Source organism: Sorex fumeus, unplaced genomic scaffold (assembly GCF_029834395.1).
Source record: "Sorex fumeus unplaced genomic scaffold, SorFum_2.1 ptg000044l, whole genome shotgun sequence".
In the NCBI taxonomy this organism is placed as follows: Eukaryota; Metazoa; Chordata; class Mammalia; order Eulipotyphla; family Soricidae; genus Sorex; species Sorex fumeus.
Window position 1 is genome coordinate 20,186,612 of NW_026606101.1, and position 281,743 is coordinate 20,468,354.

General features: G+C 48.6%; 12 protein-coding genes and 1 pseudogene across 17 annotated transcripts in view; 5 read left to right on the forward strand and 8 right to left on the reverse strand.

Annotated features, from left to right (window-relative positions):
- The first annotated feature begins 7,080 nt into the window (after positions 1-7,080).
- PTPRA (protein tyrosine phosphatase receptor type A) lies at positions 7,081-147,130 on the forward strand. Of its 4 annotated transcripts, XM_056121200.1 has the most exons (23): positions 7,170-7,294; positions 43,577-43,646; positions 80,091-80,169; positions 80,693-81,031; positions 89,969-89,995; positions 104,442-104,526; positions 106,638-106,711; positions 106,917-107,053; positions 123,429-123,519; positions 124,291-124,367; positions 129,260-129,296; positions 132,655-132,752; positions 134,182-134,301; positions 134,803-134,969; positions 135,447-135,582; positions 136,254-136,403; positions 138,336-138,429; positions 138,742-138,818; positions 139,220-139,354; positions 142,308-142,433; positions 142,512-142,663; positions 145,328-145,463; positions 146,636-147,129. In XM_056121200.1, exons 2-23 carry the CDS (start codon positions 43,620-43,622, stop codon positions 146,708-146,710), a joined length of 2,439 nt encoding a protein of 812 aa, XP_055977175.1. In that variant the 5' UTR covers positions 7,170-7,294; positions 43,577-43,619; the 3' UTR covers positions 146,711-147,129. The 4 variants fall into 4 exon arrangements, with proteins under 4 accessions (XP_055977178.1, XP_055977175.1, XP_055977176.1 ...); XM_056121203.1 differs by lacking the exon at positions 43,577-43,646 and having other exon boundaries at positions 7,081-7,294; positions 146,636-147,130; XM_056121201.1 differs by lacking the exon at positions 89,969-89,995.
- A 6,499-nt stretch (positions 147,131-153,629) lies between these two features.
- Positions 153,630-155,184, forward strand: LOC130030070 (progonadoliberin-2). Of its 2 annotated transcripts, none has more exons than XM_056121207.1 (3): positions 153,630-153,790; positions 153,908-154,044; positions 155,124-155,184. In XM_056121207.1, the coding sequence occupies exons 1-3, from the start codon at positions 153,634-153,636 to the stop codon at positions 155,166-155,168; spliced, it is 339 nt and encodes a 112-aa protein (XP_055977182.1). In that variant the 5' UTR covers positions 153,630-153,633; the 3' UTR covers positions 155,169-155,184. The 2 variants fall into 2 exon arrangements, with proteins under 2 accessions (XP_055977182.1, XP_055977183.1); XM_056121208.1 differs by having other exon boundaries at positions 153,911-154,044.
- A 262-nt stretch (positions 155,185-155,446) lies between these two features.
- On the forward strand, positions 155,447-156,994 carry MRPS26 (mitochondrial ribosomal protein S26). The gene is made up of 4 exons (XM_056121204.1): positions 155,447-155,685; positions 155,767-155,913; positions 156,030-156,153; positions 156,755-156,994. The coding sequence occupies exons 1-4, from the start codon at positions 155,474-155,476 to the stop codon at positions 156,887-156,889; spliced, it is 618 nt and encodes a 205-aa protein (XP_055977179.1). The 5' UTR covers positions 155,447-155,473; the 3' UTR covers positions 156,890-156,994.
- Positions 156,995-167,177: 10,183 nt separating this feature from the next.
- LOC130030068 (oxytocin-neurophysin 1-like) lies at positions 167,178-167,866 on the forward strand. The gene is made up of 3 exons (XM_056121205.1): positions 167,178-167,297; positions 167,450-167,651; positions 167,755-167,866. The coding sequence occupies exons 1-3, from the start codon at positions 167,178-167,180 to the stop codon at positions 167,808-167,810; spliced, it is 378 nt and encodes a 125-aa protein (XP_055977180.1). The 3' UTR covers positions 167,811-167,866.
- A 4,251-nt stretch (positions 167,867-172,117) lies between these two features.
- Positions 172,118-173,673, reverse strand: LOC130030502 (vasopressin-neurophysin 2). The gene is made up of 3 exons (XM_056121815.1): positions 173,548-173,673; positions 172,483-172,684; positions 172,118-172,347 (listed from the first exon to the last, which is right to left on the reverse strand). Exons 1-3 carry the CDS (start codon positions 173,665-173,667, stop codon positions 172,178-172,180), a joined length of 492 nt encoding a protein of 163 aa, XP_055977790.1. The 5' UTR covers positions 173,668-173,673; the 3' UTR covers positions 172,118-172,177.
- Positions 173,674-178,139: 4,466 nt separating this feature from the next.
- LOC130030526 (oxytocin-neurophysin 1) lies at positions 178,140-178,841 on the forward strand. The gene is made up of 3 exons (XM_056121845.1): positions 178,140-178,273; positions 178,425-178,626; positions 178,730-178,841. Exons 1-3 carry the CDS (start codon positions 178,154-178,156, stop codon positions 178,783-178,785), a joined length of 378 nt encoding a protein of 125 aa, XP_055977820.1. The 5' UTR covers positions 178,140-178,153; the 3' UTR covers positions 178,786-178,841.
- A 4,670-nt stretch (positions 178,842-183,511) lies between these two features.
- LOC130030508 (vasopressin-neurophysin 2) lies at positions 183,512-185,012 on the reverse strand. The gene is made up of 3 exons (XM_056121822.1): positions 184,887-185,012; positions 183,825-184,026; positions 183,512-183,689 (listed from the first exon to the last, which is right to left on the reverse strand). Exons 1-3 carry the CDS (start codon positions 185,004-185,006, stop codon positions 183,520-183,522), a joined length of 492 nt encoding a protein of 163 aa, XP_055977797.1. The 5' UTR covers positions 185,007-185,012; the 3' UTR covers positions 183,512-183,519.
- A 4,052-nt stretch (positions 185,013-189,064) lies between these two features.
- On the reverse strand, positions 189,065-190,680 carry LOC130030331 (neurophysin 2-like). Its single transcript, XM_056121580.1, has 4 exons — positions 190,555-190,680; positions 189,484-189,685; positions 189,320-189,354; positions 189,065-189,187 (listed from the first exon to the last, which is right to left on the reverse strand). Exons 1-4 carry the CDS (start codon positions 190,672-190,674, stop codon positions 189,065-189,067), a joined length of 480 nt encoding a protein of 159 aa, XP_055977555.1. The 5' UTR covers positions 190,675-190,680.
- A 23,740-nt stretch (positions 190,681-214,420) lies between these two features.
- Positions 214,421-243,232, reverse strand: UBOX5 (U-box domain containing 5). Of its 2 annotated transcripts, none has more exons than XM_056121770.1 (6): positions 243,200-243,232; positions 218,518-218,612; positions 216,318-217,494; positions 215,398-215,514; positions 214,778-214,955; positions 214,421-214,747 (listed from the first exon to the last, which is right to left on the reverse strand). In XM_056121770.1, the coding sequence occupies exons 2-6, from the start codon at positions 218,569-218,571 to the stop codon at positions 214,618-214,620; spliced, it is 1,656 nt and encodes a 551-aa protein (XP_055977745.1). In that variant the 5' UTR covers positions 218,572-218,612; positions 243,200-243,232; the 3' UTR covers positions 214,421-214,617. The 2 variants fall into 2 exon arrangements, with proteins under 2 accessions (XP_055977745.1, XP_055977746.1); XM_056121771.1 differs by lacking the exon at positions 243,200-243,232 and adding an exon at positions 220,354-220,413 and having other exon boundaries at positions 214,705-214,747; positions 214,778-215,026.
- LOC130030471 (tRNA N(3)-methylcytidine methyltransferase METTL6-like) lies at positions 220,390-221,547 on the reverse strand (annotated as a pseudogene).
- Positions 230,226-243,232, reverse strand: FASTKD5 (FAST kinase domains 5). The gene is made up of 2 exons (XM_056121769.1): positions 243,200-243,232; positions 230,226-232,867 (listed from the first exon to the last, which is right to left on the reverse strand). The coding sequence occupies exon 2, from the start codon at positions 232,827-232,829 to the stop codon at positions 230,415-230,417; it is 2,415 nt and encodes an 804-aa protein (XP_055977744.1). The 5' UTR covers positions 232,830-232,867; positions 243,200-243,232; the 3' UTR covers positions 230,226-230,414.
- A 6,274-nt stretch (positions 243,233-249,506) lies between these two features.
- Positions 249,507-255,294, reverse strand: LZTS3 (leucine zipper tumor suppressor family member 3). The gene is made up of 5 exons (XM_056121197.1): positions 255,204-255,294; positions 254,524-254,692; positions 253,140-253,617; positions 251,405-252,283; positions 249,507-250,341 (listed from the first exon to the last, which is right to left on the reverse strand). The coding sequence occupies exons 3-5, from the start codon at positions 253,587-253,589 to the stop codon at positions 249,640-249,642; spliced, it is 2,031 nt and encodes a 676-aa protein (XP_055977172.1). The 5' UTR covers positions 253,590-253,617; positions 254,524-254,692; positions 255,204-255,294; the 3' UTR covers positions 249,507-249,639.
- Positions 255,295-273,830: 18,536 nt separating this feature from the next.
- The window catches only part of DDRGK1 (DDRGK domain containing 1), an 8,627-nt gene continuing 714 nt past the window's right edge, over positions 273,831-281,743 (reverse strand). The window contains exons 2-9 of the mRNA XM_056121677.1: positions 281,115-281,321; positions 280,067-280,179; positions 279,792-279,893; positions 276,613-276,735; positions 276,432-276,470; positions 274,781-274,837; positions 274,430-274,478; positions 273,831-274,122 (exon numbers count right to left, since the gene is read on the reverse strand). Of these exons, the coding sequence (XP_055977652.1) occupies positions 273,956-274,122; positions 274,430-274,478; positions 274,781-274,837; positions 276,432-276,470; positions 276,613-276,735; positions 279,792-279,893; positions 280,067-280,179; positions 281,115-281,321 (857 nt within the window). The 3' untranslated portion in view covers positions 273,831-273,955. The remainder of the gene's footprint in view (positions 274,123-274,429; positions 274,479-274,780; positions 274,838-276,431; positions 276,471-276,612; positions 276,736-279,791; positions 279,894-280,066; positions 280,180-281,114; positions 281,322-281,743) is intronic.

Sequence of the window (281,743 nt, forward strand, 5' to 3'; positions counted from 1 at the left end):
GGAAGGACAGTGTGAAGCATTTGCCTTGCACGCAGCAGATCTGGGTTCCATCCCTGGCATCCCATATGGTTCCCTGAGCAGTGCCAGATGTGATACCTGAGTGCGGAGCCAGGCATTACTCATAACAACAAAAAAAAACCCCAAAAATCCAGAATAATAAAATGTTTTCTTAGTGGCTGGAGCTATAGTGCAGGGCTTAAGGCACCTGGCTTGCATGGAGCTGTCCCTGGTTTAGTCCTTGCAGCACTGCTAGGGAGTAGCCCCCAGGCCTCTTAAAATAATAAAAACAGTTTCTCTGGCCAGGGCGATAGATGTGGTGAAGCACAGGCCTAGTGTGTTTGACTGGCAGCACACCCTTCTTTGTGGGCGGGGTTCCATCTTGACACGGGAAGCAAAAATGGAGCTCCTCTGCGTTCGCTCTAGAACCCCCAACTCTTTGCCTACCTGATCTCACTGTGTTTGAGGCCCTGCGTTTGATCCCCGACACAGTGTGACTCCTGAGCATTGCCAGTAGGGGGTCTTAGCTTCACAGTAACACCTAAAGCCCCTATAAAATTTGTTTTCTCAAGAGTAACTCAAGTAGGGCAGTTGCCCCACATGTGACAGATCCAGGTTTGATTCCTGGCACCACATATGATTCCCCAAGCAGTGGCAGGAGTAATCTCTGAGCTCAGAGGCAGGAGGAAGCGTCGAGTGTCACCAGGTGTGACCAAAAATAAAAGTTTGAGGACCAGAGAGAGTACAGTAGGTAAGGGCTTGCCTTTCATGCAACTAACCTGGGTTCTATCCCTGACATCCCACTTGGTTCCCTCAGCCCTGCCAAGAGTAAACGTTGAGCCAGGTATGGCCCCCAAATCGAATATATATATATATATATATATATGTATACATATATATATATAGTTTTTTCAAGCTTCTCCACTTATCAGTGAAAAGTAGAGTACTGAGGGCATATCTTGAACATACACAATTAAAAATATCCCCTAGGTAACATACGACACATTCACTCACATTACATGCGAACATTAAGCACTGCATGTATATGAGGTTTTATTATTTTACTTTGGTTTGGGGGCCAAACCCAGCAGTGCTCAGGGCTTACTCCTGACTGTGCACTCAGGGATCACTCCAGGTGGGCTTGGGGGACTATGTTGGGTGCAGGGGATTGAACCAGGGTTGGTGTGTGCAAGGCAATAGCAGACCTGTGGACCTGTTGCTCTGGCTTCCATATGAGGTTTTAGAAGTGAGAAATAACAGTGACTCTATTTATAAGCAGTGTTACAAGTTATTAAGAGGTATTTATGAGTGTTAGGAAGCACTAGAATTGTTCATGAGAGTTGTTTGAAAGTTGAAGACAGCTTTGTGTACGGTTTGGTTAAACACTGATTTCCCCTTCAACATCTCATCACTAAAACTTCAGAACACAAAGGACTGGAGATACAGCTTCACAGGCTAATCACATGCTTTTGCATTCAGGAGACCCGGGGTTGATCCTCAGCACCGCATGGTTTCCTAGTAACCTCTGAGTACCGCCAAGTGGAGCCCCCCAAACAAAAGCAAAATAAATAACTGAGTTTTCAGTCAGAACGATAGTACTTGTCTTGCAAGTATTACTGAGCTATCTATAGCCCTAGCCAGAGAAATAGGTTTTACTTATTATTTTTGGGAGGTCTGGGGTTAAACCCTTGCATACAGCTAACCAAGATTCAATCCTGGCACTGAATGTGCCCCCCCCCCCCCCCACATCTCTGAACACAGCTGGGTGTGGCCCCTAAAGCTCCCCTGACAAAAAATAAAAACATCTTTTGTCTTTGGGCCACTCCTGGTGGTGCTCATGGCTTACTCCTGGCTCTGAACTCAGGGGTCCATATAAGGTTTATCACTCTTGGAGGTGCTCAGGGGACCATAGGGGGAGCCAGAGATCCAATCTGGGTTGGCCCTGTGCAAGGCAAACACCCTACCCACTCTCCTATTGGTCCTGCCCCAAAATAAAAACTTTTTAATACCTACCCAGAGTCTGTGACATTTTATAGTAAAGTGTCTGCTGGGTGCTGGCAAGAGGTACAGCATGTACAGCAGTTGCCTTACACATGGTGAACCTGGGTTCTATTCCCAGCACCTCATACAATCCTCTGAACCCTGCCAGGAGTGATCCCTGAGTGCGGAGCCAGGAGTAAGTTGATGTGACACCCCCCCCCCCCCCAACCAAATAATAATATGTCTGCCGTTAATACCAAAGTGTTTCCCAAAATGTATTCACTTGAGCCTCTGGACAAGTGGTGTGCACTGCACTCTTGAGGGTCTCAGAGCTCTTCCCGCTCACCAGCTCAGCCCACCTACGACATACACCCTGCTTTTGTGTGGTGTTGGGTTTGGTTTTTGGTTGTTTGTTTTGGGGCTACATCCAGTGGTGCTGAGGACTTACTCCTGGTTCTACATTCAGGGATCGCTTTGCCCTGCTCAGGGGACTATGTGAGGTGCCAGGGATCGAATACCGATCAGCCAAGTGCATGGCAAACGCCCTACCTGTTGTACTACCACTTGTCCCCAATTACTTCTGTTTCTTAGCCCAAAGGAGGGGAAAGTATTCAAAGCACTTTCAGAAGTTAACATAAATATATTGGTTTCTTTGGGGATGAAATCCTAATGAAATGTGAAGATTTGAATTGTGGAAATATAAAAATAAAGCAATATTTAGTGCCAAATAACTTTGCTATCTGATAAACATGGTGCTAGACTGGAGCTGATAGGGCACTTGTCTTGCAAGTGACTGACCTGGGATTGGTCTCCTGAGTCTTCCAGGACTGATCCCTGAGCACAGAATTAGGATAAGCCTTATATTCATTGCATTTTAAAGTTGCAGTCATTTGTGTAGCTCCCTAAAAATACATCAAAATGCATTTTATTTTGCTCTTTTGGTAAAGTGCTCAGGTATGACTCCTGGCAGTGCTCAGGGAACCATATGGCCATGGATGGGTCCCAGGTCAGCCATGTGTAAGGCAAATGCCTTACCCACTGTATTATTGCTCTAACCCAAAAATGCATTTTATTAACTAAAAGTTTTAAATTTTTTTTTCTTTTATACAAAATCCGTGGGCTGGAGTGATAGCACAGCAATAGGGCATTTACCTTGCGCGCAGCCAGCCCGGCCGAGCTGGGTTCAATTCCTCCGCCCCTCTTGGAGAGCCTGGCAAACTACTGAGAGTATTCAATATGCCAAACACAGTAACAAGAAGTCTCACAATGGAGACGTTATTGGGCCCGCTCGAGCAAATCAATACAAAATCCATCCATATTTGCTGATTTTTGACATGCATAATAGATAATATTTTATAAACTAGAATTCTTATTTTCAATTTCTTGGTTTGCTCAATAGGTATTAGCGTACAGTCCCTTTTACCTTAAATGATTTTTCCCAGCAGGCTTGGATCTGCCATCTTTTGTAAAGCCAAGGCCTGCCAAGGTTGGGCTAGAATTAAGTCCAGGAACAAGATTGTGGGACTGGGGACAGAGGATTTGAAACCATCTCTTCGTCAGTTCAGGTTATCCAGGGTGGCCCAGGGAGAAGATTGGGGGCATAGCATCTACAGTCACCTTCTCAGTTTGTTTTGGTTTGGGGGCCACCCCCTGTGGGGCTCAGGGCTTATCCTGGCTCTCTGCTCAAGAATCACTTGAGCCAGGGTCTGATGTGTGCAAGCCAAGCATCGTACTCACTATACTATCTCTCCAGTCCCACTCTCAGTGTAAAGGCACTGCGGTCTCTTGGGTATAGAACTCTGGCAAGTGCCCTGGGGAGTAGAGCAGTGGCCTGAAAAGACCTGTGACCCTCAGTCAGTTACTTCAACAGTCTATCTCACTGCCTGGCTTTATTTTCATTACAGCATTTGGGAAATTTTCTTGTACGCGTTGTTTATTGTCTGTCTCCTGGTCCAGAACGTAAGTTCCTGAGAGCAGAGACCTTTTCCGTCTTACTCCCTGCCGTGCCCAGCATTTGGTCTGTACTCAATAAGCATTTGTTGAGTGAATGACTCATTGTTCCATTTGCTGCATGGGGAAAGGAGGCTGGAGAGGGGAAGTGATTTGTCTAAAGAAATAGGAGCCCTTTTCGCATGAACTCTGCAATTCTTAGGCACTTGTGAGGTGGCTGACAAATGCCTAACTACAGGCATCTGTGCCCATGGGCCGAAGCTGTGGACAGATACACGCTTTGCATGAAGTAGAATGGGAGGTTGGGCAGGTTTTCCCCAGTGGGAGCTGAAAATGGGCTGTTGCTCTAGACATTGTCGCTGGGGTTGCGACACTGCTCTCTCCTTCCCAGGGTGGAATGTCTAATGACCTACCTCTTCTTGGTTTGAAGATCTGGATCTACACGCCGGCACACAGTTCCCTGGCCACAGCACAGCTGTTTCAGGAAAGAGCAGGAACTGCATTTGGGTTACTGGCCAAGTTGTATGGGAGGTTCCAGGAAGAGTAGCTGAGAATCCAGTCACCCAGCCAATGGCAGGATTCGAAACCTAGGACTCTGTCTACCACACCCAGCAGAGGCGTTTTCTCCTCCTTTTCACTGTGTGTGTGTGTGTGTGTGTGTGTGTGTGTGTGTAGAGGGTGTCTGTCAGGATGAGCACTTTTTTGTTGTTTGTTTTAGGGCCGCACCCGGTGATGCTCAGGGGTTACTCCTGGTTATGCATTCAGTAATCACTCCTGGCGGTGCTAAAGGGACCATATGGGATGCTGAGATTGAACCCAGGTCAGCAGTGTGCAAGGCAAGTGCCTTATCCATTGTACTATCGCTCTGACCCCAGAATAAGCACTTTCGGGGTTTTGCTTGTTTGTTTGTTTTTGGGTCATACCCAACAATGCTCAGGGGTTACTCCCTGCTCTGCATGTAGGAATTATTCCTGGTGGTGCTCGGGGGACCATATGGGATGCCAGGGATCGAACCCAGGTCAGCTGCATGCAAGACAAGCACCCGACCATCTGTACTATCTGTCTGGCTCCAGAATGAGCACTTTTTAATAGCTATTTATTTTTATGTATGCTAGAATATATAAATGCATCAATTATATATATATGTGTGTCCCTTTGTTGTAATATAAGACTAAAATAAATAGAATAGCAAAATATATTAAGACATGTACATAAGCAAAGCAAAATTCGTGGGTTTTGGTGCCAGCATGTGTCTACCCTAGGTACCCCAATACTCTAAAAATAAGAATGATAGTAATCATTAGAGGTTCTTTTTTTTGGGGGGGGCAGGGGCTTTGGGCCACACCCAGTGGTGCTCAGGGGCTACTCCTGACTCTGTGCTCAGGGATTACCCCTGGCAGGGCTTAGGGGTCCCTGATTTCCAATCTGGGAATGGAAACCAGATTGACTGTGTGCAAAGCAAATGCCCTATCTGCTGTACTATCTCTTGGCTCATGAGTTTTAACTCCTGTTCTTACATCTCTCCATCCCCTTTCAGGGTTTCTAAAAATTTTTTGAGTTTAGGTTTTTCCTGCTTCCTACTTATTTTGGGGTCACACCCAGCTGTGCTCAGGGGTTGCTCAGGGAGAAGCTAAGAGCACCACGCGGTGCTGGAAATCAAACCCCAAGCCTGTGATCCAGTCCTTTGAGTCATCTCCCCAGCCCCCACATTTTTTTTTTTTTGGTGATGAGACCAAAGACTCAGCTTTTTTTAAATTGCAATTTGGGTCCCTGACTTCCAAGAGAAAGTGGAAAGAGGGGGTCAACTCAGTCTGCACAATGAGCTGAAGGTGAGTGCACTTTTTACCTTCAATCCCGCTTGTGAATAGAGTGAATTTGGAGTTCCTGGGAACTCTGAACAGTGGGTGTGTGGAAGTCCTATCTGGCTGCCCCCGGGGGGCTTAGAGAGGAGACTGGGCAAGTGGCCTCTGGGCTGGAGAACTTATCGGGCCAAGACACCTTGCATTAGGCCGTTTCAGGACACTTCCGGGCCTGCAGAGTGGGGGAGAGAGATACAACTCCCACTCAGGGAGGGGCTTTCCTGCTGGGAAGGGGCTGGACTCGGGAAGGTCCAGCACACCCCTTCTTCCTCTTCCCAGACTATGCTCTCGTGTCATAGGAACTGGAGTAGACAGATGTCCAAGCAGTTCTAAGTTAGCACCCCACTACTGGGAATGTCCGGGACTGGAAGTGGTAGGGACATCAACTCAGTGGAGGTGGTGGCAACTGCTGTGGGCTCCTTCTGGGCTGACACGTCCCCACTTCTGCTAGGAAGTGCCACCAGCCACAGACCATTACCCACGGGTGCACAGAACACATCCCACTCCCCCCTGACCTTCAGACTTCGCGCTTCCCTGGAAGAGATCCACTGTTCAGGGCACCCCCATCAGAGCGCCACGTGTCCAGGATTCTATCCAGTTTTACCAGGCCATCTGGTAAATGTGGGGGAGATTTCCCTGGGGCTCGGGTGGGGACGGTGTGGGCTGACTTGACGAAAGATGGCACCCGCGGTGCCAGGCCCGTGCTAGCGGGCTTGGCAGGTTTCTCTCTCTCCACTGAGTTTCTTCGTGCTTTTAAATACCTGGCAGCAGTGAGCAAAAAACCAAAATCTTGTTTGTCGTTATTCTCTGATGGTTCCACCCACGGATGGAACTCAGGGCCGTATGCCTGCGTCACATGGGCTCTACCCTGGAGCTAGACCCCCAGCATTTGGAGAGAGGGCTGGCGCAGAGGGACTTTGGAAAGCTAGTTTTTGAGTTCAAGGCCCTTCTGGTCGCTAGACCGGACCCTAGGGGCTAAGCTACTCTTCGATCTCAGTTTCTGCATCTGTAACTTGGGAAGGAAGCCAAGGTCCAGGAGCCTGTTGGAAGTCTCAGGTGCACGCGTGGCCGCGGAGAGAAGCCGAGGGCGCGGGCGCGGCGGGAGTGGGGGGGCGGGCGGGGGAAAGCTCCGGGAAGCCGGGGACCCGCGCAGGGGGCGGGGCTCGCGCGGGACGGGCCCCGCCCCCTCCGCGGCGGGGCCAACCGGCGCCCGTCTCTGAACAGCCAATGAGGAGGGGCCTTACAGCCCAGGCCCGGTCGGGAGCGAGGCTGCGGCGAGTGCGGCGCTGACAGAAACGCGCGCGCCTTCGGGCTCGGACCCCGGACCGCCGCCGCCGCCGCCGCCGCCGCCGCCGGGCGCGCGCCCCCGTCGCCCCCCCGTCCGCGCCTTCCGCCCGCCATGGAGGCGAGGCCGCCGCCGCCGCCGCGGGGCTCGGAGCCGCGGGCCGGGCGGCGGCCCTGAGGGCGTGTGGCGGGCCGAGCCGCGTCCCCGCCCAGCGCCGGGCTCGGTGAGTGCAGGCGGCCGCCGGGGGGCTCGGGCCGGGGGTGGGGGGGGCTGCGGGGGGCGCGCTGCCGCCGCTGCCGCCGAGTTCTCGCCCCGGAGGGCCCCCCCCGCGCCCCCGGCCCGGGCCGCCGCCGCCTCCCTGCGGGGCCGGGCCGGATCGGGCCGGGCCGGGCAATTCGGGGAGCCGGTTTCCAGTCGCGGAGCCCACGGAGGGGCGCTCCCCTGGGCCCGTTCTGGATGCGTGCCGTCAAGACGATTTTTTGTGGGGGGAGGGGGAGGGGGAGGGGAGGGGGCGCCGGGAAGTCGTTTCTGATCTTATTTCCCGAAGCTTTAAAAAAAAAAATCATCAAGGGAGAACCGAGTCCCGGGTTTGCCGGGGGGGGGGTGGTTTGATGTACGTATGTGTGTATGTTTGTATGTATTTGTTTGGGGGGGGGACCGATGGGAGGCCGAGGATCGAACCTGGGTCTCCGCGTGCGAGGCCAGCGCCGTCCCCGCTGTGCTGTGGGCTCTCGGGGGTGGGGTGGGGTGGGGTGGGGGGGTGTTTTCCGAGCGCAGGGATGCTGTTTATTGGGCAGGCCAGAGGAGAGGCATGCTGGAACCCAGCGCTCGGGTGTGTATGGGGAGGGGGTGGCGGGGGTCCTGGGGGAGCCGTGGAGCCGCACCCCTGGGGGTGGGGGACGCACTTCTCTGGCCCCCTGCGCGCCGGGAAGCAGCCCGGCGCTTAGTAGAGGGTGGGTGAGGAAAGGAGCGGCCGTGGGAGATGGGTGAGCATCCTCCTGCCTGGCCACTCCTTTCAAAAACACGGAGCTGATGCTGTCATCTGTTGACTTAAACGTGCCCTCGCTCCCCTTCTCCCCCGGGGAGGAAGGAAGCCCGCCGTGCCGTGCCTCTCTTGCCCGCTCCGACTTTCAGCGTCCTTCGCCCGCCTGAACTCCCACTCCTCGGCGCCCTCCTCGGCCCTTTCCCCTCCGTCAGTCCCCGCGTGTGCAGCCCTTTCGCTCGTTTTCGTGGATTTGCTTGCAGGGATGCGCCTTCCTCTTCGCCCTTCCCTGCCCAGTTCTCTCTCTCTCTCTCTCTCTCTCTCTCTCTCTCTCTCTCTCTCTCTCTCTCTCTCTCAAGCCTGTCGGGTTTGAGAAGGTTCTTGACAGCAAGAGCTGCGAGGTCCTGCTCATCTCTCCGTATCCCGTGCTGTCTTGGCTCTTCCTGTTGGTGGCCTCCGAACTCCCCAAATCTTGGCCCTGTTTACTTCCAGGTACCTTTCTTCTGGATCTTTTCTGAGTTTCGTGGAGGCCTGCTTGGAGTGCAGGAGAAAGATTGTGAGTGTCTCTGATTCGGGGTTTCACTGTTGCCCCTCCCATCCAACGGCCTTAAACTGTGGGCAGGCAGAAACCGAAAAGTTGGTCCCGCTAGCCTCCAGTCGGCTCCACTGACTCCCATTAGCCCAGAGCCCCACGGTCTTTTTGCATCTTTGCCTCCAAAATTGGCCTGGCAGACATGTGCAGGCCTAGACATGCTGGCATATGTGTGATTGTATTATTGTGCGCCTTTTAGCCTCTTATTTGCTATCCAGGTGAAGTTTAGAACCAGAAAAGACAATCGTCTGAGTTCAGTACATTCACGTGCTTTCCATTTGCCAGATGAATTGCTTGGATTACAAGATAAAAAGTGAGAAAGTCACATTCTTTATGTTAATTTTTTTTTTTTTTTTTACTTTTTTAACACATGCAGAGGTGCTCAGGGCTTACTCCTGGTTCTTTGCTTAGGGATCACTTCGGGCTGTGATCAGGGGCCCATATGTGGTGCTGGACATTGAACCAGAATCACTCATATGCAAGGCAAGCACCTTAACCCCTGTGCTATCTTCCCGGCCCCACATTTTTTACTTTTGAGGAGCTCGCAGTCTAATGAAAGCCAGGAGATGCAGATTCTTCACATCACAGGTGTCATGAGAATAATGATAGCTATTTTGTTTGCTTTGCAACAGACTTTGTGATAAAGTTTCCCATGAATTATTTTGTTTAATATTTTCAATGGTTACAGAAGGGCTTATTCTTTCCTGGGGGGGGGGGGAAGCAAGCAATACAGTGGACAGATGAGGGTATTGTAAAGATTAAAATCTTGGCAGCCTTTGTGTGTGTGGGGGGGCATACCTGGTGATGCTCAGGGTCTACTTTTGGTTCAGTTCTTGGGGGTTGTTCCCTGAGGTACTTGGTGCCCTATATGTGAAGCCAGAAATTGTACCTGGGTCTCCTTGCATGCACATCATGCACTCAGCCCCTGGCTATCACTGCCATCCTTCCTCTTTTTGCAGTTTGTTTCAGAGCATCTCCCTAGCCATAGTCAAACTCTTGGGCCGAAATGCTTTATCTCCTAGTATGGTCACTGGGTTTCACAAACTCAGCTGGGGAGTCCTCCGTTCCCCCCCCAAAAAAAACCCAAGTTGACTTTAAGTGCATAATTCTTAGTTATGATTAGATATTGTAGCACTGCACATATTTCAAATCTGAATGAACTTCGGTTTTTTCCCAGAATATAAATTAAACTTAATATTTTAAATTTATTAGCTTTTATTTATAATAGTATTGGCTGTATTGTCAATAAAATATAGCCACATAAATTGTTGGTGTTATAAACTAATCCGACCTGTCTGGATAGTAGTTTAGCATTGAAGCTGTGCCCTGACTCAGTGAGTCCACTTTAGGGGAAAGAATCCAAGAAAATAATCACAAAGAAGTATTTGAATAAGGATACACAGAAATATCATTTATAATAGTATAAAAGTAGTCAGACTGAGGAGATAGTTCAAAGGGTGGGAGTGCATACTTCGTATATGGGAGTTTCAGGTTCAATCCCTGGTACCATGTTGTCCCTTGAATAGTATGGGAAGTGGCCCCTGAGCTATGCTGGGTGTCGCCTACATCCCCCTTCTCGAAGAAGAAAACAAATTACAAATTGCATAAGTGCTGATTTATTACTACACAAAAGATTATCCTGTGATTTTTAAATAATAAAGACAAATAGGCACAAAATAGTTTGTACTCTTTTTTAAAAAAGTCATATTATTGGGGCTGGAAAGGTAATGCAACAGATGAGGTCTTTACCTTGCATATGATCATTCAAGGTTCAATCTGTGGCACCCTGAGTGTGTGCTAGTGACAAACTCCAGTTCTTCATTTTACTGATTACAGCTATAAAGTCTTTACCTTGGGGTTAATGGAGATAAAGTGTCCTTGAGTTCACTCCCTAGCATTTACTCTCAAGTGTGGTCTCCAGCACCAACAACTCGGGGTGGCCCCTATAAAAAGTCTGGAACAGGGATATAGCTCAGAGAGACAGTGCAAGCCTTGGTTGCATGACCCCAGAGTTGTTCCTTGCACTTTTTGAATCTCTGGTGGCCTCCAGAGGTGCCACCTATTTGGCCTGAACACCACTGGTCCCAAATAATACCACATTGTCCAGCCCAAGCACCAAATCTTCAGACCAGGTATGCTTGGGCCTGAATGCTTCGGCCTGGAGTACTACCAGCTAGGCCAAAAACACTGTTTTGGGAGCCGAGGGAGATAAAGGACTTTGCATATACTATGCCTAAGTTGAATTGCCAGCAATACATGGTATGCCCAAGCACTGTTGGGGTGGCCACAGTGGACTCGGGCACCACCGGGCCCCGGGCAGCACTGAACCATCAGGTCTGCCCTGCCCAGTGGAGCATCATCATGTATGTGTAAGGCCCTGAGTCCAGTCCCAGTGTTGCATGGCTTCTGGAACACAGCCAAGTGTATCCCTGATGAGCTCTGTTGAGCATGGCTCCTGTTAACTTTATAAGTGTTTTTTTTTTTTTTTTGGTTAATTTTTGGTGGTGAGAGGCTTGGGGCCACACCCAGTGGTGCTGCTCAGGGATCACTCCTGGCTCTGTGCTCAGGGAGCCATATGAAGTGCTGGGGATGGAACCTGGTTGGCAGCATGCAAGGCCAGTGCCCTACATGCTGTTTTATTGCTTCAGCCCAGCTTTTTTAATTTTAAAAAGCAAGATTTATATCTATATACACTCACAAGTGGATGTGAATTTAGAGCACAGTTTCCCAAAGTTGGTAATACCAATTTTGGGGGAGGGGGCACTGGAATAATTGAGGGGGGTGGGTTGAGCCTGTTTATTTCCTTAAAGAAGGTGGATTGTAGATTTCCAGAGGAGCATGGAGTGATGCCTCCCCTATACCCCACCTCCGGAAAGAGAGCAATAGGCCAAATAATTTTTTTTCTTTTTCTAGTTTTGGAGCCACACCCAGCAGAGCTCAGGGGCTACTCCCAGCTCTGTGCTCTAAGAGTGATCCTGGCAGTATTCAGGAATACTGAATACTGTGGTTTAGGAATGGAACTCGGACCTCCTGCCAGTAAAACATGCACTCTAGCCTGTTGAACTCTCTCTCTGGTCCCTGGGATCCACTGATTTTAGAGTTGAATAAATAACAGTTCTTTGTGTAAAAGATTTTCTTCTATAAAGCCTACATTAAAACAAATTTCAGTGTTGGTTATTTATGGGTAAGCTGTTCAATTTCATTAAGTGATACATTATTGCTATTTTTGTTGTACTTGCACTCATTTTTTAAAAAAAGTCAGCCTTGGCATTTAGAAACATTTATTAGTTACTGCAGTAGAAATGACAAGATTCTATATTTGACCAACTTCCTCCTTATAACTCAAATTTCACCTGCATCTCATTTTTTCCACATGAAAGTAGAGAAAAATAATGCCACAATGTTTACAAATTGACTGCAGGCCCTTCCAATGAAAGGTGCTGGGCAAATACAAATACCAGAGCTGTTTAAAAAACAGCCTCCACCCACAGTGACTATCTTACACAAGTCTCTTTATCCTTCTGGGCCTCAGTGTCTCCCTCTGTAAATCAGAAGAAATAGACTGGGATTAAATAGGAGTTAGTGGTAAAGTGAGGAGAAGGTAGGCTTGTGATAGCTAAAAAAGTATCCCAGGTGATGTGCATATTCTGATGAACATCCAAGTTATATTCCCATTTTCAGGGGAGAGGATGAGTTAGTACATAGCCTCCTTGAAGCTGTGGTTATTTGTTTACATATCTAAAAGTTAAATGGGCATATTCTTTGATCTAGTTCACTTCTACTCATATTGCTCAGATAATTTTATACATAAATACAACAAAGTATCTACCAGAATATATTCATTGAAACTCTGTAATTGAAAAAACCTGTAAACAACTTAAATGTTTGACCAGAGGATGTGCTACAAATTAGAGTTCAGTAATACAATAAGTAAAAGATGTCTGTTTAAAAAAATGAATGGCTCTTTATGTACTTATATGGAATGACTTCCTAAATGCATTAAGTTAAAAAAAAAAGTAAGGTGTGGCTGGTATGTATGGATAGGTAGACACATTACAAAGGAACAGTGTCTGTAAGGCTGCAGAAATTAAAAACTTCATTCAGCTCTGGGGAGGAGATCAGCCTAGGACAGAGACTTATTTTTCTCTATGAACCCTTTTGTACAACTGGAATTTTCTTAATTGTGTTTACTGTCTTCCTGAAACTGAGGAGGATCCTGTTGGCCTGGGAGACTGTGATTCTCCTCTGTAGGCCCTAGCCACTAACTTCTAAACTGTATGAATATCCACATCTGAAATCTCCCTCATAGTCCCAAAAGAAATTTTCAAAGTCCAGTGAGCCTACATTCCTAACTACCTTAAAATTTCCCAGTGTGACCAGGAAGATAGTATAGAGGTTAAGGTGCATGACTTTCACACTGCTGACCTGGATTCTATCCCTGAGCACTGCTGGTTATGACCCAAAACCCTTAAAAAAAAAAAATCCTGCTAGTGGTTCTCCAAAGCCCATTTCCTCCCTCCTCCCCCCCTTCCCTCCCCTTACACCTCTGTGCTTAGGAGTGCCAAAGACTGCAAAAACCCAAACTCTTAACACTCCACATAGCGTCTTCAAGCTAACCCTGATCTCATCTCCTGTCCTCCCTTTTCCCAAGGACAGTGTGTTCCTTCTAGCTTCAGGTCATCTTGTACTACTTCTATATCTGTTCACTGCGCACAAGCTCAGACTCCCAGGAAACCTTTCTGGGAGACACCAGAGCTACATCCCATTGGTGCTTGCTGGCCATTGCAGATGCCAAAGACCAAATTCACCTCCTTTGAGCTGTCTTTCTAGCCACTTTCATGCTTGCCCCAACTTGTTTTTGAAGAAAGACATGACTGATGGTGCAGAAATATTGTTAAAATTTAAGATTACATCATATTGGTATGACATACAAGACTAGAGGCTGTTCAGTTTAAGATACTAGACAGGCCAGAATCTGGGGATAGACACCAGAGTAACATGGATACAAAGTCTCCTTTTGACATCAATCTACAGTTGCTGTAGACAAATACTAATCATTTTATGTTTGTTTTATTTTGGGGGGGCCACATTTGGCGGTGCTCAGGGACCAATCCTAGCAAGGCTCAGAGGACCATATGGGGTGCAGGGGATTGAACTTAGACTGGCCATGTGCAAGGCAAGCTTCTTACCTGTTGTACTATCTCTCAGGCCCTAAATAATATGTTAATGTGGTGTGAATTGAGGGGAATAATAGGATAGATGGATCTGAGAGGAATAATAATTGTGAGTGCTTAAAGAAGTTCAAGAGTTAAAGAACATTTTACAAAGCTCCTGAACTGGGAAGGGATTTGGTGTTGCAGTGAATCTCTAACTTGAATATTCTTGAATAAACCATTCTGAATCAAGCCAACTCTTGATTCAGTATGTCTAGGGAGTCTGACTTGAGAATCTGTATTACTAACCAGTTCCCTTGAGGCAGATGCTACACATGGGTAGATCACATCCTAGTTAAGAGTTTGCTGAACACCAGAGACAGTAACTGACCATGGCGAATAGAATACTGCATTTTAGATTCACCTGGGGCATTTTCTAAAATTAAGAATATCCTACATGCAAATATTCCACCCTTAGATGTATCTGAGAATGAGGATTTGTATATATGTATAAACTTCCTTGGTGATTGTAATGTGCAGTTGGAGTTGAGAACCGTTGGGCTAGAAGCAGGCAAAATTGAGGGTTCTGTGTGCCTTACCAAGATTTTGTGCTTTCTTGTTTGTTTTGAGCCACACCCAGCTATGCTCAAGTGTCACTCCTGACTCTACACTCAGGAATCAATCCTGACAGTGCTCAGAGGACTCTGGGATGCTGGGGATTGATTGATTCTGTGTGCGAAGCAAGAATCCTACCTGCTGTACTGTTTCTCTGACCCAAGATTTTGTACTTTATCCTGAAGGTGATTTAAGACAGAAGGGGTGTGTGTGTGTGTGTGTGTGTGTGTGTGTGTGTGTGAGAGAGAGAGAGAGAGAGAGAGAATGTGAAGCAAGAGTTTTAATTGAAATTTATTTAGATGTGAAGGGAAAGAAAGTGAGAAATCCATGTTGAGAGAGAACACAGGCTTCTCCAGAGTGAAATAAGCAAAGAACCGTAGAGAAAAGCAAGATTCAAGTTCAAGGAAGAACAGGGGCTTGAAGAGTAAGCCAGCCATTGAAGAAAATTAGTGAATTGATTTGATTTGCAGTTGTAAAAAAGTTAATTGTGGATGCAGTTTAGGTCATTAGTTTTCAAAGTGAAGTAAATGTTACCTTATAAATTCACTGAAATTTAAAAACTTTGTACTTCTTAAAAATATATATTTAGAAACAAATGGTAAATTTAGGGATTATTATTGGCATCCTCTTGGGTTTGTAGGTCAAACAGCATTAGTGTGTTAATGACAGAACCATAGGTGTCCTGAAAGAAGAGAAAGGAGTTCTGCTGTGAGCACGCTGAGCCATGTTGATCCATTTGCTTTCAGTTTATGGCAGAATTTGGATAGCAGTTTGTATTATACAGTTTTCATTAAATTTAACTTGCTAAAATGAGTAAGACTTAAAATGATTCCTGCAAATAAGCTAGCCATTGAAGAAAATTACAATTTTGTTTCGTGGGCCACACCCAGTGGTGCTCAGGGGCTTATTCCTCACTCTGCACTCAGGGATCACTCCTAGTGGGGCTCTGGGGCCCATACGTGATGCCAGGGATGGAACCCTGTTTGGCAGCAATTTACCCACTGTTCTATCTCTCTGGCCCTCTGTTGGTGGGCTTTTAAATCAGGCTAAATAAGTCAGCTGTTACTACTTTGGGAAATATCACTGAAGAATATTTGAAACACAGACTTACATATTCTATCATTAATAGGAATCTTGTTTAAGAAGGTGTAAAGCATTGTGATATTAGATGTGAGGCCGTCACTGATACATTTTAAAACTAAGCACCTGGAACATTAAAAAAAAAAAACGGGACCAGAGCAATAGATAGTACAGCAGGTAGGGCATTACACGCGGCTGACCTGGGTTTGATCCCTGGCATCCCATATGGTCCCCCGAGCACTGTCAGGAGTAGTTCCTGAGTGCAGAACCAGGAGTAACCCCTGAGTATTGCTGGGTGTGATCCAAAAAGCAAGCACTGTAGCGCTGTCCACTGTCCTCCTGTTGTTCATTGATTTACTCAAACGGACACTAGTAATATCTTCATTGTAAGACTTGTTGTTACTGTTTTTGGCATATTGAATACGCCACGGGGAACTTGCCAGGCTCTGCCGTGTAGGCGAGATACTCTCGGTAGCTTGTCAGGCTTTCCAAGAGGGACGGAGGAATCGAACCCGGGTCGGCTGCATGCAAGGCAAATGCCTTCCCCAAACACCGCCAGGAGTAATTCCTGAGTGCATGAGCCAGGAGTAACCCCTGTGCATCGCTGGGTGTGACACAAAAAGCAAAAAAAACAAAACAAAACAAAACTCTTATATGTACCCCCCACCCCCATGATGTTTGATGGGCTGTAAATAGATGCTATACAAAATTTTATTTGTGTGTGTACTTTTTTCCCCACCGCTTTTTGGGTCACACCCAGCGATGCACAGGGGTTACTCCTGGCTCATGCACTCAGGAATTACTCCTGGCGGTGCTCAGGGGACTATATAGGATGCTGGAAATTGAACCCAGGCTGTCTGGGTGCAAGGCAAACACCCTACCTGCTGTGCTTCGTTCCAACCCCAATATACAAAATTTTAATGATTGAAGTATATGTTGAAATTTCTTGTTCTTAGGAAAGACAAAAAGGCTCATATTATTGGCAAGTTCCTCATGTCTCCTCACCTTCCCAAAAGGCTTTCTTTTGTTGCTGTTTGGAGTTATACCCAGTGTTGCTTGGAGATTGAGCCTGGCACTCTCACACAGGGAGATGTGCTTTAGACTCTTGAGTTATCTCCTTGGCCCATGAAGAGGTTCTCTTTTTAAAACATTGATATCCAGAATAGCAAGCTGAGTGAGATGAGTGAGGAGAGGGACATATGTAGAATGACTGTATTCATTTGTGGGATTAAAAAAAAAAGTATGAAACTAATATCCAAGGCTAGGGAAAATGGGCCAGGAGGACTGGTCAGTGGTTGGAAATTACCACAAGGGTATGGGGGAGTAGAGGGTAGTTAAGATAGAGGAGGGTCCATTATGACATTAGTTGGAAAGGATCACTCTGGACAAGAACTGAGTGTTGAAAGTAGGTAAAGGGATATACACAAAGAGGTAACCTTTCAGTATCTGTATTGCAAACCATAATGCATAGTATGAAAGAGGAGAGAGAAAGAAGACAGGTGCCTGCCCTAGAGGCAGGCAGGGATGGGGGATAGTTTGGGGTGGTGGGAAGGAAACTGGAAACATTGGTGCTGGGAAATTACACTGGTAGAGAATGGGTGTTGGAACATTGTATAACTGAAACCCTATCATAAACAGCTTTGTAATGCTCTCACTATGATTCAGTGAAATAAAAAAATTTATATTTAAAAAACATTGATGTCATACATGGAAAGTATGTCAAGAAACCAAAACGCAGTCCTCTGTCAGCAAATACTTGGAAGATGCACAGAAAACGTTGCTGAATTCATAAGGGTACCAGTTTTCAGTTACATTCTCACCAACATTTGTTAATTACTCTTGACCCTTTTTTGGCTGAATGTTATGAGAGAAGGGTCTCCAGAGCAGTGTTTAGGAGACCCCAGGGCCACTGTAAACCTACCTGGCTTTGTGGGCCTGAAGTTTCAGTGCTCTGGTCTGGCAGTGCATTGCCTCAAGGGTCAAGTGGTGCTGGGGAATAGCTATTTGGTATCTTTTGATCTTATTATAGTGAGTTCATAAAGTGATATCTTATTATGGTTGACTTACATTTCCCTAACGACTCATCTCATTGTCATTTTTTTGCACTTGTAATAACTAATAATTTTATGTGTTAAAAACTTGAAACCAGAGCGAGAGACACAGTTATGGCCTTTGTCTTACATGCAGCCAACCTCAGGTTCAGTTCTCAGCCCTACATGTTCCCTCAGATACTGCCACAGTAGCCTTTAAGCACAGAGGAAAGAGTGCTCCCTGAGTACTGCTAAGTATGGCTCAAAAACCCAAAACAAAAACAACATGAAAACATAATTTTTCATGAAAACAAACAAAAATCTCCAAATACAATTCTAAAACCATTTCTAGTTGATTCAGTGAAATAAGGGACCCAGACAACGATTATCACTGACTGTTAATGACTATTAAAACTCTTCAGAGGAGGGCCAGATCAATAGTACAGGGATAGAATATTTGCCTTGCATGCAGTACACCGGGTTTGAACCCCAGCATCCCAGATTCTAACCTGAGCAGCCCAGAGCACTGGAGCACTGCCAGGAGTAAACCCTGAGCACTACTGGGTGTGGTCCCAAAACAAAGACCTCTTTCAGGAGGACTTTAATTTAGAATCAGGGCCCTCTATCTCCTGATCAGTCATACCATCTCAAAAATGGGTACAGCTAGATTTCATATTACTCCATTTGGTACAATAGGAAAATTTATAACACTGTTCATTAGTCTTTTTTCCCTCCTTTGGTTTTGGGGCAGTGCTCAGGGGCTACCCCCAGTGTGATACATAAGAGCAGGGTGGTCACTTCAGGCAATAATTGGGTAACTATGTGCTGCAGGGGATCATACCCAGGCCTCCTGCATGCAAGCATGTACACTATCTTCTGGGATCTCATTAAATATTCTTGCCCCCCCCCCAAAATCAAATCTGATTCTGATTGAAGATTTGTATTTAATAACCAGTTTACAGAATGTGATTAGTTATTTCAGTTCGTGAATCTCCTGTTTTTTCTTTTTTGTATTGAGGATTTAATGTAGTGCCTCTCAATATGTAACAGCCCCTCCCTCCCCCCCAAAAAACCTCCAAAACACCTCATTGTGAAATTCTGTCAGATGAACTTAGTTGCTACATATAAATGATAAGAAAAATGTGGAGAGTGGCAGGAGCAATATTACAGTGGATAGGGCATTTGCTTTGCATGCAGCTGACCCTGATTCAGTTCTGGAATTCCATATGTATGGTTTCCCGAACCTGACAGGAGTGATAGTAAATGCAGAGCCAGGAGTAAGCCCTGACACTGCAGGGTATGGTCCGAAAAAAAAAAAAAAACCACAAACCAAAAACTTCTCAAAAAAACACCACCCCCCAAAAAACCCAATAAAATAAAAAGTGAAGTGCTGTTAACAGATAGAAAATTTAAGGCATTAACTTTTATGTATAAACTTTATTCAGATTTCAAATCCCATTTCATAAAAACTGTAAAAAGTTTTTTATGAGACCTATTAGGAGAAATTTGAATACCACCTGTATGTTAGATAAGTTTTATTTATTTTATATGTATTTTTTCATAATACAGAGGTTAAGGCACTTGCCTTATATGCAGGTATCTGAGTTTGATCCCTGAAACCACATACGGTTCCTTGAGCATAGATAGGAGTGATCCCTGAGTATAGAGTACAGTTGGGTATACAGTTGGGTGTGTATATCCCTCAACAGGAAGTACTGATGAGCTGGAGAGAGAATACCAGAGGTTAAGGCACTTCTCCTGACCCTGGTTCCAATTCCTGACAGTTACAGACAGCTAATAGTCCCTGAGCACCTGCAGATGTAGCCTCGGGTGTTCCTCCCCCACTGAAACGAAGAGGTACTGAATATGTACAGAACTACATGCTGTCTGGAATTTGCCTTAAAATAGTTGTTTGAAGAGTTACAAACAAGATTTAATATATATATTGATTTTTTTGGTTTTTTTTTTTTTTTTGGCTTTTGAGTCATATCCGGCAGTGCTCAGGGGTTACTCCTGGCTCTCTGCTCAGGAATAATCACTCCTGGTGGGCCCAGGGGACAGATGGGATGCCAGGGATTGAAGCTGTGTTGGCTGTGTGCAAGGCAAGTACCTTATCTGCTGTACTATCTCTCTGGTCCCTATGAATAATTATGAAATCTGGGTAATAGTTAAAATAAGGGTTTGTCATATGATTCTGTTTTTTTTTTTAATTTATCTTTTTTGTGGATCTTTCTGGGCTGGAGCGATAGCACAGTGGGTAGGGCGTTTGCCTTGCATGCGGCCAACATGGCCGACCTGAGTTCGCTTCCTCAGCCCCTCTCGGAGAGCCCAGCAAGCTACCAAGAGTATCTCACCCTCACAGCAAAGCCTGGCAAGCTACCTGAGGTATTTGATATGACAAACACAGTAATAAGTCTCACAGTGTTACTGGGCCCGCTCCGGCAAATCGATAAACAACGGGAGGACAGTGACAGCGACAATGGTTCTATGTTATGTGGTTCAACTAATTGAGGAAAGCTGCTTTAGAGCAAGTAGTGGTTAATAGAATTCTTTTTTATCTGTTATCTCTGGGTCTGGAGCCATAGCACAGCAGGTAGGGCATTTGCCTTGCACGCGACTCACCCGGGTTTGATTCCTCCACCCTTCTCGGAGAGCCCGGCAATCTTCCAAGAGTATCTCGCCTGCACAGCAGAGCCTGGCAAGCTCCCCGTGGCTTATTTGATATGCCAAAAACAGTACCAACAAGTCTCACAAAGGAGACGTTACTGGTGCACGCTCGAGCAAATCGGTGAACAATGGGAGGACAGTGCTGCAGGTAGTGCTGTTATCTCTGAATTTTCTTTTATAGGGATCATACCCATGGTGTTCATTGTGTCTGCAGTACCACGGATGGAAGTCAGGTCCCTGTTCTACCACTTGGGCGTTCTCCCTGCTCCTTATATCTGGAATTTTTTGGTTTTTGGGGCCACACTCAGTGGTTCTCAGACTTACTCCTCGCTTTGCTCACAGGGATCACTCCTGGCAGGCTCAGAGGGCTATATGGCATGCTTAGGGTGAAACTATGCTTCAGTCCCTATCTCTGAAATTTTTAATGTCTGAGGGGGCTTTGTGCCTAGAAAGGACTATGCTTCATCTTAACTTGGATTTAAATAATATTTTGTTTACTTAAGTAGCAAATAAAGCCCACTTTCAGATTTGTAATTGTAGTTTCATGTATTGTAAATTTTGTTTAGAAATAACAGTTTTCACTCATCTTTCAGTTTTACGTTAAACCTAATAGGTTAAATTTGTGCTCACTAGAGTTTCTGGCACAGCCCAACTTGGAATGTGTTATTTCTTTTCTTTACACTACTCTCTCTCTTATTTCCTAAATAAAACTATTTACTAAAATATTTTTGTTCATACCCCTTCATCTGAATTAAATTACCTTTGATGTTTGAAATACATTTATTAGGCTAGAGTTACTATCTTAACCCACAAAATAATTTCAGTAGTATTAAAAAGTTAATTTCTTGGGGTAGAGTGATGGTACAGCGGGGAGGGTGTTGACCTTGCATGCAACGGTCCAGGGTTCGCTTCTCCAGCATCCCATATGGTCCCTGAGCCTTCTTGGATATAATTCCTGAATGCAGAGCCAGGAGTAACTCCTGAGCATTGCCGGGTGTGACCCAAAAAACAAAAATTTCTTATTTATTTGGGCGGAGGGTGTGAGCCACACCTGGTATACAGAGGGACAACTCCTTGTGCTGTGCTCAGGAGTGACCCCTGGCACTGCTCAGGGGGTCATGTGTGATGTGGAGATTCTAACCAAGGCTGTGCCTGCTATAGTCATATGCAAGGCAAATACCATCTTTCTAGCCCTAAAAGTTAATTTCCGTGTATAAATAATTTTGTATATGGGCTACAGCTTCCTGTGCTCAGGGCTCACTCCTGGCTCTACTGGTTTTTCTGTATCTCTCTTTGGCCACTCATTTCCCTTGAGGCTCCTTCTTTGAGCACTCTTTGGTTCACCAAAGATTCCATCCTTAGCCATCTTAGGTTTCATCCTAAACATTCTTCCTGGAAGCACATGCCTGTGATTATGGTTTCAGCTTCCTTCTATTTGTTATTGAGGAGAAAATTTGCTAATACAGACCTGGATGATAGCCCACAATTTATTGGTCATCTCCGGTGAGCTGTTTGCCAGGCTCAGAACTAATCTTCTCTTCTCTTTGTGTGGGTTTTTGTTGTTATTTTTGATGCTCTCTATCTTAATGAGTAAACCGTACTAGAAACTTGGGGGATGATGTTCATCTGGCTGGTTATGTGTTTTTGTCTGAAGGTTCCCTGCAATTCACCATTTCTTCTGTTCTCCGGTTCAGGTTTTTATCTTGTGCAGATGATTATTGCAGATTCCCTAGATGTCTGCTCAGTATTACTTCCTAGTTCTGAGTTATTTATTATATTCCTGCCAAAAGTGATCTTTTTGACTTCCTTATTTAATTATTGCACTCCACAGCTTAAAATCCTCTGGATAAAATCCAAATTTCTTATCAGAGCAAATTTCCTTGATCACACCCTTCTTACCCATTTTAGCCCTCTCTTTTCCCTTTGACTGTGCCATGCTCTTTCAGGCCTTCTGTTAGGATTGTCCATTTCCTTCTGTACCTAGCATTATCACTTCTTAGGTTAGAAATTAATTCCTCCAGTCTGTATTTCTCTACTCTGGTCTTGGTGTAGAGTCTGTGCTTATTTCTGTCATTCACTTTCATATAGTTGATAATTCATATACATTGTCTGATAGTCCATACACAATGGCATTGAAGACAAATGGTCTCAGAAGGGTCCTGGTGTCCTGGAGTGTAGTAACAATGTAGTTTTGCTGTGGAAAAATCATTATTACTTACACTTTGAATTTGGTTGCAGCAGATGAGTTCACTTAGCTGTTCAGTGATTCTAACCAGATTTGATACTCAAAGCTGTCACTGTCACTGTCACTGTCCTCCTGTTGTTCATCAGTTTGCTCGGGCGGGCCCAGGAACGTCTCCATTGTAGACTTGTTACTGTGTTTGGCATATCGAATATGTCACGGGTAGCTTGCCAGGCTTTGCTGTGCGGGCAAGATATTCTGTAGCTTGCCGAGCTCTCCGAGAGGGGTGGAGGAATCGAACACGGCTCGGCCGGGCCAGCTGCGCACAAGGCAAACATCCTGCCGCTGTGCTATTGCTCTGGCCCACTCAAAGCTGATTTTTAAAAATTTTTACATTTAAAAATTTTTTAAATTTATTATTTTATTAAAGCCCTGTGATTTACAAAGTCATTTATAGTTGAGTTTTAGACATGCTGTACTGCACTGCTGATACCACTATCATCATCAACTTCCTCTAGCTGAGATACAAGGCTCTGTGATTTCTTACCACTACCACTGCCCTGTGATGACTGTATTGTGGGCTAGGTGGACAGAACAAAGAATAAGGTTAATAGAATGAAGTCCTTGGTGGCAGCCAGAGCCATCTCTGAGTCTGTGGATTCACCACAGCAGGTCTGAGTATGTGAAATGTGAGGTGTGACCAAGTAGCATTGAGTGGAGTTGTGGGCACAGAGTGTGGATATGGCATCAGAGGTCTGGCAGGGAGATTTCCGGAACTCAGATGGAAGGAAGGGAATCTGGCTCATAGTTCTTCCAAATGTAAAGTGATAAGATACTTGATAGTCTAAGATCCTTCGCTCCCTAAAATTACCTAATTCTAAAGTACTGTAATTTCTAAAATATAGGACCAGTGGAGAAAGTTCTTGTGATGTAGTTCACTTGAAGAGATTTAAGTAATTTATATATATGCATTTGTGGCTGAGTGTAGAGACTGTTTTGTAGCTCTAGAAAGATACTGAAAAATAACGATAAAAGGTAATAATTACCTCTTGGTGCAGTGGGGAACTGAATAACTGGTAAGAAGGATACTGCCCATTTGCTGTATATTCTTTTGTATTTTCTTTTATGTATGTGTCTTTGGGCCATATCTGGTGGTGCTCAGTACTTACTATTGACTGCTCAGGGATCACTCATGGTAATGCTCAGAAGATCATATGTGGTGCAGGGATCCAGCTAGAGACAGCTATGTGCAAGTGCCTTAATCCTGTACTATCTCTCTGGTCTTTCCCTCCCTCCCTCCCTCCCTCCCTCTCCTACCCACTGTACTGTTCTGGCCCCTGGCCTTTCGTTTATATTGTTGATATTTTTTTTGTTGTTTTTAAATTCACCTAGTGCTTCTCCTGGTTCAGGGATGAGGGGTCACTCCTAGCAGTGCTTAGGAGCAATGGGGCAGTACATATACAGTGGTAGGAATGAAGCCAGGATTGACCAAATGCAAGGCAAGCATTTTAATCCTGTTCTGTCTTATCTGTCCCTGGTTTTTATATGATATCAATTACCTGCCTAATAAGGTAAGGTTTAAAGGACTGGCAATATAGTACAACCTTGTGTTGCCTTGAACACAAGGTTTGATCAGGGCTTGATCCCTCAAACCAGAGTTTGATCTCTCAACTCCAGCCCTGCTGCAAGTGATCCCTGAACACAGCTGGGAGTAAGCCCTGAGCACCGTGAGGTATTGCCCCATAAAGTAAAAGATAAAGGTAAAGGTAAAGGCCCTCCCGTTGATCGTCGATTTGCTCGAGTGGGCCCAGTAACGTCTCCATTGGAGACTTTGTTGTTACTGTGTTTGGCATATCGAATACTCTCAGTAGCTTGCCAGGCTCTCCGAGAGGGGCGGAGAAATCAAACTCGGGTCGGCCATGTTGGCCGCTTGTAAGGTGAACGCCCTACCTCTGTGCTATTGCTCCAGCCCATAAAGTAAATTAATTAAAATTGTATATATTTTTTAAAAAAGATAAGATTTTAATAGGTAGCTATAATCATAAAGCCAGGGTAAAGTTAGGTTTCAGAGTAAGAAAGAGATGGGACCTGGGGGTGTTAGTAGTATAGAGGTGGTAGTGATTGATTTTTATTTGTTTGGTTTTGGGCCTCACCCAGCAGTGCTCAGGGTTTACTCCCTGCTCTACACTTAGGGATTACCCCTGGTGGACTCGAGGGACCATATGGGGTACTGGGATTGAATCAGGGTTGGCTGCGTGCAAGGCCAGTGCCCTCCCTGTTGTACTATAACTTTGGCCCCCAAAGGTGGTAGTTATTTAAAGGCTCAAATTATATATTAGGTATCTAGTAGGATGTTCTTGTTTGAAACTTTTTAGTAATGTGACATATAAGCATATAAACTGTCTACCTTATGTTATGTATTGGTAATGTTAGTGCCCATGTTTGTATATACATTTGGGATCATGAATTATTAGTCGCTATTAGTTTGTGGGACCAGTGGAACACCGTATAGTGCAGAGCATACTGGGAAATGTCTTTGCAGTTGTTTGAATGGGAAATTGTGGAAGAATTAGTGCTATATGGTGTTGACCATTAGACATGCCAAGCTAGAAAACAACAAAAACTGTTAAGGTTGTCAGTATCACACTCATGAGTGGTGATTTCATTTTAGCTTTGAGTATCACGATTAGGACGATCACGATCAGGACCATCCTGTTGTTCGTCAATTGCCTTTAGCAGGCCCCAGTAACATCTCCTTCATCCTAGCCCTGAAATTTTTTTTAAAAGTGCCATATCAAAGCTCATTCAGGGTTAGGAGAATGAGACCCATCATTGTTACTGGTATTTGGCATATTGATTATGCCACGGGGAGTTTGCCAGGCTCTGCCGTGTGGGCAGGATGCATTCAGTAGCCTGCCAGTTTGTCCAAAGTAAGAACGAGATAATAAGATGTTGCACAGCCGCAAATGTGCCACGCACTTCCGGGAGCTGGGTTTTATAGTCTCTGGGTCTTAGCTGTTGATGGGATTACATGGCACCAGGGGGCCAGTTGGTGGGTGTGACCCCTGCCTACTGGAATATGGAGGATCTGGGTGGAGGATGTTCAGCCCTGATCTGAGCAGGCTTGGAGATCTCAGCCCCGGGACCCGCATGGCTTTGTTCCTCTACTGGTACCTTCATGCCTGTGGAGAGTGGTCTCAGCATGGTGGTGGCTGGTTCTGGAGGTCTTCGGCTGCTGGAGCCCTGGTTGGTGCAGGGAGGGAAACTCAATCCGCTCCCCTCCAAGGGGCCCTGGCGAGGACAGCCAGGCGCGGGGGCAGGAGACTCTGCTTTGAGTATATTGTTATCTATTGATGTTTTGAATTTAATTCCTTTCATTTTTCTATGTTTTTAATTTTTTTATTTTTTTCCTCATTTTTTATAATTTTATTTATTGAATCACTATGAGAGCAGTTACAAAGCTTTTGGGTCTAAGTCTCAGTCATACAATGAAACACCCATACCTTCACCAGTGCCCATTCTCCACCCCCAACAACCCCAGTATACCCCCATCCCACACCCTCCCCCTACCTGTGGGGCAGATGATTTCTACTCTACTTTGATCACATTCAATATTTTGACACCAGACCCACCATTATTATTTGAGATTTTACCCCAACACTCAGATCTGCTGAAAAGGCAACAGTAGACAATTTGTTTTCTGTTGCTGGTTATGAATAACATAGGATGTCGCATGGCTGCAGTAGTGGCCGCGTGATTTTGAAATTCCGAAATTTTAACACTTAAATCTGGAGGGATTTCTGTCGAAACCTGCTGGATTTCGAGATTTGCTCTTGAGTCTCTGGGATCATGGCCGTTAAGAAGCTTGATTAGGAGCCAGAAAGGCCGTTCATGGATGATGAGTTGGGGTCTCATTGGGGTGGGGAGGACAGGACCAGCTCCACCCCCATCCCGTGAGGCCCAAAATGTCTCATCACTACTGGCCCAAACCTGACTGTCCAATGGCCTCTGGAGGATGACGGCCACCGAGCCAGGGGGAAGCAGGCGGAGGGACACCACCTTTTCCCCTCTGGGGTTGCCTGGCGACAGTAACCTACTGCATGGTCAGGACGCATTTCTGCCAAAAGCCGCTGGGTTTTGAGATTTGTTTCTGAGTCTCTGGGATCATGGGCATTAAGCAGCTTGATCAGGAACCAGAGGGGCTGTTCGTGGCCAATGACTTGGGGTCTTGTTGGGGTGGGGAGGACAGGATCGGCTCCACCCCTATCCCGTGAGGCCCCTTAGTGTCTCGTCACTGGGGATCCAAACCTGACTGTTCAGTGGCCTTTGGAGGATGGCGACAACTGGGCTGCTAGGCGGAACAGGCCAAGGCATGAAACCTATTCCCACCTGGGTTGGCCCAGCACCGGTAACCTACTGCAGGGACTGGATGCATTTCTGCCAAAAGCCGTTGGGTTTCAAGATTTGTTTCTGAGTCTCTGGGATCATGGCCATTAAGCAGTTCAGTCAGGAACCAGAGAGGCCATGCTTCCTATTATATAGCTGAACCAGAGGTGGTTTGTGGGTGTGTCTCCCACATACCTAACTTTTGGCCTTTTACTTTCTTGGTAAATGTTGCCCCGAGGTTTTGGGGTCTGGCCAAAGGCACAGCAGCAATTTTGGGGTATCTGGAAGTCTGAAGGTGCCATCAGGCTGCTGATGCACTCGCCTCACAGGTACAGACCGACCTGCTGGCGGCACCATACCCCCATTTCTATGTTTTTTATATGTTTCTATGTTTTTTAGGTTTGTTTTTGTTCTGTAGTTTCATTGGTTTCTGAGCACAGAGCCAGGAGTAAGCCCTAAGCATTGCTGAACGTGACCCAAAACCTAACTAAATAACAAAATCTGGGAACACATGACTGGTAGACTACATTCTTCTCATCTTCTGCAGTTATTAAATTTTATATTTCCAGGGGTTGGCAAATTTTATACTTGTTTATGTACTGATACCTATTGTGTAATCTTGTAGCCCAGTTAAAAATTTTATAAAATATGAATAGAAAGTTTTTGTGTGTGTGTGTTTTGGGCTTACCCTTGATTCTGTACTCAGGATTCACTCCTGGCGGACTTGGGGGTTCATGTGGTGTGCTGTGAATGGAACCTGGGTCAGCTGAGTGCAGGTACTCGCCCTACCTGCTATAATATTGCTCCAGCCCTAGAGTTATTTTTAAGGAAATTAAGTTGAATATCATGAAGGCATTGGATAAATGCAAATCGCCTCTTCTCCCAAGGTACTATCTTATTAGTTCTGGGCTTGAATACTTATTTGTGTTTTGGTTTTGAGTACACCCAGCAGTACTCAGGGCTTACTTGTGGCTCTATGCTTAGGAATCTCTCCTGGTGATCCTTAGGGGGCCATATGTGGTGCTGGGGACAGGTCTGGGATTGGTTGTATGCAAGACAAGTGCCTAAACTCCTGTCCTATATCTCTAGCCGCAGATGGTGAATTTTTGAAATGTCACCATTCCTTCTGTATTTGTCATTTGGCATCTTATTGTAAGGAAAAGCTTGGTACAAATTTTTTTTTTTAAAGTTTAGGGCCTGAAGAGTTAATGCAGCAAGTAAGATGGTTGCAAGCAGTTAACCCAGGTTCAATCCCCAACACCCAATGCCGCAGCCTTGCCAGGGGTTATTTCTGAGACAGGAGTAAGTCCTGAGCACTGCTGGATGTAGCCCCAAAACAAAATAAAAGAAAAAACCTCTTAACAAATTAATATGGACCCCTGGGATTCTATGTTATTAGTGTTTTCATTTGCATTGTTGCTCAGATTGTCGTAGATTTAGTCTGTGGGAACACTGTGAAACTGACTCCTATCCGTTTTTATCATGTGCCTGTCACTAGGATTACTGGCCTTTAATTTTTTTTCATTATATATTTATTTATTTATTTATTGCTTTTTGGGTCACACCTGGTGATGCACAGGGGTTATTCCTGGCTCTGCACTCAGGAGTTACTCCTGGCGGTGCTCAGGGGACCATATGGGATGCTGGGAATCGAACCCAGGTTGACTGCGTGCAAGGCAGAGGCCCTACCCGCTGTGCTATCTCTCCAGCCCCCTGACCTTTAATTTTTTTCCAGTTCTTTTGTTTTGAGTCAGACCTAATTGTGCTCAGAACTTACTCCTGGCTCTGTGCTCAAGGATCACTCCTGAAAGTGCTGAGGGGACAGTATGTGATGCCAGGGATTAAATAGGATTGACTGGCTGGAAGGCTAGCACCTTACTGCCTGTATTCTCTCTGCCCTGGCTTTTCTTGTTTGGTTTATCTTCTTTCATTATCCATTTTCATAATCAACTATTTCATCAAGAACTTTGGGTTTTTGTATTAAAGAATATATTTAGAAAATAAGATCTGGATGCCAGGTTTGTTCTTTGTTACTGGGATATCATTGCTCTTTGGTGCTATTAGAGGTCAGAAGTAGAGGATATTGTTTAAAAAATTTACCTAGGATTGAGTTTTGCTCCATGGCTTGGAGGTCAGCCACACACTCTAGGGGAAAAGGGAGCTTAGATAGAGAAAGGAGCACCAAATAAAGGGTGTTGGGAGGATCCTCCCAGGATGGGAGAAGCATGCTGAAAGTAGATTATAGACCAAACATGATTGCCACTCAATGCCTCTTTTGCAAACCACAACACCCAAAAGGAGAGAGAGAACAAAAGGGAATACCCTGCCACAGAGGCAGGGTGGGATGGGGGGTGGGGTGGGGGATGGGAGGGATACTGGGACCCGTGGTGGTCGAAAATGGGCACTGGTGGAGGGATGGGTGTTTGATCATTGTACAATTGAAACCCAAGCACAAAAATTTGTAAATCTACAACTGTACCTCATGGTGTTTCACTAACAAAAATTTTAAAAAAAACAAATGTAAATGATGGAGAATGGGCACTGGTGGAGGGATGAGTACTGGATCATTGTATAACTGAAACCCAAGCACAAAAATTTGTAAGTCTACAACTGTACCTCATGGTGTTTCACTAATGAAAATTAAAAAAAAATTACCTGGGATTTATTTATAGGTATAATTGAGTTAGGAAGAAATAGCCAATGCCATTGAAGAAAATTTATTTTTTATTTATTTTATTTTATTTTTTAAATTTTTTTTTATTAGTGAAACACCATGAGGTACAGTTGTAGATTTACAATTTTTTGTGCTTGGGTTTGATTATACAATGATCAGATACCCATCCCTCCACCAGTGCCCATTTTCCACCACCATGGGTAATATCCCCCCCACCCCCATCCCCCCATCCCCCCCTGCCTCTGTGGCAGGGCAATCCCCTGTGTTCTCTCTCTCCTTTTGGGTGTTGTGGTCTGCGAAAGAGGCATTGAGTGGCAAACATGTGAAAATTTATTTTTTAAATTAAAAAAAAATTTTTAATCGAATCACCATGAGCTGTGCTTACAAAGCTTTCATGTTTGAGTTTCAGTCATACAATGATAGAACACCCATCCCTCCACCAGTGTATATTTTCTACCACCAATGTCCCCAGTATCCTTCTCCCCACCCCCATTCCACCTCACCCCCTGCCTCTATGGCAGGCAATTTCCTTTTTTCTTTCTTTCTACTTTGGGGTATCATGGTTTGCAATACAGATACGGAGTAACCATTATGCTTGGTCTGAAGGAAGTTTATTACTTAAGTTCCCCAAAGGCAGGAACACACCTAGTTGTGCAGGACCAGGGAAAGTTCCAGGTTTAGTCAGAAGACAGAAGGAACTAAGGGAAAGTGTGGATGAGTGACTTTATTTCTCTTTTTGGGACATGTGGGTCGTGGTGGAGTGTGTGTTTGGGCCATATGGGTTGGTGATCAGAGCATATTGCCTCTGCACTCAAGAGTGATCACTCCTGGGGCTGGAGTGATAACACAGCGGGTAGGGTGTTTGCCTTGCACACGGCCAACCCGATTTTGATTCCCAGCATCCCATCTGGTCCCCTGAGCACTGCCAGGAGTAATTCCTGAGTGCAGGACCAGGAGTAACCTCTGAGCATTGCCGGGTGTGACCCAAAAAGCAGGAAAAATAAAAGAGTCATCACTCCTGGTGGTGCTTGGGGGTCTGACAGTATTCAGGGCTTACTCCTGGCTCTGTGCTCAAGAATCACTCCTGCTAGGGTTCAAGGGACCATGTGGCATGCCAGGGATCAAACTGTGGTCAGCTGTGTGCAGAGCAAGAACTGTTGCTCCAACCAAGGCATTACTGTAAAATACTGTAACCTCTATATTACCTCTCCAACCAGAGCCTTTTTTTCTCCAGTGACAGGAAGTTGATAGGTAGGAATGTCTCCTGTTGGGCAGGAAGTAAAACCCAGATGTCAGTGGTTGGAGGAATTTTTATACAATTCACATGTGTTGTATAAATGTACACACACGTCTGTAGATACTGAAAACTACAATTTAATTTTAATTTAGTTCTAACACTGCAGAAGTTTGTTCTAGTATTTACTCTTTCTATGATCTTGGAGGATCAGGCCGTCTCCTTTTTAACCCATCCTCCAGGTAACAATCTCCTGATCTCAGGGGCTATTTTTTTTTTTTACCCAGCTTCACTAAAAGTACTGTTGAGCTGTCCTCTCTGATTATATGAACCATCTTTGTATACTTACAGCCTTTGCCCAGTTCCAATATGCATAAATTTTTATTACCATGGTTTAAACGTAGTAAGTATGTAGTAGTTTTAAATTTTTTTAAAGGAAAACAAAAAAATTCTAAATTAAAAGTTAAGGAAGGAGAGCTAGTTCAGGTGTCAAGGCACTTGCCTTGCACATGTCCCACCCTGGTTTTTAATCATACCACATACGGCCCCAGAGCATTGCCCTGAGTGATCCCTGAGCACAGAGCCAGAAGAAAGCCCTTGACCACCTCTGAGTGTAACCCTGAAACTCCCCGAAAAAGAAGAAAAAATAAAGTAAAAATCCCCTAAAATTTCTCTGCCTTTTACTGAACTTCACATAATTCTGCGTTTCCTTCTGCCATTCCTATCAGAATAGTGGGTGGGTAGCCTAGAGGATATGTACAATAATGTATTTTTAGTTCTTTTGAACAGAGGAGTTGTTCTAGCCATTGCTATTGATGACAGGAAGTATATTAATAGCTCCAGGGAAGAAGGGGTGGGATGGTTCCTGGTTTAAAGGGAAGAAGGGTGGGATGGTTCCTGGTTTGAAAAGTTTGATAGGCTGTACTCTTGTGTATTTCATTAAGGTTTATTTGTACTCCATGGGAAGTTCTTCCTTTTATAGATGTAGTCTAGTAGTCTAGATGCATGGACTTGTAACATGTTACAAAGTAGAGATCTTTTTATAAGTATATTCAATTTATTTCTTAGTTTTAAAGTCTTTTATTTAGAAGTTTGTAACACTTAAAAGATTCTTCTAGATGTACAAAATCTGTGTAGAGATTTAGATGGTAGCATGTAGTTTTATACTAACTTCTGAAGATATTAAATATTGTTTCCTTTATTCATGGAATTCTTTTTGGGGGGTGGAGTATACCGTTGGGTGCTTGTGCTCATGTAAGGCAAGTACCTTATCTTTTGCACTTTATCTCCTCTGGCCCAGTTTTTGTTATTGTTGTTTTTATTATTGTTTTCAAGTATAACCTTGATTGTGGTATTTTTCACTTTTGGATTTTTTGTGTGATTTTTTTTAAAGAAGATTGAAATAAAAATATCTTTATGAATCAAGATAATCTCTGTAAACCAATTTGAGGTTTTCTGCAAAACACCACATAACTTTCTCACAATTTTGACTTGGATAGGACTTTGACCCATGATGATTATCAAGTGTGGTGGGCGCGATAAATACAAGTTAAATAATTCTGAAAATTTTCTCTCTTTTGCCCTATTCTTTTTCCTAATTGAGGGAAGCAAAGAATTGGTTTCCAAGGATACCCAGTGTTGGTCTCAGATTGATGCAGTCATGGAAACTAGCACTAAACTCATTCTTGGCAGCTGCAAGTCCTGGTCTGATCCTTTCTTTTAAAAGCATGAGATTCTTTAATAATACATTTTTGGAAAGTTCTTGCCAAATGATTCCAGGTCATCCCAGAGGGGGGTTGGAAATGCTGTTGAATAGATGTAAGAATTCAGTGAAGTATTAATAGGTTGCAAAAGAGATTTAACTAAAGATTTTTTTGTTGTTGTTTTTGGATCACACTTAGTGGTGCCTCGGGGGTTACTCCTGGCTCTGTACTCAGGAATAACTCCTGGTGGGCTCCAGGGATTATATGGGATGCCAGGGATCAAATCCATATTTGCCGAGTAAAAGGCATGTACTTTATCCACTGTACTATTTTTCTGGCTAACTTAAGATTTTTATGTCTAATGTAAACAGGACTTATAAAATACAAAATTATTCTTTAGTCCATGTTTTAAACTTTAAAAAAATTTCTAACTATAATTTGAGATTGTAATTTTGTTTTTAATTATTTAAATTCTATAGATGACATGCTTATGAAAATATAAAATACCATGATCTTTAAACTGTTGGATTTGAAAGTGTATTGCTTTGGTTCAATTCCTATTCTTCTACTTATTTAATATGCAAACTTGCATAAGTTATTTAACTTCCTCATGATGGATCATTATTTCATGCATCCAATTCATGGAGGAATCACATTCTAACATACCTTACAGGGAATACTAAACAGATTTTGTTCATTCCATTTATACACAAAGAATAGGATTACTGATTAGTTTTAGTAAAATAAAATAAAGTTTGTCTTTAAAGGAAGAAGAGTATTTTGACAAAACTTTTTTTTTTAGGTTAACAAGTGGTGAGAATTAGTAATCTTCTATCCCAAATGAATAAAGCATATGTTTTCTTTTCTCTAAAAAGATATGTTGAAACCAACAAAGCATTTATTTGTTTCTTTATTTGGTTTTTGGGTCACACCCAGCTGTGCTCAGGGCTTAACTGCTAACTCTGCCCTCAAGGGTCACTCCTGGAGGTGCTCAGTGGACCATATGAGACGCCAGGGATTGAACCCAGATCGCCTGCGTGCAAGGCAATTGCCTAACCTGCTGTATCATCCCTCTTTCCTTTAAAGACTTAGTATTGAATTTACAAACTTAGTCATGTATTTGTCAATTTGGGAAATGATGATTGCTGCATACTAAGTAATTAGGTGCTAGAATCTCAAAGGCATTAAAACACATCCTCTTCCCTGAATAGCTTCCTGTTTGCAGGATTATGAATCAAGAAGGGTGAAGAAGTGAAGATGACTTTTTTTTTTTTTACAAAACTTAACTTTTTATATGTGTTAAGTGCTTTGTTAAGTTTGTTAAAATTTAATGATACAGAGATGGGCAAGAACACAGTTAAATTAATAAGTATAAGTATGCTATAACCTGATACTAAAAGCAGGCAAAAATATGACAAGAAGATCAATATCTTTTTTTTTTCTTTTTGGGTCACACCCAGAGATTAGTTCTGGCTCTGCACTCAGGAATTACTCCTGGTGGTGCTTGGGGGACCATATGGGATGCCGGGGATTGAGCCCAGGTCGGCCGCATGCAAGGCAAATGCCCTACCTGCTGTACTATCGCTCTGGCAAGATCAGTATCTTCTTGATATTGTTGTGTGTGGTATAGCCCCCCTCCCCACAAAAAGGAGAAAAACCCACTGTGCAAAGCATTATATAGATCCAGTACTGTTCCTCCCAAAATTCAGTTGCTTTCTTTTTTTTTATTGATGTGTGGTGGTTTGGGCAACACCTGGTGGTCACAGGGTTTACTCTGGCTCTGTGCTCAGGCATCACTTCTGGCAGGCTCAGAGGACTGCTTGGGGTGCTGGAGATTGAACCTTTTGCAAGACAAATACCCTACCTGCTGTACTATCAGGCTCTCCAATTCTGGTTTTTAAGGATAGCACTGCACTGCAGCACTGTCCTTCTATTGTTCATCGATTTGCTCGAGCGGGCACCAGTAATGTCTCCATTGTGGTACTGTTTTTGGCATATCGAATACGTCACGGGTAGCTTGCCAGACTTTGCTGTGCGGGCGGGATACTCTCGGTAGCTTGCTGGGCTCTCCAAGAGGGGCGGAGGAATCGAACATGGGTTGGCCTCCTGCGAGGCAAATGCCCTACCCACTGTGCTATCGCTCCAGCCCAGTTTTTAAGGATATAGAACAAATGCTACTAAAGTTCATTTGAAACCATAACCCTTTTCCCCCACCTTGTTAGCCAAATAAATCTTTGTTCTGGGTGAGGGGCACACCTGGTAGTGTGTGCATTAAGGATTCACTCCTGGTGGTGCTGGGGGAACCCTACTGAATGCCTGGGCAGAAACTCAAGTCAGCCCTTTGCAAGGCAAGCAACCTACCCTCAGTACTCTGGCTCCAGTCCCCAGAAATAATTGTTTTTTTAAGAAAATTAATGTTGAACGTCTTGCAGGGAACAGATAAATGCAAGTTCTACTTCCCTCAGATTATTGTCTTATTAGTTACGGGTGTGAACACTTTGGTTTGTTCCAGGCCCACACCCAGTGGTTCACAGGACTTAGTTGTGATTGTGCACAGGAAACAATTGTGGCTGGGTATGGTATTGGGGTTGACCACATGAAAGACAAGGGCCTTAACCCTGAACCATCTCTAGCCCTCAAAGCTTTTAAAAGATAAGAAGGAAAACCGAAAGAAAAACTGTGATTATCTCATAGTTATCTAAGTTCTGTTTTTTTCTTTTTGGGTCACACCCAGCGATGCTCAGGGGTTACTCCTGGCTCTGCACTCAGGAATTACCCCTGACTGTGCTTGGAGGACCATATGGGATGCTGGGAATCGAACCTGGGTCAACCGTGTGCAAGGCAAACGCCCTAACCACTGTGCTGTCGCTCCAGCCCCAATCTAAATTCTCTTTTGGGGTTTGCTTTGGGTTTGGGGACCACGCCTATTGGAGCTAAGGAAGTATTTTTGAATCTGTGCTCAGGAGGTGGTGCTGGGGGACCATGTGCTGTGATCAAACTAGGGGATCAGACTAGGTTGGTCATATACAAGGCAATCACCTTACTTGCTATACTACCTTTCTGCCTAATAGTCTAAGCTCTTATCTACTTTTTTGTTTTGGGGATATACCCAGTGGTACTCTGGACTTATTCCTGGCTCTGCACTTGGAGAGTGCAGAGGGCTTGGAGGAACATATGGGGTACTGGAGATTGAACCTGGTCCAGCCTGGTCCAAGGCAGGTGCCCTACCTGCTGTACTTACTGCTCCAGGACCCTTTTAAGTATACTATTGAAATCACAGATGTATGACACCAAGCTTTTATTAGTAGATGCATACTCAGAAGGGAGTCCTGGACTTTCCAACAAAATATTTAAATAAAAGTCAAATGTTTTAGTTACATACATATTTTTTGATTATTTACTGTACATTTTTATGTAACCATCTAGTTCCAGATCCTCATAGTATGGGAGGTAAGGAATTTTTCCCAGTCTTTGAAGGAAAGAGAGGAGATTCAATTTGATTTTAAGAAAACAAAAGGGTGTAGATAAAGGACCAAACATGATGGCCTGTCAGTATCTGTATTGCAAGCCATAATGCCTAAAAGTACAGAGAGAATAAGAAGGAAATTGTCTGCCATAGAGGCAGGGGTGATGTGGGGTGGGGTGGGGGTGGCGGGAGGTATACTGGGGACATTGGTGGTGGAAAATATGCACTGGTGGAGGGATGGGTGTTCCATCATTATATGACTGAGACTCAGTCATGAAAGCTTTGTAACTATCTCATGATGATTCATTAAAAATTTTTTAAAAAAGAAATTAAAAGAAAACAAAAGAGCTTATTAAACTTTTTTCTGTTAAGTGGCAGAGATTAAATATTCTAAACATCGTTGATCACAAAGTGAATTTAAGACTATTGTGTTTTTTATATATATATACACGTTTGTGTGTGTATTATATATATACATAGATACATATGTATAAATTTATTTTGCCACACCCAAAAGGTGGTGCTCAGGGATTACTTTTTTTGTTAATATAGTCACTGTGAAATTACAAAATTATTCATGTTTGGGTTTCAGTCACCATGAAATTACAAAGTTACTGCTGATAGTGTTTCAGGCATGTAATATTTCAGTATTTCACTCTAGATGTTGCCATAAGAGATTACTCTTGGTGGACTCTGGGGCCCTAAGGGATGCGAGGAATCAGACCTGGGTTGGCTGTGTGCAAGGCAAACACCCTACCTGCTATAGTATTGCTCCAGCCCCAATTGTATGTATTTTTTATTTTATTTATTTATTTATTTATTTATTGCTTTTTGGGTCACACCTGGCGATGCACAGGGGTTACTCCTGGCTCTCCACTCAGGAGTTACTCCTGGCGGTGCTCAGGGGACCACATGGGATGCTGGGAATCGAACCTGGGTCGGCCGTGTGCAAGGCAAACGCCCTACCTGCTGTGCTATCTCTCCAGCCCCTGTATGTATTTTTTAAAACATCCCCTTTCCTAAAGTGCTCAGGCAGCTATGGCCACTTCTGGCTACATACCTGTGGGCCTGACGGGGCTCAGTGCTTTGGGGCTGGTGCTGTGGTGTGGTGCTGCTTGGGCCAAGTGCTGCTGGATTGGGTCCAGTGCTGCTAGGAACTACCATGACCACACTGGTGGTGCTCTGGGGGTCCATTTGGTTCAGGAATAGCTCTTAGGAGCTCTGCATGCAAGGGTTGCATGCTCCTGCTCTCTCTAGCCTTTTGTGCTATCTCTAAGCTTTCATGTGGGCTCCTTATTTTGGGTGGTGGGGATGATGGTACTTAGGGACTACTCCTGCCTCTGCTTAGGAATCACTCATTGCTGTACTAGGGACCCTGTGTGGTACTGGGCACAAAAACTGGGGCCAGTCATATGTAAGCAAACACAGCAAACACCCTAATTCCCTGATAGACCCTAAGTAGCTACTTTTATAATGAGAAGAAACATTTCCACAATTTTTTTTTTTTTAGGTCACACTTGGCAATGCACAGGGGTTACTCCTGGCTCTTCACCCAGGAATTACTCCTGGCGATGCTTGGGGGACCATAAGGATGCTGGGAATCTAACCCCGGTCGGCCACGTGCAAGGCAAACACCCTACCTGCTGTGCTTTCGCTCCATCCCCTCCCACAAATTTCTTATGGATGAAATTAAAGTATGATAGTTGTAATTATTAGATTTTAATTATATAAAACAAAAATAAAATTTAATAATTACTATAAAAATGGGCTAGAGCAATAGCACAGCGGGTAGGGCGTTTGTCTTGCACAAAGCCAACATGGCTTGACCCAAGTTCAATTCCTCCTCCCCTCTCAGAGAGCCTGGCAAGCTACCGAGAATATCTCACCCACAAGGCAAAGCCTGGCAAGCTACCCGTGAAGTATTCGATATGCCAAACACAGTAACAAGTCTCACAATGTTACTGGGCCCGATTGAGCAAATCGATGAACAACAGGAGAACAGTGACAGTGACTACAAAAATTATAATTTGCTAATTATGATCATGGGGGGAAACACCTGACAGTGCTAGGGGACCTGTTAGTGCCTATGCTCTAACCCAGGGCTTCTGCATGCAAAACCTGCATTCCATCCCTGTTAGCCATCTCTCTAACCTTTAGTATAATAAATACAGATATGGTAATGAGAAAAATGGAGTTCTTTTTGGGTGAATAATTTTGCTTTATATTTATAGTGTTTTCTATCAAAATGGGATGCAACTGTCCATCTAGTATTGTTGATTTTTTTTGGGGGGTTCACACCCGGCAATGCACAGGGGTTACTCCTGGCTCATGCACTCAGGAATCACTCCTGTCCTGGCGGTGCTCTGGAGACCATATGGGATGCTGGGAATCAAACCCCAGTCGGCCGCATGCAAGGCAAATGCCCTACCTGCTGTGCTATTGCTCCAGCCCCCTATTGTTGATCTTTTTGTAATGAAATACTATGTATTTTCTCTTTGAAAATGTCTTCGTGTTGATATGTGACCAAATACCATTATAAGTTCACAGCCCATCACGATCATGATCATCCTGTTGTTCGTCGATTGCCTCAAGCAGGCACCAGAAACGTCTCCTTCATCCTAGCCCTGAGATTCTAGGCTTGGAGATCTCAGCCCCGGGACCCGCATGCCTTTGTTCCTCTGCCGGTACCTTCATGCGTGTGGAGAGTGGTCTCAGCATGGTTGTGGCTAGTTCCAGAGGTCTTTGGCTGCTGGGGCTATGCTTGGGGCGGGTAGGGAAGCTCAACCTGCCCCCCTCCCAAGGGGCCCTGGTGAGGACAGCTAGGTGCAGGGGCAGGAGACTCTGTGCTGCTCTCTTCCGGGAGCTGGGTTTTATATTGCATCCTCCACCCAGATCCTCACAGCCCATAATTCTATTTATTTATTTATTTACTTGGTTTTTTGGGGTATACCTGTAATGCTTAGGAGTTACTTCTTGATCAGTGCTCTGTCATGGTGATGCTTGGGGGACCATATGGGATGCCAGGGATTGAACCCAGGTTGACTGTGTCCAAGACAAGCACCCTGCCTGCTGTATTGTAGCTCTGGCGATGCACGGGGATTACTCCTGGCTCTGCACTCAGAAATTACCCCTGTTTGTGCTCAGGGGACCATATGGGATGCTGGGAATTGAATCCGGGTCAGCCATGTGCAAGGCAGACGCCCTACCCGCTGTGCTATTGCTCCAGCCCCACCAGCTCCAATTTTTAATCGAGCATATTAATTGCCTGGAAAACATTTGTAGATTCAATTTTTCTTTTAATAACTTTTAGCATATCATTACATTGTAGATTAATTAAGGTTAGATGGAAGTTTCAAAATTGTACAGTTAAATTGATTTTTTTGTTTGTTTGTATTTTTGGCTACACCCAGCAATGCTCAGGGGTTACTCCTGGCTCTGCACTCAGAAATCACTCCTGATGGAGCTTGAGGGATCATCTGGGATGCTGGGGATCTAACCTGGATCTGTCACATGCAAGGCAAACACCTTTCCCACTGCATTGTCAGTCCAGCCCCAGTGTCTCACTTTTTATTTTAGCTTTTTGACTGCATGGAAGTGTATATAAAGCATCTTTTTTGTTTATTTTGAGTATTGGGCCACACTAGCAGTTCTTGGGGACTGCTTCCAGCTCTATACTCAGGGCTCACTCCCTGCGGTTCTGGGGGACCATTAGGTGCCAGAAATTAAACCTGGATTCCTGTTGTTAAAGCACGCACTGGAGTGTTGAGCTATCTTTCTGGCTTAGTGAAGCATCTTTTGTCTGAAGCAAGGAGTGTTGGTGCCCAACCACCTTGCTCAGGGGCTACTCCTGACTCTATTTTCAGGGGTCACTCTTGGTGATTCTGGGGGACAGTATGCTGTGCCCAGGGTCAAGTGTATGCAAGACAAGTGTCTTGCCCCGTACTCTGCCTCTTCCCCCTGCAAAGCGTTGTTTTGGGGTTTTTGTTAGTTTTTTCGGGGTCACACTTGGTGGTGCACAGGCTCTGGGCTCAGGGATTCTTCCTGACAGGGCTGGGGACCGTATGGGATGGGATGCCAGGGATTGAACCTGGGTTGCTTGTATGCAAAGCAGTTGTCCTACACCCTGTCATTCTGGCCCCACCCACACAGGGTCTTGACATTGGTCATTTATCAGACATTTTTGTCTGATTGGCATACCTACAGTGTAAGTTTCATATTTACTTCTGATCTGCCAAGTAACTTTAGGTTAAATTTGTTAAATAACATGAAATCTGTGACTAAATTTCAAAGCCATTCATTGTTGAATTGTTTCAAAGTCTGCTGATAGCTGCTGTGTTTTTCCTTGTACATGATAAACTGATTTTTTGTTTTGTTTTGTTTTGTTTTGGGGCCACACCCAGCAGTGCTTAAGGCTTATTCGTGGCTCTGTGATCAGGGGGCACTCCTGGTTGGCCCAAGGAACCATAAAGGGTACCAGATAGTGAACCCAGGTCCATAAAGTGCAAGGCAAGCTCCCTACTTGCTGTACTATTTATGTGGCCCCAAGATTTTCCTTTTGTTACTAACTGGAGAACCTTAATAAATGTTCTAGATTACTATATTGTAAGATTTTAAAAAGAGTATTGGGGCGAGAGCAGTAGCATAGCGGGTAGGGCGTTTGCCTTGCACGTGGCTGACCTGGGTTCGATCCCCGGCATCCCATATGGCCCCCCAAGCACCGCCAGGAGTAATTCCTGAGTGCAGAGCCAGGAATAATCCCTGAGCATTGCTGGGTGTGACCCAAAAAGCAAAAAAAAAAAAAAAAAAAAGTAAGAGTATCTTCTTATCTTTTTTTTTTTCTTTTTGGGTCACAGGGGTTACTCCTGGCTCTGCACTCAGGAATTACTCCTTGTGGTGCTCGGGGGACCATATAGGATTCTGGGAATCGAACCCAAGTCGACTGCGTGCAAGGCAAATGCCCTACCCGCTGTGCTATCACTCCAGCCCCAAGACTATCTTCTTTAAAGATTGAATTTATTAAACAGGAACATTGGGTGTCAGTCAAACTATACAGTTGCTTTTATATATTAATTTATTTCTATTTTTAAGTAGTAGTTCCTCTTTAAGAGAATTCAGGAATCTGATTTTCCTGTCTACCTTTTGATGATATGAAAAGGCAGAAACTTGGTGAATAGCAAGACTGTTGGTTGCTGTTGTAAATCAGAGCCACTTTATAGTGGCTCTATTAACTGTAGAAATTAGAACCATGACATCTCTCTAAATTGCCATAATGTTTTATTTCTAATCTTGAAGGTGATTCTGCTGAGTCACAGATTTTATTCTTCCATTTGATCTTTTTTGGGGGAGGGGTCACACCCGGTGATGCTCAGGAGTTACTTCTGGCATTGCACTCAGGAATTACTCCTGGCGGTGCTCGGGAAACCATATGGGCTGCTGGGAATCGAACCTGGGTTGGCCGCGTGCAAGGCAAACGCCCTACCCGCTGTACTATCACTCCAGCCCCTCTTCCACTTGCTCTTATTCCTTAAGTCAAATGATAACTAAAAAGCCTCATTAACTGTATACTGAGCCATACTTAGGGTATTATTACATGAAAACTATTGCATATTTCAGCAGACTTTCAAATTTTACATTCAGCTGCTACTGTAGGAAATCCATTTCTTCATGTGGCTATTGATGTGTTCCCGTGTTTATTGGTTAGTATAGTTTCTGTTCAACCAGAAGGTGACAGCATCGATTTTAGAACCATTCGTAACTGGGTTTGTTTGACGCTTGACAGTTTCTTGACTCCTTAGAAGGTATTTTATTGCTGTCAGTTTCTTTATCTATAAGATCAGCAAAACATTTATTTCCTGTCTTGTTTTAAAGATAATGTAAAATACAAATGATATATATTTTTCAGTTTGGCATAGTGCCTGACACTTAATGTTAAGCCCTTAACAGTGGATATTGTAATCCTTGTTGAAAGTGCTTCCCCCTCCCCCATTTTTTTCTTTTGCAGTCCTAGTGCCTCTCAGATGGCAAGGAGAGTGCTCTACTACTGATTCACACGTGCTGCCGAGCCACTTCTTTTTGCTTATGTTTTGTTTGGGGGTTATTGCAGCTATACTCAGGGCATTCCTGACTCTGTACTCATGGATCACTCCTAGTGGTTCTTAGGGGATGTTGTGTGGTGTCGGGATAGAAACCTGGGTGGCCACGTGTAAGGCAAGCATCAAAAGCTGCTGCTCTTTTTGTCTGTCTGGTTATTTCTAGTTGGTAATAACTCTTGGCATCTTCTAAGATTTGACAAAGTCAGTTGTGTCAAAGATCCAAGCAGCAGTGTTTCTTGGTTTCAAAAAGCTGAGATTAATTTGTTAGGAAAGCACAATAATAAAGATAATCATATCATGATCATTATTATTTGCAGTGCCAGAGATTAAACCCAAGCCGTCACATGTGCAGAGTATACACTCGACTGCTATGCCCCAAATCCTGAGATCTTTGCATCAGAATGAAAAATGTGCTGTGGAGATGGCAGACTGGGAAGGGGGCCAGTGGTAGTGGGTGCGAGGGAACCAGGGAACCCGGATGGAGAGAAGACTGTGATGGCGGGATTAATGCTGGAACAGAGTATGTCTGAAACACAAATATGAATAACTTTTTAAATCCCGGTGCTTAAAAATTTCTTTTAAATAAATAAGTTAAATAGGGGTTGGAGAAATAGTATAACAGGTAAGGCACTTGCCTAGTTTATAGTCAGCCTGGGTTCAATCCCCAGCACCACATTTTATACCCCAAACAACCCTTAAGTGTGGCACCTCCTCCCCCTCCCAAAAAGAAGAGTAAATTAAAAGCTTGATGTCTTAGAGAATAAAGATAACAAATTGCTAGGGTTTATTATTAACTTTTATTGTGGTGGAATTCTGTGTGTATTGAATTTGACAAATGACTTAGAGAGCTTTTGAAACATTTTAAATTGCCTACAGTGTTCTAGGGACTCTGTTAGTCTTCAAGCCTACTTAAAAAAAAATTTTTTTTTTCTTTTGGAGGGGGCCAGACCTGACAGTGTTCAGGGCTTACTCCTGTCCCTGCATTCAGGGATCACTTCTGATAGACATGGGGACCATCTAAGGTCCCCAGGATAAAACCTGGGTTGTCTGTGTCCAAGGCAAACACCTTAACTGCTGTACCATTTCTTCAAATCCTAACGTTTTGTTAGTCAGTTCTTACAGAACCTCAGGAATCTTAATGTCAAGACCATAAGCAATTACAATAGTTTGAGACGAGCAGTTTTATATTATTGATTTTGGTGGTTAAGGGAGGTGAAGGTATTAGGACAGTTGGGACTTCTGGCTTGGGAGAAGGGTAGATTAGAATTGACAGATTGTTCATAGTTTGTTTGAATTGGCAAACTATAACCAGCTGACATTTTTGCACAACCCAGTCTAAATCATATGTATATGCATCAACTTACAGACAAAATTATATCTGCAGGGCCAAATATTTACTGCACTGCTGGGGTGGCCTGGGTAAACTACCAGCCAATCAGGCCTAGACTCGCCAGGAGGGGGCCCCAGATCTCCGGAGCACCACTTGTTGCAGGGGGACTTCTCCCACAGTTTTCTTGTCTGACTCCTGAAATGTGAAGCACATCGCTCTATGATATATCTAGTAAAATTGTTTTCTTTTCCCCCAAGATCGATCATAGGGTTTAAATAGGACTGTTGTTATTTCTAAAGAGTTTTTTCTTTGGTTGCAGGTGCCACAATAAAAAAGGTATTTATGGAAGTCCAAAAGTGGTGATGGATGATACAGTTCAAATAACAGAGGTAAGAGACATAAAACCAGAGCTATAAGGAGACTTTGTCACTCCAGCTAGTGTCCTCATAAAATAGAGCTAAAATTGAGTTCTCTCCCACTCCATTTTATTTATGAGCTATAAGAAGAGCAGTTTCTGTTTGATTTTTGCTGTAATTGTGGTGGGTGCCCAGAAGGAAAGGAAGGACCTTGACCCTGCTAGGCTGGTTCTTTAGCCCTTATGCACATCTCCAACCTTAGTTTTGTTTTTTTTTTTCTTTTGCCACACCTGGCGGTGCTCAGGGCTTACTCCTGGCTATGTGCTTGGGGATTACTCTCTGGAGTGTTTGGGGGACCATGGGGATTGAACCTAGGCCCCCACAGTGCAAAGTAGGGGACTAGAGAGATGATACAGTGGGTAGGGCACTAGCATTGCCTTGCACATGGCTAACCTAACTTCGATCCCCGGCATCACATATGGTCTCCTGAGCACCGTCATAAGTAATTCCTAAGTGCAGAGCCAGAAGGAACCTTTGAAGATGAGACTTCCTTCCCGCCCCCGGCTAAAGAAAGCCCAATGAGAACCGTTCATTCATTCTGTTTAGCTGTTCATACCCTTTCATTTATATATTTAGTCAGTGTTGAAAAGTTGAACACACTGTGTGTGTGTGTGTGTGTGTGTGTGTGTGTGTAGAGTTGCCTTCTTTTTTTTTTTTATCTTTAAAGATTGTTTTTAAGGTGAAGAAAGCTTTTATTTAGAAAGGATAAAATAATTGCAGGCCAAGAAGATAGTAGTTTTTTGTTGTACTTGTTGTTTTTGTTTCTGATTTTAGTTTTTAGCCATATCCAGCAATGCTGAGGGATTACTTATGGCTCTGCACTCAGGAATCACTTTGAGTAGTGCTAGGGTGGGGGTGGGAGGTGGGGGGGGTGGGGGTGGGAATCATATGGGTGATTTTCTTTTAAAAATTCCTGGGGCCAAAAGTGATGGTACAGTGGGTGGTAGGGCATTTGCCTTGCCAGTACCCCACATGGTCCCCCGATCCTTCCATGTCTGTGATTCCTGAGTGCAGAACCAGGAATAAGTCTTGAGCACTGCTAGGTGTGGCCCCAAAACAAATCAACAAATTCTTTTTCCTTTCCCCCATTTTTGCTGTTGTTGTGGTGCCCAGTGGTCTCACATAGAAACAGCCGGTTGTGATGCTTGCGCAGTAGGTTGAGATGTCCTCTGGCAGTTGTAGACATTTTGGTGATGGTGCTTGCACATATTCTGGTTGCATTGCTCATTGGGGTTATGCACAGCCAGGTGATTGTGTGGTTTACACAAATTTTTATATGTGGTGCTCACCAAAGACTGCACAGTTTACTTGTGGAGTTTGCGTATGCCTAGCCGTAGTGCCCCAGAGCTCATACACTGTTTATGGGAGACTATGGTTTCAAAGAGAATACCCAACGGATCTGTACATTGGTCACACCAGGGATTGAACTCATGATCTCTTGCTTGCCTTTACTGCTGAGCTATCTCCGTGACCCTCTGAGGCACTTTTTCTTCTTGCTTGTTTATCTTGGTCTGGTGATCCTTCCCTAAAAGTAAAGTAAAGTAAAGGCCCTCCCGTTGATCGTCGATTTGCTCGAGCGGGTCCAGTAACGTCTCCATTGGAGACTTTGTTGTTACTGTGTCTGGCATATCGAATACTCTCAGTAGCTCGATCCTTCCCTAGTCTTTATTAATGGGAGGTGGATGTGGGAGGGGCTTGGGCCACATCTGGCATTCAGTGCTCTAAGGGTTATTTTTGGCTTGTGCACAGGGGCCATATGTGTTACAGGGGATTGAACTGGTATTTACATTGCAAGGCAAGCCACCTGAACCCCTATACTCTCTCTTTGGCCCTGTTCTTTTATATTTCTTTCTTTTTCTTCTTTTCAAATCCTTTGGTTTTGATGTCACACCCAGTAATGCTTAAGGCTTATTCCTGGCTCTGTGCTCAGCTGGGGGACCAGATGGAATGCTGGGGCTTGAAACTTAGGGTGGGGGGTGGGGGGTGGGTGTGGCGTGCAAGGGAAGCATCCTGCCCTGCTGACCCACTATAGCCCTTTTAGACTTTTGTCATTTTATTGCTTTGGTTTTATTTAGCCAAAGTAATATTCATATACATTTTCCCTTACTTTCTTAATATACTACTTTTAAACACTGTTCAGTCAAGCATATGAATTGAATAGGATTATATGTACAGACAGATGTTTTAAAATTATGAAATATTAGCAGAACCCCCCCAAAATCCAGCTGTGGACTTCTGTTCAGTGACGACAATTTTAAGACATTTATACCATCCTCAGACAAAAGCAGGAGAGATTTAGAACCTGGAAATGCTGTCAGTAAAGCAGGCACTGAGAGAAGAAAATGTACTTAAAAGTTTGTGTGTTTCAGGGGATTGCCCTGCCACAGAGGCGGGGGGGATGGGGGGATGGGGGTGGGGGGGACATTATCCATGGTGGTGGAAAATGGGCACTGGTGGAGGGATGGGTATCTGATCATTGTATAATTGAAACCCAAGCACAAAAAATTGTAAATCTACAACTGTACCTCATGGTGTTTCACTAATAAAAAAAAAAAAAAAAAAAAGTTTGTGTGTTCCCCAAACCTCGTCAAAGCCAGGATACCTGGAGTTTGCTAATTTCTGGCATAAGAAATGTCAGAATAAATTCTCAGTTTATTACCATATCCCTTGGTGACTTAGCAAAAGAGGGATAGAATGAACTGTTAATACCAAGTCGTTATTGGTATTAACATGGAAAATTACTAGTATTAAAGTAGAAAATATGTTACCATTCCCCTACCCCTTTTTTTGGTCATATCCAAGCAGTGCTCAGAATTTATTCCTGGCTCTGTGCTCCGGTCACTCTCGGTGGGCTCAGGTGTGTCAGGGAAACAGTGGGCTGGCAGTATGCAAGGCAAGTGCTCCGCCTGCTGTACTATATCTCTGGCCCCAATATGCTACCATTGTTATCTCTACAGGTGCAAAATTTGAAATTCAAGGAACAAATAGAATACTTACTTTCGAATGTAGTCTTAGGAATTTGTAGCCTCTTTTTTTTTTGCATTTTGGGTCACACCCAGTGATGCTCAGGGGTTACTCCTGGATATGCGTTCAGGAATTACTCCTGACGAAGCTTGGGGGACCATATGGGATGCCGGGGATCGAACCCGGCGTGCAAGGCGAACGCCGTACCCACTGTACTATCACTCTGGCCCCAGAATTTGTAGCCTCTTGATCCTCTTTACATGAATAAAGGTGAGGGATTGATCTAAACCATGAAAATCAATACTTAAAAAAATACGTTCTTTGTGCTGGGAGACATAGTACAGTGGGTTCGGCACTTACCTTGCTTGCAATTGACCTGGATTTAATTCCTGACATTGTATATAGTCTACAAACTTCACCAAGAGTGATTCCTATTTGCAGAGCTAAGTCTGGAGTAAGGAATAAGCCAGAAGTAAGTCTGGAGTAAGGAATAAGCCCTGAGCACAGTCAGATGTACCCCTAAGCCTCCCAGAGTATAATTTGAATACAGCTGGCCATTTTGGACATAATAAAGCATTGAATATAAGTGAGCACAAATATAAAGAAATAGGGGCATATTAAGGGTTACTGTTTACAAACCTATGGTGAAGGTTTTACTTTATTGTATATAAAATTTATATGTGTATTACACTTGCTGTTTTTGTTGTTGTTGTTGTTGTTGTTTTGCTTTTTGGGGGTCACACCTGGTGATGCACAGGGGTTCCTCCTGGCTTTGCTCTCAGGAATTACTCCTGGCGGTGCTCAGGGGACCATATGGGATGCTGAGAATCGAACTCGGAGCAGATGCGTGCAAGGCAAACGCCCTACCCACTGTACTGTTGCTCTAGCCCCTGTACTTGCTATTTTTTTCGTGCTCAAAATAGTCCTCTGAATTAGTAGGAGAGGTTGCTCTGGATAAGTCAAGTGGTAGGGTACTTGTCTTGCATATGTGATATACATTTGATATACTAGGCCAGGGAGGGAGTACAGGATTCAATTCCTGCCAGGTATAGCTGTGCAGGCTCTAGGGATCACAGGCCCTGAACAGTGCTGCATCCTCAGGCCCTTACACTGAACTGCCACCTCAGTTGGCTGAGAATGCCAGGAGTGGCTCCCCTGAGTACCCCGTAGGAGGCCCTTCTCCCCTAAATACTTTAATACTGAGAGATGGCTTTTCTAAGCTGTGGTAGTGATGAGTTAAGACTGAAATGTACATTTGTCTATTACAATATAATTTTTCATTCTGGCCTTTACTACTAAGAAGATAATTGATTTTCAAGTTTCTAGGAAATTTCATATTCTAGAAAATTTTCAGTTTTCTAGGAAAAATACATCTCTGAACCAAGCTATGTTCTTCACCTATTTTGGTCATTTGCTGAGTGTAAAAGCAGTTTGAGATTCAGAGTAAAAGAGTTTGATTCAGACTTGCTTTGATATCAGTATAGTGCTGACAGAAAAGTGAGAGTCTAGAAGTTACCTTCATTTTGGGGAAGAAGTAAAAAATTGATGTTGCTATTTGTCAGTGGAGCTATGTGGGTATTTAGAAATAAACATTTGATAGCTTCAAGAATTTTGATAGTTTATGATTTAATTTCATTTTTCTGCAAGAGAGTTTTGGGGGATGCGGGTACAGCTGGCAGCCTCAGAGCTTACTCCTGGGACTGCACTCAGGAATTACTCCTGGCAGTGCTTGACAACCATATGGATACCAGGAATCAAACCCAGGTCTGCTGCGTGCAAGGCAAAAGCACTACACGCCATAGTATCTTTGACCTCTAGTTCACGATTTTTAAAGGAATTTGTTCATTTTTGTCTAAAACATTACTTTTGTATGCAGTTGCCATAACTTTGTGTCATTTTAATGCCTATGGTATTCGTTGTTTTAACCCACTCCCCCTTTTCAACTTTGGGTCACATTCTTTGGTGCTCATAACTTATTCCTGGCTCTGTGCTCCTCGTGAGGCACAGTACCATATGGGATGCCGGGGATTGAACTCTAGTTAGCGTGTGCAGGGCAAGTGCCCTACCTGCTATAGTATCACTCTAACCCCTTGTTTTTGTTTTTGTTTTGGGCTACACACTCTGGTGCCCAGGGCTTACTCCTGGCTCTGTACTCAGGGACCACTCCTGGCATTCCTTGGGGAACCATATGAGATGCTGGGGATGGAACCCAGTTCTGGCTCTGCACTCAGGGATCACTCCTGGGGGGGCATCATGGGATCATGCAGTGTCCTAGGGATCAAATCTGGGTTGGCAGTGTGCAAGGCAAGCTCTCTGCCCACTGTACTATTACTCTGGCTCCCTTTTAACTCTTATTTATCCTTCTCAACCCAGGAGCCAGTGACTCAGGAAGGCCTTGTCTGGGCTCCCGACTTGGTCAAATGTTCTTATAGGCTCTTAGAGTTGTATTCTTCTGTTACTTGCCATATTTGTGTGTGTGTGTGTGTGTGTGTGTGTGTGTGTGTGTGTGTGACTCTTTGTGTTGTTTTTTGGGGGGTGCCCACATCCGTGATTGCTCAGATCTTCTGGCTCTGTGCTCAGGGATCACTCCTGGCAGTGCTTGGGGCACCATATGGGCTACTGGGAATTGAACTCGGGTTTGGTATGTGCAAGGAGATTGCCCTACCTGCCCTACCTACTTGCTATGAGTTACTTTGTTTCATATTAGTGTTTTGTTCCTATGCTTTTCCCTTCAGTGAAGTCACAAATTCAGTTAGGTTTTACTCTCTATTTCCTTTCTAATACCAGAGACAGGACCTGGCACACAGCAAGTGTGTCATCATCTTTCTTCTTTTTCTAATTAATAACACATTTTCTTAAATGTTAGGTGTTTTATACAGTCTTTCTGGCATTTGCCAGGTTAATCCTGTGGCTTTTTTGTTGTTTCTGAGTTTTGGTCGACATCTTGAGATGCTCAGGCCTTAGTCTGGGTTCTGTGCTCAGGGGTCGTTCCTGGTGAAGCTCAGATTATCCTGTGGCTTTTTATATTTTGAATTAATTTTGTGAGAATTATTATCTATATGTTTTCTAATAATTATGGCTAAATTTCTGAAGTACATTTTACTTGGTTATATTTTAGTTTTATATTGTAGCATATGTTATAGCATATGCTTGCCTCCCCTCTAAGTCATTTCTTAGTGTTTCTGGTATTGGATTTTGTTTGCTGGGCTTGGTCTAATTTTTTTTATGTTTTTACTGCTACATGATTCATTGTTTTAGGGGTGAGGGATGCCTGCCTTACCTTGTGTGGTATTCAAGGCACACTTCCAGCTCATTGCTTGGTTGTTACTCACAGTGGTTCTTCGAGGCCCATGTGGTTCAGGGGAACAAACCCACAGTTCCAGCACGTGAAACACATGCTCCAGACCTTTGAAATATCTCCTTGGCCCCTTCTTCTAGAATCTTTTGCTGGGGAGAGCTAGAGTCTTTCTGGGTTGGCAACTATTTTACTTTTTGAAGATAGTTGTTCTGTTGTCTTGTGCCTTCTTTCTGTGTTTGTCAGAAAAATAAAACCAATAAGATATGTGCACCGTGTACATATCTAGAAAGATGTTTATTTTGAGGAACTGACACATAATTGCAGAAACTTGGGAAGTCTAAACTTCGGGAAGACTAGAGACACAACACACAAGTATTTGGGGAGTTTGAGATTTACCTCGGGTTTGAGGGAGGTCCTGTACTTTTCAAGCCTTCATTGGGTTTGATACAACCTGCCTATGTTATATTTTATTCAGAGTCTATCAGTAAGGACAGGGAGTTGGCTTTGAGGGTTGGAGTCAACGGTTTGCATATGAAAACCCTGGATTTAATCTCTGGTTCATTTGACCACCACTGGAGTAACCTCTGAGCTCCAGAGGATATGTCTCCTTACCCCACCCTTCACCTCAAACTGTACTAAGTCTACCAGTTGAAATGTAAATCTCATCCCAGAACACTTTCATACTATCAGAACAATATTTGATGAAGTATATGGATGCTGTAGTCAGTCAAACTGAGAGAAAATCTTAAATCTATTCCTTGTCAACTTTGTCCCCATACGCATTTCCTTAATCTTAATGCTTACTTTTCTTCAATTGCAAAGCCATGCTTAATTTGATACAGCTATTCTGCATGCAACCAAAAACTATTTCTTTTTCCCAGAGGAGTATGTAAAGCCTCCAGATAATGTTTATTTTCTTCTTGATATCCTATAACTTAGATACTAAGATGTAACGTTAATAATGCCTAAGTATTATGATTCTCTGTAGTCTGTTTTTCCTTAAGAAAATATTTGTGGGAGGGAGGGGAATAAAGAAAATATTTCTGTATTTGCTCTATTACTGCAAAACAAAGGTCCTCTAGACTTGGTAGTTTAAAGAGCAACCATTTATGATTTACAGATTATGACTCTCTGAATGAGCAATCTGCTGATTAGCTGTGGGGTGTTTCACTAGTGTTGACTAAAGTCATTCATGCAGCTATAGTCAGCTATTGGTTTATTTGGGCTTGAGCTTGTCTCAAACAGTTCTGCCAGTTTGTGTTGAGTTTCTGCTGACCTCTCTTTTTTTTTTTGTTTGTTTGGGTTTTGTTTTTTTGGCAAAAGAACCCAGTGATGCTCATAGTTTATTCCTTTGGCCTTCAGGAAGTAGTCCTTAGCAGGACTTGGGGGACCATATGTGTTGTGGGGGATTGAACCTGGATTAGCTCTGTGTCAGGTAGGTGCTACCTGCTGTCGTTCTGGTTTCCAGCACCTCTCTTCTTGTATAGAAAGATCATCTTGAGGTATGGCAGCAGTGATTCTCAGAGCAGAATGAAAGCCATAAGGTCTCTTAGGGTGTCAACTTTGAAAGGATTTTGTTGACTCAAGCAAGTCTCAAGTTCCGGGGTGGAGGCATTTATCTTTTGATATGCATACCAAAGTCTTACCATAAAATGTATGGGTATGGGAGTTTTTGTAGCTCTCTTTGCAAAACAATCTACCATGATTTTTTTCTTCTTTTAAAATTTGTTAAAATTTATTTTTATCAAAAATTTTTTTCTTGGTGTTTTGTTTTTTGTTTTGTTTTAGGTCCACACCTGGCTGAACTCAAGAATTATTCCTGCTTCTGTGCTCAGGGATCACTCCTGAGACAGCTTAGACCCTATGTAGTGCCAAAGATCAAATCCTGGTTGGTGGGGACCGGAGCAATAGTACAGGGAATAGGGTTCTTGCTTTGCATGGGGTTTGATCCCCAGCATCCCACACAGTCCCTTGAGTACCACTAAGAGTGATTTTTGAGCACAGAGTAAGGAGTAAACGCTGAACATCTCCGAGTTTGGTCCAAAAACAAAACATGAAAAAAATAAAAACACTAGGTTCCATCGTGTCTTGTACACAGCAAATGCCTGACCTCCTGTACATATATCTCCAGATGTATCTTTCATCTTTCTGACCTCTTAAGGTTCTTTGGGGTCATGGACCTCTCCAGCAATGCTTATAGGTGCAGTGGTGTCCAGTAGCCAACAGGGCCAATCCTTGGCAGTGCTTGGGAAACTGTGACAGCTACACTGAAAGTGTTTGAATGCCATGAAATACCAGGAATCAATCTTGTTATCTTTGTCTCCACATGCTAGGTACATGGTCCATTTTTACCTATTACCCTTTTACCCTATTTCTTTATTTTTCTTTTGAATCATTTAATTACGAAGTTACAAGGTTATTCATGATTGAGTTCTAGGCATACAATGTTCCAGTAACAAACAATCCCTCCACCAGTGTCCACTTCCCTCCACAGTGTCCCACCCCATCCCAGCTCCCCTCCAGACTACCTGTATGGGAAAAACTTTTCCCTTCACTCTCCCCTCCCCCCTTTCCTTTTCTGCACTGTGGTTTACAGTACTGCTGCTCATAGGGTATCTTGAATATCACACACCGTCCTCCTCCAGGGTGACTACTTCCCTGCATCATGCTGCAGTGCTCTCTTCCCGGACCTGTATCCCCCGCACCCCCATACACACACCCAGCGGCAAGCTTTCTATGGAAGACCATTTCTCATATTCTTTGTTTCTGTTGCCTTTACTCCAGCCTTTTTAGCTATCTCCCCAAACCCTTAAAAATTAATTTTAGGGCTGGAGAGATAGTATAGTGGGTAGGACACTTGCCTTTCATGACTCAGTATGATCCCTGGTACCATCAGGTCTGGTCCTTGAGCATAAAGCCAGGAGTAAGCTCTGAGAACTGCTGGGTGTGCCCCAGAAACAAACAGGAATGTTTGTGCCAGAGAGAAAGTACAGGGTACAGGGTTAAGGCTCTTGCTTGCACATGGCTGATCCCAGTTTTATCCTGGAATCACATATGATCCTCTTGAGTTCTGTCCTATGATCCCCCTCAGTTCTTTCAGGAGCGATCCTTGAGCATAGAGTCAGGAATAAACCTTAAGCACAGTCAGATCTGGCCCCAGACCTCTGACCCCAAAATTTAATTTTAGGGCCGGAGAGAGAGTATAGGTGTTGTGGCATTTGCCTTGCATGTGGCTTTCCTATTTGATCCTTGACACCACATATTGTCCCCCTAATGCCACTGGCAGCAACCCCCCAGCTTAGCACCGCCCTGAGCATCTCTATGGCCCCAAACCTTCCCATTCCTTCTCCTCTCTGACCCCTACCCCTAGTTACGTTTAATCCTTTGCTTTGGGTCAGGATATAACTGAGCAGTAGAGCGAATGCTTCACACATTTGCCTGGGTTCACTTTCTGGCACCCCACCAAAAATACTGTTGATACTTTGAAGTATTAATGTGCTAATAAATACGTATAGATTTTCTTGGCGGGGGGTTGGTGCTGCTTGGAAGACCATATGGAGTGCCAGGGATTGAACCTAGATCAGACATGTGCAAGGCAAGCTTTCTACCCACTGTACTATCTTTCCAGACCTTATACAGATTTTAATTATCCACTTAAATAGTTTGTAGAAATAATTGAAATATAATACAACATTTTTGGGGGTGTGGGGACAGGACAAGGTGGGTGGTTGGGTCATATCTGATGATGCTCAGGGATTATTCCTGGCTCTGCACTCAGGAATTAACCTGGCAGTGCTTGGGGGCTGGAGATTGAATCCATGTCGGCTGCATGAAAGACAAATGTCCCACCTACTGTACCATTGCTCTGGCCCCTTTGATGACATATTTTTGTAGAGACTATTTATAAATGTTTCTAGCCTTGCCTAAAGGTTTTGAATTTTTATCCCATTTCAGGAATTGAGATGTTTTCCAACAGTATTACTTTGCCTATAAGAGTAGCTGACTTAAATGCACTCTTGCCAATACTATTAATGTCTATTATAGTTGGGCACCTTGTTAGGTGCAGAGTGGTTTCTCTGAGCAGAGTAGATGTGGTCTTTTGTTATTTTGAGACCATGCCCAACAATATTATGCCCCGGCTCAGTGTTTTAGGGGCTGTAAGGTGCCAGGGATCCAACCTGGAGCCACCAGCATGAAAGGTATGTGCATCCTGAGCTCTCTCCCCAGCCCCTAGATGTGGTCTTTGACCTACTTGGAGCACAGAATCTTTTTTTTTCTTTTCCTTTTTTTTTTTTTTTTTTGGTTCTTGGGCCACACCCAGCAATGGTCAGGGATTGCTCCTGGTCTGTACTCAGGAATCACTTCCATACGGAATGCTGGGGATCAAACCCAGGTTGGCTGTGCACACGGCAAATGCCCTAACCCGCTGTACCATCACTCTAGCTTCTGGAGCACAGAATTTTGATTACAACTGACAGGTGGTAAATACATATGCAGTTCTGTGAAAGTAGTGAGTAGGCTTCAGTGGTTAGAGACTAATTGAAGTAGGGGGAGGATGAGAGCGAATCATACGTAATTAACCAGATCAGTTTTTAAGCTGAGACCTGGCTGATGTGAGTGAACTAGTAGCTGAAGCTTCTGAGCAAAAGTAGTTTATTGACTAAATGCCAATAAAAGTGGGGAGTGGAGGATGGTGAAAAATAGATTTAGAACTATGTTATATATTAATATGTTTTGGGAAACTTCCCTTGGCCCTGCCATTTTTATCTCATTTTCCTTCAGAAAGATTAGTGAATTGGGAATCAGTAAATCTAGGTTCTAGATAGAACTCTCTGATGCTTATTTGTTAATTATTTATTCAAAGCAAAAGGTTATGGGCCAAAAAGGTTAATGGTAGAGCATTTGCCCTGCACTTGGCTGACCTGGGTTTGATCCCAGCATCCCATACGGTTCCCCCAGTACTGCCAGAAGTAATTCCTGAATGCAGTGTTAGGTAGGAGTAAGCCCTGAGGATAGTGGTGTGGCCAAAAAAGTCAAAACAAACAAGCAAAAAGGTTATGAGAGTGCGAAGGGAAAGGAAGAGAATGAAAAGGACAAGCCAGGAAGAGATATAGGAAGTAATGAATCCACAGGGAGATAAACCATGTCAAGTTTCTTCTTTGTTTCCAGTTTGTCCTTATAATCAGCATTCTGTGAGTACCTTTGATTTGGCACAGGGAGAGCAGATTGAGTCATTTTTAAAAATAGGAAATTAATCATGGAAAAGATGACTGAAATAAGAATTTTCTCTTACTCTTCTACATAAAGGAGAGTAAATGAGTTTAATTGAGGAAGAGCTGTATTTACCTCCTGTATGCTGTATTTTATTGACTAATCTTATCGACTAATCTTAACTGTTTTATTTAGTTAATATGAGAAAACTCGATGAGTGAACATCTGAGATGTGAGCTGCTCAAGGGCAGGAGCGTTTCTTTCTTTGCCTCACCACCTGATACGAGAGGAACTTGGTTGGTTCACTGAGCAGCTGAGTGGTTCCCTAAAACTTGGAGGGAATTTAATCAGTCCTTAACTTCCAAGACAGTTCATGATAATTTGCTTTATGTGGGTTCTGGGAGTGGAAAGAAGCTATTTCTTCTCATAATGCAATAAGCCCAAATTTCTGATCTCATTGGAGGATTATAGAATTTAAATTTCCTTAAAGCCCAGCAGTCAAAGAACATATGATTATACTAAGGTAAACAGGAACATATCTCAGAACCTTAGGAACTCTGCTATTTTTTTTTAACTATAACTCTAGGTCTTGAACCAATATTTAAAGGGTAAGTTTTAAAATTGATGTTTTTTCCTGTGTTTAAATTTTCTAGCCATTACATAAGGTCTTCTTTTTCTAGAAAGAGACTAATCTGGAATAAGAATTAATTCTCATCAGTAAAAGCAAAGCTCTAAGTAGGTCATCTGATTTTGCTTTTGTGCTCTACATTCATCCTAATTATAAAAGAGCCTTTCATGCGTTTTCTAGGCTTTCACCACTGCCAGATCCTCTACAGGCATTGTGAAAGAATTAAGCTGCCCTCCCCCCACTGCTTGTCTCATGGACTCTTTCGTAGATTATACCCGGCTTTATGTTTTCAGTTTAGCAGGAACTCTGAATTCTGATTACTTGTTACAATAGGATAGTAGGTGGAATTATAAAAACATTTTTAATGAAAGAAAATTTGTGAAAATTGTTATATCTCACAGTGACTGAAGTCATTGAACAAATATTTACTGCTTAGTTGAGCCTTCTGCATTTTTGCTTATTGAGCTTAGTGGGCTTCTCTGCTGTTTTTCCATCTATTTTGTTGTGCTTCTACTAGGCTGTCAGTATTGTGGAATATGGAGGTGCTGTGCAGCCACAGATATGACTGCATGCTCCAGAAGCTATAGAATTGGAACATTTCTTGGCCTGCTCCTCTCCTGAGGAGAACCCAGAGTTGTCATTCCAAAGACCTTCAGAATACCTGTGACTTTCATCAGCTTAGCATTTCTTCTGAGTTTAGTTTTGAAGTTGGGTCTCTTACATGATGGAAACTGTGGAATGTGGTATGGCTGCTAGGACTTCTGGCAGTGTAGGGGTGGGGCTGGGGGGCTGGGGACAGGCTACCCACCCTAAGAAGGCCTCAGAGATTTCAGCCCAGAGACTGGTGTACACCAGGGAGTTTTGTGAGACTTCGGAGATTAGTTGTGAAGCAGTGGATCTAAAGTCATTTATGTGACAGAGTCTGTTGGGTGTGGGTGCAGCTGTCAGGACTTGAGCAGGACAGGGACCCAGCCCATTCCCCTCCCAAGGAGGCCCCAGGATTTTCAGCCCAAAGACTGGTATACCTGTTACTTCTCTTGGCTTGACATTTCTTCCAAGATTGGTTGTGATGCTCTAGCAAAGTGTCCAGGCTTTCTCGGAGTTGGGATGGATAACCTCCTCCCACCCACTCACCTCCGCATACTTCCAGAAGCCCCAGCAGCTCCACCCACATCCCACTGCTGGTGCTATGTAAGCCCACCCACCGGCCCTGCTCCAGAGACTCATAAATAAATTGTGAAAGAGATAACTACCCACAAAAATTTCTCAGGTAACCAGTCCTGGCTGAGACCTTGAGGGTGATCTTGGGAGGCAGGGCAGGCCAAAAGCCCACCAAAACCCTGGCAGCCACACTCACATCCCAACTGCTTCCACCTGGCCTTTGGCTAAACTGTCTAATTAAATAATCTGGATTTTCTGGAGCATGTGGCTGCATTTGTGGATGCGCAACATCTCCCAACTCCGACATCCCAGTAGGAGCACACCGGATTGAACAGGAATGCAATGTAGACGCTCACCAATCTTGACTGAGTACTCCTCAGTTCCACATGGGGGACAGGACCAACAACACCGTAGTACTTTCCCCCCCAGAAGGCAGACTTGCACACAGACCAGTCTAGCTACTAATCAGGCCCTCCTGCTAGGTAGCTCAAGTACTTTGGGACACTGCTAATGTGACCCTTCATCCCCCAAGATTGAACAACTTGGCTCACAGTTAACTGCAGCCTGGCACATCTCGAGTTCTCTGACTGCAGCTGCCCAGAATCTTTACAGCTGGTAAAAGGGCATCTGTGGCTGCCAGAAATCACTGGAGCCATAGTCACCAGCTTATGCAAACAGGAGCACCAGTCTGTTGCTTGGACCAGCTAGTACTAGGAACTCTTCCTCCCACTCGGGCTTCCATAAAGCACCAGGAATAAAGAAAGAAAAGAATTCATCCACATTGATGGGTAGGTTCTATTTTAGAACTGCTGAAACGGTCCAAGGAAGATTTCAGAGAAACATTCCTCTTGATGCTTAATGAAAAGAATCAGTGAATGCTAAAAAGCTTTATGGGGCCAGAAAGATAGTACAACAGGTAGTGCATGTACCTGCATGCAGCTGACCTGGGTTCTATCCCTGTCATTCCATATGGTTCTCCGAGCACTACCAGGAGTGATTCCTGAGCACAGAGATAGAAGTAACCCCTGAGCATTGCCAGTGTGGCCCAAAAAAAAAAAGTCTTATGGAAAAAAATAAATCAAAGAACTTGTTCATGCAGAAATGAATAAGCTGAGAAGTCCAGTATCAGAACTTGGCAACAGAATGGAAGAAGCTGAAACTTAAGGTCAGTGACCTCAAGAACAAGGTACACAACATCTTCAGTAAAGTAGAGGAAAATGGAAAGAGAATTTAAGAGATGTAGAGAATTAAAAGAGATGGTTGAGACGTCATTTAAAGAAACAAACTTCACATCATAAAATCAAGAAAAGTAGGAGAGGTAAAAAACAAGAAAGGGTAAGAATTGCTTGTGGACAACGTAATGGTACTGAGTACTTTTCCATGATTAGAGGGAGCCATGCACATTGATCCAGGGGACCCAAAGCATTTGAAACAAAATAAAACCAAATAGAACCATACCAATAGATGCAGATGAAGCTTTTGACAGTACTCAGCACTAATTCATCATATAAACTCAATGAAATTGGGATAAAAAGAACTTACTTTAAGATAGGGAATGTATACAGATACCACTTCACATGCATTCCGATGGCTATTTGTGTGTGTGTGTGTGTGTGTGTGTGTGTGTGTGTATGCATAAAGCAAGGAAAAAAGTAGAGACCTTACATGTGCAAGACTCTGGGTTTGCACTCTCCAGTGCCGTTTATACACACACACACACACACACACACACACATACACATTGGTTTTTCGACCACACTTGGCAATGCCCAGGGAACCGTATGGGATTCTGAGGGTTGAAGCCGAGTCGTTTTTGTCTATCTGCTTTGTAAGGAATGTCTGTTCAGAACTGTTACCTTTTCTTTCCTCTTGGTCTTGACGCTGTGCTCAGGAGTGACTTTTCGCAATGCTTGGTGGACCATATATGGTACAAGGGGATTGTACTGAGGCCAACTGCATGCAAGGTAAATGCCTTGTGTCCTATATTTTCTCTTCAACCCTGTTTACATTTTTATTCATTTATTTTTTAAATGAGGTTGCTTTTTTTTAATAGTTCTTTATATATTCTTGCTTGTATATGGTTCCATATCATGTAAGTGATATACATCTTCTCCCATCAGTGGGTTTCCTTTTTGTTTGATAACACAGATGTTTACTTTTGATGTAGGCCAATTGATTTTTATTTTGTTACTGTGCTTTTTCTGTAATTTTTTTTTTTTTGCTTTTTTGGGGTCACCCCTGGCGATGCACAAGGGTTACTCCTGGCTCTGCACTCAGGAGTTACTCCTGGCGGTGCTCAGGGGACCATATGGGATGCTGGGAATCGAACCCGGGTTGGCTGCGTGCAAGACAAACGCCCTACCCGCTGTCCTATCTCTCCAGCCCCTGTAATATTTTTAAATGATTTTTTTATGTAGGAGTACTGCTATTTATTCAGCCACTGATTAACTGACTGAATTGGGCATGAACTCCACATATTTTTAAATGTTTAAATATTTTATTCCATGATAGTTTTAGGGACTAGAGCGATAGCACAGCAGTTAGGATGGTTGCCTTGCACGTGGCCGACCCAGCCGACCCGGGTTCAATTCCTCCGCCCCTCTCGGAGAGCCTGGCAAGCTACCAAGAGTTTCTCGCCTGCATGGCAAAGCCTGGCAAGCTACCCGCAACGTTTTCCATATGTCAAACACAGTAACAACAAGTCTCACAATGGAGACGTTACTGGACCTGCTCCAGCAAATCGATGAACAACGGGAGGACAGGATAGGACAGGATAGTTTTAGATTTACTTTGGTAGACTGATTTGTTTATTTTGGTTTTAGGACCACACCCAGTGATGCTCCTGGTTTCTCCTGGCAGTGTTAGGGTAGGAGGTGTGTAGATGACCATATGGGATATCAGGGATCTAACTCAGGTCAGCCTTGTGCTGGCAAATACCCTACCTGGTATACTATCGCTCCAGCCCACATGACTGATTTTAAAATATCATTGCCAGTGCTGGAAAGGTAGTACAACAGATAAGGCTCTTGCCTTCTATGCAGACCCAGGTTCAATTCCCAAGCACTGCTAGGAGTGATCCTGAGCACAGAGCCAGAAATAGACCCTCAGAATAGCCAGGTACATGCCTTCCCCAAGTAAAATACCATTTCCAAATCTATTGTTGATCACTTTTAAATTTTCTTTTAACAGTTTTGTACTGTTAACTTTTATATTTAGGTCTTTGACTCTTTTAAGTTAATTTTTTGGTAAATGATATGAGGTAGAAGTTCAACTAACTCTTTTGCATATAGATATCTAGTTTCCCCAGCATTTGTTGAAAAGGCTACACTCTTCATTTTATTTACTTTTATACCCTTGTCAAGAATTATTTGGGCATATTTGTGTGGGCTTGTTTCTGGTTCTCTATATTATTCCATAAATCTGTGTGTTTATCCCTTTCTTAATTTCATATTGTCTAAAGTGTGGTTGTTATATATTGAGCTTTGACATTAGGCAGAATTATTCTTACCATTTTATTCTTTTTTCAAAATTGTCCCTGGTTTAATAATATGTACATAATTTGTAGAATTCTTTGGTCTTGTATGCTTAGTAGTTCATTTCAAAGTATACTTTAAGCAGAACAGGTAGTTTTCTTTCTTGTAATTAGTCTGCAATGTAAATTCATACCAAATTATGTTGCTTATTTATTGAAATCTAGTTCATCTCCCTCCAGGCCCTAAACGGAATCTGGCTGTATATGCAACTTAAAGACAATCGAATTGACCTCTCTCTCTCACAAGCTTTCGTTATCCTGTTTCATTCTCTGCATAATTTCCTCTATGGAACTGAATTGATCCCCAGGCCACTGACTCCTACTCATTTCAGAGGTCCTCTTCCCATTATTTTGAAAAGCTCTATCACATTTATTAAGAGAAGACCTGTGATGAAAATTGACTTCTTGTGTTCTGGTATTCTAGGACTTCCTCAGCTGCTCACCAGCAGTTTTCAGGCTGTGTTTTCTTCACTGGCACACATCTACTCCGTGTGCTGTTTCTACTCTTCCCTCCCTCCGTGGCGTGTATCAGTTTTCTACTCATCAACACCCACCTAGTCTTGCCTCCTGTGCTTGTCAGATGTCTCCTGCCTGGCGCACTCAACTGCCGCTTTTATCACTCTTCCAGCTGTCTTCTTTCTTTTCCTTGGCTTATTGCCTCACTTCCGTGGCAGCTGCTCTACCATTGCTTTTCTGCCATTCTGCCCCTTATCACACTCCCCTCCCCTGCCCCATGTAGAAACATGTACTGTAATATTGCACATTTCTAACATTCAGATTATAATGTCATCACCTTCCCCATAGTATGTTCCTAAGTAGTCAACCTCTGGCCTTTATAACATTGTCCTTCATCAAAGACAAGACACCTTGACCTTCCTCATTGTTTGGTTTTCACTTCTACTCCTGTACTTTCTCTTACTAGCCTTCTCCAGCTATCCCTGCCTTCTCTGAGGCCATCCTGGTTTATTGGTTAGATTGATTTCAGAAGGCTTCAGTCAGCAGTCCTTCCTCCAAACTCAGATCCCAAGATAAGTCTTCTACCCTACTGCCAGTCATTGTTTTTAAAATCCAGATCATTCTGCTCCACCTCCCTGTGCTTAAAGTATTTGGTAGTTCTTCATTGTGTTTGTGGAAAGTAAAAACTTTATTGTCGCCTTCGTCCCCTTCATGGTCGTGTCTTTAGTTTCCTTTTTCTCTAGGCTCATGCCCTATATTTCCTCCAAGTAGCCTCACAGACCCAGTTGTTCATGACTACTCTTTTCACATTCATTTAACAGATAATTTTTAGATACTGCTTGATTGTCTTGCCATTATCACCATCATTGTGGAGCCAGATAGGTTTTTTCAAGCTTCCCTGTGTCCTCTGACTTAAAGATAGTTTCTGACCCTTCTCTTGGCTAACTGCTCTGTCCCTCAAGTTTAACTCAAGCACTGCCTCCCCTAAAAATTTCTTCTCTGATCTGCAGTTTTACCATTTCACCTCAGTGATTAATTAGCTAACATATATGGCATGATAATTCAAGATTTGAATAATTTGAGGGGTGGGGGTTAGGGCTACACTTGGCTGTACTCAGAATTTACTCCTGACTCTGCCCTCAGGGATCACTCCTGGTGGTGAGTGGGGTACCATATGGGATACCAGGTTCAAACGCAGGTCGGCCATGTGTAAGGCAAATGCCCTTCCTGCTTTACTATTGCCCTGGCCCTCAGGATTTGAGTAAGTTATTGGTGTCTCACAATTGTTTTGTGAAATTCTTGGTGATAATGCCCATATCTGATCCATCTGTGTATTCCTAATATCTGGTAAAGATGTAGAAAGGAGCATTACCTTTGCGGGGTTTTTTTGTTGTTGTTGTTTTTGATTTTTGGTTGTGGGGACCACACCCAGTGGTGCTCAGAGTTTATTCCTGACTCTTCACTCAGGAATCACTCCTGGCATACCATATGGGATGCTAGAGATTGAACTCAGGTCAGCCACATGCAAGGCAAACCTACCTGTTGTCTAACCCAGTTTTTTAAAAATATGTTTATTGTTTCCAAGAGCTGGGTCCCAACTCCTGGAACCCCGCGGCCACATTCTCAGCCATGCGACATCTTAATATCTCATTCCTACTTTGGACAAACTGGTAGGCTACCGAATGTAACCTGCCCACACGGCAGAGTCTGGCAAACTCCCCGTGGTGTACCCAATATGCCAAATACCAGTAACAATGATGGGTCTCATTCTCCTAACCCTGAAAGAGCCTCGAATATGGCACTTTTTTAAAAATCTCAGGGCTAGGACGAAGGAGACGTTACTGGGGCCTGCTCGAGGCAACCGACGAATAACAGGATGGTCGTGATCGTGATCGTTTATTGTTTATTTATTACAAAGTTACTCATGATTAGGTTTCATACATGCAATTTTATAACACTGATCCCTTCATCAGTGTCCACTTCCCTCCACCAATGCTCCCCCCACCCCATCTCTTACCTCACTCCCATCAATCTGCTTCTAAGAGAGGTTCATATTCGTATATATTGCACTATAGTTTACAGTACTGTTGCTAAGAAGGTTTTATACATAATACTTTACCACCTTTCAGAAAGCGCCACCTTCTCCCAGTTTAATGCTTCCTCCACCATAGACATTGCCTCCTCCCTGTCCTATGCCACACCCCCGTCAAGAATGACATGCTTCCTACAGTTCTCATGTTCTTTGTTTCCAGTGGCTTTGGGTATTTGTTATTCCACCATTATGTTTCTTTATATCTGGCATATGAGAGATCATTCTGTGCCAGTCTCTCTTCCTCTGACTTCACTCAGCATGATACTCTCTGCATCGTTCCATGGAGCAACAAATTGATTTTTTGCAAATTGTGTCTTTTCTTATGGCCTAGTAATACTCCACTGTGTAAATGTCACAGTTTCTTTACCCAATCATCTATTCTTGGACACTTGGGTTTCCAGATTTTAGCTATTGTAGATAGTGCTCTAAAGAACAGGGATGTAAATGTCTTTTCTCCATTTTGCTTTTGAGTCCTTAAAGGCTGGACTTGTCAACATTCCCACCAGCAGTGAATGTGAGACCCTTTCTCCCTGCATCCATGCCAGCACTGGTTGCTCTTGTTCTTTTTGATGTGGGCCAGTCTCTGTGGTGTGAGGTGATATCTCATTGTTGTTTTGATTTGCACCTTCCTGATGATTAGTGTTGCAGAGCACTTTTTCATGTGCCTTTTGGCCATTTCTGTTTCTTTTTTGAGGACGTTTCTGTTCATCTCTTCTCCCCATTTCCCCCCATCCCTTTTATTTAGACACTATGGTTGACAAAGTTTTTGGTGATGCATTGGTCACAAGCATTCAGTTTTCTAACATCAGTCCCACCACAATTTGACCTTCTCTCTACCATTGTCCCCATTTTCTCAACTACCCCTCAAGCCTGCCCCCTTAGCAGGCACAAAATGACTTTTTTTCCCTTTTTTGGGGGGGGTCACACCCAGTGATGCACAGGGGTTACTCCTGACTTTGCACTCAGAAATTACTCCTGGCGGTGCTCGGGGGACCATATGGGATGCTGGGAATCGAACCCGGGCCGGCTGTGTGCAAGGCAAATGCCTTACCCTCTGTACTATCGCTCTAGCCCCAAAATAACTTATTTCAATATTGCTGGTTGTAACAGAATGGCTATGCAGTTATCAAAGGGCTGGAGCAATAGCGCAGCGGGTAGGGCGTTTGCCTTGCACACGGCCGACCCAGGTTTGATTCCCACCATCCCATATGGTCCCCTGAGCACCACCAAGAGTAATTCCTGAGTGCAGTCCCAGGAGTAACCCCTGTGCATCACCGGCCCATACCACACCAAAAGGAGTTATTTCCAAGGGTGTGGTGAGTAATTCTGTTTCTAAAAAGGAGGTAGTTCCAAATAAAGGGTGTTGGGAGGATCCTCTCAGGATGGGAGAAGCGTGCTGAAAGTAGACTATAGACCAAACATGATTGCCACTCAATGCCTCTCTTGCAAACCACAGGACCCAAAAGGAGAGAGAGAACAAAAGGGAATGCCCTGCCACAGAGGCAGGATGGGATGAGGGGACAGGGGTGGGGGTGGTAGAACTTAGCCCTGTACTAAGTTCCTCCTTAACCGGGGAATTTCTTCTCCTTTCCAATAAACCTTCCTCATCCCTCCCTGTCCCCCCAAAGCGGGTGGGTGGAAGGGGATAGAAGGCCAAATAAGTTGGGAACTTCTGAACTTAATCTTTCATTAAAAAGAATTATTTTAAAATAAAAATAATGGGCCGAAGAGATAGTACAGTGGGTATTAAGTTTGTCTTGCATGTGGCCAGCACCAGTTAGAACCCCAGCACCACACAGAGTCCCAAAGCACCACCAGGAGCGATCTGTGAGCACAGAGCTAGGAGTAAGCCCTGAGCACTGCCAGGTATGGTTTCAAAACAAAGCACTCAAACAAATAAAAATAATTTTTGAAACTCTATTTTTACAACTACAACCCTTGATTGTCTGTTTGGTGCTAGTAATACATTTTATGTATTACTCCTCACAACTACTGTGATGCACAGTGTGGCAGGTAGGGTGTTTGCCTTGCATGCGGCTGACCCGGGTTCTATTCCTCAGCCCCTCTTGGACAGCCCGGCAAGCTACTGAGAGTATTCCGCCCACATGGCAAAGCCTGGCAAGCTCCCGTGACGTATTCGTATGCCAAAAACAGTAACAAAGAAGTCTCACAATGGAGACATTACTGTTGCCTGCTCGAGCAAATCGATGAACAACGGGAGGACAGTGCTAGAGTGCAGTGCTAGGTGAAGTACAAGAAAGTTCCCCTCAGTTGCACTTGGGGCTACCCCAATATCACCTGCTTTGGGAAGCACTTGATCAGCTGAGTAAATGAATCCTTCTCCTAAAAGAGCCTTTTCCACAAATCAAAACAGCTCTAAGAGATGGCGCTGGGGTAGAGATTAACTTCTTTGCCTACATTTCTGTTTCCTATCACTCCAGATATTTTCACTAAGGCTTAAGGGTTCATTTTGTGTGTGTGTAGGGGAGGCACACCTGGTAGGCTTGGAGGGCTACCTATGGTAAGGGTGCTTAGAGGACCCTCCAGACTGGGGATTGACCCCCAGACTCCCACTTGCAAAGCTCCTACTTCATCTCAGCTAAACAGGTGGTGAGTTTTCTGAAAATCGAGATTAGTACTTGAATGATCATATACACTGAATACCTGGACATTATTGGTTGGTAAACATTAAAGTCACTTCCCTTTGTTCATAAATCTGTAAAATGAAATCAGTTTTAGTTGGCATTAGGAAGATTTAAGCTTTTGAATGATCATATGGTAACAAGAGGAGGTAAGTCCTGAACTTAAATTCTCTCTTTTGGGTTTTTTGGTTTGTTTTTGTTTTTGTTTTGTTTTTTATTATACCCAGCTGTGCCCAGGGCTTACCCCTGACTACACTCTGAAGTCCTGGAGGGTCTCAGGGGACTATATATGCCAGGGATTGAACCCGTGTTGGCCACGTGCAAGGCAAGCACCTTACCTGCTGTACTCACTCTCCAACCCCTGAGTTCAAACTCTTAATTTCTTTATCTGTTAAATGGGAATAAGAATGCAGACTACTGAGATAATAGGTGCCTAACACTCATGTATAAGATATTGAATAGTTAGTTTTAAATAGATGGAAGAAGTCTAAGTAGAAGCTATCACAGCCAGTGTCTAATCTCTAAGGAATGTGCAGATTGGCAAATTTAGTAATATTGATTCTTTGTAATTTTTTTTTGTTAGCAAGTGTATGTAATGAGAGGCCAGACTGAGAAAAAAATGCATTCCTGAGCATCGTCATCATTCCCATTCCTAGATCATTGCAGGTCATAGCATTCAGAGTTGTGTTTTTTATTACTTACAACTAGCTGTATCGGGATTGGGCTTTCGTTACATAAATAAAATAAAAATAGGTGTATTCTCATATCTACTCAAAGTAAGCAGGGCTGTTGTGGTAGTTCAGTGGTGTCGTAGAATATTTAGTCTTTTTTTTTTTTTTTGGACACTTGTGGATGTGCTTAGGATTTACTCCTGGCTCTGCACTAAGAAATTACTCTAGGTGGTGCTTGGGGGAATCATATAGGATGCCAGGATCGAACTTGTGCATCTTGTGCAAGGGAAAGACCTACTCTACTCCAGCTCCATAGGATTCTTTCTTAGCAGATGCTGTCTGTGAGTGATTTATCTTTGGTATAGGATATATATTTCAGATAAACGATGCCTGAAATATGCATACACATTGTATATGTATAATCTGCACTTAATCAACTTTGTATAATCAAATAACAGATTTAACATTTACATATTCATCTTTCACATACAATTCACAAAAGACTCTACTCACCAAAAGTATACAATCTTGTGTGAACACCTGTATCATACTCTATAGATTGGGGTGAGAGGAGGCTACAGGTGCTTTGTGCATTGGGCTTGAGATGGGAAGACAAGTAGTGAATTCAGCCCAAGGGCACTGCCTCACCTATGTGTTCCTGGGGAGTGTTGTGGATCCACTATGCTGAATTTGAATTTTAGAAACATTTAAGAAATGTTCTTAAACACTCAGATATCAGAGAAACGCTTATTTTTCAGAACTTCCTTTGCCTCTTCGGTCTTTTGTTTTGGGGATTTCTTCAGGGAAGCACAGTCAGTGGTGCTTGGGGCCACTCTAGGAGGTGCCGCGATCAAATCTGGGAAACCTGAATGTAAAACTTGGATTCATAAATTAGGATTTATCTTGTTTTCCCACTCTTAATACTAAACTGACTGAGCATCCTCATATGTATGCAATGGGAGCAGCCTTTTTTTTAAGTAACAAATGTTTTTGTAATGAAATAAGGACTGCATATTGACCCTTTGGGTGTGGTGGGGTAGAAGAAAGAACACTGTGTGTGCCATTGTGTTCCATAAATTAGGGAACTAGCCAGACTTCATGACTCATCTCCCAAAGCCTCCCTGCTCAGTTATAGGTTCCCAGTTAACCTTATCACTCACAAGTACTTTTTGAAAAGTGAACTATGTATGAAGTTGAATTTCTTCTTTTAATTTTTCAAGAATCTATAGTGTGTTGGAGCCGGTGCGATAGTACAGTGGGGAGGATGCTTGCCTTACATACACAGCTGACCCAGGTTCAATCCCTGGCATCCTATATGGCCCTCCGAGCATCAGCAGATGTGACTCAAAAAGGCAGTAAATAAAGGTTTATAGTGTCTTAGGTCATTGCTGCCTTGTCAAAAATAGTAGGGGGGCGGGGACAGAGATGTGTCTCATTGATAGTGTCTATGTGAGGCCCAGGGTGTGTGTGTGTGTGTGTGTGTGTGTGTGTATACACGCATGCGTGCACGAATGCGCACGTCTGTGTAGAGAAAATAAGTGAGAAAATCATAATACAGTTTATTTTCATGTGAAATCAGACTATTTTAAAAAATAGAGCCTGTATAGTATAGCTGTGCATGCAGTCAACCCAGGTTTGAGCCCTAACACCCCATACTGGTGTTAGGTCATACTGGTTCTGAGCTCAGAACCAAAAAAAAACAAAGATAAAAAATTGCGGTATATCCATATGATGAAACCTGCAGCTATTGAAAAGTAGCTGGATTTACTTATAAGAAAATATGTAAGATTAAATACAAAGGCAAGCAACAGTTATATATAAAAGGTTCCTATTGCTCGTTTTTTTTTTTTTTTAATGTAGGAGTACTGCTATTTATTTAGCCACTGATTAGCTGATTGAATTGGGCGTGAACTCCACTGTTTTGTGTTTTTGTTTACTTGTTTATGTTTGTACTGCATTCTACTGTGCTCTGTGCTGGGTGGGTCTGGGGATAGATTCTTGGTCTTCACAAATCACAAATCACAAATCATCCTGTTATTCGTCGATTGCCTCGAGCAGGCCCCAGTAACGTCTCTTTCATCCTAGCCCTGAGATTATATTCAAGGCTCTTTAGGAGAATGAGACCCATCATTGTTACTGGTATTTGGCATATAGGGTACGCTACGGGGAGTTTGCCAGACTCTGCCGTGTGGGCAGAGTCTGCCAGTTGTCAAAGTAGGAATGAGATGTCATAATAAGATGTCTTTGGCTGCCGGGGACCTGGTCAGGGCGGGGAGGAAAGCTCAACCCGCTCCCCTCCAAGGGCCCCGGCGAGGAATAGCCAGGACTATTGGTCTTGTGCAAGACAAACACCTTACCTGCTGTACTGTGAATGTGACTTATATTTTGCTTTATATCCCTGTGTTCTATTTGTATTTCATGTGATGAGCACATTTTCCTCTAAAGAAGTTTTAAAGGAAACTTTTACAATTACATTACAATTGCATTGTAATTGCAATGGAGGGGAGGAATACCGAATTTTTTTCCTAGATAATAAAAATCTATTTTTAATAACATTAAAAGATTTCATTCAGTTCAGTTATAACTGAATAGATAGGTCTGACAATCTAATATAAAGCATGGTAATTGTATGGTAACTGTATTAGTTGTTGGAATTTGATGAGAGCAGAACTTTTAAAGTTCTGAGCGACAGTGCAGTAGGTAGGGTGTTTGCCTTGCACGTGGCTGACCCAGGTTTGACACCACCCCCCCCCCAGCATCCCATATGGTCCCCCGAGCACTGCCTGAGTGCAGAGCCAGGAGTAACCACTGAGCATCACTGGTTTCCCAAAAAAAAGATCTTATTCCCATAATGATGAGTGATAAATATTTTCATTAGCTAGCTACAGGGGAAGTCCTTTTATGGTATGTACCAAATGAATACATGATGTATATGTAATACATGTGGACTGGAGCGATAGCACAGCAGGTAGGGCTTTTGCCTTGCACGTAGCTGACCCGGATTTGATTCCATCACCCCTCTCGGAGAGCCTGGCAAGCTACTGAGAGTATCTCGGCTGCATGGCAAAGCCTGGCAAGTTACCTGTAATGTATTCAATATGCCAAAAACAGTAGCAACAAGTTTCACAACGTGTTGTGAGATATTACTGGTGCCCACTTGAGCAAATCGATGAGCAATGGGAGAACAGTGCTACAGTGCTATGTAATACGTACTTTTAGTGTCTTAAATTTTGTTTATTTTTCATATTGATAACCTGGATTTTTAAAATTTTTGTTATTATAAACATGCTTTATTTCTTCTGGGTAAATATATAGGAATGAAATAACTAGATCACAAAATAGGTGTGTGTGTGTTTATATGTGGTTCACATATACTACATGTATGTGTGTGTATGTATTACATATACATAAACTTATAGTGTGGGGTTTGTTTTGTTTTTTTTTGGTTGTTCACTTGTACCTGGCAGTACTTGGGGCTTATTCCTAAACTCTGGGCTCTTTGCTCAGGGATTACTCCAGGTAGTGCATAGAGTAACTATCATGTGCAGCATTGGGGTTTGAATTGAATTCTGTCTCATGCAAGACACAATTGAAAATTGATAATGGGGGCATGACACTACTAGGAGGCTAGCTGGTAAGACGGGAGGACACAGTGAGAAACCACGGTCAGAAGCAGGCCATGATCGAAAATGGGTTGAGGAAACACTACTGTAAACTATAGCTAGCAAGGCTCAGTGCAGCTGACATTTAATAGGACATATTTTTCTTGAGTCAGCCATTCATCTCTATCATACCGTTGGTGTAGAATCAACTCTTTTTTAAGTCTTCAGATCAGAGAGTTGTAGGTATGAAATGAATGTGGGAGAGTGTATGATTGTTAATCAAATGTGAGCAAGAGAGGTTAAGAGATTTGATAATAAAGATAGGAATAGAAGACAAAGAGACAGGGATTTAATAATAAAGTAGGGGTTAGAAGAAGAAATACCTCCCAAATTTAGATTCATTGCACAGGATTTCTGAAATAATTTCTTGGCTAATTTTATATACACAGACACATTAGTCTTCCATTATTTAAGTGATCTGACTTCCTAAGAAATCATTTTAATACTTTTTTTGCCTCCTGCCAGAAATATATTAATTTGCCTTAAAACCAAAATGAACAGGTATTCTGTTTCTTCTCACCTACTTAATATGTTCTTTAGTGATATTTGTAAATACCAGTCTGTAAATCAGTGTACATCTACTTAAAAGTGCTAATAAAAACTGGTGTTTTTTATTTTTAGGGGGAGTGGTGTGGGGGTTGGGGCTACACTGGCAAAACCCAGGAGTTATTCCTGGCTCTGCACGCAGAAATTACTTGAGGTGATGTTCAGGTGACCATATGGGATGCTAGAAATTGAACATGGGTCAGTTGCATGCAAGGCAAGCTCTATACCTGATATGCTATCTTCAACCTCTAATAAACACTTTCAAAGCTATTGAGTCTACTTTCTCTCACCCCTCTCCAGGTCCCAACTTACATAGAATTGGAACAATTGACTTAAGAATCAGGGGCCGGAAAGATAAGATAGTATAGTGGGTAATTCATTTGCCTTGTACACGACTGACCTGAGGCTTCCAGAAGTACAGAGAGATGAGGGGAGGTAGCCCATCATGACCCCAAGAAAGCCTGGATATTTCAGTCACAAAACCCACATATCCGAATTTTCAGCATATTTTATTTCAGTAACATTCGTCCTGAGATGGTGGAGTCTGGCCAGAGCACGGTGACAATTATGGATTGTGGAAGTAAGCAGCTGCCAGGGGCTCTGCTTGGGTGGGCACCAGACTGACCCACTGCCCTCTGATTTACTCCCATGGGTTCAGCCTGCATGGGTCCAGGATGAACAGAATCAACAGTTCTTGAGCGACTACTGTGTTCTCTTCAGAAAGGTTGTACTGAGCTAGGTGTACTTAATGACAGTTCAGCAACACAAACCTTTTTTTCTCTTCAGCTTTTGGGAAGTCAGAATTATCACTCCGTCTTTATCATGTTCAAATGGATTCCTTGAAAAGAAGCTCATCATATAGGAGTGTTCTGTTTGGTTTGTTTTTGTTTATTTGCTGAGTTTTCTGTTTTAATTTGGTCAAACAAATGTTGAGTACATACCTTCATATCATCAACTACTTTGCTTTTTAAAAAACTGTACATCTTGGAGCTGAAGAGATAGTCCAGCAGGTAGGACACTTCCCTTGCATGTGGTTGACCAGTACCACACATATGTTCCCCTGAATGCAGAACCAGGAGTAAGCCTGGAGCACTGCCAGGTGTGGCCCAAACACCCCCGCCCCCCAAAAAAAGGCTAAACGTCACATTTTATATAGTATTATGTGTAACCTGTAGCTATAGGGGGATTGCTCTGTCAGCCTTGTAGAAAACTCTCCTTGCATACATTAATAATCCCCAAGTATGGTTTTGGTTCCATTTCAATTTTGTAAATGCTTTTTTCACATCCAGTTCATCTAAGGTGGGATTGGCTATAGTGTGAAGGACAGAGTATTAAATACCAAATTTCCCACTTGCTCCCTGGATAGTTGCCAGGGATATACACACTAGTTTTAATATACCGGTTCTGTAAAGTCCATTCTGTGTGATTTTCTTCAAACCACATGAATGCAGATTTAGATGGTTACACTAGACACATGCTTTTGCTTCACAACTAAGGCAAATTCTATGAGAAAAGTACTACAGGTTGTAAATAGTCTGTCAGAAGCATGTGTGCTTCTGGTTGGCTATGCTTCTGGTGCAGGAATTATAGGCTTATTTGTGAACAAAGCATTTGGGTACTCAAAGGCAGCTGTTTCTTTGGAGAAGTTTCCACATATCCTACTTCTGTGTTTTCTTCACCATCAGATCTTTAGCATGCAGATCTTAAAGACAAGCTCCACAGGGTTTATAACCCATACTCCAAAATAGATTCAGTAATGTCTGCCATCAAACTCTTCTCCAAGACAACATACCTCAGAGAATAAGAAACATTCCTAGTACCCAGCGAACATTCCTTCACTCTAGTACCGAGGCCTGCTAAGCACCTTTGTGAGTATATGCCATCTCTGGCCTCCATTCTAGGCTAGCCTCTGCCTGCACTCCACCCTGCCCTATTATCAGTTTTCAGAGATTTTTTTTTTCAGTGCTCAAGATCAAACGCAGGTCCTCACGTATGTAAAGCATATGCTTTACCACTGAATCACACCCCTGACCCCTAAAAGATATTTTTAAGTTCAAAATAAAAGTTCCTTTGTATATTGAATCAAAATGGTCCTCAGAGAAGCTCACTATGTTTTTAAGTTGTTTTTCTTTTTTCATCTTGTTCCCTCTCCCATTGATAACCATTTAGGTCATTTTGATATTTTTTCTGTTGGGAATAATGCTTAGGGTGTGGGTCAGAGAGATATCTCAGTGGATTGAGAGCATGCTCTGTACTCAGGAGGCCTGGCTTTGATCCCCAACACCAAGGTGGTCTCCAAGCACTGCTAGTATCTCTCTCACACACCTCACACACACACATACACACACATACACATTCATATCTGTAAAGTTCTCATGTTGAAATTGTTAGTTTTGCTTTTGTAATTCTGATAAATATGTATAGGTTGTATAAGAGTAACATAATTCACTCACACCTTTATCAATGCATTCTTGCTAGCTTTTTCAATTTACCTATTTGATAGATAAGAAATGACACCATAGTATAGTTTGTTTAGATTTCGGGGCCACACCCAGTGGTGCACATAGTGTACTCCTGATTCTGTGCTCAGCTGTCATTTCTGGCTGTATTTGTGGGGTCATATGTGTTTCCGGGGATCAAACAAGATTGTCTGCAAGCAAGGCAAGCACCTGACTCTATACTGTCTCTCTAGCCCCCACAGTATAGTTTTAGTTTTTTTTTCTTCCCCCCCATAACAAGCATGACTGAGCATATTAACAGAATGTTTGGTTTTTCTGTGAATTTTGTCTCATATCTCTTGCCTATTTTTTTATTGTTGGTTTCTTTTTTATTCTGTAGGAATCCTGTATTCATTTACTACAGTGATTATATATAATCACTCCTTTGTGAACAAGTTGTGAATTTTTAAAATAGCTTATTCTTTTTAAACATGGAAGTAACTGTTTTAGTGGAATAGTGAGGGGGAAAAAAAAGCCAGATTACCATGGAGACATCTCTTCCTAGAAATTTGGCTGTGAAGAGATTTGATAGAGTCAAAGGCGTTTCCTTCTTTTGAGAAATTATTATGTTTAAATTCTGTTATGAAAGGAGGGTAGTTAAAGCAAGGAAGTATTGGTAGAGGATTTACAAGGGCAAGGTCCCTACGAGATTGTGGAATTGCAGAGGAGAAAGAACTTTGTAGATATGACTGAAAGTCACAGATATCTCGGTCCAAAGACTCTTATTTTCCCTGATATGAAGACGAGGCCAACAGCCAAGAGAGTGGGAGGAGATGGTTTGAGAGAAGAGGATGTTCTTTAAAATCACCACTGTGGAGAATTGGAGAGAGATGAAGAGGAAAATACATAAAGATTGCAGGAAGTGTTTGGAGTTTCATTGAAAATTTATGATATTATCCTTTCTGGTTGTTTTTCTTAAACAGCATTTCTCAGTCTTTAGTTATAGCACTAACAGTTGGTTGATTCAGGATTGAGGATTTTGTTTGTTGTTCCTCTGCCTGGGTGCAACAGAAGAGCAGTGTGATAAAGGAATTTAGGGAGCAGTTGAACTGACACCAAAATTCATTAGTTGGGTAAAGAAGGAAGTAAGGACAAGGGAAATAATACTGAAAAGAAATTCGAGAGGGACTCAAGGGAACACAGAGAGAACTGCAGAGACTAGGAGCGTTTGGTTGGAGGGTAGAGTTCATACTGAAGTTCAGTAGAGCTTTTCCTTGTGATAACCAAAGGGTAGCCATTGTCTTGGGTGCCAAGTAATGTAGAGGTGGAAGATCTTTGGGTTTGAGGAAGTAAAGAAACGTTGAGATTGGCTGTGATCTATCTGTGTGGATGTTAAGAGGACTTCCAGGAGAATATCAGGATGGAAGGAAAGCTGTGGGACATGTTGCAGTATCTTTGTAGCAAGGGAGTGCCGGGAAGTCACAAGACAATCAAGCCTTCAGCAACTGGGAATGATAGAACAAGAGAAAAAAATTTGCATAAGGCATACTTGAAGAGTGAGAAACCCGACCCTACTGCCTGACATGCAGCTCTGGGGTGAATGACTTGGACTGAAGGGACATAAGGATGGGTGTGGCTGTAGTTGAGTCAGATGGCCAGTAAGTCCAGGGAATTGATCTGAGGGTTTTTATATCCTCTGGGAAGAACTCGTCCTTCATTTAGGTCTTCCTAGTTACAGTGTATATAGTTACGTATACCTTGATGACATTGACCATCTTAAATGCTGACATGTCCCTTACTCCCTAGTGAACAAATCCTGTTCAGCTTGGCATTCACTCCAAGTTTCTTTTCTCACATTCTTTACTTGAGAAAATGGCTTTAACCCTGCAGTTTCCTTTTAGTTTTGCTTCTTATTTTCATGCTCTGTAATAAAATCTATTTCCTTCTAAGCGTGTATTTATTATTTATAAAGTCACTGTCACTGTCCTCCCATTGTTCCTCGATTTGCTCAAGTGGGCCCAGTAACCTCTCCATCGTGAGACTTATTGTTACTGTGTTTGGCATATTAACTACGTCACGGGTAGCTTGCCAGGTTTTGCCGGGCGGGCAAGATACTCTCGGTAGCTTGCTGGGCTCTCCGAGAGGGACGGAGGAATCGAACTTGGGTTGGCCATTTGGCTGCGTGCAAGGCAAACGCCCTACCCGCTGTGCTATCGCTCCAGCCGTATTTATAAAGTATGATACCTTTTAAAATTTAGAAGATAAAATAAAAATTATTAAAGTCATAGTTTTAGACCAAAATATCTATATAGATTTTTCCTCTTATCTTACTTTCATGTATATACATTCATATTCACAATATAAGATTAAAATATAAATCTATTCAGTTTTAAAATCAATTTTTAAGCCTAAAAATCAAGGACTTGGGGGCCGGAGCGATAGCATAGCGGGTGGGGCATTTGCCTTGCACGTGGCCAACCTGGGTTCAATCCCCGGCATCTCATGTGGTCCCCCAAGTACCATTGGGAGTAATTCCTGAGTGCAGAGCCAGAAATAACCCCTGAGCATCGCTGGGTGTGACCCAAAAAGCAAAAAAAAAAAAAAAAATCAAGGACTTGGGGGCATGCCTTGCACAAGGTCGACTTGGGTTTAATTCTCAGCAGCCCATATGGCCCTCCCAGCCCTCCAGAAGTAAGCCCTGAGCACAACTGGGTGTCCTCCCCAGCCAACCCCCCTCCCAAAAAAAAAGAGGATTTATTTCATTTTAGTGGTTGAATTTTGTGCATTCAACTTGGAGAGATAGTGCAGCAGGTAGGGTACTTGCCTGGCCGACCTGGATTAGATCCCTGACATCCTATATGATTCCTTGAGCACTGTTAGGAATGATTCCTGAGTGCAGAGCCATGAGTAACTCCTGAGCATCTGTGTATTACCAGGTGTGGCCAAAAATCCAAAAATAACATGGGGGGGGTTGTTGTTGTCTGTCTTTTTGGGTCACACCCAAAGATGCTCAGGGGTTATTCCTTGCTTGCACTCAGAAATCACTCCTGGTGGTGCTGTATGGGATGGAACTGGATGGGATGCCTGGGATAGAACCCAGATTGGCCATGTATAAGGTGAATGCTACAACGGGTAGATGAATGCTGTACCCTTTGTACTACCACTCCAGCCCCAAGTGGTTGGTTAACTTTTGAATAGCAACAACATGCTCTCTTAAATAGCAATATATTTCCATTTTTCCCAGTTTTCCTTATTGCTGGGTATTTGCATTTTTATTTTTCCACTTAACGTATTTGTATTATTTTAGTTTTAATTTTATATTATTTGCATATAGTTCAGAATAGAATCGTAGAATTCGAGAAAGCAATATGGATTCCCTTAAAATTTCTGTGTAACTAATGGTGCGCTTGCCTTGCATGCGGCTGACCTGGGTTCAGTCCCCAGCACTCCATCTCGTCTCGCGAGCCCACCAGGAATGATCCCTGAGCACAGAACCAGAAACACTACTGGTTGTAGCTCCAAAACCAAAAGAAAAAAAATTGTTTAATCTTTCTGGAAAAGAGGATATTGCTTGTTAGTTGACATTTCCATCAGTATTTTAGTCCTTTTTTTATGAATCTAGATCACATTCATTTCATATGATTGATCTCTGATTTGGTAATTTTCATTTCATTACATTTCTTTCATCAGTGGAGAGATCAGTATTTTTCATGTATTTTCTTAGTTTTTTTTTCTTTTCTGTAAATTGATTGTTTAGGTTCTTCAGACTTTTCAATTAGAGTAACAATTTTTCCATTTAGATAAAATTCTATTTTTTAATTATAAACATTTTTGTGGTTTATTTTCTTTCAAAAATATTTTTAGAGTACTTCACAGAAAAATTGAGGAGAGAGTACAGTTTACAAATACTTACTGTCCCCACCTCCAGTTCCCACCACTGTAGGCATCTTATACAACAGTGGATCATTTACTACAGCTGATGAGCCTACACTGACATATTGTTTCCCAGGCTGGCAGTATGCAAGGCAAGTTCCTTAACCGTCCCAGACTGTTTCTCCAACCCCCATAGTGGGCTCTTTTAAAGTTGATTATTTTCAGTCTTTTACACCCCCCCACCTTCCCCCTAGGTCTAGCTCTCACTCTCACTTGAGGGGCATACCCAGCAGTGCTCAGGGCTTATCTGGACTCTGCTCATTCCTGGCAGGATCACTCAGGGATCACTCTTGGTGGGCTCAGGAAACTACAGGAGTGTTGGGGATCCAACCTGGGTCACTCTGACCCTCAGTCTTTTGCATCTCTTTGTAAACTTAGAACTACTTTGTCGTCACACACAAAATGACTTTCTAGAATTTTTAATTCTGTTTGCTTTTATTGAGATATAATTCACATGTGGTATACTCATTTCAGGTGTATAGTCAGTGATTTTTGTATGTAATGCAAAGGCCCTCCCGTTGATCATCGATTTGCTCGAGCGGGCCCAGTAACGTCTCCATTGGAGACTTTGTTGTTACTGTGTCTGGCATATCGAATACGTCACGGGGAGCTTGCCAGGCTCTGCCGTGCGGGCGAGATACTCTCGGGAGCTTGCCGGAGAGGGGCGGAGGAATCGAACTCGGGTCGGCCATGTTGGCTGCGTGCAAGGCAAATGCCCTACCGCTGTGCTATCGCTCCAGCCCCATGTAATGTAATGCAAAATGCTCACAAATTAACTAATATTATATTGGGTTTCTTTCACACCTAATAGATTTTTATCATCAGACAATATTGCATTTTTGCTTGCATAATTGAGGTAGGGGCACTATATCCAGCAGTGCATCAGTGTTGGGGATCAGATCCCTGCCTTGTCCATTGTACAGTGCAAGATACGCTCTGCCACTTGAGCCGTTTCCCTGGCCCCCACTTTTGTGAATTCTTCACATTGCCTTTATGATTTGATTGCCTTTATATTGCCTTCTTCCTTACTTACATATTCTTATGCTCCTTTAAATTTTTATTTTTATTGGGATATTCTCAGATTGGCCCAAGGCCTATCCCCGCCTGTACTTGGCCCTGAAGTGTGGTACCATGGGTTTATTTATTTATTTATTTATTTATTTATTATTTTTTGGGTCACGCCCGGCGATGCCCAGGGGTTACTCCTGGCTCATGTACTCAGGAATTACTCCCGGTGGTGCTTGGGTGACCATATGGGATGCTGGGAATCGAACCCAGGTCAACTGCATGCAAGGAAAATGCTACGCCAGCTGTGCTGTCGCTCCAGCCCCCGGTGCCATCGGTTTAAATCAGGGCCTCAAGCCTGTAGTTCATACCTTCAACCCCTTTGAGCTATTTCCTTTTAAAATGTCTTGCGGGCGCATATGCTGCCTGAGCACATGTATTGCCCGCATCTCCCCTCTTGAGATGTGTACTTTCATGTTTTCATGTATAGTGTTGGAATGTGTGTAGGGGCTCTCTCCGCCCTTGGAGAAGCCCGGCCTCTCTTTTGAATAGGTTACTCTACTCTCTCTCTCTCTCTCTCTCTCTCTCACTTTCTCTCCCTCCTTCCCTTCAAATCCTCCAAATAAAAATGTGTAATTTAAAAATAATAATAATAATAATAATAATAAAGTGTCTTGCATAGGGATAAGAAATTTAGTAAAGGGTTTAAGATTTTTTTTTTTCATGTGGCCTACCTCATATGGTCCCCTGAGCACTGCCAGGAGTAGCCCTTGGAAACACCACTGAATGTGCATTCACTTCACCCCGTCGTGTCTTTTTTAGTAATTAATTGTTCATCTAGAATTTACTTTGATATCTGGAGTGAAATAATGTCATAATCCCCTCCTTCAGTATATTTTTCCTCAGATGATTCCCTGTTGATTCAACAAAAATAGATATTTAATATAAAATAATCAGTCTTTCCAAACCCTTGTGGAGAAAATTATGTGCATTCCCAGTGTTAAATTATGACAGGTAGAAAGAGTATAAAAGTGACCAGTTGGATTATGATCAGGTAGGAAGAGTGTTTAAGTGACCAGGTCTTGTATAGCTGGGAAGAGCACCTCCTGGGCTGATTTCTCTACTAAACATAGTTGCTGATACCAGAGGCAAACTTCAGGGATATGCATGAATAATCTGCATCTTCTCAGCTTGCCTCTGAATTTCTTTTGTTAGCTTTTGGGAGACATCTCTTGCTTCCTAGGTTGTTTCCTTCCTAGGCTGTCAAGATAGGGGGCTTATAAGTATATTGCTCACCACGCATGTGATTTAGTGATAAAGCTCTTGCTTGGCCTACATGAGGCTCTGGGTTCTATCTCTACTGTAAAAAGTAAAAACAAAGCCAAATCTGATTGTACAGAAGAGCCACTATTGCTGGTGAGAATGTGTCATGGCCCTCTAATACAGTTTGAGGTAGAAAAAAAGGTTGAGACCAGTTATATAGTGTCTGCTTTGAAGGATAGTATATTTGAAAGAAAGTCTGCCAACTGTCTTCATACTTGTCATCTGGGAGCCTAGAATGTAGCTCAGCTGTAGAATGCTTGCCTTGTGTGTGTGGTGAACTGGGTTCTGTCCCTGGCACCACAGAACAAAACAAAAACAAACATATTCCTCATTCTGAAGATTCTGAAGCTGTACTTAGCAATAATCTGAGGATCTTTTTAGAAAGAACTATTTAGCTCTTCTTAGAGATGCAGTCAGGCCTGATAGTTTCTAATGATCTTTGGGTCCTTCTAAAATGCAGCCAAGGTTGAAAATCACTGCTCTAAAATGTGTGTTCTTATAAATTTCATTACCGCATATATGTTCAATTTGGTAGTTGAATTCTTAAATCTAGTGTTAGACACCCAAAACATCATTGGTCCCACATACACATAGCAGTAGCTGGGAAACTTCTCCCCAAAATATTCTTTTAGTGGGGCAGAATAGTAGTATAGTGAGTAGGGCATTTATCTTATACTCTTCAATCCCTGGCACCCTGTATGGTCCCCCAAGCTCTGTAGGAATGATCCCTGAGCACAGAGCCAGAAATGAACCCTGAGCATAGCCAGGTGTGGCCCCCAAACAAACAGATTCCTGGGTGAGTAGCTTTGCCATATCGACGGGCTTTCACCTGACATTGATTCTCTTGTTTTCCAGATCAGCATGGATTCCTGGTTCATTCTTATTCTGCTTGGCAGTGGTCTAATACATGTCAGTGCCAACAATGCTACCACAGGTAAATTGTCATTTGAGAAGGGTTGCTGTTTGAAACAATTTTGCTTTCACATTTATGATTGATTTTTTTTAAGACCTAGGTAACATTAAGGAAATAAAAATAATAAAGTTTTAATTAAGCAATGGATGAGGTGACTCAGTGGTAAAACACAAAAGCATCTTTGAAAATCTTTGAGTCATATTGAATGCTTAGTATTGTTCTATTTATCACAGAGTATTGTAAGTAAATCAAAGAATCTTTTTTATGTGTTCCTAAAAAAGTAAAAAAAAAACCTACGTTGTTATTTAAGACTCATATATTAATTTTGAGGAATTAAGTTCAAAATTCGGTTTCTTTCACCCTTAAGACAGTAGTCTATTGGATCTGGTAACAAGGATCCAGAGTTAGATAGAAGTGTGTTTTGTTTGATCTCCAATGTTTGACAAAGCTTATTCAGACTTATTAAGGCTTAGTGTTTTATGCCTCAGAACTTTTGAGCTATTAGTGCCTCTTGTGATGTTTCCTTATTCTTTTGTGTTTGTAGTTTCACCTTCAGTAAACATTACAGGATCAATTAAAGCATCAACAATAGAATCCGCTAAAGAGACCAAAACTTCAAATCCTGCTCCTTCAGCAACTTCTCTTTCTGTGGCACCAACATCCAGCCCAAATGTAACTCTGGAGCCAACCTATGTAACCAGTGTCAATTCTTCAGACTCTGACAATGGGACCACAAGGACATCAAACCCCTATTCTGTAGTAACTACAGTTTCACCGAATGGAACATGGCTTCCAGATGCCCCATTCACCGATGCCAGTACAGAACTTTGGGAGGGGAATTCCAGCACTGCAGCAACCACTCCAGAAACTTTCTCTCCTTCAGGTACTAGAGATGGTTTTATTTATCCCACCTTTTGTTCTTTGAGTTTTATTCACCCTTTTATTATATTTGTATTTTCTAACCATAAATTTCTTGAAATTACTGCCCACACAAAGTAATGAAGCTTAGATATAGGGGAATTCTTAGAGTATCTGGTTAAAATAGAGTAAAAAAGAATGACTCTGGAGAATATCTTGCTTTGAATGGGATTCTTATTAGATTATGGAGCCTTAAATGTATAAGAGAAAATGCAAGAGAAAGAAGAGAGTCATTGATAATATATGATTGAAAGTGAAAAAATACAGAAACTGGGTAATAGGATTAAGCATTGAAGAAGAAGTGATCCCTGGAGAATATGGGAAGAATTGATTTCCATGACCCTTGTTAGTTCAACCGTGGGTGCATTTGATGGCCAAGAACTGTCCCCCCGCTGGCCGACACTGATAGCCAAACAAAGAAAAGGTGCCACAGGCTGCTTGGTAATCAGTGATTGTTAATTTTTTTTTTCAGTGTAGTTATGTAGAAGGGTGGTGGTACACATAGGTGTGGTTGAACATTATCATAACAGTAAACAGGAGATTAACTCAAGGACAGAATCTCATTTGAGGGTTCAGCACTCTAGATTACTAGGAGATTCACTCAAGGGCTGAATTCCATCTAAGGACATATTGCTTTCTCCTTTCCTTAGCTAGTAATCCATTTAAGCAATCATATTAAATTTACTTTATAATATCTCTAGCCATTTTTTATGGACACAACAAGAGATGTATTAAGCTTAAAGGTGGCTCTTACTGGGAACGTCTCACTATATATCTCAGACTACAGTCCTCAGGCCAGGTTAGTCTTTACTAGCCCCAGCCTGGTCCTTATTCAGCTATTTCTTTTTGGGTCATGACAGAGTTTAATCCATGACCGTGCTCTTAACTTATTATACTTTTATGGCATTTAGCTTATACCTTTTCCATGCCAGGGTAGCTTACTGCTTGCCCTGGGTTCGTCCAAGTCCCTTGAGGGTATTAGGAAGTAAGGGCAACTGAGGCTTAAGTCAAGTAAATTTGATGAATGCCCAGGAGTAAATAGTATTCAGAGTCAGTTAACTCCTATGTTACAAAAGCATAGCATCAACTGTCTTCCTGTGTCTATACAAAAAGAACATTGCTAAACCATGCAAAGGACATAATAAAGGAAAAAGAAAAGCAGTATAGGATTAGGTGTGCCTGATGGAATTGGGTATGTCTTAGGAGCACTGTGATGGATGCAACCCAATAAACCTAATCTCCCTGGGGGGGAAATAATGGCAAACCACTGTTATCCAACAGTCCCTAACAGTGAGGTAAGAAGTGTGAAGTCTGTCACCAGGGGTGGAATCAGTTAACTTATAGAGTCAGTTTGTCAGGATCTCAGCACAGGTCATTTTTCTCCTGGAATCAGTCCTGGTTACAGTAGAAATAACACCAGTTTAAAACTCCTTGCTTGGGTATGAATCCAGGTGAGAAGAGTGTGTTTCTGATCTCTTAAAGATTCTGGTTCCACAAGCACAAAAATTTGTAAGTCCACAACTGTACCTCATGGTGTTTCACTAATAAAAATTAAAAAAAAAAAAAGATTCTGGTTCCTGGCTTATAAAAGGACTGGTGGTAGATGGGAAATTCCTAAAATGGCTTCTGTGAAGAGGAAAGGAAATAATTATTCACTGACAGCTACTTTGTCACTACTTTTAAGCAAAAACTGTTGTTCTCACTTCTGAGGTTCATCTCCATATTGGATGGTAAGCCCCCTTCCTAGTAAAGTTACACTTGTCTCATTGGGAGAGGGGAGACATCAGAAAGTATTTGGTAGCTGGAGAGAGTACAGAGTCTCTTTCTTTGCCCTTGTTTGATCCCAGATGTTGCATATAATCCCCTGAGTACTACAGGGGATCCAGACCTCTCTCCTCTCCCCACCCTTCAATCTAGTTTGTGCTTAGTTGAATGTCATCTGCTTACTTACATAGATAACATCTTTTGTGGGGGTTGGTACTTTGGGCCATACCTGATGGTGCTCAGGGATCTCTACTGGCAGGACTTGGGAGAACATATAGGGTGCTGGCGATAAACCTGAGTCAGCCGGTTGCAAGGCAAATACCCTATCTACTTGTACTGTTGCTCTAGCCCATGACATATTTTAGCTAGGCCTTAGAACCCAGACCCCATAGAGCTAATGACATATTTTAGCTAGGCCTTAAACCCAGACACCACACCTACCTGTTTCAATTCCATATTTTTTACAGTAAAGGCAATACAACATGTGTATGACTTGCTGAGCAGGATTACCTGAGTTTGAATCTCAGCTCTGGCATACTCTAGCTGTGTGATGATAGGCAAGTGTAATCTCTCTGCGCCCTGTTGTCTTCATCTGTAAAGAATTAATAATATGGGGGTAGAGCGATAGTACAGCAGGTAAGGCGTTTACTTTGCACATGGCCACCCCAGGTTCCATCCCTGGCATCCCATATGGTCCCCTGAGCTCACCAGGAGTGATTCCTGAGTGCAGAGCCAGGAGTAACCTCTGAGCACCGCTGGGTGTACCCCCCTTCAAAAAAAAAGAATGAATAATATTGCTTAACTCTTAGAGAAACTATTAGGATTAAACAAGGTAATGTGTTCAAAACATTTACAGTGGTGCCTATGCATTTAACCACTATTTTCTAAGTGTTAGGCATCGTACCAAGAGTTTTATAGAATAATCCTAGTAAATAAGTTCTAGTTCATGCTTTTCAGGTAAAACAGAATGGGTCTGGGATAAGGGAGGTAGCTTAAAGGGCTAGTGCACATTCTTTGTAAGCAGGAGGCCTGGGTTCAATCTCTGGCACTACAGGATCTGAGCGCTGACAGGTGTAGCCACAAAACAAAAAGAATGAGTTTAGTTTTTTGGGTTGTTATTTTCTTAAATTTTTTTCTTATTAAAATTTGGATTTGGGGCCACATCTGGGATGCTCAGGAGCTGCTCCTGACTCTATGCTCAGGGGGTGACTCCTGGCAGAGTTTGATTATCATAATGTGGTGCTAGGGATTGAACCCAGTCAGCCTCATCCAAGTCAGTGCCCTGCCCCTATGCTATCTCTTACAGCCCCTTGTTTGTTTTCTTTCATGTAAGGGGGGGGGGAGAGTTGTTCCATTCATGTTCTTTGCAATCATTTAGTGAAACTTTTCTTTCAGTTAAATGTAATCGCACTGGAACATGATATGGGTGAACATCATATATTCATGACATCATATAATGAATGACCATTATATGACTGAAATCCAGTAACAAACAACTTTGTAAATGTGTATATCACTGTGATTCAATTTAAAAAATAAACGGTGAAAAAAATAGAAGAGCAAAAAGGAAAAGAAAAATAATTCCCCTGGATTTTGAAGATTTCTGTTGGTTCCCAAATGTCTAGATTACCTGAATTAGTTGGATTTTATAATCCATTTTGTATCTCTAAGTTTTGATGTGATCATATCTTTCAATCAGAATACTCAAGTCATTTCTTGTTGTGTTTCAAAGTTCTGATAGTATTTTCTAATGGATCTTCCTGTGACTATGTTTATAAATTCAGTTAACAGTTACTGAATACTTTATTATGTATGAGACATGAGATAAGCACTGTATACTGTTTACTTCACCCTGTAGAGAATGTATTATTATTCCCATTAAGAATGAAGGAAGCAAATACTCAAAGGCTTCAAATTGCTTTAATTTAAAAGTTTTACAGCAAGTCACTGGCAGAATTGGTATTTTAAGTCCCAGATCCACATTTTCAAGTTGAATGTGATGCTGTTCTCCTTGTGGTAGGGTAGGGTATAGCCTGTCTATATCCAGAATTCTCAGAGGAAGCTTCCTAACTTCAAGTTATTAAAAGTTCACTGAATCTTACACAAAATAAGCAAATACTAACCTTCTATCGCCAACTCTGTGCAGGTTCTGGCAACAAAATTTAAAAATTGGTTCTTGTCTAAATAAATAAATGTGTCAGATACTACTAAATTATACAAATTTTATGCTGTAAATTATAACCATGGCTTAGGTAGGAAAGACTAAATAAGTGAGAAAAAGATAGTAACTCAGGCCAGACTGACTTCACAACCTGTGTTCTTAACATCTGCTATGCTTTTATTTAAGAATTCATTGAAATGGGGCCAGAGCACATGCCTGGCATGCATTGGCTCTCAGATGCCCAGCACCACAGGAACCCCCAAATAGTGCCCATCCCATCCCCCATCCCCACGTGCTATCGAGTATGACCCTTGTGGTGCTATGAGATCACCATGGATAATTGTCTACTTTTAAAAATAGTTGCTTAGTAGACTGTAGAGACTAAATGTTTTACCTGAGATCTCAGGGCTATCAAGTAGCAGGTTAAACCTGATTTTCTCTTCTGTGGTTTTTATATAATCTGTCATAGGTCCAAATTTTGACTTGACTAAAAAAGCCAGTTATTATACAGTTAATTTATTTTATGTCTCAAGAAACAGACTACATTTTACTGGTAACCTTTTTTTTTTTTTTTTAGTTGAAGTAGTATTTCTAATTGAAGCAGTGTGTTTCGAAGATTGTATGTGTTAGGGGTGCAGTTTTACATCTCTTCAAGTGTATGTTACCACTCCATGCCTGGCATCAGAGTACCACTATCTCTTCACCCCGTTCAACCTTTCAACCACACATCCCACTTGCCATGATAGCTTTAGTTATGAAATCTTTAGTGACAAATTTTATTCAGTATAGCAAAGTACAAGAAAACCTTTGCTATTTTACTGCCCTCCTTTCCAGAATTGTTTAATCAACTTTTGGTTAAACCAGGTTCTTGGGGACTTTGTGGGGTTTTTGTTGTTGTATTTGGGCCACACCAGCTATGTTGAGAACTTTCTCCTGCGTCTCTATTCAGAGATCACTCCTAGCAGTGCTCAAGGGACATTATATGATCTTGAACATTGAACCAGGGCTGGCTGCATGTAAGGCAAGCACTTTAACCCGTCTCTCTGACCCTCGATACAGTTTTTTTTTTTAATTTATTTCATTTGTTTATTTTGGGTTTGGGGCCACAGTGGTACTCAGGACACTTACTCTCGGCTCTGTGCTCAAGGATCACTTCTGGTGGGGCTGGGGGACCATATGGGGTGCTGGGAATCAGAACCAGGTCAGTCACATGCAAGACAAATGTCCTACCCACTGTAAGATCACTCGGCCCCAATAGTTTTTCAAAATGTCAGACCTGTTACATAATGTTTTCTCTGCCCCTCTATGCACCCCCACCCCCAGCCAAAAAAAAAAAAGAACCAGGAGATCTCTCCTGAGCCCTTTATTATCTTACTCAAATCTAAGTAAGATAGGTAGAGCTGCTGCACAGGCCTGTCAGCCTAGAATTTCCCTTTTTACTATCTAGAGATCCCCTTTATTATTCCTGATTTCTGTATGATCTTCTTTCTTGGATTGCCCATCTTTTGATAGAATATATTCTCCAGGAGCTAAAGAGATGCAGATGATGTAAATTATATGTGTGCACCATACCTATCTAAAACTATCTTTTGGTCTGTGGTTAGAATTAAGGAAATACTATCACTTTCACACACACATGTACACACTCCACCTGGCTCTGATGCTTGCTCAGTTTCATTGTGGTGCTTGCCAGTGGTCACCATGCTACTCACACATCTGCGTGCCCAGAGGTCACCCTCCTAACCTTGGTGCTCACACAGGGGTCTCATCCTTTAGTTGCGGTGCTTGCACCAGGGAAGAAAAAAGAACCCCTGTTACCACTCTGGGCACATGAAGTGGCTCCAGAGATTGATCTCAGTGCCTTATGCTTGCAAGGCAGGCACTATGAGCCACTGTGTTATCTGTCCCCTGGGACCCCAGAATTACAAAAGCATTGTCCTCATTTACTCGTGATTACCATTTGGAGGCATTTACTGTTGTTCTAATTCTTAATTTTTGTGTGTGCTTTTGAGGATTATCTCTTTAGCATTGGGGTTCTCAAAACTCAGAAATGTGTCTTAAAGTTTGTGAACTCTCCTCTCCCCCCCACCCCAGTTGAGCACTTGATAGCTCTTTGGAACTGTGATCCTTCAGTTCTTGAAAATTTTTTATTTTTTGTGAGTCTTGTATTTCTTTGAAAATTTCTTCCCTGTTTCACTTTTTTCTCCTTCTATAATTCCTATTATTTTCACCGGGGAGGTGGAGGGAGGAAGGGGAGCTTACCTGGCAGTGCTTAGAACTTATCCTTGGTTTTGCACTCAGATCACTTCTGGCTGGAGCTTGGGGGACCATATGGGGTGCCAAAGATCAAACCCAGGTTAGCCCCATGCAAGTCAAATGCTTAAACTGCTGTACTATCAGATTCTCCAGTTTCTAGTTCTTAAATCTGTTGGGTTTTGGTTTGCATCTCTTTTCATTCTTTAGGGTTATTTTTTAAATAAGTTTTATGGGGGCTGGGGGGTGGAGGTAAGGGGAGAGCCGTACCCAGCAGTGCTCAGGGATCACTCCCGGTGGGGCTCAGGGATGCTGTGATGCCAGGGATTGAGCCCAGGTCAGCCACGTGCAAGGCAAGTACACACCTGCTCTATCTCCAGAACACTCTGCTCAGAGACCACTCCTGGTAATGTTTCCGGAGTCAGTGCAGTGCTGGGGGATCCACAAGACAAACTCCCTAATCCTTGTTTTATCTCTCCAGCTCACTCAGTGTAGCTTTAATTTCATTTTACTGACTGAAATTGAGAAACTTTTTATGTTTTGAAGTACTGTTTAAAGTTATATTTTGGTATCTGATAACGATAAATCATTCCTTATAATACCATTTTTCAGAATGTTTACTAGTAATTCATGATTTATTTCCTTGTGAACATTAAAATCAACTTATCTAATAGGAAAAAGTTTTATTCTGTGTTTTAAACTAAGGCTTACAATACAGTTTACAATAGTATTGCTGTTGCCTTGCATGCTCACAGTTCAGCTGCACCCCACCCGCCAAGAGAGAGTGTCAGTATCCCTCCACTACTGTTCAACTATTCCTTCTCTACTTGGCAGTGTCTTTTTTCTGTTCTCTTGGCAAAATCTTGAGGTATATTTTCATGGGGAATTGTCTTATCCCTTCCTTTGGTTCCTTTATGCTCCACTTACGAATGAGAGAACTCAATATTTGCCTATCTTCTCTCAGGAAAAATTTTTACAGATCATGTTAGATGTCAGATGTCATTTTGCGTCATTCTGTTTTTTACTTCTTGTCCGATAGCACAGCGGTAGGGCATTTGCCTTGCAAGCCGCTGACCCAGGCGACCAGGGTTCGATTCCTCTGCCCCTCTCAGAGAGCCCGGCAAGCTACCGGGAGTATCTCGCCCGCACAGTAAAGCCTGGCAAGCTATCCATGACATATTCAATATGCCAAACACAGTAACAACAAGTCTCTCAATGGAGATGTTACTGGGCCTGCTCGAGCAAATCGATGAATAATGGGAGGACAGTGCTACAGTAGTGTTGTAAATTTTCACCATTGGTGTTGCATGTTTTCAGCTTCATTTACATCTTCATACTTACTTTAATCTGAGGGAAAATCATTAATTTTCTACAGTTAGGAGTTTCTTAGCTTTTACTTCGTTTTCCTTTTTCTTGTTGAGGTTGACTAATCATATCTCTATTTAACTTACTGCCTGTCCTTCCAAATAACTACTACTCTGTAGTTACTCTGGCAGGGTTTCTTTCAGTTTTCATTTCAATTTCTCTTTCATTAATATTCTTTCTTTCCTTCCTTCTTTCCTTCCTTCCTTCCTTCCTTCCTTCCTTCCTTCCTTCCTTCCTTCCTTTTTTGGGTTACACTCAGCGATGCTCAGGGGTTACTCCTGGCTTTGCACTCAGGAGTTACTCCTGGCGGTGCTCAGGGGACCATATGGGATGCCGGGGATAGAACCCTAGTGGCTGCTTACAAGGTAATTGCCCTACCCACTGTACTATCACTTCGGCCCTTCATTATATTCTTTCTGCTCTTCTAACACTTCAGAGATATATTTCATGCATTTTCTATTTTCCTTTCCTCTTTTGGTCCTACCATTCTGACATTACCCTCGAGTACTTCGAAAAGAAATGCAACTTCATGTTGGATTTCAGTTCCAATTCTTGGAAGGAAGAAATAGGAAATGGGGACAAATTTCTTTTCTAAGTGCTGTGATCCAGAAGCTCCTTCTTCATTTCTGATCACAACCTATTAACAAGATTTCCTTGTATAACTACATCTGGCACAAAGTCTCAGAAATTCAGGTTCCACAAAGTCTCAGAAATTCAGGTTCCACTTGACAGTTTTTGTGCTCAACTGAAAAAAACTAGGTTCAGTATCAAAGACTGGAAGAGGAAGAGATTGATATTGGGGAGAAAGTCGGTTCATTCTACCATAAAGTGAGCTTGTTATGTTTCAGGTATTTTAAAATTTTAAAGTGTTTTCATTATTTTGCTGATTTCTACTTTTATTGTATCATGATAAAAGAATATTATGAAAAATTTATATGGACTTGTGGTATTTCACATGCCTTAAGATTTTCTCTGAGTCTGATACATTAAATTATTAAATTTTATAACCTTATTATTATTTAGGTCTCTATATAACTTAATTGTTCCCTATTACATTTTTTTGCCTCAAAAACATAGACATTTAATATCGTTGTGATTATTTTTCTCTTTGCATCCTTGTACTTTTTATGAGTCTTGCTGCTATGTTGTTTTGTATCAGGGAGAATGGCAAACCACTCAAGTTTGCTGTATACCTGGGTAACCCTGTTTCCCATTTATTAGAGGGTGCCTCATTCTAGTTACATGTATACAAAAGAAAATATTTGTATTCCTGGAATTTGTTTCATCTTTCCTTAGATTTAACAGTAATGTTTTTCTTTACTCTGAATGAATGTTTCTATTTTTTCGCTTACTACACAGGTAATTCTGACTCGAAGGACAGAAGAGGTGAGCCATTCACCTTGTCTGTTTTCCCTTGTCCAATAAATATTATTGATCCATGTCTCCTTTGCTCATGGTCTATTGTGGCATTGTGCATCTGTGACTTGTGTGTTAACTTCCCTTAAGTTATTTACAAACTATCCTAATAAAGGAGTAACAAAAGTATTCGGTATGTTTTAAAATGCAGGCTTTGGGTTCTAATAATTATGATGTGTTTTTACAAGTAATAAATTAATATTACCCTTAAGTGATAAAAAAAAAACCCTTGATATAAAAGTGGCACAGGGAGCAAGGAGGTAACTCCGTGGGAGAATAGTTGCCTTGCATTGGTGAGACCCTGGGTTTGATTCCTAGCCAAAAACAATAAAATCTAGAAGTGGTGGGGCCAGAGACATAGTACTGCAGGCAAGGTGCTTGCCTTGCATGCCACTGGCTAGGGTTTGATCCCTGAGACCCGATATGGCTCCCTGAGCCCTGCCAGGAGTGATCCCTGCTTAACCAGGAGTAAGCCCTGAGCACCTCCAGATAGGGCCTCAAAACAAAAAAAAACCTAAGTTTCACATTTTGCTAAGGAAAATTAAAGATCATGAGAGGAAAAGTGATCGTTCAGCATTCTAATAATCAGAAATGTTTGTTGCATTTGAATTTGAAAAATGTTAGTCTGTTTAACTGGTTTTTTCCATCATCTTTCATTTTATCAAATTTTTTTGAGATTTTTTTTCTCTGATTTTTATTAACCATGATGGTCTCTTTTTTTTGCATAATTAGATTATGAAGTATTTGAAAGCTTGAAGTCCTGCTAAATAATAGGAAGCATTTGAATTATGAAACTGAGTGCTGTGATCTTTCATAAATTGTCCACATGTATTTGGTGATGAGCAATAAAGGGTTAGCATACCACATTCAGATTTTCCTTGGTTGTCTAACTTTTTTAAGCTCAGGAACCAAATTCAGCTATTGTCATGTCCTGTCCAAATTCAGTTACTAGTTTCTCACTATCAAGTGTAGAGTTCAATGGGTCTGGAGAGATAGTACAGCAAATAAGGCATTTGCCTTGTATGAAGCAAATTTAGGTTCAGTCACCAGCATCCTATATGATCCTCTGAGCACTGCTGGATATATCTCTCTCCCCCCAGAAAGAAAGCTTAATAGATATATATTGTAGTAGAGAGATGTGTTTACTAAATAATATTAGCTACAGATAAATTAAGGATTAACGCTTTATCAATGGCATTTGTACAAAATACAATTATACAGCACTAGCTAGTGTTTTTTTGTTTTGTTTTGAGACCACGCCCAGAGGTGCTTAGGCCTCACTCCTGGCACTGCTCAGGAAACCATATGTAATGCTAGGGATTAAACTGGGATCAGCCACCCACCCGGCAAGCACCTTAATCCCAGTTCTGTCTCTCCAGTCCATAATGACTAACGTTTTGATAGTCAAAACATGAGAGAATAACAGAGGAAGGAGGCAGGCAACTTTGCATCCTTCTTTTGAAGTCAAGAAATTATTTCCTCAGGGGTTGCCTCGGTTGGGCTCAGCCATGCCAATGCTAGACATCAAACCTGGGTCTCTATATATAAAGCATGCTTTCGGCCTGTTGATCTCTCGCTCTTCTCTCTCTCTCTCTCTCTCTCCCTCCCCATCCCCTCCTCTCTCCTCTCTCCTCCAGTATTTGTCCTTTGTAATTAGCTTTGTCTTTAAAGCATTTATACGAACTCTTAGTTTGTGTAATAAGAAGTAATGCATTCAGTATTCTGTAGTTTCATCTACCAGATGTCTCAGGAAGTCATTGATCATGAATATACTCCCCAATTGTTAGGCTTTATTAGTTCTTCAATTCAGTTTTATTAGTTTTCTTCTAGGGAAAACAGACTCAGATTCACAGGCAACAAGCCTTGGGTTTTTTTTCCTTGCAGAATCTGAGGAGCAGTAAAGGCAGTAGTATTAAGTGGAGGGAGAAAATGAGATGCACTGTGGTCAGAGCAAAGGCAGCAGAGATCTCAGCCACTTGCACTGGGAGTTCTGCAGCTGAAGTGGGGAGTGGAGCCTTTCCCTTGGACCAGGCTGTTCTTCAGACCTAGGGGAGTTCCTAGGGAAGAACGTGGCTGAATGCCATGTGAGTTGCTCACTTTCCCCAGAAGCTGGAGGAAAGGAATCTTTGGTCCTGAAGCGAACTCTATAACATTCACTAATATTGCTATGGAATTTGAACAAGATGTTGATGCATTGATGCCATTCATATTTTCATTAAATGGATAATTTTCCATCTAAGATAATGCAGTTAAATATAGATTTTGACATGTGTTAAAACTAAAGAGGAAATGACATAGAAGGTATTTAAAGAAGCAGTTGTAGGTAAGCTTTTAAAAGCATAGGTTCTGAAACTAGACCACCAGAGTTCTGTGCCCTGGATCTTATATTTACTTAGCACTGTAGCACTGTTCTTCCATTGTTCATCGATTTGCTCGAGCGAGCCCAGTAACGTCTCCATCATCAAACTTGTTGTTCCTGTGTCTGGCATATCGAATATGTCATGGATAGCTTGCCAGGCTTTACCGTGCGGGCAAGATACTCTAGGTAGCTTGTCGGGCTCTCCAAGAGGGTCGGAGGAATTGAACTTGGGTAGGCCAGGTTGGCCGCATGCAAGGCAAACGCCCTTACTTCCTATGTATACAAAGCAAGGGTCCTTTCTGCTGTTCTACCTCTCTGGGCCCCAGAGTTACTGCTTTAAAAATAAAATCCTCACCATCTCACTTCCTTGCTTTCTTCACCAGGAGAGACAGTGACTCCTGAGCATCCATACCTATTCTGACTATTTCCGGCCACTCCCCATCTCATGTCTGTTCACTGAGCACAGCTCCTCCAACATGAAAAATCACTGTCTTCATGACTCCTTGCTTTTACACTAAATATGTGCTATTTCCCTTACTTCATTTAGCCATTTGCAATCTGGTAATAGTAACTTTAATAGTAACTGTGAGTGTGCTCTGCTTGGGACTTGCTCCTGACTCTGCACTCAGGAGTCATTCCTGACGAGGCTCAGGGGATCATACGGGGTGTCAGGGGTTGAAATAGTTGTGTGTCCTTGCCACTCTACTATGACTCCAGCCCCTGGGGTAAGTAGTAGCCTCCTTTTTTTTTTTTTTCTTTTGGTGGAGGGAATAGTTATTGAAGAGTTATATCTTTCTAGAACCAGAGAAGATAAACACTTGTTGTTGTTGTTTTGTTTTTTTTATCAAATCTGGGTCAGCAAGTACTCTACTCATTATACAATTGCTCTGACTCCAAGATAAACATTCTTATTGAACCCCTCAGCCTGCTTGAATTTTTTCAGTTCCCCTATTCCCCTATCTTTGTATACTTTGAGAAAATTGGAGTCTAGAATGGAATTGATATTCTTGTTCAAATGGGTTGTTTTGGATTATAATAATAAGTGATATTGTTGTGAATTCTGTTTATGATGACATTTTCTTACTGCCTATAATAGTATATTCTTTCACTATTTTTGTGTTGAAAGTGTGTGGCTGAAGGAAAAAAATACAAATGTTTGGGCCAGAGCAATAGCACAACGGGTAGGGCATTTGTCTTGCATGCAGCCAATCTGGGTTCGATCTCCAGCATCCCACATGGTCCCCTGCGCTCCGCCAGGAGTAATTCCTGAGAGCAGAGCCAAGAGTAAGTCTTGAACATTGCCAAAAAGAAAAAAGAAAAGAGAGACAAAGGAAGAAAAGGAAGGGAGGGAGGGAAAGAGAGAAAGCAGTGTGTGTGTGAAAGATTTTCAATGTGTGCAGGAGACCTAGGTTCAATCTCCACACTGCATTGTTCCCTAAGCACTGCCTTGAGCAACTGCTGGATGTGACCCAAAAGCCCTCCTGCCTTTATATACCACACAAAGTGCTGAAAGACCTCCTTGTACTTGGGGAGTGGAAAGGAGGCATAGAAATGAACCTTGAGCAGTTTAAATTATCTAAGGAAAATGAGAACTCAGTAATTAGTGTAAAAGCAAGGAGTCATGAAAACAGTGAGTTTTCATGTTGGAGGAGCTGTACTCAGTGATCAGACGTGAGATGGGGAGTGGCCGGAGATAGTCAGAATAGGTATGGATGCTCAGGAGTCACTGTCTCTCCTGGTGAGGAAAGCAAGGAAGTGAGATGGTAGGATTTTATTTTTAAAGCAGTAATTCTGGGGCCCGGAGAGATAGTATAGCAGATAGGACCCTTGCTTTGCATACAGCTGACTTGGGTTTGGTCCCCGACATCCCGTCTGATCCCTCAAGCCTGCCAGGAGTGATCCCTGAATGCAGAGCCAGGAGTAAGCCCTGAGCATGCCAGGTGTAACCCAAAAACCAAAAATGAACATTAAAAACACCTTAAGGAGGAGAGGTGAGTAATAGACATTAAGTTTTCTGAATTATAACGTGCTCAGAACAACAGTTTGCTCAGTCCATTGGGTCATTAGAAACAACATGCTAACTTTCGCTGTTCTTAGGGCCAGTGAGAAGTGCTTAAATCCGTATTGAACTCTGCCTTTGAGAAGGGATAAGTACTTTTAGAAGAAAGTATGAATGCAGTACTGATAACTGGACCTCTCTAATGTAGGCTAGAGGTATATGACTTCTACTTCACCATTATATTTGTACTTGACCAAATTGTTTTTATATCTTTATATCTGAGTACACAGGAGCCAGTTGAATATTATTATTCTTTGCTTGCAAAGGACAGTGTAGCAAGCAAACATTTTTCCAGAATACCATTTAGTAATTTTCGTTAGTAATTTTCAAGTGTTGTCTCTGAAACTGAGTTGAAGCGATAGAATTTTGATAAGATGAAGGATAGGGGTGGGGGAGTATAGACTAGATCAGTGTCGCTGACTTACTGTGCCAGGCTCCATCATACACTGTCACATTTCCAAAGCAGGACAGTGAGACATAATGAGACAGGTCTGTCTAGTTTGGGAGGAGCCCTAGGAAGATGACTTGAACTTGAGCTTCTTATCTCCAAGTCTGAGATTTGGCACAGAGAGCTATAAATTCTCTGCAATTTTTTGTTTTGTTTTGGGCCACACCCGGCAATGCGCAGGGCTTACTCCTGACTCTGAACTTTGGAATCACTCCCGGAGGGCCCCGGGGCCCATATGGGATCAAATCCGGGTTGACCACCTGCAAGGCAAGTGCCCTACCTACCATAGTATCTCTCAATTTTCTTACTATATCTGATTTTCATCCCCTTACCGAAACAAGGGTACATTTTCACTATCTTTATTCTTCGGCTGTAATCTAAATTAGTGGATGTAATTCAGCAATTCATGGGGCTGGAGTGATGGTATAGCAAGTAGGGTGTTTGCCTCGCATGCTGCCAACCCGGGTTCCGTCCCTGATGTTTCATATGGTCCCCTGAGCATCACCAGGAATAATTCTTGAGTGCGGAGCCAAAAGTAAGCCCTGAGCATTGCTGGGTATGGCCCAAAAACAAAAAAAGGTAATTGAGTGCTCAAGAGGTCAAACCTGACTTTCATAATAGAGGACTATCCTGGATTGAAGTCTTGAGAAGGTTAAAGTTGTTCTTTAATTTTGAAGAGTATTTAGAATAGTGTAACTTTGTGTTCTTGCTTTAGGTTTACCACTTAAACCTAATTACACTACCAAATTACCACTGTGTAATTCTGGCACTTAATCTCTGCTTGTTTCCTCATTCATAAAATAGGGTTATCAAATGTAGACCTCAAATACATTTGGGTATTAAGATAAATGAATGCTCTAATAGGCATAAGGTGCTTTTCTCTGTGCTTGCTGCCTATGTGCTCAAATGTCAACTGTAATAACTAATAATAAAAGTTAATGTCTAAGTTATCTGGTTCACTATTTTGTTTGAAGCTGTCCGCTCTGCTAGCAATTATATAAACAGTGCATTACTCACTCTGCCTTTGCAGTGCAAAAGCAGTCACAGTCAGTATGGAAATGAATAAATGGGCCTGTGTACCAATAAAATTTTACTTCCAAAAACAGGCTACACTTGGACTGTAGTTTCCCAGTTGTAGACCATGGTACCTTCCTGAGCTAAGAAGCTGGGTTGAGAAATGGCTCCGAGCTCTTTGCCTGCACTGCTGTGTGACCAAAAACGAGAAAAAAGACACTGGATTGAGGTTCTCTGCTAGCATGTAAGCTTCTAGATGCCAAGAGCAAATCTTTTACCATCACATTGGGTCTTTTACAAATCTTGCTTTTTTTTTTTTAACTGAGTTATAATTAACATACAGTGTTAGTTTTAAGGCACAGTACATAATAGTTTGATTATGACAATGATTTGATGGTTGCTTTTAATGAGAAATGTTCATTACAGTGTGTAATGTCCATCACTGTGTTTTTTTCTTGACAATGAAAAAAATTTTTAAATCTTCTCAGCAATTTTCAACTGTCTAGCAAAGCATTGTTAACTGTAGCTGCCATGTATTACATTCCCATGACTTATAACTAGAAGCTTACATCTCTTTTCTTTTGTTTTTGTTTTACAGTGCCTGGGAAAAATCTTTGTATCTGTTCCCCACTGTCATCTGTTTCACACACTCACCCCCCAGTATTCCTTATCCTCCCTTCCTGCTTTTCCTTCTTTTCCTTTCCTTTCTTTTGTTCTCAGACAAAACCCAGAGCCTCAAACACCTGAAACAGAAGTTCTGCCATCGAGCCCATCCCCAGTTCCTACTGCTGCTCTTTTAAATCTTCATTAACTCTGAGAGGCAAAACCTAATGATATATTTGTATTTTGTAAAGCATTCTAAAAGATTGTCACACTGCGGAGTAAGATAGTAGGGATTTGAACTCACATATTTATCTGGTCCCCAAACCCTGACACAGCTTTCTTTTAACCCCATAATAAAGTATTTGGTTAGATAAATAACTCTTTAAGTTCAAAATCCTTTCTAAACATTTGTTAGTGTGCCATCAACTTAGAGTAGTGTTGTTTCAAATGAGCAATCATATGTATCTGATTTTTGTTTCTCTTTAGGAAATCCTCTTTCTTCTGCTGGAACTGTTTAATTGGTTAATTTTAATCTAAGGTTTCAAAAGTTTTGAGCCTAGAGACATAGTACAGAGGGTAGGTGCTGATAGGGAGTTCATTCGCCTTGCATATAGCCAACCTGGGTTCAATCCCCAGCACCTCATGTGGTCCCCTGACCCCATCAGGGATTTTTATTAATGCAGTTCCTCTGCAAAAATTACTAAATTTTATATATTTGGGGGAAGTTATTTTTTTTGGTTTAGGGGCAACCCAGCAATGCTCAGGGGTTACTCCTGGCTCTACACTCAGGAATTATTCCTGGTGTTGCTTTTGGGACCATATGTGATGCTGGGGATTGAACCTGGATCAACCACATACAAGGCAAATGCCTTACCCGCTATACTCTACTGGCCCAAATTGCAATATATATGTATATTTTTTAAAGATTTATTCCATTTTGGCAAGTACTTTTTTCCCATTGCTAACCTTGGTATTTGTGAAAGTCCCCTTCAAAACTCTGGTTGAGCTGGAGCATTCTGGGAACTGGAATATGCTCATTGAGGTGTCCCTTCAGGAGGACAAAGAAGGGCATATAGTAAACCAACGATCCAGTCATAGGTTAGGAAGTTGGGACTCTTACCCTATAGACAAACCTACCATTTTTTCCTCTTTTCCCCTTCATCTCTGTGACTTCCTGGAATTGCGTCAGGCACCACTTTTTTTTTCTGCTTTGTCTTTGGGGCCCACCCAGGAAATCCTTTGTGAGTCTAGTATGCCTAGCATTCAGGAACAACATGTAGACGATCTGAATTTCACCTCAAAACAGACATTTATGAGGTGATTAGTGGTGTTTAAATAGTAGCTATGTGTTAGATGATATTAAGGAATTAGTGCTGCTTTTATTAATTGAATAACAGCATTGTGATTATGTTCTTAATTCTTAGCTCTCTGTGATCCATACTGAGTTGAAATGATTTATTTTAAGATTTTTTTTAAATAATCTAATGGGAGGGAGGTCCAGAGGAATATCTAATTTAGAACACCTGCCTTGCAAGTGTAATGTCACAAATTCAGTCCCTGGTGCTGCCCAGGAATCAGATGCAGTCGTGACAGCTCTACTCTCTGATCACCAGCACTGCAAGCAACTGCAGGCAGTCAGGGATATAGGAGCACTAAAACTGAAAAAGTCGGGGGCTAGAGCGTTGCACTTGCCTTGCACACTGCTAACCGAGTTGATCTCCACCACCCCCACATGGTCCTCTGAACCCCTCCAGAAGTGATTCCTGACCACGACCAGGTGTGGCCCAAAAAGCAAAACAAAAATGATAAAAAAAAAAAAAAATCCAGTGAGGAAGGTGTAGATTAGTGATTCTTTTTGTTTGTTGGAGGTTTTACAGGGTTGTGCTTGGGGGTACTTCCAGTTTGGTGTGCAGGAGTTGCTCACCTCTCCCCCAGTAACTGGGTTACCAAGAAGTACCAGACAGCAAATAAAGGATGCCAATAGTTCCTTGGTTCAGTATTTTTTTTTTTAGCTGTGCTCAGGGATCACTCTTGGTAGGCTTGGGGGACCATATGGGATGCTGGGGACAAAACCTGGGTCAGCAATATGCAAGGCAAATGCCTTACAATGCTGTATTGTCGCTTCAGCTCTCTAGACCCAGTAGTTCTTAACTCAAACTATTTCCTACCTTCTTTTCCTGAGGTATTTGTCAGTATACAGTGGGTAGGCCACTTGCCTTTTACACAACCCACCCAGGTTTGATCCCTTGCATGCCCTATGGTCCCCAGAGTGCTGCCAGGAGTAATTCCTGAGTGCAAAGCCAGGAGTAGCCTCTGAGCCTCATAACGTGTGGCCCCAAAACAAAAAAGAGGTTTTTTCTAGTTGGAAATTTGCTAGTAAGATTTAGTAGGACAAGTGCCTAGTGCACATGCATAGTGCACACAATAGCCACTCATAACATCTAGTCTAAAATGATACCTGTGCAAGATTGAAGAGCCCTGGTATAAATTTAAAAACAATAACAAAAACAGTGGCATGTAGTGATAATTCTGAAATGAAATGAAAAGTATATAGAGTTTGAATGCTGTGGCCTCTTCTGTACAAGTAAGAAAGTTTAGGGCTGGAGCGATAGTACAGTGTGTAGGGTGTTTGCCTTGCACTCGCCAACCCAGGTTCAATCCCTGGCATCCCATATGGTCCCCCAAGCACTGCCAGGAGTTACTCCTGAGTGCAGAGCCAGGAATAACCCTTGAACATCGCTGGGTGTGACCCAAAAAGCTTTTACATAACAGAGTTTAACAATATATGCAATTAATTTTTTTTTAATTTGGGGACACCCTGCTCAGGGTTTGCTCCTTCCTCTGTGCTCAGGAGTAACTTGTGGCAGTGCTTTGGGGACCATATGTGGTAGGTATTGAGCATGGGATTGATCAGGTGCCAGGCAAGGGGCCAGCTCCAGTTCAAATCCCAGTAGCACCACCTTGAGGGATCCCTGAGCACAAAGCCTACTTTTTGCTACCTTCCAGATAAGCTATTAATTCGTTAGTAATGTTTCCATTTCTGGGGCCAGAGAGATAGTAAAGTGAGTAGGGCTTTTGCCTTGCATGAACCTGACCCAGGTTTGATCCCCAAGATCCCATGTAGTTCCCTAATCAATAATGGGTGTGGCTCAAAAACCAACCCCCTCCCCTCCAAAGAGATTATCTTGTCATTTCAATGTACTGTTATTGACACTTAACACATATTTAATGATAAATCTTTAATTCTGTTATTCAGTATAATACAGTATTTAGTGCTAGTTTTAGGTATATATGAGAAAGCAGATACATAATTCTTGCCACTGTAGCCTTTATAAGGATGGGACAATCTTTAATCAGTAACAGTCAGATAAATATACAGTTACAAAGTATGAGAGGCATTATTAAGGAAAACAACAGTGCTTTGTGACAATAATTTTTTAAAAATAGCCAGTGTTGGGGCTGGAGCCATAGCACAGCAAGTAGGGCGTTTGTCTTTAATGCACCCCACCCAGGTTCGATTCCCAGCATCCCATATGGTCCCCTGAGCACTGCCAGGAGTAATTCCTGTGCATTGCTGGGTGTAACCCCCTCCCCAAAATAGCCAGCATTGACTGAGTATATAATAAATGTTAGTTAACTGTACCAAGAGTTTTATATGGATATTCCCATTTAAGCTTTAGAATAACTAAGTCTACAGATAGGAAAACTCAGACTGAGGATCCTAATTTAGTATTGAGTCAGAAAAGACCCCTTTAGGGAAAGTAACACTTAAAACTGGGAGCTGATGACTAGCAGTTAGTCAGGCAAAGAATGGAAGATGGGGCTGGACCGATAGTACAGCCAGTAGGGCACTTGCCTTCCATGTATGTGACTGACTTGGGTCTGGTTCCTGGCATCCCATATGGTCTTCGAACACTGCCAGGAGTGATTCCCGAGTGTAGAGACTGGAGTAAGCCCAGAGCATTGCTGGGTGTAACCTCAAAACAAAGCAAACAAAAAAAGGATGATTATGTAAAACAAAAGGAATATATTTAAAGGCCGAAGGAGGGAATGAACTCAGTGTGAAAGAATGTCACTAACTAAAGGTTCATGAGCTAGTAAAGAGTGGAAGATGATAGGGTAAGAGGAGACCAAATGAGGGAGATTGTTGGCCAGGATAAGATTCTTGGATTTTATTCCAGAGTCTTGGGAAACCTTCTAGAGGTTTTATAGTAAGAGGCGATAGGATCTGATTTGCTTTCTTATATATTATTCTTCTTTGTGGAGAATGAGTTGTCAGAAGACAGACTTACTGGGGTCCATTTGTGAGTGGACAAAGATTTGGACTATATTGGCAGTCCAACAAAGTGAAACAAAATGGAAAATCAGCAGCAAATCTGAGGTGTTGGGTGTATTCCCAAAACACATTATTTGTGCAGCTGGAGGATTGGACATAGAGAATAAGCAGGAGAAAGAAAAGAAATTTCTACATCTCGTACCTTAACAGAGAAGGTAGATGCTAGTTATTGAAAGGTAAAGAAAAGATTTTACACACAGTTTTTTCACTACCAGTGAAAAAAGGTTTGTGATAGTGGTGGGGTAGCCTCTAAGCAGTGCTCAGGAAATCCGGGGCCCTTCTCAGTGATTCTCAGCCCACCAGACCTGTGGTTCAGTGTGAGGACATGAAAAATGGTGCTGTATGGTCCTGCTCAGATCCTGCAATGTCAGGAATTCCCAGGCCAACCTAGGGAGTGCTCAGGTACCTCCAGGTCATCACCCAGTGGTGTTCATCACCCATGTGATCTCAGGGATTGAACCAGGGTCAGCCACGTGCAAGGAATGCATTTTAAGCCTTCTATCTCTCTGGCTCCTGCCTGTGACATTTCAATTTTAATTTTTTTTTTTGGCTTTTTGGTTCATACCTGGGGATGCTCAGGGGTTACTCCTGGCTCTGCACTCAGAAATTACTCCTGGTGGTGCTTGGGGGACTGTATAGGATGCCAGGGATTGAACCCAGATCAGCCGCGTGCCCTACCCGCTGAACTATCGCTCCTGCCTGGCCTGTGAAATTTAAAGTGGAAATTGTGTGTAAGTAGTTGGAAAGTGAGATCAGAAAAGAGGCACTGCTACTCAATAAAAATGTGAGAATTGCTAGCATATCATTTGTACATCAGCCATTTGTCTGATCTGGCCAACTAGATACAGAGATGAGTGTCATGACCAAGTCCTGAGGGATTCAGATGTCAGTGATGTATTGGAAAAGGAACAAATAGTAAGAGACAATCAGATAAAGTTGCCAAGAGATAGTATGAAAATTAGAAGAGCACTTAGTCAGCCAGTTTTGTTGCTCATTTTAATATGAGATGCTTCTTATGTTTGAAAATTGCCATCAGCAAAGACATAAGGAGTAATAACTCCTAAAAAATTTATTTTTAATTCTCTATTCCTTGGGGCTGGAGAGATAGTAAAACTGGTAGGTGTCTTGCATATGGCCAACCTAGGTTCAATCCCTGGCTCCCCATATGGTTCCCCAGCCTGGCCAGGAGTTAGTCCTGAGCACAGAGCCAGGATGAGTCTCTGAGCACCACTGGATGTGTTCCTTCCCCCCAGAAGAAATCTACAGCCTCTACCCCATATCTGCCTCTAGCTGTTGATCTCCTTTTGTTTATGTTTCTTTATGAAAGAACTTCTTACCACAAAGAAGAAATTAGTATCTTGCTGACTCCTCATGACTGCTGCTTATGAGTCAGTTAAACTGATTTTTGAAAAGAGTGTATATCTGGTGTTCCTGCTCAAAACCTTCCAATCACACAGTATTAAACTGCATGAAAACATTTCCCTTTAGATTTGTCATTCACTGGTGTCCTTGATGGGGCTGGAGCGATAGCACAGCGGGTAGGGTGTTCGTCTTCCAAGCGGCCAACATGGCCGACCCGAGTTCGATTCCTCCGCCCCTCTCGGAGAGCCCGGCAAGCTACCGAGAGTATTCGATATGCCAAACACAGTAACAACAAAGTCTCCAATGGAGACATTACTGGGCCCGCTCGAGCAAATCGACCATCAACGGGAGGGCCTTTACCTTTACTTACCTTGGTGTCCTTGATGGGCAGTTTAAATAGATCTCTGAGTATAGGAGTCTAGCAAAATTGATTTAAGAATACCAGGAGGTTTGGGTTAGAGAAAACAACTGTTTTATAAGACAATTGTTCTGATGTGTTAGCTGTAAAGAGAGTCATTGGGCTATTGGAGGAGGGAAAATAAAATCTGGAAGACATCTTTGAGGTGACAGTATTGGCTATAGCGCAGAGCATACATGCAGGATTGGTCTTTGCATGTAGGAACATACCACCCCTTTTAGCAGGATACAAATGGAGATCATCACCACAAGCTCAGACTGGTGGTGTTTGTGCTAGAGTCAAGGAGCTGGTAGAGTGGAGAAAGAGGACTCAGTACCTTGTGAACTGCCATGAAAAAGACTTGAGTACTGATTGGAAATGGAGCTAGAACCTGTGGAATGGAGGGAAAGGTGCTATATGTCCAAGCCAGGTATTGACTTAGTTGGGGTTATGATAAAAGTAGCTGTGGGGTGGGGTTTGGAGTGATAGCACAGCAGGTTGGGCATTTGCCTTGCACATGGCCGATCTGGGTTCGATTCCCAGCATCCCATATGGTCCCCCGAGCACTGCCAGGAGTAATTCCTGAGTGTATGAGCTAGGAGTAACTCCTGTGCATCGCACTGTAGCACTGCCCTCCCATTGTTCATCAATTTGCTGTAGCGAGCCCAGTAACGTCTCCATTTTGAGACTTCTTGTTACTGTGTTTGGCATATTGAATACGTCATGGGTACCTTGCCAGGCTTTGCCGTGTAGGCGAGATACTCTCGGTAGCTTTCTGGGCTCTCCAAGAGGGGCAGAGGAATCGAACCCGGCTCGGCCAAGCTGGCTGCACACAAGGGAAATGCCCTACCGCTGTGCTGTCGCTGGGTGTGACCCAAAAACAAAAAAATTAAAAAGTAGCTGTGGGAAAAGAATATCCTAGGGCCAAGGAGTAAATTAAAGGGCTAGAGGTTATAATTTGCATATGGTGCCTTGGATTTGATCCCTGGCATCTTGGGGAGTAGCCCCTAAACATCCCACCAGGAGTAGCGCCCAAGCACCAGAGAGAGAGAGAGAGAGAGAAATCACTCAGCATTTTTTGGAAGACCCTAGTAATGTCTCCTTGTATAACTTAGGAATGATAAGGCTGGAGAGGTAGTACATTGAGTTAGGTACTTGCCTTGTATGCAACCAACCCAGGTTTGATTCCCAGTTTCTCATGTGATTTTTCGAGCACCGCCAGGAGTCATGCCTGATTGCAATGCCAGGAGTAACCCCTGAGAATTGCCGGGTGAAACCCAGAACCAATGGATAAATAAGGAAGAGTGTTCTCTGACAGGAAACCATTGGGGTATATATTTATGGCACTTGTCCTTGTCTCTTCCTCTCCCCTTTTCTTCTAGATGAAATCTAGAGAGAATAGATTGTTTCCATGCACACAGCTTGCCATTAGGATTGGATATATTCATGGTTTAAAATACTTAGATGAAAAAATAATAATAAAATAAAATACTTAGATTTTTTTTTTATGTGTCAAGCATAGCTCTAGGCTCTTTAGCAGTGAGTAAAGCAAAGCTTCTGCCTACAGTGAGTGCTCATGCTTCGGAGGGAAACATGTATATGTCAGAGACAGGGTAAGTCTGTCTTTCTAGGTCCTTGCACTGCTTCCCTCCATTAACCATGGGATGGGTAGCAGTGGGAGATTTTGTTTGTACCTCTGTGTCACTGTCATTTGTCCATGTCCTGCCATGAAAGAAGTATTAATTGAACCCTTTTGCTTCAGGAAGTTTCCCTGAGCTGCCAGTTCTAGCCCTCTGTTGCACATGATAATTCTGACATGTTTCTTCTCTTGATTTCAGATGAGACGCCAATTATTGCAGTGATGGTGGCCCTGTCCTCTCTGTTAGTGATTGTGTTCATTATCATAGTGCTATACATGTTAAGGTAAGCAAGGAAATGCTTAATCTGTAGTATCTTAGACTGTTTCAGTAGTGCTTCAGTTTCTCAGTAGTCTTAAGAACAATGAACAGGAAAGGCAAGTGTAGTCACTTTTAGTCTATTTATACTAAAATTCTGTTAGAAGTAGGAAGATGGAAGCTCTGGATGGAGCACTAGTACAGGGTTTAAGACACTTGCCTTGCATGCAGCTAACCCCAGTTCAATTTCCAGCACTACATGTGGTTCCCAAAGCCCTGCTAGGAGCGATCCCTGAGCTACAGAGCTAGGAATAAGGCAGAACCTTAACACAACATGTTGTGGTCCAGTAACAAAACAACAAAGTTCTGTATTTTCTTCCCCAAGATCCTGCCCCACCCTTTATTTGCTATCTATCTGAGCTCCTATTATTCAATTTCTGTTCAACTGAAGTTCAAGATGATGGTTGGGAGATTGAGATGAGAAGCCACAGTCAGTGTGATTACAGATGGGTATTTCAAGATCTTCAAATCTGACAGTATTGAAGTATCCTCTAAGAATGCCCCGGTAGATTGGCAAAAGCGACAGTACTGTGGGTAGCATGCTTGCCTTGCCCACAACCTACCAGGGTTCAATCCCTGGTACCACATATGGCCCCCAAGCACTGCCAGGAGTAAGCACAGAGCAATGCCAGTGTAACCCCCCCCCCCCAAAAAAAAGAACCCTCAACGAAACAAGAAATAGAGCAAACCACCAAGCCTCCAAATAACCCCAAGTAGGTTCTGTGGGATGAAACTCCTGCAACCTTCCCGGATTGGGGACAGTCAAGTTCCCTCCCTTCCTGCTGGGCCCAGCAGCAGCCACCACACCTAGCCTCCTCCACCATATAAACAGCCCAGCTTCCTCGCTCCTGCAGCACAGGCCTACATGCAAGCCATGTGACAACCCCTCTATGTTTCACAGTACTGACAGCCCAGTAGAAGCACAGCAAATTTGATGGGGAAATTGCACAGAAGACCACCAAGCTCAATGAGCAAAAACTAATACAGAAGGCTCAACTAGCACCAAACAGCTCAGTAAATCCTCAGACAGTGACTCTACTAACACTATTGTGAGATATAACAATTCCCACAAATTCACTTTTATTAATCTATTTTCTGGTCATTCCATTTGCTATTTTGTTGTAACAAGCAATATGAAGTAAATCTTGCTTAGGTCTGCTACGGGGGAGATTTGAGAGGGGTGAAAAACTGGGGCAGTGATGGAGGGAAGTGTGCACTGGTGGTGAGCTGGTGTTGGAACATTGAATGCCTGAAACACCTATATTATGAACAACTTGGTAATCACAGTGTTTTAATTTAACAAAAGAAAAGAAAACAGAAATAGCTCCAATGGAGATTACATGCTCAACCAGGCCTACTTGAAACTTCCCCAACCCCCCTTGGTGGCCCCCAGCCTGGGCTGCTAAACTGAACCATGTAAGTCATGAGCATTACAGGGTACTCTAAGATTGTTCCTGCTCAAAATCAGGAGCAAAGACAAGGAAAATGAACCCAAGGGAGAGGAGAAGGTGCATTGATTGGGTTTAACTCTGGCCTTCTATATATATGGATCCACCTGTTTTGTGCTCTCTTTTCTCCTGGAGAAATTTTTAAAAAAAGGGGGGGGGGATCTTTATACTTCTATGGTTTGGCAGGTGTCTCTGCCGTTCCACTAGGAGAGTTCTTGCCAGACCTATGCTTACTCAGTCTTAAGTTCTGGGCTTCTCCCCCAGGCTACCAGGTTGCACTAGGAAATAGCAGGATTTTTGTTTGATGTGCTTTTCCTGTCTCTTCCCACTGTATTCCATTCATTCTTCCCTTCTCACCTGGTGTTGCTGTAATTTCCAGTGAGTCCTGAAACGAGGACTGCATGGTGGCTCCTGGGCTGGGTTTTTTGTGTACTGAGGGTGAGTAGGAACATTCTAAGGCACTCAGCCACCACGAAATGGAGCTGCTTCAGCAGGGCCTGTCTCTTAACAAGCCTGATTACTTGATAAAGATGATCTTAAAAAGCTGAGTTAATAGGTAGAACTATAAAGTCAGTGACTGACTTCCTCTGCCGCTATGCTTAGTTTATCACTGTGAACCTTTTCTCATTAGGTTTAAGAAATACAAGCAAGCTGGGAGTCATTCTAATTCTTTCCGCTTATCCAACGGTCGCACTGAGGATGTGGGTAAGCCACCCTTTAAGGCATGGGGAACCTTCATGGAAAAGAATATTGGGGGATTTCTCATCCATTTAAAAGGAAAAACAAATGGAGAGAGCACCTCTAGCTCTTGGGAGTCCTGTTCCATTAGGTGGAATTTCACATTTAATTTCTTGAGAAAGGGCTGGGCCCCTGAAGGTACCTAACACACCTTCGCTCTTGTACACTGCAGAACCCCAGAGTGTACCACTTCTGGCCAGGTCCCCCAGCACTAACAGGAAGTACCCACCCCTGCCTGTGGACAAGTTGGAAGAGGAAATCAACCGGCGAATGGCAGATGATAATAAGCTCTTCAGAGAGGAATTCAACGTGAGTTCTGTCAAGATTGGTATACCAACAGGGGGATGGCAAACCAAGGTCAGACTTTTTGAGTCATGCGGTAGTAAACAAGTTTCTAATAGATAAAAAGGTGAGAAATGTTTACCAAGGTAATCTGAGTCCTCTCCTGTGTGATCATTGACAGGAAGTGAAAAATGATTTGCCTCACCTTCCTCACCTGCTTATCTATCCATCCACTCATGCATCCATCCATTCATCCTCTCATCTGTTATTTCTTTTGTTTGATTAAAGTTCTTATCAAATCTCTAATGTCTACCAGGTAGCACTCTAGATACTGTGAATTTGATGAGGATAAAAAATGGATCCAATTCCTACTCAGGAATTCACTGTTCAGTAAGGAAAACCATCAAACAACAAAGTAACTTTTAAGTTCAAACAGCAGTTACAATTCACAGAGAATTGTTATGCACTGGTTGCAGGTGGCCTTTTAGAGTCCAGGGCAGGATCAAGAGGAGTAAATAGATCATTGTGGAAAATGCGAACCATAGTGATTGCAGAGAACTGGTCTCATCCTGGGTGTTTAAGCCTGCGGTTACATAATGCCCTCTGTAAAGTAGAACGTGATTGTTATTCTATCAATTGGTGATCTCAGCCAGCCAGTTCTGATTCCAGATCAGAAAATGATCTTTCAGTTGAGACCTAATTATAGGCAAGTGCACCAGGAAAAAGCGGATGGGGAGCAATCCAGGCACTGGAAATAGCAGAAGCAGACTTATCAGTAATGAGGATAGGATAGGTGAGGAACATGCAAACTCAAAAAGTTAAAACAGGTTTGTGTGTGTTTGAAGGGCAAAGTGCCCCACTGGAGTAGTTAGAGGTGGAACTAGATGACTGGGCCAGGCCGTAGATCTCATTTTTTCATGAGAGAATTAGAAAACCACGGACCAGTCAGTTTGTATTTTGGAACAAAATGGCTCTGGCTCATCTCTTAAGAATCACATCTGGGGAGACCAGAATAGATTCTGGGAATATAGGCAGTAAATTTTTTTTTCTTGTGTGTTTCCTTTTATTGGTGAGGAAAACCGAAAAAAACTTTTGGAGACTTCCCATGTCATATATTCCATCTCAAGTCAGTTATAGAAATGATATATAGATTGTTTCTTGTTGCAACTGAAGGATTACAAATGGCTTTACCAATCCAGATTATTTTTGAGTCATGTGGATAAGCATACAAGCCCACAGAATAGGAACCCTAATCGCAGGAAGGAAAAGAGGAAGCCATTTACATCTGTTTGTCCACTGAATAGCTCAAGGAAATAGAGAGTAATGAAGTAAAACTTGCATTTTGACAAGAATCACGTTTTGTGATATGGAGAATAGAGGGAACGACTAAAGCAGTATATTCAGATTTATGGTTTATGGAATCCCCTAACAGTTGGCGATGTGCATTTGTAGTTATTTTTGATATCTAATATCTTGGGGGCTTACTGTAGCCTGTCCTCCCATTGTTCATTGATTTGCTCTAGTGGGCCCAGTAATGTCTTCATTTTGAGACTTGTTGTTACTGTGTTTGGCATATCGAATACGTCATGGGTAGCTTGCCAGGCTTTGCTGTGCAGGCGAGATACTCTCGGTAGTTTGCCGGGCTCTCCGAGAGGGCGGAGGAATGGAACCGGGCTCGGCCAGGCTGGCTGTGCGCAAGGCAAACGCCCTACCGCTGTGCTATTGCTCCAGCCCCAGAATGTGAGAGCGATCTGGCTGCGACATCTGTCACCCCATTGATCGCCAGGTTTGATTCGGCTGATCTGGCTGGCTAGGCGGGTGTCCCCTTCCTCCCTCACCGCTCCATGTGCGTCCCTCCCGAAGCCCCACACTCGGTCGAAGAGGACGGCCTTCCCCGAATAGAGACGGACCGGTCTTTGGTCGAGGGTATACGAGTAGCTGCGCTCCCTTGCTAGAACCTCCAAACAGGGGCTTACAATCTCCATTAAAGCTCTGTGCTAAACCAGGAAACTTTATCATGCTGACTGGATCAAGATCTTGTCCCCAAATGTAAAGTTTCTCCTCATGTTTCTCCTGCTCAGCCTTAATACAGACATTTAGAAACTCATAGACTCCTACCACAACCAATTTTTCTGTGACTTCTGTCAACTAAGGAGGCTTTTCTGGTCACAAATAAATTGCCCCTGGATTTCCAGCATGTTATATGTGCTGTTCCCAAAATGGCTCAATTAATACCACACCTTCTGAATGGAGGTTTCAAAGAGCAGCAAGCAACTTAACCTTCATCTCAGAGGGGAAATCGTGACTTGCCGTAGGACTATGACTTTCAGCAAACTTGAGGTAGCAAACCTTTTTATTTATTTTACTAAATTTAATGCATGCGTATAAAATTTACAACTCCCTACTCTTCAAGTCCTATCAGTTTGACATCATCAGTCTAGTCAGATGATGTCATTTGAAATAAAAATCCCAGTGAGTCAGGTCACAGCAAATAGGTGTCAGGGTCTATATCACTGGGGTGAGAAAGGAAAACTTTCATTCAGTCTTTGTAAAGGGGAAGAAACTTTTTATTTATCTCATTAAAAACTTTTGTTTTTGTTTGCTTTGGGGCCACACCTTGTGGTGCTCTAGGCTGTGCACTTGGGGATGGAACCCAGGTTGGCAACATGCAAGGAAAGTGCCTTGCCCACTGTACTAACTCTCCGGCCTTCATTAAAAGCTGATTTGTAGATACTGAGCATTATCATAACTGTAGGAAATAGAATATACAACTTTGCTAAACAACAGTTAATTGATAACTCTGAACATACCATCAGATAATTTAATAACCACAGGTATTTAAATTATCTCAGGATTATTGTATAACTTTTGAGTTTCTGTAGCACTTAGCATCTCCTTTACTCAGATAGGGACTTAGGCAATTGCTCTAAACCACTTTTATTTGTTCCTGCTGTTTGTCTATTAAAATGTTTAGAGCTGGTATGAGTATTCAGTTGTTTGCTGTAGAGATCTGTTTCAAAACATACATTGGGAAAGACATAATTCCTAATGTGAAGCTAATTCAGACTAAAATCCCTACCGTTGTTTGGTCTGCAAAGACTCCATTCTAACTAGCTCAAATTAGTGGCATCTGGGATTCCTGGAAATTAGCTCAAGACCAGAACCCCAGTAGAACCCAAAAGATATATTTTCAGGTTCACCAAGATAAATGGCTGTCAATTTTTTTTTTTAGGGATGATAAGGAAGGTTTCTTCTTCTTTTTTTTTTTTTTTTTTTTTTTTTTTTTGTCTTTTTTGTCACACCCAGCGATGCCCAGGGTTTACTTCTGGCTCTGCACTCAGGAATTACTCCTGGAGGTGCTCTGGTGAACCATATGGGATGCTGGGGATCAAACCTGGGTCGGCTGTATGCAAGGCAAATGCCCTTCCTAATGTCCTATCTTCCGGCCCCGGAAGAAGTTTTCATGTATGTAAGTGTTCCTATGCCATAGCAGGGTTCTTCATTCTCATCACCCACCATTGAAAGATTCTGGGTTTGTGAACTCACCCAGACCTGGATGAGAAGTGACCATTTCTCTACCATACAGTCTAATTAGGGCAGACCTGGGCTGGTTCAGCTTAGCTCGCCTCACTGCCTACCACTTTCATTTCTGGGATCAATGAATTATTCATAATCTGAATTATGTGAACCTGATAACTGTCATTTCTGATGTTCCTTCCATCATATTAAAATAAGTAACCTTGTTTGGGGGTCCAGAGAAATAGTACAGGGGTTAAAGGCATCTGCCTTGCTTGCAGCTGTCTCCAGTTTAATTCCCAGCACCTCCTGGGGTCCACTGAACCTACAGCCAGAAGTAGATCCTTAACACCGCTGGTTGTGGTCTGATCCACCCTGCTCCATCCCCGAAAAAAATCATCCCATTTTGAAGTCCATACTTTCCTCTCCAGTATAATCAAAGCACATGTTGGTTCCATCAGGAATATGATGAAGGTGTTGGTTGGAAGGTCGAGTTGGAAGGATCCCGTGTAACATTGCTCTCCTCTAATGTGCTAAAGTTTTTCTATTTTTCTGTTGTAGCCTATTGCCTTATTCCAGGTTTCTTGGGCTAGCCTTGTTCACCATACCATAACCAGCATTTTGTCCTTAACTAAAAAATATGCTCTGCCTTCTTTGGTGTAATATCCCCCAAATCTGTATCAACAACTTATTTCTGTAATTTTTAATGATCCAAATCAGTAAATTCCTGTGTTTTGTTTTAGGTATTAGCTCTGTCCTTTTCTCCCTTGTTTACATATGTCACTTTGAAGATCAGGTTATGCTTGTTTTCTTTTTGGGGGCGGGGCGGGGACACACCTGACTCTGCAGCCATGAATCACTCCTGGTGGTTCTTAGGGAACCATATGAGATGCCAAGGATCAGACCCGGATCGACTGCATGCAAGGCAAAAGCCCTACCCACTGTACTATTACTCCAGCCCAGTCTGGTTATGCTTGTGTATCCTGATCATCCAGGAGTGATAAGAGATTGGTGTGGGCCAGATAAGCTCAGTGGGCTGAAGGCATGTTTTGCGTGCAGTAGCCCTTGGTTAGATCCCAGCACATTTAGTTCCCCAGGCAACTCCTAGTGTGACTCAGAAAAGCAAAAATCAAAGGAAAAACGAAAGATAATTGTCAACAGTTCTAATGTGAAAGTTAGATATGTTTAAGAACATAGTAGAAAATTTTAGAAGTTAATTTTCTCAAATTCCTTTCCATATCATTTCAGTTGTCTAACTTAAAGCCATTTTTCAATGAGTAATTTAAATTTAGGGAAGATGTGAATTATATTGATATTAAAATCTAGCAAATCAATACCAAACCAAGGGATAGCATAAAATCCAGGAAAGCAGGCCAGAGAGATAGTAGTACAGCAGATAGGGCACTTACCTTGCACAAAATTGATCTGAGTTTAATCCCCAGCACCACATATGGTCCCCTAAGCACCACCAGATGTGACCCAAAACCGAAAAATCAAATCCAGCAAATAAAAAAAAGCAATTGATATTAAAGTTAACGGAATTCTCAAATATTCATATTTGGTTCCGCAGGATGCAAAGCATGGTCATAGGAGTGCCTTTTGTTGTTGTTGTTGTTTGTTTGGGGGCCTCCTGAGCACTGTTCAGAGAGTCTGAGAGAGACCCTTCCCAGCGGTTCTCAGACGGGTAGTTCAGTATGAAAGGCCAAGGGGCTGGAGTACAGCATGTAGGGCACATGGCTGACCCAGGTTTGATTCCTGGCTTCCCATATGGTCTCCTGTGAACTGCCAGCAGTGATTCCTGAGTGCAGAGCCAGGAGTAAGCCCTGAGCACCTCTGGGTGAGGCCCCCAAACCATAAAAAAAGGTATATGTAGGAAAAGCCAAGGATACAGTGCTTTTCAGGCATGATTTTTTTCTGGACCCTGAGGGGTAGAGGGACTTGAGTCTTATGCTATCTATGGAAATGAGTATTTGATATTGGAGGTGGACTTTTTCTTACTTTGTTATCTAGTATTAAGGAATCCTCTTTGGTTTCAACATTTCTCATCTTTTATTTAGTAGTCCCTCCCCCTCCTTTATTACCTGTTTCAACATATCCCAGGTAACTACAGGCAGTATCTGAAGTATCTGTTACACAGTTTTGAGCTACGTTTCTCATCCTGGGAATTAACAGTTCTTTTCCTGGGTTCAATTCCTCCACCCCTCTCGGAGAGCCCGGCAAGCTACCGAGAGTATTGAGCCTGCGCCCGGCAAAGCCTGGTAAGCTACCCGTGACGTATTCAATATGCCAAACACAGTAACAACCAGTCTCACAATGGAGACTTTACTGGGCCCACTCGAGCAAATCGAAGGACAACGGGAGGACAGTGCTACAGTGCTTTCCCCTTCATCTGAACCCAAAAATTAAGTTCATATCACCTGCGTTTTTCTAAATGGACTTTGAACTGCAGCCCATTCTCTGTGGTACTACTAGCTGTTAAGCTGGTTGAGCTCTTTCATATGAAAACAAAAGAAGTTGACAAGTTAAGCACAAAATCAGGTGGTGTAGTTGGGAAAACACTGGGAGGCTGGCAGAACCAGAAACTGTATTAGACTACACAGCCTTGGGTAGAGGAAGCCGCACCCAGGGCTTCCTAGAGAAACCTGTGTCTTCATGGATTTCAAAATCCTGGGAAATAGAATCCATTTGTCATAGTTTGGGTCAGATATTGATTATGCTTGAATCAGTCAGCACTGGGAAAGGAAAAGAGTAATAATAACAACACAGAACAAAATACTCCCAATTTGTGCATTCTATCACAGAATACTCTTTCAGTTGTGGAAACCAAACAGAACATAAGTTCAGACACCAGAATAGTTAACAAGATAGTAAATACATTAACATATTAAATATGTCTGACAAATGATGCTGAAGGAAAATGGGCAATTGGAAAAAACAGAATTTTTCACATAGAATTTTTCATACTATAAAAGAGCTTCAGGGCCAGAGAGAGAGCACGGTGGGGAGGGCACTTGCCTTGCACATGGCAGGCCCAGGCTCTATCCAGGCATCCCATCTGGTTCCCCAGGCACCATCAAGAGTAATTTCTGAGTACAGAGGCAGGAGTAACCTCTGGTCACAGATGTCATCACAGTGTGGCCCCAAAAAAAGTAATCGCAGCTGTGGGGGGGGGACAAAAAAAGTTTCTACTAATTTATGAACTGTCACTGTCACTGTCCTCCCGTTGTTCATCGATTTGCCCAAGCGAGCCCAATAACATTGTGAGACTTGTTACTGTGTTTGGCATATTGAATATGCCACGGGTAGCTTGCCAGGCTTTGCCATGCGGGCAAGATACTCTCAGTAGCTTGCCAGGCTCTCCGAGAGGGGCGGAGGAATCGAACTCGGGTCGGCTATGTTGGCTGCGTGCAAGGCAAACGCCCTACCCGCTGTGCAATTGCTCCAGCCCAATTTGTGAACTAAAAGGAAAAATGCAGTAGAAAATTTTGTAATTCTCAGGGGAAAAAATGGTTTAACAAAAAATTCCGATTTGTTGTTGTGGTGGTGATGACTAGTGATATATAGATTTAAAACTCACCACTGTTTTGGGGCCTATCAGATTTGAAAACCTTTCTTTTTTTTTTAAGTAAATAGATTTTATTTGGAGGTCTTTTAAAGGTGTGGAGGGGAAGAGAGAGTGTGGGGGCGGGGGAGGGAGAGAGAGTAATGCGCTCAAGAGAGAATGCGGGCTTCTCCAAGGATGGAGAGAGCCCCTACACATACCCCAACATTAGACATGAAAGCACAAAAGTACACATTTCAAGATGCGGGCGACACATGTGCTCAGACACCACATATGCTCGGCCACGTGGGTGCAAGCAGCACATGGGCTTGGGCAGCATATGTGCCTTAAAAAACTTTTTAAGATATCAAGTTGGTAAAGGTATAGAGTCATAGATTACATTCTATGTAATCTAGAGTCTAGATTACATTCTATGTAATCTAGAGTCTTGATTACATTCTATATAATCTAGAGTCTAGATTACATTCAGGGAGGTTGACTTGTACAGTGCAGAAGGAAGATATGGCAGATTTTAAATGCTCGCTCTCTCTGATCTAACTTTCAAGACTGGACAGAGAACTCGTCTGCACTAAGATGTATTTGTGCAAGGATGTTCATGATCATATTATACTAGCAGAAAAGGGAAATAAAAGGCAGTGTCTTTTTACATAGCAAAATGTCTAAATGATTTCTTGCATCCATTATTAATTTCTCTATTGTCATTCAAATAAATGTGTTCAAATAGATCTTCAAGCCATATTGTTAGAGGAGAAAACAAAGGACAATACATGGCATGATTCCCTCAAAAAATAAACTGGGGCTTGGGGGCACAGGGAGTGGGGTTTGCTCAAGTGTAAAGCACATGCCATGAAATACTTTCTTTTCAGCACCACAGGAGCATTACTGGGGTGGCCCAATAAATAAAGCAGTATCTGTGTTTGAGAGTTAGTGCCTGTTTTAAAAGAGTATTTTAGAGGAGTACTGTGAGCACAGCCTACAGAGGAGGGTGCAGAGGTAGAAGAAACATGATAGAATTTCTGCCTTATACCAAATTATTTGATTTCCTTTAGCAAGCTTTTTCTTAGGACATTTTTAAAGGCAAATTTAATATGGTAATAAAAGCTAATGAACCTTAGCTTTGGCATAGTATCTGTTATGCTTTAATGGACACACACAATGTAGAATAAAGAGTTGATGTTCCCAGTTTGAACTGTGCCAGGAGCCTTGTGGTTAGGTCTTTGTGAAAATGAATGTCACTAAATGGGAATTTGTTCTGGACAAACACTGGACCATTGGGGTGAACAGCTGAAGAAATAGGCAATAGGACATAACAGCTGTTTACAGATATTTGATAGGCTGCAAGGAGTCTAGCATTTTTGTGACTCTTCACAGTAGTTGAAAGTTTTAAGTTAGCTAAGTTTTCATCTTCAGAGTTGTAAGTTGAAACTTTTTTATTCACCAGCATTTACTATAGAAGGAAGTATTGAATTTGTTTAGAAGAATCACCTTTAAATGACAGTTTGGGTTCCTAAGACATGTTCAAGGCTTAAGGTTTGCTTTTTTTTTTTTCTTTTTTTTGGGGGGGGGTCACACCTAGCGATGCTCAGGGGTTACACCTGGCTCATGCACTCAGGAATCACTCCTGGCGGTGCTTGGGAGACCATATGGGATGCTAGGAATCGAACCCAGGTCGGCCGCGTACAAGGCAAATGCCCTACCCACTGTGCTATTGCAAGGCTTAAGTATTTTTAACTGGCACCTGAGAAGAAGAGGCTCAGATGCCAGAGAGAGATAATGGTGGAGCCAATAAGATGGAAAATCTGCATTTGCAAGATGCGATGTCTAAACTTTCCTTTGCATAAGACTCCACATCTGGGGCTGGAGCAATAGCACAGCGGGTAGGGTGTTTGCCTTGCACGCAGCTGACCCTGGTTCAATCCCCAGCATCCCATATGGTCCCCCGAGCACCACCAGGAGTAATTACTGAGTGCATGAGCCAGGAGTAACCCCTGTGCAACTCCAGCTGTGACCCAAAAAGTGAGAAAAAAAAAAAAGTCTCCACATCTTTAGTAGAGACAGTTTAGATTTTCAGGTGAATAATGCACATGTATGTAATCTGATAACAGGACAATGTGGCCTCTGAGTTGTGGAGAGACAAAACAGTCTGACATTGATAATTTGTTGTTGTTGTTTTGTTTTGGGGCCACCCTAAGGCTCGGGAGTTACTCTTGGCTCTGCTCAGGAATCGCTCTTGCAGTGCCCAGGGAACCGTATGGATGCCAGCGAATTCAACCCGGGTAGACCTGGTGCATGGCAACCACCCCACCTGCTGTACTATCTTTCTGGCCTCTACGTTGATAATTTATCTCAGAGTCCAAGTCCTATAGGAATTATTAAGAACTGTATCAAGAGCGTTGGTATCCAGTAGTTCAGGGGATTGGAGGTTCAGACTTCAGAAAGTTGTAACTGCTAATTTGGATTTTACACTAGTTATTATAAGTGAAATACAAGAAAAGTTGTTTATCTGGGTATTGGGTCCTTCTAGAAAGAAATGTTCCAAGTTGAGATGAACTGACTGCCTTAGAAGGTAGTAGATGATTTTCCATTTGAGTGTCCCAGCACTGGTGACTGTTAGGAGGGAGTATTTTTGCAAAGGGATTCAAACACAACAGTGAATGAGGAGCTGTATATCTTAGACAGCAGAGTAAAGCATGGAAAGAAAATAATTGAAAGGATTGTAAAGGAAGAAATAAAATAATGCATTTTTGTAGAGGATTATATTATCTCAGAAATTCAGAGACCCATCACCAAATTATTAGAATTAATAAGTTATTTTAGTAAAGTTAGAGATAAAAATAGAATGAAATCAATGCTTTTCTATGCATAAGCCACAGTCAAAAATTGAACAAGTAAAGGATGCCATTTACAATAGCATCCAAAATGTATATATAGTGTAAATACCTAGGATTAAATTTACAAAAGATTTAGAAAATGTTTGAAGAAATTATAAAAATGTTTGAAGACTAGAGGGAAAAAAACACCTAAATTAAATTAGTGAAAAGATAAGATCAGTATCTTAGAAGACTCACTATTGTAAAGATGTCATTTCTCCCCAAACTGATATGTAGATTCAATGCAATTCCAATAAAAATCCCAACAGGTTTTTTTGTGGAACTTGACAAGCTGATTCTAAAATTTATATGGAGGAGAAAAGATTCAAGAATAGCCAAGACATTCCCGAAGAAGAAGAACAAGGTGAGGAGACCTACCTTACCAGATATAAAGAGTTATTACAAAATTTAGTCAATAAAACACTTATATGTTGACACTGGGATAGATGGATTGACCTGTGAAATAGGAAGTCTAAAAGCAGAATCGTGTGAAAACTTTTATGACAGAAATAGTGTTTTGGTGGGGGAAAAGGAAGGTCTTTACAATAAATACTTCCAGGACAATTGTAACTCTAAGGCAATGAATGATATTGAGTTCTTCTCTCATACCAAATACAAAAATCAATTCCAATCTAATTAATTGAAATTTAAAGGGCTAAATGTTAAAACATAGGGACAGTAATGTAGGAGAATATACTTGTGATCTCTCAGTGGAAAAGAATTATCTGGCTACTTTTTGTTTGTTTTGGTTTTGAGGCCACATCATTGATGTTCAGGGGTTACTCCTGGCTCTGCATTTAGGAATTACTCCTGGCAGTGCTCAAGGGACCATATGGGATACCAGAATTCCTGAATTGGCCACAAGCAAAGCAAAAACCTTACTCACCATACTATTGCTCCAGCCCCCAGTTTGACTACTTTAAAATGTAGAACTTTTTTTCATAAACAGATAAAGAAAATGAAAGAACATTTCAGGAACTTGGTAAAATATTTTTATAAGAAAACTGATAAGGAAGAGTATGGATATCCAAAATATATAAAGAACTGCAACAGACTGAGGCTGGAGAGCTAGTACAGTGGATATGGAGCTTGCCCTGCAAACAGCCTACACGAATTCGATTCCAAGCATCCCATATGGTTCCCTGGGCCCCGCCAGGAATACAAACCAATGAGAAAATAAACATGCAGTCCAGTAGGAAATAACATGATTAGGTACTTCAGAGGGGAAGGAACCCTGTTTATCAATAAATTATAAAAAATGATAGACCTCATGAATAGTTGCAGTCATATAAATTAAAGCAATTACATTTGATTAATTGAAACCTGCATTTCAAATGTTGATAAGAGTACAGAACAATTGTAATATTTTGCATTGCTATTGACAGGTAAATTGGTACAGCTGCTTTGAAAAATAACTTTATCTGGTAGAATTAAAGATACTGTTGTCACTCTTGTATGTGTGCATAGGAAACACATACAAATTGGTGCTTAAAATGGGATTGTTAATTGTAAATAACCCAAATACCCATTCATAGTGGAGTGGATAAATAACTTTTGGTTTGTCACAGCTTTTCATTTACAAAGTAGAGCATTACAGTGTAGTTAATATGAACAAATGAACTTTGTCTACATGTACCAGGTCACTGCTTAAAAAAAGACTATGATGAAAATATATTGCTTAAGGACCAGGGCGCTACCTCAGTGGACATAAGAGCGTATACTTTGCCTGTAGGAACTCTGGGTTTGATCACTGGCACCTCCTAGTCATCTTCCCAGTACCTCCAGGACTGTCTGTTGTCACCCCCAAACCAAAAATTTGCATATAGAGAGCTGGAGACTTAATTCAGAGGGTAGGTCACTTTCCTTGTATACGGATGACCCCAGTTCAATCCCCAGAACCAATTATTACCCCTGATCCCTACCAGAAGTGATTCGTAAGCACAGAGCCAAGAGAAGCCCTGAGTGCTACTGGTTTTGGCCTCAAAACAAAACAAAATTTTACATATGTGCTATATATGTGTAAGTGTGTGCATATATATTATATATAGTTTAGGATACAAAACATAGCACTGTAGCACTGTCCTCCCATTGTTCATCGATTTGTTCAAGCGGGCACCAGAAACGTCTCCATTATGAGACTTTTTACTGTTTTTTGGCATATCGAATCTGCCACGGAGAGCTTGCCAGGCTCTGCCATGCAGGTGGAATACTTACTCTCGGTAGCTTGCCGGGCTCTCCGTGAGGGACGGAGGAATCGAACCAAGGTCAGCCGTGTGCAAGGCAAATGCCCTACCCGCTGTACTATTGCTTCAGTCCAGATACAAAACATAGAGGATACAAATATAACAGAGCAAGTAGGACACTTCCTTTCACACAACTGACCCAGACTTGATATCTGGCACCACATAATGGTCCCCCAAGCATGGCCAGGAGTGATCCCTAGGCACTGCTGTGTGTGGCTCCAAAACTAAAAAGCTAAAATAAAGCAAGATAATGATGAACACTACCCCAAGGTTCCTCTTGAGAGGAAAAAGGTGAAAGGGTCAACCTAGAGACTGGAGAGGTAGCACAGTTCAGTCACTGGTATCCCATATGGTCCCCCGAGTACCTCTGGGAGTAATTCCTGAGTGCAAGCTAGGAGTAACCCCTGAGTATCTCCTGGTATAACCCCAAAACAAAACAAACAAACAAACAAAAAAGAAGATTTCTAGGTACTGGAGGAATAGTACAGCAGGTAGGGTGTTTGCCTTGCACGCGGCCAACCCGAGTTTGATTCTCAGCATCCCATATCGTACCCCAAGCACCTCCAGGAGTAATTCCTGAGTTGCAAAGCCAGGAATAACCCTTGAGCATTGTCAAGTGTGACCCAAAAAGCCAAAAAAAAAAAAAGACTTCTAGTAAACATGGGTGATAGGTATCTTTTTTCATCTAGAAATAGAAAAAAAAAATTTAACTGACATTTTTTAAAACCTTGCTGCCTATAAAGACTTAAATGGTGTTTGATGCCACCTAGTGTTCATAGATATTTTCACATCTTAAGGCCCAGCCTCTGGTCCAGCTGCTCAGAATAAATACTCAAAGCAGGGATCTCCATGTTTGTTTTTTTTTCTTTTTATTTCTTTCTATATTTTTCGTGTGTGTGTGTGTGTGTGTGTGTGTGTGTGTGAAGAAAAGTTGTTTTTACAACTTATTTAGAAAGATACAAGGTTACAGAGAGGGGGAAGTATGTGTTTGGGAGAGAACATGGAGTTCTCCAGAGTGGAAAGAACACACAAAGAAATACAGAGACAAACAAGCGGGATATGTGTTCAGGAAAGAACACCAGCCTGAAGAGCGAAGTCCTGCAAGGCCCCCCTTGTTTGCTTGATTTCTCTTAAACCTGCTCTGTTACATCCCTCAGATATTCTCTTAACAGATCTTTTCCTTTCTTGTCTCAAATGGTGGCTCCTTTTCTTCCTATCTTTCCTTTAGGATTCTCAGGCTAACTGGAGATCTCTAGTATTTCTTCATCATGACTGAGGAAACTGGAGGTGCTGATCGGACTGTGAAGTGGGGGACCAGAGTGATAGTACAGCGGTTAGGGCTTTTACCTTGTACACAGCCAGTTCCGATTTGATCTCCGGCATCCCTCGAGCCTGGCCAGGAGTAATTTCTGAGTGCAGAGCTAGGAGTAACCCCTGAGCATTGCCCAGGTGTGATCCAAAAGCCTGGGGTAGTGTGGGGAGGACTGTAAGGTGCGGTCCTTATTTCTGAGGACTACTTTCAAATGTCTTGCTGTTACCATATTGTTATGGGGAATATATAGATACAGGAAAAATAATTCCTCTGGGCCAGTTTTAAGAGGTTTAAGTATGTATAACATCCTGCCCTATACGTGATGGAAATGTGTGAAAATCTAGTCTATGTGGATGAAGAAAAATGGGTGAATTGTGAAATTTCACTCTATTGTGTTGTCTCAGTTCCATGTGCAAAGTACAGCTCAGAAAACTTTTCTCCTCCCACCTTTGTTGGCAGTATCCGAGTAATGAAATTGCCCTCAGAATAACATGCTGAGCCAACAGGATTTTAGTTCTAAAAGGACATCCTTGAGTAAATGAGAGCAGATGGAGTCCTTGACTCTTTATCTTTCACTCTTTCACTCTAACTTCTACCATTGTGTTGCTGGTTTCCATAAAATCTGTTTGCTCCTTCTTTAAAGCTTTCGTTTATATCTGACAACATTGATTCTGTTTAGGTTGGCATTTCCTTTAAATTTTCATACTGAAAGTCAGAGAACTGTCTTCATTTATGTCTTTTTCTTCCCAATTCACCTTCCCTCCATTCCATCTTCAAACCTAGTAATTCTAATGTATTATCACTCTTTGTATTATCCTCTTCCCATATTTATATTCTCGCTTTCCTCTACCTTTCTCCAAGTCCATTTTCTACCTAGCAGCCAGAGTGATTATTCAACATGTAAATTGCACTTTTTAAATCTTGAATGATTCACTCATGCACTTAAAATCCAAAATTAAACACTCTGTTCAAGGATCTGTATGGAAACATAGGAGTTAGCCTTGCCAGACTGTTTTCTCACTTTGTCTCACCATCCCTACCAACCACTCCTGTGTAATACCCTCATTGAACTTTCAGTTCCTCATACAAGCCATAGTTTCCTCTTGTTTCTGGATTATCACATGCTGATCTCTGTACCTAGAATACTCTTTTCCACACACTTTCTTTCTCATCAAGATCTGTAAATATGTACATTTGGATATTTCTTGGGCTATCTGATATTTTCTCTAATAATTTTATTGTGTTTGTCATGCTAGGTGACTTTATAATTTTTGTTGTATTTGTATAATGTCTGTCTTGGTATTACCCACAAATTTGTATTGTCCATGAAAGTAATAACTGTGTATATGATGGATTCACCATGTTTTACTCTGTACCTAATAGATGCACATGTGAATTTATTGGCAGAATGACTGAGAAGTAATGCAGAAACCTTGTTTTCCTACTGCTAAATAGTGATATTGTTTTTTGGCTTGGAGTCATTCTAAACAATGACGGAAAGTAAAGTAATTTGTACACAGATTTTTATTTACGTTATTCTCAGGAGTACAGTTGTGTGGTCAGAGAGTATAAATATTTTTGAAGCTTATAAAATGTACCTAAATAGAAAATTTGTCTGGTTATAATCTAAAACTATTTCCCTTTTTGTTTTCTGGGTTTTTAATATATATTATATATAAAACATCAAAAGAGCATATTTAAAATAATGAAACTAAGCTTCCTGTTCTTATAAAACTAATTTATTGAACTCTTGCCAGATTAATAAGATAATGAGATTATCTTATTCCTTCTGTGACCAATATTATCCTGATTTTACAGATGAGAAAATATGGACCTAGAAAGTTTAGCAGATTTACTAAAGATCATGTGACCTCAGGGGCTGAAGCAGTAGTTCAGCGGTAGGGTGATTGCCTTGTATGTGGCTGACCTGGGTTCCCTCCCCGGCATTCCACGTGGTCCCCTGAGCAAAGCCAGAAACCATCCCTGAGCACAAGCCAGGAGTAAGCCCTGAGCATCACCGGGTGTGGCCCAAAAACAAATTTTTAAAATCATGTAACCTCAGACTGTCTTCTGTCAAGCTGTTCTATGTTCATCCACATACCCCCAGCACTAGTACATTTAACTTTGCTCCAGAACTGCTGCATGCTCAGTGTCACCTCATCTAATCTTGGCTTCCTGGTTCCTGAATCCGTGTGAATACCCTTCTACCCATCTGTGTCTTGAGGCTGACAGACTCTTGTCAAACCCATAGTCAGTCCCCTAAAAAAGACCTAACTCAGCTGACTATCCAGGGCCCACTTTGTGGTTTGCATCAAGATTTAGTTCACGTTTGCTTGGTAGTTAGCATCGAATAAATGTTCGTCCCTTCTGTTGTGTTTCTTTTTTTATTTTTTTTAACAGAGTGCTCCATTGTTACCTAGCATTGTAATGATTCCCTTAACCTACAGTAATTCTATAAAGATCATGCTAGACTTAAAAGTGCCATGAAAAACATTCTGTTCCTTGAGGAGTCTTGGTTTTAAACTCTAAGCAGCCCTTTTCAACCAAGTCCCCTCAGGATATTCCAAGGGATCCAACAGGTGAAAAATCACATTAATGAGGGACCATGGCACAAGGCTGGGGGACCATGTAGGGTAGGAAGGGGAGCCACAGGAAGGAAACAAGGTTAGAGGGGGGCTGTGGTCAGAAAAACATTGAGAAACATTGCCCTAAGCACTGGCAGGGTAGGTGGAGGAGAGGCACTCTGTTAGGCTCAAAGTATTTGCCCAGGGTCCATCTCCGTTCCTCCCCCAACTCAAGAAGAGGTATACCTTAACTGCCAAGTTAGCATTTGGAACATCAGGTTGCATGATTGGGCATAACCTGCTACTAATTTCTCTGATTTCTCCTAACTTTTCAGGCTCTCCCTGCTTGTCCTATCCAGGCCACCTGTGAAGCTGCCTCCAAGGAGGAAAATAAGGAAAAAAACCGATACGTGAACATCTTGCCTTGTGAGTGCTTGTAGGGTTTCTTGGGATATCAGCTGAAATTGCAGATCAAGAATAGAAAGAATCTTGTGTGTGGTAGAAGGATTACTACTAAAAACAGGTTGATGCTTTGGGACTGAGGTTCCAGAGACATAGCTGAGGGGTTAAGGCACACACCTTGTGTACAGTTGACCCCACTTCAATGTCTAGCACCATATGATTCCCCAAGCATCACCAGGCACAACCCGGAAGGCCCCCAAGGACACTTTCTTTCAAAGTGTCTGGTATGCAGGGGGTCGAGGATATCCACGTTCAGTGGTAGAGTGCATGCCTCAAATACATAAGCCCCTGGGTTCAATTTCACTAGTTCTGTAGTGATAGTTGAGATCTATCCAACTTACTGCTGTCATAAATAGTGCTGCAGTGACTTTATATATGTAAAACCCACACATGCCTCTATATCCATCACTGTATTACTGTCATCCCGTTGTTCATCGATTTACTCGAGCAGGCACCAGTAATGTCTCCATTCGTCCTAGCCCTGAGATTTTAGCAGCCTTCCTTACTCGTCTTTCCCAGCGCTGCTGTATTGGAGGCTCTTTCAGGGTCAGAGGAATGAAACCCGTTATTGTTACTGTTTTTGGCATATCAAATATGCCACGGGTAGCTTGCCAGGCTCTGTGGTGATCTCTGTATCCATAGACATAGATATCTCCTCTGCCTTGGGTTGCATCAGAATCAGTAAGAAATAAAATTGGATGTAAATGAAATTTAACCAGTGCTCTTTTGTCGTAGACGACCACTCTAGAGTTCACCTGACACCAGTTGAAGGAGTTCCAGATTCTGATTACATCAATGCTTCATTCATAAATGTAAGGAACACGAGCTTTCCTCATTACCTTGAGTGACCACTGGATGCTCTCTTCATCCAACTGCATGTTAGGAAGTATATTTTATCATTTCAGTTTTAAAGATCAAGTAGATAATTTTAAATATAATGTTGTGTTTATCATATCGTTTCCAAAAGTTTTCTAATGCAGAAATATAAACTTAAATGTGTACTTTTTGTTAGAATTCATAAATCTTTTATTAAGCTTGTTTCAAAGAACTAAGAACAAAAGCAGGTCTTGCTTTCTATAATGGGAGAGAACAGGACATGACATTTTAAAACCAGGTAAATCTGGTTATTCCTCTCTACTAGGAACCAAGACCTGAAAGCAGAAGTAAAATTGGTGGGTGGGGGAACAGGGTAGAGTGTAAGGGTAATTTAGAAAATGTTTATGGAGAAGGTATAGTAAACTTGAATATGTTATATGCCCCAGGGGAAGGAACTAGTAGAGAGTATTTGAAGAGAAAGTTGGTAAGAGCAAGCCTGACTACTAGAGCAGGATGCGTGAAGAGACTACTGATGGGATTTGTATACTCATGTACATATTTAGTGCCCAAGGCTGTTCATGGTTGTGACTGCCAAGGCTTTGGGAAGTACAGGGAGATGGGGAAGGTAGCCCATCCCCAACTCTGTGAGAACCTGGAGATCTCAGTCACAAAGTCCACTGGCCATGAGCATGGCAGTGATGGTGGGCAATGGAGGTTTTCAGCTCCTGTTTGTGCAGGTGGTGAGCTTAACCGCCCCCACCCCTCTGGAATGCTCTGGACAACTCAGCCTTGCGCAGGGTCCAGGAGCATCTCTGCAGTTTGTTGATGTCTTTCGAGATTTATGTCTATACCCATGTATATAGCAGCATTAATCTCAACCAGATGGTGAAAGCAGCCCAAGTGTTCGTCAGTGGAAGAATAGATGAGCAAAACATGATATGTACCTTTAAAAAAGGAAGGAAATTGTGGCACAAGCTGCTGCACGATTGAATCTTGAGAATATTATGCTCAATGAAATAAGCCAGTCACAAAAGACACAGTGTGTGGTTTCACTTACATACAACAGGGTAATGAGAGCGGTCAAATTTATAGAAAGTAGAAATGGTGCTTGCCAGGGGTGAAGGGGACAGACAAATGAGGAATAATTATTTAATGAGTACAGAGTTTGGTTGAAAAGTTCAGGAGGGTAGCTGGAGTGATAGCATAGCGGGTTTGGCATTTGCCTTTCACGTGTCTGACCCAGGTTCCATTCCCAGTATCCCATATGGTCCCCGAGCACCGTCAGGTATAATTCCTGAGTGCATGAGCCAGAAGGAACCCCTGTGCATTGTTGGGTGTGACCCAAAAAAGAAAAAAAGAAATGTTCGGGAGGGGTAGTCTTAACCATTATCTAGGGTCGTAGCAATAGTCTGGCTGGTAGGGTGTTTGCCTTGCATCAGGTGCAGTAAGCCCTGACTGAGCGCTACTGGATCTCGCCCCCATCATTTGTGTGTGTGTGTGTGTGTGTGTGTGTGTGTGTGTTGCGTAAGTGGAGCCAGTGAATAAGCGATCACCAGAATGAATTTGGTGAACTGTTCCTGTGTTTGGTTCTACATTTGGAGGCAGACCACACCAGCAGTGCTCGGGCTACTCCTCACTTGTTGCTCAGGGGTCCCTTCTTGTGCTTGGGAGACTCAGTGCTGCCAGAGGATCAAACTGCGCTTCCTGCGTACAAACCATGTGCTTCAGTCCTTTGAGCTCTCTCCCCCAGCCCATTCCTGAAAGCCTGTGTATATTTCACAGTGGTGGTCATATTTATAATTGGAAAGAGAACCTTGGTAAAGAAATGAGGTGGTAAATAAGGAATATGGGGTGGTAAATGGTCAACTTGGGAATACTGCCATCAGGGATTATGATGAAACGGGAAATAGGTTGGCTTCAGCATTATGAGGCAGGGTATATCAGATTGTTGCAATCTACAGATAGTGCTAAACTGAAAGTGGTTATGTGTCGGTATGTTTACATATCTAATAATACGAAGACAGATAGAGGTCAATTCTAGGGCTAGTGAGTTTGTGACTCTAAAAATCAATTCCCAAAACTCCAGATGATTTGAAGGGCTAGAGCTCAGGCTTTTGCATGTAAGAGCCCCTGGTTCAACCAACACCACATGGTCTCCTGAGCTCCACCTCCAGCCCAGTACCCCTGAGTGTGGTTCAAAAAACAAGGGAATATGGGGACCAGAGATGGAGCTCTCAGATGCAGCTGCAAGACTTGGCAACATAGAAGCTATCACGTGATCAATGGCTGATGGCTCAAAGATACACACACCATGGATAAGCTGGGAGATACCACCCATGCGGGTCACAGACTGGTGATGTGACAAAGTTTATTGGGGAGGATAATGATTAGGTAGATAGATATAGATAGGAAAGGGATGCGTGACATGGCAGATCACAAGACAGGGAGAGGAAGGTGAAATCTATAGTTTACATGAGCTAGATGGGATGAAGTATGACGAGGTGTCATGGGATTTCTATGAGCTAACACAGAGGCGGAACAATAAGCTTTACAGACACTATAGGTGCTGACACTCCATAATCTCAAACCCTGGTCACAGACAGTTGCAAGGCCATTGAGCCATGCTAATTGCCGGGGAATGCTGGTTCCCCTGGCAACAGCTCAGCCTCCTCAATGCCGAGACACAGGGTTTCCCCACAGGAGCCCAGCAACCAAGCTAGTTAGGGAGCTGCGCCAGGAAGAGCTCCAGCAAAGGAGAAGGCAAAGGGCTGGTGCTCTGGCTTTGCGTGCAGGCCTGAGTTTGAGGTTCCTTAGTCCCCATGGTCACCGGAGTACTGCTGGGTGCCACCCCTGTTTAACAACAGGGAGTAACCCCTGAGTCCCAGTGGTATGGTCCCCCAAAACGAAAAGAATCCAGATACTTCCATCTTTCCTGCTTGGATAACTTGAGCCTATTAACAAAGTCTTGTTACAAGAGGGTTGTTAGCAGTTTTAAGTATTTCTTGTCAGTGCAACATGCATTGCAAAGGAGAAGTTTTTGACTTTACCTTTATCTGTTAAAAATCATGACCTGGGGCTGAAGAGAGAGTACAGAGGGGAGGGTGCTTGCATTCCTTATGGCACGCTAGTTTGAACCCCAGCATTTCACAGGATCCCCTGAGCATTGCCAGATGGATAAACCCTCCTCCAGAAAATGATTAGTTTTTAAAAATAAAGAGCATAATCTTTCCCAGAAGCCTCTCCAATGCCGTCAGGGCCAACAGCCCATAAGTTATCACATGCTTACACTTTTGTCACTGTCTTGGATACTAGAATTGCTCAGTTCTTAGGAATATCATCTTCCAAGCCAAAGAAGAAAAATGTTCAGACACTGAGTAGCTCAGATGTGACAGAGAGAAGATATGGTCCTGGTAACAACACATTCCGTTGTTTCCTGTAATGCGCAGTGAATGTGAAGTATGTGGACAGGATTGCCAGGTTCTGTGGGGCTTAGACAAAGAAACATTCAGCCAACCTGGTGACCTAGTACAGCTTAATGTTGAAGACTAAATCCAAGTTCAAGAGAAGAAAGATAATCCAGAACTTCAGAGTAAAAGGAGAAGCCTGAGCAAAATCCAGGGGGAAAAAGCAGTCTTAGGTTATAAAGTATAAGATGAGAAATTGAAAGGGATGAGGTTTGGGGAAATTGGTAGGTATTTGATCTTGGAAGGCATTGAATGTTAAATGTGTCTGTTGGGGTTCTTTGTTGCAGAAAACACTGTACTTTTGAGGGCTGGAGTGATAGTACAGCGGTTAGGGCATTTGCCTTGCATGCGGCTGACCCGGGTTTGATTCCCAGCACCCCATATGGTCCCGCGAGCCCCCGCCAGGAGTAATTCCTGAGTGCAGAGCCAGGAGTAACCCCTGTGCATCTCCAGGTGTGACCCACAAAGAAAAAAGAAAACACTGTACTTTTAAAATTCATTCTTTTAAGCAAAATTTTATTATTATTATTATATATTATATTATCTTGCAGTGTCTGTGGGAGAGGGCTGGAGAGACAGTACAGTAGTAGGCGCTTACCTTGAATGCCGCTGACTGGCTTCTATCCCCAGCATCCTGTGTTGTTCCCTGAGCTCTGCCAGGAGTAATTCCTGAGTCCAGAGTGAGAAGTAAACCTGAGCATTGCTGGTTGTGAACCAAACACAAAAAAAATAAATAAAGTTTAAAATTGAAAACTAAAAATAAGGGGCTGGAGAGATAGCACAGCAGGTAGGGTGTTTGCCTTGCACGCGGCCGACCCGGGTTCGATTCCCAGCATCCCATATGGTCCCCCGAGCACTGCCAGAAGTAATTCCTGAGTGCATGAGCCAGAAGTAAGCCCTGTGCATCACCCGATATGACCCAAAAAGGAAAAATAATAATAAACTAAAAATAATCCTAAAAAAAAGAAAATACTTTTCCTTTGTAGTGTGAACCCAGCTTCACCCTTAGAACCCTGCATATCCTTCTTAGGCTACCTTAGCGTGTTCTCCATTCACATTAAGGCCCGTGTTGTCAGAAACAGGAACTAGCTAGGAGTTAATATTCAGGTATTTTATACCAGTGTTTATTAATTTCCTTTGAGAAAGCAATATGGGGTCCGGCCATAGCATATGCTTATAGCCCCTGAGCACCACTGAATGTGGCCCAACAACAGAGTTACTTTCAGAGGGCTGCCTAGGTCATGTTATCTTTGATTACTGGTATCCAGAGCTAATCCCTGGAAATTTGTAGAATGGAAATCCTTGCTCGTTGCCTGAACTTTTTTACAGGGAAGTCTTTGTTAACTTGTTTTCAATTTTTCTATTTCAAAAAATTCTAAAGGATTTTTTTGTTTTCTCTTTTCTTTTCCTCTCCCACTTTTCAGGGATACCAAGAAAAGAACAAATTCATTGCTGCACAAGGTAAAGTAATGAAAAAGCTTTTTCTCTTGGCCTTAACTCCTGGTGGTTTTGGGGTTTTCCTTCCAGATGCTAAAAAGATTAGTAAGAATGCAGTGACTATTCCGTTTTTATGCCACCTGAAAGAAATAAGATTTCCTTTCAGGTTTAGAGCTGAGAGTCTGCCTCTTGATGGCTCAGTGTCAAGAATCCTTGAAAAGAAATGCTTTTGGGGGCTGGAGTTTCTGGCCTCTTGGGAGAGCACCTGTTGTGTGTGCTTGCTCTGGGTTTGGCTCTCTCTGAGATGAGGAAAGGTCAGTGGAATGTATGGGATGGGAAGTTCTTTTATATAAGTCTCTCTGTCACTCTCCTCCCGTTGTTCATCCATTTGCTGGAGCGGGCCCAGTAACGTCTCCATTGGAGACTTTGTTGTTACTGTGTTTGACACATCGAATATATCACGGGTAGCTTGCCAGGCTCTGCCGTGCGGGCGAGATACTCTCGGTAGCTTGCCAGGCTCTCCAAGAGGGGCGGAGGAATCAAACTCAGGTCGGCCATGTTGGCTGCGTGCAAGGCAAACGCCCTACCGCTGTTCTATCACTCCAGCAGTTTATATAAGTATACCCAAAAAAATTGGAGAGTAAAATTGGAGAGTCTTCTTTCCTTTCGCGTACACACAGTCTGAAAAGGCCCTATGTCTTGGGACTCTTCCAGAGCATTTACTTCTAGTCAGGCTACACAGAGTTTAAATTTGAAATCAGAATGCTGGAGAGATAGTATGAGGTTAAGGCACTTGCTTTACATGTGGCCAACCCTGTTTGAAGTCTGGCACCACATGGTCTCCCAAGCATCACAGGATGCAGCCCTAGTGGCCCCTGGGCAATACCAGACCCAAAGCACCACTTGGAATTAGTCTCTGGAGAGGAGCCTCACCAGGTCCACCTGGCTTATCTCCCTCTACCTAAGTTCTACTTTCACTCACACCCAAGTAATTTAGGAACCCTTAGAGCAGGGTCCCTAGAACCCATATACACTCTGCACTCATTTCATAGCCTGCTAACAGATGTCTTCACCTCTAAAATTCTATTAAAAACACTATGATGTGGGACCAGAGCTATAGTACAGTGCGTAGGAGTTTGCCTTGCTTTTGGCCAACCCAGGTTCTATCCCCAGCATCTCATACGGTCTCCTGAGCACAGAACCAGGAGCAACCCCTGAGCACTGCCAAATGTGATACTAAAAGCCAAAAAACAACAAAACAAAAAACACCATGGCATTCCTCTTGAGAAATAACCAAGGGCCGGGAAAAGAGCTCATGTGCCTGCTTTGCATGCTGGAGGGGCAGGTTTGACCCCTGGCACCAGCTGGTGCATGACCTGTCCTTTCACCAACATGAGTTGTTTCCAATCTTTGTGATATGTTCCATTCTCACTGGTGTGGGAGAATATCCCATTGTTTTGATTGCATTTTTCTGGTAATAATTGATGATAAACTCTTTCACATGCCTGATGACCTCTAATTTTTTTTAATGTAATGCATTTTTGTCTGTTGATTTGTTGAGATAGATAATAATTTAACCTTCTTACAAACTGTATCCCTGTCAGACACATGCACACACACATCCCTTGTACCAATAGAGTTAAGTAACATAATGTTCATTGAGCTGGAGAGATAGTACAGAATTTGTAAGTCTACAACTGTACCTCATGGTGTTTCACTAATAAAAAATTAAAAATAAATAAAAAGAAAAAAAAATACTTGCCTTGCCTCCAACTGACCTTGATTTAAATCCCCAGCACCACATGTGGTCCCCCAAGCACCACCAAGAGTCACTCCTGAGCACACTGTTAGGTGTGGCCCAAACCACCCCACCACCTCAGAGAAGGATAGTGTTCATTATTTACATTATTATGATTATAACAATGTTAATCAGAGCTGAAGCTCCTAGTACTGTAAGTCTTTTTATATATTCCTTTTTTTAAAAAACGGTTTTCTCTTTATGAGAAATTAATAATTGCCCTTTTTTGTTATCCACTTAGTATTTTATAAACTTGGCAATAATTTTTCCCCAAAATTTGTGGTTTAAAAGCAAGCATGGGGGCTGGAGCTATAGCACAGCAGGTAGGGCATTGCACGCTGCCAACCTGGGTTCGATTCCCAGCATCCCATATGGTCCCCTGAGCACCGCCAGGAGTAACTCCTGAGTGCAAAGCCAGGAGTAACCCCTATGCATCGCCAGGTGTGACCCAAAAAAAAAAAAAGGCAAGCATGTATGGGCTGGAGTGATAGCACAGAGGGTAGTGCATTTGCCTTGCACCAACCGACCCAGGTTCCATCCCCAGCATCCCATATGGCCTTGTGGTTCCCTGAGCAACACCAAGAGTAATTCCTGAGTGCGTGAGCCAGGAGTAACCCCTGTGCATCACTGGGCGTGACCCAAAAAGCAAAAAGAAAAGAAAAAGCATATATAGCCTCTCGAGTACCTTCAAATACATGAGGTTTAATTTTTATGTAAGAATTGTTCTAGAATCATCTCTGTCCATTCTGTATTGATTGAATCTAAGCCTCTGATAGAGTTATCTTCCTGAGTCTTCCCTTCGCCAATACCTTGAGGATTCTTTTAGCCTCTCTTCTGTGTCAACCCCAGTTCTCTCTGTTTGTGTTTGTGCCTCATTTTTATTTCATAATCTGTAGTGTTGGGGGCAAAGAGGAAATATAGCAGGTAGAGTGCTTGTCTTGCACATGGCCAACACAGGTTCGATCCCCAGCATCCCTAATAGAGAGAAAAAGAAAGGAATTCTAGTGTCGCTCTGGAAAATATTGTGACATAAGTTTTAAATGTCTACCTGAGCAGGTCGCCAACATTTCTTTTGACAATCTCAGAGCATGGTAGGGCCAACTAAACCAAACAAAAACTAAAGAACGGTGGGACTGGAGAGATGGTATAGGGGGTAAAGTGCTTGCCTTCCATGCAGTTGACCTGGTTAAATCCCCAGAACCATACAAGTTCCCTGAGCACAGCATCAGGAGTAAGCTCTGAGCATAACCAGGTATGGCCTAAAACCTCCCCCCAGTTTTTTATATTAAATAAAAGATTTAAAGAATTTTAACTCACCATCTAGCCCATGTTAAGTATTGCATGAGTTTTAATGACTTCTGATGTTCAACAGTAAATATCCTTGGGAGACATTGTGTATTATTTTTGTTTTTGACAAGCTCAGCCCCTGTGTATGATAGATGCATAGGTAATGTTCAGTTAGTGGATTGTATACGTAGCTGGGGGCTCATGGATCTAAAAGTCAGGAATGAGGGTTCCAAATTTCCTCTCATCTCTCTTTGCCTTGGTTTATGCTTTCCTCATCTTTTCTCTGGGCTGCTCTAGGACCAAAAGAAGAAACAGTGAATGATTTCTGGAGGATGATCTGGGAGCAAAACACAGCCACCATTGTAATGGTAACCAACCTGAAGGAGAGAAAGGAGGTGAGTGGAAAAATTCTCTATGGGCCCAGTACAGGCCTGATGAGCAGAAGGAGTAAGGTTGAGCTGTGCTCTTGACCCTGTGTGACTACCATGCCACCATTCATCCAGATAGAACCTGAGCGCAGTGTGCCTGCCAGGCTACACCTCAAAATGCCCAGTGACCCTCAGGTACACATTACCTATGTCTGGCAGCCCACCAATTCACTCTGCTTCCAGAGAAAACTGAAAGGAGGGGTGTGGGGGCAGAGTGTGGGGAAGGGCTGGAGTGCATGTTTACCGCGAGTCTACCTCTGGCACCACTAGCAGTGCCCCCACACATACACTGTACCTCCCCCCCAACTGAAAGAAAGGACTTGGGGCTTTACCCAAGTCCAAGACAGTGGAGCTTCCCCATCCCCTACCCCACCCGCACCCCACACCCCACTCCCACCCACTGGTATCTCAATAGTCACTCACTCCTCTGGTTTCCTGCTGATCCTTCTGACTTGGCAAAGGAGCTATATGAACTGACACCCTGCAGGGTACAAGGGCATCTAAGGCCCAAGCATGATCTGCAGACAGCCTTCTAACCGATCCTTTTATTTTTGTGGTTCTATGTCCCTGTCTGGCAGCTCCATCACTGGTCCATAGCTAGCACGGGTCCTGGACTGTGTCTTGGACTGAGTCCTGGACTGTGTCCCAGAGAGAAATTCCCATTCAGTGACAGTCTACTCAGGACCTTCCATCACCCTGATCCCAGCACAAGGTTATTGGGTGTGTTGATCAGCAACTGCAAAGTGCTTAAGGAGAATCTAGTAGGGCTGGACTTTAGGTCATTTCTGACCAGACCTCTGATACTTAGAAGACACCAGACAAGGCCTAGCACCTCTGATGACAGTTTTGACCTGCATCAGAGTACCTGGTGGCTCCTCGTAGCAGGTTGCCAAGTTTCAGATAGAGCACGAATGGTGAAAGAACAGACTTTGAAGGTGAAATGGCTTCTGGTTTGCCCTCATCTGAGGAAGTAGAAGGGAAGAGCTAAAAGGACTAAAAAGGACTAAGGACTGGAATGACATACTTTTTTTTTTTTCTTTTTGGATCACACCCGGCTTTTCACAGGGGTTACTCCTGGCTCATGCACTCAAGAATTACTCCTGGAGGTGCTCGGGGGACCATATGGGACCATATGGGATGCTGGCAATGAACCCGGGTTGGCCACGTGCAAGGCAAACGCAAGGCAAACGCCCTACCCGTGGTGCTATCACTCCAGCCCCAAGGAACCACATACGTTTAAGAGATTGTTCTAAATCATTTGTGCCCCTTGCTGAGATGAGATAAGAGACTATCGGGGTTTCTGGGGATTTTCATCTGCTCCTTTCTTTTTAGACCCTCTGCATGTGCCATGCGTGGGAGATCTGGGGTAAGGGAATGTGTGTCTATTCCTTTACAGTGCAAGTGTGCCCAGTACTGGCCAGACCAAGGCTGCTGGACCTACGGGAATATTCGTGTGTCAGTAGAGGATGTGACCGTTCTTGTGGACTACACAGTGCGAAAGTTCTGCATTCAGCAGGTACCCCTTTTTCAGTTCTCCTTTGGATCCTGCTACACTAAGAGGGTGGAGCAGGCTTGTCATTTCCCAGTCTGTGCCTACCACCCCATTATTCAAGAGTGAATGGTGCAGGGATGCGGGGAGGTTGCAGAGAGAAAGTACACAGGAAATGGCATTTACCTTATCTGTGGCCAACCCAGGTTCAACCCCCAAACACCTCCAGGAGTGATTACAGCTTGATGCTGTGAAAGGGGGGCTTACCTGTAATCAGAAGTCAGGCTTTTTAGTTTTGACCTCATCATTTATTAGTTCAGGTCATTTAACATCTGAGTTTGGCTTAGTAAATGTTGTAGGACACTGCCTTCCCATGGGGTTCTTGGGGTGCTCCTCTGTCCATGGTTAAAGCTCCCTTGGGGATATTCTCACTTCCTCACTGGCAGCCACAGCTGACCTTGGCCCCTAAGCCTCGTCCTTGTCCTCCGCCCTTCCGGGGTCAACACACAGAATCTCCTCACTTCCTAGGTGGGTGATATGACCAACAGAAAACCGCAGCGCCTCATCACTCAGTTCCATTTCACCAGCTGGCCAGACTTCGGAGTGCCTTTCACCCCAATCGGCATGCTCAAGTTCCTCAAGAAGGTGAAAGCCTGTAACCCTCAGTATGCAGGGGCCATCGTTGTCCACTGCAGGTCAGTGTGGCCCGACTCTTGGCTTCTCACTTATAGAATGTTTTGCTCCCCTAACCAAAGTGAAGGCGTACCCATGGGCTCTGGCTTATGAGGTTAGCAGAGAGGTTTCTGGAGTCCCTGGGGCTGCTGTCAGAAACTCCTCAAGTTTCAGTGCTGGGTAGAAAGCTCCTGAAGAAAAAGGGAAGAAAGGATTGAGGGGGTGGGGGTGGGGGGTCTGCAGCTGTGAAACCCAGAAACTAGGTTAAGTTTTGCCTTGTATAATTTGGAACCTCCAGAACCTTCTACGTCTCACAAAATTCCCTGATCTTAGCTAGAGGTAAAGTGATCAAGGTCCAGTGGGTTGGTGGGTGTACATGATTTCTACCCCAGTGAGAATTCAACACTAGAAGCCAAAAGAAAGCCTTGGCCTGTGCTTCCGCTTCCCTCTTTCTTCCCACAAGAGGTACTTCCTGGTAACTGCCCTTCTCTCTGATACAGTGCTGGTGTAGGCCGGACTGGCACCTTTGTCGTCATCGATGCCATGCTGGACATGATGCATACAGAGCGGAAGGTGGACGTGTATGGCTTCGTGAGCCGGATCCGGGCACAGCGCTGCCAGATGGTGCAAACAGATGTGAGTGATTTCTGGGTGAGGTGAGGTGAGGGACATTCCAGGATGTCTGCCTGCCTCATGAATTACTCAGCATCCCAGGTTATTGTAAATGACCAAACAGAGTGATGGCGGGCCATTGTAAATTATGTATTAAAATTGACATCAAGCGTAGAGGAAGTTGTGTCAGAAGACTTGGAAGAGCATTTGTCACTTATTTGCTCTGGACTTTAAGCAACGGGCCCTTAGGGAAATAAGCATGTGAGCAGCCGAGAGAACCAGTGCCCACTCTTTGCCCAGTTGTGACGCAGGTGAGCATGTTCAGAAACAGCAGGCAGATTGACTCTATGGTTAGGGCACAGGGTTCACGCTTTGGTGTTTCAATAGACAGGAAATGTCTACGATTGTTGGATTTGTGCTCTTGGAATGAGCAGGACCTGAGTCTGTCCACTCCAGATTACACTCCAGATGGGTGTCAAATAAAGCCCTATCCCCAAGCTAGGCACGTGCCCCCAGGGGAGGTCTCAGACATTTTAATTCCTGCCTTAATCGATTGGGATAAGAGCAAATCATTTTATCCCTACTAGGGTCAAAGGAGAAGCAAACTGGAAAGAATTGGGGGTCGGGGCAATGATCTGGGCACCCCAAGAGCCATGCTGTGTGTAACTGAAACTCGGGCATCATCCGCATTTCAGATGCAGTATGTCTTCATATACCAAGCCCTTCTAGAACATTATCTCTATGGAGATACAGAACTGGAAGTGACCTCTCTAGAAACCCACCTGCAGAAAATTTACAACAAAATTCCAGGGACCAGCAACAATGGGTTAGAGGAAGAGTTCAAGGTGAGTTGGAACTGAATCGCCTCTTTCAGCTTAAACAGTCTGTATGATCTGGATAGGGTGGGGTGCTTGACTTCACCAAGTAGAGTGAAACCCCTGTGAGCCATAATTGGTTAAGGAGGTCAGTCTCTAACCTTTTACCCAGACCCTAGTATTCCTCGACCCATGCTGTGCATTAGAATCACTTGGGTGGTGTTGGGTGGAGAGATAAGCAGGCAGGGTTTTTTTTTTTTTTAACTTTTTGGGTCACACCCAGTGATGCTCTGGGGTTACTCCTGACTGAGCACTCAGGAATTACTCCTGGCAGTGCTTGGGGGACCGTATGGGACACTGGGAATTGAACCCGGGTCAGCAAGGCAAACGCACTACTTGCTGTACTATCACTCCATCCCCGCAGGCAAGTTATTTCTTAAATCTCCCAGTTCTCCCCGTCTCCCAGTGATTCTAATGTAGGACAAAACAAACCTAAGATAGTAAATATTTCACATTTTGAAGGCCATCCAATCTCTTTCACTACAACTTCGCACTATTGTTGTAGCACAAAATAACCACGGATAAAACAAATATGCATGGCTGTATTTCTGTAAATATTTTTTTTAATTTTGGGGTCACACCCAGTGATGCACAGGGGTTACTCTTGGCTCATATACTCAGGAATTACTCCTGGCGGTGCTCGGGGGACCATATGGGATGCTGGGAATCGAACCTGGGTTGGCCGCGTGCAAGGCAAATGCCCTACCCGCTGTGCTATCGCTCCAGCCCCAATTTCTATAAAATTTTTATACAAATAGCGAGATCACATTTGCTCCGTGGACCATAGATTGCTTGTCCTTGAGATATGCTCTTAAGACTGGTTCTCAGCACAACTAGGGAATGTCTCACCAATGGAAGCGTTTCCAGAAGCATGATAGGGTGGGGAAAACTTTGCTTAAAACAATTCTTCTCAGGACTGAAGTGATAGCATAGTGGATAGGGCATTTGCCTTGCACTCGGCCAACCCGGCTTCGATTCCCAGCACCCCATATGGTCCCCTGAGCACCACCAGGAGTAATCCCTGGGTGCAGAGCCAGGAGTAACCCCTGTGCAACGCCAGGTGTGACTAAAAAAGAAGAAAAAAAAAAGCAATTCTTCTATAATATTGTTCACAGGAATTACCTCAGATCCTTTGACAACACAGATTGAGTCAGGTCTGAGTTAGTTAGGACCTGAGACTCTTCATTTTTAACAAGATGAAGTTTATGCTGTTCTATGGGCATGTTTTAGCATCTGAATTAGGGGAAGAGAATTTATATTTGAATAATACTTCCTAAAAATCTGATAGGGGCCCTGGAGATTACTCAAAGGGCTGAAGTGCTTGCCTTGCATTCACTAGACCCAAAGTTCAGTTTCTGGTCCCTCAAGGCCGTCGACACAACCAGAGTGGCACTGGGACTTCCAGCACAGCTGGGCCTCAGCAGCCCCACATCACCAGGACTATGCAGTGAATGCTGAGACCCAGTGGCTGGGCCAAGTATTGCCTCTCAGGAGCCTGAGCACTACTTGAAGGCTGCTGCCTTGCCTCCCTTCTCCCGTCCTCCCTCTCCCAAAACAGGAGTTTTTTCCAAACAGCCATATGGAAACTATGGAGGGAACGGAGGGAAGTTCTATTCCTTCCTGTGGAACTAGTATCCTTGTTGGAGCCCTCATAAAGTTCAGGTCCAAGAGACTCACAGACAAGTCCGTAGAAACCCAAATGGCCATACTTACCATTCTTTTAGCTTTTGTATTGAGCTTAATGGCAGAATCAACAGTGTTCCAGCAGGAACATGTGGAAATGGAGACCCAGGCTCTGGAGAGAACAGCAGTGTGTAGTAAAAGTGACCTAGAGACACAGATCCAGTGACAAGAATTATCTTGTCAAATTTAGTTACATTTTCCCTTCTCTTCCCCAATCAGAAATTAACATCTATCAAAATCCAGAATGACAAGATGCGAACTGGAAACCTCCCGGCCAATATGAAGAAGAACCGGGTTTTACAGATCATTCCATGTAAGAGCCCTCTCCCTACCCCGAGCCCCAAAGTTTTCCATCCCCCTCTCCCTCCACCCTTCCATATGTCAGTACTAGTTAATGATCAAGTCCTGTGACAGTACACCATACTGGTCCCAGTTTCTTAATGGCTTTTTTCCAGGAGAGCCACTAAGAGAGCACGAAGACCAAAGAGTTTTCTCCCTCTTGGGCTGGATACTGTCATATGTTTGCCACCTGGTGTCAATTCTAGGGGTGGGGGAGAAAGATGGAAAGAGAGGGAAGAGAAAGCAGATGGTGTGAGGGTGCCACAAACTGTTGTCCTTTCTGCAGATGAGTTCAACAGAGTGATCATTCCAGTCAAGAGGGGTGAGGAAAACACAGACTACGTGAATGCTTCCTTCATTGATGTAAGTGGTGGCCGTGCCCAGCACTCCAGCTGGGTCTCATACTTGGGCCGATTGTCTTTAAGTCTATTAAAAAATACACAAGTGGGCATGCTTTCCGTGCACAGGGCTTGTGTTTGACCCTCAGTCGCACGTGTTCCCCCAAAATTAATTATCGCCAAATACTGAAAATTTGAGTCTCTGATCTTTCCCATCCAACTGTCTTCATTCTTGCCCTGATAACCTCTTTTCCCCATTTTCCCCATTGAGAGACTCAGACTGGTCAGAAAAGGTTTGGTCCTGAGGGGGACACTACCTGGAAGGGATCCGCTTCCAAGCCTTGCCATGCCTTCCAGAGGCCTGTCTTGCCTACTAGCCTGTTCCTGATCAACCACTTTGCTTTTCCATTGACCTGGTGTGTTTAGGGCTACCGCCAGAAGGATTCGTACATCGCCAGCCAGGGCCCTCTTCTCCACACCATTGAGGACTTTTGGAGAATGATCTGGGAGTGGAAATCCTGCTCTATCGTGATGCTGACAGAACTGGAGGAGAGAGGCCAGGTGAGCTCCAGGGGTCCTCGGCCATGGGAGACAGACAGCATGAAAAAAAGGGAGTGGGGGTAGGGACTAGATCTCTGAATTAAACTGACGTAAGCTGCTTTTACTTTGACTTAAGTTCAAGGAACTTTTTCTGGGGAATATTGCCTAGCAAATCGGTGTGTCAGCAAGCAGTATCTTTTTTCAGAACTGGGAGATGAATATGTTCCTGATCCTCCATTCGATTAGTTCACGCTGTCCTCTCCTGTATGTGCTCCAGTCCCAGCCCACCTTCATGCACACCCACTTCTTCCCAGCCTGCTCAGTCAGGCAGGGCAGAACTCCAGGGCAGAACTCCGGGGATAGGGCTGCAGAGCCAGACCCAGGCTCTGGTATGGAGCTCCAGGGCCTAGGAGACAGGGGGTGGTATAGAGAGCAGGAAGTGGGGTTCACTTAAACTATCCACAGAGCCGTTTCCAGGCAGTGCTTTGATAGGAATATCCCTAAAAAGGAGGCCTCCCAAAACAGAGAAATCAACTTCAGGGCTTGTGAGCACAATCACCTCTTTGTTGACAACACAAGAGAGTGGAACTAGAAATAACAGAAACAGGGAGCAGAGCGATAGTACAATGAGTAGGCTTATACCACATATGTCCCCAAGCTCCACTAGGTGTGAGCTAAAGACGGGACACACACACACACACACACACACACAATAACAAAATTGTTTCAAGAGAGAAAAAGACTTCAGTTAAAGAGTAGTGTTGTTCCCTCAGTCAGCCCTCCCTTACTATAGGAAATCTCAGCTCTGTTCCTGAGTCAATACTTTGCAGCCTCTACTAAGTACTCTCATTCTCAGGAATCTTCCCTCCATCCCTGTTTTGCATTACTGGGTGGCCCAGTTATTGTTCAGACAAGTACCTATTATCTTAAAACTCTGTTGAGATTCTGCACAGCAGCGTGGGCACTTCATTATGCCTAGTACATAGTGTAGCAGGAGATAATCAAGAGAATGAGCCAGGAGAAACCAGGAAGGCTCAAGTGATAAAGGTCCTAAGAGTTTGGACCTTATAAAGTAGTGTAAAGAGCCCTTGAAAGTTTGTTAGGTTTTGTGGTGGTGGTGGTACTGGAGCAAGAGCAGCTCCAACGGGGCTGGAGCGATAGCACAGCGGGTAGTGCGTTTGCCTTGCACACCGCCGACCCGGGTTTGATTCCCAGCATCCCATATGGTCCCCAAAGCACCGCCAGGAGTCATTCCTGAGTGCAAAGCCAGAAGTAATCCCTGAGCATCACCAGGTATGCCCCAAAAAGAAAAATAAGAAAGAAAAAAAAAGAGCAGCTCCAACACTGCTGTATGTAGGCACACCCCCCCCCCAAAAAAATATATATATCTATATATATAATTCTTTAATTCTAAAGTAATGGAAAGTATATTTTGTTTTATTTATACTGTCATGTGTTCAGCATCACTGAACAAATTTATCTACTAGACGCCTGCTGAGAGCCTGCTTTATGCAGGCAGTAAGCAAGGGTCTGGGAACACAGACAAAAAGAGGCAGTTCCTGCCCAAAGAGCAAGGGAAGGAACTGAGCCTCCTCCAGCAGCAGCAGCAGCAGCAGACCAGAAAGCAGTGCCTGCTCCCTAGCACGGGCACAGGGAGAATGTGGACCCCAGCAACTACATGGTGCTCTGCAGACTGGGATCAAGAGAAAGGGGATAAGGGATGCTGGCCTGGGAGGGAGATGATGGGTGAAAGCATCTGAAAAACATGGAAACAGAAGCCAGAGAGCCAGTACAGGGGATGAATCTCTTATCTTGCACATAGCCCACCTGTGTTTGATCCCCGGCACCCTCCATGGTCTCCCAAGCATCAGCAGGAGTGATGAGCACAAAGCCAGGAGTAGACCCTGAGCAGTCAGGTGTGAGCCCCACCATCAAAAAAAAAAAAAAAGGTGGAAACAACCCAAGGGAAAGCAAAGGAAAAAGGTTCTGGGCAGATGGCTCCAAGGAATGGAGCTTCAATTTTCAGCACTGCATGTTCTCCTGAGCACTACCATGATTGGCTCCCCGAGGGGAAAAAAAGGAACTGGGACATTCACTTTTCCTCTCTGTCTACTCTGCTGTTGAGTATTATATGTAGCCATGACCATTGGTCAGAGCTATTTAAAGACCCTGTTAGTAATGTAAATGACTGTAAATAAATAATACAAGAAATGTGATTATTAGGAGCTGATCTCCAGCACCACATGCAGTCTCTCTAGACCTGCCAGGAGTGATCCTTGAGCTCAGTGCCAGGGGTCATCACTGCCAGGTGGTGGGAAAACAAAACCAAAAAAGTGATCATCTCTGAAAGTGGGATCAAGTATTTATATGTCCTGGAGAAGATGAAAAGTTAATTGAAGTCATGTTATAAAATAATCACCAGAGGGGCCTGAGAAATAATACAGTGGGAAAGGCACTTCCCTTGCACATAGCCAACCCAGATTCAATGCCAAGCACCCCATATGGTCCCCCAAATTCTTCCAGAAGTGATCCCTGAGCATAGATCCAGGAGTATCCCTGAGCATCACTGAGCCCAAAATAACTACCAAAACAAGAATAATGGCCAGGGCTGGAGAGATAGTACAGTGGTTAATGCGCTTGTCTTGCACTTGACCAACCCTGGTTTGATCTCTGGCACCACATATGGCCCTCCAAGCACCGCCAGGGGTGGTTCCTGAGCTCAGAGCCAGAAAGGAATAGCCCCTAAGTACTGCTGAGTATGATCCAAAAATGGTCTCCCCCACCCCAAAAAAAAAAAGAACGAATGAATGACCCTCCAGGTTTTCATATCTGGGGGATGAAATGTGCTGGAGTAAGAGGGGGCTGTTCTGAGATGTTCTGAGAGGCGTCTCACCCAAGTACCATGGCAGCACTGCATTTCCGTTCGTGGTATTGGAGTCTCACCACCCCCCCCCCCCCCCGTGTCCCCCTCCAGGAGAAGTGTGCTCAGTACTGGCCCTCTGACGGACTGGTGTCCTATGGCGACATCACGGTCGAGCTGAAGAAGGAAGAGGAATGTGAGAGCTACACTGTCAGGGACCTGCTGGTCACCAACACCAGGGTAAAGCAGTCTGCTGGGTAGCTGCTTCCTCGGGGAAAGCAGGCTGCCTTTCCCTCGCTGACCCCTGTTTCTCTAAAGGAGAATAAGAGCCGGCAGATCCGACAGTTCCACTTCCACGGCTGGCCTGAAGTGGGCATCCCCAGCGACGGCAAGGGCATGATTAGCATCATCGCGGCGGTGCAGAAGCAGCAGCAGCAGTCAGGGAACCACCCCATCACTGTGCATTGCAGGTACTGCTGGCCTCAGCCTCGAGGGAGGTGAGCGGGCTGGGAGGGGCCGAGAGCACGGTGGTGGACACATGGGCCCCGCTTGAGGACCGGGTCAGCGTCTTCGGTAAGAGAGGATCTTAGAAAATTCACATTAAGTGCTCAGGAAACTGATGTTGAAATATTAGGCTGGACCCAGAGTGGTTGTACAGAGGGCAGGGCACTTGCTTACCTTGTACTTGGCCAACACAGGTTCCATCCCTGACACCCCATATGGTCCCTTGAGCTCTTGGGGAACAAGCCCCGAGTGCAGAGCCAGGAGTAACCCCTGACCACAGCCAGGTAAGGCCAAAAAAAACAAAAGGGAGAACGCTACTGGGCAGGTGGCACTGATCGGGATCAGTTCAGCTCCATGTAGATAAGGGCCAAGCCTCCTTAAGAATCACTAGAAGGGGCCAGAGAGATAGTTCAGCGGGTAGCACTTGCCATGCAAGTAGCTGGCCCAAGTTTGATCCCAGCACCCCATATGGTCCTCCAAGAACTGCTAGGAGTGATCCCTACTGAGCACAGCCAGGTGTGGTCCAAAACAACAAAAGAAGCACCAAAAAGTGCCCAAGAGATAATTCAAAGATAAAGGTTCTTGCTGGGACAGGAGAGGTGATACATAGGGTATGCCACTTGCCTTGCACGTGACACTAACCCAGGGTCGACCCTGGCATCCCATATCGTCCCCCCAAGCACCTCCGGGAGTAATTCCTGAGCACACAGCCAGGAGTAACCCAGAGCATCACTGATCACAAATCACACAAATCACAAATCATCCTGTTAATCGTTGATTGCCTCGAGCAGGCCCCAGTAACGTCTCCTTCATCCTAGCCCTGAGATTATATTCAAGGCTCTTTAGGAGAATGAGACCCATCATTGTTACCGGTATTTGGCATATTGGGTACGACACGGGCAGTTTGCCAGACTCTGCCGTGCATCACTGATGTGACCCAAAAAAAAAAAAGATTAAGGTACTTGCCCAGCATGCAGCTTAGGCCATAGCCCTGGTCTAAATATGGTCCACTGAGCACTGCAGGTGGAACCCAAAACAAAAAGGAGAGAAGAGGAACTGGAAGAGAGGAAAAAACAAGTTTGAACATAGATTGGAGAAAACTGAACAAACTGCAAACAGGGATTTAGGGTGTGGCTCAGTGGCAAAGTGTTCACCTTGCAAGCATGCGATCACAGATTTGATCCCCAGCACCTCCCCATATCACCAAATAAGACCCCAGATGCCCTGTCTCTGCCTTGGCACAACGAGCACGTACTGCAGACAAGTGTGGGGATTGAGACATCGCAACAGCAGAAGGGGAGGGAAGCGACTGCGGGTGAAAAAACCAACCCCCCCTCCCCCCAAAAAAAGCCATGAAGGAGGAGCAAGGATGTCTCTGGGCTTGAGGCAGCTACCAGCACTGGTATCAGTGATGAAGGAAAGGTGGATGGGCTGGGGGGCTATGGGGCATGTTTGAGATCACGGTTTAGGGGGCCAGAGAGAGCACAGTGGGTGAGGTGCCTGCTGTGCATGTGGTGACCTGGGTTTAATCCCCGACATCCTGTATGGTCGCCCGAGCACTGTCAGGAGTGATCCCTCTGCACGGAGCCAGGAGTAAGCCCTGAGAGCTGCCAGTTGTTGACCCAAAAGCAAAAGAAAAAAGAAAGAAAAAAGAGGCAATTCAGACATCCGTTGAACCCATTCGAGAAACCTGTGAGCCAGCCTGTTCTTTCTCTCTGACACGTGTCCCTCTGGTGCATGGACGCGCCCTACACGCCCCATCATTTCTGCATCGAGCGCATTTCACTCCCCTCACCAGGGCTCTCTGGTTTCTCCGTCATCTCTTCAGCGTTGCAGCCAGAAAGCTGCTTTCACACTCAAGGCCTTTCACACTTTTACTCCGAGTCCTGGTGACAGCTCGCTGGGCCCCGCATGAGCCAAGGGCTCTCGCCTCAGCCCCACCTCCCTCTCCCTTCCCTGCTTCAGCCGCAGCCCGGCTCAGCACTGGCACACACCGCTGCCTTGTTCCTGAGGTGCTCGGGCTCCAGGGAGCCACTGCGCTTTGTCCTCGCCTGCTTTGGGTACCTGCTTTCCTAGCACCCTGTTCAAGAGCCTTCCTGACTCTTTGACAGTTGCAGCTCTTCCCACCCCGCCTGCAACGCGTGTTTCTCTCCTCCCTTCCCAGACCACATGTCTCCATGCTGGGGGGCACTGGCTGCCACCATCCTTATACACGGGTATTCAGTAAGGGGCTTACTGGTGACATAGAGTGGATGAGGGGTGCCACAGTCAGGTCGGGATTCCAGGGTTTAGAAGCGCAGTGAGCGGCCTCGAGAAGAAGTCCCGGGCCCACGCCCACACAGCAGGGTTCGTCGGGGCAGGAGAGACGAGGCTTCTGCTGAGGGAGCGGCAGGGCAGGCTCAGCTCTGGGAGGGCGAGCGGAGGTTCTTCGCCACAGTCACACGGGCAGGTCCAGGCCCAGCAAGCCAAGCGGGTGGTAACGGGAGGGTATCCGTGTACCCGCCAGCTGTTCATGGGAGGCCGTGTGTCCGGAGCCGCCCCTCTCAGCCCTTCCTCTGCTTGTTGCCAGTGTGGCGCCCGCTCTGCACTGAGCCTGTGGCCGAGTGGTCAGTGTGTCTCCTCTGTTGCAGCGCCGGGGCAGGACGAACGGGGACCTTCTGTGCTCTCAGCACAGTCCTGGAACGGGTGAAAGCAGAGGGGATCTTGGACGTCTTCCAGACCGTCAAGAGCCTACGGCTGCAGAGGCCACACATGGTCCAGACACTGGTATGCTGCCCATGTCCCGGCCCCACACCACACCACACTGTCTGCCCCCTCTGTGAGAACCAGCCCAGGGCAGGCTCTTCCCTCAGACGCGGACCACAGTCGCGCCCTGCTCTGAGCTCCCCAGGACATCACTGGGAGCACAGCCACCTGCAGGAAGAGGTGCAGTGACCCTCTGGGCCAGAAGTGGGTGCCTCTGTGCCTCACGGGAGCCCTTCTTTCCTCCGGAGAGCACAGGGTGGGGACCCGGGAGTCCTGCTCAGGGTCCCCATTACGTCTGGCTGGGGGACCAGAGAGGTAGCACAGCAGATAGGATGCTTGCCTTGCATGCAGCCGACCCAGGTTCGATCCCCAACACCATATCTGGCCCCCCCAAACCCTGTCAGAAGTGATCCCAGAGTGCTGAGCACGGCTAGTTACGGCCAAATAAGAGAAGTCGTTTAGCAGTCTTGAGCCAGGAGATAATACGGCGGTGTGGACTCAGGCCTCACATTGAACTGCCTGGATGGGGTGACTGAGAATGACCCCTCCTCGGCTCCCTGATCTCCACTCAGGGAACTCTTCCCCTTCTCCCCAAGAACATCTGACCGTCTTCTTTGCAATTAGCACTGAATATGAAAACAGACTGACATTCAGAAGAGTCCTGACTCCACGGAGCTGGAACCGTCTGGAAGGGAAGGAAAAGTGCATTTTACACAGTTCGGAAATGGCTGTGGCCTGTGAGCCCCGGTGCCTAAGCCTCGCACAGTGAGGTGTGGGCCAGACGGCACCTCCCCCCGCCGCCTGGCCTGTAGGCCTGGGGCCAGCACCTTCGGGGCGAACGCTTAGGAAATTGGCTGGGCCCAGCGGGCCCTGCAGGAAAAAGCTGTCAGAACTCTGGCAGCAGGTCTGGGAGCCTGCTCGGTTGGCTGGGCGAGCTGTGCCGGCAGGAGGCCCGCCCGCAGCCCCCAGCACCACATGGTACCTTGGCATTGCACGGAGCAGCTTGCTCCCCCAACCCCCACCCACCCCTGAAAGATGACCAGGATCTCTGGCAAACATCCCGCAGAGATCCCACAACATTCCCCTCTGTTGCGTTTTTTGTTTTTTGTTTGTTTTTTCTTAAATCTATTAAGAGCTTCGGGGATATTGTGCTCTTTAATAACTGAACTCCCCCCCCCGCATTTCCTCTCCAGGAACAGTACGAATTCTGCTACAAGGTGGTGCAGGAATATATCGACGCATTCTCAGATTATGCCAACTTCAAGTAACAGGCGACAAGACCCCATGGACAGAATTGCCTTTAATATTTTGTAATATTCTGTTTTGTTAATATACCCAAAATTGTGTATATATCTTATAACTGTTTTAGAAATTGGTACATAGGCTTCTATTACCTATTAGGTGGAGATTTTTTATGTAAATGTGTTAGCACTGATAGTCCTTTTTCCAATGTTTTATTGGAGAATTAAATAGTGTGATGTTTGGATTGATATCGTGCACTCCTCGGCCTGGAAATAGGGCTGTATTGTTCTTTGGTTCATACATCCTCTCCTGAAGAAGAAACAAAGCCTGTCCAGGTAGCTCATCATCAACGAAGTGAAAAAAAGCACAAGTTCTCTGAGCTCTTGAGGAAATCAGTTGTCCCCTTGCCCCTCCCTCTCCCCGCTCAAATCATATTCCCCATTTGCTCTGTAAATAACCCCTCACCCCCTCCACCACCCACACGGGGATGAAAGGGACCAGAGCGGTATCTCTGGCACCACACTAGGGATTATCAGGTAATAAAAGCTATGACTCCCTGAGGAAATGTCTCTCCCTTTGTCTGAGGCGGGTTTCCGTGCCAGGACGGGACACTCTGGGCCCCTCTGTTACTGTTCTGTCTCGACAGCCCAGAGAGGCCACACTCTCCAGCCCCCTGATTTTGTTTGTTTGTTTTCATTTGGGTTGCTTGGTTGGTTGGGGGGGCCTCACCTGGTGGTGCTCAGAGATGGCGCCTCTCTGTGTCCCAGGGTCAGAACCGGCTGTGCTCAGGAGACCGGAGTTGAGCAGGGGCCCACATGCAAGGGAAGCACCTTCACCTCGGCACTTTCTGGGCCCATTGTTTTGTTTTAGTTTGGGGGGTGCAGCACCCGGCTCGGTCCAGTGTTGCTCAGGAGAGCCTGCAGTCCCAGCCCCGAGCCAGCTAAGCTCTCTGTGACCCATCCGGTTTGACGTCCATTCTAAGGCTCAGACACAAACCTTTTCGTTTTACATGATGTGAGTGCTCATTTTTGTCTCACGTGACAGTCTGCCCGGTCCAGAGACCCAGCATCCTCCCAACTCGGGGTGCTGCTGTCTTAAGATGGTCTTAGTGCTGGAGAGATTGTCCAGGAATTAGGGTCATTTCCTTGCATATGACCAAACACACGCCCCCCCAAAAAAAAAAAAATGTTATCCTTGTCATGGCAGAAGCCAGGTCGCTGTCCCTTTTTCCCATGGAGAGGCAAAAAAGAGTGTGTCGAACAAGGAGCTTCATGCATAAGGGCATAAAGCAAAGTCATACTTTTCAGGCTGGAGATGATAGATTACAGGGGTGGGGCAGTTGTCCTGCCCATCGCTGACCCACCACATTTGATCGCCAGCACCACGTAGGGTTCCCTGAGAACTGCCAGGTGTGGTCCCCCACATCCCCTGAAAAAGGTTTGACCTTGTGTTTTTACTCATGTCCCATTGGCTAACGGGCTCATAAGGCTGCACCCAGCTCCAGGGGTGCCCGGAAAGGTGGTTTTAGTGGAAGCACAGATAGGGGGAGGTGCCTGTTGCCGTCTCTCCCGCTCATCCACACGACAGCAGAGAACGCTGCTTGCCGTGGCTGCATTTCATCCTTGAGCTGGGCCCCTCAAGGCTGTTGGAGCAAGAGGTTGCACCCGAGCTGGCCCTTCAAAGCATGCTCAGAAGTCGGGGGATGGGGGAGGCTTGAACTGCACCTAGGGGGCTGGAAATGTAGGCTAGCAAGGAGGCAAAGTAAGCTGGAGCCATAGTGAGCTGAACCCATGGTCCTAGCAAACCAGACAAAGTGGTCCATGGTGGCAACCAGGTTCTGCACCATACTCAGAGTGTCTCCAGGTGGCTGGGGCACATGACACATCACCTCTGCACAGAAGCCAAGTTGGTGAGGGGAGAGAGCTTGGGTAGCAGCCCTTGATCCTTCTACAGAAACCAAGGGGCTCTGAACATCAGTCATCCTCAAAGAAGCGTGAGAGACCAACCAGAGACCATCTCTGGACATTCTGAGGAAGCATGCAAGGTCTGGCAAGGAAATCCTGCTCCCTGCAAACTGCCCTCAGGTGCCTCTGTGTGGCCAAGTCCAGGCCGATGGTGGACAGTGGACTTGGGTCAGCCACATACCCCACAGGTAGCAGGGGAACCTTTCACATCCTGCACTGTCTGGGGATCAAGCATCTGCATCCATGTATGGCCTGGCAGATTTCTGCAGTTAGGGCTAATTTAGATGGTAGCTGGACCGATTATTGGGGTGGAGTGGGGGTGAGGTTGGGACCACACCCAGCGATGCTCAGGGCTTACTGCTCCTAACTGCACTAAGGGATCACTCCTGGCAGAGCTCAGGAGACCACATGGGGTGCTGGGGATCAAACCTGGCTTGGCCATGTGCAAGGCAAACGCCCTACCCACTGTGCTATCTTTCCAACCCCTGGACCAGTATTTTAAATATAACCGGTATGTTGGACATTTCTTTAAGCAAGAATCCTCAGCTCTTCCCCTTCTCTCCTCAGTTTACAGGGTATCACCCCATCCCATTTTCTTGTGTAGGCCAGGGCTAACAAGGTTCTAATTGAAATCAGTAGAAGCTACGCTGAACTTGGGTCCAAAGTGGTAGTACAAAGAGTAAGGCCCTTGCCCCAACACCCCATGTGGTCCCCTAAGCCCTGATCAGCACCAGGTGTCCAAACCTCTCACCCCCATAAGAAATGGAGAGAGAGGTTGGAGCAATAGCACAGCAGGTAAGGTGTTTGCCTTGCACGCAGCTGACCCGGGTTCGGTTCCCAGCATCCCATATGGCCCCCCAAGCACCGCCAGGAGTGATTCCTGAGTGCAAAGCCAGGAGTAACCCCTGAGCATCGCTGGGTGTGACCCAAAAAGCAAAAAAAAAAAAAAAAAAAAAATGGAGAGGACTGCTCTCGACTGAGGCATAAGTAAGTGTTGGGGGCTTGTGGCCCAGGCAGGGGGGCCACACCAGTCCTTCCCACCGCCTGCCTGCCAGGTCCCCAGGAGACCAAAGCTGGGACCAGGGTTTCTCAGGAGAGTCAAGTGCCCACTGCACCCCGAAGCTCTGGGCTTGCCACTCTCCCAGCTCTCACTTCACTCAGTTCCTCCTGGGTTTTCCGTTTCCTTCATCAGCCTCTTGGTAAGCACTCAGGACTCTTGTGTAAAAAATTAAAAAAAATAATTAAAAAAAAAAACCACTTCCCCTAATGAGTTCTTCCTCCACTGTGCTAACTTCCTGAGAAGACCCATACTCTCATTCATCCCACTTCACCTCACTCCCACATGTTTCTTTCTCCCCCTTCTCACCAAGGTGGCTGAGCCGCAGAAACCCCCGTCTGCCTATAGCCCCTCCCAGCTGTCGCTCCCTCCGGACTTTCAGCTTCACTCTCGAGCTGCTGCTTCTTGGTTTCCTTTCTCGAGCATCCCCGAGTGCATGTTTTGGCCCCTGGGCCCCAGGACTAGAGTCTGCTTCCTGCCGCACGACTCCAGAGAAGCACCAGTCTCGCCTCTCCCACACCCAGGGGCTCCCAGAGTCCACTGTCCTCTGCTGCAGTATCCCTACATCTCCATCACTCACCTGAGACCACCCGGTCAGAAGTCTGTCCCACTCAACTGGAAACCTCTATTCTCCCAAGTGGCTGTAAGGTGATGGGTCCTCGGGGCTGAGCACTGTTTGAAGCTAAATGGTGTGAACAAATGGCTTTCTGTGTTCTGAGAGAGAAGACAAATTCTAGAGTTATGATCTACAAGGGGACCATAGATTTTCCTGAGAAGCTTGGGGCCAGAGCTATCGCAGCAAATCAGGCACTTGCCTTGCACACGACTGACTCGGGTTTGAGCTCTGGCACCCCATATGGTGCCCTGAGCCTGCCAGGAGTTGATCCCTGAGCAGAGAGCCAGGATTAAGCCCTGAGTACATACGGTTATCCCCTCCCCAGCAAAAAGCTAACATGTATTGCCAGAACAAAAGGGACCAGGGCATAGCCCACGCTTAGTAGTTTAGTACTTCTGGCTTGGATTACAGTCAAATAAAAAAAAGGGCATCCCTTTTTCTTTTAAATAAACACCAGTGACTTTGAATAAAACATTCTGTAAAACCCAACCAGAACTAAACTGGTTTATTGAACTCATGTTCATTAAACCACAAAGCAAATGTTTTCCTAAAAAATGGTTTGGTTTGGCCTAAGGATAGCTCAGTGACCAAAGGTCCTGTCTTGGAAGCATGAGACATCCCCAGCATCACTCAGACTGAACACGCTTCAGTTTCTTTTTTTTTGGGGGGGGCTGGGGGGCCACACCCAGCGATGCTCAGGGGTTACTCCTGGCTCTGCACTCAAGGATCATGCCTGATCAGCTCAGGGGACCATATAGGGTGTTGGGAATCTCTGACCCCCTGGATACAATTCTGATGGTGCTGTTCAGATTCCTGAGCACAACAGAGAAGTGCAGCTCCAGTGAGCCCCATAACCTAGTATTTGCCCCCCCCCCCCCGCCATCATCACAACAGGAAGGGACAGGGAATCAATTAAAAAGTAATTATTTGGGGCTGGAGAGGTAGCACAGCAGGTAGGGCGTTTGCCTTGCACGCGGCCAACCCAGGTTCAATTCCCAGCATCCCGTATGGTCCCCTGAGCACCGCCAGGAGTAACTCCTGAGTGCAGAGTCAGGAGTAACCCCTGTGCATCGCCGGGTGTTACCCAAAAAGCAATAAATAAATAAATAAATTATTTGCAGGGCCAGAGCAATGCTAGCACAGTGGGTAGGGCACTTGCCTTGCATGCGACCAACCCAGTTTGACCCCTGGCATCCCATATGGCCCCCTGAACACTGCCAGGAGTGACCCCTGAGCACAGCTGAGTGTGGTCCAAGAACAAAAAATAAAATTTAATTATTTGGTATACCAGTATATACAGAAACAACTCGTTCCCCAAAACAATTTAAATAGATAAACCCACACATTCACTGCAGATCTCCTGGTGGAGAAGTCTAGAAATCTACCTGTCCTTTCCAGTCAGGGGGTGCCCTTGACTCTCACCAGTGCCTCTTACACCCCCTCTCCTGTCTGCCGCAGGATCTGACGTATTCACCCAAGGTTGGCCACGAGGATGCCCAGCCTGACCCCCAGCACTCATACTTGCTATTGAGCCCTCCGGCGGAGATTGGCTATTAACCTTGTCAACAGACCTCCATGTCTCTCCCAACCCCAGACTAATAGCTGGAGGTGGGAAGCAGAGCCTGGACAGCTATGACGAGATCCCACACTAGTCCTGAACTGAGCCCAGGATGGGGAGCGGTGGGAATTCGAGAGCACCCTTACTCCCTCCTGCTCTTAGCCCCAGCGCCGCTCATCCTTAGCAGGACCCTCTCCTGGGCCTGAGGGCAAACGAGGCCTTCCCCAGCCCACCTCTACCTGGAATGACAGACTAAAGAACACCCCCAAGCTGTTTTGCAGGTGGGCACGCCAAGGCCTTGAGAGGGTGAGCACAGCCTCCCTCAGCCTCTTCACAGGCTCATGGGCTCTTCCCGGCTCACAGGCCTCTTGCTTCCCACCTGAGCTCTTGGGACTCAGGAAGTCCTGAGGCCCCCGCCCCTTTCAGGGTTTTGTTTTTGCTTTTGTTTTTTTGTTTTTTGACTTTTTTTTTTTTTGGCTTTTTACATCATGCCCGACAATGCTCAGGAGTTACTTCTGGCTCTGCACTCAGAAATTACTCCTGGCAGTGCTCAGAGACCATATGGATGCTGGGGATCTAACAGGATCAGCAGCGTGGAAGGCAAATGCCCTACCCACTGTGCTTTTTCTCCGACCCACCGCCCTTTCAGCTTCTGTCTCCTTTTTTGGCTGAGGGGGCAGGAAGGGCTTTCTAATCTTAGCACGAGCAGGACTCCTACGACTTCAGATCCCCCAGAAGAGCATGGGAGCATGTCTGGTGACCCCTGGATTGGGTGGCCAGCGGCTCCCCTCCCCTCTGCAACGTCACTGGAGCCTGGGCTAGGAGCAGAGGGCGGGGCCACCTGACCAATAAAACAGGCAGTCTCGGGGCTGCCACTGCTGTCTCAGGAGCCGCCTGGTCCCCGGCTTCCCCAGGTGAGTGAGGAGGTGGCCTCCAAGGCGGGGCTGCATCCTGGGTGCATGGCCTCCCACCCCCAGCCCCTTTTCCTCCCCGCAGCATGCCCCCCAATGCCACCTTTCCCTCGGCTCTCCCCAACTTTATTTCTGGACCCACTGCCCTGAATGCAGGAGGGACCGAGGATGGAAGCACTGTCACCCCCTGACAGCCCCTCACATCCCCAAGCTATGCAGGGAAAGGGGAAGCAGAGGGCTCCCCACATTGTCTCTGATGGAGGACTCCCCTCAGCCATGGGCTTGGAGTCTTCTCACTCCAACCTTCTTCCACTTCTGGGACCCACCAGAGTCAAAGGGAGGTACGGTTAGGCCTCACCCAGGGGGACGTTCCCAGAACTGGAAGATGGGCTAGAGAAACAGTGCAGTGGGCAGGACGGTTGCTTGCAAGCTGCCAACCTGGGATCCATTCCTGGCTCCACATGTTTCCCGGAGCCCCACCAGGAGTGATGCCTGAGCTCAGAGCCAGGTGTAATCCATGAAGCCAGACAGCAGGATGTGAGATGCATGTGGGTGTATGTGTGTGCATGCGCGCGCGTGCACACACACACGCACACACACACACACGCGCGCACAACTACACAGGCTGCAGAGCCTCTCTATTCCAGAGCCCTGGGAACACACTGGTTCTGGACGCCTATAGTCCTCACATGAGCAGTGGCAGAAGAGGAAACTGCATTAGGCGACACTGAGTCTGCCCCTAAAGTGCCAGTTCAAAGGGGCCCCGGGAGAAGAGGAAGCGGGTATGTAGCGCAGGATCAGGTGCCCTGAGTGCCATCCCCTGTCCAGGCAAGCAGCTCCGCCATGGCCAGCACTGGGCAAGGCTTACTACTGCTGCTGCTGCTGCTGACGGCCCACCCGGGACCCCTGAAGGCTCAGCACTGGTCCCATGGCTGGTACCCTGGAGGAAAGCGAGCCTCCGACTCACCCCAGGACCCTCTGCCTGCTCCAAGGCTCCCAGGTGGGTGATGGGTCTCTCCACCTTGCTCCTTCCCCTACCTTGAGCCTGGGGTACCAGCAGGGAGGGCAGGCTGCTGCCATGGCTTCCCTCTGAGGAAGTGCTGACTGGGCCCTGCAGCAGGCAACCCGGGCCAGACTGCAGAGAGTCTCTCAAGCAGTGCCCTGGCACCTCCTGAGGACACTGTGCCCTGGGAGGACAAGACCATGGCCCTGGGATCCCTCCAGGAGAAGCAGCGCCTGTTGCAGACATTGCTGGTAAGTGCTATGAGGAGCCACCAGGGGGCACCATGACCAAGGGCTGGGGCTGAAGAGGGAGGCGGATGAGACTTCCTTGCCACAGCATCTACATCTCTATAGCTTTCCTACTTCCCAGGATTCTATGATAGGACACTTATGCTGTGTGAATGATCAAAAGTCACTAAAAGAATAGGAGATGGTTAGACTAAAAGCTAAGCGTGCAGCCCCCTGTCTGCCAGTGGACAGAAGTGAGGGCTATCGCCTCACATAACAGGTAGCATGGGCAGAGAGATTGTACTGGGGTAAGGCGCTTGCCTTACGTGTGACTGACCCCGTTTCCAACCCCTGAGAATCCCCGGTTGTGACCCAACCTGCCCACCCATTCACCCACCCCACACCTCCAAAACAATAGGCAACAGAAAAAGGTGCACTGGGAATGACCTCGTGTTCCCCAAGGCCGTAAAGAAGGAAAGGGGATGGGGACTCGAGCAATAGTACAGTGGAGAGGGTGTTTGCCTTGCATGCAGTCCACCCAGTTCAATCCCTGACCTTCCTGACATTCCTGGTCCCCAGCAACTCCGGGAGTAATTCCTGAGTACAGATTCAGGAGTAACCCCTGAGCGTTGCTGGGTGTGCCCCCTATGCCCCCCAAAACAGGGAGTGGAGAGACGTTGTATTACTGATTTGCAAATTGAACTTAAGATGCAGCAGAGGATCCCTGGAGAGATGGCTCGCAGGGCCAGAGCACCTGCTCTGCGTGTTGGGGGGGGCCCTGAATTGATTTCCGCACTGCGCCAATAATAATAAAGTGCACCAGGGGGCTCTATAAAGGAGAAAGTGGTCGATTCCCAAAAGGCAAAACCTATCTCATTCGAGTGACGTGAACTCGAGTTCTTATATAATCCACTCCGTCTAGGGCGGGCAACACTGCAGGTCCAGGAAGCTGGAAACCCCCCACCCCAGGGTGAGCCCAAAGAGAGCGGGAGGGAGGGGATCCGGGGGAAGAGGGGTGTCAGCGCAGGAGGCAGGAGCCGGCGACCCGAATCGTGCACTGGAATAACCATCTCCTTCTTCCCTTCCCGCCCCCGCCGCCGCAGAGCCGTGCCCGAGCTGCCCCCCGACGCCCCTCGACCCTCCAATAAAGATGCGGTCTCCGAAGTCGTTGCCCGAGTTTTCTTCTTTTTCCCCTCCCTTTCCCATCCCTGTCCCCAGTGAAGTCCCGTCTCCCGTCCCGACTCAAGGTTCGCCGGCGAGGGGGGACTTAGCGGTGCTGGCAAGTATAGCCCAGCCAGAGCCAACCCAGCCGGGGGTGGGGCAGGGATGGCGCGGCCGCGGGGTGTCCGCCAAGAAAGCCCCGAACTACAAGTCCCGTGATGCTCCGCGGCCGCCGGGCTCCCGTGATGCTCCGCGGTGGGGCGGGGCGGGGCGGGGCCCGGCGGCTTCCGACATGCTGGGCGCGCTGCGCTGCCCGGGGTCGCGGCTCGCGTGCAGCCCCCGGGCCCTGCAGGTGCAGCAGCTGCGCGGCCGCAAGTCCCGCCATGACCCGCCGGCCAAGTCCAAGGCGGGGCGCGTGGCGACCCCGCCCGCCGTGGACCCCGCCGAGTTCTACGTGCTGACGGAGCGCTACCGGCTGTACCGGCAGACCGTGGGCGCCCTCAGGTGCGGGTGGGCGCGGGGCGCGGGGCGCGGGCGGGCGGAGGGGAGCGGCCAGCGAGCCCACCCGGTGCGTTGTGCCCCCAGGCACGAGTTCGTGACCGAGGTGCGGAGGAAGCTGTACGAGGCGCGCGTCGGGAGCGAGGCGGAGCGCAAGGCCTCGGAGGACGCGGCCGAGCACCGCGAGCTCATGGCCTGGAACCGCGCCGAGAACCAGCGGCTGCACGAGCTGCGGTGAGCGGGCGGGGTCGGGGGGCGCGACCGGGGCGGGGCGGGGGGGGGCCGGGCTGGGGGCCGGGGCCGGGCCGGGGGGCGCAGGGTCCCGGTGCTCACCGCCCCGCCGCCCCCAGGATCGCCCGGCAGCTCCGCGAGACGCAGGAGCTGGAGCAGCGGCGGGCGGAGAAGGCGGCGCGCCGGGCCGAGGAGGCGCAGGCTTGGGCGCAGCTCAAGGAGCGCGAGGTGCTGCAGCTGCAGGTGGGTATCGTGGGGAGTCGAGTCGGGGGTGGAGCGGGTGCCCCGCGGGGACCAGGGCATGCAACGTTAGCCTGGGAGGGTTTGTGAGAGCTGGACCCACCGGCCCGCCCCCCCGGAAGGCAGTGTGGACGTGGGCCGGACTCCACATTCCAGGGAAGTCGGCTTCTGCTTCTCCCGTGGTCAGGCTGTCAGAGGGTAACCTGACCCTCTGGTTACCTTCAGGTCGGGGATGGCAGGTGGGAGGATTCAAGTTCAGAGTAATCCGACAGGGGCCCGGGAGAGAGTACAGTGGGTAGGGCGCTTGCCTTGCACTTGGCAGACCAGGTTCAACCGTGGCATCTCATGTGGCCCTCTGAGCCCCGCCGTGAGTGACCCCTGAGCACCCCAGGTGCTTCTCCCTCTCCCTGCAGGACCCCCTACCACCCCTCACCGTGTCAGGTGGAGGACCTGGCTGAGGCATCTGAGAAAAGGGAATGTGGCAGGGCTGCCCTGGGTTCTCAGGGGAAGGTCAGCGGGGTCCAGACGCTTCCCCAGGGAGTGCTGGAGCCGTCAGCACATGGGTGCGGATCCCCCTTTCAAGCAGCTGCTGCTCTCCCAACAGGAGGAGGCGAAAAACTTCATCACCCACGAGAACCTGGAGGCAAAAATTCAGGAAGCACTGGACTCCCCGAAGAGCTACAACTGGGCCATCACCAAGGAGGGCCAGGTGGTCAGGCCCCAGCACCAGGGCTCCTAGTGGCCTGCCAGGCCCGCACCTGCCCAGGGCCACATGGTCTGGGGCGGGCGGGTTGAGCCTGACCGGGAGTAAAGTTGGTGTTTCTTATAAATAAGCTACATCCTGTGTGGGCCTCAGGTTCTGTTTCCTTCCCTCACCACCTGGGGACCAGTTCCCACCCTCTGTGCTCTGTGCTGCCCCATGTACATCTCTCGGCGTAACACCAGACGCTAAAGGATTCTGCCTCAGGGAAGCAGACGGGTTTGTTCTCTCTCCCTTAGGTCGCTTCCCAAGTATCGTCAAGGGTTGTGGTGGGCAAAATGCAGTCCATGGACTCAGTGTGGCCTACTCCTTATAGATAAGGCTTGAATGGAATACAGCTGCACTCTCTCCGTGAGACTCCAACAGAGATGAGTATTTACAGCAAAAACCACAAGCCTGGGGACCGGTGCAATAGTACAGGTAGTACCATAGGCTGTGCGCCATTATGCGGGTTCGATCCCCGGCATCCCATATGGCCCCCTGAGTCTTGCAGAGTGATCCCTGAACACAGCATCAGGAGTAAGCCCTGAGCACCCTCAGGTGTGGCCCCAAAGGCAAGTAATCACATACATGGAAGAAGAAAAACAGCTCCAGGGCCTCCTGATTTTGCCTGCACTTTCCAAATACAAATTCGGATCTGTTAACAATGTAGGCTTGGATCACCTAGAGAATATTTTGTTCAAGGACCCACTGTAGGCAGTTGATGTGAGAGATGCCCAGAAAAAGAAGCTGGGGCTCAGTGCTCAGATGTAAATGCCTTGAGTGCAGCTGGGTTCTGTCCCTGACACCAAACTTCTGGGGCGTCTTTGGCCACCAGTACTCCTGCATGCATCTGGGAACATGCTAGGAAAGTGCTATAGTGAAGACCACGAACGACTCAGAGCTCCTCTGCCAAAGAACAGGTCCTGCGGCCCTTTTCCAGCCCCCCCCCCCCCCCTCAGCCCCGCCAAGGCCCTCGTCCTCCGGGCTTGGAGAATCCCTGAATATCTCCCTGCTGAGGCGAAGTCGTGATAGTACAGTGTGTAGGGCTCTTTGCTTGCACATGGCCAAACCTGACACCATAAAGTCCTCCGAGCTGCACCAGGAGTGATCCCTGGGCACCACTGGGTATGGCCCAAAACCAAAACAAAGTGAACTTCTTGCAAGGTGGCAAGGTCCCAGCAGGCCAGGACTCCCTGGGGCTGATGTGGCAGCAGAGTCACACCGAGACATGCTCGAGAGAGTAGGAGACGGGAAAGGGCAGGAGAAGTGACCTGGGAAACAGGTTCGTCGTGAGACCCAAGAAGGAGCCCTCCTTCCATTCCTAGCTCCATCCCTCAGGCTGCCACAGGCAGAGGTCCCGAGTGTCTGCAGTCGCGGCCAGTGTGCCCACTACCCTGTGACAATATTCCACATGGCCTGGAAGTGGCCACAGCAAGTCTGACTACTGGCCTATCCTTTCTGCCGTGTTGGCCTGAGGAAATTCTGGCATAGCAGAGGAGTCTCTGTACGAAAGAGGCTGGTTTTCTCCCTTTCTTGTGCCATAGAGTTGGCTTTGGCAACAAGGGCGGGGGGGAGGAAACAGGTTGAACCAATCAGAAGCTGCCAGGCCAAGATCCCCCACATTCCCGAACTCTTCCCCTCACCTCTCTTTTTTTTGGGGGAGGAGGGTCACACCTGGCGATGCACAAGGGTTACTCCTGGCTTTGCACTCAGGAATTACTCCTGACAGTGCTCAGGGGACCATATGGGATGCTGAGAATCGAAACCGGGTTGGCCACGTGCAAGACAAACTCCATACCCACTGTGCTATCGCTCCAGCCCCTCTATTCTTAAAAAAGGCTCCTAATACAAAGAAGCAGGGAGATGAACCCCAGGGTGCCTTGTGTCTCCTGTCTGATGGAGCTTACAGTAAGAAGCCTCTTCTTTTCACAAACGCCATTACCGTTATCTGAGCACTTGGCAGATGCACCTATGGCCTGATACCAAAGTGAAGTTGCAGCCCTCGGGTCAAATTCAGCAGCTTGGAGGGAAGTCATGAACCCCCGAACCACCAAAATACCGAGCCAGGGCATGCAACACTGCTTTCTGCCGTCCCCAGCACCACAGGCCCTGCAGGACATGCCCGCCAGGCGTGTGCGAGCAAAGGGGTTGGCCTCGGCCAGCACCTCAAACGATGTGTGAGCACCAGCATACCTTTTACACAGAAAAACCATTCCAATGATTTTAATGATTATTTTGTCTATAAAACATTTTTTTATAATAAATTGCATTTGTCAAGAAAGTTTTCTTTTAAAATACCTCCCCATGACATGTGGGTTTAAAGTTACCATTAAAGCCTGTTTTTTAAGCAGCCGCTTACAAGCAGTTGTTCTAGATCCTCTTTATCATCATTTATCAGGATTTTCGCTTCCTGCAGGAGACATGGGGCATTTTTTTTCCCTCTGAATATTTTATTGCTGTCTGTGACATTCAGCACTTAGGGTAAAAATGTAATAACAGATTCCTAGTATTTCAGTTACTTCCTGACCTGGCAAAACTTGCGATTGTGTTTGTTTTTAGATGATCTTTGCAAGATTGTTCACTGTGGGAAGGGAAGATGGATGTGAGGGCCACAAGCTGATGGCCTGGCACCTCCTAACTTCCTGGGCCCTCTGCGAGCTGGCAACAGGAATACCATCAACTGCAGTTCCCCAGGAGAGGCGGGCACCGCCTGCTCATCATTGAATTCTCTAAACAGAGGCCGTGAGGCCATAGAGCATCATGGTCACTAGCCTAGAGTGTCCCACCTGGATCTCAGCCCCAGCATCTCCTCTTGCTCCCTGAGCATCCTTGGAACATTTCTTAGTTTCCCTATGCCCATTTCCTCAAAAGGAAAATAGGGTTTATGCTGGTGTCTTTGGCTGAAATTGTTTGTTTGTTTGTTTGCTGGGGGCCATACCCAGCGGTGCTCAGGGCTTATTCCTGGCTCTGTGCTCAGGGATGATTCCTGGCGGTGCTCAGGGGACCATATTGGGGGGATATTGGGGATCGAACCCAGCTCTACTGATGCAAGCCGAGTGTCTTACCCTCTTTCTGGTCCCTGTGCCTGAATTTACTGAGGTGACTCCATGAGTCGTTCGTGTAACACCAAGCTCTCAGCGCTGACAGAAACAGCTAGAGACCAGATGGGCTGCAGCTCGGCTGGCCTCCAGGGGGCAGTCTCATCAAGACAGTGGCTGGGTGCACCAAGAGATGAGCTTGGTGAATCTGCTATTTTAAAAGGAAATAAAAGAATAAAGAGTAGCGGCAGGAGGAATCTCTGTGGTCATCTCAGTCTGTCTCTGAAATCACCCTGTCTGGGGCCTAGAGTGGTAGTACACTGGGGAAGACGTTTGCCTTGCTTGTGACCTGGGTTTGATCCCCTGAGCACTGCCAGGAGTCATTGCTGAGTGCAGAGCCAAGAGTAACCCCCGAACATGACTGGGGGTGGCCCCAAAACAAAGTCTCCCTGTCTCTTAAACTGGTTGTTCTCTAAATTTTCACCTTCTCCTCTCACTTTTTCTTTGTCGGGGATGGCGGTATATTCAGGGACCGTTCAGGGATCACTCCTGGTGGGACTCCAGGGACCTTAAGTGGTGTTGGCGGTCAAAGCAGGCCAGCTGCTTGCAAGGCAAGTGCTTTAGCCTTTGCACTGCCTATATTTTCTGTAGGGAAGTGACACCTATTGAAGCTGCTTAAAGCAAGGCGCTGACCTTGCAGTTTCCTCTCCTGTGACCCAGCAGCTGTGTTCCCACCTCCCACCACACCGTCTCCTTCTTTTCTTTTTTTGCCATTTAATTTATTTATGTTTTCCAATGTTCTCTTTACACTTTATATAAACACTGTTGTTTACAAAGTTGCTCATGATGATTTGTTGTAGGCATTCAATATTTCAATCCCATCACCATTACTCCTTCCCTCCACCATTGTCTCCAGTTTTCCCAACCACCCCTTAAGCCTGCTCCCATAGCAGGTCGTCAATAATTTATTTAATAGTGCTTGATTATCAATAATTTGCTAAGAGAATGCCCAAAAATGTTTTCTTAGAAGAGAGTTAGTGGGGCCAGAGTGATAGCACAGTGGGTAGGGCATTTGCCTTGCATGAGGCGACCTAGGTTTGATCCCCAATAACCCATATGGTCCCCTGAGCACCACCAGGAGTAATTCCTGAGTGCAGGCCCAGGAGTAACCCCTGAGCATTGCCAGGTGTGATCTCCACACACACACACACACACACACACACACACGTTAGTGAAGATTGTTCAAGCTCACCTTGAAGCCATTAAGTCCTCATATGAGAGATTACTAAGATGTTGTTACATGTTAAACCTTCCATGTTCATATTCATTACTTACATCCCATTCAGTCTAGTGTGCTACTACTGGTTTATCAGTGTTGTAGAGTTTGAGATGTTGTCCGGCCAACAAATGCTCCAGGAAGTTCAAAATTTTTAATGGGTGATACAGCTGGAGTTAAATTTTTAACTGGGTGGAGGCTTTGGTGTGTTTGTGTGTGTGTGTGTGTGTGTGTGAGAGAGAGAGAGAGAGAGAGAGAGAGAGAGAGAGACAGACAGACAGAGACAGAGAGAGGGAGACAGAGAGAGAGAGACAGAGACAGAGAGAAAGAGACAGACAGAGACAGGGCTCCTGGTAGTACAGGGAGATGGGGGAAGTAGCTGATCCCGACTCTGGGAAAACCTGGAGATATCAGTCACAAAACTTACATACCAGAGTGTTGGATATTAACCCTAAGTGTTTTAGGCTTCATCAGTGAGTTGGCCTTTTTCCTCCTCCCAGAGAAGCTTACAGTACTCTTGTAAGCACCTCTAATCCCCTGAGTTTATCTTTAACCTTTCCTTTGTGTTTTACCTCTCATTGTCACAATTCCACAAGTCAGACTTAGCTGCTTATAAGCCAAACTTTGGTGACTCTGGACTTTGTATTTGAAGTGAATTACCTGCTTTTCTCTTTCCCCTATGGCCTTTTTATATTTTGCCATAGAGCAATACAGAAAGACCATTAATGCTATGCTCCTGATATTTGGGAGTTGATTGACTCTGAAATATATCTACTCCTGAGCATCCATCTTAATTACTTGACTCAGGCCTCGGTTGCTGTAGTTCCTAACACCCCGAAAGGGAGGTCTCGCCGTGGAACTGGGATGGACCTGGGGCGAGCAACAAAGCTACCCAGGTAAGGAAATGGACAGTCTAGAAAGCATAAAAGTACAGTCTTGATGCAAGCAGTTATGAGTTAAGAGACAGGATCCCCATGGGGAAGGACAAGCTGAACTGGTCTGAGGACTTAGTCTGGGATTTACAATAAAAGGCTCGCTTACTCTCAGAGCCCAGAGAACTAAGTTTTGGAATCTGTATCTCTTACTGTGTTTATCCAAATAACTGCAAGTATCAATAAGAAGTAAACTTAATTATTAAATACGTACAACTTAAGGGAAAGAGAGAGGCGATATAGATGTTCCTGGGAGACAGAGCATCTCCTTGTGTTAACTGCCCCCAAGAGAATTGCCTCCACCAAAACGCTTTACCTCTGTGAATGAGCAATCACACCTATGTGCAATCCTGTACCTCGAACCCCTCAACATGTTCTTTAAGTATGCTAACAGCTCTGCATTAAATGGACCATTTTGAACATCAGTCTGTGGTCCCTCCTCTCTTTATTCCTCTGCTGGGGAGGCCTGGGTAGGATGGGGAGGCGGCTCTCGACCACCGAATGCAAACATCACACCCCCACACCTTGTGAACTCACACCAGAGTTTTCCCACAGATTGATTTCTGAGTGAGGCTCATCCCAAGCAGTGGGGTCCAGCAGGGAGCAGAGCTGCGACTGTCAAGTGTGGAGTTTTGGGATGCCAGGGCTCTGGGTGGGTCCTGAGCCCCAGATGACTCAGCCTTGCGTTCCAGGAGAGTCTTCTGGTACTTGTTGATCTCTCTCGAGGTTTATTTATGAGTCTCTGATTCATGGCTGGTGAATGAACTTACATGACGCCAAGGTGGTTCATGGGCATGGCTGCCTGGGCTTCCAGAAGTACAGGGAGATGGGGGAAGGTAGCCCGTGCCAACTCTGTGAAAGTTGGAGATTTCAGTCACAAAATCCGCACACCTGAGTTTTTCAGCAGATTGGTTTCATGACTTCTCTTGAAACTTTGTTTCTTGGCAGGGGACGGGGGGGATGGAGGAGTGGGATGAAGAGTTGGGCTCACCCCCAGTGGTGCTGGGGGTTGCTGTCTCTGTGCTCAGGGCTTACTCCCAACAGTACTCAAGGGACTGTGTGATATCCAGACTCAAGCTACATTCAAGGCAAGTGCCTTAGACCCATACTCTCCCTCTGGCCCCCAGATCCTGTCTTCACTCCATGCTCATCTTCTCCCACCCCACAGAGCTTCAGTCTCACTCCTCTGCTCTGTCCCTGCTTCCCTACACATGCCCCCAGGACTGAGCCTTCAATGAGGGCCTGGGGGGCAGGGAGGCAGCGTGGCAGTAGGGCACGTGCCTGGCATACATGAGGCCCTGGCTTGGACCCCTGGGCAAATGACAGGGCCATGTCTCCTCTAGACGGCAGTGGGCATTCTGTCCTCATAGTCCATGCTGAGCTGTCCTTCAGGACACATCTCCGTGTCCCGTTGGTGCCCCCAGCCCAATCCACAACAGCTCTGCTCCTCCCCGGCTTGGGATAAAACCTCTGTATGGGGCTGGAGAACCTGGATGGAAGTGCTCGCTTTCCATGTGACTGAGCCAGGCTCAATCCCGGCATCCCCCAATGTTCCCCCCGACCCCCTGCCAGAAGTGTTCCGGAGCACAGAGCCAGGAGGAGAGGCTGCACACTGTGTGACCCAACCCTCCCCAAAGAGATTCGTCTCCAAGACTTGAAGCATCGAACTCCAGACTCCGCTGGGGGTGTGAAGGAAGCCGCCTCTGCCAGGCCCTCTCAAGTAGCAGGCAGTGACTCTGGCCCAGCGCCTCAGTGCTCTACAGTGAATGGGGAGCCCTAGGACCCTGGGAGCCCCCTGACTCCCCACCACAGAGATGGAGGGGGATGAGTGGGTGTGGCTTTAAGCAGCTAGATTCCAGGCCATCTGTTACTCTACAGTCAGAGAAAATAAATAACCCAAGGGCTGGAGTGATAAAACAGCGGTTAGGGTGTTTGCCTTGCCTTGCAGACCTGGGTTCGATTCCCAGCATCCCATATGGTCCCCTGAGCACGACCAGGGTTAATTCCTGAGTACAGATCCAGGAGTAACCCCTGTGCATAGCCAGGTGTGACCCCCCAAAAAAACCACCCCAGACCCCCGTTCTGGCCTCATCACCCATCAATTGTCGAGGTCATCTTCACCCAGAGGCCAGCACCCCAAGACCAGCTTCTTGTGCCCCCTCTCTGCCTGGCACTTCCGCCTCCTCCATGAGTGTCCAGAAGGTCCCCACCCTGAGAGCAGGGACTGTGGTGGGCCGGTGTTTCCAGATTTGGGGGTACCAGTGTTCTCAGATGGCGGGGGCGGGGCAGAGGCAGGCCAGCCAGCCGGGGGGCACAATGCTGAGGACTGGCTCTGCCGTGCTCTCTAGGGAGGTCAATGTGCCCACAGGCCCGCCATGCAGCCCAGCCAGGAAACGCCAATGAGTGAGCTGACTTGGGTGAGGTGGCAGGGGGCTGCTCGGTCAGCCTGTCCCACACCCGGTGCCCATGGCTCACCAGAGCAGCAGGACCAGCCTGCACCCCTCCCTGCCCTCCTCTCCCCCAGGCAGCACTGGGTGTCTGAAGGATGGGGGGACAGGGAGACAGAGGGATGGTGGGATGGAGAGACTTAACGGATGGGGAGATGGAGGGACTGAGGGATAGAGTCTAAGGGATGGAGGGATGGAGGGATGGAAGGACTGAGGGATAGGGGTGGAGAGATGGAGATGGAGGGATGGTGGGACGGGGGGATGGAGGGACTGAGGGACAGAGGGAATGAGGGATAGGAATGGAGAGACAGACGGAGGGACAGAGGGACTGAGGGATAGGGATGGAGAGACCGAGACGGAGGCATAGAGAGACTGAGGGATGGAGAGATAGAGGAAATGAGGGATAGGAAGTCTAAGGGATGGAGGGATGGAGGGACTGAGGGATGGTGGGATGGAGGGATGGAGGGTCTGAGGGACATCCCCGAGTCTGTACTCTCCCCTGCAACTGTAAGTCAATCTCCCCAGGGAGCCCCACATCATCATACAACTTATCTCACTAGGGACGGGGCGGGGGCAGGGAAGGGGTGGAGAGGAAGCTGTTGACAGGCCCCGGCTGAACCCCACAGGGATGTGGAAAGCTCAAATGGCTCAGCGGCTGGGCACCAGCAAGGGCCCCATGGAAAAGGTGCAGGTGAGCTGCCCCTGGGCAACCAGGCCTGGGCTTCCGCCCTCTTGCAGTTCAGTGGGCAGTTCCCCCTCCTTTAGTTTTGGTTTTGTAGCCCACTGGCAGTGCCCAGGGCTCTCTCCTGGCTCTGCACTCAGGGATCACTCCTGGCAGTGCTCAGGGGACAACATGGAATGCCAGTTACATAGGGATACAGGCTGTACTATCTCTCCAATCGTGTGATTTTTTTTTCAAGGAGCGGGACTCCTCATCCTTCAAGGACCTGCTCACCACTGATGTGGAACCCCACCCTGCCTAGGACTCCTTCCCCCTCGCTTTCCCAGATACACCTACCTAAACTCCAGCCCCAACATGAGAATAAGATTTTTGTTTTGTTTTGTTTGAGGGCCCTCAGGGCTTCCTCCTAGCTCTGCTTAGGGATTACTCCTGGAGGTTTTCGGGGTGACAGGGATGGAACCCCTCCCACTGTCCTGTCTCTCCAGCCCAGTAAAATGTTTTGGTCATAAGTCTACCATTTTCTTGGGTTGCTAGCACCGGAATAAACCCACCTTTTCTGTGATTTGTTTTTTCTTTTATTTCTTTTTGGGTCACACCCGGCGATGCACAGGGGTTACTCCTGGCTCATGCACTCAGAAATTACTCCTGGCGGTGCTCAGGGGACCATGTGGGATGCTGGGAATCGAACCTGGGTCGGCCATGTTGGTTGCGTGCAAGGCAAACACCCTACCCGCTGTGCTATCGCTCCAGCTCCAGCCCCTGTGATTTGTTTTTTTCTTGCATCAAAAGTTGTCCCTTGCCTAACTGGCCTTCAAAAGTGGTCAGCACCAAAACTTGAGTTGGTAATGAGTCGAATTTAAAAGATTTTTAATCCGTGACATTTGCGATAGCTGTGAAGTGATGGGAGGTCACGAACATTTCAAGACGTGGCAGAGGCACACGTCTATTAAGTGCTATTAAGTCTTGTGCTGTGACCGCCTCATCACTGACGGATGGGCCGGTGAAAGTTGGGGAAAAGAAAGACCTTTTCTGCTGCAGGCTCTTGGGGCTTGAAGCAAAGTGGGGGCCAGACAGAGCTCCAATAAATTCAGAATCAGGAAGCTGTGACTTTCTTTCTTTGTTTCTGGCCCGCACCCAATGATGCTCAAGGGTTGTCCCTGGCTCTGCACTCAGGAGTCACTGGTTGTGCTCAGGGGATTATGTGGGGTAGCGGGGGATCAAACCCAGGTTGGCCAGCACAAGGCAGAAGCTCCAGCTGCTGTGCTATCTCTCGAGCCCAGTAGTGACCTTCTTGGGGGCTGGAGCAATAGCTCAGTGGGTAGGGCGTTTGTCTTGCACGCGGCCGACCCGGGTTCGATTCCCAGCATCCCATACGGTTCCCTGAGCACCGCAAGGAGTAATACCTAAGTGCAGAGCCAAGAGTAACCCCTGTGCATCGCTGGGTGTCACGCAAAAAAAAAAAAAAGAAAAGAAAAAGAAAAGTGACCTTCTTAACAGAGGTGGCAGGTCGAGGGGGACAGAAGCAGATGGAGAACCCCTTCTCCCCACCCCCAAATACAGGCGGTATCTGCCCTGCCGATCTTCATCACCACGCTGGTTATTCTTTGTCCGATCGCATATTCCTCGGTGTGAAGATACTTCGGGACTCCAGCCACCACCACCCCTCCCCGCGGACTTCCTCCCCTGCAAGGCGGCGCTCCACCGCGCTCACCCCTTTAGCCACGAGCTGACCTTGACCCTGCAAATGAGCTGGTAAGACACTGGGCGCACGGAGCCTGACCCGCCGCGACCTGCTGTGACCAGCCATACAAGTCGCCTTCTTAGACGCTCCCCCACCCGCGCGGACCCACGGGCATAAAAGGCCCGGGCTGCGGAGCGGGTGGCAGAGCCCGACCCGACGCCCTCCAACCATGCTGGCCCCGCGCGTCGCCTGCTGCCTGCTGGGCCTGCTGGCGCTCTCCTCGGCCTGCTACATCCAGAACTGCCCGCTAGGGGGCAAGCGCGCCGCGCGGGACCTCGACGTGCGCAAGGTGAGCCCAGGGAGCCCGCCGGGACCCCGGCCCCGACCCAAGGGCGCCCCCGGGACCTGGCCCCCAACCCCAACCCCTCGCCCCGCCTCCCCACCCAACCCCCTACGCTCCCCGGGCCCACCCGGCGGGTCCTTACCCTGCCCTCCCCGCAGTGCCTGCCCTGCGGCCCCGGCGGCAAGGGCCGCTGCTTCGGGCCCAGCATCTGCTGCGGGGACGAGCTGGGCTGCTTCGTGGGCACGGCCGAGGCGCTGCGCTGCCAGGAGGAGTCTTTCCTGCCGTCCCCCTGCCAGTCGGGCCAGAAGCCGTGCGGGAGCGGGGGTCGCTGCGCCGCCGCCGGCCTCTGCTGCAGCCCGGGTGAGCCGGGGGTGGGGCGCCCGCGGCGGGTCCGGATGCTAAGGGTAGCGGGAGGGTACCCCAGCCACCCCGGCCGCCCCTGACCCAGCTTCTCCCCTTCCAGACGGCTGCAGGATGGATCCCGCCTGCGACCCCGAAGCCGCCTTCTCGCAGCGCTGACCCTCTGCCCTAGCACCCCGAGATGAGATGATGCTAATAAAGTCCCGTATCTCCCCGCTCCAGCTGACTGGCGTCTTTTGTATCTGAAATGGGAGAGGAGGGAAGGGGGTTGGAAACTGGAAGGTCGCGCCTGGTTTTGCCTTGGAATTCTCGCAAGGGACAGCTCGGAGCAGGAAAGTGCCCAGAAAAGTGCCTGGGTCTGCTCCCCAGGGGTGACACTGAGGGCTGGGGCCACAGCAGACTGGACAGCAGCGACATGCCTTGCATGTCGGGGTTCTGGATTGACTTCCCAGACTAAACATCCCCAATAATACTTGGCGGTGCCCAGAGCGCACTCCTGGCTCTGCATCAGAGGTCACTTCTGGCATGGAACCCTATGGGACACCGTTCAAGGCCAGTGCCCTACCTGCCGTACTATCTCTCTGGTCCCAAGTTTAGTCTGGGTCTCCTACTAATCTGTCTGATTTTCATTTTGTTTTGTTTCCTTTGGGGACCACACCCAGCAGTGCCCAGAGGTCACTCCCTCTGAGCTCAGTGGTCACGGGAGGATGTGGTACCGGGATTAAAGCCAGGAGTCCATGCGCAGAGCCCGCGGTCAGTCCTTTGAGCCCTGTCTCTGGCCCTGTCTGAAGTCCATCTGTCCACCTGCCCAGTCTCAGAAGACCCTGGTGGGATGGGGGAGTTGTGCCCAAGTGTCCCCACATCACTAAGCCAGATGAAGAGAGATAAGACTCGTGAAAGGCCGCGTGGCCATTACAGACCACAACAAGGGCTCTCACAGAGGCTGGGAGAACCAACCCTCTCATGTTCATTCTAGGGGTGTCTGGAGGGGAGGGTGGACTCGGGAGTGAGGCGAACACAGAGCCGGTCTTGTTCAGATCCACTGTGACCACGTACACAGACGCAGCCTGATCTTGGGGTCCTAAGGTGGAGGACCACGCCGGGACAGAGAGCTGTGCTTGGCCCCTGCAGACCACCCCTGAACTCCCTCTGTCTCCAGAGAGCCCTTTGCTTCCACCCCTCTGGCTTCTACTCAGCAGAAGGTGTCAGCCTGAGTTTCCCCACCTCGGGGTGGCATCCAGAGTCCCGTCACCTCATCCTCTCTCTGCCCACTCTTGCTCTCGGGTCCCAGGGCGGGAGGCTGAAGTGTGTTTCCATCAGTGATCAGCCAGGGACCAAAGCTGCAGACTTCATTCTGTTTTTTTTGTTTGTTTGTTTGTTTCTTTGTTTTTACTTTCTTTCTCATGTCAGGGGTAAGACCAAGATCTCATACATATAAAGTTCAGGCTTTATGCTGAATCATGTCCGAATTCTTGTTCCTTTTCTGTGGGGACCACCCCAACTGCAGCTGTCCTCGGGGTGGGGAGGGACTGGGAGAACTCCCTGGCAGTGCTCCAGGATCTGCCTAGCAGTGTGGACCTAGTAGGCCAGTGCTCAGGGCTCACTGGGGCCACACCCAGCCGTGCAGTTGGGACCAGGCAGTGTCCAGGATTAAACACAGGATGTCACACGTGCTAGGTGTGCGCTCCACCTCTTGGCCTCTCTTCTTGGCCCCTCATTCTTTATTCTGTTTGTGGGGGAAGGTTTGAGCCACCCCATCCACTGGTGCTCAGGGGCTATTTTTGGCTCTGTGCTCAGGGATTTCTCCCTCAGTGCTCAGGGACCATGCATTTCCCGGGACTGACTCAGGATCAGCCACAGGCAAGGCAACCTTATGCCCTGCTTTGTCTCTGGTCTCACCCATTATTCTTCCTCCTCAGTCCTTGACCAGGGTCCTCCCTGGAACGACCCCTTGAAACCTCCAAAGGGATGCAGCCTGGCTGGAGAGATAGCACAGCGGGTAGGGCGTTTGCCTTGCATGCGGCTGACCCGGGTTTAATTCCCAGCATCCCATATGGTTCCCTGAGCACCGCCAGGAATAATTCCTGAGTGCGGAGCCAGGAGTAACCCCTGTGCATCGCCAGGTGTGACCCAAAAAGCAAAAAAAAAAAAAAAGATGCAGCCAGAGAGATTGTACAGGGAGGAGTAGGGTTCATTTCTGGCCCCCATAGGCCCTGAACCCCACCGAGAGTGGTCCTTGAACAGTCAGGAGTAAGCCCTGAGTGCCTCTTGGTGTAACTCAAAGGGTTTTTTGTCCTTGTCCCCACACCCAAAGCAAGGGTTCTTTGGAAGGAGTTGGAAAATAAAGCAGCTAGAATATGTGCCCTATTTATTCATTATTTCATAACGGTTATGAATCTTATGAGTCTTAGTCATGACACAGAGGGAAGGAAAACTATTACAAAATAATAACAGGACCAAAGGGATAAGAAAGCAGATAGGTGATTTCCTTTTATGGAACTGTCCTGGGTTCAATCCCCAGCACCCCACAGGGTCCTCTGAGCCTGGCTAGGACAGAGTCAGGAGTACGCATCACGGTGTGGCCAAAAAACCACAAATGATAATAACAATGTTCTAATTAGCAACTGAACAGAGAAGTCTATACAGTGTGACATCCACACCATAAAGTCACCTGATGGATACATCTACTTTGAATAAATATAAGAAAATGACATCGGGAGCCATTCTTTATGAGAAGGAAAATAAAAGATAGACGGCTGGAGTGATAGTATAGCAGGGACTGCATTTACCTTGCACACAGCCTGGGTTCGATCCCAAGCATGTCATATGGTTCCCTAAGCACCACCAGGAGTAATTCCTGAGTGCAGAGCTAGGAGTAATGCCTGAGCATCACCGGGGTTGCAAAAGAAAGAAAGAAAGAAAGAAAGAAAGAAAGAAAGAAAAGGCAAGAGGATCAAAACTTCTCTTTTGTGCCTTAAAAAAAGACAAAGTATAGAAGACCCATCATAGCTGACAGGTCACTTGCCCCTGAATTAATCTCTAGATTCAACATATTGAGGTCAAACACCCAGAAGGAATTATGGCGCAGAAATCATGACGCTGCTTTAAAACCCACAGAAAATGGCAAAGGAGCTGAAGCAGCCAAATGGTCTTGGAAAAGTGGGAGAGTACCACACCCTAGTTCCCAGCAGATGCTGGGGAAGCACAGGTTAAGGCCCTGCCTGTCTCATCTGTGGGAGGCCCTGACTGTGACCCTCAGCGTCACACAGCAGCATTTCCTCTGAAAAGGAAGGCGCTGAGTCAGCCTCCAAGGCTCCGGAGATGCTGACCAAGAATTTCCCGTTGTGGGGCTGGAGACAGAGTACCTGTCAGAGTTTGGCCCACCTTGTCTGGCCCAACCAGGTTCCATCGCCGGCATCCCACATGGTCCTCTGAACTCATTCCTGATGCAGAGCCAGGAACAAGCCCTGAGCACCGCTGAGTGCCCTCAACCACCCTTCCCCCCACAAAAAAAAAAAAAGCAATTCTCATTAAGGGGCTGGGTAGACAGTGTCGGGCTTGGATTGAACTCCAGCATCTTGCCAGGCCACAACACCACCAGGGCCAGCCCTGGAGACCCATAGCATCACTGGGGTGACCTCGGCAGCCCCAGCACGGCAAGACCCAGGCAGGTCACACCTTTAGGATTCAGCCTCGACCCACCCACCCAGAGGGCCAAGTGTCACTCCCAGGGCACAGCTTGAGACCCCTTAAAAAGAAATTTTCCAGCTGTTTGAAGGAAAGATGCATCAGGCTGAGCTTTGTGCATTGAGGGAGACCAGCCCATGAATAAAAGTCCTTTCCCCTGGTGGGGAGAGGTGAGCAGCCAGAGCGCCCCCAGGCGGGCAGGAGACTGCGTGGAGGAAAGAAGAGAGAGGAAGGGCTCTGGGGGGTGCCTTGGCATGGGCAGACACTCCTGACAGATGTGGGGGTCTCTGACTCTGCACCAGGACATCAGGGCCTTGCTGTCCCGCTAAAGCACCCAGGCTGATGCCCAGAGCCTGCCTCGCCCCACCCCGTCTGCTTGATGACCTTGATAATTGCCCCTATCATGTCGCTTCAGGACTCTGCCCTCCCACACCCGCAGACTGAATCATACTGTGCACTAGCAGGGTCGGGGACGTGAAGTGGTGGCTGGACCCATCCGCGTGTGACTGTGGCTGAGCCAGGGGGGGACCCGGCTGACACTGACTCTTCCCGCTGCCATAGGGTCTCCAGAGCCCAGCCAGCATTGGTCCCTGAGCACTGAGCAAGAGACAGGCGCTGACTGAAGGGTGCAGTCCAGGGCGGGGTAGTGTCCAGCGCCCGAAGGACTTCCCCAGACCTGACCGAGCTGGGGGTGGAGGCCGAGGTGCGCGTCCCCTGTCCCCCTTCTCTTTCCTCCCCACCCCCCAATCAGAGGCAGACACAGACAGTGCATTGGAAAGGTTTATTGGGGCAGTGGGTTCTGGGGTTCTGGGGTTCCTGGTGTCGCGGGCGGTGCCGGCTCAGTAGTCTCCGGGCAGCGCGGGCTGGCGGGGCGCCACCAGCTGTACCAGGCGCAGCAGCAGCGCCCCGGCCGGCCCGTCCAGCCCAGTCGCGTTGCTCCTCTCGGCGGGGCGCGCGCGGCGCTGGGGGTCCGCGTCCTCCCCGCACTCGGGCGTCGTCACGCAGCTCTCTGCGGGGGGCAGGTGGCGAGCGTGGGGCGCGAGGAGGCGGGGGCCAGGGTGCGCACGTGCCCGAGGCCGCGGCCAGCCACTCCCGCCCCGCGCGCCCCCACCCCACCCCACATCCCGCCCCCCGCGCCCCGCACCTTCGTTGCAGCAGATGCCGGCGGCGGCGCAGCGGCCCCCGCTCCCGCACGGCTTCTGGCCCGACTGGCAGGGGGACGGCAGGAAAGACTCCTCCTGGCAGCGCAGCGCCTCGGCCGTGCCCACGAAGCAGCCCAGCTCGTCCCCGCAGCAGATGCTGGGCCCGAAGCAGCGGCCCTTGCCGCCGGGGCCGCAGGGCAGGCACTGCGAGGAGGGCAGGGTGAGGGCGCGCCGGGCGGGCCGGGGACGGTGGGGCGGGCGCGGAACGTTGGGTCGGTCCTGAGCACGGGGCTGAGACTCGCTCCTTTGGTGTTCCAGGGGTGCCAGGGGCCTGGGTCTCCCTCTGCCACAGCAAGGCGCCCCCATCTCCCCTCTGTGTGTGTGCTCCTCTGGCTGGCTTCCTCTCCAGCCCTGTTTCTGTCAGCCGGATTTCTAGCAACACCCGTCTCAGGTCGCCCCTGGAAACTGCCAGGCCTCCCTCCACCCCAATTCAGGCCTCTGGTTACCCAGCACGCAGGATCTGAGCCCTAAGGTGCCCTGGAGGGGCCCGGGCTCCCCCAGAGAGGGCGGTGGTGCAGTGAGCAGAAGGAAGGGGGACACCCCAAGCCTTGGTTTTCCTTGGCGCCCAGAGCTGACCCAGTCCCCATTGCTTGCTCTTTGGAAAATTGGGGGCACGGGGACTGAACTGGGCATACAGAGGGGGAAATTGGGCCGGGCACCCTACAGGACTGTCCTTGTGGGTGTTTGGTGGAGCCCACTGAACTCAGCATTGGTCACTGGAGAGACAGAGCTAAGAGATGGGGGACAGCTAAGAGATGGAGAGTAGGATAAGACTCCGTGGGAAGGGAGAGAGGCTTTGGAAGAGAAGTCAGGTGGAAGAGGTTCCTGGGGGCCCCCGTTATCCCTGGTCCAGTTACCATCTCTTCCCGGGAACTCACACCCGTAAGGACAGTGGCCAGGCAGCAGGACATGCCCTTGGCCTGCCCCGACAACCCTCCTGCTCCCGAGCTCGGCCCTTTGAGCCCTTCTGCTCCCCCATTCCCCACTTTCCCAGTGGGGGGCTGTACCTGTCTCAGCTCCAGGTCGGAGATGGACCTCTTGCCGCCCCGCGGGCAGTTCTGGAAGTAGCAGGCGGAGGTGAGGGTGGTGAGCGCCAGCAGGCCTAGGGCACAGGCGGGTAGGGCCATGGTGGTGCGGACGGGTTCCACTGCTCACTGCCTGGGCCGCTGCCTATTTATGCCTGCAAGGTGCCTGGGCCCCCCTCCCCAGCAGCTCCCCAGGAGCCCAGGGCCACCAGGTCCCTGATTTGTCAGCGGTGAATCAGGCGTCTGGGGACACACGTGGGCCTGCCGGTGTGTGTGTGTGGGGGGGCGCGTGGGGGAGGAGCTGTCACCGGTGGCGGTGTGATGGCTGGATGAGACAGGAACTGCAGGGACGAGCTGGAGTCAGAGAGGGACACAGGCAGAAGGGGGTCACCTGGTGGCTCTCCCCACACTGCATGCAAGGCAAGTGCCCTTCCCACTGAGCTATTTCTCTGACCCTTCCCTGCTACCCACCCCCCTCCACTACTTCTGAGCGTTTAGGCATTTCTAGAGTACCCGCTTAAGGACCATTTGAACCTGGCCTTTGTTGCTTGAAATTTTATGGTAGGGCCCTCTGAGTTTTCCAGGCTCCAGTTGTAAAGTAAAGAAGATTCTGGAAGCCCTGAGGGTTGACAGGACTCAAAGAGTAACCTTGGAAAGCTTTAGCATGATGCCTACAGAGCTGTGATGTTGATTAATAGCACTATCATGTTGTCGATCCCATCTTTCTTGGTAAGAGCTGAAGAGATTTTTCCAGAGAGTCGCTTCCTGAGTGAACCCAGGAGGATCATTTTCATCCCATTCAGAGCCGAGCCTTGATCCAACGCTTGCCCCTGAGTCCCCTCTGAGTCTCCTCAGACCCAGGTGGGAGCAGCTGTGGGGTTAGCGCTCAAAGTAGGTAAACCCTGGCACAGGTGGGCCTTGCCCGAGGTCACAGCTACTCTGAGAAGCGCAGAGGCTGGTGCCCAGGCAAAGCTTCACTGTCCTGTCCGCAGGGCTAGTTAATGTGGGTAACAGGGAGAGGGTGCGAGACTGCAAGGAAGACAGACAGCAGGATTAGAGTATATTAGGCCGAAAGCTGCTTTATTGTAAATTCAACAGCATTTATATACATTGAGCTTAAGCATTTTTCCTCAAGGCTTTGGGACAAAGGCAGATAAAGGTAGTCATGGGACAGATGGGGGAGACAACAGCTTATCAGGGACTCTTCAGAAGGCTACTCATTTTAAATCACAGGCTGACATCAAGTATGTCACATACTGGGGCTGGAGGGATAGCACCGCGGGTAGACTTTTGTCTTGCATGCGGCCAACTGGGTCCAATTCCCAGCATCCCATATGGTCCCCTGAACACTGCCAGGCGTAATTCATGAGTGCAGATCCAGGATTGAACCCTGATCATTGCTATGTGTGACCCAAAAAGAAAAAGAAAAGAATTTCATTGGGCTAGAGCAGTAACACAGCAGGTAGGGTGTTTGCCTTGCACGCAGCCAACCCAGGTTCAATTCCCAGCATCCCATATGGTCCCCTGAGCATGGCCAGGGGTAATTACTGAGTGCAGAGCCAGGAGTAACTCCTGTGCATTGCCAGGTGTGAACCCCCCCAAAAAAACACCTCAGCCCCCCTCTTTTTGGCCTACCAGCCTTTGATTGTCAGAGGTCATCTTCACCCAAAGGCCAGCAACCCAAGACCAGCTGCTTGTGCCCCCTCTGCCTCGCATTCCACCTCCTACATGAGTGCCCAGAAGGACTGTGGTGGGCCGGTGTTTCCAGGTTTGGGGGTACCAATGTCCTCAGATGGTGGGGGTGGGGCAGAGGCAGGCCGCCCGCCAGGGGGCACAGTGCTGAGGGCTGGCTCTGCGGTGCTCTCTAGGGAGGTCAGTGAGCCCGCAAGCCCGCCATGTGGCCCAGCCAGGAAGTGCCGATGAGTGCTGATTTGGGTGAGGTGGCAGGGGACTGCTTAGTCAGCCGACCCCACACCCGGGCAGCAGAGCCTGGGCTTCCACCCTCTTGCAGCTCAGTGGGCAGTTCCCCCTCCTTTAGTTTTGGTTTTGCAGCCCACTGGCAGTGCCCAGGGCTCTCTCCTGGCTCTGCACTCAGGGATCACTCCTGGCAGTGCTCAGGGGGCCACATGGGATGCCAGTTACATAGAGATACAGGCTGTACTATCTCTCCGATCGTGTGATTTTTGTTCAAGGAGCAGGACTCCTCAACCTTCAAGGATCCGCTAAACACTGATGTGGAACCCCACCCTGCCTAGGACTCCTTCCCCCTCGCTTTCCCAGACACACCTATCTAAACTCCAGCCCCGACCTGAAAATAAGATTTGTGTGTTGTTTTGTTTGAGGGCCCTCAGGGCTTCCTCCTGGCTCTGTGCTTAGGGATTACTCCTGGAGGTTCTCGGGGTGACAGGGATGGAACCCCTCCCACTGTCCTGTCTCTCCAGCCCAGTAAAGTGTTTTGGTCATAAGTCTACATTTTCTTGGGTTGCTAGCACCGGAATAAACCCACATTTTCTGTGATTTGTTTTTCCTTTTATTTCTTTTTGGGTCACACCCAGCGATGCATGGGGGTTACTCCTGGCTCATGCACTCAGGAATTACTCCTGGCGGTGCTCAGGGGACCATGTGGGATGCTGGGAATTGAACCTGGGTCAGCCGCAAGCAAGGCAAACGCCCTACCCGCTGTGCTATGGCTCCAGCTCCAGCCCCTGTGATTTGTTTTTTTCTTGCATCAAAGGTTGTCCCTTGCCTAACTGGCCTTCAAAAGTGGTCTGCACCAGAACTTGAGTTGGTAATGAGTTGAATTTAAAAGATTTTTACTCCGTGACATTTGCGATAGCTGTGAAGTGATGGGAGGTCACGAACATTTCGAGACGTGGCTGAGGCACAGGTGCTATTAAGTCTTGTGCTGTGACCAGCTCATCACTGACAAATGGGCTGGTGGAAGTTGGGGGGAAAAAAGACCTTTTCCGCTGCAGGCTCTGGGGGCTTGGAGCAAAGTGGGGGCCAGATGGAGCTCCAAGAAATTCAGAATCAGGAAGCTGTGACTTTCTTTCTTTGTTTCTGGCCCGCACCCAATGATGCTCAAGGGTTGTCCCTGACTCTGCACTCAGGAGTCACTGGTTGTGCTCAGGGGACTATATGGGATAGCGGGGAATCAAACCCAGGTTGGCCTGTGCAAGGCAAAAGCCCCAGCTGCTGTGCTATCTCTCAGACCAGAAGTGCTGGAGCGATAGCACAGTGGTAGGGTGTTTGCCTTGCATGCAGCTGGCCCGGCTGAGCCGGGTTTGATTCCTCTGCCCCTCTTGGAGAGCCCAGCAAGCTACTGAGAGTATCTCGCCCGTGTGGCAAAGCCTGGCAAGCTACCCGTGACGTATTCAATATGCCAAAACCAGTAACAACAAGTCTCAAAATGGAGATGTTACTGGGTCCGCTGGAGCAAATCGATGAACAACGGGAGGACAGTGACAGTGACAGTGAAACTTCATGAGGTACAGTTGAAGACTTACAAATTTTTGTGCTTGGGTTTAAGTTTGCTCAATGATTGAGTACCCATCCCTCCACCCGTGCCCATTCTCCACCTCCAATGCTCCCAGTATCCCTCCCACCCCTCATCCCCCCATCCCAACCTGCGTCTGTGGCAGGGCATTCCCTTTTGTTCTCTCTCTGCTTTTGAGTGCTGTGGTTTGCAAAAGAGACACTGAGTGGCAATCATGTTCTGTCTATAGCCTACTCTCTGTAGCATCTCCCATCCAGGGAGGATCCTCCCAACACCCTTTATTTGGTGCTCCCTTCTCTATCTGAGCTGCCTTTTCCCCTAGCATGTGTGGCTGGCCTCCAAGCCATGGAGTGAACCTCCTGGTACTTATCTTGGCTATCCTTGGGTGTTGGTCTCCTACTTTGTTACTTTATGTTCCCCAGATGAATGCAATCTTTCTATGTCTGTCCCTCTCTTTCTGACTCATTTTGCTTAGCATGATACTTTCCATATAGTTCCACTTGTATGTAAATTTCAAGACCGCATCTTTTCTAACTGCTACATAGTACTCCATTGTGTAGATGTATCAGTTTCTTTAAGCAGTCATCTGCTCTCTGGCACTCAAGTTTTTTCCAGATTCTGGCTATTGTAAACAGTGCTGCAATGAACAAACAAGTGCAGATGCAGAAGTGACCTTCTTAACAGAGGACAGTTCGAGAGGGCAGAAGCAGGAGGTGAACCCCTTTCCCCGACCCCCAAACACAGGGGTAGCTGCCCTGCAGACCCTCACCACCACGCTGGGTATTCTTTGTCTGATGGCATATTGCTCCGTGTGAAGATACTTTCGGACTCCAGTCACCACACCCCTCCCCGTGGACTTCCTTCCCTGCAAAGCGGTGCTCCCCTCGATCACCCCTTAAGCCACACGCTGACCTTGGACCCGGCAAATGAGCTGGTCAGACACGGGGCGCACGAGCTTGACCTACCGCGACCTGCTGTGACCAGCCATACAAGTCGCCTTCTTAGACGCTCCCCCACCCGCGCGGACCCACGGGCATAAAAGGCCCGGGCTGCGGAGCGGGTGGCAGAGCCCGGCCCGACGCCCTCGCAACCATGCTGGCCCCGCGCGTCGCCTGCTCCCTGCTGGGCCTGCTGGCGCTCTCCTCGGCCTGCTACATCCAGAACTGCCCGCTAGGGGGCAAGCGCGCCGCGCGGGATCTCGACGTGCGCAAGGTGAGCCCAGGGAGCCCGCCGGACCCGGGCCCCGACCCAACGGAGGCCCCGGGACCTGGCCCCCCACCCCAACCCCTCGCCTCGCCTCCCCGCCCAACCCCCCACGCTCCCCGGGCCCACCCGGCGGGTCCTTACCCTGCCCTCCCCGCAGTGCCTGCCCTGCGGCCCCGGCGGCAAGGGCCGCTGCTTCGGGCCCAGCATCTGCTGCGGGGACGAGCTGGGCTGCTTCGTGGGCACGGCCGAGGCGCTGCGCTGCCAGGAGGAGTCTTTCCTGCCGTCCCCCTGCCAGTCGGGCCAGAAGCCGTGCGGGAGCGGGGGTCGCTGCGCCGCCGCCGGCCTCTGCTGCAGCCCGGGTGAGCCGGGGGTGGGGCGCCCGCGGCGGGTCCGGATGCTAAGGGTAGCGGGAGGGTACCCCAGCCACCCCGGCCGCCCCTGACCCAGCTTCTCCCCTTCCAGACGGCTGCAGGATGGATCCCGCCTGCGACCCCGAAGCCGCCTTCTCGCAGCGCTGACCCTCTGCCCTAGCACCCCGAGATGAGATGATGCTAATAAAGTCCCGTATCTCCCCGCTCCAGCTGACTGGCGTCTTTTGTATCTGAAATGGGAGAGGAGGGAAGGGAGTTGGAAAGTGGAAGGTCGCGCCTGGTTTTGCCTTGGAATTCTCGCAAGGGACAGCTCGGAGCAGGAAAGTGCCCAGAAAAGTGCCTGGGTCTGCTCCCCAGGGGTGACACTGAGGGCTGGGGCCACAGCAGACTGGACAGCAGCGACATGCCTTGCATGTCGGGGTTCTGGATTGACTTCCCAGACTAAACATCCCCAATAATACTTGGCGGTGCCCAGGGCGCACTCCTGGCTCTGCATCAGGGGTCACTTCTGGCTTGGAACCCTGTGGGATACCGTTCAAGACCAGTGGCCTACCTGCCATACTATCACTCTGGCACCAAGTTTAGTCTGGGTCTCCTACTAATCTGTCTGATTTTCATTTTGTTTTGTTTCCTTTGGGGACCACACCCAGCAGTGCTCAGAGGTCACTCCCTCTGAGCTCAGTGCTCACGGGAGGATGTGGTACCGGGATTAAAGCCAGGAGTCCATGCGCAGTGCCCACGGTCAGTCCTTTGAGCCCTGTCTCTGGCCCTGTCTGATGTCCAGCTGTCCAACTGCCCTTCCCTTGTGGGATGGGGCAGTTTTCCCCAAGTGTTCCCACATAACTAAGCCAGATGAAGACAGATAGGACTCGTGAAAGACCCTATGGCCATCAGAGACCAGGACAAGGGCTCTCGCCAAGGCTGGGAGAACCCGGCCTTCTCATGTTCATTCTACGGGGGTCTGGAGGAGGGGTGGACTTGGGAGTGAGGCCCACGCAGAGCCGGTCATGTTCAGATCCACTGTGACCACATACACAGACGCAGCCTGATCTTGGGGTCCTAAGGTGGAGGACCATGCCCGGACAGAGAGCTGTGCTTGGCCCCTGCAGACCACCCTTGAACTCCCTCTGTCTCCTGACTACCCTCTGCCTTCCACCCCTCTGGCTTCTACTCAGCAGAAGGTGTCGGCCTGAGTTTCCCGGCTCTGGGGTGGTGTCCAGAGTCCTGTCACCTCATCCTCTCTCTGCCCACTCCTGCTCTCAGGTTCCAGGGTGGCAGGCTGGAGTGTGTTCCCAGCAGTGATCAGCCAGGGACCAAAGCTGCAGACTTCATTCTGGTTTTGTTTGTTTGTTTGTTTTTACTTTCTTTCTCATGTCAGGGGTAAGACCAAGATCTCATACATATAAAGTTCAGGCTTTATGCTGAATCATGTCCGAATTCTTGTTCCTTTTCTGTGGGGACCACCCCCAACTGCAACTGTCCTCAGGGTGGTGAGGGCCTAGGAGAACTCCCTGTCAGTGCTCCAGGATCTGCCTAGCAGTGTGGACCTAGCAGGCCAGTGCTCAGGGCTCACTGGTACCACAACCAGCCATGCAATCGGGACTAGGCAGTGTCCAGGATTAAACACAGGATCTCACACAGGTGTGCTCCACCTCTTGGCCTTTTTTTTTTTTTTAATTTTTACTAGTGAAACACCGTGAGGTACAGTTGTAGACTTACAGATTTTTGTGCTTGGGTTTTGATGATACAATGATCAAATACCCATCCCTCCACCAGGGCTAGAGTGATAGCACAGCGGTAGGGCGTTTGCCTTGCACGCAGCCAACATGGCCGACCCGAGTTCGATTCCTCCGCCCCTCTCGGAGAGCCCGGCAAGCTACCGAGAGTATCTCGCCCGCACAGCAGAGCCTGGCAAGCTCCCCGTGACGTATTCGATATGCCAGACACAGTAACAACAAAGTCTCCAATGGAGACGTTATTGGGCCCGCTCGAGCAACGGGAGGGCCACCAGTGCCCATTTTCCATCACCATGGATCCCAGTATTTCTCCCATCTCCCCATCCCACCCTGCCTCAGTGGCAGGGCATTCCCTTTTGTTCTCTCTCTTCTTTTGGGTGTTGTGGTCTGCAAAAGAGGCATTGAGAGTGTTGGCCTCTCTTCTTGGCCCCTTATTCATTATTCTGTTTGTGGGGGAAGGTTTGAGCCACCCCATCCACTGGTGCTCAGGGGCTATTTTTGGCTCTGTGCTCAGGGATTTTTCCCACAGGGCTTAGGGAACATGCAGTTCCTGGGACTGAGTCAGGGTTGACCACAGGCAAGGCAACCTTATGCCCTGCTTCGTCTCTGGCCTCAACCATTATTCTTTCTCCTCAGTCCTTGACCAGGGTCCTCGCCGGAACAGCCCCTTGAAACCTCCAAAGGGATGCGGCCAGAGAGATTGTACAGGGAGTAGGGTTCTCTTCCTGGCCCCCATAGTCCCTGAACCCCACCGAGAGTGGTCCTTGAACAGAGTCAGGAGTAAGCCCTGAGTGCCTCTAGGCGTAATCCTCAAACCAAACAAACCAAAAGACTTGGGTCCGTGTCCCCACACCCAAAGCAAGGGTTCTTGACTGTATCTTTGGAAGCAGTTGGAAGATAAAGCAGCTAGTATTAGTCATGACACAGAGAAAAGAAAATAATAACAAAATAATAACTGGGTCAAAGGGATAAGAAAGCAGCTAGGTGGTTTTCTTTTATGGAACTGTCCTGGGTTCAATCCCCAGAACCCCATCGGGTACTCTGAGCCCAGCTAGAAGTGAGCCCTAAGGACAGAGTGAGGAGTAATCCTTGAGCATGTCAGGGTGTGGCCAAAAAAACACAAATGATAATAACAATGCTCTAATTAGCAACTGAACAGAGAAGTCTATACAGTGTGACATCCACACCATAACGTCACCTGATGGATACATCTACTTTGAATAAATGTAAGAAAATAATATTGGGAGCCATTCTTTATGAGAAGGAAAATAAAAGACAGAGGGCTCCACCAGGAATAATTCCTGAGTGCAGAGCCAGGAGTAATGCCTGAGCATCACTGGGGTTGCAAAAGAAAGAAAGAAAGAAAGAAAGAAAAGGTATGAGGATCAAAACTTCTCTTTTGTGCCTTAAAAAAAGACAAAGTATAGAAGACCCATCATAGCTGACAGGTCACTTGCCCCTGAATTAATCTCTAGATTCAACATATTGAGGTCAAACACCGAGAAGAAATTGAAAATCCTGTGTCCTCCCGTTGTTCATCGATTTGCTCAAGCGGGCCCAGTAACATCTCCATTGGAGACTTTGTTGTTAGTGTGTTTTGGCATATTGAATACATCATGGGCAGCTTGCCAGGCTCTGCCGTGCGGGCTCGATACTCTCAGTAGCTTGCCGGGCTCTCCGAGAGGGGTGGAGGAATAGAACTCGGGTTGGCCATGTTGGCTGCGTGCAAGGCAAACTCCCTACCGCTGTGCTATCGCCTCTATCCAGAAGAAATTATGGAGCAGAAATCATGACGCTGCTTTAAAACCCACAGAAAATGGCAAAGGAGCCGAAGCAGCCAAATGGTCTTGGAAAAGTGCGAGAGTACCACACCCTAGTGCCCAGCAGATGCCGGGGAAGCACAGGTTAAGGCCCTGCCTGTCTCACCTGTGGGAGACCCTGACTGTGACCCTCAGCATCACACAGCAGCATTTCCTCTGAAAAGGAAGGCGCTGAGCCAGCCTCCAAGGCTCCGGAGATGCTGACCAAGAATTTCCCGTTGTGGGGCTGGAGACAGAGTACAGTGAGCCCACCCAGGTTCCAACCCCGGTATCCCACATGGTCCCCTGAGCTCATTCCTCATGCAGAGCCAGGAATAAGCCCTGAGCACCGCTGAGTACCCACTCCCCCAAAAAAACAATTCTCACTGAGGGGCTGGGTAGACAGTTTCAGGGTTGGTTTGAACTCCAGCATCCTGCCAGCCCTCAACACCACCAGGGACAGCCCTGGAGACCCACAGCATCACTGGGATGGTCTCGGCAGCCCCAGCACAGCAGGGCCCAGGCAGGTCACACCTTTAGGATTCAGCCTCGACCCACCCACCCAGAGGGCCAAGTGTCACTCCCAGGGCACAGCTTGGGACCCCTGAAAAAGAAATTTTCCAGTTATTCGAAGGAAAGATGCATCAGGCTGAGCTTTGTGCATTGATGGAGACCAGCCCTTGAATTAAAGCCCTTCCGCCTGGTAGGGAGAGGTGAGCAGCCAGAGCGCCCCCAGGCGGGCAGGAGACTCCATGGAGGAAAGAAGAGAGAGGAAGGGCTCTGGGGGGTGCCTTGGCATGAGCAGACACTCCTGACAGATGTGGGGGTCTCTGACTCTGTACCAGGACACCAGGGCCTGGTGTCCCCCTGAAGCACCTGCCAGATGCCCAGAGCCTGCCTCGCCCCACCCCCTGTCTGCATGGTGACCCTGATAATTGCCCCTATCATGTCTCCTCACGACTCTGCCCTCCCCGCGCCCCCAGACTGGGTAGGGTCGGGACGTGAAGTGCTGGCCGGACCCATTTGCGTGTGACTGTGGCTGAGGCAGAGTGGGGACCCGGCTGACACTGACTCTTCCCGCTGCCATCAGGTCCCCCGAGCCCAGCCAGCATTGGTCCCGGAGCACTGAGCAGAGACAGTCGCTGACTGAAGAGACAGGTGCAGGGCAGGGTACTGTCCCCAGACCTGACGGAGCTAGGGGTGGAGGCCGAGGTACGCGTCCCCTGACCCCCACCCTTCCTCCCCAACCCCCAATCAGAGGCAGACACGGACAGTGCATTGGAAAAGTTTATTGGGGCAGCGGGTTCTGGGGTTCTGGGGTTCCTGGTGTCACGGGCGGTGCCGGCTCAGTAGTCTCCGGGCAGCGCGGGCTGGCGGGGCGCCACCAGCTGTACCAGGCGCAGCAGCAGCGCCCCGGCCGGCCCGTCCAGCCCAGTCGCGTTGCTCCTCTCGGCGGGGCGCGCGCGGCGCTGGGGGTCCGCGTCCTCCCCGCACTCGGGCGTCGTCACGCAGCTCTCTGCGGGGGGCAGGTGGCGAGCGTGGGGCGCGAGGAGGCGGGGGCCGGGGTGCGCACGTGCCCGAGACCGCGGCCAGCCACTCCCGCCCCGCGCGCCCCCACCCCAGCCCACATCCCGCCCCCCGCGCCCCGCACCTTCGTTGCAGCAGATGCCGGCGGCGGCGCAGCGGCCCCCGCTCCCGCACGGCTTCTGGCCCGACTGGCAGGGGGACGGCAGGAAAGACTCCTCCTGGCAGCGCAGCGCCTCGGCCGTGCCCACGAAGCAGCCCAGCTCGTCCCCGCAGCAGATGCTGGGCCCGAAGCAGCGGCCCTTGCCGCCGGGGCCGCAGGGCAGGCACTGCGGGGAGGGCAGGGTGAGGGCGCGCCGGGCGGGCCTGGGACGGTGGGGCGGGCGCGGAACGTTGGGTCGGTCCTGAGCACGGGGCTGAGACTCGCTCCTTTGGTGTTCCAGGGGTGTCAGGGGCCTGGGTCTCCACGGGCCACAGCAAGGCGCCCCCATCGCCCCTCTGTGTGTGTGCTCCTCTGGCTGGCTTCCTCTCCAGCCCCCTTTCTGTCAGCCCGATTTCTAGCAACACCCTCTCAGGTCGCCCCTGGACACAGCTAGGCCACCCTCCACCCCAATTCAGGCCTCTGCTTACCCAGCACGCAGGATCTGAGCCCTAAGGGGCCCTGGAGGGGCCCGGGCTCCCCCAGAGAGGGCGGTGGTGCAGTGAGCAGAAGGAAGGGGGACACCCCAAGCCTTGGTTTTCCTTGGCGCCCAGAGCTGACCCAGTCCCCATTGCTTGCTCTTTGGAAAATTGGGGGCACGGGGACTGAACTGGACATACAGAGGGGGAAATTGGGCCGGGCACCATACAGGACTGTCCTTGTGGGTGTTTGGTGGAGCCCACTGAACTCAGCATTGGTCACTGGAGAGACAGAGCTATGAGATGGGGGACAGCTAAGAGATGGAGGGTAGGATGAGACTCCGGAGAAGGGGAGAGACGCTTTGGGAGAAAAGCCAGGTGAAGGGGCTCGTGGGGGCCCCGGTCTCCCTGGTTCAGTTCCCACCTGTTCCCGGTGACCCGCACCCATAGGGACAGTGGCCAGGCAGCAGGACATGCCCTTGGCCTGCCCCGACAACCCTCCTGCTCCCGAGCTCGGCCCTTTGAGCCCTTCTGCTCCCCCATTCCCCACTTTCCCAGTGGGGGGCTGTACCTGTCTCAGCTCCAGGTCGGAGATGGACCTCTTGCCGCCCCGTGGGCAGTTCTGGAAGTAGCAGGCGGAGGTGAGGGTGGTGAGCGCCAGCAGGCCTAGGGCACAGGCGGGCAGGGCCATGGTGGTGCAGACAGGTTCCACTGCTCACTGCCTGGGCCGCTGCCTATTTATGCCTGCAAGGTGCCTGGGCCCCCCTCCCCAACAGCTCCCCAGGAGCCCAGGGCCACCAGGTCCCTGATTTGTCAGCGGTGAATCAGGCGTCTGGGGACACACGTGGGCCTGCCGGTGTGTGTTGGGGGGGGCGCGTGGGGGAGGAGCTGTCACCGGTGGCGGTGTGATGGCTGGATGAGACAGGAACTGCAGGGACGAGCTGGAGTCAGAGAGGGACACAGGCAGAAGGGGGTCACCTGGTGGCTCTCCCCACGCTACATGCAAGGCAAGTGCCCTTCCCACTGAGCTATTTCTCTGACCCTTCCCTGCTACCCACCCCCCTCCACTACTTCTGAGCCTAACGATAGGCGTTTCTAGAATACTCTGTTGGGGACCGTTTGAATCTGGTCTTTGTTGCTTGAAATTTCATGGTAGGTCCCTCTGAGTTTTCCAGGCTCCGGTTGTAAAGATGATTCTAGAAGCCCTGAGGGTTGACAGGACTCAAAGAGTAACCTAGGAAAGCTTCAGCATGGTGGTGCAGAACTGTGATGTTGATTAATAGCACTATCATGTTGTCGATCCCATCTTTTTTTATTTTATTTTATTTTTATTTATTTATTTTTTATTTATTTTTTATTTTTTTAATAGTGAGACATCATGAGGTACAGTTGCAGACTTACACATTTTTGTGCTTGGGTTTCAATTATACAATGATCAAATACCCATCCCTCCACCAGTGCCCATTTCCTACCACCGAGGATCCCGGTATCCCTCCCAGCCCCCAGCCCCCTATCCTGCCCTGTCTCTGTGGCAGGGCATTCCCCTCTGTTCTCTCTCTCCTTTTGGGTGTTGTGGTTTGCAAAAGAGACATTGAGTGGCAATCGTGTTTGGTCTATAGTCTACTTTCAGCATGCTTCTCTCATCCTGGGAGGATCCTCCCAACACCTTTATTTGGTGTTCTCCTCTTTATCTGAGCTCCCTTTTCCCCTAGTATGTGTGGTTGGCCTCCAGGTCATGGAGTAAAATTCCTGGTACTAATCTCGGCCATTCTTGGGTGTTAGTTTCCTATTTTGTTACTTTATGTTCCCCAGATGAATGCAATCTTTCTATATCTATCCCTTTCTTTCTGAGTCATTTCGCTTAACATGATACTTTCCATGTAGTACCACTTGTAGATCCCATCTTTCTTGGTAAGAGCTGAAGAGATTTTTTCAGAGAGTCGCTTCCTGAGTGAACCCAGGAAGATCATTCTCATCCCATTCAGAGCCGAGCCTTGATCCCAACACTTGCCCTTGAGTCCCCTCTGTGTCCCCTCAGACCCAGGTGGGAGCGGCGGTGGGGTTAGCACTCAAAGCAGGTAAACCCTGGCACAGGTGGGCCTTGTCCAAGATCACAGCTACTCTGAGAAGGACAGAGGCTGGTGCCCCGACAAAACTTCACTGTCCCGTCCTGAGGGAATAGTCAACGCGGGTAACAGGGAGAGGGTTTGAGAGTGAAAGAAAGAGACAGACAGCAGGATTAGAGTATAGTGAGCCAAAAGCTGCTTTATTGTGAATTCAACAGCACTTATATACATTGAGCTTAAGCTTTTTTCCTCAAGGCTTTGGGACAAAGGCAGATAAAGGTAGTCATGGGACAGATGGGGGAGACAACAGCCTATCAGGGGCTCTTCAGAAGGCTACTCATTTTATTTTTTTTCAATTTGAAAGCAATTGTTTATTAACTGACCAGATTATAAAAATATGGTAGACACCTTAGTTCATTCGTCTAATCAGCCGGTTGATCTGGTCTTCTCTGTTGTCAGCATCTCCAGCTTCTACAAAATGGGTGGTCTTTTTCTTCATCCCACCCAGGGGAGAAGATAATTTGAAGGGCCAGAGGAAGTTGTTTGCCTTTTTGAAGCATTTTCCAACAGTATAGATCTGATGAATCAGATCCTCCATGCAGACGATGCCGTATTTACCCAGAGTTCGTGCGATCAGTGCATTATCCACTAGGGCAATGCGCTTCTTGTGGATTTTGCCATAACTACGCTTATAGATCAATTCATTTACTGACTTCAGGTTGTGGTACCCCTTGCAATGTAGGGTTCCACGATCCTCAGCATGTTAATCGAAGCCTTGTTGAGTTTAACAAAGGTACCATTGAAAATCTGGCGAAGGCGGAGAAGCTGTAGCACCTTTCGGACCTTGGGGTTCAAGGACCATTGATACCTCTGATTCTGATGACAAAAGCCAATTTGGGTTCTGCAGGGATGTAAAAGTTACCAACTTTTCTCGCCATCCTAGCCATGCGAATCTCTGTCCTGTACTCCTAACAGCCTATACTCCTTGTGATAATGTTTAGCTTTTTCATAGATCAGCTTCCTCCTCACCTTCCGAAGCATCTTTTGAGCAAACTTCTTTCGCAGGCACTTGATCTTCAGCTCTGCAAAATTCTTTCGCTTTTTCTTCAGGGTTTCTGGCACATCAGGAAGCTTCTTTTTCTTCTCTCCAGCAGCCGCTGCTGCCAGCTTAACAGGGACCTTCTTTTTTTTCTCTTCTGCACCCTCCATGGGCTGGAGCGATAGCACAGCGGGTAGGGCGTTTGCCTTACAAGCGGCCAACATGGCCGACCCGAGTTCGATTCCTCCGTCCCTCTCGGAGAGCCCGGCAAGCTACCGAGAGTATTCGATATGCCAGACACAGTAACAACAAAGTCTCCAATGGAGACGTTACTGGGCCCGCTCGAGCAAATCGACGATCAACGGGAGGGCCTTTACCTTTTTTTTACCCTCCATGGTTCCAGTGGGAAAAGAGGAAAGGCTACTCATTTTAAACCACAGGCTGACATCAAGAATGTCACATACTGGGGCTGAAGCAATAGCACAGCAGGTAAGGTGTTTGCCTTGCATGCTGCCGACCCAGGTTCAATTCCCAGCATCCTATATGGTCCCCTGAGTACGGTCAGGGGTAATTCCTGAGTGCAGAGCCAGGAGTAAACCCCTGTGCATCGCCAGGTGTGGCCCCCCACCAAAAAAATGCTTCAGACTGAGCTTTGTGCTTTGATGGAGACCAGCCTGTGAATAAAAGCCCTTCCCCCTAGTGGGGAGACGTGAGCAGCCAGAGCTCCCCCAGGCAGGCAGGAGACTCCATTAGGAAGGAAGAGAGAGGAAGGTCTCTGGGGGGATACCTTGCATGGGCAGACACTCCTGATGAATGTGGGAGTCTCTGACTCTGCACCAGGACACCAGGGCCTGGTGTCCCCCTGAAGCATCCCACACAATTCCCAGAGCCTGCCTCGCCCCACCCCCTGTCTGCTTGGTGACCCTGATAATTGACCCAATCATGTCTCCTCAGGACTCTGCCCTCCCCGCGACCCCAGACTGAATCATACAGGGCACTAGCAGGGTCGGGGACGTGAAGTGGTCGCTGAACTGATCCGCGTGTGACTGTGGCTGAGCCAGGGTGGGGACCCGGCTGACACTGACTCTTCCTGCTGCCATAGGGTCTCCAGAGCCCAGCCAGCATTGGTCCCTGAGCACTGAGCAAGAGACAGGCGCTGACTGAAGGGTGCAGTCCAGGGCGGGGTATTGTCCAGCGCCCGAGGGACTTCCCCAGACCTGACCGAGTTGGGGGTGGAGGCCAAGGTGCGCGTCCCCTGTCCCCTTCTCCCTTCCTCCCCACCCCCCAATTGGAGGCAGACACGGACAGTGCATTGGAAAGGTTTATTGGGGCAGCGGGCTGGAGCAATAGCACAGTGGGTAGGGTGTTTGCCTTGCACACAGCCAACATGGCCGACCCGAGTTCGATTCCTCCGCCCCTCTTGGAGAGTCCGGCAAGCTACCGAAAGTATCTCGCCTGCAGGGCAAAGCCTGGCAAGCTCCCCGTGACATATTTGGTATGCCAAACACAGTAACAAGTCTCACAGTGTTACTGGGTCCGCTCCAGCAAATGATGAACAACGGGAGGACAGTGATACAGTGATACAGTGATTGGGGCAGCGGGTTCTGGGGTTCTGGGGTTCCTAGTGCCGGGGGCGGTGCCGGCTCAGTAGTTTCCAGGCAGCGCTAGCTGGCGGGGCGCCACCAGCTGTACCAGGCTCAGCAGCAGCGCCCCGGCCCGCCCGTCCAGCCCAGTCGCGTTTCTCCTCTCGGCGGGGCTCGCGGGGCGCTGGGAACCCTCGTCGGGGCTCGTGGGGCGCTGGGGACCCTCGTCGGGGCTCGTGGGGCGCTGGGGACCCTCGTCGGGGCTCGCGGGGCGCTGGGGACCGTCGTCGGGGCTCGCGAGGCGCTGGGTGTCCACGTCCTCCCCGCACTCGGGCGTCGTCACGCAGCTCTCTGCGGGGGGCAGATGGCGAGCGTGGGGCTCGAGGCGGGGGCCAGGGTGTGCAATTGCGAGGCCGCAGCCAGCCCCCTCTGCGCGCCCCCACCCCACCCCACCCCACCCCCGCCCCCCGCGCCCCGCACCTTCGTTGCAGCAGACGCCAGTGGCGGCGCAGCGGCCTCCGCTCTCGCACGGCTTCTGGCCCGACTGGCAGGGGGACGGCAGGAAAGACTCCTCCTGGCAGCGCAGCGCCTCGGCCGTGCCCACGAAGCAGCCCAGCTCGTTCACGCAGCAGATGCTGGGCCCGAAGCAGCGGCCCTTGCCGCCGGGGCCGCAGGGCAGGCACTGCGGGGCGAGCAGGGTGAGGGCGCGCCGGTCGGGCGAGGAGGATGGGTCAGTCCTGACCACAGGGCAGTGACTCGCTTCTTCGGTGTTCCAGGGGGTGTCAGGGACCAGGGTCTTCCCGGGTCACAGCAAGGTGTCCCGATCGTCCCTCTGTGTGTGTGCCCCTCTGGCTGACTTCCTCTCCCGTCCCCTTTCTGTCAACCCGATTTCTAGCAACACCTGCCTCAGGTGGCTTTCTGACACCGCCAGGCGGCCCTCCATCCAGACTCCAGCCTGTAAGTAACTACTTAGCACAGCACACAAGCTCTGAGCCGTGGAGGGGCCCTGAAGGGGCCCTGGAGGGCCTGGGCTCCCCAGAGAGGGGCATTGGTGCAGTGAGCAGAAGGAATGAGGAAGGCGGACACCCCAAGACTTGGGTTTCCTTGGCTTCCAGAGCTGACTGAGTCCCCATTGCCTGCTCTTTGGAAAACTGGGCACCAGGGGACTGGTCAGGGCATACAGAGGGGGAAATTGGGCCGGGAGCCCTTCAGGACTGTCCTCGTAGGTGTTTGGTGGAGCCCACTGAACTCAGCATTGGTCACTGGAGGGACAGAGCTACGAGATGGAGGACAGCTAAGAGATGGAGGGTAGGATGAGACTCCGGAGAAAGGGAGAGAGGCTTTGGGAGAAAAGCCAGGTGAAGGGGCTCGTGGGGGCCCTGGTCTCCCTGGTTCAGTTCCCACCTGTTCCCGGTGACCCGCATCCCTAGGGACAGTGGCCAGGTAGCAGGGCTTGCCCTTGGCCTGCCCCGACAACCCTCCCGCTCCTGAGCTCGGCCCTTTGAGCCCTTCTGCTCCCCCATTCCCCACTTTCCCAGTGGGGGGCTGTACCTGTCTCAGCTCCAGGTCGGGGATGGACCTCTTGCCGCCCCGCGGGCAGTTCTGGAAGAAGCAGGCGGAGGTGAGGGTGGTGAGCGCCAGCAAGCCTAGGGCACAGGCGGGCAGGGCCATGGTGGTGCGGACAGGTTCCACTGCTCACTGCCTTGGCTGCCGCCTATTTATGCCTGCAGGTGCCTGGGCCCCCCTCCCCAGCAGCTCCCCAGGAGCCCAGGGCCACCAGGTCCCTAAGCTGCCAGCGGTGAATCAGGTGTCTGGGGACACACCTGTGCCAGCCAGTGAGGGAAGGAGGGCATGGGGGAGGAGCTGTCACCAGTGCCGGTGTGATGGCTGGATGAGACAGGAACTGCAGGGACAAGCTGGAGTCAGAGGGGGACACAGGCAGAAGGGGGGGTCCTCTGGCGGTTCTCCCCAAATTTTCTAGCTGTGCTGAAGAAACTGAGGGAGTCGGTGCACCCCAATCCCACTGCCCTCCTCTCCAAAATGGGCAGGTCCTGTTTGGAGTAGCAGAAGATGGGGGCACTCTCCGGGCACGCACACACCCAGAGTCGAGTCGAAGCCAGGGATGCTGATACTGGGGACTTTGGGGACACTTCTAGGCCCCCAGGGCTCCCTCCCAGGCTGGAGTGTGAGGGTGGAGGTGCTTCCTTGGGAGAAAAGTGAGGTCAAAAACCTCTGTGTGGGAGGCGGGGGTGGGGGCACTGTAACTCAGGGGTAGAGCACAGTATTGCCTGAAGTCCTGGGTTCCGGGAGGGATTAAGGGAGTCCCAGAAACCAACTGTCCCAACTCCTACTCCCTCCAGGACCATAGGTAGGTTCGGGGGAAGAGGCAAGTCCCATCTCTGACCATGCAAAGGTGGGGAGGGGAAGCTAGGCCCCAGCAGCCTTTGCTCCAGACCTCAGGCCGCCCATTTGCAGAGTCCACAGCCTCCCTCTGGCGCCCAGGCTAGCTCACCCCAACATAGCCAGCTCCTCCGACCCACAGGTCCTGGCTGCCTTCGCCCGTCTCAGTGTTATGAAGGGCTCACTCCTGGCTCTGCCCTCAGGGATTATTCCTAGAGGGCTTGTCGGACCATCTGGGGTGCCAAGGAGATTGAACTGGGTCAGTCACTTGCAACGCAAGTGCCCTACCCACTGAGCTATCTCTCTGACCCTTCCCTGTTACCCACCCCCCTCCTCCACTTCTGAGCGTTTAGGCATTTCTAAAATACTCGCTTAAGGACTGTTTGATCCTGGCCTTTTTTGCTTGAAATTTTATGGTAGGGCCCTCTGAGTTTTCCAGGCTCCAGTTGTAAAGTAAAGAAGATTCTGGAAGCCCTGAGGGTTGACAGGACTCAAAGAATAACCTTGGAAAGCTTTAGCATGGTGGTGCAGAGCTGTGATGTTGATTAAAAGCACTATCATGTTGTCGATCCCATCTTTCTTGGTAAGAGCTGAAGAGATTTTTCCAGAGAGTCGCTTCCTGAGTGAACCCAGGAGGATCATTTTCATCCCATTCAGAGCTGAGCCTTGATCCCAACACTTGCCCCTGAGTCCCCTCTGAGTCTCCTCAGACCCAGGTGGGAGCGGCAGTGGGGTTAGCGCTCAAAGTAGGTAAACCCTGGCACAGGTGGGCCTTGCCCGAGGTCACAGCTGCTCTGAGAAGGACAGAGGCTCGTGCCCAGGCAAAACTTCACTGTTCTGTCTGTGGGGCTAGTTAACGTGGGTAACAGGGAGAGGGTGCGAGAGTGAAAGACAGACAGCAGGATTAGAGTATAGTGAGCTGAAAGCTGCTTTATTGTAAATTCAACAGCATTTATATATGTTGAGCTTAAGCTTTCTTCCTCAAGGCATTGGGACAAAGGCAGATAAAGATAGTCATGGGACAGATAGGAGAGAGAACAGTCTATCAGGGGCTCTTCAGAAGGCTACTCGTTTTAAATCACAGGCTGACATCAAGAATGTCACATACTGGGGCTGGAGCGATAGCTCAGTGGGTAGGGCGTTTTCCTTGCACGCAGCCGACCCGAGGTTCAATTCCCAGCATCCCATATGGTCCCCTGAGCACTGCCAGGGGTAATTCCTGAGTGCAGAGCCAGGAGTGACCCCTGTGCATCAGCACGTGTGACCCCAAAAGCACCAAAAAAAAAAGAAAAGAAATAAAAATAAATAAATAAGAATGTCACATACTGTTTTTTAGTTCCTGTTGGCCAACCATCCCGTTCTTGTAAAATGCATTTCTTAGCCCTGTAAATATTTTATAGGCAATATCTTGAGAAAGCTATGTACACAAGAACCTGCTCACTACATCTCCTCCCTTTATTTTAAGGAAGGTAAGGTTGTTTTTGAAAGGGCATTACCCTGCAAAGGAGAGTAGAGGCCTATCCCACTGTAGGGCCCTATTGGGAGCCAGTCAAAAAACTAGACCCTTTTTATAGGGGGGAGGAATTTCCAGGGTCTAACCTCCATGCATAGGCATGCTCTCTGGCAAGTGCTTGGAACCTGCTCAGGGGCTCCCCTTGCCTGCGGATACCTCTGTTCCATGCTTTGAAGGTCCCCTAGCGAAGGAAGTGATTGCTGGTACCAAGTGTCAGCGGGCTTATGATCTGTTAAGGATATAGAGAACCCGGTGAAGTACTAAGGTCCTCACCGTATCCCCTATCTGCCAGGTCAAGCCGGTGGTAGTGGACTTGTGTGGGTTTAGCCTGCAAGGAGTCCAATTGTTGCTTGATAAAGTAGTCAGGCACCAAAAGGCCCATGGTCCAAAGGAAATTGACAGTAAGTGTCCGATTAGAGGACCAGGTATAGTAGGTAACCGAGTGGCTAGCCAAGGAGAAGTAGAAAATTGTGTTTGAAACCAGCTTTGTTCCTGGTCACATTGTCTCTTGCATTTCTCCAGGCTCTCCCACTCTTTAGCCCTAGAGTCCTTAACCAGCCCAGAGTGGTCCATGTAGAAACAGCACTCTTCTTTCAGAGCTGCACATAGTCCTTGCTGCAGGAGCAGCAAGTCAAGATCTCTCCGATTCTGCAACACCATTTCAGCCAGGGAGGTCATGGAATCCTGCAGAAGGGAGATGCCCGCTTCCATTTTCTCGATGTCCTCATCTATGAATATTCCAGGTGCAATTGAGAGGCACATGCGAATTAGATCCTTGAATCGTCCCCAGTCACATCAGGGTTATGAAGGCCAGTTGCTGAAATAGCAGAATTTGGGTCAGTGATTTCTTCTCTGCCATCTTTGTTGGTTTCACCTAGGAAGGAAGGAGAACAGGTCTCAGGGCCCTCCGGATCCCTGGAAGTGATTATATCATTAAAATGCTTCACTAATTTTTCAGGAAGCCATCTAGCAGCTCCTTCTTTAAGATCGAAGATGCACACAGACCCACGTCCCCATATAAGTACAGGGTCGAGGCCATTCCATTGGGCAGTCAGTGGGTCTTTCCATAAGGCAGAGTCATAGAGCTCTTTTGTGGTGGGATGCCAAAGCCTATCCGCCGAGGATCGTCCTGGAGAATCCAAGTTTAGGAAATTAATAATGAAAAGAGCATGTGCTAAGATATTACAAGGTGCTCCTTAAACAGGGTAGAGCTGCCCCCTCTTTAATTTGTGAAGCATGTTTTTTACAGTGAGATGTGCTCTTTCCACAATCTCTTGACCCTGGGGGTTGTAAGGGATACCTGTTCGGTGAGTGATTCCAAAAGAGGAGCAAAATTCCTGAAAAACCTTTCCTGTGTAACCAAGTCCATTATTAGTTTAAATGATTTTGAGTCTTCCCATGACAGCTAAGCAGGAAAGGGTATGTGCAAGAATATTCTTTCCTGCTTCTCCCGCTTGCAGCGAGTGACAGATAAATCAGCTAAAGGTGTCCACGGTGACATGTAGGTACTTCAATTTGCCAAATTCGGAGACGTGAGTCACATCCATCTGCCAAATATCATTAGGTACTAAACCATGGGGATTAACCCCCAGGTGTGGGGTAGGCAAAGAGGTCACTGTTTAACGATTTGTCTAGCCTGTTCGCAACTTAAAGGAAAACATTTGTCGCAAGGTATTAGCATTACGATAGTGCCACGAGTGTGCTTGTTGGGCCAATTCAACTCCTGTAGCGGCGATCATTCCCGCAAATTTAGTTAGCCCGATCAGCCAGAGCATTTCCTTGTGCAGGGGGGCCGGGAAGGCTGGAGTGAGCTCTAAGATGTCCTATAGAAAAGGGAAACTTTCTAACTCTAATTAATTCTTGAGTTTGCACAAACAAGCGAACGGCGTTAGAGGAGGGTTTGAGATAACTAACGGTTTATAGTAAAGGGATGGAATAAGCAACATATGCACTATCTGTATACAAATTAAAGGAAAAATCACTGCAATGGGAAAAAAGCAGCAAGGAATGCACATAACTCCATGGAGCTGACTTATATGAGGCGGGAAGGAATCGGTCTGGTCTTTAATCACAAGCATGGCTGTTCCAGTGGAAGATCCAACAGTAAATATGGTAGTGGCCTCAGGGATAGGGTGAGGCATGCAAACAGAAGGAAAAAAATAAATGGCGTCATTTTCAAAAACTGTTATTAATAGCTCTCAAGTCCTGTAACAATCTCCAATGGCCAGATTTCTTCTTTATTACAAAAATAGGTGTGTTCCAAGGAGAGGTGGTGGGCTCTATATGGCCCATAGAGAGCTGTTCCTGCACTGTTCTGTGGCTGCCAACTTATAGTGAACAAGAGGCCACTGATCAAGCCATACTGGATCGTCAGATTTCCAAATTATTTTGTCTGCATGGGGTGCAGGAATGTCAGTGGCCATTATCAAAAATTTCTTAGCCCGACCCTTCTGTTATTGGGTTTGAGAGCAATGGGCTCTGTAATTCCTAGCAAGTATTTACCTAAGCCTGCTCTGGGCACGAAGCCACTGTTCAGCATTTGTTGAGTTATGGGGCTATCAGGTCCACATATGAAAATGTTCACCCAGCTTAAAATGTCCCCTCCCCATAAATTTACGGGGACTTTAGGGAGGATGTAGGGACACACCATGCCAGATTGTTCAGAAGTGGCTTTCCAGGATAAGAAAGAGGTGCTACGAGGGGGCTGGAGCAATAGCACAGTGGGTAGGGCATTTGCCTTGCAAGTGGCCGACGTGGATTTGTTTCCCAGCGTCCCATATGGTCCCCTGAGCACTGCCAGGAGTAATTCCAGAGTCCAGAACCTGGAGTAACTCCTGTGCAACGCCATGTGTGACCCAAAAAGAAAAAGCAAAAAAAAAAAGAGGTGCTACGAGAGGGGTTTTGAGACGGGCCATTTCCTTTGAGATGAGTGAGGGATGCGGTCAGGGGCCACTTCGAGGGCCATTCTGCTTGCCTGATAATTGTGACGTCTGCCCCTGTGTCAAATACCCTGCCACCCAGAATCAACTTAAGGGGTATTTTTTCTTCAGTGAGTTTTTGAATCCAGAAAATGTCCGGGGAATTCTGAATTGATAACATCCATGGTATTTCCTGAATTGGGACTGTAAGTAGGTAGAGAAGGAATAAGCAACAGCTGGGCCATGCCCTGGCCAGGTTCTAAAACAAAACAAAACAAAAAAACCCGGGAGAGTGGAGATAGTGATCTACTTGCTACTTGTATCTGTCCAGTATGATCATTATCAAGCTCTCCGGGCATGACTTGAAGTCCTCTAAAGAGGCAACTGCCTCGCCCAATGATAATTCCAGAGGTTTGAGGGGGTAGAGGACCCCAGGCAGTGGTGGCAATAATCTGAGGCCCAGAGGTATTTCTTAGTATTGTGCGGGCAGCGGTACAGAGGTCCGATCCTGCGTCCCCGGGGGAGGCACTGTGGAGGCTAGAAATGGATCGGGGGAGGGGATCTGTGACACGGTTCTCGACGCCCCAGGGTTCCGTGTACCAAGCTGGGCCTGGGACTGGCCCCGTTTGAAGTTTCCCTGACCCGGTCCTTTTACCAGGGGATTTCCATGAGTATCAGTTAATGATTGACATTCAGACGCCCAATGATTACCCCTCCTACAGCACCAGCAAGGGCCAGGCGGGGCCAGGCGGTTCAGGTCATCATTTCTGCTTGGCTTCAGGGCAATGTTTGGCAAAATGTCCCTCCTGTTTGCAATGAAAGCATTTCTTGCGCTCAGTAATGCCTGCCTCTTTAAGCCCTACTCCGATAGCCAATCCCATGTCATGGGCTGTGCCGATGCCCCAGTACAGGCGGATGTAATCTGTAAGTGTTTTTTCCCTGTTTATGAGGCTGCAAAAATGGAGCCTGCCTGACAAGCGGGGTTAGCATTCTCAAAAACAAGGTGGAGAACAAAGTCAGTTTCTCCCTCACTTGGGCCAAAAAGTTTCTCTGCGGTGGTAGTGAGCCGGCTAACAAAATCACAATTAGAGGTTCATCGGGGCCTTAAACAGACATTATCTAGGGACGTGGTAACGGCCCCCTTTTGAGGCAATCTGAGCCAGGTCTTGAGTCCGAGTCCTGCATTCTGAATTTGAGCGAACAACCCAGGGGGGTAGGTCTTTTGCTGTTCATTTGAGTCAAAAGGTTGGTTCCCCACCATCATATCTAGAATCCAATTTACTCCTTTCCTGTCAGTTGCCATGTTGCGGCGGGCAGTATCTCTGCAGTTTTCATAGAATTCAGATTTCCAGAGTATAAACTCTCCTCCGGACAGAGTGGCTCTGGCCATCTAATGCCAGTCATTAGGAGTTAGCCATAAATCTCCTACGGTCTCGAGAATGGAGAGAGTGAAGGGGGCCACAGGGTCATACTGAGTCATGGCAGCTTTTAATTCTTTTAGGGTTTTTTTTTTTTTTTGCTTTTTGGGTCACACCCGGCGATGCTCAGGGGTTACTCCTGGCTCATGCACTCAGGAATTGCTCCTGGCGGTGCTCAGGGAACCATATGGGGTGCTGGGAATCGAACCTGTGTCAGTCATGTTGGCTGCGTGCAAGGCAAACGCCCTACCCGCTGTGCTATCACTCCAGCCCCTCTTTTAGGGTTTTAAACCCCAAACGATGATACTCTCTTTGAGCTACCTCATGCCTGTCCTCACCTTTCCCTTCCTGCTTGATAATTTCTTTTATGGGCAAAACATCGAGGGTGGAAACCCTTGGTTGGTTGAGGCAAGATTTACTGTCAGTTTTTCCCTACAGTGTTGCAACCGGTTTAGGGGCAGTTTTTGGCACGGCAGGTGAGCCCATTAATTCAAGATCAAGAGCCCGAAGTTCAGCTATCAGAGTGTTATGTTCCTTTTTTTTTTTTTTAACTGAATTTCCTTTCGAAGTGCCTTTATGTGGGATGAGAGATTTCTATTGGTCTTCTGAAGGCTAGAAAAGGGAGGGTAATCAAAAAAAGGCTCTTCCATAGGGGCTGGAGCATTGGGGAGAGGCTTCGCAGTTCCCCTAGAGAATAGACGATCTGGTGAAAGTCCAGGGAAGTGTCACTGTCACTGTTCTCCCGTTGTTCATCGATTTGCTCGATGACAATAACATTGTCTCACAATAACATTGTGAGACTTGTTACTGTGTTTGGCATATCAAATACGTCATGGGTAGCTTGTCAGGCTTTGCTGTCGGGGCGAGATACTCTCGGTAGCTTGCCAGGCTCTCTGACAGGGCCGGAGGAATCAAACTCGGGTCAGCTATCTTGGCTGCTTGCAAGGCAAACACCCTACCCGCTGTGCTATCGTTCCAGCCCCCAGGGAAGTGAAGGGCAGGGAAATCATAGGGAGGCAGTCGATGAGAAACCGAAGGGGGCAGTCAGGGTGAACATAACTAGCCGCTTCAATTTCTAATTCTGCTTCTTCCTCTGGGGAAAGTCAGTCAGGGAGGATCTCTGGGAGGGGTATGGGATTCCAAAAGGAAGACTGCCAGCTCTTGGCCTAAGAGCTTAGTCTCTTGCAAGTTCAGGGGTAGTAGGCATGGTAATAGAAACAGAATCCTCATTGTCAGGGGAGTTGGAATGGAGAGATCTTGGGCTATATAGCTTGGCTTGAGTGGAGCACATTCAAGGGAAAAGGGGGGAAAAGGGGGGGGTCTAGAGTGCTTTTTAATCCTTACAAGTGGAAACAGCTTTTTGGATCTCTGGGTGACACTGTTTAATAGAGAGGACTTCGTTGATCAGAGACCAGTAATTAAAACATGTGATAGGAACCTCATCAGGACAAAATGTGTTGTAAAAATCCTGAAGAGCATCACTTTCTCTTTTCCAATGCTTTAGATGGATATGGTGCCCTCTTGGGGGAACCATGGGCAGACATCAGAAAGGAATGTAAAAAACTGGATTAAGTCCTTCTTTTTTGACTTCAACTCCCCTAGTTTTAGGTGCCTCCTTTAGATCAATAACGAACTTCTCTTTAACCAATAATTCCTGACCCATGATCAAAGGGAAAAACGTCTAAAAGGAGAAGCGAAGGAGGTGAGAAGGAAGAGAGGGTAGGTTCAGAAAAGCAGCCGACAACAATTCCTTATAATCGTGGTGAGTGGAATGCTTAGTGACGAGTACTTAATTGATGCACAGTTTTTCTTCTGCGGGGGGTGCGAATTTATCTGGGATTTGCGGCTGTGACTCCCTTATCCTTTCACGGGAGTCTTCTAGTGGCGGGCACCCTAATGGTGTTTAAGTGCCCGGCCCATGCCCACAGGGGAGTAGTTATTGGCCTAGGAGAAACAGCGTTCAAAGAGACAAATAACAATAAGGATAATGGAGATCAAAAAGAATATGAAAACAAATGGCAGATCTTGGGGCAGGACACAAATGAAATCAATAGAAGAGAGACATGTCCTGAGTGGGGGAGAAGAGGAAGAGTTCTTTATGGGTCAATGCTTGGACTACCTAGTCCCTTTCTGACATAGGTTGAGAAAAGAGATCCACCGCTTACCTTTCACAAAGTCTTCATGACTCCTGTGATCATGGCCACTTCTCAGCGGTGTTCGTCGCAAGGGTCCCTTGTGCCCTGCCCCATGCTGGGCACCACGTGTCCCGTCCCATGGGACTAGTCAACGTGGGTAACAGGGAGAGGGTGCGAGAGTGAAAGAAAGAGACAGACAGCAGGATTAGAGTACAGTGAGCCAAAAGCTGCTTTATTGTAAATTACTCAACAGCACTTATGTGCATTGAGCTTAAGTTTTTTTCCTCAAGGCTTTGGGACAAAGGCAGATAAGGGTATTCATGGGACAGATGGGGGAGAGAACAGCCTATCAGGGGCTCTTCAGAAGGCTACTCGTTAAACCACAGGCTGACATTAAGAATGTCACATACTGTTTTTTAGTTTCTGTTGGCCAACCATCCTGTTCTTGTAAAATGCCTTTCTTAACCCTGTAAATATTTTATAGGCAATGTCTTGCGCAAACACAGTAACAACAAGTCTCATGATGGAGACGTTACTGGGCCCGCTCGAGCAAATCGATGAACAGCGGGAGGACTGTGACCGTGACCATGACCGTTTTGCGAAAGCTATGTACCCAAGAGCCCGCTCACTACACTTCACCCCTTCTTTTCTTTCCTTTATTGGAAACCCAGTGTGAGGTGAGCATTGTCCCAGGAGGCGGAGCCTCAGTGCTGGGACCTGGAGAGTGGGATTCTTCCCGCCCATATGGGGGTCCAGCCATGTGGATATGGGGGTCTGGCCATATGCAGCCACACACAGAGACTAACACACTACAGGTTATGGTGGCAGGTGCATGTCAGTACACACTCAGGTTAGCGATCATCCGGATGGGGGTGAGGAGAGCCTGGAGGCGGGATGGGAGAGGCATGCAGGAAAGGCTCCTTTTTGGAGATATCACTTGGACAGCCGCCAGGTGAGTCTAGGGATGGGGATGGGGTAGGGGGTGGGGGGGGCGGGATCCTAAGACCAGCAAACAGCGGAGGGTTCAGACATTCCAGAACCAGAGCAAGGAACCTGGGCGATTTAGAGGGGAAGAGGGGAGCAGCTGAATCCCAGGACCTGCGGGGAGCTTCTGGTTGGATGGTGGGGTGACTGCAGATTGGGAGGTGCTGCAGGGGGAGCAGAGATGCAGCCGAAAATCAGGAGGGGCTTCGCCATGTCAGATGGAATACAGATGGGGTGTCTGGGGAGGGGTGGAGGTCTGGTTTTGGTTGGCCACGTGCCCTCAGCCCCAGCTTCCCAACTCTTGGGCTTTTCTTAATTATTATTTGAAATTGGGCGAGGGCTTGGGACACCCAGTTCTGCCTAAAAGCATCGTCATTCTACACTTGCCAGAAGTGATCCCAGATCACCCAGCAGGGGCCAAACCCTGAGCACAACTGGGTGTGGGAAGGAAGAGCCTGGAAAAAGGACTGGTAAAGATCACTCAGGGTGGTGGAGTTTTTACAAATTTATTTTGTATGTTTGTTAGTTTGGGGGCCACACCCAGAGGTACTTGCAAGTGTTTGGTCATGAATTCAAATCCTAGCACCACTGCATGTGGCAAACAGGAACCTGGCCATTCTGCTGTCTGAGACCCGAAAACTACAAGTGATTTCTAACCACACCATAGCCAGGTGTGTATAAGCACTACAAAGGGGTGTGGCCCTCCAGTGAGCACCACTAATAGGAACTGCGACCCCAGTGAGCACTGTGAGAGTTGCTGCTTTCCCGGTTGAGCGCCATAACCAGGCCTCTAGTAAAGAGTGTTACGCCCAGAAAGTACCACAACCAAAGTGTGTGAGCACCGCACCGAGACGTGCGTATGCGCTGCACTGCTCAGCCTACTAACAGCATCAATATCACAGTGAAGAGGGACCAGAGAGACATACAATGGGTAGGGTGCTTGCCTTGCACACTGCCGACCCAGGTTGATCCCCAGTATCCCATATGGTCCACTGAGTCTGCTATGAGAGCAGGAATAAGCCCTGAGCACAACCAGGTGTTCGCTCCACAACAACAACAACAAAAAAATCAATAAAGAGGAAAGAAGGAGGGGAAGTAATAGGGAATAAAAGGCCAATGGAAATAAAGGCCATCACTAACTGCAGTGAACACGAAAGTAGCTCTGGAACAGAAAGATCACTTGATGCCTCGTGGTTTAGTTCTGAGAACCATAAGGGTACCAGGAATGGAAACTTAGTTGGACACATGCAAGGCAAGTGTCTTACCCACTGTACTATCGCTCAACCCCTCTCCCACCCCATGCATTCTTCAGGGAATAGATGAAAATTCTAGACGTGTTTATCTTTTCTGAACTCTGCACGAGAAAGCACTACAAACCTCCAGATTAAACTTTTAGAACATTCTTTGAAGTTCTTGGACTCTTTTTTTTAAATTTTTATTAGTGAAACACCTTGAGGTACAGTTGTAGACTTACAAATTTTTGTGCTTGGGTTTCAATTATACAATGATCAAATACCCATCCCTCCACTAGTGCCCATTTTCCACCACCACAGGTCCCAGTATCCCTCCCAGCCCCCATCCCCCCCACCCCACCCTGCCTCTGTGGCAGGGCATTCCCTTTTGTTCTCTCTCTCCTTTTGGGTGTTGTGGTTTGCAAAAGAAGCATTAAGTGGCAACCATGTTCAGTCTATAGTCTACTTTCAGTATGCTTCTCCCATCCTGGGAGGATCCTCCCAACACCCTTTATTTGGTGCTCCCTTCTCTATCTGAGCTCCCTTTTCCCCTAGCATGTGTGGCTGGCCTCCATGCCATGGAGTAAAATTGCTGATACTAATCTCGGCCACTCTTGGGTGTTAGTCTCATATTGTGTTACTTTATGTTCCCCAGATGAATAAAGTTCTTGGACTCTTCTGTGAAGTGCCTGCTTACCCTTTAGACCACCTTCCCTGAGGCCAGGTCCCTACCCAGTGCCCCCAACCTATCCCCTGACCTGCATCCTCCCATCTCAGCATCTGCCCAGGGCCTGCGGTCCACTCTGCACTCATTTGCAAGAGACTTTGGGTCAGCAGTAACAATTTCCTCTCCTTTCCATCACTGTCACTGGCTGGCCCTCAGCAGAACAGACAGGCACAGTCTGTAATCACTAAAGAACAAGCCAAAAGAAGAGTTGCAGGACCTCAAGACCTGCTTACTTAATTGAACTAGAGTTTGCTTCAAATAGCAAATGAGATACAATTGCAGCCTAGGCAGACAAGTATAAAAAGGAACAGATGCAGGCCTGGAGCGATGGTCCAGTGGGTAGGGCGCTCGCCTTGCATGTTGCCGACCCGGGTTCAATCCTCAGCATCCCATATGGGTCCCAGAAGTGATCCTTGAGCACAGAGCCAGGAGTAAGCTGGGGGGAGGAGGAAGAGGGAAGGGTCAGCAAATTTGATGAGGAGTAGAAAGAAAGCCATTGCGGGTGGTGCTCGAGGTCTTATATAAGGTCTCTAGAGGGGACACATTGAGGCTTAAAAATAAATCTGAAGGGGCTAAGCAGTACTGTTAAGAGTACAGTAGGAGAGACCCTGGCCCCTCCACCCGGGCAGCACAGAGGGTCCCTGAGCCCTGCCTGGCTTCAGTCCTGAGCACAGTGCCAGGTGTGGCCCCCAACCCCAACGCGCTCCAGTAAAAGTCCTAATTGTGGGCATCTGCCCGCCAGATTTGGCCTGGGCCCTCCCCCGAGCTGAGCAACCAAGAGAGAGCCCCGAGCTAAGGTGCGGGCCTTGCACGCAGCTGACCCGATTTGACTCCCTGCACAAAGTATGGTCCCATCTCACCCAGGAGTGACCCCTGAGCACGCTGCGTGTAACCCCCAAACCAAAGAAAAGAAAAGAACTCCTTCTTCAGCACTCCGCAGCCCCCTGCTCCGCTAGCCGGGTCAGCGGCCCGGGGTGGGAGGTGGGGGGTGGCGTCTGGCTCGGGTTCCCTGGCGGGCCCGGAGCCCCCGCGGATGACAGATGACAGCGGTGCGGGGGCGAGAGGCGAGCGGGCGGGGAGGAAGCTCGCGGCTGGGGTGGGAGCGGCACATTAGCGCCACCGCCCCGGGGAGCCGCAAATTGGGCCGCGCTGCCCTGGCGCACGGCCGCCTGCGGGCTGACGTGTTCGAGGATGTGCACCGAATGCTGAGAGCCGCATGAGCGGACGCGGGGCTGAGGGGGGAACGCGGGGGAGTCATGCGGGGAGGGGCTGCGCGGTGGGGGCTGCGAGGGGGCTGCGCGGAGGGGCTGCGGGGTGGGGTGCTGCTGGGAAGGGGTCTACTCTGTAGTGTGTGCATGTAATTGTGTGTATGTGTATGTAGTATGTGCGAGTGTGTGTATGTACTGTGTGTGTGTGTGAATGTGTGTGAGTGTGTGTGTGAGTGTGTGTATGGAGTTTGTGTATGGAGTGTGAGTGTGAGTGTGTATGTAGTGTATGAGTGTGTGTATGAAGTGTGTGTATGTAGTGTGTGTGAGTGTGTATGTGTGTGAGTGTGTGTGTGAGTGTGTGTATGGAGTGTGTGTATATAGTGTATGTGAGTGTGTGTACATGTGAGTGTGTATGAGTGTGTGTACGGAGTGGTGTGTGTATGGAGTGTGGGTGTGAGTGTGTATGAGTGTGTGTATGGAGTGTGTGTGTATATAGTCTGTGTGTGTGTGTGTGAGTGTGTCTGACGTGCTAGGCTCTCACGCTCCCCGAAGCTGCAGAGAACTCAGGTACATTTGTCCTTTCTCTAGGATTCCAGGTCAGGGCTCTGTGGTTGTGTGTCTGGCCGGGGGTCAGTACTGGGAGGGGCTGTGCTCCCCTCCGCCACCCCCATCTCCCCCGCATGCCTGGGCTCCCTCCTCTGAGCCTCTGGCTTCTCCAGGAGGACAAACTGCCCCTGGAGTTACCTGCACCCTGGGGACTGCCTCGGGGGAGCAGGGTGTTGCAGGCCAGCCTGTCTCTTGGGGAAGAGACTGGGGGCGGGGGGGGCTACTCCCCGCCCTCACTGGGAGTGGACAGCTGGCCTTGTGGCCTGGGGACAGGACACAGCCCCTTTTGTCCTGGTCTTCAGCATTTCTGGAAGTGCTTTAGCTGGAAACTGCTGCGCCCATCTCAGAAGGTGCCTCTCCAGCCACCCAGCGGCACCCCGTGCCAGAGCCACAGATGTTCATCTGGGCAGTTTGTAGTGTGTGTGTGTGAGTGTGTATGAAATGTGTGTGAGTGTGTGTATGGAATGTATGTGTGTTTGCATGGAGTGTGTGTGAGTGTATGGAGTGTGTGTGTGTATGGAATGTGTGTGAGTGTGTATACGAAGTGTGTGTATGTGGCTCCATTTTTTTTTTCTGGCCCACAGCTGGTGGTGCTCAGGGCTGACTCCTGGCTGAGCTCAGAACTTCCTTCCCATGCCCTGTCACGGACCTGGGGCCAGCCTTCCACACTCAGTTCCATGTTTTTCAAGTTTAGGAAAATTTGTTTAAAAGGAAGTTACTGGGAGGCAAGAGAACAGTCTTGGAAACTTAAAGGGGTCCTGGGACGGCCCAAGTGAGGAACGCGGGTGCCATAGCTTCGGTGCTGTGGGGCTGGACTGCATGGAGGTGGGACCCCTCCTGGGGGTCAGTGGAGCAGGGCCTCAGCCTGTCTCAGAGGTTATGTGGGGGAGGGGCATGTGAGGAGGGCTTGGGGCCACACCCCTCATTGTTCAGGGGCTCTCCGGGCTCTGTGCTCCAGCATCACTCCTGGCAGGGCTCAGGGTCCTTATATGGTGCCAGGGATGCAGCCCAGGGTGGCTGCACGCAAGGCAGGAGCCCTCCCTGGGGACTGTCGTCCCAGCCCCGTTAACTGCTTCCTTCTCTTCACTTCTGCTGGTCAGCAGCTAGGGCCTCCCGGCTCTGCGGCCCTGTGCTGGAATCACCTGGAGTGGGCACTGCCGCACTGGTCACCGTGACCTCTGTGCATGCCTGGTGTCCTCGGGACGCTGAGGCATGCACGGTGGCTCAGACCTTCCAGAGTGTTCCCTGTGGAACTGGAGGCCTTGGCTGCACCTGGTGCCAGCTGGCTGGGCGGCAGAGGGAGACGGGCCCTAGGTCCCTGGTGGGGCATGTGAGCCAATACCAAGGAGAGATGCCAAGGTGTGCGTCAGGGGCGAATGAGGACTGGGGTTTGGGGGCGCTTTTTGTTCTCTGTGTTTTAATTTTATTTATTCACTGTGACTTACAGACTTATTCACGATTGGGTTTTAGGTATATGATGTTCCAACACCTATTCCTTCGCCAGTGTCACTTCCCTCTGGCATTGTCCCCAGTTCCGCCCACCCACCAGCCTGGCTCTCTAACAGGCTCCTTTTTTTTTTTTTCCCTGGCCCACAGCGGGTGGTGCTCAGGGCTGACCTCCTGGGAGAACTCAGAGCTTATTCCTAGTGGGCTTGGTGAGGGACCATATGGGCTGCCAGGAATTAAATCCGGGTCAGCTGCGTGCAAGACACTGTACTATCATTCCGGCCCTGTGCTTTTTTTTTCTTTGTTTTTTTTTTTTGGGTCACACCCAGCAATGCTCAGGGGTTCCTCCTGGCTCATTCACTCAGGAATTATTCCTGGCGGTGCTCAGTGGTCCATATGGGATGCTGGGAATCGGACCCGGGACAGCTGCTTGCAAGGCAAATGCCCTACCTGCTGTGCTATCGCTCCAGCCTCTGGCCCTGCACTTTTTTTTTTTTTATTTTTATTAGTGAAACACCATGAGGTACAGTTGTAGACTTACAAATTTTTGTGCTTGGGTTTCAGTTATACAATGATCAAATACCCATCCCTCCACCAGTGCCCATTTCCCACCACCACGGATCCCAGTATCCCTCCCACCCCCAACCCCCATCCCACCCTGCCTCTGTGGCAGGGCATTCCCTTTTGTTCTCTCTCTCCTTTTGGGTGCTGTGGTTTGCAAAAGAGGCATTGAGTGGAAATCATGTTCATGTCCGGTCTATAGTCTACTTTCAGCATGCATCTCCCATCCTGGGTGGATCTTCCCAACACCCTTTATTTGGTGCTCCCTTCTCTGAACTGCCTTTACCCCTAGAGTGTGCGGCTTGGCCCTGCACTTTTTAAATAAACTCTTGGCACTGTGGGTTACGGTGCAGGGTTGAAGGGGTCCATGCATAACACTTTAGCACCTCTCAGCTCCCCTCTTCCTGCCGGCTGACCACTTCCCTCTCCCGCTGTTGCCCTTCTCTTCCCTGTCCTGGTCCCCAGCCCCCAGCCCCCAGCTTTGCAAGGGAGGCCCAGGGGCATCCTGCTCCTGGGACTGGGACGTGTCGCTGAATCTGTCCCGTTGTTCTGGCTCCCTCTGAGCTGAGTCACATGGCTCACCATTCCGCAGGGTCACACAGATCAGCCAGGCCGTGCCCATGGGGGGACCCCCCTCCCCTGCCGCCCCCGTTTCTTAAGTGGAGGAAATGTTCGGGGTTTGAGATGCAGCATTATCCCATCCTCTCATTATGGAAGAGGTCAATTAGCCAGGGCCTTTGCCTGCGTGAGAGTGTGGCTGCGTGTTTCTGCATCTCATTGCACTGGTGTTCATTCCCCCCCAGCTCCCCGCTCTGCCTCCCAAGGCCCAGAGCCCCCCAAGCTGATCTCATCCTCTGAGTGAGAGTCAGGGCAAAGCAGTTGAGAGGGGGCCCTCTCTGGGGGAACCCTGACTCCTGAGATGGGCTAATTACTGATTTCCCAAGGAGTGAGCCAGCCCGTCGGGGGCGTGCTCAGAGCTGAGTCATGACGGAAGTCTGGTTCTGGGCCCAAAGGGAGGGGTGGAGGAGGGTGCCCAGCCTCCACGTCCTCCCCTTCCCCACATTCCCTTTTGCAAACCCGGTTCATCCCCACTGTTTGAGGGGGACAGCATCCCCTCCATCCTGCCTCTGTTTCCAACACCTGGAGACTGGATCCAGGAGCTGGAGGCTCGCAGCTGGCTGGAGCCCAAAGCAGGAGACCAGACTTGGTGAGAGAAAAACCAACCAATTCAGGGGCTGGCATCCTGGGATGAAGAGGAGGGGGCTTGCGGGTTCCAGACCAGCTTCCTCTAGGGCACAGGGAAGAAGGGTTGTGGAAAGGGGCTCAGAGCCCTGAGGATGGTGCTCAGCTTCTGGTCAAATCTTTCACACCTTCTGTCTCCGATGGCCTGCGGGCAGTCTTCACAGCTCCTCCGAACTCTCTCTGCAGGGCAGCTAGTGAGACGGAGCCTTCTTCTCCACTCATCTGTCCTAGTTGTGGGACTGGAGCAATAGTATATAACAGGTAGGGTGGGCTCAATTACTCCCACATCCCATATGGTCCCTGAACACCACCAGGAGTGATTCCCTGAGTGCAGAGCCAGGAGTCAGCTCTGAGCATGGCTGGGTGTGACCTCCAAACAACAACAACAACAAAAACAAAACAAAAGACTCCTTCATCGATGAAGGAGATGAAGAAGAGCCCCCTGCCCATGTTTTAAACAGGCATACTTCAGAGAGCAGGAGCTGCAAGGGGCAGCTGAGTCTGGGAGATGTGACCTTCAAGTGCATTCAGGATGTCTGAATTACACGTTATCCAAATGTGCTCTTGACCTTGAGGTGGTCCATGTCACGTTGCCTTGCAAAGTAACATGCTTTGGAATTCATGCTTCTGTTCTCCCCTGCCAGCTGCCTGCAAAGCCCTATCAGCTATTCTATAATACAGAGATCTCGCCTTTGTTCTGAGCCCAGTTCTGGAGCAAAGCTCCCTGGGCCCGCTAGCGTAATAAACCGAGTCTCCCGCATCTAAAAATATGCTGCAGGGTTTTTCACTGACTTTGGGTGAGAATTTCCACAATAGTCGCTCCTGGGTGGGTTAGGGTGAGGGGTTCTTTCAGCAGTGCTGGGGGGCATGGGGTCACTACCCCTGAAACTGGCCTGGTAGTGCCAGGCCCTAAGTTTAGATGCTTGGGGCTGGCAATGCTGGGGGCCACCAGGACCACTCTTTTTTTTTTTTCCTTTTGGGTCACAACCGGCAATGCATAGCGGTTACTCCTGGCTCATGCACTCAGGAATTAACTCCTGGCAGTGCTCGGGGGACTATATGGGATGCCGGGGATCGAACCCAGGTCAGCCGCATGCAAGGCAAATGCCCTACCCGCTGTGATATCACTCCAGCCTGAACCAGGGCCACTATTAGTGATGCCCAAGTGGCCGTGGAGTGCTGAGGATAGAATCTGGCACCTTGTACATGCCAGGCTTCTTCTCTAGCCCTTTGAACTAATCTCCCCGGCCCTCCCCAGGTTTAATACTAGAACACAATGTATGAAAATATTCCTTTGTACAGAGCTGGAGAGAGATAACACAGTGGGTCAGGCACTTGCCTTGCAAGTGACTAGCTTGGGTATGGTTTGATTCCCAGCATCCTGTATGGTCCCCCAAGCTCCATCAGGAGCGATTCCTCAGTGCAGACCCAGGAGCAGGCCCTGAACACAGCTGGGTGTGGCCCAACCCCTACCCTACCCCCCATCCTTCCCCTCAAACATAGAAAACCCAGAAAGAAAATACTCTTTGTATTAAAAACAAACAAAACCAGACAAGGCTAAGACCAAAGAGAGGAGAGGTTTAAGTACATAAGAGGGGCCCGAGAGATAATACAGTAAGGTGCTCGACTTGTACACAGCTGACCCAGATTCCATCCCCAGAACCCCATATGGGCTCTGAGCTTCACCAGGTGTGATCCCTGAGTGCAGAGCCAGGAGTAAACCTTGAGCACTGCCAAGTGTGGCCCAAACACAAAAACAAAAAAGGAAAAATGCCCTACCTGCTGTGCTATCACTTCCCAGTACTTATTTATTCTGGTCGGAGAACGGGCTTGGAGCTTACTCCTGGCTCTGTGCTCAGGTTACTCCTGGCAAGTTAGGGGTGCGAGTGGGAATGGGGACCGTGAGTCCTGCTGGGGGTGGAAACGGGCCAGCTGTGAGCAAGGCAAGTGCCTTCACTCACCTACTGTCATCACTCTTGCCCCCAATTCATAACTTTAAAAAAGCTTTTTGGGTGCTGGAGCAATAGCATAGTGGGTAGGGCGTTTGCCTCGCACGCAGCCATCCTAGCTTCGATTCCCAGCATCCCATATGGTTCCCTGAGCACCGCCAGGAGTAATTCCTGAGTGCAGAGCCAGGAGTAACCCCGTGCATTGCCGGGTGTGACCCAAAATGCAAAAAATAAACAAAAATAAATAAAAATAAAAAGTTTTTGAATTTCTTTTATTCTTTCTTACTTTTTGTTTGTTTGGGGGCCATATCCAGTGGTGCTGAAAGCTTAGTCCTGGCTTTGTGCTCAAGGATCACCCCTGGCAGGCTCAGGAAACCATATGCAGTGAGTGCTGAGGGTTGAAGCCAGGTCAGCCTGGCACGGCCTGGCACGGCCAGCGCCGCAACCCCTGCATTGTCTCTCCAGCTCAGTTTTCTTCTTTAACGCAAATCACATGGATGGCCTCCAAAGCCTCAGTAATTATCTTGATAATATATGCAACATCATGCCTGTGTGAATCAGTTTTTCTTGGCCTGCCAGTTGGACACAGCTGGCCCCTCTGTGGGGGCCAATATGGTCCCACGGGCCACAGCAGATACTAGTTCTGTGTTTGTGCCAGGGCATCTGCTAGGATGCTGAAAGGAAGCTGACTGTTTGGGGACATACTTCCCAATTACTGCTACTCTGCTACAATTTGTTTTATTTGGGGGCCACACCCCACAGTGCTCAGGGCTTCCTCCTAGCTCTGCACTCACAGGTCACTCCTGGCCGTACTGGGAGGACCATATGGGATGCTGGGGATCGAATCTGGGACAAGCCAAATGCCCTGTTATACCATCCTCTGGCCCTCCGGAATTTGATACTTTAGGGGGCCACACTGAGTGGTGGTTAGGGGCTGCTCCTAGCACAGTGCTTGGGAGTCACTCTTAGCCTTGCTCCATGCACTCTACCGGGCGTGCAGTGCTGGGGACAGACCCAATGGCTCCCCCATGCAGAGCGTGTGTTTATTTCTTCCTAAGATGCAAGGTTGAGAGTCTTTTGACCTGTTGAAAGAAACATTTGCTTTTCCTTGTGGCTATTTATTGCCTGACACTTCTAGGATGGAACCTAGGGCCTCCCACGGGCATGGCTGAGGTGAGGCCATGGCTGCTCTTTTTTTAGAAGCTGTGTCTTAGGAATACAAGTAACCAAAATGCTCCCAGCTTGTGATTTATGTATGATATTTGTGAGTAGTTAGCCTGGTTTGGCCATCTAAGAGGCTTTTCTTTTAAACTCGCTGTTTTTTTTTTCACTTTTTGGGTTACACCTGGCAATGTACAGGGGTTACTCCTGGCTCTTCACTCAAGAATTATTTCTGGTGGTGCTTGGGGGACCATATGGGATGCTGGGAATCGAACCCGGATTGGTCGCATGCAAGGCAAACACCCTACCCGCTGTGCTATCACTCCAACCCCAAAACTTTCTCTTTTTTTTTTTAGTTTGGGTCACACCCAGCGATACTCAGGGGTTACTCTTGACTCTGTCCTTTGGGATCACTCCTGGGAGCGCTCAGGGGCCATATGAGATGCTGTGGTTTGAACCCTGTTGACCAAGTGAAAGCAAGCCCCCTACCCACTTTTTAAAATTTTTTATTTATTTATCTTTTTATTGTTACTGTTTTGGCATATCGAGTATGCCATGGGTAGCTTGCCAAGTTCTGCCGTGTGGGTGGGACACTCTCGGTAGCTTGCCAGACTGAGAGGGATGGAGGCTTTTGGGGCAGCCTCTCATCACCTTTACAGGTGTTCCCAGTTAGGCATATATGAGGGCAAGATACTCTCGCTAGCCTGCCAGGTTCTGAGAGCGAGAACTTCCAAGAGTTTGGTTTTATAATCTCTGGATCTTGGCCGTTGATGGGGTTACACAGCAGTCAGTGGGTATAACTGTCTAGCTACTGGAAGATGGGAAATCTGGATGGAGGAGGCCCAGTCCTGATCCAAGCAGGCTTAGAGATTTCAGCCCTGGGTCCCGCACAACTGGGTTCCTCTGCCGGTTCCTTCATGCGTAAGGCTCGTCCTAGCATGTGGAGAGTGGTCTCAGCATGGCTGTGGCCGGGTCCCAGAGGCCTCAGCTGCCGGGGCTCTGCTCAGGACGGAGAGGGAAACTCAACGTTTTTTTAAATTAAATTTTTTATTAGTGAATCACCATGAGGTAGTTACAGACTTGCAAACTTTTGTGCTTGCATTTCAGTCATACAATGGTTGAGTACCCGTCCCTCCACCAGTGTGCATTTTCCACCACCAGTGGACCCAGCATCCCTCCCACCACCCCACCCCTTCCCCCACCACCCTGCCCTGCCTCTGTGGCAGGGCGTTCCCTTTTGCTCTTTCTCTCCTTTCAGGTGTTGTGGTTTGCAATAGAGGTATTGAGCAGCCATCATGTTCCGTCTATAGTCTTCTTTCGGCACGCATCTTTCAACCCGAATGGGTCCTCCCAACATCCTTTACTTGGTGCTCCCTTCTCTATCTGAGCTGCCTTTTCCCCCAGCTTGTGAGGCTGGTTTCCGAGTCGGGGAGCAGACCTCCTGGTCCTTTAGGTGTTAGTCTCCCATTCTGTTACTTTATATTCCACAGATGAGTGCAATCTTTCCCTACCCACTGTTCTAGTGCTCTAACCCACACACCTGCTTTTGGCTTGGGGGTAGGGGGTGGGGCTACACCTGACAGTGCTCAGGGGTTGCCCCAGTAATGCTGGGGAATTATGCAGTTCCGGGGATTAAGGTGGAGTTTTAATTTTGGCCACATGCAAAGCAAGCCACTTTATCCCGTATTAGCTCTCTGGCCCTTGGGTTCAGCACGTCTGGTTCTGGGCCCCATTGTCGGGCTTTTTGTTATAGACATCCCTTGCTCCGTTTCCCTGCTCTCCAAAGTGATGTGCCCAATAGAGATCACAGAAACAAGGCAGAGTCCCCAAGTTCCTATTTTGTTCCTATACTCCACAGTAGAACTTTCTGGAAGGATGAAAATGTTCACAATCAGTATTGCAGCTACTAAGCAACTGAAATGTGACTGGTGTGATGGAGGAGCTACATTTAAAATCCCCTTCCCTTTCCATAGTCCCAATCCTTTCAAGCAGTGCTGGGCACAGCGGGGGACAAGGCGGACCGGCCCTTCCCGGTGACACTGGGCCCAGTGTGTCAGCAGCGCAGTGCAAGGCCAGGGGTGTGTGCAGTGCTGAAGTCCTGGGTCAACTCCATGGGTGGCTCAGGGGTTGGAGGTGCCCTGGAGGTCAGTGGTGCCAGACCACGTGCCCTTGGGGGTCACTGAAGCACCACATGGGGGAGAGGCCACGTGTGTGTGTGTGTGTGTGTGTGATGCTGCGTGTGATGCCGGAGCCCCCGCCTCGTCCCAGCCCGGCCCCTGCTCTCTCGCCTGCTGCTGTCTGTCAGCAAGCGAGGCAAGAGGTGGACCGGGAGCGAGGCAGCTGAGCCAGGAAGCCACCTGCCCACTGGATGGCCTCACAGTGGCCCGCGGGAGGGCTGCAGCCTAAAAGTGGGCAGGGGCAGCCTTTTTGTCTCAGACCTACTTACACAGCCCCATTTCCAGGGCAGGGAGAAGCGCCTCACAGCTGGGAGGCCTCATGCAGGGCTCAGAAGAGGAAGCGGGGTGGGGGAGCAGGTGGGGGGTACAGCAGCTCCAGGCCACGTGGCTCCTCGACTCCCAGGCTACTTCTGAGGTGACCCTTCAGCGGACAGCTCCCTCTCTGCGCCTGGGTTGGAGACTGGGGCCCACAGCCAGATCAGGTCACAGCGCCTCAAGGCCACTCTGCCGAGGACCCAGGGTTGCCCAGGCGGAGGGGACACGAGAGAAGGGGCTCTGCCTCACAGCAGGGCCCAGTAGACTGCTCTGGGCTCTGCTGGGAAATGACCCGCCCTTGGGCCCTGGGCAGGGAGAGAAAGTTAACCCCCATTTCCGGGAGAGGCACTGAGGTGAGCAGCCTTTGTGTGGTAAGGTCGGGGCAGCGAAGACCACTTTGGGGGGGAGAAACTCGGCCTGGAGTCCCGTCGATGTGGGGTACACTCCACCCAGATGCAGGGCAGACCTGTTCCCCCAGCGGCGTCTGGAACTGGGCAGCTCTGCTCTGCTCCTGCCTTTGCAGGAGCTTGTGGCCGCCAGGCAGGGCAGAGGGCGCCACCTGCTGGTGGGCATGGGCTGTGTCTGCAGTACTGGGCTTTGTGTCTTGCCAAGCTGGGCATTGTCAAGAACATCAGCAAAGACGGGCGGAGGGCAGTGGGCAGGGGGCAGCTCATAGCTGAGCGGCAAGCCCAGGTGGCCCCTGCAGGCTTCAGGCTGTCCTCTCCTCTCCACAGCACCTTGGTGGCGGCCCACTCTAGAGTCCCCGGATTTGGTCCCGGGCACCACAGTTGACCCACCCCATCACCTACCCAGCCGCCTGACCCACGCCCCAGTCCTGGGTGGGCAGCCTGGGCGTCTGAGTCTTAGCATGTGCCTCTCTCCCCATCCCTGTGCCCCTCTGCCAGAAAGAACACCCGTCTCCTTCCTTGGGGGAGCCCCAAGATAAAACACAGAACACAGAGACACCGGTCACTGGCGGGCACTCCCTGCAAGGTCAGAATCATGGGCACAGTAAGCTTGTCTGAGAACAAGTCCTTTCCCTGCTGCATCTCTAAATTCTGAAATAGAGAATAACTGAACCCCCAACAGAAAAGAGTGTGTCTGTCTGTCTGTCTGTTGGGGGCAGAGCGTGCAAGCCAGCAGGTGGCCAGTAGCTGAGCACAGAGGGGGCCCCCCAACCCCCGCACATCAGAAGCCCCTGAAAATGCAGCTTCTTATGCGGGGGCCAGTGGCAGCTGCCCTGTACTGGTCCCACTGGTGTGTGAAGAAGGGGAATGGGAGGAAGACAGGACAGATGGACATCTTGCCAGGTGGAAGCTCACAGTCGATGTCAACCAGCGCTTTATTAAGGCTCCAAGCGGGCTGGTGGTGGAGTGGGGGGAGTCAGTCCCTCCCCTGACGCCCAGCGCAGTCCACTGTGGGGTGACACTTGGCTGGCTGAGGCCCTGGGCCAGTCTTTGTGCTCCACTCATACCCCCGGGATGGGGCTGTGTGCAGACAAGTGGGGGGCCCTCAACGGGGGTGCAGGCGCTTAGCAGGCCCTGGGCTCTGGGGGGGGGGGATGGCAGGGGACACAGCAGAGCAGACACCGCCCGGCGCTCCCAGCCCCGACTATGGCTTTGTCAACCTGCTGCCACTTGAGCAGGAGGGGGGCACCCCCTCCCCGGCCCTTCCCCCAGGGCCTGGGTGCTCCATGGGGGGAGGAGGAAAGAGAAAGCCCCCCCAGGAAAACGGAGGTCAGGTGGGGGCCGGCTTGAGGCCGCAGCCCGGAGGCCCCTTGACCCGGGCCAGCACTGGGCACTCCCCGGGCGTGGCGGCTCGGTCAGAAGTGCACCCGCAGCACGTCCTGGCTGGCGAAGGGGCGCTGGCAGGCCGGGCACGTCATGGGCGGGGTGCGCTGCTTCTCCCCCAGGCAGGGCCGGCACAGGAGGTGGCCGCAGGACAGCTGGTACACTGGCTCCTTTTGGAAGTAGGGAGAACACAGGCTTTTGCAGGCGGCGCACGCGGGGCCCGGGTCGCTCCCAGGCTGCCCTGGTGGATCAGGGAGGCAAACAGGCCAGGGTTAGGGAGGGCCACAGCGCTGAGGCGGTTCCTGGGGGTGTCCCCAGTGCACTCCCACCCGGCCAGGCCGGAGCAAGGCGCGGCACCAGGGAAGGGACACGTGGCCAGAGGGGAGGCAGAAATGGGCCTGGTCAGCAGAGGGGCAACCCACTGGCCAGATCCCACCCGCGGCAGGAGACCACCCTCCGTCCACCCCCCTGAAGGAGAGCCAGGGTCCTGCTCCCACATCCCACGGGGCTATGGCGGGGCTGCAGGCTGCTCCCACTCTCAGCTCTCCTGGGGGAGGACAGGGACCAGGAGGACCCGCCCCGCAGTACCCTGCAAGGGCCACTGCCGCGCACCTGCATGCTGGGGCTGGCCCCTGGTCAGTCGCGACGTGAAGGAGGGCATGGAGCCAAGGGTGGACGACAAGGCCATCTCCAAGCTCTGTGACAGCTTCTGCTCATGGGACATGGGACCTGCGGAGAGAGGCACAGGCCAGAAGGTCTGGGGAGGTCTGGCCAAAGGGAAGGCCAGGTGGGCCGCAGAGGCCGGTGTGTTTTCTCACGTGAGAAGACCTAAGGATGGGCCAGAGAGGTAGCACAAAGGTTAAGACACTTGCCTACCATGTCCCCGCCAGCCTGGTTCAAATCCCAGCGCTGCGTAAGGTCCCCTGAATACCGCCAGGGCTGGGCGCCCAGCATAGGGCCAGGTGAGGCCCCAAAACAACAAAATGAGAAATAAAAAAGCACCATCAGCTCCACTGTTACTGAAAAGACCCAGACAGAACAGAAGCACCAGCACTCCTGGTTCGAAACACTGAATAAAACCGGCACTGATGGTGTAGGGGTATCTAAAACGGCTCCGGGGGAACCCCAACTTCCTGCTGAGGCCCTCGGTTACCCCTGGAAAAGGGGCTGCAGACTGGCCTGCTTCCAGCCTACAAAACCCGGCAGATGCGGGGCTGTCAAGGCCACCGGGTGCAGGACCCAGACCTGCCTCTTGAGGCACCCGCCCACAGGGCACAGGGCTGAGCCTGACCCCAGCAGCCAGCCAACCGGGCAGGCGCCAATGGGTTCCACAATTCCCGGGCACATGCCTCAACCACACGTTAGAGTGGACACAAATCTCTCCAGTCCCAGCTGGCCACACTTGCCACCTGCGTGCCCATCTTCCGCAGGCGGCCTGGGAGGGGGCTGCAGCAGGGGCTGGGGCCGCCCAAGCTAGGCCGGGCTTCCCGACCACAAGCCCTGGGGAAGGTGCGGGCTTGCGGGAGGGCTACCTGGGGAGCAGTCCATGTGGGCCAGCCCTGGCTCGGCGGTGGTGGCGGCTCTGGCCTTCTTGGCGGGGTGCTCTGAGGTAGTGGGTGTGTCCAGCAGGCCGGTGGCGGAGGCGCAGGCGGCGGCCGCTGGCTCCATCCTCCTCTTGCACCCTGGCAGCACGATGGAGGCGGCAGTCACGGCCGCCGTGGCTTGGGCACGGCCCAGCAGGCGGCAGCCGGGCACTGTGTGCTGCAGCAGGAAGCGGTCAATGCGCGCCTTCAGCGCCGGGTGCGGCAGGGGCTGTGAGTGCGGCGTGAAGGCCACGCCTGTGAAGGGGTCGCTGGGCGCACGGCCCCAGCTGGCCTCACCGCGGTTGCACCTCTCCAGAGTGCTCTGGTCAATGACCTGGCCCGAGGGCAGCAGCACAGGGCAGGGCATGATCTCCAGCGTGATGGCGTCCAGGAACTCCTCGGGCACGTCCCCGAGGTCCCCCGCCAGCTCGGGCAGGCCGCCGGGGGCCGTGGGGCCCTCAGGCTGGCCGCCCGGGGCGCAGTCACTCTCCATGGGCAAGGCCGGGGCCAGCGACACCGAGTCCGGAGCAGGGCTGGCGGTGGCCGCCAGCAGGACACTGTCCATCACCTCCTGTGAGCAAGTCCTGGCGGGCTGCCCCCACACCTCCAGCCGGCGGATGCCGGGGACGCCGCCCCCTGTCATGTGGGTGACACAGATCTTGAGATGGGCCACGTGGCTCAGGGACAGGGGCCCTTTGCTCCAGAGCTCCTGGGCCACAGCGGCGGGAGAGGGCAGCGTGGCTTCCATGGGGCCAAACGGGGGCCTGGCCTTGAAGCCGCGGTGGCTGAAGGTCACCTGGCTCTGGCTTCGCAGCAGGACTTTGCCCACCAGGGTGAAGGCCTCCTTGTCCGGGGCAGCCGGCTCGGCCAGGCCCGGGGTCCTGCACTCAGAGGGGTTCCCCATCGCTCTGCCGGCCACGGCCGAGGTGTACACTTCCACGCCACTGGCGCCCTGGACGCCGCCCCCCGCGAGGTCCAGGCTGATGCGGCAGAGCTCCACGTTGAAGGGGAAGGACAGGGTGACGTGCACAGGCGGCTTGATGAAGTACTCCGTCCGGAAGCCGCGGCTCCTCTTGGCAGCGTCCTCAGAGATGAGGTTCTCGACTTCGTAACCGTCTGCCGATATCTAGGTTTAACAACAAGAAGAACCAACTCCTGCCTTGACTACGATCCAAGCAACCCGTTTCCTAGAACCTGCTACTTTGAAGAAAATTTTTGGAAAAAAAAAAAAAAAGGTTTGAAATGCCTCACTTGAAACTTCCTCAGCCAGGGCTCGGAGATAGTTCTATGGGCTGGATACAGGCTCCACATGCAGGAGACCTGGGTTTGAGCCCCGCCCCCCCACCCCCCCCCACCAATCTGGTCCCCCAGCAACTGAGCTGGGCAAGGAGGCCCCTGAGCATCAGTGAATGTCACTGAAAACATCATCAAAAAGTTTTCTTCAATTACACAGAATCCTCTGGGGTCCTCTGCAGGCACCTGGGTGCAGGTCATAGACTGAGGGCGGCCGAGTCCCCAGCCCTGACCCTCCTGACAAGTGTGAGCATGAGGGCCAGGATCGGAGCACAGTGGGACAACATACATCCCCCCTATACAAGGCCCCAGCAATGCCTCCTTAGGAAAAAAAGTACAGGGAGCCAGAAAGACAGCACAGTGCTTGCCCTGGTACGTGGCCCACTCGGGTTTGTTCCCAACATTCCAAATGGTCCTCAAGCACCACCAGGAGTAACTCCTGCCCTCCCCTGGGGCTTCCTTATTTCCTTTTTCTGGCTCTGTGCTGCATAGACAAACCCTCCTGTGTATGGTAGGGAAGGCCACTAACTCATATGAAGAACTACGTCAATTGAGACATTAGCAAGAATGGGGGTGGTGGGGAGGAGGCGGTGAATTTCTCATGTCACTATGACTTTGAGGAGAGTTAAACCTGTGGTCAGAAGGAGAAGTACAAAGCCCGACAGGATGATTCAGAGTCGGGAGGCGGTGACTCGAGAGGGGCAGCCCGGCCCCATTCACCTACACTGCGATACACTGAATAAGATGAGGAGGGGAGAAGCCCATCAGTCCCGACGGCAGCCCCAAGACACAGGCGGGAAGAGAGGGGGAACATGACAAATAGTGTATACTGATGTATGTGGATGCATCTGTTTACCTTGTTGCAGGAAATCCTTGGTCTGAATTGTGGAAGGCAAAGATTTATTACCATCTTTGTGGAGAAAAGGAGAGCTTCCAGGCATGAGAAATGGCCTTAAATGGAAAATAAAAGTTGGTGTTAAATAAATAAAAATTTAATTCCAAATGTAGGGAAGTTGATTCCTACAAAAGCAGAAGAGGATAGTAACGAAAACTTGAAGACCTTGGCTCTCCCTCCTTCCCTTGCTTCCTTTCCTTTCCTTCCCTTTTTCTTTTCCTGCTTGTTTTTGGGCCACACCTGGCAGAGCTCAGGGCTTATTCCTGGCTCTGCGTTCAGGAATCACACCTGGTGGTTGTCTGGGATGCTGAACTGAATCCGGGTTGGGCTGCATGCAAGGCAAGCACCATACCTGCTGTGCTATCTCTCCCGCCCACACCCAGCGCCTGGGGTCTGCGTGTACTCTGTAGCCCCTGTGAGATGCTGTGAAATGAGTGAGTGGTCAACTGCGGAGATTTCGATCAATCACAGAACAGGTGTTTCTCTGGCTGACAGCTGCTCTACGGCGCCAAAAGAGGCAGGGCCCATCAGCCTGCAGGGCCCCCCACAGGGATAGGGGGGTTCAAACAGCTGAGTGCAGAGAGGGGACTCTATCCACAGGGGCTCCAAAGAGGAAGAGCCACTGTTCAACACTTTGTCATTCAAAACCTGCCAATGTAATTGTACATCCTGATTAAAAATCTTAGAGAGGGGCCAGAGAGACAGTACAGCAACTTACCCATCTACTATTGCCCCCAAGAGCCCTACTGACCGTACCGTTTATCTGTTGGGGGGAGGCTAATGTTCAGGGCTCACTCTGGGCTCTGTGCTCAGGAATCACTCCTGGTGGGCTCGGAGGACCATATGGGATGATGGGGATCTAACCTCCCGAGTTGGCTGAATCCAAGGCAAGTGTGCTAACCACTGTACTACCACTCTGACCCCAAAGTACATGTGTGTGTGAATATATATATGTAATTTTTTAAGAATAAGGGGCTGGAGGGGGCTGGAGTGATAGCACAGCGGGTAGGGTGTTTGCCTTACATGCGGCTCAACCCGGGTTCGATTCCCAGCATCCCATATGGTCCCCCAAACATAGCCAGGAGTAATTTCTGAGTGCATGAACCAGAAGTAACCCCTGTGCATCGCTGGGTGTGATCCAAAAAAAAAAAAAAGAATAAGGGGCTGGAGCGATAGCACAGCAGGTAGGGCATTTGCCTTGCATGTGGCCAATCCGGGTTCGATTCCCAGCATCCCATATGGTCCCCTGAGCACTGTCAGGAGGAATTCCTGAGTGCATTGCCGGTGTGACCCAAGAAGCAAAAAAAAAGAATAAATATGTAAAGAAGAAAAACAGAAAAATCTTACCATTTTGCTAGTTCTGAAGTAAGCCCTAATCTCCTTATTTTGCAGGGGCTGGAGAGATAATAGGGGTAAGATGGGTATACTGAAATAATACTGGCATAGCTGGGTATACCGTCAAGGGTTTGACAGGAAGTTAATAGCTTAAAGTCAGATGTTTTACACAAACCCTATTTCCTTTCTATAACTTCTAATATCTAAGTAAGCATTCATGATCTTTTTTTTTGCTTGATATTTAATAATATAAAAAAATCATATACTTTCATTTTGAGAACTACAATATAAAGAAATATTCAACTCATGAGTGACTTTCAATATCTCAAGTGAACGAACCACCTCAGCCCTGCGAAAGGTCAGACTTGGGATCTGGGTGTCCTGGGAGTGAGGGAATCTTCGGTGTCTTCTGGAAATTGCTCTGTAGGAAAACTCTGGGCACACACAGGCCTTCTTACTCACTGCCTCCCGAAGCACGTACTCGTTCACCACTTCTTCTTAACCTGCATCCATGAAGGGTCGTGCCAGGTATTCGGCGGTGAAAAAATACGATCTGGTTCTGTCTTGGCGCACGTAGAGGTTCTCTCCAAGCTTCCTGCCGGCTTTAAACCTGAGCATGGGGGCTGGAGCGATAGAACAGCGGGTAGGGCGTTTGCCTTGCACTCGTCCAAACCGGGTTCGATTCCCAGCATCCCATATGGTCCCCTGAGCACTGCCAGGGGTAATTCTTGAATGCAGAGCCAGGAGTAACCCCTGAGCAAAGCTAAGTGTGTCACTGTTACTGTCCTCCCATTGTTCATCGATTTGCTCGAGCGGGCCCAGTAACGTCTCCATTGGAGACTTTGTTGTTACTGTGTCTGGCATATAGAATACGTCACGGGTAGCTTGTCAGGCTTTGCCATGCGGGCGAGATACTCTCGGTAGCTTGCCGGGCTCTCCGAGAGGGGCGGAGGAATCAAACTCGGGCCGGCCATGTTAGCTGCGTGCAAGGCAAACGCCCTACCCGCTGTGCTATCGCTCCAGCCCCGCCGAGTGTGACCCCCTCCCCCCAAAAAATAAACCTCAGCATGGCGTGGTCGTTGAGCCCATAGTCACAAAACAACACACTTTTGCCTGGATTCAATACCTTGTAAATGTTCTGTAAGACATGGGGCATCTTCTCTGGGTGCACTGTGGAGAACACAAATATCAGCGTGACCATATCCACCGAGTCCGGGGGGCCTGCTCCAGAAGGTCGTCTTTCGTCAGGTCACAGTGAAATGCTCTGCATCTTTCGGCGCTGTAGAGAGGATTCTGCTTGACATACTCTACAGCTCTTGGAGAAAAATCACAGGCACAGGCAAAGATATTCTGATCTTCTTCCAAAAGAGGGAATAAACAATTACCAACACCACAGCCAGCTTTGAGTTTAATCAACGTTTGATCTGCAAACTCCCTACAAGATCTTAGCTCCTCAAACTCTCTGGTGGTTCAGTGTCTATCTTTGAAAAAATTAGTACTATTTCTCTTGTAAAAAAGATCCCAATTCTTCTGCGTCTCTTTCTCCAACTTTTGCTGTTTAAAATCAAATACTATGATCTGGTCTCTTTACAGTTTCTCCTCTTCTTCCGAGCTGAGAATCCGTGCCTGCAGCTCTTTCCTTTGCAGAAAAAACATCTTACAATGTGATGGTAAGTCACTCAACACCACTGAAGATGCATGACTAAGGAACCCAATCTGACAGCAGACAGCATGTTCTTAGAGGGAGTTCTTAGGCTGGGTTGGCGCATAGCTGATGTGGCACCTGGTGCTTGTGGGGCACGGTCGAGCGCACTAATCCCTCAACCTGGTCCATGCCATGGGAATGGAACCAGGCCGCGTTCACCGCCGCCGCCCAGGATCATTCATTTTTAAACTGTCACTTCCTGGGCCAGAGAGACAACTCAGTGGGCTGGAGAGCACTGCATGTGGGAGATCCAGATGCATGCCTCAGCTCTGCATGATCCCTGAGCACAGAGCCAGAAGTAGCCCCTGAGCACTGGGGGCTGCGGGCCTCCCACTCCAGACCCCCAAATATTAATTCTTCCACACTTAATGTGGATAAGCTCCGTAATGTGGACTGCCTTTCTGCCCATCTCAAGCTGTTCTGGCTTTTGGGTCACACTGAGTGATGGGGGAGTGTGTGTGTGTGTGTGGGGGGGGGGTTGGTGGAGGGTAGGGGGCAGGGCTAGCCACTCCTTGCTGGGGGACATGTGGTTCTGGGTATCAAATCCAAGGTTCCCATACACAGAGCCTGTACTTGAGCCCACCGAGAGATCTGCCAGACCCCGGGGCAGCTCTCCAGGCAAGCCTCCTTACATAGGCAGCCCACGGCAGGAGTATTCTCACACCTGCATCTAAGGCTGTTCATGCCCCAGGGGATTATGACAGCACCTGGACCTACGTCTGACCAGACCCAGCCTACCTGCTCTCTGTGGCTCTTACTGGAACCAAGGTGAGAGAATGTTTAGGGACCACTCAGGCTATCCACGTCAAGTTCACTTTCGTGCCAGGTGAAGTGGGTCCTCTCGCGCGGCATCCCGGAGGTGGTGCGTTCTGAGCCCCGGCCAGCATCTCACCGACTGCTTAAGCCACGTGGATCCTCAGCTGTAGCAAAAATAAATGTGACACGCTGATAAAAAAAAAAAAGTTCCGTGGCCAATCTGTGAAATTCACAGGACACCAGGGTGGCAGGACACGTCAGCTGACAGCCAGATGCATCACTCCTTGGGGCTGGCCCTCAGGGCAGCACCCAGACTGTGTTCTGATTACCCCTTGTGGCCTTTCCCCACTGCAAACGACTCTTTCCCAGAGTGCTCACTGTCCTGCGTGGCTCTGGGTAAGGAGTCCCTCAGAAGCATCTCCAGAAAGTCGTTGCTGTTTCACGCTCTCTGCCCTGACTGTGTCTTCGCTGAGACCCCTGGGAAATTCTCTCTTTGGTCTCAGTACAAGAGTCAGAGGCCGCTTCCATTGGCTCTTACAGTATGAATAGAAAGTGACTAAAAGTGACCGGGATTCTTTCTTTACTTAGGCTGCTACAAACTCCGAATTAAATCTAGCGGGCCAATCTCAAATCTGCCTAGCTGGATTTTCAACTTTTTATGTCACGGTGTATACTGTGAGAGCTGCCTGAAAATCACGCTGGTACAAGATGGGTGGATGGGGTATAAACGCATTAAAACCAGTGGGCAGCAGAGGGTAGGGGAGTGGGGGGACAAGAGCTAGTACAGGGGTTATTTAAGACGCTCTGCACACAGCCAACACAGGTTTGACCCCTGGCACCACGTGGTCCCCTGAAGACTGCCAGGAGTAACCCCTAGTGCAGACAGGAGTAAGCCCTGCACTTTGCCGTAAAACCAAACTTTGGCCCCAAAACCAAACCAAACCAATGGAAGGGTAGAAGGAAAATTAAGATAATAAAATGCACCTCCCCTTTTTTTTTGGGGGGGGAATATCCAGTGGTGCACAGGACTTACTCCTGGCTCTGTGCTGAGGGATCTTTCCTGGCAGGCTTGGGGAACCATAGGAGATACCAGGGATCAAACCTGGATTGACCGCATGCAAGGCAAATGCCCTACCCATTGTGCTATCCTTCCTAAAATGCATCTCTTGTTGTGGTTCTGGATGAAAGAAATGACCCCACGTCCACCCAGAAGTTAGGGAAAAAAGCCACAGGAGTAAATTAGAGATACCTAAGAAGCATGAGTGACATCCAGGGTGACTCTGAAGGGCAGGACATGTGCTAAACCAGAGCCAGAAGGCAAGATCGGGCACAAAAGGAGATGGACACTAACCAGGACAGCTGGAGTCAGGCAGAAAGGTGGGGAAAACAGTGCAGTGCTGCCGGCAGGGAGCCTGGGAGGGCTGGGGCAGGGGCCAGGGAGCCTCGGTGGGGGGAAGGGGGGAGGGGGGAAAAGAAGGAAGGAAGGAAGGAAGGAGGGAGGGAAAGAAAAGAAAGAGAAAGAAAGAAAGAAAGAAAGAAAGGAAAGAAAGAAAGAAAGAAAGAAAGAAAGAAAGAAAGAAAGAAAGAAAGGGGGAGGGAGGGAGGAAAAAGAAGGGAAGGAGGGAGGAGGGAGGGAGGGAGGGAGGAAGGAAGGGAGGGAGGGAGGGAGGAAGGGAGGAAGGAAGGGGAAGGAGGAAGGAGGGAAGGAGGGAAAAAAGGAAAAGTCTCCATGCCCCATACAAGAATGCACAGTGCATTAAGAGTTATTGTTATTTGATGGTATCCATTTTTATATCTGGGCTAATGTTCTGGGTTTTGATGGAAAAGCTGTTTCATCTTACTAGGAGTTACAGTAAAAAAGGGTCTGGAAGCTGCCGGCCAGAGGGAAGTCACGGAAGGCCATGGCCAGGGAGAGAGATGACAGCAGTGGAGAGTGGCGCCCTCCTGCCCTGATGACAGCAGCAATTGGGAACCACTTAGAGGCAATTCACCCGTCAAGGGACTCCCTTTCCTCAGGCTCATCTGCTCCCCCTCTCCCCTGAACCGCAAGGGGGGCCATACAAATGGTCTCTAATGACACCCCCCCCCATCCCTCAAAGGACAAGCCGCTCAGAGCCCCTGCCAGCCTCAACTTCCTCTTGAAATTGTCTTCCTTTTTTATTTTTCAGGGAGTGGCATTCTATTAAAAAAAAAAAGGCAGGAAGAAAAATGTGCATAAAATATTACTGAACATCCTCGAGGGTTTCAAAGAAAAGCTTTTCCTTTCTAAGTTTTAAATTTTGTTGTTGTTTTAGGCCCACCCCCAGGGGTGCTCAGGGCTCACTCCTGGCTCTGCACCCAGAACTCACTCCTGGGGTGCTCGGGGACCATGTGGGGTGCCAGGGATAGAAGCAGGGTTGGCCAATGCCAGGTGAGCGCCCTGCCCGCTGTGTGCTGTCTCTCTAGCCCCAGGAAGCATAGGTGTGATTCTAGGCAGGCTTAGTCGGTCACATGTGCGTAGACTCGCATAACCACAGCTGCAGTCCTGACACAGAACAACTCCAACACCACCACAATGTCTGATAATGCCTTTTAATAAGTCTTCTATTTGGGGGCGGGGGGGGGTTGGGGGAATCACACCCAGCAGTGCTCAGTGTCTATATTTTTGGGAAGCTTAAAAGCAGCCAATGGAGGGAACCCTTCTTTAGAAGACTGCACCCATAATCTCGGCCTCCCTACCTACCTTCTCTTCCTTCCCTAACTAAAGCTTTGTTTTTGTTTTTGTTTTTTTAAAGGCAGGGGCTGGGGCTGGATCCATAGCACAGCGGGTTGGGCGTTTGCCTTGCATGCAGCCAACACGGCCGACACAGGTTCAATTCCCAGCATCCCATATGGTCCCCTGAGCACCGCCAGGAGTGATTCCTGAGTGCATGAGCCAGGAGTAACCCCTGAGAATCGCCTGGTGTGACCCAAAAAGCAAAAAAATAAAAAAATAATAATAAAATAAAGGCAGGGGCTGAATAGTACAGCGGGTAGGGCATGTGCCTTATACTCAGTCAAATCGGGTTGGATCCCTAGCATCCCATATGGTCCCTGAGCTCACCAGGAGTGATTCCAGAGTGCAGAGCCAGGAGTAGCCCCTGAGCATCGCCAGGTATGACCCCAAAACTAAAAAAAAAAAAAAAAAAAAAAGGCAAGGTAGCCAACATCAACTTTTTGGCTCTTGAAGAACCCGTCCTGAGGGTGGGAGAGCTGTGGAAGAGACTCGGGCTACCGTGTACCGTGACATCTGCGAACACCGAAGCAGCCATTTCCCCTTGGCCTACAAAGCAGCTGCCACAGCTGAGTTATGAGTTATACAATCTGATGTTGAGGCACACGGAAATGTAACGGAAAGTCATTCTGACAGATACACGTTTTAAAGAGACGAGGCTCAAACAGGTTAGAGGGAAAAAAGGAAGAAAAGATTACCTGTCAAATAAGAGAAAAGCATTTAACCTCCGAGAGTGGGTGGAATACCAATGCACTGAGCAATTTGATAAATTGGGCACTTCAGCTTTTAGAGACGCACAGTACTTCTTTGTAATTTCTAAATTGAGTTACTTGTCCATCCAAGAAAAAAGCTGATGTGACTTGTGTGCATTTTTTAAAGAGCCGGATCATATGTAGCTGTCCGAGCCCATTCCACGGTCAGACCAGACAGAAACGCACAGACCAGAGGCTGGAGCGATAGCACGGCAGGTAGTGTTTGCCTTGTACGTGGCTGACCCGGGTTTGATCCCCAACATTCCACATGGTCCCCCGAGCTCTGTTAGGAGTGATCCCTGAGTGCATAACTAGGAGTGATACCTGAGCTTTGGCAGGTGAACCCCAAAACCCAAAAAGGGTGTTTGGGAGGGCACAGGCCAGAACCAAAGTGTGGGTCTAAAAGAATCTTGTGATTTACAATTTTTTTTTTTGTTTTTGGACCATACCCCGCTGTGTTCAGGTATCTCTCCTGGCAGTGCTCAGGGGACCATATGTATTACTACTGATTGAACTCAGGTCCACTGCATGCAAGGCAAGAAGGCAAGTATCTTACCCACTGAACTATTTCTGTTATTTTTTTTTGGGGGGGGTGGGAGGCTTTCTGGGCCACACCTGATGGTGATGCTCAGGGTTTACTCCTGGCTCTGCACTCTGGAATTAACTCCTGGTGGTGCTCAGAGGACCATATGGGGTGCCGGGGATCGAACCCAGGTCCGCTAAGTGAAAGGCTAACGTCCTAAGCGCTGTATTATCGCTCCAGCCCCTACAATGCCTTTTTATTTTGGGCGTGCTGAAGGTCACTCCTGGCAATGCTCAGGGGACAGAGATGGCAGGGTCAGAACGTGTACCTCCTACACACAGACACGCATTCCAATCCTTTCAGCCCAGAACCTTGCAATCTGACATGTGTGGAACTGACTCATACAACACGGGCTTTATAGGGACAAAGCACAAGCAGACAGCAGCCACCATCCGGGACCTGGAGGCAGAGAGCAAGGCACGGCTGGCCAGAGCTCTGATAGGGGGCCGCAGCGCCAGCAAACTTCAAGGAAAGCCCAGGGTGCGGGTGTGGCTCTCCCTGGCCCATGGCCCAACCCTACCTCGGGCCTTATCCTCCAGGACCCTGTTCCCGGGATTCTCATCTCGCCCCAGAATCATCCCAGTATTTCTAACTGCTGGAGCCCGTCTTTGCATGTTGTCTACAATCTCCTGTTCAGAACCGCCCTCGACACAGCCTGCCTTAGTGGATCTTTCTTGGGATTGACAAATTAGCGAATAAAAGTTGGTGGGGAGTCAGGGGCACATTGGTGGGGGGGGGGAAGGACGCAGAAATTTTGCACATTGATCCGTATTATCTAAATGATAAGTTATAACTTAAATTTTTTAATACAGCAAAAAATGTTAAGTTAGGTACTAGGATATTCTTTTAGGGAGTTGGGGGAATTAGGGGGATGGGCCACACCTGACTGTGCTCAGGAAGACTTACTCCTGGCTCTGTGCTCTGGGACCATATGTGGTTCCAGGAATCAAACCGGGTCAGCAGAGTGCAAGGCAAGTGCCTACTCTTCATACTATCTCCTGGACAGGTAACCGATGTTTAAAAGATGTGAGCATCTTTGGAACTGAGCAGAACCATGTCAGTACCTGAGCACTATCTGCAGAGAGCCAGGCTGAGAATCACTAGATTCTCCTGAAGGCGTCCTCCCAAAATATTACCAAATGGGGCTGGAGAGACAGTACAGAGACTAGGTCTCTTGCTTTGCACACAGATGATGGGGGTTCAACCCCCAGCATTCCATATGGTACCCCAAGCCCGCCAGAATGATCCCTAGGCACTGTGGGGTGTATCCCAAAAACTAAACCAAAACACAATATCCTGGGTCACCTGAACACCACTTAGGAGCCCTCCTTCCCCCCCAAAAATGTATAAAAATGTCCTATGTGATAATGAAAACTTGCTTTTGGGAAAAAGAAATAATAATACAGGAGAAAGAGCTATACCAACCAAATGGTACAGTCAAATGGTAAACTGGGGCGTGGCTGGGGGTGGGGCTTGGATAGGGTCACACTAAGATGGTCTTAGGAGCCACTCCAGACTCTTGTTCACAGTGCTCCAGGAGGTGCTCAGGGCATCATGCAGAGCCAGGGATCAACTGATGTTGACCCCTTGCAAGTCAAGTGTACTATCACTCCAGCCCCCCTCCACCCCATGGTAAATGTGTTCCCAAGTTTCTCCATGAGTAATGTTAAAAGCTGATACTGTTTTTCTATCAATAAAACTACTAAAAACCAGGAGTAAGAAAAAAAAATTGTTCCATGTACTATTTAGGACATACTCACACCAAAAAAAAAAAGAAATTATTCAGCAAACTATGAATAGAAAGCAATTAGACACCAGAAAGAAATTAAAATGGAGCCAACATGGAAAGGAATAAAAACTACTTCTCTTCAGAGATGACAAGATTTAACGTAGAGAAGAAAATCCAAGGCGGGATGTGGCTCAACAGTCGAGCACATACCAACAACGCAAGGTCTCCTCAGCACCAAGGACGCCCGACCCGTGCACTGCGGGACCTAACATCACAGGGAGTGACCCCCACAGGAGGGAGGGAGGGAGGGGAAAGTGGGGCAGGGAAGGGGAAAAGGAAGGGGGAAGAGGGGAGGAAACAAAGGAGAGGAGGGAAAAGGGGAGGCGTGGAGGAGGAGCTAGAGAGCTAGTACAGCAGTTAAGGGCCATGCCATGCATCCCACCAACCTGGTTTTGAATTCCTGGCCCAGAAGGTAGGGTGTTTGCAGCCGACTTGGGTTCGATTTCCAGCATCCCATATGGTGGTCCCCCTAGTACCCTCAGGAGTTAATTCCTCAGTGCAAAGCCAGGCGTAACCCCTGTGCATTGCCAGGTGTGGACCCCCCCCAAAAGAAAAACCAAAAAAACAAAAAAAAAGAATTCCTGGCTCTACTTAAGGGGTCACTTGTTAGCACAGACAGGACTAATGTCTAAACATCTCTGGGAGTGAACTCCCTCTGAGCCCAAAGAAAGAATGGTGTCTCCTGGTTGGCTCAGTTGGCAAAGCTTAAAGCAAAGTATATGAGAACCAGTTTTCTTTGCTGCTGTTGAATCAGGGATGCGGCTCAGCAGTAAGTGCTTTCCTTCCGTGTGAGGCTCTGGGTTCAATCCCCAGCACCACCACACACACACACACACACACACACACACACACACACACAGTCACTACTGCTGAAGCACCACAACACCGCCGCTCCTCCCTACCACACACACACACACACACAGTCACTATTGCTGAAGCACCACAACACCGCCGCTCCTCCCTACCACATACACATACACATACACACACACACACACACACACACACACACACACACAGTCACTATTGCTGCTGCTATTATGACAGGAAAAAAAAAGGCATTAGTTCACCAAATTGCTCCAGTTCCATAGTTCCTGGACTCAGTGGCCACATACACAGTCCAAATTTCACATCATTATCAGACCAGCAAGTCTGATGGGGAAGTTGCATAGCCCACCATGCTCAGTGAGCAAAATCAGTAACACAGAAGGCTCAGTGAGCACTAACCAGCCAGTAACTTTAGTAACATCACTGAGAATACAACAATGATCACAAACTGGCTTTTACTGGTCTAAGTTTTGTTAATTCCTTTTGCCTTTGTGTTGTAACAAACAATATGAAATAAATTTGCACTTGCTAAGGGGGCAGGCTGGGGTGATGGGTTCCCACCCATCCCCACTGGGGATGTGGGTAGAAGGAAGGTCACACAGGCGGTGCAATTGGTGCTGGAATGTTTAATACCTGAAACAACTGGCTTGGTAAAAAAAAAAAGTTATAAAAAAATTAAAAAATTTTTTTCCTCTTTTCAGGTCACACCCGATGATGCACAGGAGTTACTCCTGGCTCATGAACTCAAGAATTACTCTTGGCAGCACTCAGGGGACCATATGAGATGCTGGGAATCAAACCCGGATTGGCCGCATGCGAGGCAAACACGCCCTACCCACTGTGCTATTGCTCCAGCTCCTAAAAAAAATTTTTTTAATTGGCTTTAGACAATATCTAAATACATTTATTGTAAATATTCAAAATAAGGCCAAGTAAAAAGACTTTTTAAATTTTAGGGCTACACCTGACAATGCTCAGGGCTCCCCCGCGGCTCTGCTCAGGGATCAATGCTGGTGGGCCTTTGGGGCCTGTGTGTGCAAGGCAGGCACTCTACACGCGGTGGCCTCTCTCCAGCCGCCAAGGCTAGGAAAGAGGAAGAAAAAATGCGCAAACTACTTGACCTTTGGACATTTTGAGATGCTTTTTATTTATCAGCACCAAATAGCAGCAACTTGTACAACTGGGACCATTACGGAATCCTTAGTAACATACGGCAGCTCCGATCTGCCCTGAGAGGAGAGTGTCCCCAACAGATGTTCTTTTTACCCAACATCTCTTAGGTCTCCTAGACTGTTCCCCAGCACCTGACACTGTGGCCGCTGAGAGCCCTTCCAAGCAGAGAGGCCCCTGCAGGCCCCTCAGAGCGCAGACGTGAACACTTTCTCGTGGAGGTAGGCCAGCTTTTCCAGGCGAGTTCGTTTCAGGAGGGGGAGCCATTCCCAGTAGCTCAACTCGACCACACGGTACCCGAGCCGATTCAGCTGCCGCCTCTTCATACTGTGCAGTCCAAGAAGATGCCGAGAACCGTAGCAATACTGGTTCCTGTTTGTCAGCTGAATAGCCAGCCTCACCCCCGGGCCCGGCAGAGAGTCTGGGAGACCTGGGCCGGACACCTCCTCGGCCCCCAGTTTCTCCGGCACCTTACTGAGGGAGCCCCCCAAGGGTCCAGTCGCCTGCTTCTCCAAGACTGGAGGCTGCTGCCCAGTCCCTCCCTGGATGGGCCCTCTCGATTTCCCTTTCAGTAGCTGATTCATCAAATCATCCGTAAGGCTGACTCCCACGTGCTTGAGCTTCAGCTGGGCGACCTCCTCGGCGGACACGGCTTCTCGGTTAAAGGGCACTGGCTTCATGTTATTGTCAAGCTGGACCTCTAAGTCAGAAGACCGGGTATGGGGCAGAATCATATGGTGTTTGACGTACTGCGGCCCACCCAACATGGCCTCAAGTAAAAGCTGGGCTTCCACAAATTCAGGCTTCGAGGTCATATCCTTCCTTGCTAAACTCCACAGGATTTCTGACCCCTCCTGCCGAAGGTGAGAACTCAGGCGGCTGCCCTGGTAGTCTGGACACTCGATGCCAACGCTGCCATCAAGGGTACACAGCTCTTTGATGAGCTCAAATTTGCTTCTTTCCTGCGCTAGCCTGACGAACTTCGGACTCAAGGCAAAGTCAATGAGCTCCGCTGGAAAGCGCTCGGAAAACGCCAGGCCCAGCAGACAGGTGAACAGATGCTCTGGGTATCGGTTGAACTCAGGCAACTTCCTGTGGATCTCGCCCAGCAAACTAGAGTAAAACTCCTCTGCGTTGGGGGGCTTGTAACTCAGGGTTCCAAAGGACCAGAGAATCTTGGCCACGTCTTTACTGCGACAGTACGCGACTCGAGGTGGCAGAGAAGCCGCCACTGCATTCATGAGCCCCTCGTCCAGGAAGCGTAAGGCCGAGCAGGAGAGAGTCAGGTGCATGACGCCCTGAACCCCCAGGGACGGGATCCGGGCGGGAGCAATCTGTCCAAACTGCTTCATGAAGGGGGCGTGGTCCACGTGAGTAAAACGCAACATTTTGAGGATGTTCACTAGGGCGTAACTGCTCAGGCGCTGCATGTCGGCACAGGCCAGGTCTCCGATTCTCCGCATGAGGAACTCGGACAGACTACTGCTTGATTTAAAGAAGCCCAAGCAGATCGTACCCACCTCCTCTAAATTGAGCAAATCTATATACCTGAGAATCAAGGATTCCAGTTTCTGCATCAGGTCCTGGGGTACCTGCCGACTTTCGCCGATAATGTAAATTAAGTGTATCAGCTGGGACAAGGTTAGATTTCTCCAGTGCAAACTAAGGTAACTATAAAAGATCTCTAAAAACCGAGGTATCCTGCGACCCAAGGACCGCCAGAGGTCAGCCACCAGGAGCAGCTGGTCCAGGTTCATCGCCCACACCTTATGGCAAAATTTGGTTTCATAGACGTCCAGCATGGGATGAGAGGGCGGGATTCTTAGAACGACAAAAGCCTTCAGGATACTGATCAGATCCGGGGCATCAAAGTGTTGGATTTTTTTCACACTCAGCTGGCAGAGCAAAGCAAAGCTCGTGCTGGCCAACAACACGGGGTGCTGTGGGGCCGGCAGAGAGGTCAGCTGACGGAGATAGTCAGCAACGAGCTGGGGTTGGAGATTCTCCTGGTGAACGGTGACTTTGTGCAGGATGAGTTCCCCTTCTGAAGCAGACAGGGGCTGACAAGGCTCAGATCTGGTGTAGCTGTGACGCTGATACTCTGGTCTGAGCTGGAGGAAAACTCGGGGATCTTCAAAGGAATTGAAAACTTCTACATCTTCATCGGCTTTCCCGGGCCCGGCGGAGTCGGGATGCAAGGTGTCGGCCTTAGAGGTAGAAGCTCTGTTGAGTTCCAGGAGGGCACTGCGGATTTTCAGGAGGCCCCGAGAAGAGGTGCGACAGACAGTCTCAGAATTGGTGGCGGCACAAATACCATGTCCTGGAGGGTGCGGTCTCCTGTGCCACGGGCAGCTGCCCACCTTCCAACAGGCCACACTCCGGGTTGCACTGTGACCGAAAGGACTGCAGAATGCTCGACATCCTAAATGTTTTAACAACTGGAGATGGGCCGCCATCCTGGGATCAGTACAGACTGTTCTGGCCGCCAGGACACAGGCCTCGCAGGTCTGGCCAGGGAACTTCTTGTGGTGCTGGATTAGAGCCGGACTGGAAGAGGTTCCACAGAATCTACCTGGAAATCTTCGGCATATCACAAGTGCCATGGGCCACAAATCAAAGGGCCAGAATATGGAGCCAGATACTGAAAAGAGGGTAGATGAAGAATAAATGGCTTCCACTTACACAATACCAAAGCTTACACATTAACAAGAAATGGATTAAAATTGCATAGCTGTCAGGCACCCATATGGTCCCCTGAGCACAGCCAGGAGTAATTTCTCAGTGCAGAGTCAGGAGTGTGACCCCTGAGCATCGCCGGATGTGACCCAAAAAAAGCCCAAAAATAACAACAAAAAAAACACACAGCTATCAGACTAGAGAGATAGGACAGCAGGTAGGGTGCTTGCCTTGTCTGTGGTCAACCAGAACTTGGTCCCCATCACCTTACATGGTCCCCAAAGCCCCACTAGGGGCGATCCCTAGATGTTGAACCAGGAGCAAGCCAGAGCACCACCAGGCTTACTACACAGTTGTCTACTCGAGTAAGTTTGATGATAGCAATACCAAAGCAAGATTTTCTTGGTAAACCAGGGCAAACCCTAAAACAATTATATAGCAAGGGTAAGCTCCTTGTGCCTTGCATAATAGCACCAGACAACCTAAACCCAGGGCATCAGCAGGCAGTTCTCTGGAGGTCTCTGTCAGTGTAGACTACCTCTACTGAAGAACAAAAGTAGTGGTGGGCGAAGAGAGAGGCCTGCTACTATCCAACAGAAACGAGGAAGGGAGTTTCCCAGAAAGTAAGCTGGAGACAAAGTGAATAACCGACTCCATCTCTGCTATCCACCCTTTAAGGTCCCACTTGGTAAAAGAGTTGGTAGATAGGAATGGAGCAATAGTACAGCGGTTAGGGCGCTTGCCTTACACAAGGCTGACCCGGGTTTGATCCCTGGCATCCCATATGATTCCCTGAACACCAGGAGTGATTCCTGAGTGTAGAGCCAGGAATAACCCTGAGCACACGGATATGGCCCAAATAGGCAAGAAAAAAAAAAAAAGGAAAGAAAAGAAAGGTGGTAAGAAGTTATCACGCTGAAAAACATTGAAGAACAGAAAGGAAAAGAAGACAAAAGTTGTCAAGCTAAAAAACCAAAGTAAAATGTGGACTCAATATAAAGTTAATTATAAAGTTAATTAATCAGACCCACAATAACTCTCCCTAGACCTACAGCACAGAAGTTGCAAGAGAGAACTTTGCAGCTCTAACGCTACTCTTTTCCTCCCTCTTGCACAGCAGTCAGGCAGCTGGGAAGTGTACTCAAAACTACTCATTTGGGGGCCAGAGAGAGCGTGGTGGGTAAGGCGCTTGTTTTGCTGCAGACCTGGGTTCCAGCCCCAGCACCCTTATGGTTCCCTGGGCACCACCAGGAGTGACCGCAAGCGCAGAGCCCTGAGCATCACAGGGTATGGCCCAAATTAACAAAAAAGAACAACAATCAGAAAATATCAGAAAAACAGATTTGAGATAATTGCATTTTTTTCTATTATGTTCAGATGATAAATGAATGCTTATGTCTCATAATAGTGACCAGGAGTCTTAATCAATACTGCAGCACAGAGCAGGGCTTGTCCACCATGTTTGAGGCCCTAAGTCCATCCCCCTGCATTCCTCCCCAAAAAGAGATAATATAAACAAGACTGCAGCGTTAAGTGTGGTGGAAACAAAAAAGAGAACCCAGTGATGGGACGCTCCTGCTGACACAAGTGGGGTTTTAAGATCTGCTCTGGGGGACCAGTGCCATAGCACACCGGGTAGGGGCCTGTCTAGCACGCAGCCGACCCAAGTTCAGTCCCCAGCACCCCATATGGTTCCCTAAGCACCGCCAGGAGCTATCTGAGAGCCAGTAGTAACCCCTGAGCACAGTCAGATGTGGCCCCCAAACCAAAACCAAACAAACAAAAAAAAAAACTGCTCTGGAACCTGTAATCTAAATTTAGGCCAACAAAATGTGAAGACCAAGTGTCATCAAATCTAACTGGGTTCCGGGGCTGGAGAAATAGCACAACGGCTAGGGCATTTGCCTTGCACACGGCCAACCCGGGTTCGATTCCCAGTATTCCATATGGTCCCCTGAGCACTGCCAGGGGTGATTCCTGAATGCAGAGCCAGGAGTAACCTCTGTGCATCGCTGGGTGTGACCCAAAAAGAAAAAAAAATCTAACCGGGTTCCTAAAAAACAAAAACAATAGGCAGAGAGAGCTCAGAGGCTGAGTGCAGGCTCAGAAGGAGGGAAGTCCAGTGTCCAGCACACAGTCCCCAGAGCATACTGGGAGTCCCCACGCATAAGGCCGGGAGAAACCGGAGGAACCCCTGAGTACTCCAGGTATGGCCCCCAAACAATCAAGTATTTTTAAAGTAAGGAGGTGGGGGAGGGGTGAAGAAAAACACTTTTCAGTAGTTATGCTGGGAGTAGAGAGAAAGTACAACGGGTAGGATAGTTGCCTTGTACATGACCAACCCGGGTTTGAACACCAACAAACCATAAAGTCCCCAGAGCAGGACCAGGAGTGAATTCAAATTGCAGAGCCAGGAGTAAGACCTGAGCGCTGACAGGTGTGGCTTTTAATAAAAACCCCAAATATATGAATAAATAATAATAAAGCTGTGCTGCTTTTCAGCCAAAAGCAAAACAACCCGAATGCCTCCCAGAAGGAGGCAGGTTTTTAAGTGTTTAGCAGGGAGCAATCAACACACGGTAAAATACATAGAAACTGTCAGTGAAACAGTAAGAAAACAAAGAAATGCCATCAGCTAAAACATAACTGCAGAAAAGGGAAATCACTACATAGATTCTTTATTAGGAGAGTTTCTATTCTATCTTTTAACTCTCCCTCCTTTTTATCAGGGTTACAACTGTTAATACAGAAAGACATAGGCACCAATTTAACAAAACCTTTATAAAGAAGAGCAATCTAAAAGCACATAAAATAAGTAAAATTACTACCTATAAGTATTAATGAAATTATTGTGTGGTCCTGAAATGAATAAAGGCACCACTCCCTGGCACAACAATGTTGGAGGGATGTAGATCGAAAAGTTTAAAATTTTACAAATTTCAGGGCTGGAGCGATAGCACAGTGGGTAGGGCATTTGCCTTGCATGTGGCCGATCTGGGTTCAATCCCCAGCATCCCGTATGGGCCCCTGAGCACTGCCAGGAGTAATTCCTGAGTACAGAGCCAAGAGTAACCCCTGTGCATCGCCGGGTGTGACCCAAAAAGAAAAAAAAAATTACAAATTTCTTTGCCTTGTGAAAATACAGAGTAAGATATCCCAAGACAGAGATAACAAAGGTCCCACCATCTTCAACCCTCCTTTGTGCCAAGTCCTGACTGAACTGCTTCGCCTGCGTTAGTTCCAATCCTTACAACCTTTCTGGAAAGCAGGTTTGATTGTCTCCATCTTGCAGATGAGGAAAAGAAGACTTCACTAAAAATCCTGCCAGAGGCGGAAGTGGGGTCCAGCATAAACCAGAGATGACTGGGTTCCCAGACCCTGCTGCCACATACTGGAGAGGCAAAAAAGGGGTACCAGGAGACCCAGATTCCAGATGGGGAGAGGGGCCGAGGGTGAGAACAAAGTGAGCTCAAGAGCCTGCCTAGCTCCCGCTGTCATCCTATGACCCTGGTTGGCATAATGGTTGATAGTTTTCGCTATTTACAGAAAGAAGAGGAAAGATCTCAAAGTCTGAAACTTACATGAAGGAATGGGTTTATTTGTTTTGGGGTGATATCGGGGAGAGCTGGGGGGGGGGGAATGGGTGTAATACAAACATGCACTCAGTCTTTTGAACTAGCTAGCTCTCTCCTGCCCACAGAATGGGTTTACAAGGTCATCCGGTATCAAGATAAAGGCAATGTCCACAACCAAAGACTTGAACCATAGGAGAAATACAAGATTCAGAGTTTGGGCTCAACTTAATAGGGAAAAGACAAAGGGAAACTCCCAAGATAATGTAAAGGAAGGTTCTAGGACAAGAACTATGAGCAAGGGCCTGGGATATGGCTTGATAGAGCACCTGTAGGGCTCTGGGTTCAATTCTCAGCACTGACCAAAAAAAAAAAAAAAAAAAAAGAGTGAGCAGATCTAAAGAGTAATTTAATGGGAGCAAATGGATACTCTAGGAGAGGAAACTTTATATAGTCAGTGTACAAACAAATATTAAACAGAAAATCAAGCCAAAAAGAAATAAAAATTTATTGCAGCCAGGAAGAGTTTAGTGACAAAACACATACCTCACACGTATGACTGCACTGGGTTTAATCTCTGGCACCTGTAAAATAACTGCTCAAAAGTGCACTTCTCCTAGCAATACGACAGTGGATAGAGCACTTGCCTTGCATGCAGCCAACCCATGTTTGATACCTGGCATCCCATATGGTCCCCTAAGCACTGCCAGAAGTAATTCCTGAGTGCAGACCCAGGAGTAAGCCCTGAGCATCCACGGGTGTGGTCCCCCAAAACTAATTAATTAAAAATAAAATACACTTTGGGGCTGGAGCAATAGCACAGCGGGCAGGGTATTTACCTTGCACGTGGCTGACCTGGGTTCGATTCCCAGCATCCCATATGGTCCTCTGAGCACCGCCAGGGGTAATTCCTGAGTGCAGAACCAGGAGTAACCCCTGTGCATTGCCAGGTGTGACCCAAAAAAGATAAATAAATAATTAAAATGCACTTCAAGGGGCTGAAGAGGGGTTAAATGGAATTAACTGGGGTTAACATAATAGCCTTGCATGCAGGTGACCCCAGTTTGCTCCCCCACACAGCAAGGTTCCAAGCACCACCACGAGCAACACCTGTGCATAGAGCCATGCACAGTCCAGCAAACTGCTGAATGGTCCAAAATGCAAAATCCTTGGGGCTGGAGTGATAGCACAGCAGGTAGGGTGCTTGCCTTGCACGCGGCCAACCCGGGTTCAATTCCTCCGTCCCGCTCGGAGAGCCCAGCAAAGCTACTGAGAGTATTCTGCCCACATGGCAGAGTCTGGCAAGCTCCCTGTGGCGTATTCGATATGCCAAAAAAAAAAAAAATAACAAATCTCACAATGGAGACATTGGTGCCTGCTTGAGCAAATATATATATATATATATATTTTTTTTTTTTTTCCAAAAGTGCATCTGAGGAACAAAATGAAAGGAGGAAAAAACAGGAACATTTAGAATCATGAACTTTGCTGAACTCTTATATGTCTATGTTGATTTGTCACAGTCGTGAAATGCATGTACTACCAGGAAAGTAAGATAGTCATCAAGGGCTGGGAGTCTGCTGAGCTCAGTGAGACAGTGCATGCTCACATATTGAAGTCCTGGGATTGATGCTGGGGCAGGCAGAGCCATTCTTTAGGAAGAAAATCATTTAAAAAGATAGTAATCTTCCTATTTTGGAAAATGTACTCAGTATAAATACTTTCTGTCTACAGAGCTTCTTTTTTTTTTCTTTTTTCTTTTTTCTTGGGTGGGGGGGGCACATCTGGCAATGCTCAGGACTTACTCCTGATTCTGCACTCAGAAATCACTCCAGGCTGTGCTGAGGGAACTATATGGGATGCTCAAGGCAAGCGCCTTACTGGCTGTGTTATATCATTCTAGCCCCAATATAGAGCTTCCTTATGGATAGCAAGCAACAGGAATGACATCAGGGGTATGATGCAATAGGACAGTGGGTAGGGCTCTTGCCTTGCATGGGGCTGACCCGGGTTCAATCCCACACTGCCAGGAGTGATTCCTGAGTGCAGAGCCAGGAGTAAGCCCCAAGTAAGCCCACACTGGATGTGGTCAAAAACAAAAACAAAAACAATAGAAAAAAAAAGAAAAAGGAAAAAGAGGGCTGGAGTGATAATCCAGCAGGGAGGGTGTTTGCCTTGCATGCGGCCATCTGGGTTGGATCCCCGACACCCCTGAGTACCACCAGGAGTGATTCCTGAGTGCAGAGCCAGGAGTAACCCCTAAGCACTGCCAAGTGTGACCCAAAAAGCCAAAAAAAAAAAAAGGGCAAAATAATCTTAGGGATGTGCAGAGTCAAACTGCAAAAAACAAAGAATAACTACTTACTTTTTCACCATGCAATTCTTATAGTACCTGTACAGACATCATATTAGAATATACAGGTCTGAATTATAACCACTTCAGAAGTTAGGACTCGAGTACTGCAAAGAAGGAAAGGAAAGAAAAACAAGGGTGACAGAGAAGCAATAAAGCAGAACAGTGGGAGAAAAACACTGGGGAGGGGAGAGGAAGAGGGCTGCCCAGAAACAAGGACCACCACCTTACTTAAAGACTCCCAGGGGCTGGAATGATAGCACAGCGGGTAGGGAGTTTGCCTTGTACGCGGCCAACCCGGGTTTGATTCCCAGCATACCATATGGTCCCCTGAGCACTGCTAGGGGTAATTCCTGAGTGCAGAGCCAGGAGTAACCACTGTGCATTGCCAGGTGTGGCCCAAACAGATAAAAAAAAAAAAAAGACTCCCAGAGGACCCCTAACAAAGCCAGGGAGAGGACACTTTGAATCACCCTATCATTAATTCCTGATGCTTTCTCAAAAGGTCCCAAGACCACTAACATCCAGCACAAAGCCTTTTTGCTCTATGTACCCCAAGGACACCTTCCTCCTTCTCTCCTTCACTCTAGGTGTCCCAAGGACCACAGGAGAGTTTTTGGTTTTATTTAAGAAAGAAAGAAAGAAAGAAAGAAAGAAAGAAAGAAAGAAAGAAAGAAAAGAAAAGAAAAAGAAAATAACTGAATCACTAGGAGTTACAAAGTTACTGGTGACTGAGCCTCAGTCATACAATGTTCCAACACTCTAGAGTAGAGTCCTCACCAGAAAGGCACTGCCCAGTCCAGCCACCCCCAAGCATGTGTTTCAAAGGAGTGAAGAACCTTACCTTCCCACCTTCCAGGTGCAGGTCTAAGCAAGCTGAATAGCTTCAATTTAAACTGCGGGCCAGAGTTTACAGCAGGGGAGCCAGGAGAGGAAGGCAGCCATGCTAACTGTAGATGAAGGACAGGACAAGCTCAGCATATTCAAATGACCAGATCTCACCCCTCAGTTCTGATTCCTGATTAAACGTTTTGCTAGAAAGATTGGGGTTTTTTGTGTTTGTTTGTTTTAGGGAAGCCACACCCAGCAGTGCTCAGGGATTATTCTGGGCTCTGAATTCAGGAATCACTCCTGGTGGTGCTTGAGGGTCCATCTGGGATGCTGGGGATCGAACCCAGGTCAACCAAGTGCAAGGCAAACAATGCCCTCCCTACCTGCTGTGCTATCTCTCCACCCGCACTAGTAAGATTTTTTTTTTTTTGCTTTTTTTTGGGTCACACCTAGGGATGCAAAGGGGTTACTTCTGGTTCATGCACTCAGGAATTACACCTAACCGTGCTCGGGGGACCATATGGGATACTGGGAATAGAACCCGGGTCGGGCCGCGTGCAAAGCAAACACCCTACTCGTTGTGCCCCACTAGTAAGATTTTAAAACTTCTCTTTCCCAAATAAAATTGCCACAGAGGGCCGGAGTCATAGCACATCAACTACGGTGTCTGCATGCTGCTGACTTGTGTTGGGTCCCCCGCATCCCATATGGTCCCCATGGCACTTCCAGAAGTAATTCCTGAATGCGAAGCCAGGAGTAACCCCGAAGCATTGCCAGGGGTGGCCCCTCAAAAAATAAAGAATAAATAAAAGAACCAAGAATGTTCTCTATAACTAGAAATGGAGTCCCCTGCTGAGTCTACAAGGCTTGAAAGTCTCTGGTGTGGTCAGTTTTTAAAAGGTCTTTGACAGTATGCTGACTGATACTAAGAGATTCTTCTGTGCTTCTGTTTCCACACAGGACGATATCCTACAAGAGAAAAGTCCCATGCCAGAGCGATAGTACAGCGGAAAGGATGTTTGCTTGCATGCTGCCAAGCCGGGTTCGATTCCCAGCCAATATGGTCCCCCAAGCACTGCCAGGAGTAATTCCTGAGTGTAAAGTCAGGAGTAACCTCTGTGCGTTGCCAGGTGTGACCCAAAATGCTGAGAGACAGAGAGAGAGAGAGAGAGAGAGAGAGAGGTCCACTATTATAAAGGTGAAGCTACAGTACAAGTGCTTATTTATTTAGGTCAAGCCAAATACCCTAGGCAAACAAAACCACAATCAAGTGTTAATAGTCATCCTGCTACTTTGTTCTAGTTACCAGGCTTAATGGAAACAGCACATCACACTAATCTGGGAAAGTTTTGCCCTACATACCCCAAGGACATCTTCCTCCTCTTGTCCACTCCAGGTGTTCCAGGGAACCACGGGAAAGTCTTTGGTTTTAGCCCCGCCCTCTCAAGACCCCACTATTCCTCTATCAGAAGGGCAAGAAAGTCTAGGAAGACCTACTTCAAGAAACCCAGTGATGATACTTTTCAAGCCACTGTTCTTAAAGGTCTTTTTTTGTTTGGGTTTGGTTTGGTTTGGTTCACACCTGGCAAAGCTCAGAGGTTACTCCTGGCTCTGCACTCGGAAATCATTCCCAACAGTGCTGGGGGGACCATATGGAATGCCAGGGATTGAACCTGGGTCAACAGCATGCAACGCAAATGCCCGACCCACTGTACTATCACTCCAGTCCCTGTTCTTAAAAAGTTTTGATCAAACTCTCTTTAGAAAATCTCAGGGTCCAAAACAGAGCACACAATCATATTCTCTCATTGTCTCAGTTCATCTAGAACATCTAGGACAGATGAGCACTGACAAAATCAACACTGGTATCTGTACTACAGTCATAAAAACATTTTCCCCAATAAACAATTCAACTACTGATCATTTTTAGTTCAATCATGCACTTGTTTTTCTCTGATGTCCTAAATACAGTTTTCCTAAAATTGAGATTCCTAAATTGTCTTCCTAAATTTGATCCCTGGCACCTCATATGGTTACTCCCTCAAACCTCACCAGGAATCATCCTTCAGCACAGAACTAGGAGGAGCACTAACCAGGGGTGTGTGTGAGGGGGGGGGGTTCGGGAGAGCGAGGGGGGGGGAAGAGTAGAAAGGAAGGAAAGGTGAAACCAATGAATGTGGAAGAAAAGTATGCTGAGGGGCTGGAGTGACAGCACAGCGGGGAGGGTGTTTGCCTTGCACACGGCTGACCCGGGTTCGATTCCCAGCATCCCATATGGTCCCCCGAGCACCGCCAGAGGTAATTCCTGAGTGCATGAGCCAGGAGTAACCCCTGTGCATCACCCGTGTGACCCAAAAAGCCAAAAAAAAAAAAAAGTATGCTGACAAATCAGATCTACTTAAGTGTCAAAAGCTTGCATCTGGCATTTACAACTTTTCTCAATTATGTTATACAGGACTGAGTTTTCAGACTTTATTTTCATCTGTTTTATTTTACTTTGGACAATTTCACCCCTGAATTGCCAAAGGTCCTTCAGAGCAGGTAAATACATAACCTAGATCTAGTCCTTTCTTTGATTCACCCAATATGCCCCAAGTACAGAAAGTAAGAACAGATTCCAGCAACAGCGAATGACTGGAGCTCAGAACACCACCGCCGCTGAGGCTAAAGCCGAGTTCCTGCCACCAACTATGGACTCTAGTAACTTAAAAAAAAAAAAGTCTTAAGGGTCGGAGAGAAAGATAGTACCTGGCTTCCAGCCCCATAGGCTAAAGCGGTATCCAAGTGAACCCAAGTAACCAACACAGCATCATCAGCAGGGGTGCTCCCCCAAACAGGGAATTAGGAGGATGTTTGTTTCTTGTTTTGTTGGGGGGATATGGGGGGCACACCAAGTGGTGCTTAAGGCTGACTTCTGGCTCTGCCCTCAGGGATCACTCCTCCGGGACTCAAGAAGGCCACGGGGGGGAGGGGGGGGAACGATCGAACTGGGGTCGACAATATGCAAGGCAAAAGTGCCTTGCGCCTTGCACCACCATTCTGGCCCAGGCATAAGAGATGGGGTCGTGGGCCCGGGGCGACAGTACTGCGGGCAGGGCGCTTTCCTAGCGTGCAGCCAGCCCGGATTTGATCCCCGGCACCCCTTCTGGTCCCCGAAGCCCGCCAGGGCCAGCACTGCGCCCGGTTGAACGAGGGCTCACGAGTGAAGCGCACAAGCAGGACACCCTGGGCTCCAACCCCAACAGCGCGCTATCCTGAGAAAAATCCACTTTTAAAACTGACTTTTTAAAACGGGGAAGATCCACGTGGTGCCGAGAATTTACCTAAGCCTCACCACGTCCTAGCCGGGAGCCCCCACCCAGGCGCCGCGACCCCCGGGTCCCCAGGTCTCCGAGGCGCGAGCCTGCAGGGTGCAGAGTGGAGCGCCGGGGGCCCAAACTGGGCCCACGGTCTGACCCAGGGGAAACGCCGGGTCGGGAGAACCCGCCGGCCCCGGGGAAAGGAAGCACCGACCAGCGTCCAGGTGGCCGCCGCCACTCACCTGCGCACGCCCGACGGCCGCGCCGCCACTCCTCCCCGGGCCACTCTCAGGGCTCCCCACCTGCACTTCCGGCCGGCCGCAGGCTCCTTCCGCCTGCTGCGCGGGGACGGCAGCGGCCGAGGCCCAAAAATCCCTGCCCGCGTTTCCCAAGGACGTTCGCCGCTGGAGGATGTTGCCGCGGAAACCGGGGGAGTCTAGGACCCGCGGAAGGGAAACCCCGCCTCAGAGGGCCAGCTCTGAAGCCGTAGAACCCGAACTGGAGTTCGAATCCCAGGCTACCCCTGGAGGTTCTATGACCATTGGAAGTCGCCTAGATTTTTTTCCCCCCTCTGTACAATGAGGGGTCAGCATGCCACTAAAATAGAGATTTAAGACCGAAACGATAATACAGCGGGCAGGGCGCTTGCCTAGCAGACCCAGCCAGATTCAGCCATTAGCATCCCATATGGTTCCCCACCACCACCACCATCCCCCGCCGAGTCTACCAGTATTGATCCCTGAGTGCAGTACCAGGAGTAAGCCCTGGGCACCTCCAGGTGTGGCCCCAGCAACAACAGCAGTAGCAACAACACAATAATATGTGTAGCTAGCAAGAAGAAGATTTCACCTTGCTAGCTACATCTAGCAAAGTAAATGTGTAGCCTGTTAGGAGCTGAAGTTTAATTCCCAGCGCCCGGTGCACACCAAAGCTGATATGACGCCTAGACAAGGAAGAGACCCTCTAAAGATCTTTCAGGCAGTGACTACCATTCTTGTGGGAGTTGCCGCTTTATGAAGGCTTTGAGGGCTGGGTGTGAAAGAATCCATATTAGGGCATCAAATTTTTGTGTACTTTAGCTAACTTGCAACATTGCTTTCTGTAAAACTGCTTGGCTGCTTTGCACCTGGGGGAGAGAGGACTTGGAAAGTGAACAGGGCATAACTTCTTTCTAAACCAAGTGTGACAGGATTCAGGTGTATTTACTGTCCCTGAAATGTATTGTCTCAGTAAAGCACCCTGCAGATTTGGGTAAAGGATAACTCAGGATGCGGGTGGTTGGGGGAAATTGCCCTTTCCTCGAATGTATTGTCTCACTAAAGCACCCGCCTGTCCTTCGCCAACTATAAGACCAAGATGACTGCCCTCCGACGTCCTTATGGATCCATCACATCCTCCAGAACCGCAATGGAGAAGATTATCCATGACTTCTACTCAAATCTCTTCGATAGCCATATCCACTTGCCGACATACCAAATTCTACAGGATGGATATGTCGTTCCCAACGTTCTCCCTTCCGAAATCCGACACGCCATTTCGTCCGTAAAGAAACAAACAGCACCCGGCCCAGACAAGGTCAGACCTGAACACCTGAAGAAACTGCCGTCAGTACTCATCAATACACTGGCTCGGCTCTTCACTCGCTACCTGTCTGAATGCAAGGTTCCGTCCCAGTGGAAAACCAGCAGGACCGTACTACTGTTCAAGAAGGGAGACATCCATGACATTGGCAACTATCGCCCGATCTGCCTATTGTCTGTCATCTACAAGTTGTTCACTCGAGTCATCCTAAATAGGATTAGCAGAACACTAGATGAAGGACAACCATGCGAGCAAGCCGGGTTCCGCAAAGGATTCAGCACCATCGACCATATCCACACAATAACCAAGCTCATTGAGGTTTCTCGGGAGTTCAAGCTGCCGCTCTGTTTAACGTTCATTGATTTAAAGAAGGCCTTTGATTCTGTTGAGACGGAAGCGGTCATGGAAGCCCTAGCCAATCAGGGCGTTCAAGCCCAATACATCAGGATCCTCCGTGAGCTGTATTGCAGATTCACTACCAGGATCTCACCATTCTACAAAGAAGTGATCGTTGATGTCAAGAGAGGGGTGCGGCAGGGTGATACCATTTCACTGAAACTCTTCAGTGCCACCCTCGAGAACATCATGCGACGACTGGAATGGGAAGGAATGGGAGTGAAGATAGACGGTCGGCAACTACACCACCTCCGCTTTGCTGATGACATTGTTTTAATAACACCAAACATCAGCCAAGCGGCACAAATGCTGGCCGACTTTGACCGTGAGTGTGGAAAGGTAGGACTACAGCTGAATCTTACGAAGACAATGTTTATGAGAAACAGCCTTGTTCCTGACGCCCCATTCGCTCTCAATGGAATGACCATCTCCGAATGCAACAGCTATGTGTACCTAGGTCGAGAGGTCAACATGACAAATGACCTGGCACCCGAGCTGCGCAGGAGGAAGAGAGCGGCTTGGAACGCCTTCAAGAACGTCGAAGAAATAGCTAAGAGGACGAAGAACCTCCGGCTCCTGGTACATCTCTTTGATTCCACTGTTCTTCCTGCATTAACATATGCCTCAGAGACCTGGGCCCTACGCAAACAGGATGAGAACGCTATTCAGGTCTTCCAAAGAAGAATAGAAAGAGCTATGCTTGGAATATCACATTTCACTCAAATGAGAGAAAGAATCCGGAGTTCCGACATCCGTCGACGATCAAGAATCAGGGACGCTGTCTCATTTGCCAAGGTGTCGAAAATCAGATGGGCTGGTCACGTAATGAGATTTAAAGACGACCGCTGGACTAGAGCTGTTACCGACTGGATTCCACGGGATGTCAAAAGACCGCGTGGCCGCCTACCTTCCAGATGGTCAGACTTCTTCGTCAAGATCATGAACGATTGGTTTGAGGCCCTTCATGTTCCCGGAGCGAACAGATGCCATTGGGCTACACTAGCATGCGACAGGGACAAATGGAGATGTTACTGGCGCCCGCTCGAGCAAATCGATGACTAACGGGAAGTTAAGTGATTAAGTGATTAAGTGAAAGCACCCTGCAGACTTGGGTAACTCAAAATGAGGATGGTCAAGGGAGAGTACCTAAGGCTTAATGATTCCAGCTATAACCTTGCTTGTGCTGACAATCGATGTACGTAAATGCTGATCTTTGAATCTATAGGCTAAGGAGTGAGGTACTTTTAAATGGATTGGTTAAGAAAGTATATGTTGTTACAAATCTATTGGCTATGAAATGTGCGGGCTTTGCTGTAACGGCCAGTGAAGGCCTATATAAGATCCCCTTTGAAGAAGTTCGGGGCTCTCAGCCACTGCCCATTTTTGGGGTATGCTGCGGAGCCCCAGCATGCTGGTCTAAATAAACCCCGTTTTTACTCCTGCAGGAATTGTGTCTATCTGGTCTCTCCGCGCCTCCCAGGGCTAGGGAACTCCCGATCCCAACAGGTGATAGATGAGAGGAAGCACGCTCCAAGGCACCATCCTGTCATGTAGGGAGGAAACTTTGTTGCACAGAGGGTCAAGCTTAGCACCACAGTCCTGAGCTATGTTGCAGGCACTGTTTGCCTGAAAGTGAACATTTGGGGTTCCAGTGGCTGCCACATCTGCTTCGGGAGGGAGAATATCAGGACAAAACCCGGATCATAGGTGATAATGATTTAGCTCTTACCAGCAGAGCCTGGGGAGAGCAGAAAGGGCTGGTCTCCAGGGAGTGAAATAGACTTGCTGGAGCAGCAGTGACAATACAGCTCCTCGGTGCCAAAGATTCAATTCCCTACCGCCTCTGAAGTGGGAGGAGCCAGGGCGGGCAGCATTTAAAGGGGAAACCGCTGGGTCACTTCTGGGCAAGATTCACTTTTCATGGCGAAGCCTTTACTACCTTAATCCTTTCCCAGAGAGGTGGTGGCCACCTGGTGGCATGGAGGGGACAGTGCACCAAGGACGGGAGAGGAGGAGACAGAAAAATACAGGTCTTCCATATTTTGCATCCATATTTTTGGCTGGGTAGAAGAAAATAAACCACTATTTGAAATCAGGTGGTGTTATTTGTAGCAGAAGGCACTCTTGATTTGTGAGACTTTGTCAGAATGACAAGAAATTAACAGGCTGAATAAAAGTACGGGGATTAAAATGTTTGCCATGGCTACCCCTGGGTTCCATCCCCAGCACCACCTGTCATCCCCTAGCATCCCAAGAGTGATCCCTGAACACCAAGCCAGGAGCAAGCCTGAGCACCCACTTGTTGTGACCTCCCCCACAAAAATTAGCATAGGACTGGAGAAATAGTACAGCTGGTGGTGCACTTGCCTTGCACGCAGCCAACCTGGGTTTGATCCCCAGCACCCCAAATGGTCTCCTGAGCCCCTTCAGGAGTGATTCCTGCATGCAGAGCCAGGCATACACCCTGAGCATTGCAGGGTGTGGCCCCAAAACAAACAAAAAAACTAAAAACAAAGAACAGCCACTACTCCCAAATGACGGTTCCCTCCTGGGGACCTTGTCATGAATTGCAAACTGTTTCATCCTTCGTTCCCATCTATGGTAGCTCAGGCAGCTGCAGCTGTCCAGATCAACTGCCTTCTTGCAGCCTATTTCCAGATTCAAAGCTGAGACCGGCTTGAAACCTTCTGGTTGACAGTAGCAGCTAAAGAGGAGGGTCTAATTGGGCAGAACCACCACCCACTTCAGCTCCGGGCCGATCTATATGCACGCCTCTGAGCACCTTCTCCAGTGAGCATCTTCTGTAGAAACATTCACTCCAGCGTGGCCCTCCACACCCCCTCCCCCAGGCCTCACCTCCTACACCTGCAAAGACACAGACAGGCCCAGAGTGCCACTCAAGAGGCTTTCTCCATTTTATTTCTTTGGGAAAAGAAAACGAAGTCTTTCCATCACATATGGTAGAGATATATATTTATATATATTTATATATAATTTCTTTTGTATTGGAAGTCCCAAAGCTGAGTCTGTTCATATTTTTTGTCTATTTTTTTTTCTTACTAATGCCTTCTCTTCCCCTGCCCCTCTGGCCCTGGCCCAGTGAGGGGTGAGTGGAACGGGCAGTGATTGCCGGGATAGCCCCCCTCCCACCTCCCTGTGCATGTGAGTGAGCGGGTGCGGGCTCCCGGGGGCGCTGTGCAAGGACGAGAGGCCACACAGAGGCCACTTCTGCTTTGTGGGGCACGCACAGCTCATTAAACAGTCACCAGTCATGGGAGGAGGCTTGTCAAGGGGTGGGGCACTTGCTCACAGTAGTTGCCAACTCAGTCCACTCTGCCCCATCCCCAGACCCAATCTTGGGGATGGGAGAGAGTGGAAAGAGAAACACAAGGGCTGAGGGCCAAGCCTCCTCCAATTTTTATTGCTGGTGAATTAGAAATGTGCCTTTCCCTTCCTGTCTGGGGGAGATGGACCTTTGAGAGGGCCTCGAGAGGAAGTGCCCCTGGCTACCCCGACCCCCAGGGATGGCCAGGCCAGGCCCACCCTGGGCATACGCTGGGGCCAGCGGTTCTCTCTCACTCATGTCAGACTTGTTCTTCAAGGATAATCACAACCACCACCACCCGGGGCCCCCCAAACAAGGGCCTCGGGCTCAGGCTTGGGCCCAGGGGAGCTAGGAAGTGGGCAGTGCACCAAAGAACAAGCAGAATTTCCTACCGGAAAAAGGTGAGGTGTGGGGAAGGGGTGGTGTGGGACAATGATATTCTGAGCAGGAAAGCGGAAGCATTTGGGGGCGAAGGCAGGGGGCGCTCAGAGAAGGGGGTGGGACACCGGAAGACGGCACAGACACTTGTAGGACCTCAGAAACTGGGCGAGGGCAGAGCGCACCGCGTCACTGCAACGAGAGCCGGACAGGGGCCCTGGGTGTGGGGTCAGCCAAGCAGACAGAGTGGCCTGGATCCCTGAGATCCCTTGAAGATCCCGATGGATCCAGGCCGGAAGGGGGGGTGGGGAGCTAAGACGCCTCCAGGTGAGCCTTCCCGTGGAGGGCAACCATTCCCTGGGCAAGCGGCCTCCAGCCCCGCCCTTTCTCCTCCACACAAACTTGCAGCCACTCGCTCAGGTGACCTTGGGGGGGAGGGGCTGGCACAGCCTCTCAACCACGGGCCACCATCTGCTCCTTGAGCGGCCACTCTGCCCTGGGAGGGAGAATGGCCAGGAAGGAGAGAGGCCCAAGCCCAAGGCCTGCTCATCAGCTTCGCAGGGCAGGCCCCTGCCGGCCCCCTCAGCCAGGCTGCTGAGAGAGACACATCACTGGACACAGGGTGGCCCATGGGGGCGTCCCAGACCCAATGGGGGCTAGGACACCTCCCGGTGGCCTGCAGGCCGCTGCCTCCATCTCCAAGAAAAGTGGGTTCCCCTGCTGTGAGGGGCTGGGGACGGGACTTGTCCCCACTTGCTCTGCCCTCTCCCTCATCCCTCCTGGGAAGGAGGTGCCAAGGGCTGCCCAGAGGGTAGGGAAAGGAGGGACCTGGTCACAGCTGCTTTTGAGAACCTCTTTGGTCTGGGGATCTGGGGGTGGGGGGCGGGGTGCAGGGATGAGAGATGGTGGGACGGGGATTGGCCGGGGGAGGGAGGGAACTGGGGGGACTCTGGCCTTTGGTGCTAGAGACTTTGTCCAAAGGCCACAGGCCCAGCTAGGGGGTCAGATTTCGGTGGACTCGATGCGCTCCAGGCGGGAGGGCGTCCAGGCTTTCTTCTCCTCGCTGTGCTGCGGGGTGGGCGTGCTGGAGCCCCCCGCCGCCCCGCGCTCCCGCAGCCGCCGCTCCAGCTGCTGGTTGCGCTGGTACATCTCCACGTAGCTCAGCTGCAGCTGCTTCTGGTACTCGATGACCTTCTCCTTCTCCTCCAGCCACACGCGGCGCTCCTCGGCGAAGCTGGCGCCCTGGCGCTCCCGGGCCCGGCGCTCAGCCGCCAGCTCGGCCTGCAGCCGCCCCACCTCCCGCCGCAGGGCGCGCGTGCCGCTGTCCCCGCCGTTCTCCACCTCCCCGTCCAGGGACGCCAGGGACGCGGCGGCGGCCACCCCGGCCTGCCGGCGCATCTTGGCCTCGTCGCTCTCGCAGGCGGCCAGCGCGTCCTGCGGCTCGGCCGGCTCCACCGGGCTCAGCGCGGGCTTGAGGCCGCCGGGAGCGGGCGGCTCCCCCTCGGCCAATTCCAGGCTGGCCTGTTTGCTGCCGAAGGAGTCCCTCAGGCTGAGCAGCTGCTCCTCCTTCTCGCGCAGGGAGGCCCGGCCCTCTCGCAGCTGGGAGCGCAGCCCCACGATCTCGCTCAACTTCTGGGACACGTCGGCCTGAGAGTCCTTCAGCTGCTGCTTCAGGAGGGAAATCTCCCCCGCCTTCTGGCACACCTGGGCAGGGTCAGCAGAGAGGAGAGGCCAGGGTGAAGGCGGAGCCTGGCTCCCCGCCCCCCACACCCCAGCCTGCACCCAGCCCCAGAGACACCCAATTATCCCAGGGCTCAGGGCCAGCTGAACTGACCACAGGGGTCAGAGAGCCAGTTGAAAGGGCTGGAGCATTTACTTTGTGTGCAGTAGCCCAGGATTGGATCCCCAGCACCAGCAGGTGTGACACCTCCCTCCTCCCCCACACTATGGGGAGAGTCCCACCCCAAAAGAGGGCTGGGGTGCATGCCTCAATCCTTTTTTTTCATTTTTTCATTTCATCATCCTGTTATTCGTCGATTGCCTCGAGCAGGCCCCAGTAACGTCTCTTTCATCCTGGCCCTGAGATTATATTCAAGGCTCTTTAGGAGAATGAGACCCATCATTGTTACTGGTATTTGGCATATTTGGTACGCCACAGGGAGTTTGCCAGACTCTGCCCTGTGGGCAGGCTACATTCGATAGCCTGCAAGTTTGTCAATCCTTAGTACTATAAGATTCAAGCTAGGAATAGATGTCCGCCCACACCTCCAAGGACACATCTCCCACCCCCATAAAAAAGGGGGGGGGCTGGAGTGATAGTATAGCAGGTAGGACATTTGCCTTGCACACGGCCGACCTAGGTTCGAGTCCCAGCATCCCATATGGTCCCCGGAGCACCACCAGAAGTAATTCCTGAGTGCATGAGCCAGGAGTAACCCCTGTGCATCGCCAGGTGTGACCCAAAAAGAAAAAAAAAGGGGGGGAACCACCAGGAAGCCAGTTCCAAGGGCTGGAGCGCTTCCCTTCATGCTGGAGCCTGGGTTTATTCCCTGGGTCCCCCACCCCCCACACACACCCCGTCCCACCAGAAGTGACTCTGAGCTCTGAGCCAAGACTAGCACTCAGCACTGCCGGGTGGGACCCGAAAAAAAACCATCAAAGACACAGCAGCGCAAGGCAGCCTCTCGGCCACCTCCGTCCCGGGCAGTCCCTCCCTGGCTTTCTCCAGAAGGACGGAAGGGAGGGGGACAGAGGCCCCAGCCCCCACCTCCCACTTGGTCTCCTCCATCCGGGGCAGGAAGTCGGCCTGCTCCTTCTGACAGGCGGCCACCTTGTCCTCCAGCTCCTCCCGCTGCCGCATCAGCCGGGCCGCCTCCTCCTGCAGCTGCTTCTTGTCCTGCTGCAGCCGCAGCACCTGCAGCTGGAGGCCCTGCTGGGCGCGCTGGGCGCGGCGGGCCACCTGCTGCAGCTTCCCGCTGCAGCCCTGCCGCAGCTCGGCCAGCTCGCGCTCCCACGCCTTCTGCCGCTCCTCCAGCACCTGGGCCACGGCCGCCTCGCTCTGCTCCAGGCTGCGGCGCAGCGCCGCCACCTCCTGCTCCTTCTCCCACAGCCGCTCCTCCAGCTCCTGGATCAGGGAGCTGGGCGAGGGCGGCGAGCAGGCGGCGAAAGGCAGGCCCGCCCCGCCGCCGCCCTCCCCGCTGCCCAGGTGGCCCGCGCGCCCCATGGACGACGAGGAGCCGCTCTTGCTGGAGGCGCGGCCGCTGTCGGAGGTCCCCAGGTCCTGGTAGCCCGACCCGCCGCCGCCGCCGCCGCCCCCGCCCCCGCCGGTGCCGTAGCTGGCGGTGCCGATGCCGATGCGGTTGATGTGGCTGGTGGAGGCGCTGAGGGGCGCCAGGTGCTGGCTGTAGCTGGAGCTGTAGGTAGGCAGGCTGGTGAGGGAGTTCCGGCCTGAGTCGGAGAGGCCGCCCCCACCCCCGCCCGCCGGAGTCAGGGTCCGAGATTTGTCCAGTCCACCCTTGAGGCCACCTTGGCCCTGTCGTCCCTCAGGGGTCCCGTTGGTCTGTGGGGGACACAAGTTCTGCATGGAGTGGAAGTTCTTGGGTACAACAGGCTTGAAGGCTGAAGGCCGGACTATTGGCTCTGAGCACTGTGGGCGGAAAGCAAGGAAAGAGGCTTGGGGTCAGGACCGGGTCTGGGCCCTTGCCACTGCCCTCTGCCAGAATTTATTGAGGGGGCGGAGCAATGCACGGTGGGGAGGGCATTTGTCTTGCACACAGTCAACCCGGATTTGATCCTTGGCATCCCATACGGTTCCCCAAGCATCACCAGGATTAATTCCTGAGTGCAGTCAGGAGTAACTCCTGCGCATTGCCAGGTGGGACCCAAAAAAAAAAAAATCATGGAATGGTAGGGGCACAAGATGACCAACCTCCTGGGCACAAAGTGACCAACCTCCCACCTCCCACTCACATTACAGCCCCTCCTGGCTGGATCTCCAGCTCCGAGCCGACACCAGTCCCACAGCTATACTCAGCCCCATGGGTCCCCAACTGTCCTGGCCCCCAAGACCCCATGTCTGTCTCCCAGAAGACCCCACTTTCCGGGCTGGAGCGATAGATAGCACAGCGGGTAGGGTGTTTACCTTGCACGCGACTGACCCAGGTTAAATCCCCAGCATCCCATATGGTCCCCTGAGCACTGCCTGGAGTAATTCCTGAATGCAAAGTCAGGAGTAATCCCTGTGCATCGCCAGGTGTGACCCAAACCCCACCCCAAAAATTATGAAAGGGTAGGGGCACAGATGACCCACTTCCCACTCACATTACAGTCCCTCCTGGCTGGGGTCTTCAGCTCCTGGCTGACCACAGTTGCACAGCTGTACTCGGCACCAAGGGTCCCCAACTGTCCTGGCCTCCCTAGACCCCATGTCCATCTCCCAGAAGACCCGCTTTCCCTTCCTCTTGGGACAGCCCACCACTCAGGAAAGAGCCCTGGGGGCTGACCTGGTCTAGCTTGCCGGATGTGGCCAGGAGTTTGGGTGGGTGGCTGGGCTCGCGGTACTGCGGGGGGGCCTTGTCACTGCTTCCGCTGCTGCTGCTGCCACCACTGCTGCCCACCACGTTGCCGCAGACGTCGGTGTGGTCACTGGCCCGCAGCTCGCCGTTGAGGTAGAGGGAGTTGGCGAGAACCTTATCCTCCGAGGGGTAGCGGCCTGGCCTCTCCCTGCTGCCCCCCATGGCGCTGCTGCGGGCGCCAGGGAAACTGCCCTGGCCGCCCCCAGCCCCCGTGCGGGTGCCCACGCTTTTCATGGCGAACTCTGGAGCGTGGGCCACCCCACTGCCCATGGCCAGGCGAGGGTCTGGGGGTCCGAGCTCGGAGGGCCGTGGGGCAAAGGCCAGGAGGGGGTCCCGCCCTGGGTCTGCACGCACGGCCAGCGTCTCCAACTTCGCCATGACTAAGCCGGGGTGGGGTGGGGGGCCCTGTGGGTACAGGTGGGCAAGCACAGCTCAGTCAGAACCCACACCCCACTCCGACTCCCCCCAGCCAAGTCAGCCCCAGGACCACCCGCCTCTCAGTGTTGCCTTCCCTACAATGGGTACACGAGTATGGGTACCAAATGTGAAGAATGAGATCAGCTAAGAATGACAGCTTAGGGGCTGGAACGATAGCACAGTGGGGGAGGGCATTTGCCTTGCACGTGGCCAACCCAGGTTCGATTCCCAGAATCCCGTATGGTCCCTGAGCAGCACCAGGAGTAATTCCTGAATGCCTGAGCCAGGAGTAACCCCTGTGCATCGTCGGGTGTGACCCAAAAGCCAAAAAAAAAAAAAAAAAAAGGAATAATAGCTTAGTGGGGCCAGAGTAGTGGTACTACAGTGAGGAGGGTGTTTGCTTTGCATATGACTGACCCGGGTTTGATCCCAGGCACCCCATCTGGACCCCAGAGTATGCCAGGAGTAGCCCCTGAGCACTGCCGGCCTGAGCACCACTGGATGTGCTCCCCCTCCACAAAAAAAGAATGATAGGATGGTAATGGGTGTATTTGTGTGCGTGTTGTCTGTGTGCGTGTGTGTCTGTGTGGCCCACTAGGCAAAGCCCCAACCACCCAGGGCGCCGTGCACAGAGCCTCCCACCCTTGTGGGCACCAAGTATCCCATTCCCACGTCCCCGAGCCTCCCCAGACAGGTGACCCCCCTCAGCTCCTAGCTGCTACCTGCAGAACTAGGTCTTTAGTCTGGGTCTGGAGGTTCCACACTGGGAAGAGGGGGTGGGAGGGGAGAGCAAGGGAGGCCAGTGCACCCCTATGCGGACACAGTGGGCGGGGGTCCCTCCCCGCCCCCAACCTAGGATGCTGCTGTTAAGGACAGAAGTGGAGGCTCACTACCTTGCCTCTCCAAGGGGGTGGGGTGGGGCCGCTGGAGCCTCAAGGCTGGGCCCCTCGGAGGCCCGGTCTGCAGAGGCCAGGCGCCTCCCTCTCGCAGTCCAGGCTCGGCCCGATCGGGCGGCGCCACTTGGGACGGACAGGCTGAGCCATGCCGGACTCCAGTTTTCTTCTCTGCGAAAGGGGAGGAAGGAAAAGACCTACCTCGCAGGGCTGCCGCTGGCCGGGGCAGCCCCGCCAGAAGGCGAGCGGCGAGTGCCTAGTGGACCGAGGTGGACGCGAGCAGCCGCGAGGACACACGCGGGGTGAGTTGAGGGCGCCCCCACGGGCATGCCCAGGCCTCCCGCGGGCGCACGAGGACCCTCCCGGGGGTCTTCCCCTACCTCTGGCGCTGCACAGGGCCCCTGGGCTGGCTGCAGACGCCCGCGGATTCCCACAGGTGGGAGGGGGAGGAGCGACCCGGGAAGGCGTGCCTGTTTGTGCGCCAAGAATTCACCGCCACCAGGAAGACTTCCTGGATTCCACCTCCCTTCCCCGCTCTGCACACACACGGACCTTGAACCTGCTCAGTTCTCCATGAAGTTCTCGGCCCATCGGTGGTATGCGCCCTCCCTCCCCCTGCGCAGCCCCAACCCCCAAGGCCCACAGGAGCTCCGGGAGCAAGGTGAACAGGTACTCGGGTTACCTGTCTCAGAGAGGCCCTGCTTCCTCGTTCCTTTGTCTCAAGTCCGCACCTGGGAACACCTGCCTCAGAGATCCGCAGCGGGGCAATCCAGCTGGACAGCACAGCAGGGTCAGCAGGCAATCTCTGCTGCGGGTGTAGACGCTCAAATAGTCACACCGGGCATGGGGTGGGGGCACCCTGCAGGCGTCTGCTCCCCATTCTCACCGAGAGACAGGCAGAAAGCCCTGGTTTACTATGAGGAGGTCCCCGGAGGTACCCCAAGGCTCTTGGCGGGCTCTCCCAGCCTTTCCAACCCAGACGCCCACTTGGGTATGATCCAGCCAGATGCCAGACTAGAAGGGCCTCACCCAACTTTTGCCCTCCGGGAGTCTTCTGGCCACCACGGTGGACGGCCAAGCCCAGGTGGCATGAAGGCTGCCTGGCAATGCAGTCCCCAGGCGTGGGGAACTAGAACCCACCACCGCCCTCCCTGGGCCAGCCTCTCCCCCACGCACGGGTGCTGAGACTAATTTCAATGCCGGCTCAGCAATGCATGACGTTCACCTTGGGGACAGTGGGGTCCCTGGGGACTCCCTCTGCCTCACCCCAGCTCCCAGCATGCTGCAGCAGTTCCCAGACCAGCAACACCCGTCCCCTCTCTAGTGATACCCCCTCCTTCTTTCGGCTTCCCTAGGGGCCTGGGGCGTCCTGGGAGGCAGCGGGGCTGCAGAGTGGTCAGAGGCTTGGCTACAGCCCAGACACACAGGCAGTGTTATGTTTGGGAAGAATTGACAAAATTCCATCCCCCCCCCATGAGTTTCAGGGAGCCAGGAGCCAGAAGGAAGGGGGATGGAGGTGACACCTATCACCAGAAGTGGAGAGTGTCTGGGTGAGGCGAGTGCCTGGGGAAAGACCAGAGAAAGCCACCTCGCATGTGCCAGATGGAGAGAGACTGGGCACGTCCGCCTTCACATGCGGTGTGGGGGGCCCTGGCATCAAGTGAGGGTGGCAGAGACTTCCCCCCTACCCCCCGCCGCAGAGTGTGGGTGCAGAAAAGCCAGAGCAGGCAAGCCCTGCGGACCCCACGGTGGGCTAGTGGGGCTTCAAGAATGTGGAGGCCATCCCCAATATTAGCATTAGGCCAGGTAGGACAGCCTAGACACCACACCGGGCACTTGGCTGATGATCCCATAGGGGTGTATGGTTTTACAAAAGTGCCACGAGGCAAAACCGGGGGACCAGGGTCCGGAGGGAATGACGAGAGAGTGGCCTGCCAAGACAGAAGGCCCAGGAGGCACGTGTTAAAGTAGTTTGGGATCCAAGAGCACTTTTGTCATTTAACTGTTTTTGTTTTTTGGCCACTGGTGATGCTCGGGGGATACCCCTGCCTGTGCTCAAGATACTGGGGATTGAACCCAGGTCAACTGCATGCAAGGCGAGTACCCTACCTGCAGCCTGCAGCCCCACCTTTTCTCATTTTAAACTGAAGTGTGCACAGGATGGTCCCCTAGTACTGAGCAGAGAGTAGCTGAGTGAGGATGCCGGGTGTGGCCGGGAAGCAAATAATAATAAAATTAAATATGATGGAAACCTGAGTGCACTGGTGCCAACAGAGAGATGAGTGTGTGCCAGAGACCTGGGGGTGGGCAGGAGCAAGCCTCCGAAGCAAGCTTGGTGATCGTGGGCACGCAGCAGGTGGAGTGGGGGTGAGGGGGAGACCGTGCTCCGTAAACGGGAAAGCTCAGTTCAAAACAGGCAGCACTATTGTCGCTGCGACCCAGGCAAAAACAACTTGCTCGCAGGCCGGGACTGGAGTTGTGTCCATCTGCCCCCCTGCTGCCCTGGGGCAGGTGTGATGCTGGCCAGATGCAGAGAGTCCAGGAGGGAGACGAGAGCTCCTGACCGTCTCTCCAGCCCCCTAAACCTCATGCTCTACTTGGAGCATCCTTGACTGCCCTCCGACAGTCCATCCACAATTTGAGCTTCTAGCCAACAGTGCTAACTCGCTGTGGTCCACGGCGGGCAAGTGGACCCTGTGCCTTCCCTCACCCGGCGTGTGCTGTGAGGGTTGCTTCAGGACTCCAGCCGGAGCTGGGAGGACGAGAGAGGGGAGAGGCAGAAGCATTCTGATGGGCAGACCCTGAGCCCAGGGGAAGAGCTGGAGCTTCATGTCTGGGTCAAGGTCCTGCTGAGGCCCAGGAACAAGGTGGTTTGCAAAGGCAGCCTCATGGCAGGAGAGCACAAGCTGGGAAGGACAGGCTGTGGCCCGACGCTGCCCGTCTCCGAGGCAGATTATCCCTTTCCATCTGCCTCTCTCCACCTTCCACGCCTGCAGCAACAGCTCTCACAGAGGGGCCAAATGGACTCGACCCGGGGGGCTTACATGGGCATTTGCCTAAAGGGTTCCTTCTGAAGCTAGGAACACCCACCTTTTCCTGAGTGATCTCAAGGACCAGAGAGATAGTACGGTGGGTAAGGCGCTTGCCATGCACAGGGCAGACTGGAGTTTGATCCCTGGCACACCATATGGCCCCCTGAGCACCGCCAAGAGTGATTCCTGAGAGTGCAGAACCAGGAGTAACCCCTGAGCATCGCTGGGTGTAGCCCAAAAAAACCAAGAAAGAGAGAGCTCTCAAAGACCCCCAGCAGAGACCTTTCCCTCTGGCCCATCCGTCTGCTAGGGTCTCCTCACTGGCCTTCCCCTTTACCCCGCTCGTCACGTGCACACCAACCCCTATCCCCCAGGCAGCAGCCTGGGGACTCTTTCCAAAGGGCAATACTGATGCCCTCCTGCTCTGCCCAAATTCTTGCAGAAGCAATACTAAGCATGGCATTCAGAGTTCCGAGGGCCTGGGCACAGGTGTTAACCCCAGCTCAAGCAACGGGGCAGGGGGGTGCTGGCATGCAGGTTATTGCGCCTCTGGTTCTCACACCTACCTTACAGGAATCTTCAGTTTAAGTGTGCTATGGGGGAGATGCTGGCATTCCTCTCGGGCTCCAGAATGGGAGCAGAGGCGGGGCCCCATCCCTCCCGCACTGTCGCTCCTCTTTCCAGGGCCTGAGCGCTCTCACTCTCATTACACCATCGCTTGCCCAGCTGTGCGTTCACCCCGCATCCTTCTAAAGACCCGTTCCCTCACAGACTCCCGGGGAGACACCCCTGATGGCGTCAGTGGGAAGAGGCCTGGGAGCACTCCAGAAAGATTTTATTCTGAGACTTGCCCAGGGCTGGCCGGTGGGTGTCCCAGGAGCAGGGACGCAGGGTCCTGGGGGCGCTGGCAGCGAAGAGCTGCAGAGGGCTGCAGAGGGAATGACAGCTGCAAGCAATGCAAAGAGGCCCTGAACCCAGTCAGGGAGATCAGTGAGAAAAGGAGCAAGGGGGCAGTGTAGGGCTTTGGGGGGTGGGGTGGGGGGGTGTGATAAGGCCTCCAGAACTTCTTGCTTGGGATATGTGAAGGGGCATTCATCTTCCCTTGATGATGACGGCGGGCGGAGAGGTGGGGAATGGGCCCATCTCCTAGATTCCGGCTCTGATGATGCTGTTTCAGAACTGAGCGGGCTGAGAGCGCCCCCCCACCCCCACCCCCAGCCCCCGGGCGCACACACGCGCGCACACACGCGCCTCCGTGCGGGGAGGTGGGGGGGGGCTCGCCATTCACCAGCAGCAGCCCACGGCCCGCGGCACCAGCACGGAGACCCGCGCCACTTGCCGTCCTGGGGGGGAGTGCCCCGAGGGTCTCCGCCACGGGGTGGGGTGGGGTGGGGGAAATCCCGCCGGCACCTCCCCGGGCTCCCCACCAACGTGTGTGGCCCCGGGGGGCGGGGCGCAGAGGGAAGAGGTGACATAATCCGGGCCGCACCCCCTCCGGCCGCCGCCACCTCCCCCCCCACGCCACCCCACCCCACCCCCCCGGGCCGGGCGAAACGTGCATGACATCATCGGCCTCCTCGCCTCTCCCCTCCTCCCCGGCCCCCGGGGACCCCCAGCCGCGGGACGCGCCCCCTCCCCGGCTGCGAGTGCGGCCGGAGCCCCGCGAGCGGCGCAGGGGGCAGCGGGCCCGGGAGGGGCGCGGCGGCGGCCCGGCCGCACTTACTCGCTGCGTCAGGGTCCCGCGCGGGGTGTCGGGCGCCGGCGCTCCGTGCCCGGCTCGCTGGCGCAGCCCGAAGCCCGCCCGGCGGGGCGCGAGGCGCGGGCCCGGCTCGGCTCCGCGCCCCTCCCGCGCCCGCCGGCCCCGCCCACCCGCGGCTGCGGCAAACGCGGGCCCGCCCCGGCCACGCCCCCCGCGCCGGCCAATCGCCGCGCGGGGGCGGGGCGCCGCGCTTAACCCCCGGCCCGCCGCCGCTGGCGCGAGCGTGGGAGCCTCCCCGGGGTCACGCCCGCGACCCCCAGCTCTGCCCGCTGCCCGCGGGGCGCCCCCCGTCCCCGCTCGCCGAGCCCCTCGGTGCGCCCAGCCTCTCTGCTCTGCAGCAAACGAACCCGGTGGGCGGCGCCCTCCCGGAATCCCACCTCGTGGGCGGCCGGGAGGACCCCCCACCCCACCCCGCAGCTTGGGGAAAGGGAGCTCCCGGCCCCACACCCCGGCCCCGGTTTTTTTCCGCGCCGGCCGCTTCGGACGCGGATGCCGCGAGGCCCTGCGGGGCGGCAAGGTGGGGCGGGGCGAGCCTCGGGGGAGGAGGGTCTGACCCAGCCGAGGGACAACAGCCCCCCCCCAGCTGTCCCCCCGCCCCAGGTGGGGCCCGCTGACCCCCCTCCGTCCAGCCGGCGGTAGACGGAGCTGCTCAGAAACTTGGTGCTCCGGGAGGCGCACGGCGAGCAGGGTCCAGCCCGCCCAGGAGGAGAGAGATTTGCGTGGTGGCGAGCCTGCAGACTTAGGGGGCTTTCTCCCCGGGGCGGGGGGGGGGCTCCTCCCGCGAGGTCTGGGCTCCGACCAATCGCTGCATCCCAGCGTGAGGCCCCGCGAGGTGACGGCTGACCTCGTCCCTGACCAAGGAACGCTAGCTTTCCACGCTCCTGCAGAGCGAGGTGCACGGGACTTGCTGGTTCCGCCCCGGGGGGTCCCCGGAGGGCTGCCCGGAGGAGGGAGGCTCCTAAGGACGGGGGCTTTTTCTTAGCCTTCAGTTGGGTGGCAGATCTCACCAGGCCTCAAGGTTCTGCGTTAGCAACTCTGGAGGCACAAAGGGGGGGTTGTCTCCTCAAAACTGCAGCGCCTCTACTCTGGCAGGGGGTTAACCCTGTCGTATCTCTGATGTTCTCTAGCTGAGCTACAATGGGGTTTGTCAACCGTCAGCTGTCATCTTATTTTACAGTATTTATTTCTTGCTATTTGTTGTTTTCTAAAATTTTCTGTAATTTACAATTACCTTCTACAGCAATTGGCAAAGCATTACTTAAAATTTTTTGGTGGTTATTAATAGTATTATTTTTTGGCAGGGGGTGGCGTGGGGGTTTGGGCCACACCCAGCGATGTTCGGGAATTACTACTGGCCAGTGCTGGAGCGGGCAGGGTCGGGGCTGGGAGGGACCATATGGGATACCAGGGATTGAACCCTTGAACCCGTGTTCACCCCATGCAAGGCAAACGCTCTACCAGCTGTACTATCTCTCCAGCTCTGTATCTTTAAATTTATCAAGTAGGGGCAGGAGAGATGGTCCAACCAGCTGGGGCAAATGCTTTGTATACTGGAGACCCGTGTTCCAGTCCTGGCACTGCATCATTCCTAAGCAATGCCTGGAGTAACCCCAAGCACAGACAGGAGTAATCCCTGAGCTCTGCGGGGTGTGGCCCCACACCAAAAAATAAACATCACACGAATAAGTCTATATTCCACTGATTATTACTGTCACTGTCTTCCCGTTCATCGATTTGCTCAAGCGGGCCCAGTAACATCTCCATTTTGAGACGTTGTTACTGTGTTTGGCATATCGAATACGTCACGGGGAGCTTGCCAGGCTTTGCCGTGCGGGCGAGATATTCTCGGTAGCTTGCCGGGCTCTCTGAGAGGGACGGAAGAATCGAACCCGGCTTGGCCAGGCCGACTGATTATTAAAGTCTTTCTTTTGTTTGGGGGCCATGCCTGGTGATGCTCAGGGCCTGCTCTTGGCTCTGCACTCAGGGACCACTGCCAGCGACTCAGGGCACCATATGGGAGGCTGGGGGTCAAGACCAGTCGGTTGTGTCCAAGACAAATGCCCTACCCACTGTACAATTGCTCTGGCTCCATAAAGTCATGCATGTCTCTATTCCGCTTTATACAATGAGAAATTCAGTGGACCTTTTTTGTTTTCTAGCCAGCTGCCCTTACAACTACTTTTGTTTTGGTGCCATACCTGATGGTGCTCAGGGCCTACTGCTGGCCCTACATCATCACTGGCAGGGCTCAGGGGAATATATGGGGTGCCGGGGATCGATCCAAGGTCAGCTGCATGCAAAGCAAGCTCATTACCTGCTCCAGCCCATAACTACTTTAATTTTATTCTATTTTGTGCGTGTGGGGGGGGGGGGCTGGGAATCTAACCCAGGTCTCTACATGCAAAGCATGTGCTTTATTCTCCACTAAGCCACATTCCTGGCCCTTAGTTGTGTTTTGGTTTTAATCCAGGGTGACAGGTTCAGCTTAATTCTTTGGTTCAACTTTTTTTGTTTGGGGGCCATACCTGGTTACTCCTGGCTCTGCACTCAGGAGTCACTCCTGGCAGTGCTCAGGATATATCTGGGATGCCAAGAATCTGACCAACCCAAGGTGGGACCACGCCCAGAGCAAGCGCCCTAGTCTCTCTACTCTCTCTCTCTGGTCCTCGATTCAGTTTTTGATCACGATGTTGCTTATTTGTTTGGGGCCCACACCTGGAAGTGCTCAGGAGCTACTCTCAGCTCCGTGCTCCACGGTCATTCCTGTAGTGCTCGAGGACCATGTGGTGTTGGGGATTAACCCTGGGCTTCCTGAATGCAAAGCACTGACCTACGTCTCTGGCCCCCAATGACACGCTGAAATTTTTTATTTATTTATTGCCGGGACAGCAAATGAACTCATGGCTTCACACATGCAAGGCAAGAGCTTTACCTCTGGGCTATATTCCAGGCCTTCTGATTCTCTTTCTAAAAAACATATTAACACCAGAATGGGGGAACAGCAGGTAGGGAGCACGCCTGACACGCAGCTGAGCTGGGTTTGATCCCCAGCACCCCATATGCTCTCCTGGATAGCAGAGCCAGGAGTAAGCACTGCTGGGTGTGGCCCCAAAAATCAATTAAAAACTAAAAGATAAAATAAAAGCCACAAACCCAGAGAAACATTTTCTGGGGAAAAAAATACAAAAATAATAGAGTTGCTGAAGATATCCAGAAACGTAAAAAAATGTATCTGGACTCTGATAGTTTTTTCATTTGCTTATTTGTTTTGGGGCCACACCAAGCTGTGCTCCGGGTTTACTCTTGGCAGGCTCAGGGGACCATCTGCCATTCAGTGGGTGCAGAGGATTGAAGCCCAGTGGGCCTTGTCCAAGACAAGACCCCAACCCTGCTGTACCAGCTCTCTGACCCCTGGACTCTGATAGTTTAATTAAAGACGTCTCTCAAAGTTTCAGTGAACGGATAATCCTCACCCTATAAATGTGTATTAGAGCCTGGAAAATTTACGATCCACTTCACAAAGCCCCTAACATCAATTCTCCATAAAAATAACATACAAAGGAAAAATCACAAAGCAATTATGCCTATCAGTTTGGGGGAAAATTATGATATACAACTGAGGGAAATAAAGTATTATGATAGATAAGATGAATAGTAATAATGAGTTTGCTTAATGAGAAAAGTAACCATTATGCTAGGTGCCAAAGTCCTTTAAAAACCAGTAACTAAAAAGAATTCTCAGAATTAACAGGGAACACTTGAAATTAAAGATTCAGTATTTTTTTTTTTTACCTTGACATCTGGTAAAACTGGACAGCTTGCAAAGCTAGCTAACTGAAAGTACCTTTGCTAAACAATCCTTATCGAATGAACCAGGTGCAGTTCCTGCTTATCTCTGCGGGGTGGGTTTCATTTCTCTGCCAGTCTGTGGAATTATTCAAAGAGCCAATCACATCCACTGCAGGATTTTGGGGGCCCCCAGCCTCTTGCAGCTACAAAGTCTGTCCTCCTCCCAGTGTGCCTATCGTTGTCATTGCGCTATACCTTGCTGTGGCCTCCCTGGGTTCTGAGTAGGTGTGAGTAGTAAGAGGCTGTCAGTCTCACCTGTCCAGTGTTGAGCATCAGTTTGGCCACTGTAACTCTATGCCAGAAAACCTCCTTTAACAGGTGACTGGAGGCGATTAAACAACAATCCAGAACTGGGGATGTGGGGGGCGGGGGAAGCGGGCAGTTAGTGGGGGGTGGGGGATCAAATTCTCTGCATGTGGGAGCCCTGGATCCTGTCCTGGGAACAGCATGGTCCCCCGAGCACTGGCAGGAATGATTCCCCAAGCACTAAGCTGGGAGTAGCTACAAAGCCCGACAAAAACCTGTCATTCCAACAAAGCTGAGATAGCCAGGAAAAAAAAAAAAAAAAAGAGTTGGGGCTGGAGAATTATACAGCAGGCCTGGTATGAGGCCCACTGGGGTTCGATCCCTGGCATCCTCTATGGTCCCCCAAGCTCACCAGGAATGTTCCCTGAGTGCAGAGCAAGGAGTAACCCTTAAGCACCGCCGGTGTGGCCCCAAAAACAAAACAAAACAAAACAAAATAACCAAAGAGTCTATCAGACTTATTTTAAAGAGACAAAAAAAAAAAAAAAAAGACCAATAATATAAGGCTGTAAGGAAATGGTGGCTCATGTAGTGTTTTTTTTTGGGGGGGGAGGGGGTTAGCTTGGGAGACAGTATGTGGTGGTGATTGAACCCAAGGCAAGTGCACTATCCACTGTACCATCTCTCCAAACTCTGCAGTATTTTTCTTTTTGTTTTGGTACCACACCCAGTAGTGGTCAGGGCTTAATTCTGGCTCTGTGCTCAGGGAGCACTCTGTGGGGTGGGGCTCGGGGACACAGGGGATTGAATCTGGTGAGCTGCGTGCAAGGCAAGCACCTTACCCACTGTATTATGTCTCTAGCCCTCATCCTCATGTAGTGTTTTTTGTTTTGCGTTTTGGCCACACCTGGCAATGCTCAGGGGTTACTCCTGGCTCTACACTCAGGAATCACTCCTTGTGCTGCTCAGGGTACCAAACTCTCAAGTCAGCTGCACGCAAGGCAAGCACCCTATCCACTTTGCTCTCCGGCCCCTCTTATAGTATTTTTTTTTTTTTTTGGCTTTTTGGGTCACACCTGGCAATGCACAGGGATTCCTCCTGGCTCCTGCACTCAGGAATCACTCCTGGCAGTGCTCAGGGAATCATATGGGATGCTGGGAATCGAACCCGGGTCAGCCACGTACAAGGCAAACGCCCTACCCGCTGTGCTATCGCTCCAGCCCCTGTAGTATTTTTAATAGTCTAAATTGGTGTAGTTGTATGAAAGGGAATTAGAAACTATGTAACAGGGGGCTGGAGTGATAGTTCAGCAGGGAGGGCATTACCTTGCATGCAGCCAACCTGGGTTCTATCTCTGGCTCCCCATATGGCCCACCGAGCACCACCAGGAGTAACTCCTGAGTGCAGAATCAGGAGTAATACCTGAGCATAGACGGGTGTGGCCCAAAAATATAAAATAAAATAAAATGAAATATGTAAAATATGAAATGTAGGGCTGAGGTGATATGACATACACATACACAGTATTATATTGGGGGTACATAAAAATTTTAAGCCTAAATACATCATCAGTCTGTTAACAAATGATTAAATGAGTTACAGTGCACCTGATGCGTTATAGTGATACAAAGTTGTATTTTTTTTTGGTTTGTTTTTAGGCCACAACTGGTGGTACTCAGGGCTCACTCCTGGCAAGCTCAGGGGACCATATAGGGTGCTGGGGATCGAAGCTAAGTTGGCAGTGTGTAATACAAGCACCCACTGTACTATTGCTCCAGCCCCTAGAAAGTAATTTATAAGAATTGTGTGAAACTTGGGCTGGAGGGCATGCCAGGTGACATAAGACCCCCACAAGCACTGCTGAGAATGACCCAGCAAGCACTGGGCAGCTGGTAGCCTCCAAACACTACCAAGTGTGGCCCAAAAACAAATGAAAGAGAAAAATGTTTAAGAGAATGAATGCAGGCTAAAGAGATAATATAGGCGTTAAAGTGCTCACAATGCATGTGGCTAACCCAGATTTGATCCCCAGCACCAGCTATGGTCCCCAAGCATCTCCAGGATGAAGTCCTGAGCATGGCTGGATATGGTCCCAAAACAAGACAAAATCCCTGACCCAATGGACCATTCATTCCCATGAGAGAAGACAAAATGAAGTAAAATACATAGTGGACAGGAGAGTAATAAGTACTAAGAAACCGAAGTTGTTGGGGACCCCAACACTGGATTAATGTGGAGGGCCTCACTCACGACAGAAATGACATTTAAGTTGAAGATTCAGAGGGGAGAGGCCGGAGCAATACTAACAGCGGGGAGGGCGTTTGCCGTTTGCCCTGCATGAGGCTGACCAGGGCTTAGTCTTCGGCATCCCATATAGTCCTCCGAGCACCACCTGGAGTAAGTCCTGAGTGCAGAGTCAGGAATAACGCCCGAGTATTGCTAGATGTGACTCCCCCCAAAAAAAGATTTAGAGGGGAGAGCTGGAGAGTTCAATGGGCTGAGCACACACTTTGTGTGTGTGAAGGGCCCAGGTTCAGTCTCCAGCACTGCACGGTCCTGAGCACACAACCAGGAGTAGCCCCACAGAACTGCTGCGTGTGACCAAACCAAGACAAAACCCCGTGACTTGGAGGGGAGGGAAGAAGCTGAATGTGAATCTGGAGGTTTCTCTGAGGCAATATATAGTTTTTAGGGACTGGAGCAATAGCACAGCAGGTAGGACGTTTGCGGCCGACTTGGGTTCAATTCCCAGCATCCCATATGGTCTCCTGAGCACCACCAGGGGTAATTCCTAAGTGCAGAGCCAGGAGTAACCCCTGTGCATCGTCGGGTGTGACCCCCAAATATATATATATATATATATATATATGTGTGTGTGTGTGTGTGTATATACAATTTTCGTTTGGTTGGTTAGTTCTTTTGGGGCCACACCCATCAGGGTCATCGGAGTCATCTGCACCAGGGGTCGCTCGTGCTGGGACTTGAAATGAAGGGACTGAACCAGGGTTGGTGATGTGAAAGGCAAATGCCTTAGCAGTCACACTAGCTCTCCAGTTCCAAAGAGGCAATCATTTTTTTTTCTACAATAAAACAAGTTCTTTTTCAATGATTTGTTTCGTTGCACTAACGAAAGCTTTCACAGATGAAAAGTTAAATATTTTTAAATGAATTTTTATCAAGGAACCATGATTTACAAAGTTATTCATAGTTGAGTTTCAGGCATACGATGTTCCAACACCAGGTGCTGGGGCGCAAGTACAGCGGGTAGGACGCTTGCCTTGCACAGAGCCAACGCAGGTTTAATCTCCAGCATTCCAGATGGTCTCCCCCAAGCCCTCCAAGAGTGAGCCCTGAGTGCAGAGCCAGTGCTCAGGGCTTACTGCTGGGTGTGGCTCAAAACAAAAACAAAACAAACACCAGTATTCCAACACTCATCCCACCACCAGTGTTAAACATTATTTTGATAACAATTTTAATTTATTTCTGTGTAATATGCTCAGGGCTTACTCCTGGCTCTGTGCTCAGTGATCACTCTTGCAATGCTCCTCAGGGGACCATATGGGGTGCCAGGTACTGAACTTGGGTAAGCAGCATGCAAGATAAATACCTTACCCTCTTCTCTCTCTCTCTCTCTCTCTCTCTCTCTCTCTCTCTCTCTCTCTCAGGCCCAGATCTACATTTTCAAATGGCAGGAGACTAAGATTATTTACCAGTAAATTTTACCAATCTGTAAATAATTCCAGGACTAGAGTTGGGGTACCTTTGGGGTATAAGAGGCACCAAACTCTTGACAAATGATACTAGGAAAGTCGTGGTGAATTAATTATGTCTCCCTACCAGCTCATAGCATCCATATAAAAATTTCTTTTTATGCAGTGTTGGCCCCTTGCACCTTTACATACATGTCCCTTTCTTAATATTCTGGTAAGAAGAAAAATGCTCCATCCACAAGATGTCCCAACCCTAAATTCCCGAGTCTATTTTTTTTTTCTTTTTGGATCACACCTGGCGATGCACAGGGGTTATTCCTGGCTCTGCACTCAGGAATTACTCCTGGTGGTGATCGGGGGACCATCTGGGATGCTGGGAATCGAACCCGGGTCGGCCTTGTGCAAGGCAAAAACCCTCCCCGCTGTGCTATCGCTCTAGCCCCCCCCCAAGTCTGTTTTTAAATTATTATTGTTACTAGGTTTTGGGCCACATCCAGCTGTGCTCAGGGCCTACTTCTGGTTTGGGGACGGTTATGTGGAGCCCTGTGTGGTTGGCTGTGTGGTTCAGCCCCACCTGCTGTCTGTCTCTCTGGCAGAGTCTTGTTAATTTGTTAGGTTAAAGTTCCATGGCAAAGGAGAATTACAGTTGTAGATAGAATGAGAGTTTCTAATGGGCTAACCTTAAAATAGGGAGATTATCCCGGATTATCCTGGTGGGCCTAGGGTAATCACAAAGGTTTTTAAAAAACATAAGGGGGCTGGAGAGACCGTACAGCGTAAAGCACTTGCCTTGCACACCTGGCCCACCTGGCTTTATTCGCCAGCACCTCATATGGTCTCCAGGACCTGCCAGGTGTGATCCCTGAGTGCAGAGCCAGAGTAAGCCCTGAGGACCGTTGAATGTGGCCCCCCCCTTGAAAAAATTTTTAAATATTAAGAAAATAAAGGGCTGGAGTGATAGCACAGCAGATAGGGAGTTTGTCTTGCATGCAGCCAACATGGCTGACCCGAGTTCGATTCCTCCGCCCCCTCGGAGAGCCCGGCAAGCTACCGAGAGTATCTCGGAGCCTGGCAAGCTCCCCTTGACGTATCTGATATGCCAAACACAGTAACAAGTCTCACAATGTTACTGGGCCCGCTCGAGCAAATTGATGAACAATGGGAGGACAGTGACAGTGACAGTGAAGAAAATAGAAGAAAAATTGAGGGCCAGAGAGATAGTACAGATAAGGAGCGTGTCTGGCACATAGCCAATTCCTTGAATACAATTCAATGTCTGGCACTGCATATAGTTCTCTGGGCACTGCCAGGAAAGATCCCTGCACAGTCGGGGAAAAAACCCTGAACACTGCCGGATTTGGCCGGCACTATGTCTCACCCCGGAACGGGCACAACATGTGAGTCCTAAGAACTCCCAGGAGTGATCCCTGAGCCTCTAGGCAGGAAGAAGCCCTGAGCATCACCAGGTGTGGCCCAAATCCACCAGCAGCCCTCCCCTCCACACACACACACACACACACACACACACACACAAGGGAAGAAGACTTAAGAGAGAGGAGGGGGGTTAGTCTAAAGAAGCAGAGCTGCAGGTTTTAGAAATGGATAGAGAGGGGCCAGAGTGTTAGTACAGTGAATAGGGTGCTTGACTTGCACGTGGCTGACCTGGGTTCTATCCCCAGTGTCCTGTATGGTCCCGAGTACCACCAGGTGTGATCCCAGAGCACAGAGCCAGGAGCAAGTTCCGAGCATCGCAGGGTGTGCTACCCCCGCCCTAAAAAAAAAAAATGGAGGAAGAGAGCCAGGAGCCAAGGAATGTGGGCAGTCTCTCCAAGCTGGAAAAACGCCTCCACACAGGAACACAGTCACCTCACTCTTAGCTCAGAAGACCCATGTTTCACTTCAACCTACAGAACTAAAATAAACTGGTGTGGTTTTACATCACTGAACTTGTGGTTGTTACAGCAGCACCAGAAAACTAATGCAAGCATAGGTTAAACATTTTTTATTTGATTTTGTTTTTGCTTCTGTTTTTTTTTTTTTTTGGTTTAATCCTGGCTGTGTTCAGACATCACTCCTGGGAGGGCTGGGGGGGGGGGGGAGGGAAGGGGGCTACAAGGTGCTAGAGATCAAAGTCAGGTTGGGTGTGTGCAAGGCAAACACGATACATGCTGTACTGGCTCTCTGGGCCATAAACACAGAACATCTTTTTTGTTTTTAGCCTATACCCAGCAGTGCAGGGGGTGGGGGATAGATACCACGCCTGGCAGTGCTGGGGATAGGGAGACAATATACGGTGCCAGGGATTCTAACTCAGGTTGCTGTACACTAAGGTGCCGTAACTCTGTACTATCTCTCCAGCTCAACACACCCTATATATTAAATTTTTATTAGTGAAACACCATTAAGGTACAGTTGTAGACTTACAAATTTTTGTGCTTGGGTTTCAGTTATACAATGATTATTTTTATGCCAAAGGGTTTTTATGTAAAACCCAGCTTTTTTTTTCCCCCCCGTTTTGTGTTTTGGGCCACACCCAGGGATGTTCAGGGGTTACTCCTGGCTCTATACTCAGGAATACTTCTGGTGGTGCTCAGGGAGCCATATAGGATGCTGGGGATCAAACTGGGGTCAGCTGTGTGCAAGGCAAGCGCCCTCCCTGCTGTACTATGGTTCTGGCCCCAAATCCATATATATATTTTTTGCCTCATTTATAGCAGGTTATATGCCAAAAGTTTATCTAAATAACTTTAATGTTACAGTATTAATGCTTCGGAAGTTCTCTTATAAAGTATCCTTACATACACTACCGTAATGATACTACCATGAGTAATAAATGTACTAACCAAAAAATGCACGGTGTACAAACAAGGAAAAGTATTTGAGATTTCTTCTTTGCACTGATTGGGCATTTACCTCCAAACACCAAATTTGGTTCATTTTAATTTTGTGTCATATCTTTGGTATTCAGGGGCTACCTCTGTCCCCATGCTTAGGCTTGGGGGATCCACAGCAGTGTCAGGGATCAAAGTGGAGTTAGCCACATGCAAGGTCTTAGGTCATGTACTATTTCTTCAGGCCCAAAGCACCAAAATGAGAAACAGACAGGTCACTTTATTCCAGGCTGAAATCTGGGTGCTTGTACTAAAGACTTGTACTTGCTTTGGGAGAAAATAGAAGCCTTTGTAATTGGGCCAAAACATCCTGGGAATGATCACAAAGGTCGCGAGACTTAGCTAGACCCATGTAAAACCATGAAGCATTCATGGTCCACGTATGATGGGTCTTCTACAAGCAAGATTTTTTGTTTTGGGGCCATACCTGGGTATTCTGGGCTTACTGCTGACTGTGCTCAGGGATCACTGCTGGTGGGCTCGGGGGACCATCTGGGGTGCCTGGGATTGAATCCCAGGTTGGCCATGTGCAAGGCAAGCGCCCCACCCACCATACTATCGCTCCGGCTCCCAAAGCAAGATGTTTTGTAATCTGAGTGACGAATGTTCTCTCTCACATATGGAAAAGAAAAGTTAAAGGAAAAATCCAACATCACCCTCTATTATTTTTGTTTTGAGGCCACACCTGGCAGTGCTTTGGGGCTACTCTCGGTGCTGTGTGGGAGAATCACGAGGTGCCAGGACAGAACTTGGGCTTCTCATGCAAAGCATGTTTGTGAGATTCTGAGTGCTCTCTCTGGACCTGTCCCCCTCCTCCCCCACTGCTACTCTTTAGTCAATTCACATTTCAACAAAGAGAGAAAATACAGGATAAGAGTTTAAGTCCCCCCCAGGGTCCTTCTGTGGCAATATTCAGGTCTATATATAACTGACACTTTATACATTTCTACAAACAGATTACTGGGCCAATAATGGCATAAGCCTCACTGCAAAGTATTTAGGTGCAAAATATAAAGAAATATAAGTCACCACTCAAGCTAGCTTTTTTTTTTCTCTCTCTTTTTACTTTTTGGTCCATGGCTAGCAGTGCTCAGGGCTTATTCCTGGCTCTGAACTCAGGGATCGCTCCTGGTAGTTCTCGGGGGACCAGAGGGGATGCTGGGGATCAAACCCGGTTGGCTCACGTGAGAGATAAGCACCTTCCCTGCTGTACTCACTCTCAGGCCCAGAACCCTGATTTTCAAACTGGAGGTTGAGACCTATTAGTGGGTTACAAATAGATTAAGTTAACATCATCAGTGAAACAGAATCCAAAGGCAAATAAATACCAGCACGCACAACCAGCATGACAAATAACAGATGATGACAAACAATGGATGGCATGATGAGACTTCTGTTTCAGCTACATCACAAGCCTACACTGAGTCCTTTGTGTAAGATGGAATTCTTACTAAAGGTCTGTCCAAGAAGCTTGAAAAACACAACTTTGGTGGAAAAGTTGTCACTAGTGCCTGGAGTCAGAAGCGTCTGGAGCGTCTACCCATGAAGGCCCGAGAGTTACCATCCCTCCAGCAGTATCGACTCCAGCAGCGGAAGGAGTGGATAAAGCAAATGACTACTTGATGGTGAAGGGTTAAGAAGTAAAATAACAGGCCAGAGAGATGGGCAGCAGATTGGGCACTTGCCGTGCACGGGCTCCCCCCCAGGTTCCATCCCCAGCACTCAAGTGGTTCCCTGAAGCCCTTCGGATCCCTTAGCACAGAGTAGTCCAGAACCCCCAGGTAGTTGTGGCTGCACCAAGATGAACTGAGTTAACTCGGTTAGGAGTAGGCGGTCTCCAGACTTCAGAGAACGAGGCTGGGACAATAAGGCACTCAGAGCAAGCATTGCACAGCCTGCCTGGGTTGCAGAAACTGAAACCGATCTGATCAGCTGGAGTCAAAGGTCTGGAGTTTAGGAGGGAAGCAAGTGAACGACGCAAAATGGGTAAAGGCGGCACACCAAGGGTTACAGTGAGGCCCCAACCGCTGGCTCTGGATCCCCATCCTCTATCCTACTTATAATACCCTTGACACCCGAGATAGTCACTGTGAAGGTACAGAAGGGAAACTGGACTCTCAAAAATAAGTGAAAATGACATGAACATAGGAGCAAAGGTAAAGGCCAGAACTGGAGAGGGCACAGTGAACGTCACGTGACACAGATCCATCATGTCCTGTTTTTAGGTCACACCCAGAAATGCTCAGGTGTCACTCTTGGCTCTGCACTCAGGAATGACTCCTGGCAGTGCTCAAGGGACCATATGGGATGCCGGGGATCGAACCCAGGTTGGCGACATGCAGGGCAAACACCCTCCCTGCTAGACTATTGCTCCAGCTCCTCACAATACGTCTCTAGCCTGCCTTCAAGGAGGAAAAGCATTTCAAAGAATTTCTAGTTAAATTTGGGGATTTTAATGATGCAATTTAAGTGCTCAAATAACATTGTTAAATGCCTGAAAACTGCGAGGGGTTAAACCCCTAGCTTTCTTATTCATTAACTATAAAAGCGGTTTGCACCTATTTAGAAAAATGTTCATCGCTAATTCTTCGAAGAACGATTTATTGGATAAATGTCTCCATCAGTGGGTTGATCACTGAATCATGCACGAAGGGCGACAGATACGGGACTGTGGGACAGAAACAATCTTCAGAGGCTGGGGATGAGAGGAGGGGCTGTGCCTTCACTCCCTGAGGCTGGGCTGCTGGGCTGGGGCACATGGTAGCTTCCGAAGTGCTAGAGACCCCATAGCATCAAACTGCTCTGTGCAAAGGCACCTTCCAACCTGCCTCTCCCCTGGCCCCCACCATCCTCCACTGCTGCAGAACCCTCTCTCCACTGGCACCTCTGGGTTGGGGGAACAGCAGACACGCTCCCCGGACTATTGAATGAACACCAGGGCCAAGAGCCAGGGCTCCTGAGGCGCCTCCTCTCCTGCCCCGAGACTCGCTGCTAACTCCCGCAGTGCTGGGCTTCCAGCAGGTGCCTCCAAGCACATGCCCGCGGCCCAGCCCACTCTAGGTGCCTTCCCGGGAGGGGGGCCCGCGGTAGCAGCTGAGACAGACCATGCTTGGAATTTCGGTTCTCCTGTCCGCGCTGACAGCATCCCATGAGTCAAAACCAGCCTTGCCAAGCCGGGGAAGGCCCCGCCCCGCAGCCCAAAGCACCAGCCACCTGACGGTTTCCTTCCGCCTGTGCCCGCCGGAACCGCCAGCTGCCTCCTCCCCCAGGCACCAGCGAGGGAGGTGGTGTTGGCGAGTGTTCGGGGCCACCTTACATAAAAAAAAAAAAAAAATACACATTCTAACACGGCCCACGGGAACCGGCGGGGCTGACCCTCTGGGAGACACATCGCCCACCTGCTGCCCACGCCCGAGCATATGGTCCCTGCATCTACCCGCGGGCGAGGAGCCGAGGCCAGAGCTGCGCGCAGCCCTTCCCTGCCCGTCTCACTCCCGGCGTCCTCCTGTCCTGCCGTTCTAGAGGCCGAAGCTCCCAAGGGCTCTATGGGCCCATCCTGCTCACTCCCAGGGCCGGGAGCTCAGTCCTCCCTCAAGCTCCGGAACCCTCCACTCCAAGGTGGTGATGCCCCCTCAACCCCCCGCCCCCAAGCTCAGGGGGCTGTGCAGGAAATGCGCAGTCTGCATTTCCCCTTGCCTGAGGATGTGACTTACTAACCTCCAGAGGCCCTCCTGGAGGCCTGGATGTCACCTGCTCAAGTATCTGGGACTCCCACGCTCACCCTTGGCGAGCCCTCTGTCCCGCCAAACCACGCCAAGCTCTGCCGTGCTCACAGACCTTTAATCTAGAATCTCCTCCTGCCCCGGAACATGACACCCGTCTCGGGACGAAGGGAGGCACGGCCCAGGAGGCCCCACCAGCCCCGAGTCCAGGACGGCGAGGCGGGTCAGGCGGGGACCTGAGCGGGGGTCTCCTGGCCCCAGGAGATGAGGGAGTTGCTGGCCTGGGCCAGCTCAGCAATGGACACCCGGCCCCGCTGACGGATGAAGGTAGCCACGGCTGCCAGCTCCTCCGGGGTGATGTAGATGAACTTGCCCCGGTCGTCAATCACGCCTGCAGGGATACATGGGGGGGGGGGGCGGGGGAGCGCAGGGATGAGTCCCCCAGGGCACCCCCCACCTCCCCCTCGCAGCCACTCCGAGCTACCCCCCGCCACCGGCTTGCGTTTCCGGGCTGCATCTGCTCCATGTTTGGTGAGTCAAATCAGGCTTCCTGATCGAACCCGGCCAGCCCGGGTCCCACACAGGCCTCTGAATGTCCCCAGACGGGGGCACATGCCACCACTGCCCCCGGGGAGGTCACCCCCGCCCCTGCAGCCTCCACAGCAGGCGGTGGTGGTGGCCAGGCCTCGCCTACTCACCTGTCAGTGTGCCCTCAGCCAGCAGGTCCTGGATGCGACTGATGGTGTCCTGGGGGTGGGGGACACAGATGGGAGTGTGCTCAGAGCTGAGATGGGAGATGCCCCCCCACCACCACGGTGGCTGGCTCCCCCTCTCAGACACCCCTGCCCGCCAGGAGGGCTCTGCTGCTCCTCCGAGAGGCCCCGTGAGGCAATCTCTGGCCAGCAGTGCAGTGGCGGGGAGGCCTGGCAGTGATGGCCAGGATGGCAAGTCTGCTGGGTGCTTGCCAAGGGAAGGGGGGCTGGGGTTCTTCCTGCGCCCCCCAACCAGGGAGAAGACAGGAGTTCTGGGGTGGGGAGGTGGGGGAGTACCTGGGTGCGCAGGCCCACGTGGGAAGCCAAGTCTTCTAAGAGCACGACCTTGGACTGCTGTGGAGAGAGGGACGGGAGAGAGCCCTCAGCGTGGGCTGCCCTGTGTCCGGGGCCTTGGACACACCGCGAGGCTCCCCCTTCCACGCTCCCTCTCAGGACCCGGGTGCCCACACCTGCACGGAGGGGCCTGCCTGAGCCCCCGCCCTACATACAAGTGGGGACAGAACGCCTGGGGCCACCACACCCGCTGCTTCTCTTTGGTTCCCTCCCCCACCCCCGGCCTCCTGAGTGGTGTTTGGGAGGCTGTGGGGGACTAACACCCCACGATCCCGGGCTCAGGGGCCCTGAGGACAGCAAGACGCGCCCTGAGTGGCAGCCCAGCTTCGGAGGGAGTGGACAGGCGCGGGACACAGAGACACACAGCCACTGTGCGTGGCCTCAGCTCAGTGAGGGGGGTTCCACCGCTGTCTGCCGGAGCCCCGGTGGGGCAGCCCCACCACTCCAATACCCTCCACAGCACCGAGACCTCGAAATAACGTGGCTGACCCCCTCAGGGCCCTCCCCATGCTCCCCCCACCCTCAGGAGAAGCTGCTGACCCGGCAGGAGCCCCCACCCTCCCGAGAGCCTCCAACCACCTGAGCTGGGGGAGGGGCAGCTGGGCCCCCTTCCCGGCTGCAGAGGGCACGGGGTCAGAATGCCCAAGCAGCTGGCACCAGGAGACCTAGCCTGCCAGTCCCTTAATGAACATGGGGTCCTCCAGGGGGGGAGTTTCGGAAGACCTGGCCAGCTAGGCCGCAGGTGCCATCAATGTCTTTGGGATAAAGAGGAGAGCGGGACACCCAGGAGCGGCGCTGCCCCCTCCTCACACGGGCCACACGGGCTGCAGTCGTGTGCCCCTCTGGTCCAGAAAGCCGGCAGGCGAGGGTGGACATAGGAGGTGCCAGGGGCCCCCCACGCGGGGGCACAGACCCGCCAGAGGGGTGCCCTCCTGGTGTCTGGGGAGGGGGCCCTCACCCCACTCCCTCGGGGAGGGGATTATGCAAGCCCCGGCTCCTTGGCACCCCCGAGGACCACCCCCAGCGCCGCCCCCGCTCCCTCTGCACTCCTTCCCTGCCTCACTCGCAAGCCTCTCCCCACGCGCCTCCCTCCAAGTGGGAGAAGTTGCTTAGCAGCAGAGCTGAGCAGGACGAGCTTATGCAACCTGGAGCTGCAGCCGCGCGGCCCGCCCAGCGCTGCACACAGACGGGGCCGCACCTGCCTCCCCACCCCGGCCCTGGCACCCCCCGCCCCCCGCAGACCCGGGAGCCCAGGCAGGAACACGTGGAGGGGGCCGCGTGTCTAACGGTACTGGCAGCACACGTGTGTGGCGGGACTCGCAGACTCGCACACGGAGCGGCACTGAGCTGTCGCTCCCGAGGGTGGCAGGCCAGGAGGGGGCCACCAGCAGCAACTGCAGAGCCTCCCACAGGCCCGGGGCCACTGTTGGATCCTCCCCCCCCCCCGCCCAGGGGGGCACACCCAGGATACTCTCTCTCTCTCACACTCACACACCCCTACACACACACACACACACACACACACACACACACACGCACACACGCATACACACACACACCCTGCACGCATGCCCCCCTCCTCCCAGCCGCTCACCTTGATATAGTTGATGAACTCCGTCAGGAAGCTGTTAGACTGGAAGAGTAGCAAGGTCAGGGGTCAGCCCATGGGGAGGGCTGCCGAGCGGTCACTGGAAGCCGCTGGGCCTGCCACCCCCTCCCCGCGCCCTGCCTGGGAGCTTGGGAAGGCCAGGAAGGCCGCTGGGGCCAGGGCCCACCTCCTCCTCCGTCATGGTCTCGCCCACACCCTCCTCCTCCACCACGAAGGCCTCCTTCAGCTTCAGGTACTCCTCGTGCTCCCGCTGGGCTTGCTCCTCGCGGGCCTTCCTCTCTGCCTCCTCCTGCGGGCACAGAGGTTGCGGCAGGGTCAGGAGTGTGGGACCAGTCCTCTTGCCCAGCAACAGGGGGTGCTTGGCCCAGCCCCCTCCCCAGCCCAGCCAGGCCCCGTTTGCCTCCAGTCCCAGAACCCCAAGCCCCACACTGCTTGGGCCCCCTCTCCCGGAGAGCCTTGCCATGACGCGCCCCCATCCTGACACCCCCTCGGGGCTCAGTCCAACTCCAGGAGTGAGCAGTGATGCCCCTTCATCCCCCTGCCCTGGGCTCGGCCTGTCCTTCTGCGCCCCTCCCGGGCTGCCGGCCACGCCTGGGGCATCACCAGCCTCTGCTCACCAGCACCCACCACGGCGCTGCCCCTGCCCGGGCCTCTCTGCCTCCCTACACAGCTGGCCGCGGGACACGTCCCCCACGCGGTCGCGGGGGCCCCTCAAACTAGGCAGGGCCCTGGGGGAGGACTGGGACCCACACATCTGGGGCCTCCATGGTCACACACCCAGCAGCTGGGCTCGGAAACAAGGGCAGGGGGCTTGGGGGGAGCCGCGCAGGCGCTAAGCCCCTGGCTCCATCCCCGGCAGCCCCCCCACATGCTGCATGGGATCCCGTACTACAGCGCAGGCTGCCATCTCAGGCACACACCACGCGGCCGTGAGCCCGGGAACAAAGTGTGTGTGCGTGTGCGCGTGTGTGGGGCGGAGGTGGGGGGCTGTCTTCACGGGAATGGCAAGGAGGGGAGGGGAGAAACGAGGTCCCACCTAACACTTCTTTCTTTAACTTCCGGAAACGGTTCTCAGCTGAGCCATGTGGCGCCATCACCTCCAGCACCGAGTGCAAACTCCCAACCCACCCCACTTCTCAGATCCCCAGAGAGCTCTCCTCCAAGCACAGGCTGAGGCCGGGAACAGAAACACCCAGGATGAGCTCGGAGCCTCTGGCTGTGCCAAACACGGAAGAAAAGAAAAGTGGGGCTGGAGTGAGAGCACGGCTGGGAAGGCCCCGGCCTCGCACGTGGCTTGATCCCCGGCACCACACGTGGCCTCCTGGGCCCTGCCCGGCGTGAAGGGAGTCAGCCCTTCGGACCACCCTCCCCTCCTTCCTCATAAGGACAGTACTGGGGAAACAAAGCAACATGTGGCAATGTCAAAGCCACACAGGAACCAACTACACCAGCCTCCAAGAAACAGCGTTGAAACAAGGTGACAGGAAGATCCAGGAGCATGCTGGATCATAAAGCAAAGCACAAGATAAGTTTTTCTGTAGGTCCCCGTGAATACCAACAGGAAGGACAAAGCTCCTGTACAGAATTTCCGGGGCCCGGAGACTCTCTCCCGGGGGAAGGGGTGACCCTGCCGTGCAGCCGCATCCCTGGGACCTGTCTGCAGAGATGAGCGGGAAGACGGGGAAGAAAGTCCCTGAGGCCCCGAGGAGCTATCTGGTTCTGAGGGTGGTGCTTCCCTGGCGCTCTTGCTCCCTGGGAACCCAGGTGGCCGGGGGGGAAAAAATACTGGCCTGAGGGACAGGCTGTGAACCCTGTGTCCCCAACACCTCTTGGGACTCCCCAGGCTGCCAGACGCACAGAGACTCCCACACAACCCAGAGGCACCGACGGAGGCAGGACACGAGCTCCCCGCCACGAGCTGCCCCCGAGTGGGATGCCGAGGAGATGCCGACAGGGGAAAATGGGGCCACAGGGGAGACTCTTCTCCGGGGACTTTAGGGAGAACCAGGCAGGACTCATGCTCAGAATGAGGGGCCAGAGAGAGAGTACAGCGGGTCAGGTGTCGGCTGTGCACGCAGTCCACCTGGGTTCTATGCCCAGCATCCCCAATGGTCCCCCAAATACGGCCAAGAGTGATTCCTGAGTGCAGGAGTAACCCCTGAGCACTGCCCAGTGTGTGCCCCCATCCAAAAGGAGAATGCACTCTAATGCCCCCTTGTGGCTGCAGTGCCCAAAGTGCCCACAGCCAGGCTTTATCTTGTATCACAGACCACTCAGAGGTCGAGAGGGTCCTCACAGAGCTGGGGTGCCCTGGCCCTCACCCCTGCATCGATGTGACACCCCCATCTCAGACACCTGATTCTCTGGAGGAGGAGACAACCAGGAAGCAAACACTCACCACTTTGACCTCAGGGTTCCTGGCACCTACCCACGGCTCCACACAGAATGATCTTCTCATCGTCTCAGCCTGTAGGCCCCCAGGGTCAGGGCCCTTCTGCTCTCCTCTGACACCCACCTGTCCTTCTCACATACCCTGGCCACCTTGATGTGGTTTGGACTATACGCAAAGTCCCCATCTTGGGGCTAGAGTGATATTACAGCGGTTAAGGCACCTTGCTTTGAATGCGGCCAACCCGAATTCAATCTCCAGCATCCCATATGTATGGTTCCCCGAGCACCACGAGGAGTGATTCCTGAGCACAGAGCCAGGAGTAAGCCCTGAGCATTGTGGTCCAAAAAAAAAGAAAAACCCAACAAACCCCCCCCCCAAAAACACCACACCAACCCAAAAATAGAAGCCCCCATCACAGGGCTGGAAAATCGTTCAAAGGGCCGAGCACAGATGCTGCACGTGGGAGGCCCAGATGGGATCCCTGGCACCGGACAGTCCCCTGAGCACTGCTGGCCACAAAGAGCTGAAAGCTGGCCCCCGCTCCCGGCACCACTGGAAGTGGCCCCGCCAAATAAAGTAAAGGGGTGGAGGATGGCGTGAAGAGAGATGGTTCAAAGGTTTGCATGCAGATGGACAGGCGCTAGAGGCAAGGAGCTGGAGTTCTGAGGAAAATCGAGGCTCAGAAAAGCAAATAAATCCTCCGCTCGTGCGATAAAGGTCTTTACTGTTCTTAAAAAAATAAATAAATAAAAACACCAAGGTTCGCATGCAGGAGCCCTGGGTTTGATCCTGGGTACCACACAGGCCCACAAACACTACGAGTTCCCCCCCACCCCAACAACAACAAAAAACATTTTGCCTTTCAATAATTTGATGTGTGGCCTGCCATTGGAATCAGAGGGGCTGGGAGCCTTCTGGAAGGGGCTGGAGCCAGGCCCGAGAGTCCTCCTTACCTTCTGCGCCTCCTCCAGCCGGAGCCGCTCCTCTTCCTTCTTCCACTCCGCTTCGCGCTGCAACTCCAGGCGCTTCCGCTCCTCCCGCTCGGCTTCCTCTGCCTGGAGAGAGGCCTTCATTGGGGGCGCATCACCGCCCCTGGTGCGAGCGTGACCCCTCCCCAGGAGGCCACGGCGGGCAATGCCTTGCCAGGCCCACAGGGGCAGAGACAAACAGCAGCTGGCGGTCAGCGCGGTGGGGGCAGCTCAGCCGACTCCTATGCCCTCTGGCTTGCCTCACGCTGTGCTTTGCGCGCCTGCTTCTCTTCTAGCTTCCGCATTTTCTTGGCTCCGATTTTCCCCGACGTGTGAATTTCCACGGGCTTCTCAACGTCCTCTTCCTCCTGGGCTACAATGGCGCGAGAAAGGCACTTGAGGGGCTGGAGAGAAAGTACAGTGCATAGGGCATTTGCCTTGCAGGCGGCCAACGTGGGTTTGATCTCTGGTAGCCCATATGGTCCCTGACCCTCGCCAGGAGTGATTTCTGGGTGCAGAGCCAGGAGTAACCTCTTAACCTCTGAGCATCACCAGGTATGCACCCAACCCCCAACACACACACACACACACACACACACACACACACACACACACACCAAAAAAACAGACAGGTCCCAGTCAGAGGGCAGATAAGGATGGAGCCTTGTGGGAGAGGTAGGATCGATCTCCTTTCACTCACCTTTGAATGTTTTTTTTTCTTTTTGGGCCACACCTGGCAATGCACTGGGGTTACTCCTGGCTCTGCACTCAGGAACTACTCCTGGCAGTGTTCAGGGGACCATATGGGATGCTGGGAATTGAACCTGGGTCGGTCGCATGCAAGGAAAATCCCCTACCCACTGTGCTATCACTCCAGCCCCTCACCTTTGAATGTCTTAAGCCCAGCTCTCTCACAAAAGCAGAAACTACTACCAGGAGTGGGGTGTGTTTGGGACCCCATATTGTTGCATAAGCCCCTACCAGGAGTGATTCCTGAGCACTGCTGGTGTGATCCAAATCCAAAACCAAAACAAGGGTCTGGGATCAGAACTCTGGCTTCCAAGGGGGCTGGTGCTACTGAACAAGTAGGTGAGGCACTCGCCTTTCACGCATCCCCAGCGTCCTACATAGTTCCCCAAGTCCCACCGGGAATGATTCCTGAGTGCAGAGCCAGGAGTAAGCAGGTGTGACCCCCAAACAACAACAACAACTAGAGCTAAAGCTTCCAGACCCACAGATCAGGTGAGCATCTACTGGGTGTCCCAGACTGCCCTCCCGCAGGGTGGGCATTCTGGGACCCTCTCTCACCTGGGACGCCGGCTTCCTCCTCGTTCTCATCTGCATCCAGCCAGCCCGCCCTCTGGGCACGACGCTGGGCCTGCAGGCGGCTGCCCAGGTCCCTCCGACGGCGGGGCCTGGCCCCAGCTCTCTGCTCCTCTGGCTCCAGGGTTCGAGGCTGGGCCCCGCGGCCTGCTGCTGCGGGCTCCCCTTCATGGTGCAGTGGTTCCTGGACGGCTATAGGGGAGACAAGCACCCGCTTGCTAGGTAGCACCCTCAGGGACCCGCAAAGCCGCCTGGACGGTTCTCCATCCGCTCCTGCTTCCTGATGCATCTAGCCCAAAGCCCTGATGGCTCCAGACCTCAGCCCGAGGCGGCAACAACACCCTGCACCCATTCTCCTGCCTTGCTAACTTTCTCATGCAGACCCACTGTCCCACCGGCCAGTCAGAAGACAGCCACTGGTCTGGCTGATACCTCCAGGCCTCCCCTGAAGGCCGCCCGCAGGACTGCACAAGACAGTCCCTGGCCCTGTGACCTGAGAGCTCCGGGCCTCCAGGAGTCCCCGCTTTGCCTCGGCTTCTCTCTTCCCTGCCCCTGGGAATGCCCGTGCTCTGGCGCAGCTCGTGGGCCCAGGGAGGGCAGAGACACGCTATGCA

Bases quoted from the DNA above. Each gene is read 5' to 3' on its own strand.
- PTPRA (XM_056121200.1), top strand. From the start codon at position 43,620: ATGGATGATACAGTTCAAATAACAGAG. The intron at 43,647-80,090 runs GTAAGAGACATA...CTTGTTTTCCAG, and splicing joins ATACAGTTCAAATAACAGAG to ATCAGCATGGATTCCTGGTT. The intron at 80,170-80,692 runs GTAAATTGTCAT...TTGTGTTTGTAG, and splicing joins TGCCAACAATGCTACCACAG to TTTCACCTTCAGTAAACATT.
- LOC130030070 (XM_056121207.1), top strand. From the start codon at position 153,634: ATGGCCAGCACTGGGCAAGGCTTACTACTGCTGCTGCTGCTGCTGACG. The intron at 153,791-153,907 runs GTGGGTGATGGG...TGGGCCCTGCAG, and splicing joins GCCTGCTCCAAGGCTCCCAG to CAGGCAACCCGGGCCAGACT. The intron at 154,045-155,123 runs GTAAGTGCTATG...CCGCCGCCGCAG, and splicing joins GCCTGTTGCAGACATTGCTG to AGCCGTGCCCGAGCTGCCCC.
- MRPS26 (XM_056121204.1), top strand. From the start codon at position 155,474: ATGCTGGGCGCGCTGCGCTGCCCGGGGTCGCGGCTCGCGTGCAGCCCC. The intron at 155,686-155,766 runs GTGCGGGTGGGC...TTGTGCCCCCAG, and splicing joins CAGACCGTGGGCGCCCTCAG to GCACGAGTTCGTGACCGAGG. The intron at 156,154-156,754 runs GTGGGTATCGTG...CTCTCCCAACAG, and splicing joins GCGAGGTGCTGCAGCTGCAG to GAGGAGGCGAAAAACTTCAT.
- LOC130030068 (XM_056121205.1), top strand. From the start codon at position 167,178: ATGCTGGCCCCGCGCGTCGCCTGCTGCCTGCTGGGCCTGCTGGCGCTC. The intron at 167,298-167,449 runs GTGAGCCCAGGG...CCCTCCCCGCAG, and splicing joins GGGACCTCGACGTGCGCAAG to TGCCTGCCCTGCGGCCCCGG. The intron at 167,652-167,754 runs GTGAGCCGGGGG...CTCCCCTTCCAG, and splicing joins CGGCCTCTGCTGCAGCCCGG to ACGGCTGCAGGATGGATCCC.
- LOC130030502 (XM_056121815.1), bottom strand. From the start codon at position 173,667: ATGGCCCTACCCGCCTGTGCCCTAGGCCTGCTGGCGCTCACCACCCTC. The intron at 172,685-173,547 runs GTACAGCCCCCC...CCCTCCTCGCAG, and splicing joins CCGACCTGGAGCTGAGACAG to TGCCTGCCCTGCGGCCCCGG. The intron at 172,348-172,482 runs GTGCGGGGCGCG...TGCCCCCCGCAG, and splicing joins CGGCATCTGCTGCAACGAAG to AGAGCTGCGTGACGACGCCC.
- LOC130030526 (XM_056121845.1), top strand. From the start codon at position 178,154: ATGCTGGCCCCGCGCGTCGCCTGCTCCCTGCTGGGCCTGCTGGCGCTC. The intron at 178,274-178,424 runs GTGAGCCCAGGG...CCCTCCCCGCAG, and splicing joins GGGATCTCGACGTGCGCAAG to TGCCTGCCCTGCGGCCCCGG. The intron at 178,627-178,729 runs GTGAGCCGGGGG...CTCCCCTTCCAG, and splicing joins CGGCCTCTGCTGCAGCCCGG to ACGGCTGCAGGATGGATCCC.
- LOC130030508 (XM_056121822.1), bottom strand. From the start codon at position 185,006: ATGGCCCTGCCCGCCTGTGCCCTAGGCCTGCTGGCGCTCACCACCCTC. The intron at 184,027-184,886 runs GTACAGCCCCCC...CCCTCCCCGCAG, and splicing joins CCGACCTGGAGCTGAGACAG to TGCCTGCCCTGCGGCCCCGG. The intron at 183,690-183,824 runs GTGCGGGGCGCG...TGCCCCCCGCAG, and splicing joins CGGCATCTGCTGCAACGAAG to AGAGCTGCGTGACGACGCCC.
- LOC130030331 (XM_056121580.1), bottom strand. From the start codon at position 190,674: ATGGCCCTGCCCGCCTGTGCCCTAGGCTTGCTGGCGCTCACCACCCTC. The intron at 189,686-190,554 runs GTACAGCCCCCC...CTCGCCCCGCAG, and splicing joins CCGACCTGGAGCTGAGACAG to TGCCTGCCCTGCGGCCCCGG. The intron at 189,188-189,319 runs GTGGACACCCAG...GAGGGTTCCCAG, and splicing joins CGCCCGAGTGCGGGGAGGAC to CGCCCCGCGAGCCCCGCCGA.
- UBOX5 (XM_056121770.1), bottom strand. From the start codon at position 218,571: ATGGTAATAAATCTTTGCCTTCCACAATTCAGACCAAGGATTTCCTGC. The intron at 217,495-218,517 runs GTAAACAGATGC...TGTTAAACCTAG, and splicing joins CAAGGATTTCCTGCAACAAG to ATATCGGCAGACGGTTACGA. The intron at 214,748-214,777 runs GTCAAGGGGCCT...TGCGGCCTCAAG, and splicing joins AGTGCCCAGTGCTGGCCCGG to CCGGCCCCCACCTGACCTCC.
- FASTKD5 (XM_056121769.1), bottom strand. From the start codon at position 232,829: ATGGCACTTGTGATATGCCGAAGATTTCCAGGTAGATTCTGTGGAACC.
- LZTS3 (XM_056121197.1), bottom strand. From the start codon at position 253,589: ATGGCGAAGTTGGAGACGCTGGCCGTGCGTGCAGACCCAGGGCGGGAC. The intron at 252,284-253,139 runs GTCAGCCCCCAG...TTCCGCCCACAG, and splicing joins CATCCGGCAAGCTAGACCAG to TGCTCAGAGCCAATAGTCCG. The intron at 250,342-251,404 runs GTGGGGGCTGGG...GACCCTGCCCAG, and splicing joins TGGAGGAGACCAAGTGGGAG to GTGTGCCAGAAGGCGGGGGA.